The 230726-nt window shown below is 41.8% G+C and overlaps 10 protein-coding genes across 16 annotated transcripts; 7 read left to right on the plus strand and 3 right to left on the minus strand.

Moving 5' to 3' along the window:
- Window positions 1–4942: 4942 nt before the first annotated feature.
- brip1 (BRCA1 interacting helicase 1) lies at window positions 4943–49302 on the minus strand. 3 transcript variants are annotated; one of them, XM_041940809.1, is made up of 20 exons: window positions 49103–49302; window positions 48747–48851; window positions 47435–47546; window positions 46908–47129; window positions 45377–45522; window positions 43816–43953; window positions 35558–35830; window positions 32794–33015; window positions 32426–32625; window positions 32209–32341; window positions 31216–31370; window positions 30924–31101; window positions 30595–30735; window positions 29232–29393; window positions 17582–17741; window positions 17111–17232; window positions 8412–8524; window positions 8238–8320; window positions 7798–8115; window positions 4943–6431 (listed from the first exon to the last, which is right to left on the minus strand). In XM_041940809.1, exons 2-20 carry the CDS (start codon window positions 48837–48839, stop codon window positions 5692–5694), a joined length of 3711 nt encoding a protein of 1236 aa, XP_041796743.1. In that variant the 5' UTR covers window positions 48840–48851; window positions 49103–49302; the 3' UTR covers window positions 4943–5691. The 3 variants fall into 3 exon arrangements, with proteins under 3 accessions (XP_041796743.1, XP_041796744.1, XP_041796742.1); XM_041940810.1 differs by having other exon boundaries at window positions 29304–29393; window positions 48747–48854; XM_041940808.1 differs by having other exon boundaries at window positions 48747–48854.
- A 683-nt stretch (window positions 49303–49985) lies between these two features.
- ppm1da (protein phosphatase, Mg2+/Mn2+ dependent, 1Da) lies at window positions 49986–57539 on the minus strand. Its single transcript, XM_041940697.1, has 6 exons — window positions 56907–57539; window positions 55694–55922; window positions 53946–54070; window positions 53356–53537; window positions 52893–53117; window positions 49986–52401 (listed from the first exon to the last, which is right to left on the minus strand). Exons 1-6 carry the CDS (start codon window positions 57430–57432, stop codon window positions 52012–52014), a joined length of 1677 nt encoding a protein of 558 aa, XP_041796631.1. The 5' UTR covers window positions 57433–57539; the 3' UTR covers window positions 49986–52011.
- Window positions 57540–65477: 7938 nt separating this feature from the next.
- Window positions 65478–84442, plus strand: appbp2 (amyloid beta precursor protein (cytoplasmic tail) binding protein 2). Its single transcript, XM_041941493.1, has 13 exons — window positions 65478–65854; window positions 70650–70738; window positions 71911–72062; window positions 74314–74437; window positions 75355–75523; window positions 75669–75758; window positions 75914–75981; window positions 76069–76174; window positions 76296–76420; window positions 76896–76981; window positions 78441–78631; window positions 78798–78963; window positions 79788–84442. The coding sequence occupies exons 1-13, from the start codon at window positions 65717–65719 to the stop codon at window positions 80048–80050; spliced, it is 1767 nt and encodes a 588-aa protein (XP_041797427.1). The 5' UTR covers window positions 65478–65716; the 3' UTR covers window positions 80051–84442.
- Window positions 84434–89123, minus strand: si:ch1073-145m9.1. The gene is made up of 6 exons (XM_041941494.1): window positions 88878–89123; window positions 88419–88514; window positions 87514–87626; window positions 85931–86054; window positions 85650–85822; window positions 84434–85508 (listed from the first exon to the last, which is right to left on the minus strand). Exons 1-6 carry the CDS (start codon window positions 88915–88917, stop codon window positions 85440–85442), a joined length of 615 nt encoding a protein of 204 aa, XP_041797428.1. The 5' UTR covers window positions 88918–89123; the 3' UTR covers window positions 84434–85439.
- Window positions 89124–89942: 819 nt separating this feature from the next.
- On the plus strand, window positions 89943–152135 carry usp32 (ubiquitin specific peptidase 32). Of its 4 annotated transcripts, none has more exons than XM_041941489.1 (34): window positions 89943–90070; window positions 108589–108716; window positions 116295–116400; window positions 117572–117690; window positions 119422–119581; window positions 126893–127024; window positions 127201–127308; window positions 127626–127741; window positions 128284–128346; window positions 128718–128801; window positions 128917–128978; window positions 129122–129224; window positions 129688–129904; window positions 130526–130707; window positions 132480–132620; window positions 133879–134044; window positions 136387–136544; window positions 137360–137441; window positions 137640–137714; window positions 138326–138464; window positions 138555–138660; window positions 138806–138979; window positions 140453–140627; window positions 140716–140867; window positions 142315–142426; window positions 142532–142731; window positions 142874–143058; window positions 143587–143673; window positions 144087–144207; window positions 145431–145622; window positions 145730–145955; window positions 146123–146562; window positions 147242–147334; window positions 148094–152135. In XM_041941489.1, exons 1-34 carry the CDS (start codon window positions 90013–90015, stop codon window positions 148265–148267), a joined length of 4836 nt encoding a protein of 1611 aa, XP_041797423.1. In that variant the 5' UTR covers window positions 89943–90012; the 3' UTR covers window positions 148268–152135. The 4 variants fall into 4 exon arrangements, with proteins under 4 accessions (XP_041797423.1, XP_041797426.1, XP_041797424.1 ...); XM_041941492.1 differs by having other exon boundaries at window positions 133879–133996; XM_041941490.1 differs by having other exon boundaries at window positions 130529–130707.
- A 1320-nt stretch (window positions 152136–153455) lies between these two features.
- si:ch211-167j9.5 (tyrosine kinase receptor Cad96Ca) lies at window positions 153456–163520 on the plus strand. 2 transcript variants are annotated; one of them, XM_041941067.1, is made up of 13 exons: window positions 153456–153564; window positions 154278–154460; window positions 154679–154790; window positions 154884–154977; window positions 156368–156578; window positions 156924–157062; window positions 159261–159359; window positions 159515–159675; window positions 159756–159893; window positions 160599–160710; window positions 161061–161160; window positions 162561–162660; window positions 163060–163520. In XM_041941067.1, exons 3-13 carry the CDS (start codon window positions 154754–154756, stop codon window positions 163171–163173), a joined length of 1305 nt encoding a protein of 434 aa, XP_041797001.1. In that variant the 5' UTR covers window positions 153456–153564; window positions 154278–154460; window positions 154679–154753; the 3' UTR covers window positions 163174–163520. The 2 variants fall into 2 exon arrangements, with proteins under 2 accessions (XP_041797001.1, XP_041797002.1); XM_041941068.1 differs by having other exon boundaries at window positions 154719–154790.
- A 325-nt stretch (window positions 163521–163845) lies between these two features.
- Window positions 163846–165723, plus strand: tmem97 (transmembrane protein 97). The gene is made up of 3 exons (XM_041941348.1): window positions 163846–164197; window positions 164331–164475; window positions 165277–165723. The coding sequence occupies exons 1-3, from the start codon at window positions 164084–164086 to the stop codon at window positions 165552–165554; spliced, it is 537 nt and encodes a 178-aa protein (XP_041797282.1). The 5' UTR covers window positions 163846–164083; the 3' UTR covers window positions 165555–165723.
- A 3281-nt stretch (window positions 165724–169004) lies between these two features.
- Window positions 169005–204154, plus strand: ulk2 (unc-51 like autophagy activating kinase 2). Its single transcript, XM_041940233.1, has 27 exons — window positions 169005–170154; window positions 174214–174306; window positions 174520–174561; window positions 184596–184628; window positions 186784–186820; window positions 189078–189251; window positions 189957–190030; window positions 190167–190268; window positions 190362–190420; window positions 191291–191373; window positions 191520–191570; window positions 191673–191761; window positions 192263–192431; window positions 193906–193963; window positions 197542–197691; window positions 199032–199177; window positions 199289–199369; window positions 200135–200400; window positions 200493–200671; window positions 201276–201385; window positions 201647–201784; window positions 201901–202142; window positions 202277–202455; window positions 202610–202728; window positions 202999–203156; window positions 203330–203465; window positions 203704–204154. The coding sequence occupies exons 1-27, from the start codon at window positions 170065–170067 to the stop codon at window positions 203766–203768; spliced, it is 3123 nt and encodes a 1040-aa protein (XP_041796167.1). The 5' UTR covers window positions 169005–170064; the 3' UTR covers window positions 203769–204154.
- Window positions 204155–207611: 3457 nt separating this feature from the next.
- Window positions 207612–217850, plus strand: LOC121608938 (aldehyde dehydrogenase family 3 member A2-like). Its single transcript, XM_041940381.1, has 11 exons — window positions 207612–207718; window positions 208355–208516; window positions 212004–212235; window positions 213013–213098; window positions 213204–213412; window positions 213633–213750; window positions 214336–214477; window positions 214834–215000; window positions 215160–215259; window positions 215344–215582; window positions 217434–217850. The coding sequence occupies exons 2-11, from the start codon at window positions 208355–208357 to the stop codon at window positions 217446–217448; spliced, it is 1470 nt and encodes a 489-aa protein (XP_041796315.1). The 5' UTR covers window positions 207612–207718; the 3' UTR covers window positions 217449–217850.
- A 1529-nt stretch (window positions 217851–219379) lies between these two features.
- On the plus strand, window positions 219380–225599 carry LOC121609209 (aldehyde dehydrogenase, dimeric NADP-preferring-like). The gene is made up of 9 exons (XM_041940784.1): window positions 219380–219535; window positions 219619–219850; window positions 222305–222390; window positions 222610–222818; window positions 223256–223373; window positions 223466–223607; window positions 223701–223867; window positions 223954–224053; window positions 225073–225599. The coding sequence occupies exons 1-9, from the start codon at window positions 219380–219382 to the stop codon at window positions 225384–225386; spliced, it is 1524 nt and encodes a 507-aa protein (XP_041796718.1). The 3' UTR covers window positions 225387–225599.
- The last annotated feature ends 5127 nt before the right edge of the window (window positions 225600–230726 follow it).

Here is a 230726-nt window from a genome sequence, read left to right on the forward strand (position 1 = left end):
ATTTTGAGTAATGCTTGGCATATTGCATTTAACCTTTATTTTACCAGGTAAGATTTTTTTATTTATATTTCATTATTTAGCTGTAAACAAACAGGAACAGAACAGGAATATCAGAAATTACCATGTGCCACAGGAAGTAGCTCCTTTCCACACATAGAACAGTAGAGTCCCAAAGAGCACGGCCTCTGGTCTTCAACTCTCTAAATAGAACAAGCTCTTTTTCTTGTTTAAATAATTATTTCTTTATTTCAAAAGCAACAAACAATTACACATAGCTGTCAAGAAACCTCTTTGAGGAGTTACTGGAAACATTATTAATACATTTCAGCCAGGATGCAGGCAGAATCATAACACAGACACTGCCTACGAAGTGAAACTTGTTTGTTTCTAAATGCTAACTTTGTCCTCATGGGTTGGCTCGCTTTCAGAGCAAGTTAACAAAAGACTAAATGATGATTTTCAGTGCTGCTCTTTTGTCACACACTGTATTGCATTTCATGGCTATGTTGACGTCAGACAGCTTTTTGTCTCTGCCGGGCTCTTTGATTTTCACACTGTGGTCACACAGGATGTAGTGATATGAATCATTGCCACCCACTGTGCTTTCTTTATGTGCTGTGTGTGCAGCACACAAACAAAACAGACTTAATACAAAATCATCACTGCGGATGTTCAGCAGCACTGATCTGTCTATCCTATAATGCTTTATGAATTCTGCTGCTTAAAAGGTATGATTTGAATTTCAAATTTAATATCTATCCATATGTATATACATATAAACATACATATACATATGGTATATATACCTATATGAGAGAGAGACACAGAAATACAAGGAAAAAGCTCTGCATGGTTAAGATTAACATGATGAGAAATATTGTGTCTGTTCACTGTGATTTGCTGAAGAAAAAAAAAACATTAGATTGGCACTCGACACTTACCATTATTTTTGGAGAGGTCTTGTTAAATCTCCTGTGTTTCCGCTTGCAAGATCTCTGTATTTTTAAAGCTTGATTGAAAAAAAAACAGTTCAGTTTGAGTTTACATAAATTATGCAGCTCCTGAAACATCATTGCAAAAAAAAAGAGTTATTTAAATTTTACAGTATGAAGCTAAGCAGAGACTTCCCTTGTGAAATAGATGTCTTACTAGGTATATATGTTTTCAATGCACTTTTGACATGCTTTAATGACAAGCCTTGTTCGATTTGAATTTATTAATAATTTAAATACTACCTTATTATATAACATGATACACTGTCATCCAGGCTCAGAAAAAGTCTTTACACATATTGTCATATTGAAATATTGCTGGGGCATCCAGGGAGGAAATCACCTAGTCCTGTCAAACTCCTCATCTATAGAGGGAGTTTGAATGGGACTCTCTTTTCAGTGTCTTTGGAAAAATTCCCATCAAAAAACAGAAATGTATGCAGCTGTTCTTATTTTCAGGAAGCAGATTTTAATGTGAAAGGTCATCGTGGAGCACCTTCAGAACCTGTACTGTATTTACAGTATATGTTACCATATTATCTGGAAGTCATCACATCATGTCACATTCTGTGAAATGTGAAAAATGAACTGGTAGTATAACAAAGTTAAGTTTGATTGATGTTTCAGTGTTAGGCAGGCTCCAAAGCTCTGACAGAGGAATGCATCTGGGCAATGGATAGACCACATGATAGAACACAACTGATGGGCTTGTGTTTTCTAATGACTGTTGATGAAGCTAGTACATGCTGGTTATAAGGGATGAAGACACTCAAACAACCTGCATTTTATAGGTTTCTGACTTGGAGTTCAAAATGTTCCTGCTCCCAAGGTTGCACTTTAGGAACTGTGAAGGTGAGGGTCTGCAGTGGTGAGTGTGGCTGACTGATCACTAGCTTGGCACTGCTTTAACTGGTGGGGTATATCATTCAGACTGAAATCAAATGCTGGCAGCAAACTGCAGAAGAGGGCCAGATAGGCTCAAATATACATGAGGCTAGAATAAAAACAACACTATGAATCAAGATGTGATTCTGTTCTTTCATCTTTTCCCTTGTTCTTTCTATTGACAGCAAACAAATTAGCATCAATGCTATGCTGCCTCCCAGGCAGACTGCTGTGCTCATCAACACTGGCACGTACATGTTCTGACTGTTCAGACCGTACCACCTGTCATTTGAAGTTCTGTATAGATTACTTTACCTTTCTGCCCGCTGTGTGGACTTCCTGGACCATCCACAGCTGGACTAGTAAGTCTACCTCCTGCAGCACCAGCGTCTTCCAGACCCCCCAAGTCTTCACTTTTGGGAGTCACAATGTCAAACTCAGTCCTTGTGGAACTAGCAGGTGTGGTATGCCCTTTTTCAAGAGCTTTGTGTTTCCTCACACCCACAGAGGGCTTTCTTGACTCAGTCATTCTGTCGTTTACACTTGGTTTCCAGGTTTGTTCTGTCTGCTGTTGGCAGATAATGGAGCTATCAGCCTGAACCTCTGGCAAAAGATGTATCTCATAAGAATTCTCTTGATCTCTGTCTTTCTTTGAGCTGCATACTGTGACGGGTCTGGATCTGGGTGGTCTGCTCTCCAAATCCAGGATCATTACCTTTAGCTCATGATCTACTCTGGCCTTGTCTGTCTTCCTCTGGCTGTTGGTCTCAATCTGCTGAAGACTCACGCTCCCTACATTCTTCACATCATAACTTCCACCTGTCAATTAACATCAAGACACATTGTTGTCATATCTACAATTTAAAGACAACTGGCCAACTCCTCATAACTATACATATACATACATACACACACATGTACATACTGTATATACATATGTATATATTCTCAACCTTACTGAAGTGATGAAGGTTTTCAGTGTTAATTTTGGTCTGAAACTGGTGGCTGAATCCAGAAAACATGATGGACCATCATTATACTTCAAACAGCATACTCTACCTCAGTAGTTCCCAACATATCTCCACAGCTCTTTCAGATGGACTCAAAAGCCCCTGTGTCAGTACCACCAGTCATGTTCCAAATGTTCTCTTTGAATGGATTTTAAATATTGTTTTATTGTACCATGTTTATCTAAATGTGGATATTATTTCATGCAAGACACAGTGATCTTGGAATTAATGATGGTGAATCCATTCATTTTTCCAGCCGATTTGGTGAACGCTGTATTCACACCACTTATTCTGCTAACTGTCTCAAACATACAGCACTCACAATTGCAGCAGGTGGTGGTCAAGTGTTACAGCAGATTCAGGTTGGTGGCAATATGTGCTGTGCAGTCATTGATCATAGCTGGTAGTTTATTGGTTATCGTGACAAATATAATAATAAAATTTGTCATCCTATTTGTGTGTTCATTCTCCTAACCATACACCCCTGTTTGGGAATCACTGTTCTTGCTTGCCAATCAGGCCTGTCCATAATTACATAAGTGGCAGACGCAGCAGTGAAAAAGTAGTGAAACATGAAAGTTTTCATTTCACTAAACTTTTGATTAGTCACTGTTTGCAGACCGAATGCCGATCATTCCCCATACCAGAATTTAATTTGGGCAAACAGCACAAATCTGTGGAATTTCAATTAAAGTGGATGGGGAGCTTTTTCTGTTGCATTTCCACTTTGTGATTTCGGCTAAGTCTGGTGTATTTTTTAAAATAAAAATGTTGTCTTAGTGTAGCTTTAATGATTTGGGGTTCGGGGAAAGGATGAATTAGTCTAATGGGGAAACACAGTCATTCACAGCCATTACTGAGTCTTTCAGTAATGTGGGGTCCCTATTAAGTGCTTTTAACACACATCCGCTGGCTTCTCCGTGCCCTGTGTTTTGATGATGTTAACGAGTGGTCATGCACGATTACATATACAAGGGTCTTGGGGAGGCAGTTGATGAGCAAAGAAAGGCTTTAATGGAACACTTGTCTACTCTGCTCATCTGCACAAATCACACATTGGTGAAGTTTGAGCTGTAATGAGACAAATCACATCAGCGTAATCCTGTTTAGTCTAATTTTTCTGTCTCCCTTCAACCTAGCCTCTTTGATGATTGCGCATTTAGCATTGGCTTGATTAAATGACCTCAGTTGGTCAGACAATCAAACATGGCCATTAAACTGCTGATTACTCATACTGCTGTATTGCGCATACATAGGTCACAAATAGCCACTGTTGTCCTCCACAAATAAAGTACGAAAGAAGAGGTTCAGATATACTGGAAATGTCAGTGAATTATACAGGAGTGAAATAACATGTAAGGACTGCAAATATCACTGGCTAAATTTTATGGATTGAGATTAAATACATGTGAGTTATTTAAGTGGTGAATATATTTCAACATATACTATAGTAGAGGTACTTTCTAGTTAATAAGGGTTTACCTACCTAAAAATAAGGCAGCCCAACACAAGTCTTGCTCAACCAAACTTTAGTAAAGGTGATGATGTTGAACTTTTATTCTGACATTTGAGAGGGTAATATTGTCTTATTTACTCGATTACATTTACTGGACAGCAGCAGTTACTAGTTTCAGATTAAGATCTATCATATAAAACACACAATCAGTTTATAAAATATATAAAACTACAAAACAGTGTAAAACTAAGTTGCTTTTTTTTGTTTCCTGGTATCCCAGCTGTGGGTTTTGTGTTGAGCTCTGTAATAATAGATTTTCCCTGTGTTAGGCTGATAAAAATTACACTAAATGTGTAAGAAAGTGAAAATATTAAACAATAATGGGGTAAAAAGGTCTAAATAAATGTTTTGGGGTTTTTTTATTTGAAAGTCCCCCACAGTGTCATCTAAAAACCTTCTGGCCCTTGAACCTTGAACCATTACTACTACTACTTTAACAAAATTCTGATATTTCTGCACTTTTAAAATTGGGCGATTTAGATACATGTCAATGTGGTTGAGGAACAAATCATCACAGGAAAAAGAATGACAAATATCAATGAATCGCTAACGTTTAATTAACAGAATTTTAAACAGAATTTATATGGATGCTTGCACTGAACGATGTGTATCCACACACAAAACCGTGTGAGTTTACAGCACATACTTACATGATTGGAATTGAAACTGGAAAAAAATAAAGGTCTCTTCTTCAGCTTAAATCAGGCATGTCTAAAGCATCTAGAGTCCTCACCCATAATCCAGACACATCATTAAAACAGAACTAAATCATTACCTACTGTACTTCTACAGAAAACAAATGAGTTTGGGGTTTCGTATTTTAATGATTCGAGAGAATGTGCAATGTGCTGCAGTTTCAGTACTGCTGATTAGTTTTGTGTTTTAACTGAGAACAGGCCTTAATGGTCTTAATAGGATGTGCTGTCACACTGCATAAGAAGCTAATCTGAGATGGCTGAAGACTCATCGTTTACTGTGTGCATGGTAGGAATGTGCAGGCTAGTTATCTGAGGCAGAAGTCACATACTTGTGATACTTTACAACATAGTGTTTAAGAAATATGAACTGTGAACTGTGATGAAATATAAAAGTTATGCTGCAATAGCATGAAAAGACTATGATTTACATTGCACGGCCGTCTATTTTGATAGCTATTTCAATATCAATCTACTGATATTATTTGGTGCAAATACTTTTGCCACCATAATGTGCATTGGCCATGTTATCTGCACCTTATTTACATACAAAACATTCTGTTTAGCTCACAATATATCTGTTTCCCAGGCTGTTAGTTACCTGCTGGAGTGGAGGGGGTTTTCTGCCTGGACCTGGACAGCCTGCGAAGCCTACTGTCTGTCTGCCTGCTCTGGTTAGCCACCTGCTCTCCCTCCTCACCTTGCTTCTGTTCTCTGATTTCTTCTTTCTGTCCCTGTGACAGGCCTATGCTCTCCTTACTGACTGAAGTAGCACTCTGTCCATCAAAAACAGTGGCTTGCCCTCGCCCTTGGGCCTGCTCAGAGCCAAAAGGTTCTTCTGTCAGCAGAGCAGGGCTCTCCATCCTGGGAGGTGAACTGATGGTCGTCTCTTTCTGTGGGCTGCCTTCATCGCCTTCGCCCTCAAAAAGCTCTGGAGTAAAGAAGACAGTCTGGTCTTCGTCCTCTTCATCTTCATCTGGTTGGTCTGCTGAGAGTGGTTCACTTTCACGGCTGGAAGGGGTTGCTACAGTAGAAGGCACAAGATTACGTGGTTCCACTGTGATTTCACTGGAATTGTTTGGAGCCGCTTGTTCAACGTAAGCTGCCTCAGTCTTCTTTAGTGGAGAGGAGATCTGCTGCCTCTCCTTGTGCTCAGAATGATTAGATGTTTCCAAGTGCTGACTGGAATTACTGGGTGTTTTTTGTTTAAAGATTGGCTTCTTGAAGTAGGCACTGATGGGGCTGGAGGTGAATATGTGGTACAGAGGCCGCGCTGTTCCTTTCTTATGTGATAGGGGCTCTGCTGGGGGACTGTGCATTGTCTTCAAACATTCTGCATCAAGAAAACAAAACACAAAGATATCTATTAACCTGTACTTCTCTCACAAAGACAACAGAGCAAACATGTTAAGAATCATAAAGAAGCTTTTAGGTCTCCTCAGGAAATGAGACTGGTATGCAGACAGGATGGATGCCACGGCGGTTTCATAGAAAAGATATAAATGTGAGATTACGCTCAGTGTAACCCAAACAAAGGTCAGGGGGATTTAATTAAAAGCAACAGTCCAACATCTGCTCATCAGCTCGCTCCAGCACCACTCAGGCACGCAAAAGACCTTACAGTAATGAGGCAAGCCACTCAACTGATCGCATGGCCCCCACCCCCAACATCCACCCCCAACTATGAGGGGCAGGGGTGTGCGCTACTACTCCGCTACCACCCCTATCAACCAAGCTGAATTCAACCGGGCTAACAGCTCAACCTTGTCATAACCCCCAAGACAATGGGTGCTCGCCAAGGCGATGCAAACACGTCACCTCAACATATTTTCTTGTGATGATGTCATGCTCGTACATCTTTGAACACAAAGACACAGTGACATGCACCTTTTGTCTGCTGTCTTTTAAAACCAGCACTATTTCAAATATATCAGAATTTATGATGAAAGACAAAGGAGGTTAAACTAGTTTCAAAACAGTGGACACAATGTATTTCTATTGGCTACAATCTTAAGGTACATATTTAGCAAACTTTATGCACTGTAGAGTGAAAGGGACACCATTATCACATCACTATGATGAATTAAATAGAATGAAAGCAGATACCAGAACTGACATATTAAAGCAGTATTTTTCCCTCCTTAGGAATGTGCCTGAGTTCAGCTTCAAGGCAGAGTGAAGCATAGTTTTAATATGAAGTCTGCAGTTGAGGGTGTTTATTGTCAGTTCTGGTGTCACCCTGGCTTCTCACACACCTTCATTCTGAAATAAAAAGGCATTTCAGAGACAGCTATAAATGAGACCCCAGGTCTTCATCGTCAGACAGGCAAGTTGATCAAAGTATTGAGTGACAGAATAACATTGTTGTTTTGGGTTATTTTTAAGGGGATTTGTTTTCCAATGTTAGACTGCATTGTATTGTATTAATGTACCGTTCTTGTTTTGGTATTGGTCTTATCATGGGGTTTGTTGATAATAAGAATAATATAGAATGACAACAGCCTGGTACTTTGTAGCAGCCCTACTTCTCTGTGATGTATAGCAACAACAGTGAGATTATTAATACACAGTTTTTAAAATTATCATTATAAAATATGAATATGCTGTCTTTGTAAGACTTGAATGATATCTTCACCTTGTAGCAGAAAATCCCTCTTCTTTCAACACTTTTAGCATTTTAGCATAATATAACAGCTCACCTGCTGCTTCATTTTGTTCAGCTTTCAGCTGTGTGCGAGGAAATGAATGAAGGCTGGAAGGGCTTGAGTTCTGCTGGGGTTCAGGTGGTTTGACACATGAGCTGGGTGTCTGAGGTTCTGGGGCCTTGGGTAGACCCTGTCCCTCTACAGTTACTGGCAAGTGACAGTTTGGAGAGGAGACAGTTGAGCTGGGGATCTGACTGTCTGCAGGGGCCGCCTCCGCCTTCTGTTGCACCTGAGAGAATGCTACCAGAGACTGCATGGCGTTGCTGAAGGTGTCATGATGCTGGACGAGCTGGCGGACCCATTTAGACAGACCTAGGATTACACAAACACATTGGAGACCATTGTTACCCTGCAGTGGATAACTACTGCCATCTAGTGTTGAAGGTGACAGGCTGTGCAGCCAGTGTTGGCAGACTGCAAACATTACTGAGTACCTGTGATGTACTTATTGGGATTATTCCTGTAACGGTCATCCACTAGAATTAGGGCACCCCAGTCATTCCTGTGGCGGATACACCTGTAAAATGAAGTTTCAAGGTTTAGGTGTAAAAACACACAGGACAAAAATACATTTCCCATAACACTTTAGCTGTAGAGGACAGATTTACCTCCCAAGGGCCTGGTTCAGAGCTCTATAGGCCTGAATCTCATACCAACGATGGCCTGGGAGAAGACCTCTGGACTTGCAGTGCTGGTCATTGTACTTCATCTTCAGTTCCACCTGAAACCACAGACCAGTACTTTAAAAGATGATTCAGCATCTATGAGACAGTGTCTGGACACACGGAATCAAAATTCAATACACTATGCTTTCATACACCAAATGTTTCACTTATCAAGCATTCATCAGGGTGGTCTGAGGTCGTTCCTGGTTCCTTTAGTCCATCAAATAGTCATGTGAAATACTAGATACACTTTATAACATACCATCATCTTTTGAGAAAAGTGACATGACATTTTGACATTTTTCAAGATAACTACAAACATTTACAGAATAAAGCTGAAACAATATATTGAAGATGCACTGTGCCACCTATTTTCATTTTGATGAACCACCTTAAATGCACACTGGTCTGCACTGCACATCTGTTCCTCACGTTAGAAATGCAAGTATTTTGAAGCAGCAATGAAAAAAAGAATTCACTGGAAAAGACTTTGAAATGGATGAGAAAAATGAAAACAAGATTTATTTTCAAGCATCACAAAAGCTAATGCTACAAAACATATCATGAGTGAAATAAGCAGTCAACGCCATGGCTGGGCATTTCAGTCGTGGACCTGCAGTGAACCAATCACTGTCTCAGAAACAGCCAGGGTTTCATATGCCACATACCTAAACTAAGTAATCCTGGTAACTTGTTGGGTGGGACTTTCTGAGGGGTATGAGAGGAGAAGCCAGGTGTAGCTACATATTAGTATTTTACTTTAGTATATTAGCAAGTTTCACTATTTTCAAAACAAGTTTTTAGGTGTGAAGTTGCACACTGAATGAAAAAGTGCAACAATCTTTTTCATAAGCAAGCTTTCAGTCAGAGACCTTCAGGGCATAAAGGTTGCCATTTTCCAGACACTGTTTTGAAAAGTATGAGATGGTCATCTCTCTCTACAACCACCATGCCCCCGGTTACCGGTTATTGTACAACTACTGAATATACTAAACTAAAAACCTGTTCTAAAAAAACAATTGCTTTAACTGTGGCAGCACCTGGCAGAGAGGTTTTCATGCATGTCTAATGATGGGGGATTAACTGGATTAATCTTAGATATAAAGGAGAAAACCAGGTGGCCGATGGATCTAGGACAATCTAAACCCCAGACAAATGGTGCTAAGGACCTGAAGGGGTCCGTTATACCTGCCCTCACAGACAGATGTGTTCTGAAAGGGGAACAGAGGGGCTAAAGAGAGGCCGTGACAGAGTACGGAAGAGGTAGGAGGGGGGAAACAAGGTGGTCGAGGTGACATGAAGCATCCCTGCGCAAAAATGCCAGGAAAGCACCCATCCATTTGCATCTGTCGCTACTGATTTTAGGGCTAACCTTTCCGAATTGACAAGTGAAAAGTTCAGCTGGCGTCTGACGGGATGCCATGGAGGGCAGGCTGCTGAACGGGGCTTTAACTGCTTTTGACAGGTACCGTGTGTTTGCCCTGAGCCACCAAACACAGGGCCGTGGCAGGTACAGCCTGTTCCCTCACGCGCATCACGCAATGCCACTGTGGCCTGTCTGGGCTTGTGTACATAAACAAACAAGTCGAGTCACAGGAAATCCTAAATGTCACCCCAAAGTTGGACTATGACTAATAACACCTCACTTAAGAAGCATGCAAGCAGCTGAGCGACACCTGCTGCCACGGAGAACCTTACAACTGACACTGGAGGACTTTTATAGTTTGCATGATGTGGGCCTAGGCTTGTCAGCACATTTAAAATCACAGGTTTTATCTGCGTAAATACAGCAGTAGTGCAGGCTGTCAGTGGGAGACAACTCATATAGCCGTGTCACAGGAAGTCTCATTAATGCTGCTGGCTTCACGGTGAGATGTTTGCCAATGTATGAGACACCAGAGCAGTTAAAGAATCTACTTCTCAACCCACAGCTTGAACAAAAATGCCAGTAGCCTCGAGCTGGTAGTGTCATCTAAATCCAATCACAGTCTATTTCAGCGTTCGAGCCATCACATCCCCGGTCCGTACCATGTCACCGTCCAATCTAACATGACAGGTTGCATATGTGAAAAAGCCAATTCTGGCTGCTAGCAAATCTCGCAAATGTGCAAGAAACCACAAGCTAGAAGGGATTAGTTAAAATGTCAAGAGATCACTCGCTTGCTTTGGCCTTGTCCTCTACAGCTACCTGTTCATCCCTAAAAACATACATTTGACCACTAGGCATGATTCGCAGCTGAGCGCATCTGTTTGAGCTACATTTTACACAGGGTGTGTGTATGTGCGCGTCAGTGTCAGTGTGCACGCCCCTGGCAGTCCGGGACATCTTGTGCCTGTCACTGAGATTGCTGAGCGCCTCATCTGCCACATAAGGCCGAGCTGACAGCTGAGTGGCGCGTCTTCAGTGTCCACGTGTGTCTGTGTGTGTGTGTGTACATGCACTCACAAGGGCATCAGACTATCACACTGCTTTCTGACATGCTCATGGATCAGCTCACACCAAGGCTACACGCAGAATCCTACTTGTTCTTTGATAGTTGCTGTCTTAGGTTCCACTTAAGACTTTAGGTTCCAAAGTCAACCTAATTTAGAGAATTAAAGACCAGGAAAGTCAATTTGCTTGATTTTACCTGTATGTGAAGGCTTACTGTTACAAAAACTCCACATTGTGAGTGGTGATGAATAGGGATTGATATGTAACAGGGCAGTAGAAACTAAAGTGGTCTCTGAGTCTCAAGAAAAAGTTGTTGTTTAATCCCAGACTTTTTTTTCCAGTCTTGTAGGTGTTTTGAGTCGAGCTTCTTTTGGTCTCATGCGTTTTTTTAAAACAAAAGTCTGGTGGGTTTCTGACCATTTTATGGGATTTCTGACTCTGACCTGTCTCAGTCTTGTAGGTGCTTCTACTCGAACATGTCGAGGTTTTGTGGATATTCTGACTCAGACTTGTCTCAGTCCCGTGAGTGATTTGACTCTAGCCAGCAGTCTCGACCAAGTCCAGTTTGCTCAGTATACACAGTATTTGATTTGATCAAACTAAAATAATTCCACCGTGAACAACAGTCAGACAGCAATGTGAAGGTCTTGAGCCCATTTAGACTTAGTTTTCATTCTGACTTGAAACCTATTCTGAACCCTGTCATGAAGTCATCTCAAGGCTTCTTGGACTTGTGGATCTTGACAACAGCCCTGGTAACAACCCTCAACACGCTTTTGGTACCAACTGAAATATACGTGGGGCACCAAGTATTGAAAACTGTTAATGACAGAAAGCTGGCACTGAATGCCTGGTTTGATTTACAGTCTTACTATTTGACCAAATAGTTCCTAGTATAATTTTAAGTTTCTTTTCCAAAAGCAAAAACGAAACAAAACAGAGTTGTAAAAACCATCCTCAAACTAAGGTATCATTAGAAGTATTGTTTTGGTGTGGGCATAAAAACTTTGTATTGTGTCACTTGTACCAAAACAATTAAAACTGTACCCAGCCATAATAATTCACTGTGTGAAAATGGGGTCGGGGTAAATAAAGGGCAAAGGGTAAATAAGGGGTTGAACATGCATTAAGAAATAGGAATGTCGACTAAGAGCCTTCTAAAGCTGGTCTGTGGTGCTGACAAAGACTGTACAAGTGGTGATCATGTATTATATAGCTTTCCTTCAGTGGCTGATGATAAAGCCATATGTACAGTGTCTTGAGTGTGCCTGGAGCGTCCATCACCATCTCTTCTTGAAGATTTCTATAAATTCTTCAACATTCCTTCACTATCCCCTTTATCCATGCTTGCTGGCCTTAGAATTAAAATGCTCTCATGGTTGTCTTTAACGAAGGGCAGCAGCAATAGTTTGGCTGAGCCCTTCATTAAACTAAGAGAGATGCCTTATCAGTTGTAAGTGTCTTTTTATTGCCTGTTAAAGCCACTCATTGTTTGAGTCACTCACGCAGGACGTGACTGTTCACTGTAAAACATGCCTTTGGAAAAACTCAACATAAATGTAATACCACCTTTGGCAGGGCTTTCTCTGCAGAGGACTTTTCAAGTTCAACCTTTGATCTTTGTCACAATAACACAACAGGCCAGTAAAATGTCATGCTATGTGCTTAGGCTGTAGCGTCTGAGGGTTAAGCCCGTCTGGGAATGCAGGCCATGAAGGCATCTAAAGTGCCGGAGAAGTTTAAATGGAGAGAAGCTGCGCTTACACCTCTTATCCTAACAATGGGGGTGCTGCCGTGTGAGTGTGGCATAGAACAAATGAATTAATGTGTCTGGGTCCATGTGTGCTCTTAAGAGAATGTGCACATGTTAGCACTAGTGCATGGAAGTGACAATGTTGGAACATGTGTATGTGGGCCTCTGTGCTCTAAGGGAACCAGTCTCAGTGTGAGACATATGGTGTAAATATGATAAGGTGTTAATACAAAGCATTCATGTAGGTGAAAATGTGCTTAAAAAAATAAATCCAACACATTAACACTGTTAAAATAAGGAGCAATACAGCTACTAGTGTTTTGAAAAAAAAAAATGGAATGCAGGGTTTCCCACAGAATAAAGAGCTCCCCTTATTAACACCATGCCCTAACTGAACGGGACTCGAGCAACTGTAAGTGATAGAAGAAGCTCAACTGAATTATTTTAATTGGCTGCAAGCGTGCGTTGTTTGGAGCTAAACTTCTGTCAGACACGCTGTTTCTCTTTATTCCTGTTGCATGTGTTGAAAGCACTGCATCACACTGCTTCCTAACTGGAAACAATGCCAATATCAGATTGCTTCAGTTTTTCCCGATGATGATGTCCTGACCTGCTCCGTGCTTTAGCGAACAGGCTCGGCGACATGCCACTGTCAATCCTGACATCCTTGACATTTCTGTTTCCCCTCAAGTCAGTTGTCAACCTGGGCAACAAGAGACTAATTTGCGAGGTTAACAAGCAAATCCCAAAAGTGATTCATTCTATCTGAGGAAATAACTAAAACTTAGATAAAAATTATGTTGGTTATGAATAAATAACTCAAACACAGAAATGACAAGTGGTGGCAAAACAAAATCTCATTCTCCCTCGCTGCTCGTACTATACTTGGACAAGTTTTTGCATTCCATCTGCTAGAGTTTGCTAATTCACTGTAGGTTAGAAAACGATACCATGGACATGAACGTGACGTAATGGAAGTGCAAATTCAGCGATGAAACAATAGTAGAAATACAACATTACCATGAGGAGATAAAAAGCACAGGTGCCATGTAGAAACTTTGTGATGCCGTCACACTGTCATGTAGTCATTGCATTGATCATCAAAAGTGACGCATTCAGGACTTTCCTGATTCAGTTCAGCAGGTGAGGAAGACCACATTGTGCTGTCACTGTGCAGTATCAATCGGTACAGTGGCCGAGAGAATTCAGCGCACTACAACTTAAGTACACACGTGCAAATAGACCGAAAACAAGCACATTAAACACAGTAAACACGATGCAAATACTCACAACAACCAAATACAGAAACATGCTGCAAGTAGCACAGACAACAGCAGATCTATTTCTGTGCTTATTGTTGCCATGCTTTGTGACTTTTGAAGTTACTGAAATCGGCTACTTGTAAGTGGTGATGGAAAATGAGCTAAAATGTTCGTTTTTTTGCGATCACATCAGTCACATATTATTGCAGATGTCTGATGTTAATCTAGCCATAGTCCTTATCTTATTATTCATCCTCCAATTCCCATAATCTGACAAAATATGAGCAAATTGTGCAAAAGGCTGTGCTAAGATTATGTTCAATAACTTCAAAAGTGACAAACACAGATAGGTTCATCAGCTTTTCACATCCCCTGGAAATCGATTTCGATCGATTGATTGTCGTCTGTGCTATTTTTATAGCTTTGGGAGTACTTTTGTTTTGTTGTGTTGTGAGAATCTGCAGCTCCTTCTGTTTATTGGTTGTGTTGTGTGTGTTTGCAGCACATTCGTATATCCGCAGCACATTTGTCTTTCTTTGTGGTTGCACCAGGAGACTGAGAACACTCAACACCCAGGTAGCATGTACTCAGGATGTGTGCTTAATGCAGAGGTCCAGGTTCCATTCTGACCTGTGGCCCTTTGCCGCGTGTTGTCCCCTCTCTTGTACCCCTCTTCACTCTGTCACTTTCCTCTGTCAATAGAGGCAACAGCAAAAAGAAAAGAAAAAAGAAGAGTCTACAAACAAACACAGTTGTTTGGAACAAACCCAGTGTAGATCACTGCGTTTCAATACAGAACCATGCATCGCTACACCACTGCTCACAAAATCTCATGACCGAATCCTGATTTCCTTTTCCAGTAATAGTATTAGTATTCACATGTAACAGTATTGACTACCCAGTAGTGGATACACCATTACAAGGCCTTGACAGTCATTAGTGTCAGTGTCCCTATCCTCTCAGCGGTGTAATGGAGGTTAGCTCAAAGACCTTTAGAGCCCCCCAGGGCCTCTCTGGGGGCCACACTGCCTATGCCACTAAAAGAGGAGATAACGCGGAGAAGAAGGCAGCTGGAGAGAAGAAAAGGAGAAACAAGCAAAGCTGAGGATTAAGATACAGGAAGAAGGGATGGAAAAAATATATAAAATACAGAAAACAGAGTCTAGGATGGTAAAAGCATGGTCTGTCAGGTCCGAACAGGGTGGACACAATAACACACACCTCTACAAAATGATCAAATCCAACACTGCAGACACACTCTCTAACTTCCCCACGTGTGTTCACAGGCTCTCTTTCAAATTAACCTCACTCTGTTTTCACTAGTCAGGTAGCCAGTTCCCTATGCTGTTTAAATGTCATTACATTGAATGAAATTTTCATCCTCGTCCTGGTTGGGAGGATGGTTGGCAAGCTAGGCTGGATAATGCACCTTGATCCATTCAGGTGGAAGTGGTACGACAGGTAAAGCACAAGATATCCCCCCTTCAGTCCAAACTGCTACATGTTGTATTCGTTTATACATGGATGGAGTTTAACAAAAAATAAAGATTTTTGTGAGACTTAAAAAGGCTGCACAAAGTCAAGGTGTGAGCACATATCACCATCCGCCTTGTCCACCTGATCCTCCAGCAGTCACAATATGTAACAATATAACAAGATGTGGCAAGAGATGGTGAGCTTTCTGAGAAACAGAGCACAGCAAATAAACAAAGGCTGCTGATGTGGAGCACAGAATATGTCATTAGAAATGCACAGTTTCTTCATGCTTGGTCAGCTCCACCTTGGCATTAACTTGCTTTGGCTTCCTCAGCCCTCCCCCTGGTGATCTGCTTCGTTCACTCATCTCCTGTTTTATTCTAGATTACATGTAATGCACATTATTTCACAAGCTTGTGCAGCAGGGTTACGCCACATCACCACTTTCATGATGTTGACTTAAAATAGCACCATATATTGTAATATAACCTAACACTGGTAGCTGCTGAATCAACACCTGAAAGTCTCGACAATAGTGAAGGTTTTTGAGCAAAGCCAAATCCTATGGCCCCTTTTGTAGATGGAAATCTTAACGAAGAGTAAGAAATATATAGTTTTTTTTTTAAGGCTCAGTAATTTTTTTCATCTGACCAATGTAGTTTTTGAACAAGCGATGCTCAAACTAGAGAAATGCATTTGTTAAGGACTATTTTCAGCTGTGGAAGAGTAAGGTGTATCAGACTTTTCATACATAAACAATACTTGTCAGTGGGATAATAATTTAAGTAAAGAAATAAAACCAAAAAAGAAGCAATGCCCTGAGAGCTGACAGCGGTGAAACTGACAGCTTTAGCTAAGGTGGAAGGGTCTGGGACGCTTCAATCACCCACACATCTTGCCACACTGACAGAACAGGTTAGTGAAAGCTTCATCATGCTCTGACAGGAGGATGTAGAGGAATAAAGGGGAGGAGAGGTGGGAGGCGGGGAGAGAGTCAAACTTAAAGGTCAACTTTATCTGTTAAGGATTGGGCTGACAGTGCAACATCGCTTTGGGATTTTTTTTTACGGATCACCAAGAAGAGATGCTCTTATTTGGTGTGGGTTTATGTGCATGTGTAAGTATGTCTGTGAGATATATTCTTGTATTTAAGATATCCAAAATGTTTACGCTTGGCCAAAACATGAAAGAGTGGACACTAATGTTATGATGGCACTAAATTTAACAACACAAGGACAGCACTGATATTGTTACTTGCATATGCACAGATCTTTATAGCTTTGGGAGTAGTGTAATTAGGACTTGCAAACAGTAAACAAGAACACAAGTTCTCCTGATATTTCCACCACTCAGACTGAGGCATCACACAAACTTCATGCACTGCTGAATGCTGGTGGTGACTGGCATGTTACACTGGGTACAGGGCCCCTATTTTACTAACAGTAAATATCACTCAATTATTGTCAGGGATGTGACAAGTAGATGATTAGTACAAAACGCAACACAGACAGGGTAATTACCGCAAAATAATATAGAACTGGTTATAAAATCATTATTTGGCGTTTTTGTCAAATCATACTCTTTTCATTTCCCAGTTGCCCCATAGCAAATGTTCCAAGGCTCAGTGGTTGAGACCTCTGATGCAAACCACTTATTCAGCATGTACAACTCCAAGAGTTATTGCAGAATATCTACAGACTGTTGTTTCTCTATTTACCTGCAGGTCTTTGATGTTTGGGAAGGGAATTCCAATAGTGACCACCGCCCTGGCATTGTCATCTGTGAAGTCTAGTCCTTCACTCACTTTACCTCTGCAGACAGCTATCAGCAGTGCACCATCTGTAATAAAGAAATCACATACATATACAGTATATCAGCACAGTAAATGACAAGTAATATGGAGTAGGACAGTTACTAGAACTATTCAATGGAAAATTGATTGATGATATTAGCATTGGTGCAGCTGTACAAAGTTTAAGTTCAGATGCAGTAGCTCTATTACTTGTTTCATGTTACGGTGTTACAAATCCATTTATTACTAGACTCACTGTGTGAGCACTTGACTAGATCAAATTAGTGTATTTGGGCGCTAATTTACAGACATCAAGTCACCAACTGAGTTGCTACAGAGTGATGTAACAAGACCAGTAACTGGTCCGAAGGTGGGGGCAATGTTTACCAGTCTCACCTCTTTCCTCACAGTATTTGATGGCGTCGTAGTACGTCTGAAGCAGTTCATCAAAATCCCCCTTGCCACCACCGCGGGGCTCTGTGATAACAGTTTTCTGTTGTTCTAGCTTCTCCCAGAGACCAGTGTTGGTCCATCGGTCTCGCAGCTTGTCCAGCATCTGATCAAATCACAGGAGGCATGTTGTAAATAGATGTTTGCCAAAGGTTTCTTGAGAAAGTAGAAACTGGTCACATAGAGTCAGAGTCATGAGAGTGAGTCTACAACACGGCTAAGCAAGAGCAGCAAATATAAGATTGTTCTCTAATACAGAACTCTCGCTACTTATTCAAAACTAAAGCTATGTTGTTTGACAAGTATAATCATCAACCTGCGACTACTTTTGCGTTTAATATAGTACATGAGCTGATGAATATGGTATATGATCACTGCATATCTTCATTTGCTTGACACCTAGCAGAATAAGAGGTCAAACAATTTGACCTGGATGAATAAGAATCTTCAAAGGCCATAAAGGCTGTTGCCTATAACGCCACCTTCTGCTGGGCGCTTGTCACCCTCAAACCTGAATCAATACAAGAAATAAATAAATGAAAATTCACCAGTGGGTCTGTCGAGCAGCATGGCTCTATAGATTGCAATGTCAGCCAAACATCAGCTAACATTGACCACTTTGGTCTAAACTTGAATATCTCAAGAACCACTGGATGGACTGCCATGAAAAGCTGTACACACATTGAGGGTGTGACACATATTCATATAAGTTTGTCTATATTTTAGTATGATACTTTAGTTTAGCACAGCCTCACAGAGCTGCTATGATGGCTGTAGACTTTTACACTGCATCCACAGAGGAGGATAGTGTCAGTATTGAGTGTAGGTCACCCATTTTTAGCAGCGCTCAGGGCCCAATATAGTACAATCATCCTAGTTAAGCATGTTAAACATAAGATAATAGACTTAATAAGCTCTTGGTCGTGCTTATACTGAGTGAAATGCGAGCCGTTACACAGCCTTAGTAGACAGCTGGATTAATCAAAATAGGAACAGAAGCATGTGAGATGGCTGACTTAAAATGCTGCTGAACTGCCTCCTGTGTAGACAAGTGATAATCTGGTAAACTTTAGTGTAGCCTCACATGGTCAGGCCCTTCTTTTCATACTCCTCTTTAATAAAGTTCCATTGTTGAAGACTAAGCACACAAAGTAAAAAACCCACATGATTGCAAAGGACGTACAGGAGGGTTTCACCTGCAATGCAGTAATAGTGCACAGTAACTGCAGATATGCTGCAGACTGTATTCAGTAGTAAACATACATCAATAAACAAAACAAACATATATCAGTTTAATTTGTAACTACTAAATTACATCACCTATGCTTTTAATCAGACTATGACATGATTTAGTATATGAGTATACTGAAAAAACAGGTATGATGGGTTGATGATTTGGGATATTGTGAATCAACTTAGGTCCAAAATGGGTTGAAACAAAGGCAAACACAATCTAGTAACATGTCTACATCTTCAACCATTGTATAACTATATATACTGTATGTATATGTATGTAAGTAACTGCAAGGCATGGAATTGTAACACATTATGACACTTTCCGATTCTGAAATAAAAAGCTTCCAACAAAGAACAGGAAGTATTCAGCTACCTATGTTTGCTCCCATGTCTTGAAACAGCTTAGATTTCTTTGCTTTACTTGCACTTGGCAGAACGCTGATGTGTTTAAACCACTTCTGTAACAAAATCACTGTTCCTGTGCTATTGTTAGTGCAGAAAGTCAGCAGCTCTCATGGGAGGCACATTGATCTAAAAGCCCTCATCCCAGCATGGCCCCACTCATGTCTGTCCTGTGCAGATTATATCCTTGAATAAGCATAGCTCCACAATCAAAGAGCAGCTTCACTGGATTGGAAATGTGTTAGCAGGGTCAAGTAGAAGTTCTTCTTATAGTCAGCAGAAAACTTCTCAAAAGGCAAATACTGCCAACCTGTAAAGCTGAGCCAGATGTAGATGGGGCCACCAGATGAAAGGAAGGTGGGGGGTATTCACTGACATCTTGTCCCCAACAGTACACATATTCTGTTTACCTACATGAACAGCCAACACAAGTATTCCTCCAAACACCGCACAAAGCTCAACAGAAATTTACTCTGTGGGTTATGTGCAGAACAGAGGAAAACAACAAAGGCAGACGGGGAAAAGAAACAGCATGAGAGCGTTGATAGTTTCTTGCATGCCAGTGTGATTGCCTCAAAGTGGTGAAATGAAGCATGGGGAAGATTTTGTCAGGTTAGTGCCTCCTAAAGCAAGTGAGGCCAGGACGCTTCCATCAATAAAACATGGCACATTCACTAAATATGCAGTGTTACATCGACAAGGACCCCCCTTACGTGCGTCTTCAACTCAGCAACTGTTTGTCCTGCAATTGCTTTCCAGTGCAATCTTGGGCAGGAGATGAATAATTCATGTTATGTACTTGAGGCAGATCTACCACTAAACAAAACAGCCATTATCTGCCAGGCTGCACTTGGAAAGGAGCTGATTCCACAAGGCAAAGAGTACCGAAGAAAAATGCTCTCACTGACGAGAGTTATGTGACAGGTTCAGTGAAGAAAGAATCAAGGATTGTGTCTTTCAGACAACATAATTATATCTGCAAAACTTAATCTGACAGTACTACAAATACATTTATTTGGTATTTTTTATCATTGGCAGAAAAGGTATTTTAACCATTAAACAACTGAAAATGCCAATTAAATCTAAGGTGACTTCCGGTCAGGACCATACCATAAATAAACTATAAACGCAGTCATCATGGAAACTCTTCTGCGACGGTTGTGGAAGATCCTGACAGTGATATGGAGGAGAGGGAGGGTCTCTCAGCAGTGGAGAAACACTGAAGGTGTCTGGATTCAAGAACTGAAGAACCATCTGGCTGCAGCAGACAGGCCTAGCCTTCCAGGAAAGTGGAAGGCGTGGAGTTAGCAGCATGGAATTCTCCCACGGATCATGTGGCCCTTACTAGTGTACAACGTCCCAATGTCAACAGATGAGGGCTTCGAGCCAAAGATCAGCCATTACCTACGCAGGTGGCTGGGGCTTCCAAAGAGCCTAAGCAGCACAGCTCCGTACGGGTGGAAGAACAAGCGCACACTTCTATTTAGCAGTGTGACAGAGGAATTCATGGTAACCTGGACAAGAGAAGTGCTGCAGTATAAAGAGTCCAGGGACCCCAGAGTATCTGGTGCTGGTAATGAGGTCAGGACAGGAAGGAAGTGGAATTCCCAAGTTGTGGTGGAGCCCCGGCTTCCACACAAGATGCTTGTGGGCCAGGTGGCTTCTGGACAGGCCAGGTAAGACAGCAATCCAACAACTAGCTGTAACCAAGCCAGCAACAGGGGTCGAGCCAGATGCCACTTGGTACAGCAAGGAGTGAGAGCAAGTGTGGAGGAATGCATCAACAAGGAGCTTGGACACAATGGGACCAGGTAATGGACCACAGGACATCTTGGTTTGAGTTATGGTGAGCAGAACCCCACGTATCAGGTTCCTTGTCCAGTCAGTCTACGACGTGCTTCCAACTCCATCAAACCTCTTCTGCTGGGGCAAAATTGAGACTCCCGCTTGCACGCTGTTTTATCAGGATGGGACACTAGAGCACATTCGCAGCTGCTGCCCAAAAGCTGTGGGAGATGGTCACTATCGTTGGAGGCATGACCAGGTGCTGGAGACCATAGCTGAAACCATCACCTCTGCGATTGCCTGTTCTAAACGGCGGAAACCAGCACAGCGATTCATCTCTTTCATTAAGGCTGGAGAGAGGCCTAAGGCATGCCAAAGGGACCTGAAACACCCAATGACCCCAGGATACATCACTGATGACGTGTCTGAGTGCATCTGAAGATGTATTTTGGAAAAATAAAAGAAAATTAACAATTTGGGCTAAAAAAAAAAAAAGACCAAAGAATATTTGCGAATATTATATACCAGACATAATTTTCCAGTAATGTATGATTACTAGTAGATTATTCAAAAGGCGGGCATCTTGGGGACCCAGTAGTCTTGTAAATGTGATATCCACTTTGGATGTCAGTCTCCTCAACTCTCTGTCTTGGATGCAAGCAAGAGGAGTTGGAGGACTTGCTGACAGTGACCTCAACAAGACATTCCCAGTTCACCCTGACTGCACGTTTAGATTTACTGGGTTTGTACAACAGCATCCCCATGACATGATCCAAGTCAACATGATGTGGTATTCAAATGGCAGGTCTGCCCCACTCTACACACAAGAGGTACAGCCCCAGATCTGATGATACATCTACATCATTGTTCTTTGGCTTGACACAGTGGTTCTCAAACTGGGAGGGGGGTATGTGGATGATCAGGGGAAAAATATAGAGTAAAATTAAGTTAAATAAGTATAATTACTTTATTTATTTGGCTTTTTAGAGGAAAGGGATGGCATGGAAAAGGGGAGAAACAGGGGGGGACAAAATACAGCAAAGGGTCAAAGGTCAGGATCAAACCCAAGAATGACTTGTATAATTTATGTAGGGAAAACAAGAGTTTGCTAATGCTGTGGTGTTGACCTTTATTTCACACCTTGGGTCCTTTTTTATTGGTTGCTTTCCCTATCAAAGTTGTCAATGTCAATGATGATGATAGTAATAAGAATAGATTTTATGTTAAGTATATATGAATTAGAATCTGTTCATTGCATGAAGGTCATTTGCATGAATATCAGCATTCTTCTTTGACCAATCGGATCCATGTGTTGTTTGCATTCACAGATTTGGAATCCTAAATCACAACTATTTTTCTAAAACATTCTTGGTCATTGTCAGGAAGGGCCAGGTGATGCAAAGTTTCAAAGCTTTCCAAACACTGTGACTCCTCAAACCTTGTCCCAAAGATCAGCAGTAATGAGCTCCTCTAAGCAGCTGCCTAGCACTCAGAAAATTAAAATAACTGATGCCCAGGAAGCAGGAGAAGGCTAAAAGAAGACAGCAAGGTGTTTTCAGGTAGCCGTTTCCTCAGTTTGTCAGTAATTAAGAAATGGCAGTTAGCAGGAACAGAGGAGTTGAAAGGTTTTCTAAGAGAACTGCTCGTTGGATTGCTGGATTAGCTGGCTACAAATACAACATTTACAAGCTGTGATAATTTCCAAAGGTGTCATTACTAAGTACTGATCATGGAGGGTGTTTCTGGCCCTTTTCCTTTTTTGTTATTTCAAAACTTAAAAGACAAACATAAAAAAGTAATCTTACTTAAAATATTAAACAAATGTGTCATCTTGAACCATCTTTATCCCAATGGGACAAGTCAGGCTCTAGCTGGATTAATCCCTGTGACTGTGTCTGTCTGATAGGGGTACAAATGATACTAGAAACACCAGTCTCTCTGGCTTACCACACAGCATGGCCACAATATACATAAATCCTTAAAAAGTAGAATTTGGGTGAAGGTGGCATGTTTGCAGGATTAGTGGTTTGCATTACATGACAGGTGTTACTTCTACTGCTCCAGTCAAACTGATGGGGACCATGTAGATCACAAGAATGGTCTGATAAACTGCATGGATGTAGGCGTGAAGTAGAGCATTTCACTGTGCAGTCAAACAGATCTTCAGCACCTTCAGCAAAGGCTTTCAGCCATGTGAGTGTTAGACACTCAACACAGAAATTACAGACATGAGCACCTTCATGAATAATTTAGATACAACATCTGACAAGGAGCTGGTGTTTAGTTGGCAGACTCGGCTGGGCTACAAAATGCCAATCGACATGCTCAACTCTTCACCTCTTAATTTCGTAATTTCATGACAAAAGTCTTAAAAAATATGAAAATAGCAAGTAGCAATTATGCAAGGCCTGATAACCACCATAAAAGAAAAGGATGGTAACCTTTGTATATGCCAGACAGGTTCAGCACTATAAATGACATTCATATATACATTTATATTTTTGAAAATATATAATATGAATGAGGAAGTATCATTTCTATACCTACAGTTTACAGTGTAGGTACCTACAGTATATACAGGGTTTGAATCCCTTTTATTTTGTAGGCAAATTGCACCAAAGCTTTATTACCTTTACTTGACTAAAATGAATGAACGTTACACTCGCAGGATTTCAACACATCTCTGAAGCATAAGCCATTATTCTAGTTGTCTTCAAAAGACAGTTGTAGTTATTTGTTGCCTTCTACTGTTAGACTTTAACAAGAGATCTGAGGAGGCACAAAGTTATGATGAGCAGAATACATGAATGACAATGAGCAGTATTTAGCACATACTGTAAGAGGGCACAATGAAGTGTGAATAATTTATTTCCCTCTCAAGGCACAGTAGGTGCAATGCTCAGCTTCTGCCAGTGACATGGTAAAGTGGGCCAGGTCCTTCTGCCAATTAGGACAGGGTGGTGAAACAACTAGATAGAAGCAGTGAACTGTAGTGTTTCTCGCACTTTTACACTTCCCCTCTCTTACCCCCTGACTATCTCCCCATCTTTCACCTCCTCTGCATCCGGCCTCTCTCTATCTCATTCCCCGTGTCCCTAGTGTCATTGAGCTGTGTGGCGACACATTACAGCTCCTCCAGTGCCTGCTGAATTATGGAGGGGGTTTGGAGGCGACAGCATTAATGAAACATGCAGCCAGGAGCCACATTTCGCAGTGGCGAGGGGAGACGTGTTGTTGCGGTGTAAATTATTCAGCCCCAAAATATCACAGCAACCATCACGCCAAGACTGGTGGCGAGAAGCCACCTGCCACCTCTGGCCTGCCACTCTTCCCTTGTCGGCTGCTCTACACATCCCCGCCACGCTGGTGGTGACAACGGGACGCTGCAAAAACACTGCCTGCTGCCCAGAGAAGAAGACAGTCACTGATAGGATTTCCTTTACTTCTTTTCAAAAAAATAAATATCAACCTGAGATTAATATAAAATTCATTTTTGAGACATTTTCATATCTCATACCTATTTGACTGGTTGTAAATAGTATATATGGAAGGATTTCAGATCAATGTTATTTATGATCACAAATACACTACTGTCTATACTGGGTATAAAAATACAGTGAAGTTAGAAATGAAATGTAACACAATGTCAATAAAATTAATTAAAAATAAATAATGGTAATGTTCGCATTGGACGCACAATATAGCAAAAAGATATTAGGAAAAAAATGTTTCAACAAAGACCCTATAATAATCTCAAAGAATGTGGCTGGTGATATTCTTATTTTTTCTAATTGTCAAGAAATCTGATGAAAAGACATAAAACAGTGTTACAGTGTTAGTTTCTAAATACTTTCCTACCCTGTTTTTTGGAAGACAAAGTCATTTCCTTAAAACAGCTGGGTACTGTACTTTGTTGAACAAACATTAGCTGACAGCTGGATGGTGTTCGGGGATTGAGTCAAAATAAGATGCAGCGTGTGTGCTCGTGGTAATGAATGAACATGTCACCCAGTGCAACAGTGTGGCTCAATGATGTGCTTTTAATCGTTTTTGGATAACAATGGACCACTATGGCACAAAGGAATAAAAACAGGCTTGTGACCAACAAAAGATCAATTCATTGTTGGTTTTGGTCTTTTCCTGGGATTTGTTGACAATTATCAGCCTTATCATTTCAAAATGTTTTTTGTTGAGTTGCAGCATTACATAAGCAGAGCATAAGCAAACGCTGCATTAAGTCAGCTACTTCAGATCCTAAAAACTGCAACTGATAGCAACTGCCACCTATTTTGAAAATTGATTAATTACTTAAGTTATTTATCTGGCAAACGAGGAGTCACTGCTTGACCTCAAGTTTGAACACTTGCCATTTTTCTCTGTTTAATGTCATTGCTAACTGGGTATCTTTGGGTTTTGGAATAGAACTGGTGCTCAGACAAAATAAGCAATTCAAAGACATTATCTTGGACTTTTCACTTATTTGTAAGAATGTTTAAATGATTAGTCACCAACAAATTAATCATAACAGCCCTACTTTTTTCTAATACCATTTCTGAAATTTCTGCATTATGTTTAATTGTATTTCAAAGCCATTTGCAGCTATTAATTGCTACACTGGTGTACTGTATTGGAACAAAGATCTGGCTTGTGATCTTGAAGTCTGAAACTCTGAGTCAAACACCAGTAACTCTGAAGTTTCCACTGTAAAAGCTCATATAAAACATCACCTCAGCACTAAAAAAAATCAGGGAGGGTATGCTACACTGGGCAAATTGACCCATGAATCTAATATGGTCCCAAACACAGACAGAAACAGCCTCATTTTGAAATAGCAGTACTTCTGGAGCTGTGTGATTGGTGCTTCAGATGCCCCTGGGCTGCTGAGGACAGTGTGTGCTGGTGGGTGCTCACCCTGCAGTCCGGTTTGACTTTGATTTGACACACGCTCGGCAGAGCCCAGGCGCCAGCGCCGGGTGTGTCTTCACACAGACAGCGAGGCGACATCACCTAATGGCCCTTATCTCAATCTCCTTTAAAAGCATCTTGCATTCCCTGCCATCTTTTCACCTCTGCAAAACCCTGTTTTTTTTTTGTTTTGCTTTTTTTTTTCTAAATAAACCATCAGTCCCCCTCTCCAGTGGAGAACAGGTCCCTTCCTTTGGCGGCTGGGACCAGACAGCAAGGCCTGCTGTGGTTTTAATGGGCATTAACTGGGGGGCTGTTGAGGGTAAAGTGCTACAAAACCACAGCACTGGTGCAGGCTGTCTGGGAAAGTGTGTGTGACCATGATTACAGGCATACTTTGTGTGTCCACGTGTATCTTAAAAAAAAAAAAAAAAAAAAAACTTGTATTGAGCTGTGTGCTACTGTCCAACATCCTCTTGAGTTTTCTCTGCACTCATTTGACTACTACCGTTCCAGAAATACAAATAAAAGCTAGCTTATCGATGCAGCTCAAAAATGACAGCACTGATTTACACTAGTTTTGTTACTAATCTTACTACTTATGTAGTCATTCTATCTGCCTTCAGAAGTGAATACAACTGAACTTAAACAGTGTCGATTCATCTTGCAGCGTACTTCTGACCTTGTGTGTTTATGTGTGTATGTCAGGGCAGCAAACAGAACCTTAAGGTCCACCTTCTTGACTCTGCACTGAGCCTGCTGTGTATGTGGGGCTGATAGCATCACCTAGACACACTGAACAGGGATGTCTGGAGATGACCTATCCACACACACTCAAACACACACATCACAGGGCAGACGGGACTCAGCGGCACCAACGAGGCCTCCACGGGCTCCAATTAATACCCCAGCCTTTCATATCTCCTCATCTCCTCATCTTTAAGAGCTGACTACAGATTAAATATTTATGCATCAGCACAGAGAGAGAGAGAGATAGAAGTCGCCTACACGGCTATCAATAATAAAAAAACATCCCACAGCTCATACTCGCTCCTCAGCCAGCATCACAGACTGACAAAAAGGAAGGTAAAATGAGAAAACAACAAGGCCCGGAGTCTTAGCTTTTCCTCACAGTTTGGATGGCGGCGTCATCAGCTGTTTGAGAATGCAATTGGATAGCAAGCAAACAAGGACTGCAGAGAAATCAAACAAATGATCACTGCATGTGACACGTTGAAATACAAGTCGAACAGGAACCACGCAAATATGCCAAAGGCAAAAACAAAATCTGCCAAGAGCAAATCGCAAATGTGAAGGTCCACTGATTTAATACAGAATGATGTGTCCTCTTAACATGACACTGACTCATAACAGCAAAACACAGTAGATCAGTGACGCCTGGCTTCCATGATACAACGTATTTCCACTTGAAACAGCAAGTGAGTGTAGAACATAAAAGTGGGACGGGCAGTTCAGAAGTCCAAAGTGCCTTATAGATAATCGTGAGAAAAGAAAACAAGGTTTTCACAGCGCCAACATTTAGCAGTATGATTCCAGTCTAACAAAATGTTTCAGTATTTCTATCAGGTGAACATCATTTAGACACAAAGCATGTTTTGCTGGTGTGTGGGAGAGTATGGCTGTCCACTGACCACTTCCACACGCTGCTTCTTTCTTCAAAACTGTTCTAGTTATCTTAAAGCTCATGTTTTGCTCTTACGGCCTTGGTCATTCCAATGAACATCATAGTTTGGAAACATCAGTGATTAAAAAGATAACTGAAACTGGGAGGTGGCAGGATGAATCTGAGGGAGTTGCCAGACAATTAACAATATTGGAAAAAACAATGTCTGCCACATAAATAACATTCAATTTTTCAAATATATGTCTATTCTTTCTCTTCTCCATATGAATTACTGGAAGATGTTACAGTTGGGAACAAGTTGGGTTTGGTTCATTGACCAAAATTACTAATTGACCAAAGATGCCATGTCCAATGTGGACAAACAATGATAAATGAAATCCACTTGACCCTTTGGAAGCTAATGAGACAACTGAGCTATAGTGGACATTAATTATTCATGAACAAAAACGCATAACAAACAAAGGGGGACAAAGTGTCCATGAGGGCACTCAGAAGTGTCCTCATTAACTGAAAGAGGATACAGTTCTGTGAGGATGACAGTATTTAACAAGCACTTGAGAAGTGTCTCTATTGATTAGTAGTGATCTGTTGTAACACATGACACCGCTGACAGCTGCGTCTTCGCAGTGTGCTGGAGTCCAGTGTACGGTTTGGAAACTGTCCCTTGTTCTGTATGGCATACGTGAACAGAAATACCTTAAAACCACAAAAGCACTGGACACAACTCACAATTCATGGTCTCTAGCTCCTTCCAGTGGTAAAATATGGAAGTGCTCTACCTGCAAACAACCCACCACTACTTCAAGACAATGTAATTAATCTTTTTGAATGTAAATAAAACTGAAAAATAGAACCGCCTCTCCTGTTATTTTCATACCATGCAGCTATTGCCCTCCAACACATTACCACCTTATTTAGAATGTTTAATAATGGCTTTTTAGGCTTTTTATCGTTTATTCTGCATCCTGTATGTTTTTTGGTGTGGCATCCGCCTTTTCTTGCTTATTTTAATGTGAAACACCTATCTGCCCAGGGACTGCAGCAGAAGATTTGCCCTTTAAATTAATCTCATGCAGAATAAAAAAAAAAACATATTTACAAGAAAATGTGCCAATATCATGGAAAATGCCAGAAAAAATTACACTGAAAACACAGAATCAGGGAAAAAAATAGAATTGAATCCAGAAAAATTTTAAAAGGATTTCATTGGGTGCTGGTAGTGCAGCCAAACTAAAATAATAATTCACTACTATCTCAGCTTCTAATAAAATATTGTTTTAATGACTTTAAATCCTGAGTGGTATGGCTCTTTGTCTTGCCCACTGAACCAGGGCTGTGACATAAAAAGCTTGTATAGTAGATTTCAAGCAAGGAGTACAACGTGGTTTCCAGAGGAAGGGAAAACAATAATTTTCAGACTTAAGATAATTCAATACATCAACAGCCCAAACAACAGTCTCAAAAATCAATGTAGCATTGAATTATCAAATCAAAGATGATGACAGCTACAAAAACGCTAAAGTTGGATTGTACATGGCACATCAAACTCTTATTCCTTCAGACCCGTCATTTCATAGCCTATGTCTCCTGCTTTAGTAGAGTATGTTCTGGTGGGATATTTACCTTGTAAGAAGGCAAAAAGCAGAGCACACCCTTGGTCACGACCTGGCAGACATGCAGCAGCAGCGCACCCACCTCGTCCTGGAAGGCATACGTTTCAGCATGTTGGAAGGTGGCACAGAGTTTTCTGCCTTGGGGTCCCGCACCAACAGTGCCAACCCAAACCTGATGAGAAGGCATTAGAAATCTGAAGTTCATATCAGCATTGTACTTCACGTAATCAATATACGTGTATTATCATGTCAGCCCAAAAATTTTTTCAGGAAAGCTTTCAGGAAACTAATACTTCATTTACACCAGATATATTATGTTTAGACCTGTTCTTGTTGTATATCTGTCCTCCTCAGCAAAACCTTCCATTGAGTAATATGAAGTAATTTAAGCAGATCAGTCCCAGACTCCCTTAAAAACATCACGGAGGTTTGCAAGTTGTTGACTTTGGGAAAACCTTCTAAACGTTGTGAGACGCTGTCATGAAAACGTTTCAATTATTTGTCCCCTCTAGTAAATTCAGCAAATGAAATGGAATTAAGTTATTCATTTCTTCTGTCAGTTTGTCCCATGCGTTGTAGTACCAATGTGTAGGTTACTCTGTGACGAGTTAATTATATGTCTTGATAACAGCAGATCAGCTGCACAGACGAGTGCTACGTGTCGCACTCACGGTTATTTCTTACTGTATATCATTCAGTTCCCACCGAGGCTGCTTTAAGCTCTCATGCACTTCTGTTGAATCTTTTTTTTCACTTTCATGACACAGAATAGACGTATCATCAGTAATTTGAGGTGCGTCTCTCTCAGCCTTCTCACTCACTCGCTCTCTACATCCGAACAGCAGTTTGTTTTGGTTAAGAACAAATATGTGTGTATTATACAGATGTAATATTGTGTAGCCTACAGATGCCAGCACGTTGAACGGATTGCGTTTACACCTACCTAAGATCCAAAAATAATGCGAGCCAGACTATCTCCAGATCTCTCCAGGTCTGGCAGATCCAATCCCATTCTAACCACAATGCATTTACATGCTGTATTAACATGCATTTTTTATTATCCAGATAACACGTCATAATAAAGATTGCATTTTTACACCAAGTGAAAGGAGGGTTTTAAGCATTTTGATGAGGCCTGAGGTCCCTGGAGGGAGGTTTAAATTCAAGTCATAAATCAGTTATATTATTTAATTGGGATTGTAGATAAAGGAATCAAGCAGTATGACACAGCACCTAGCCACAGTATTGTTAGGGTTAAAGGGTAAAGCCACTCACTAAATATTCCCTTGTACATTAATGAACTTCATCAGAACAGCAACAATGCATAGGTTGCTTGTTCCCAGAGGCTGAGTGACATGGGCAAACCTACTGACCTGGGACTTGCTGATAACATGGTTGGCCTCCAGCTGGATGGAGAATTTCACTCCAAGTTCAGAGGAGAAGGAGCCCATGGGTGACAGGGTTCCTGATGTCAGCACAATGCTGCGCACCGAGCCGCTCAAGTCAGAGAAAGCCTGGGAGATACAGATACACAGGCAATGATCCTCCAAGGGCGCCAATATTAAGGGGCATCAACGGCATAGTGGAGATAGAAGAGCTCAGTCGAGCCTGCAGGACTCTAAATCACACATTCAAGTTCATAGACTTCAGTAATAGATCAGCATGGCCTACATGGCAGGTTGTGCCACGTCTAACCTCTCACCACAGCGGGGTTGAGGCACCAGAAGCTCAGTGTCAAGACTTCTGTCTTGACGCGGACGCTCTGACGTTGTCTTTGGCGCGGCCGAACAAAAAAGCCCTGGGCATCAGGGACATCAGGTGGGACCTGGTTGGTCCAAGCATAGCTCTTCTGCAGAGCTACCCGGTAGTCTTCAGCAAACCTACAGACAGACAGAGAACAACTGAGCAATCATTCAGTTCTGTAGCATATTCATCCAAGACACTGGCATGACTGAGGATTTTGGTCTGGCAGACTTGCTTGGTTTGTCTCTGACCTGCAGTTGTCCCTGTAGAGGAAGTCCAGCACCATGAAGAGGCTTTTGAGGACAGAGGAGGTAGCTGAGCTGATGGTCGGGACCTGCACCATGTCCTCTTTTCCATTAACCATACCAACACGCTCCTCTTTCTCCAACACTGCCGCCAAGTTTTGCTGTCACACAGACAGTGGAAGACGTATGTGAAAAAAACAGTGCTGTTGGCATCTAAAACCAAACAAGAACACACAGCAAACACTGAAAGACAATAAATAAACATTTTTTCAAGAAATATCAGATCCTGTTACTTTGACCATAAACTAATGAGACGATATTGGAGGTGATTTCACATCAGTGGTGCTGAAAAATGAAGACTGTACTTGCATGAACGGCTTTTTCTTCCCCCTTCCCATCCATGATGTGATTTTGATCATCACTTTAAATTTTTACAGTTGTAATATTTTTGCTCCGTTTGTTCTTATTTGCTCTTCTCTGATTATAAACATCCAGATCCACTATTGCAGGGAAAAGGTCACTTAAACTCTTACAGTTGTTTTTTTTTTTTTGCTGTTTTTTTTTTAGCTCCTTTGTTGCTTATTTGCACCTTGTTCTACCTATTGTTCGTATTAGCACCCTTATTGTTCTTATTTTGCATCGTATTGTTCCTATTGTTCTTATTTGCACCTTTCTCCATTGTGACATCAATAAAGTCTAATTTAATCTAATCTAAAGGGGAAAAGTTGGGTGAATTATTTTGTTTTGTTGCATTGTTTTTTTCATTTTCTAGTTCTGAAGAAAGCCAAACCATCAAAAAAATGTTTTCACACTTGGAGAACACATTCTCCTAGTGTGAGATGACTGAGGCCACCTCTTGACCAAGGTTCAGCCCTTTGGTCCTGACCGTGGTTGAAGGTAGGTTTCACACCTGTAATTTTGTTTCGCATGAACCTGAACAGTCTGGAAGTCTTATCCAAACGAAAAAGTCTACAAGTAAAGGAAAGATATTTTGTGTACCTTCAAAATGTTAAAGGTGTCGACAGTGATGCCCAGGCTGTCAAAGATGGGCAGTATATCTTTCCCACTCCAGACTTTAGAAGCGCTCTCATATCCTCGTTCAGACATCAGGCTTTGGCTTTCTTGGATCCAGCTATAACATTGACAAAAGACATCCTTAGTAAATGTGACTAAAAATATGAGAACCATGAATGAGCAAAGTCATTGACTCACTAACTTGATCAGGCTATAGCAGAAGTTTCTGAGCGGCTCATGTTTGGCTCGTCTGATGTTGTTGTTGACCATGCCATCAAGCTCATCCCTGGATGTCAGCAGACTGTCATGCTTTAAAGCGAAGCTGGCACTTTCCCTTGCACAGTCCTCAATGTTGTGGGCCTCATCCAGCACCAAGATCTGGCCTGCCAGATTGATATCCATCTGGTGAAAATGGAGATTGGAAGCAAAAGAGAAAGAGTGGAGGAGAGGGAGTGATTAATGAACTAAACTCTACATATGATCTGGTTCTTTGTTGAGAACTTAACTCTTTTAGTTGCTCCATTCCATTTTTCCCAAATTTGTCCACATTCTCTTCCAAACTCTACTCACACTCTCTCTGATCATTGGGTCCAGCAGGTAGTTATATGGGCAGAAGACGATGGAGGCTTCCGGCAGAAGTTCACGGGCAGCGTAGTAGGAGCAGGACCGGAGCCGTTTGCCAAGTGCGACCAGGTCCTCGATGTCCCAGGCTTTACTGAGTCCATGGACCTGCTGTAGTATGTTCTGATCCCGCATCCTCTGGACACCATGGTAGTAGCGGCATGACCTGCCCTGTAATGAGAGATAGATCAGATAAACAGAGAGAATTAAACCAAGGCATAAAACTGCCACTTTATGAGGGACTGGAAATCAACCCCTCAAAGTCATCAGCATTTGATGCATAATATATAGTTATAGTTTGACATATAGCCCTTTGACATATAGCAGTACTGTCAATCATCACTGGTAAGCAGAGGGGTTGTCAAATCGAAAAAAAAAAAAACAACTACAACAAATGCAACAGCAATAACTCCCATTTTACTGCTGCATCTGTATCTTCAAGAGCAAATACTACTTTAAAAAAGCAGAGGAATGAAGAACGCTTGCTGGACAAAACAAGAGGGCTAGGCCCTCAAGAATGCCATTCAGAGTAAACTGGTGTCAGCTGTGAGAAGCCTAAAGATGGACCAGAGGATTTCTAAGTGGCTGGCAGAAATGGAGAAACAACACACAGATAAACAGTATAGGAGAAAAACATACTTAAAAAGATTACAATATTAGAGTGGAGCAAACTGAAACTGGTGCTGGCCACCTTTTTGGGTCACTAACTGGACCCAGAAGTGTCACGGATTCAGTGTAAATGTGAAAGACAATAAACAATATCAGTGGCACTTCTTCAATTGCTGCCTGTCTCATAAGTGCTTACTTCACTCACCTACCAAACAGACCAGAAAAATGACACAGTTGGTTTGCCATAGTCATATCAAAGGACAAACAGTATATCTGACACGACCTGGTTTGCAAAATACAGTGGAAACAAAAGGGAAAAAGTTCAATGGCATTCATTAGTGTGTTGGGAGGAGTATGTAGGTGTGAGAAACTACATCAACTGGATTAATGTCAGTTGCCTGATTGATTAGTCATTGCAGCTCTAGCTATAGATGTTCATTTCAAGGACAGGTTTGATGTGATGATGGTCTAAATGATATTTCAATGTCTTTTCCACTCTGTCAAAAATGCAAAAGAGGGAAAACACAGAAACGTTGTCATTTTTGGTATTAAAATAGTATGAAAACATGTGAAAAAACAATACAATCTATCAACTAATAAAAGTACAGAAAAGAGTACTGACATGGAACAGAATCTTTGTTCTTGCTTTTAATTTGTCTAATCCAGTTGAAACATTGTTAAATAAGTGACATTAGAAGTTTTTTAAATCTCAGATAATTGCCCTGCTGAATTTATTTTGCTCTCTCTGGTTTCCAGTTTAACCAGAGGTGACACAGTATTACTGAGGCTGCCTGTGATCAGGTGTTCCAGCTATTGTAGTGGTTTACGTGACACTCACACAGTGAATGGGGAAGATGCGTAAAGAAGCAGCATCTCATGTACCAAGGCCAATTACTCTGTCAAAAGAGGTGTCTGCTTTAGATGTCCCCACCCTGTTCCTTATGAATTTAACAGCTTCAGGTGACAATGTCACACTGTACACCAGTAACCTCCGGACAAAATGATAATCCCTGGGTGAAATGATCTATGATGTGCTAAGCTTGGACACTTAGCTGACACTGGACCCTGTCTGCTCTGTGGTCGGGGAGTTGGGGGGATTTAGGGAAGTCACGACAGCTTACAGCACAGTTAAAACGGAGGGCGGGTGTTTTGACTGAAGACACCACTGGCTGAATGATGTGGGTTTCTGTGTATGAATCTATACAGCGTGGTTACCTGACGCTGACTAGACTAGAGCCCAAGGTGATGAAGACTCCAGTGAGGGGTAATGACTGGGTCAACTATTTCACATCACAAAGTGAGACAATTACCAAGGCAGGCAAACACCTCCAATGGCGACGTCACTGGCTTCATACAGTAGACACCTCAACTTCAAAAAGCACCTGCTGAACCAGTTGTGAACATTGTAGCAGCATAATTGCTGCTCTGAGGCTACATTAATGGAGTTTTGTCTGGTAGTGCAAGCTACCTGTGGGTTTGTGTTACAGGATGAAAAACTCTGTAGCAAAGGTCTATTATGACGCGTAGGTGTGAGTTTGTATGTGAGGGAGAGAAATCTTTTGGGATCAAAAAGTCAAGGTCCACAACATTTTGAGGCAAAAGAGTACAGAAAAATAGGTCAGACATACAGGCCATGCCCTTCATGGAATGAAAGTCACATGTCAGCAGTATAGCCTGACCTGGATCTTTGAGGAAGATACTAGTATACTATCAACAAATTAACAAACAGTTTTGATTAGAAACCCTTAATTTTGCTCCTTAAAAAACTGACCAAAATAGGCAGTGAGTGGGACATTTTACACGCACTCCAAATTACCTGAAACATATCTTAATATGTCTGTACTGGCACGTCTTCTCACTCACTGGCCAAGACACATAGTAATACCAGTGTAGCTTTACAGACATAGAACTTATTACAGCAAAAACATCACATTGTGACCCATATGTATACAAGCTGCTGTTCTCAACAAGGGGTCAGTCGCCTGCAAAGCTTACAGGAACAGACTACTTGATATCAAAAAGACAGATTTCTGGTGAAGTATTACGTTAAGTTAAAAATAAGTTGAATGTGAATGTTTGTGTGTTTGCCAGTGTTCGTCCTCACATCTTTGGCTTCCAGCAGGTCCTTGCAGCGTTCATTGCGGTTAGAGTGAGGCGCCACCTCTGGGTTGACACAGGTGTGATCCCTGCTGGATAAGATGGTCATGGGCACGCCGGAGTAAACAGTACGCTTCAGCTCATGGGCGATCTGAGTTATCTGCTTGTGTGTGCGAGTGCCGAAGAAGATCTTTGGAATCTTCTTTTCTCCGTCTTTGTCTTTGTCTTTCACCGTGTCTTTGGCTGAAGCACACAGGCAGCGGGAGCAGGGTTCAGGGGGCTGGAAAGAGAAAAAGAAACAAAGACTGAGATACGCTGCTGTCAGATTTCAATATCTCAATACATACTGCAGCTGGGTCCCACATCTTGTTCTCTTAATGGCGTAATACCAGCAAGCTGGCAATATGGTGATTTTGTCAACAAGGGCAAATTTAATTAGGAAACGTGCAGGAAATGTGGAATAATAACAAAAAATGTTATAAATGATTTCAATATAATACTCTTTAATTAGTAAATGCATTTAAATTGGCATCAAAACATTTTATTTTATTGTAGGAAAACTTTCATTTCATTAAATCCTGCATGACACCAGTGATGTGGTCAGATGAGACTGTATTTATTAATCAACACATCTTCTGATATAGTGTATAATCCACTTATCATACAGTCTTCTTGCATGATCCAAAATAGCAGATGAATTTGGAGATGACACACAGTCCGTACACCCAAGACTACCACTTTCTAGTGCTTGTTGCACTTGTGCCATTAAATCTATGGGCATGCATCTGATAAACACTGTAGCTCTTCACACTACGGCAGCAACAACACATATGTGCAAACGGTGCATTGTTTAATTAATGGTAAGGTTGGTTGGCCATCTAATTTGAGACCTAACCAATCTTGGCACTTATTTATTTATAAAGCCACAGTTAATTGTTTGTTCATTTCATTTGTATCAAAGTTTCAAATGAATGTTCAGTCAATCACTGTGTGTCACGTACGCACCCATCACATGTTATCACATGAGGTATGCAACATGTAACTCCGACTCATCAGCTCCAGCTCATTATCCACAGCCTCAACAGACTGTCTGACAGACTTTCATGTACTCTCCATTGAGAAACACACGGAGAAGCACAAAGAATTTGTATCCAAACAGAACGTGTCCTGTCACTCAGCACCAGGTGACCTTTTGAGTCTGAAAGATGATAGGCCACCTTTGTGGTGGCTGAAAAAATCTAGCTGCTTCATAATTGGCCATCTAGTGACATGGTGAACCCCCCCCCCCCCCCCACACACACACACACACACACACACACACACACACACAGGTGAAGTGTAGCTGGCAACGCTTATGAAACTGATCCTGCTTATGTGTTGAGCTCTTTTAAGTGGTGTACTCTTTAGCCATTCAGTGGTTTACATACACTATCCAATCACAGGCTTTGCAAAAACAGTATAGGAGATATAATATATATATAATATAATAATAATAATAATACAATAAAGATAATGTAATCTAAAACGCATCATTATCAGTATTATCAGCAGTAGTAGCAGGAGTAATTTTTCCATTTATCTACATTGTACTAATATAAAAAGGTGATTTACAAAAAGATCAATATAGTAACACATAATTAGGATTCATTCATTTCCATTTTCATGTGTCCAGAAAAACAACACAAATCAATAATACAGCAATCAAGGTGAATTCTAGTGTATTCTAGTGTAAACGACAGTAATGGATGCCTTCTTGCAGAAAGAAACCACACTTTGGATGCAAAGACATAAAATCCACAAAACTCTGTTTAAACTGATCTGCTCCTTTATAAAAAAAAGGTACATGTAAATCCAGTGGAATGGGCCGTGAGCCCGACCTTGCTGACTGTTGTATAAATCTTAAAACCCAATAATAAAACCAAACTGTAAAAACGGCTCTGTACCCACCCGGCAACCAGTGTATAGATGGTACCCATTTGTCACAGGGGTATTCATTTAGGAATGGTTAAGATTCCAGCTCTTGAATTATGAACATTTAAATCAAATATAAATGACTGTGAATCACTTGAAGAACTGAGAGTGAGCTAGAGTGTACAGTCAGAGCAGAGGGGCTTGCCGTGGATGAAATGAGGATAAAATTATCTTTTATCTTTTCCTCGTAGCAGCAAACAAATGTGAGTGTTGTAAAATGTATTTCCCTAGTTTTTATCTTTGAGGTGGAAGACAGACCTTTAAGATCATAAACACACAAGTCAGGAGTTAAACAGCTAAACATGAGTGCTTCAGATTCAGTGTTTTTCATGTTGAGAATCGAAATGAATTTGTACAAACATCAATAATATCAAACAACAAGGTACCTCTTGAAACATTTAACCAAGTTTGCACCACCTGGTTTTAAAGCCCCTTGAGACAAATTGTGATTTGTGATCTGGGGCTATATAAATAAAGGAGGAGACCACACAGGGGGTGTCAGTTCTGTGTTGGACAATTGAAGCATTTTGCCACCAGAAAAAGTGTCAACTGATGGATGACTAAAATTTCAACAATTCCATGAGAAAATATTCAAAATGGAAAGAATATCAATGAAATTGAAACATTGCACTAATTTTTATCAAACAGATCTTTTGCAGGACAGCCTTCACATGCAGCTCAAACACACCAGTTCAGTGGCTCTGACAGCAGTTACTCTCACATTCACGCAACGCTCCTCCTTGTTTACAATGTTTGACCAGAAATGGGCACAGCTTTTTCATTATTTCCAACAGAATATCTGAAACATAGCAGCATAGTCTATTTGTCTTCATTTGGCAAAAATTTTTATAATGGTAGTGGAAAACTCGGATTTTGGCAAGTTCCGCAATATTACACATTTTACAGTTGCTTCTATCTTAATTATCAAATTCTGCGATTCCATCCGTGTTTTCTACATCATGGAAATCATACATTACATACATACTTGGTCAAAGACACTGACAGGAGAATTGACCTAGATACATGTTTTGGTGGTAGGGGAAACTAGCTGTAAGGCGTCAGCGCTAACCACTGAACGGCCACGATGCCCAGAGAGTGAGGACTCAGCCTTGATACATGCTCTATACCAGGTGAGCTATGGGGGCACCAGTATATCTACAGTACATTCCAGTTGTTGCCACTGTGCATGTTGCTTTAGATTATGCACAGGTATATTATGATCTTATGGCCTCATAATTAAAGATAACAAAAGAGTAAGGCTGGGCAATTAACAGTTTGTTAATTGATTTTCCAGAAACTTAGCTGTAGCCTGATTTATTGCAATATAAAATATCAGGTATTGATCAAATGGACAAGACTGGCCTGGAATCACATCACAACAGAGCTCTGTCTCTTCTGTATCAGTCCCCACTACAATCATACCATGGAGAAGACTACCCACTTCATCATTGTCTTTGGTTGAAACAATAGGTTGGTGACTTCCTGAAATATGGCCCTAAAAGGAAGCTTTTACTGTTGGGTGGGTGTTGAGACAGATCTATGTTGATATTGTCACACTTTCAATTGTTAAACAGCTAATGGCATCAAGGCAAAAGGTCAACACCCATATGCAGCCTTGTCCACTGCAGAGTATTAACTTCAGGCTCAGAGATTACTATAGTTTTGTTATATGAATCTAAATCTTTAACAAACTACCTGAATGATTCCACGGAAGAATGAATGGTATGTGCTGTGACACATCGCACCTTATGATGGGGATCAGAAGGTAGCACTCCTGATGACAAACGAGTAGCTCAAGTTTCCCGGCAGCTCAGATTTTCCAAGCATGTTTGCCCATCAAATATTACAATGTGTGATGGAGTGTAGGCCAAAGGGAGCCCTTAGAGAGTCGTCTCTCAGAGTTAAGAGGGATAACGAGCCCTGAGCCCATGTGAAAAATAAACAGAGGTGCTGCAGGGCCCCAACACCAGTTCAAGTTACCTTTCTCCTCTGGAACGGTTACGCTCCACGGCCTGGGCCCTGAGCCCGATCACCTTACCTGCTGCTGCCACATTAAATAGAGCCATCCAAATATCCTGCCCGAAGATGGCCAATAATTACTTATTCATTGGCAGGTGGGGGGAGGGGGGGTGGGTAGGGGCAGTGTAGAAGGGCTTCCTGATGAATAGAAGCCCTTGTCAAATGCTGCAGCAGGAAACAGCTGACACAAGAGTATCCTTTTACGCGCCTGCCTACCGAGATGCCAGGACAACAAGGTTTCAGGCCTGGCCCCACAGCCCAGAGCAGACACCCCCTAGAAAGGAATGCAGATAACTGGCAAAAGGGGCAAATGGGACGCCAGCTCTGCTCACAACAAGAACATACTGGTTCTTTCAGCACAGAACAATTCCACTGGTGTTGCTCCTTGGGTGCCGCTAGCAATGAGAATGCCCTCACTTTGTTTGTCAAACAACATGTAACACGAGGGAACTGCTTTCTCATTGGCTCAGCATTTACAGGTAAACTGCACAGAACAGCTATACTAAGTTTCTTCATTCTAGGTTTACGGTTTCTTCACTTTTATTAAGTTTGCTAATGTATATTAAGTTTACTTAGTATGAGTATAATAACTTTTCTTAGTACACGTACACCATCGAGGTGTAAGTGTATGCAGCAGCTAAAGCTTTCTTGAATTGACAGAACAGAGGTCAGCGGTGTTACTGAACACCTCCGAATATTCACAGGTAGGCTTCTGTTGCTATACTCCCTGCCAACACCTGAGAGATGGAAATCTCACACTCCAGGGGGCCAGTCAGAGGGCACTGAGGGGCCGCAAGCAGTGGATCACTTAGGTATCACTGGCGCCTCTCACTGGTCGCCAATTTGCTCCTCATTCCACAGCTTTCGAGGGCTTGGAATTCATTCCAATAAGGGTGGGCTTCAACAGCCAATACCTCGGAAGACATGACACCGAACACCCCCTCCTCCTCCCAGTATGACCACACTGTGCAGGTAGGGGCAGTGGCAAATATCTGCCCTCCAAAGCACCTGTTTATCCCTCGGGCGCAGTAACCAGCGGGTGAACCCCATTCAATATTTATCCCCGTGGCTTTCACAGATCAGCGGCCCAGGCGAGGCAAACCCTCTTAATTAAAACTGGAGCTTGCTTCAAAGGGCCCCATTCAGGCCGTCAGTCAGCGCTCTCGGGACAAAAGAGCCCGGGTCATGTAGCTGCAGGGAAACCAGAGATGGACGCGTCTTTTTTGACTTCACTTTCCCTCCTCCTCTTTTTCCACCTCCCACCATCCACGGATCTAAATCCAAGCCACACACCTGTGGCAAGTTAAGACAGTTTTGAGAGTTCAACCCTTCCTGTGAGCTGTGCAACAGCATTCTATGGCTCAGCATGTCTAATGACTATGACTAACCTGTTGGTCTTTGGGACCTGGAGAGAACTGAGGAACGTGGATTATAGATAAATAGAAGAACACGGTGTCACTTGATGCACCTGGTTTGGTTGTGTCTGACTGCAGCAATGGGTTCACTTAAGATTCTTTTGTTCTTCACCAAAATGATGAACTTTCTACTCTCAGCAGAAAAGGATTCATCTTAAAGCAATCTGGACTAACGAATAATCAACGTTAGAGTGACAAAAATGTTAATTTCATCATGATGCTACCCCACGAGTACCTTCAAAATACTCCCAGTTGTCAGTTCATTAGCTCCATATGTAACTGGAATAAATCTACACCTGAAACTAGTGTCTTAATTCATTAGTGGTTGCACAGAAAATAAATCAGCAACTATTTTGATAATAAATGTATGGTTTCAGTCAGAAATGTAAAGATGCCACCTTGACATGTCGGAAATTAAAATGGTCATTTTTCAATATTTTATGACATTTTATAGACAAAAAGATGAATCTGTTAATCAAGAAAACAACTGTCAGATTAATCAAAAACAAATAAATCCTAAATTTGTGAAAGTTATAGTGAAGGTCAGTTGATCTAATTTTATGATCATTTTGGAAGCTGCTGTGGTGCTTTTAAATTTTTCTTGCAACACTTTGTGTATCCTCCACAATTCATGCATTTATAATACACTATAACAAGAAGACAAGACTCATGTTCCACAATTTCATAATTTATTACAGCTTTATAATTTATCAGGTGACTGGCTATTTAACGTACTGCAAACGTATGGTAGGATTTGTCTTTCCAGTGACGAGTACTTACAACAGACTGAAATGGGCCTGAAATATCAATATGTCTTTATGACACAAAGATTTAATGCTCCCCTACTGTTGCTTTAGAGTGTGAAAGAAATTGATATGAATTCCTGCTAATTGTTCTCCACAGAGCATATGGATTTTACTGTATGTGCAGTTTTGTATTTTATTACATATATATATATTTTTTTTTTTTTTCCCTGTTAAAACTAAAACGCCTGTTAATTAACAGAATGGTAATTGTTGACGTGAATTGGTCATTTTAAGCCTACACATGTTTAAAACGGTAAGGCCTTGGTCGATTAAGTGGAGTATATCGCCACCCAGTGGCGAATTATCTTGTTCAGTGTGGACCTGTCTTTAGTTTGAGGGTATGAAGTTTCAAGTATTTTGAGTTTGTCATTGGCTTCTTGTAAGAAGCGTAAGAGATAATCCTCGACCTTTCTGTCAGGATACATTCAAATGGCATTTACAGCTTTCGGTGGTTTGTGAAAATTTACAGAGAAAAACTTTAGCATGATCAGAGATAGCTATGTTACCTGAATTGGTGCTAACAGAGAAATCCACTAATGACTGAAAATAATCAAATAATTCCAGTGAAAACATTGTGAGGGGGAGAAAATAATGACTACTCTCCACTGTCAGGATGCATCAACCTCTAAATGTCTCTTCAACCCAAATCAGAGGCCAACTGTCTAATGGCAGCAACTGATCTACTCTCTGTAGTACCTTTAACAGTCTGTCTAAATCCTGGTCCAGGATTTGATTAAAATCACCTCCCGTTATTTTTTTAGACTATTTCCAGTTCCAAGAGAACATGGGGCAGGTGATGAAAGAACTCTGGGTTATCCAAGCTGGGTGCATATATACTGCAAATAACAACCGGTGTATCCAATAGCTGCCAATGCACTGTTACATAACGACCATCTGAAGTTATCAGGTCTGCTTCATTAAACTGGACTGTCTGGCTAATAAAATAAAGACACCTCTGCCGGCACATGTGAGCCTGAAGGATTCTTTTTTGTTTAAATGTGTCTCTTGAACAAAAGACGCATCCACTTCAAATGATTTTAGATTTGTCAACATTTCTTTTTTAAATAACACAGTAAACTCCTTTAAGGTTCCAGCTGACCAATTTCAAAGCAGCTATGTTGGTCATGACATAACTAAGAGGTCATGCATTGTATGCTGGGACAAGAAAGCGCAAATAAAGACATCAACCCACTAAAACTGGAAAACCTGAAGTTTCTGTAACTCAACAATTATAGCTACGATACCTCCGAGTAAGCATACTAGGTGGAGAGTAATATGGGCTAAACGTGGTCTTTGTCAGCCCCTACTGGAAAGCAGCAATTATAACAGTGGGGTCTGTTGAAGTAATGATTATCAATAACTTTATTTTCAGAGCTGGGATTCACAGGGCAACTTTCTGAGGTGCCATTTCCAGCAAGAGGCCCTCCAAAGAAAGTTGATTTAATATATATATATATATATATATATATATATATATATATATATATATATATATAAATAAGAAGAATTCATTTCATCTGATGAATCACTCCATTCAAATTGAGGAGGATGTCATAAAATATGATGACAGACATCTGGAGCTTGATTTGAAAACCTAAATAAAAGCTTCAACGGGGGACAAAACTATATTCAGTAAAGCCCCATTTCAAATAAGCCTTATTCAATAGACAAGAGATAAAGCTGAGCCACCTTTAAATAACAGGGACGAAGGCACCCCGAGAGCTCACCTGGTAGAGTGTGTGCTCCATGTAGTAAGGCTGTGTCCTTACCTTTGCTGCATGTCATCCCCACTCTCTCCCCTATCCTGTCCCTCTCCAGCTGCACTAGGCTCTGTTCTATGAGCCATGACAGTGTGACAGTGTGCCAGCATGCATAATACCAACACTCTGAAATGAAGCAGCTACATGGACTTCAGCCATCGTCCATTCTACTATTTATACATGTGTTTTTCCTACATGTCAAATGTGTTGTGTGAAACATGCCTTTCTAAACATGGACAATATTGCCCCCATGTATCAGTCCAGCCATGCTACTACTGGTGTAAGTGTACTCACGCAGCATGATGAGGACAACCCAGCTGCCTGGCTGTTTGGCTCTCTCATCCAACTCTGAGGAAGTGATGGCTCATTTTCCAGCTCAGGTTCATCATCTATAAATATCACTCCCTTCTCCAGACGCTGACGTTTACGGCTCTGAGGAACAAACACAGAAACATAACTGCGCTAGGCTGCATATTACTCAACCAGTAACAGCCAGATTAAAAAAAAAAAACACTTTTCATGACAGCTTGCACATTATCTTTTTGACTTGAAGAATAATGTCGCTTCATTTTCATAACAGCGGGGTGAAGAATTAAAAACACACAAGCATTTTGTAAGCAATGTAAAAGAAACCTTACATTGTGAATTTGCATTTATATTCAAAATCTATATTACGTATTTTACTTTTCAATTTGGGGTATTATTGGTTTTTATTATGTACTTTTTACAGCATATGCAACTGAAAGAGATAATCAGAATGGGACATCTATTGAAAAACAGACAGAGGAAAATACTGGCTCACTTTGACTAAAGATTTAGGACAATTGTACGAACTCATTTCTAGTCTAAGTGCAGTGATGTTTAATAAGAGTGTTGGAGCCAAAATTATAATTTGGTAATTGGAAAAATTATGATAAAATTAATACTATTGTTACTTTAATATTTTGAATTGATTCAGTTATAATTTGTTTAATTAGGCTTTGTCCTGACGCGCAGCCACTCTGACAATCAGCTGATTGTTGTCAGAGGGAGCGGCGTCATGTCAACCAGCTGATCAACATGTAGCTGATTGCCGTCAGGTCCATCAGCTGGCGTATATATAGGTCAGGAGCGGTATGTGAGTTGCTCCTTTTTTGATGAAGTAGATGCACGGTTTTTTGACCGTTTGAAACAACTGAGTTCTTTCATTGTGTTGGATTTTGTTTTGTTGCTTTCAACTCGACACTGCTGTTACTGGTAAGGAAATCCTTTGTTTAATTTAAAAGAAGAAATGGTCAATAAACGTAACTAAAAAGAATCGTGGACTCACTTCATTGTTTAAGTTGAAAAGTTGGAAAGTTGCACTTTTAAAGAGAATGTTTTATAGGATGCTCTTGCGCAGCACCACACCTCTCGTGTCACCTTAACTTATAATGGTCTCTCACAACAAAGTAAATAAATGAATTAGGGAATCAATCTACCAGTGCAATATAATGACAAAGTAATACATTACCATGCTAAATGTTGCAATTTCACTGCTCATTTGTCATAAGGAACACTACCAGTAAACTTGTACCGATCCATCTTCATTTACACAGACATATGCTGTGTACAACATGTTGCAGTAATTGTGTATTGCACATTGATTCACCTGTATCTCAGTTAGTATTGATATGACAGATGTCCTGACAGTCTGTACTGTCAGTTATCATCATATTCTAACACCCAGCAACTATCTCATCAAAACACTGCAGATATTAGTATTCCTTTCTTTTATGTCATGAGGCCAAAAAATGTATACAGTCACCATTTGAATAAAATATACAGTAAATTCAATAGAAATGTATAATAGTGTATACAAAGTACTGACAACTACCTTGTGCTCAGCAGTGCGGATGCGTTTTCTATCTGATTGGAAGTCATCGTCTTTCTTGCAGTCAGAATTGAGGGAAGCCTGGAACTTCTCAGACAGACGAGAGGCTATAGACTGTTTCTTTGGCTGCGACTCCTCTGGTGACGGCACTGAAACACAGCAAGTGCAATACATAAAAATGCTAGCATTGCATACAGTCACAATTTAAGTGTGGAAATGGCTTTGTGCTGGCTAGCCCTCAGCTGAACTTTATCTGTACATAAAGGGTCAGGTTAGGACAGTGTCTACACAGCTCGGAATATACAACACATAACAGACAACAGACAAATCAGTAAATGCAAAGACAAAGATATAAATTCATTTACAAAATATCAAAACATTTAAATGCTTTTCAAGTCCTGCTGAGCTGCTCCTGCAACACTGGCTTGTTGTTATACTAACATGTTATTATCAGTATCAGTATAATGTGCTGGTATAATGATTCACTAATTGATTGAATGACTCGTCAAACTTGTGAGATCACCTGCACTGACTCTCAACTTAAAATGACACGTTCAGTCTCTTCAAGTGCTTTTTAGGATCTACAAATTTTAAATTACTTCTTGCGATTGTTTCAAGTTTCTTTCAAGGCCAAACAGCCACTTCGAGAAAGTTGTCAGTTCACTGACTCACTAAAAGACAAAAACTGAAAAAAACAAAAGAAAGCAGAGATATTGCGTACCAAACAGTTCATGCTCGTCTTTACCTACAGCTGGCCCAAAAACCTGAGATATCAAAACTATCAAGATCCGTCCATCTACATCATGCTCCTCTTCTACAGCTCTTAACTGGAACTGGGGCAAGTTCTTTTACCTTTGAGTTCAACTATACTCCAATGAGATTTCAAAGAGAACGTTAACATTATAATCAGAATATGAAGCAGAACAGGGTTGAGTGATAAGACAATACATACCATGAGAGGGCAGAAATGTGCCCCCTGATGAGTCTGGATATTGTTGTAACTAAAGTAGTTATCCCTTTAATATCTCACTGAACCTCTAATTTTCTGCACTGCTTTATGGTCATACTGTATTCACAGCACTGCAGCATCACTGTGATGAAGTAGCTTGATTGGTCTGGTACATAATTCACTGGATTAGCCAAAACACAGGTTGCTCACAGAGAGTTATGTGTGTTGACAAAATATAAGAAATACAATAGTTTTGACTTTGTCCATCAATATCAACAACACAGGAACATACAACAGAGTGACATGAATACACACAGAGTTTGTTTCACAGCAGTGAATCACAGTGGATGTAGTTAGAATTTAATGTCAAAGCATGAAGCAAACTCCACAAACTAATCACATTCAACTAGAAATACATAAAGTAGTCATATTTTGTATTTGATATTAGAAGTACCTTTGTTTACATGATGATTTGGGGCAGATCCAAAAAAAATCCATGTCTCTTTATTTGATAAAACTACCATTGTGCCAAGGGGGAGAAAGGTTCAGGCACGTTTCAGATGCTGCAGAGTGAAAGATACTTACTGTGTTCAGGTGCTGGAGGTGGTGGCTGTGACGGCTCGTTGCAGGGTGAGGCAGTGAGGTCCACAACGGCAGGTTGGGCTGCTGTTGTAGCTGTGGCCCTGTTGGCTCTGCTGTGGCACACACACTGACAGGAGGCAGCGACATCGGGCTTCTTATAGTCTCCACAGCTTTTATCTGACTGGCTCTTGTCCCCCCCAGGGCTCCCTCCTCCCAGCAGTTTAGCTGTCAGCAGACATTAAAACACAGATGTACCTATCAGTGAGACTGACTCTCAGTGGGCCGCATCAACAAAATCAGAAGATATTTACAAAGAAGAAAACAGTGAGAAAGAAAAATATCTGTACTCTGAATATGTTTAAAAAACAGTTAACCGCTTTGAGACCATGAAGACAATTTAAATCATACAATTCCATTACAACAACAAAATTCAAGACCTACCGAGTCTCACATCACTATATATAGATATTGTACCTCCTTTCCTATGCACTTGTTTTCTGTTTCTTTGGTCTCAGTCAGAGCCGACTTACCAGACTGAGCCTGCTGCCAGCCCAGGGCCGAGCAGAGCAAGGCCAAGCTCTTTCCACTTCCCGTGGGACTCTCCAGCAAACAGTGCTGTCCAGAGTTCAGCCCTCGTATGATCTGCAAACAAAGCACACTGTCAGTTAACTGCTTTTGCAGTTACCTTTTTTGTAAAGGTAAAGGTTTGTTTGGGATGAAGGGATGATAGCGTAGCCATCATTCTCCTTTCTCCCAACAACTCCACTGGGTCGAGGGGGCATCCCAGGACAGAGGTGACCTTCTTGACCAGTCTTTTAAGTCTCATCCTGCCCCAGCAGACCACTCCACAGAATATGGCTGGTACGACCACAGAGTCAAAAAAGGTCATCAGTAGTGTCCCCTGCACTCCAAAAGACCTGAGTCTCCTCAGCAGATACAGTCCTCTCTGTACTTTCTGATATAGTAAATTTACATCCCTGCATTATATAAATGATAAAACACAAAGGCATATAAATTCAGCACCTAGTTTATTTATGTATTATTTGAAGGATTTGTACTCATCACATTTGAGAGAGGCTACTGGCAGGACACAATTGGTAGAAGGGTGATTGTGAAAATGGATGGAAGAGAAACATAGATAGCGCTTATGCTTGGCAGATTTGTCACTTTCCCCTCCATGTGATACACTAGAATCAGTGTGGCATATTTTACAAAAAACAAAAATCTTTTTGGCTGGTATGCCATCCCTCTCAAGTTCATCCATCTTCTTCTTGTTTTATTGGTGCGTGCCGTTTGAGTGAATCATTTCTAATCACTAAATGTTACAGGGTAACACATCAAATAGGCTCTGTGGTTATGGCTCCCGTCAACATTACAGCCGGGAAGGCAGCAGGAGAAAACGGTGAAATATGGGACAATCGCGGGGAAAACGGGAGGGTTGGCAGGTCAGAACTTGGTGTTTAACTTGATGTGCCACTACACAGAGATACATGAGTTTAGATCCACTATGACATTAAATGTGCTACCTTTGTCTTGGTGGGACTGTGCTTTTGAGTGTGTATAGTTTTCCACAATGTGATAGGCTGGCAGTATGTAGGGTACACTGCACTTCTAACCCACTGAGAGCTGTAATAAGCTCCAGCGGAGCAGGTAGAGATAATGGATGGAAGGGTTGATGCATAAAATAAGCAAGACTTCTTTACTTCATACTTTATAAATGCCTTATTATCTCACTGTTACTAGTGTGACAACCAAATAATTCCCTATAAATCATAATAGGCCCATTTGCTATACTAGTCCACTTAACGGGTCAGCTAATGAAGTGGTGAAGATGTTACTCACTGAATTCATCATTGCCAGCTGGGATGGATACGCCTTGCACGGGAAGTTTATCCTCACCCCTCCAATGGTGTACTCCACTGCAGATGTAGCCATGGTCTTCTGTCCCTGCTTCACAGAGATATTTTAAAGTAACAGAAACACATGTGACAAACCTTACATCAGCTAGCATTATATATTATACAGACATGTTCAATGCGATGTGAGTAGAGCCCCTGTCAGTTACTGTGACTCGTTAACTCACAAGCCAAAGTACTGTAACAGACGACTAACACATTGTTAGTTATTTGCCAACAGTTTAACAAACGTTATTTTCCACTTGTTTCCTCTGTCTGTGTGCGTCTGACGTTGTCACCTACCTGAGACTTGAGAATCACTTGTTAGCTATTACTGACTACCTAGCAAGAAATGATGCTAATGCTACATTTTCCACCGTTACTTTGATTTACTGCGTTATCCATAAGCACTGGTTAAACTGGTGACACTGGTCAGACAGGATGAGAAACCACTTTGGCAAACACACGCTGTTTAGGTTCACTATACGTTACTCTCCTCATGATTCTTCCCGCTCTGAAAAATCACATTTGAGGACATAACAGGAAGTTAAGCCATGTTACACATTAGGACTTCCTGCAACTGTTTTCAAAATAAAATAATGATCACGAAACATCCGTAGACCGGAGACATCTCGGAATGTATTGCGACTACTCGCACATTTGCTGTATTTTCTTTGTAAAAAAAAAAATTTTTGAAGCGATATGGCCTTCGTACTACAAAGCTTTTACTGTGTATGTAACGTTATCAATACTTGTGACAAGACAGTTTTTACACCTTTATTTCGAATGCTTCGTGTGGACTGCCGGATACACAAAACTGGGCAGCAACCTTGGTCGGAAGTTACGTCGGTACACGTCACGTCGGGCCCGGCCTGTTATTTTGATAAAATAAAGATCCTAATGGAAAAATGAATCTGCCTAGGAACATGGTAATGGGACGGCGATGAGGAAAAAATACATTTTACGGACTGTGCCGAATACGATGATGTAAACAATTGTAAGTGACATGATAACACTATATGCTTGTCGTAAAGTACGATAAAGCAAAAATGTAATAATGAAAAATATAAATAAGCATTACTGGCACAAGAAAAGGAGAAAATTAATGAGAAATCAAACTTAGGACTCATGACAGATGCAATGAATGCCAAAAAAAACTTTATGATTACTTTACTTCAGAGAGCTTTTTATTTAAATAGGTTAATTTCCAGATAAGTGTTTTTCACATTTACACTGTACACATGCATTTTGTGCTGTTGGCACAGCAATCTGAATCAGGGATGTCATTCAACAGAGTAAATGAGTCGACTACTCAAAATAGTTTTTAAAAATCATACAGGGATCCCAAGCCAGGTAATGGACTGTATTTGCAGAGATAACTTGTAAAACAATAACATCATCATTCTTCCAACACTGCCAATCAACACTGTACAATATTTTTGAACCAATCCATAATGCTACAAATTCCTGTCAGAAATTGCACTTAGCTCAATATAAATACATCATCATGTAACAGGTTTTACAAAGACTAAAGTCTATCTCATCGGTGTAATGGTCATTATTCTCTCACAGAATACATCTCATCTGAATCACACACTGTCATGTAACAAAACCACTAGCTGCAAAAGAGGGTACAGCCATGGTATGCAAACTCTAATCAAATTAATGAGGATTCCCTTCTGTTTAAGTTAAAATCATTTTTGTCCTCAAACATTTTTGACTTCAATCATGTCATCCATTCCTAACCACATTGTTTCAATTTCAGGACAAAAAAAAAAACAACTCCCTTCTCAAAGACAATTAGCGTCACCATAACAGTGCAAAATATTGTCTTACAAAGTCCATGCAGAGTGTATTTACTCACAAATGAGTGCATTCATCAGTAAAAATACAATGCAGCTGCATGGAGGGACAATGGCTTACATCAGGAGAATGTTAAAGAAACCTCCAAATCAGCCTCAGTTATTATTGTCTTGTTGCAAACATGATAAAACAAGGTTGCAGGATGGACTGATGATGAAGACAGTCCCCTGTCTGTCGGGACCAGCATGCTTGTGTTTTCTTATTTTACAGATGCATGGCCAAACATAGACAACATGGCATCACTGATACCTCCGGTGTAACCACAATAGAAGTCTGGCAGCACAATATGATCATTACTGTTGTTTGTAAACATCAGGTTTTGTGTTGGTCCCTCAGAACCAAAGGAAGTCTTTGTTTTAGAGCCACCTGCACATTCAGCAAACACAGAGGGAGAAATCTCATTGTAAAGACAGACACAACAACCTCTGCAAGTGCTGTTGAAAGGCAATTCTCAGAAACACAGAAAGTTATCTAATATATGAATGGGTGGAGCATGCTCACAGAAGTCAAGACACCAAAAAAACTCAACTGTAATGCTTCATTACTAATTACAACAATGTACGATGATTGAAAGAGTGGATCCATCCCTTAAGATGCATTGTGCAATTAAAACTTTAAAACACCTTCCATAACTTGAAACTTCACCAGCGCAGATGTGTTATGGCAAATACATACTGTCAAAGAAAAAAAATGCTACCGACACTTAGTACATATATTAATATATCAATATACACAATGTAGTAGCTTATGGTTTGTGACTGTAGCAGCACCGTCAGTTTATTTCAAGACAAATCTCCAGTGATAAAGTAAAATGATAAGAATTAAAATACATAAATATGCTTAAACACAAGGTGTGCACACAAAGGTATATTGAGAGTGAGGTGGAGATGACAACTGTGGTGGAATTTTTTTTTTCATTGTACAATAAAAGAATGTATAAAAAATATATATTTATTCTAAATGAACAGTTTGACTTACTTTTACTCAATACTCATCTAGAAAATGCATAATATTTACACCAGCATCATTACTTATACTTATTTCTTACAGCTGTTACCAAAAAGAGCTGAAATAAGATACAAATCAAAGATCTGTTTGTGAAGAAGACAGGAATCAGCATTTCAGGGAAGAATTTTGAATTAAAAACACTAGACGTCTCAGGAAAATGAGCACTCTTCCAAAAACCCTTAAGTTTTCAAAGAAGTACTGTACTTGTGCTGAACAAGAGGACAGGTCTTTCCACAACCCCTGGTGCAAGGTTGGTTTGAACTGTGAGACTGTGCAGGAGAAGAGCCACTAGTGACAAGACTGACAGTGGGAGGCAGCAGGCTGATGCATCTGTGCATGTTTCAGCACACACACACTGTGGTCTTGTTGTTCTGTTGGAGAATGGGGGAGACGTTATTGGACTCCTTCTGTTTCTTCTCTAAATTGTGTTGGACTAGTGGCGGCCTGTCGGCTGTCCTGCGCCGTGCTTTCTTAGCTGACTGGCCTGATGATGGTGATGATGACCCATTAATAGTTCTTTTGTTGTTGGGTGCCCTGCTGCCAACTGTCCTGTCAGTGGGACTGGACTGACTGGAAAGCTCAGCACTACTGTATGGACACAGTGGAGTCAGAGTAAATGTGTCAGACAGATCCATGTGGTATAGGCTGCTGCTTCCTGATAGTCCATCCCTTCGCTCCAAGGCAGGGAGGAGCTCACACATGGCAGTGGGAGAGTCTTCCTCTGGAGGGCGCTGCAGGAAAACAGGTTAAAAAAAAGAAACGAGGACAAACTTCAGTACCTATAAATAATTCATCTTTGACTCAAACATTTTGACAGATTGTTAGTTAACTTTGTGGCCAATCATCTGAATTTTCAGAGGCGCATTATTGGCTCTCTCCATTATTACAGAAATTCAAATAAGGGTTCTGAAATGATTCATCAAGAAACACTTACGAGAGAGACCTTTGGCTAAATGGTAAAATGAAACCATGCGAAAGAAAGTGTTGAAGTCCCGCACACACCAGCCATGAGCATACTGAAAATGCAATGTTTCACTCATGAACCTTTGTCAGGCATAGAGTATGTGGGGATTCAACGCTCTCAACTTTCTGCTGAAATTAAATGAAATGTGAAATTTCTTAAAATCAGAGGTTCAAGCCCTGATTTTGTTACACTCCCCAATAATGCCTCACTATCCACATTGTGGTTCATTATTTGGGAATCTATCCATCCATCCCTCACCTGAAGAAGAGGAGTATCAGCACGGGATATGGAGGTGGGAGGACACTGGGACACCTTGGCTAAGTCGAGCAGCACCTCCTCATGGTGCAGGGTGTCCTTGGAGGTCCCAGGCTCCAGCAAGGCGATTACGATGGCGCTGGTGTTGTCAGCACGCAACATGCGCTGGCGCCACCGCAACAGAGCATGGCTGACCAGCTGCCGGGCACTTGATACCCCACATGAAGCCTGCAGCATGGAAGGCTGTTATTACACTGGTCTGATATGAGGTGGACATTACTTTTAGATTATAACTCAAGTAGCATTTTAGGGCCTTTTGATCATGTTTTTTGAGTAAACCTTTAGTCTACAACACACCATAATGCAGGCAGATAGGAAAGGAAGCCATTTATCTACAGTATAGTAGAAAAAATTTTGACTGCAACACAGCAAACTACCCTGTACACAAGCAAGTCATTCCACTCACCATTGTCTCGTCATTGTTCTGACACATGGAGATAGCCTCTTGAGGTGGCACCATGTTCCACAGACCGTCGCTGCCCAAGATGATGTAGCGGTGTTTTCTGGGGTCAAGGGTCACCACACTAGTGTCTGGCTCAGGAGAAACCACAAACTCCCCACTATAGAAGTCATAGCTCCACAGATCACCTGTTGCAGAGAAGACAAACTTAGCAGAAGGCACCAATGGTTTTTGACAGAGACTATCCATGGTGACTAGCCGAGATCCATATATTTTTTTTTTAACTGTCTGATCAACTCAGTTGAGTTTTCATGAGTGCAAAGAAATGAAAAGTGAGTAATAAAGGGGCCAGGGGTAATGCTGGGGACCAAAAACTCTGGAATCATCAACACTCGTTTGTCAAAAGTCCCTTCATCTCTGATAACTGATAGTTCCTTCTGATGAGTATTACTTCACTAAAGTGAGGGTTTTATGGTTTTGTAAATTGAGCATTTTTCATGGTCAGACAAAAATAACTATACAATTCTAATAATTAATTTGTGCTACCTTCCTAAAAGGTTATTCATTGAGATTACTGTGATTGTCGCTTTTCCTACCTAGAGCTCGGGCTACCGCCAAGAATGGTATCTGGTCAATGACAGTGCTTCGACGGACTGGGCCATTGTGACTCAGCCTGGGTCTCTTCCAGACCACCCGGTTCACTCCAGATTTCTTGATCACACTGTTATCAGATAAAAGAGGGGGAGAGAAGAGAGAGGCTGCTACTTACTTCAGGTAAAGTATGCACAAACTTCAAAAAGCCAGTTTTAGACACAATGGGTAGAAAGTAAAAACAAGGATTATACTCAGCATCCAATTTATAGAATACACTGAGCTAAAACTAATTTGGTAAAAGTGATCTTTTACACAAAGGTTTACAATTATAGCAGTTTAGTTTAAAAAGGGGTTTAAATCAGGGGTGGGGAACCTTTGTCCTATCAAGGGCCATTTTCATTTTTCTAACATCCTTCAAGGGTCATACTCAGTGTCGCCCCCAGAAATTTTTCATAGAGGTGGCACACGGGGGGGGGGTTGGGCATTACCCAAGAAGCTTATTACACATATGTGGTGAAGGACTGCAAATGAAATGTCATAGCAGGCTTTTGTTCACATAGAGCAGGAAAAGGCAGTTACCCCTTTCCAGTTGCACTTGCCAGCTTTACTTCACTTCAAATGATTTCACATTTGAAAGCAGGGAGCTGAGAAGCTGGCTGGAGTTTGAGGTTCAGCTCCATGGAGGTCAAATCACACAGACACTTGCTATCACTGAGTTTCCACATCAGGTTTTCCTTTGTCTCTATGAATTATTCCAGACAAGCTGACACTATGGAACAATTTTACTTTGCCTAATGCTAGCAGCTCGACAGCAGCAACAAGGTCGGAAATAAGTCATTAAAAACATCTCCAACCCACGTAATCAAGTATAATTTATGTTAGAGTCTACGGCCCTATCGCCCAGGCCTAATGTTTGGCATGATATGATTTTAAAGCAGCCCTTTGACTCACTAGCTCTCTTATAGAGAGCTATATTGATATTTCCAACAACACGAATAAATTAAAAGCACAATTTTTACATCTTGTTATATGTTGTGCAGTAATGTTTGATTGCCTACAGCTACATGCTTAGGGTCCATTGCAATATCATAACCACTTAACAAACAACTACAAATCCCATGATAAGCTGTTGACTTTAACCTGTCATGTAAGCAGAAATGTTTGGTTGTTGTCAAGCCACCCAGGGGCCTATCACTACTAAAACATCTTATCAGTAGGTATGCCACTGAGAGTATAATGAACATCATCCTTTGAGGAAGATAACATTTTGATCTGCTTCTGTACAAAAGAGATGCCTCTTGGTTACAATTGTTTCTTTGTCATAGATAGGGGTGGTGGAGGTGCTGCTTCAACAGTTTAATTCAATGTGGGTCCCTGTGGCAGTTAAATCATTAAGAAAAGTTTTCTTTTGTCTGTGAGTTACAGTTCTGTGTTCTGAGGCAATTACATGCTGGCCATGATGCAAAGACACCTTCTCCAATGCAATAAGTAGGTTACATGAAACACAGCATTTGTGTTCTATTTATTATAGTATTGCAACTTAAGAGTATTTTTTTAAATATTCCTAGTCTATTTTATTTATTGTACTTCTTATTCTTATTTGTGTAGTAGTACCTTGTGCCTGAGGAAGAGTACGTTTAGCTGTGTACGATGGAAATGGATGAATGACAATAAACAAACATGAAACTTAAACATTAATTAATTAATATCATATTTAATAATGTAGGGTGTCTTGTGGGGAAAGCCTTACCTCCCCCCCAGACCTTCAATACGCTCCCTCTCTCTGGGTAGTTCGGGTTTGTGATCTTGTGTGACTTCCACAGCTCTGATGAATGGAACTGAGGGGTCATCCTGGACCCCTAGAACCACTGCCGAGTCCCCAACATGTGCCACATACATGCGGTTTCCTCGGATGACCACTACGCTGGCTGTGGTGCCTGATGTGCTAGGAAGCCCTGTAAGTGTCTTTGGCCATTCAGCTGAGAACATGAAAGAAGAAGATTAACACTTTTTCTCACATTCACTGCATTTTCCCTTGGATTAGGGTTACAGTCCAATGAACTACTAATTTTACAGAACAGAAAAATTATAGGCAGAAAATGTATCCTCCAAAAATTACTTTGTGTTTATCTATTGCAAACCTCCATCTCCAAATGCTCTTTGATGTACTGAGCCTGACAACAATATAACCTTAAGGTCAGTTCGTCGGACCTAGATTGTCCAGGAGCAAGTCTTTCCAATGTAAACAAAATCAGACATGCGCTTTACAAAGACAGTGCCGGCACAAGCTGTAAAACAGCAGACAAGTCCAGGCATATCCAGGCAGTCACCTGAGCAGACTGCCGGTGTCTACAGGCACAGCACACGTTGGCTTCTTAACGATTCAGTAGGCTCTGGCTCTGGGATGGGTAATAACGATGTACTTCAGTAGAGTCCAAGAAAATTATAAAATATCGTCCGACCTCTATCCAGAAAATAACTTCTGAACATACTTCTGAACTGATAATCGCTAACGGTAGACTGTGTCCGCTGTGGTAGGCTTTGTTTGGAGTGAACCCGGTGCTGTTAGCTCTGTTTCCTTTGGTGGCTAAAACTGTTAGCCACCATAAATCATTTTGTATTCAAATAGCAAAATAGTAGCAAAAAGTAAATATGGTGCCAATTAATTTAATTTAGGTAGGACAGCCAGACATTTTCTAGCCAAACGAGCATGACCTCACTGAGTCTATAGAATCTTTCTGGTCAATTCGGCTTTCATTTGAGCCAAGTTAGCTGTCCATGAACAAGTAAAAACTTAGTGAGAAACGTAAACATTAGGCCACAGACTACCGTCTAAGTAGGTTTGGTGTCATGTTCATATTAAATGTAACTCGAACAGAGGGAGAGGAAGACATGGGGCAAACAGTCCCTATGGACAGCTGATAACGTTATGTCATAACTTAGTAAGGTGTTGGTAAACTCACGGAGCTTTTTCCACATAGCGTGGTGGCAGGCGACAAATCCTTTGCGTATAGCAGAGCAAACGTCCCGGTCACAGTCTGACCAGAACCCCCGCTGCTTCTTCATGAACTCCCACAAATAGTCTCGTGCGAACTGCGCAGCCTCGCGACCCCCGTGTCCATCAAACACAGCGAAAAACGCTACGGAACGGCGGGAACGACTCGCGGTGCTCGGCTGAGCTCGCGGTGGGCTCTGACCTCCCTTCAAAGATATTTCCACAGATATACTTTGGTCTTCCGTTCGTACAGGTTCACATGATACATCTAAAAGATGCGTGGACTCGACGGTTTCTTCAGTTTGGTCTGGATGCATGTCCCCAGCCAGCGAACGGACCATACAGTCTCCCCCACTGCCATATTCTGGCTCACCCAGCGTCGGCTCATCTTCTCCCGGCTCGGGTTCTACTATGACCTCGGTCACATCTTCCATGTATTTCCTGCCTCCTTGGTCGGTAAAAACACTCACTCGCATCAATAATGCGTTTTCCATGGCTCCAGAAATAAGCTGCTCTCCAATATTTCGATACTGTTAACATATAAAATTACAAAAGAGTACAGTTAAATGCAGCGCGGCGCCCTGCCTTTGTTTATGTTCGAGCGTAGTAGGCATGCTCAAACGTGCTGACGTCAAAGTCAATCTTCTTCTAGCACGTGGACGTGGCAGCGCCAATATTGCTGTTGCCCTCTAGCGGTTGGTGCCCAACTCCACACAGCGACTTTGAGGGAAATGAGCAGCAGAAATGTGTGTCCAATGTTTGTATACAGTATAGTGTAACAGTATGTTAAACACTTTTATATTTTCGTTGTTTTAGCTCAATAGTCCAGTACTTTACATTTGATATGAAACAATGATTTGGGAGAGTACAGTGCAGACTTCTAGCTTTAATTTAACAGTGGTTACATTCATATTCAGTGAACTGTATTGGAATGGTAAATAATGGCTGTTAACTGTACAGCATTGCATTAAAATCACAGTAAAAGCAAACCACAGCCAGGTAAGCTGACTGATGGATGTGCACTTTGAGCTGTATATTAACGGAGGGGATGTGGACTGCATTGTCACTGCTGTTCTGTCCATTGGAGATGATTGTCTGAATGACTGAGAGTTGAATCACTCAACGCCCTGGCATTAACATGATTGCAAAGCTTCCCATTATCTCCATGCTGTCAAATTGGGAAATCTCAGTCTCTTTCAAGTTGCAGCTGATCTACTAAGGTAATGTGATGTTTGTTGGATGAATTTCCTGTCAGTCTGCAGATGTTTTAAATGCACAAATGTATTGAAAAAAAAATGGAATTAAAAAGGAATTAAATAAGAGAAATTAGTCACAAGAAAGCTGGGGTTGCAAGTTTTGACGTAGAATCTGGGCAAAGAGAAATTAAACTCACTGCCAAGGCCGTGATGAATAAAAATTGAGAAGCTACAGCAGCAACACAAAATCATTGTGAATAAGATGAAAGGCTCATACCAGAAATTAAAGCATGTATGAAAATGTGCATCATATGAGGCATTTGGAGAGTTTATGAAAATGAACCCATGTTAATTATATGTTGATTGCTTTACTCCCAGACGGTGAACAAAATAAACAAAATGAATGGTTTGCCAGCATTGTGGAAAATAAGAGCACATTTAAAGAGGATGCTCAACAGTGGTTGAGTAAGTCTGAGGAATTGCTCTACAATGGCAGCCTTGGTCAATATAATCCTGCTGTAATAGCTGAAGGAGAGTTCTACTTCCTAATAGCGGAACTTCCAAGTATGCAGTAAAAAGCCAACTATTTGGAAAAAGACAAATTAAAAGCCACAAGCACTTAGTCCTAATACCAAGTCATTTGTTCCACAAATGTCAGTGAAACAAAAGGAAGTTAAATACAAATATTTCCCAGATGCCAGAACAAGGCCTAAGTAGAAACTTGTATCCTGGCTCATTCTAAGCCAAGGTCACTAGTCATAAACCCAATAAACATTTAGGGAATCAGAAAAGAGAACAAATTTCACATGGAGATGCCTTGAATACACATTTTGGGTCAGAAAATGGAGGGTCAAAATATGTTGGCCATTACGAGAAAGCAAAATGAAATAACCACACTCTTGATAAAACAGCAAAGCCTCTCATCTTTGCCAAAGAGAGGGATCCCAATTTTTGATGGCGATCCATTAAAATATTATGCCTTTAAGAAAGCTTTTGAGAACAACGTTGAAAGAAACACTGCGAGCTACAGTGACTGACTTTTTCCTGGAATAGTACACTAAGGCTCATGGACACTATGAAGAAGTTGTCTTACAAACTTAAGGACAAGTGGATAACCATAGCCTGTGATCTGTGGGAGGCACAGTCAGAGAGCTATATTCATTGACATCACCAGGTTCATTGAGAGACAAGTGAAAATCATAACTAATCTAATGTTTGGAAACATACAGGATGTTACTTCAGTGACAGTTAAGGTGTGAAAAAAAGATCACAGCCTCTTCCTGGAAGAATGAGAACTAGCTTTGCCACCACTGTAGCCCCAAAGAGAAGGAACATATTCCAACAGCAGAGAAGGACAAAGGATTTATGTCTCTGGTAGGAGAAAAAGACGTGCAAAGAGAAGGTAGCCTTCCTGAAAGAAAGGGGTGTCAGTTTGGGTTGTTTGAGGTTGCAGAAAATTGATTTCCTGTGCAAAATGTGGTCTCAAACATCCTAGTATGCTTCACATTCCTCAAAAAGGGGAAGAGACTGACCAAGCAGAGAGGAAATCAGAGGTGGCAGTGGACAACACTCTGGTGTTGAGTGTTCTTACCGGGACTAGTGATCATGATTGCAAGCTTTCCATTGTTCCTGTGCAACTTCAGTCGAGGCAGGGCAGCAAAATTGTTACCACCTATGTTTTCGTGGACCAAGGACACACCGAGAATTTGATGCACACACTTGGTCTCACAGGTAAGAAGGCGCATTTTCTCTGACCGACCATGGGCCAGGAAAGAGTTGTAAGTAGCCATATTTTGTCAGGACTGGAGGTGGCTGGCTTAAAACATGATAACTGCAGACTTCCCAAGACTTCAGCATGGGAATGCATGCATGTCCACTGTGGAAACGTTCCACAGCAAAGGGATCTTCAGCCATGAACTCATTTGAAACATGTCCATTTGCTTGAGATAGATGCTGTAATTGGGTTGTTGATAGACAAATGTTCTTGATGAAGCATGAACCATTGCAAGTGATTTACAGTGTTAATGGTGGACCATATGCAATCAGGCCAATGGTGGGCTGGACTATGAATGGACCACCAAAAAAAGGTGACAGTAGGAATTGTAAGCAGCCAGAGTTGGCAGTGAATGGAGTGTCAGTTGTGAATTTGGATGAACTTTGAAGCAGCAATTCGAGACAGTTTTCCTTGAATACAGTGTGGATGAGCAACTCAGAATGTCAAAAGAAGATCACAGGTTTATGGTCACAAACTCAGCAGAGCAAGTGAATGGCCCCTACCAGATCAGCTTACCATCAAGAACAAAGGAGCTTAGCATGCAGAATAATAAAATTGTTGATCGTTTGCACCTGAAACAGAGCCTTCAGAGGGATTCATTATTCCATGCAGACTATACTGCCCTCATGAATGATCTTGTTGCCAAAGGTTATGCTGAAAGGGTGTCTGAAGGTGAATTGGAACGCAGTGGTGTCAAGGTCTGGCACCATGATGTTTACCATTCTACAAAAGGGAACATCAGAGTTTTCTTTGACTGTGGGGCCACTTTCCAGGGAACATTGGTTAATGCTCAGCAAAGACCAGATCTTACCTGTTCATTGATTGGGGTGTGAGCAGATTCAAGACAGAGCCAGCAGTGATCATGGCAGATGTGGAATCTGTGTTTCACCAGACAAGGGTACCAGTTAGAGATGCTAATTTGTTGAGGTTTCCCTTGTAACCTGAAGGGGATTTAAATCAAGACCTCACTTCAGGATGATGGTGCATCTCTTTGGGGCCACGTCATGTCCCCAGCTGTGCAAATTTTGCTTTTAGGAAATGTAGACAAGATAAGAACAGTTCTGCCAGGAAGTGGTAGATAAGGTTGCTTCCATGTTGGTGATTGATGTCAGTGGCTTCAGAGGAGGAAGCAATATGTCTTTATTATGACCTTGTATCCTTCTGTGCTAAAGGTAGATTACAACGTAGATAAGCAACAGATGTGATATTCTGGTTGCAATATCTGAAAGCCAAAGAGCTAAGGCCACGAGAAGTTTGGATATGGTCCAGGATCTGCTACCTGTGGAGAGAGTACTTCGTGTGGAATGATGCATTTAGTCCAGTAATTTTAAGTTTAAGGTCGTGATCAGACCACTTACCAGAAGAGGAATTCACTCAACTCTTAGCTCCATCTATGACCCTCTAGGAATCTTGAGTCCTGCTGTGTGGTCTGCTGAGAAAATCTTAAGGGATCTGTGCAGGAGAGCACTCAGCTGGGAAGATATCATCAGTTGCTAAGGAGCCATTAACTTGGCTGCAGGAAGTCTGCCTTTTAGAAAACTTTGACCTCTTAAACCACTGGACTTTGGGGAAACAACCATGGCACAGATACACCATTTCTGTGATGCAAGCAGAAATGGCTATGGAGTAGTGCTGTCACATAATGCACACGTGAGTATACAGTGCCTGTGTCATGGGAAAAGCTACAGTAGCTCCACTGAAGTCTGTCACCAGTGCCCGAATGGAGCTCATTGCTGCCACAATGGCAAGTTGCATGGACATCTTGTAAAGGAAGGAGTTACAGATGAATGTTCAGGAGTCTGTTTTGGACAGCGTCAGTGCTTAAATACATCAGGAATGACTCTTCCAAATGCAAAGTGTTTGTTGCCAACTGTGTCTCAGAAATTCTCAGTGTCACAATTCTCTCAGTGGCAGTATGTCAACAATGCAAGCAACCCCGCTGATGTGGACCTCCAGAGGTTTAAAAGTAGATGCATTTCTCAGGAGTGGTATTTTCTGCTTCATCCTAAGAGTAGGTGGCCTATTAATCCTGATGATGCTTATCAACCTACATCAGATGACCCTGAGGTCAAGAGAGCTTTTGCAGTGAATATTGTGCAAACTACAATCCATCATTTCTCTTCTTGGACTAGGTTCATACTTGGATTTTGAGATTTAAGAGCCGGCTCATGTCTTGTTGCCAGAAAAGACAACTGAGCATGGCTCTTGCAGTCTGATTTAGATGTGAAACAAAAATGTTCATTGAAGGATATGGACACTTTCAAGAGGGGCACAGTTCCAAGTTGTTTGTTGAGCTTGAGAAGACTGAACTAGAGATTGGGTTCTGCTACAGGAACAGGTATTCAGAGGAACTCCACAGGCTTCAAAATGGTAAACGTGTCAAGGTTTGTGGTCACATTTCTAGACTCTGCCCACTGGTAGAAGATGTCTTTAGACTTGGTTGGCTGAGTAAGTCATCTATGCCTGCAGAGGCTAAAGTCTCCATATTACGTGCTAAGGATTTTCATATTTCACCCATGCTTGTAAGGCATATCCATCAGGATGTAGGGCATCGAGGTAGCAACCATGTTATCCAAACTGAGAGGTACTGGATCGCTGGCACTAGTGTAGCCACAAGGTGTGGTATGTGTGTCATCTGTTTTAGACTGAATTCTCAGCCTGTGTCCCAGCAGATGGCAGACTTATTTTATGAAAGTTACTCAAGATTAAGACATTTACTTAATTATGTCAGACTATTTGACCATTTCAAGTGAAGAGCAGAAGAACTGTAGTGAAGAGGTACAGTATCATTTTTACCTGCCTGGCCAAACGAGTCCACATTGAGGTAGCACCTTCTTTAGATATTGACTTTCATAAATGGACTCAGATACAATATAGTGTGACATTGTCAAGTTCTGAAACTGCAGTCTGATAATGGGACAAACATCTGAGGATCAGACTGTGAGTTGAAACTAAGTAAACTTCAGTAAAAAGTGCTTCAAAGAATGTGCAACAGACAAATTCAGATGATTTACACAAACAGGAGAGATGACAGAGGTTGAAGCAGCCAGAAGAGTTTCCAAAACAAGTAAACTCAAGAGGCACAGACAGGGCGTGGACTAAAGCAGGTGACGGTTTGGCACCTGAGCACAAAAAAACACGAGTCAGGAAGACAGGTAAAAGTTATTAAAAATACTTAAATGATTCTTCTGAGGTCTCAGTCGTTTTGAGGTTGATTAACTGACAATTCAGTGACTACTGGGTGGAAACACCAGTGCTTATATACTGTGGAAGCAGGTGAGTCTTGATTGTCTGATAGTGAGCAGCTGTGCTCAGGAGAGGAGGAGGCCAAAGCAAACCTGTCAGCCACACCTGCAGTGAAACATACACATACAGGGCAGGAGACAGAGGGAGAGGGAAACACAAAGACACAATAGGAAAAGGAGGGTGAATCTGTAGAGCCCCACAAAAGCTGGTGAGAGTCAAAACCAACAGAACAAATTCAAAGGTTAATTAAACATGAAGAAGACATGGAACAGTCCAATGGCAAAACGGAATTTAAACAAACAGGGAACAGTCCATAAATCCAACAAAAGTAAGTGAGGTCCAGAGAAACAACCAGAACAAAATTGCAAAACACAGAAAAAGACTGTAAAAATCACAGAAAGGTTGGAACACTTGCCACGGGAAGAATGATGATGACCTGGCAAATACACAGGGAAAAACACCGGCTTCAGTATACAGGTGAGGGAAGACTAACAAGGAACAGGTGAAAACAATCAGAAAGTCACACATACAGGAAGTACAGCAAATTATGACACATAAGGCAAACCTTCAACATCAAACAGAAAACAACAAAACCAAACAAACCAGACCATGTGATATAGTGCTTATTGTGAACAACACAGCACCTTGAAATTCCTGGTTCATGGAAGAGTCCTGCAAACCTTTCCAGACAGAGGAGGTTTAAGTGTCAGGTACACATTAAAACAAAGAGCAGCTACCTGAATTGGCCAATAACTAAGATCTGTCTGCTACAGGAGGCAGAAGCTGGATAAGGACTGTCTGCTGCACATTGTGACACTTAAAATCCCAACCTTGACTCTGATTTTAAATGACAGACTTGACAGGATGATGGTCTGACATTCTCACTGAGCCTGGGTGTTTGTAACCTCTGGCCTAGTGACTTATGACTCAGAAAAGAGAAGAAAGAAGATCATGCATATGGGAAATGTAAAGTTGATGTTTGGACTTTGAATATGAAGTTTCAGACTGTTTCATGTGATCCATCAATTTGAAAATTATAAGTAATTATGTGTAATATTCTAATAATTAGTATGTGGGAGCCATGAAAGAGTTCAGACAGTGATGATTTTTTTGTTCTAATTTTAATAGGGTTTGTGATGGTTTATACTTTGGTATTGTTATTCGTTGGTATTTTTGATATTGTTATGTATTTCTGTGTGATTGAGATGATTATAAAGAGAATTGTGTCTCATGGGTTTGGGTGGTGACACTCACCTTTGTGCCGGGGGAAAGCCGGTGAGTCAGTCACTGTTTTATGTTGACACTTTCTATTGATTGGTATGATTCTGTGATTATGAATTTGTGCATGTTAAAAATTGATATTTTTCATTAGTGAAAGTTATTTAAGGTTTTTTCTTGGACCTCAGTGAATCTATGGTAGTGTGTAGATAAAGCAGACCAGGCCTAACCTCAGCCTCTCAGTGACTGTTTAGTTTGTTTCCTGAAGTTGCGACAACAAACAAGAAGCAAGGTGTTTCATAGAGCTTGTCAAGATTCATTAGTGAAACTACAGTACAATACACATACACATCAAAAAAGATGGTTTGAAAGACAGCAGTTTGTGTATTCTATTACGTTTCAAAGTTTTTCTATTTTATTTTCTCTTGATTGAAAACAGTATATATGTTGTGTTGTTTATTAATAATGTTAGGTTTAAGCTTTTAATTTTATTTATATGAAGGAAATCAGTTTGGTCTAACCATCCTTAATTATCCTTATTAAATTATATGCATCTCCAAAACATTTTGTCACATTTTGTCATTTGTGACACAGTGACTAATTTTCACCTTTAACTTCAGTATGTATGTATGTATGTATCAGATAAATTATATCTAAGTGTTTTTACGCATAAACTCCCAATTTTGGCAAACCAAAATTTGGGCAGTTCACATACATAAATTCATAAAGTAAATAATGTACAGCAAAGTTAAACGTATGTCCTCATTTGGTGTGGACCGCTTTCTCCCTGTGTGCACATGCACATTTCATCTGCCAGCTGAGCATGTTTTAATAAGAGTTTGGGGTGTTTTGAGTGGATTTACATGGCAATACATATGTAAAATGAGAAACATTTGAGACTGTAATTAGAAAATAAATATTAAAACAGAAATATTTGTTATATACGTTGTATATTTGTTGTATACGTAAAATTTGACAGTCATTCACAATCTTAGCGTAAAAAAATCTGACTTTTCTTCTTTGAATACAAAAGGTTTTTTTTTGCATCGCTGCACAATTACGTCACTGCGTCAGCGCAAGTGAATGTTTGCGTCGGGACGGGGGCACGGAACTGATACAGGGTCGACGAATAATTGGAGATGAAGGAGAAAAATGGTAGTAAAACAGCGGTTTTAGAATTGTAGCGGTAACTTAGCGGTATTACGATTATTTGTAGCCTCACTCGAAAGTGAGTGTTATATGAGGACTCGCGGAGGAAGCGCTTTAATCGCAGTAAGGTAGCGAATGTAGGGAGAGTTGGGGAGGGCTGTAGCTGCTGGGGTTTTTTTGGAGAGGGAAAACAACATGGCTGCTGTGGAGCTCGAATGGATCCCAGAAACACTGTACAACACCGCTATCTCGGCGGTGGTGGACAACTACAGTCGATCGAGAAGGGACATACGCTCGCTCCCAGAAAATATACAGTTCGATGTCTATTATAAGGTAAGATTGACCAGCCGTGGGGGTCAGGTATATCTGGCAGCCACTAGACTAGACGAGTTCGTGTAATCAGCTGCTAACATTGCTGCTAGCGTTAGCTAAATTACGATAACGTTACGCTAGCGATCGAAGACGAAAAGCTAGCTAACTAAGCGTTAGCTTAGCAAGCCTTACATTTTCGTAAAAGTAAGGTGGCTAGTATGTTATGTCTGTGTAATAAACGTTTGTTGAAAAGAAGCCATAAACGGAATTGAGCCTGTAGCTAATTACATCGGTGACTATGTAAATGAATTGTGTCAGTGTTGTCATGTAAACACTCACTTTGTCAAAGCAGCCTTGTTCCGTACTTGTTTCAACACATCAGAGCATTTTAGAGCAATCATCTGCCCGTTTGCCTACACAGCAGCAAACACCAAACAGCAATATGTTAAAACATCGTAACTTTGAAAACAAATATTTTTGTTTCCTGCAACATTCAGTTAAATGCCACACTGAAAACAGTCCTGCTTTTGAGCCACAGCCAACATTTCAGAAAAAATGAAATGAAGCTTGCTTTTACGACCACAGGGCAAGTGTAATTGTGTAATGTTACATACACTAGAATCTGCTAACTCTATTGATGCTTATTGATGATGTGTACTGGAAGCTGTGGTTGGTGAGGCATTCCTCCACCACACACCAAAACACGCTATTGTAATTGTTTTCCCATTTTAGCTTTTAACTTGTCAGTTAAGATTTCTCTAAATGTCGACCTCTGAGTTCCCTTACATGATGGCCTAAATGCAATGTTGTGAGAAAATATTGAAATACTGTGTCATACGTATTGGTAGAAATAGTTAAAATGATTGTTTTAAACATAAAAACTGTGTTTATATTATAGAAACATCATAAATCATAAGCGTAATGAGTCATGAATTTGTGTAAGGACCTGAGTAACATCATCACCAGAGACTCTCAATCTGAGTGTATGAGAAGTGTAAAAAGCCTTTTGTTTTTCACGAATGAGTTCCACCTCTAGGTTGTAGTAAGCTAGGTTTAGGTTTGATGACAAGTCAGTCATCATCAAGTATTGTCTGAGATATGAAGATGCTGTGGATGTGATCCACTTTGCACTAAACCAGGAAACATCAAATGTTTATGACCCATTGCCATTGCTACTATACTGTGAAGATACTATTTACTAAGGCTGGATTTTAATGGCAACTGTAAAACAAAGATCTTTCCCAACAGTTGATTGAATCAATCATTGCACCTCTCAGACATTGGACAGCTGAAGGGAATCATCACATTCACACTTGTCACCACGGTTATTTACAAAGATGACAAAGATTCTTTCTTGATTGTATGTAACTGGGTTCATTAAAGTTCCTCAAACTCATCTGTGTTAATCAAAATTGCATATTTAGGATTTTTTTCATGAAAAAAATCCTTTCATACCTTAAAATTGCTTAGATGTAACTCTACACTGTTGCCCTTTTTAGTATGCACAAATCTGTGCATTTGCAAATAGTCGCAGCCTCTGTCTCCACCCAGCCCTCCTCTGCTCACCTGCAGTTCAGACATACATGCTCACATTCGACTATGCTCATCAAACACACAACCGTTTGTGTTTCCCCAAAATCATTTGAAGTTTTCTGTCTAATTATTGCAGTGAATATAGCCATCATGTAATTCAGCAGCTTAGCTTTCTGACAAACAGTTTTGAGTAATGTTGTTTGTTCGTCAGTAACCCAAAGCCATATAAAATGTCCTGTAGGAATTTGACATGAATCATCATGTAACTTGGCAGGCTAACATTGGTTAATATTATCTAGCACACTGCAATTTTTTTGGACACAGCCAACAGATGAAACAAGAAAAAAAAAAAACGCTTACCAACATGTTGGCTCATATTTGCTGTGTCCATGGGATATATAGATGAAACTGCATCTGTAAAAGTGTGTGTATATACAGTATATACTATATGTCACTGAAATGTTTAGCATATGCTCTCAGTGTTGTCATAAATGGCGATGGTGGGAGACTTTGTTAAATATATGAACGGTGAAATCTCAGGTTTACATGCATTCACTTCTGATTTTGAAAAGCAAATGTTTTTGACCTACATTTCACCCATTCATGTGACACTGCTGTCACTATTCAGAAAGAACTGAAGCTACAACTATAGCGCCATACATGTCACACATATATATACACAGGATTACATTACACAAAATAAATACCAACTGAAGTCAAGTTTTGTTTGTTGCTGTTTTGTTAGCTGATGTCACACATTCACTTCTCTTGGTGACCCCCTCACCATGTCCTCCACTCTCTCTATCCCTCTTTATCTAGTACTAGTTGTTGGGGTGGTCGGCCACAAATTTGTAATTAAGATGATGGTAGCACTGAACAAATTACGCTGTATGACAGCAACTGCCTTTTACCAAAGTCAACTACAGTCCGACATGTGTTCCATGTAGGGATGTCAGTTTCTGTGAATTTTGCTTTTGATAGCCCAATAGCCATTAGCTTGTAACAAAGTGGCTAATATGATGCTCAGGAGCACACTGGACTTTATCTCCCATGTCCTGGAAAATATCCATGTACTGCACAAATGGGAGAAATTCTGGTCAAATAATGTCTGTGTTTATGGACCCCATTTCCCATGTTTTTATGTCTAATGGTGACAATCATTTTTGAAATCGACTGAGAGTGCTGCAGCCAGCAGCAGTGAAACGGTCTGCAATATAATCCCACTGTGTGTTGATGGAATTATGGGAAGCATTCCTTCAGACATAGACCTTTTAGTTAAAGAATAACATCATTTTTGTTTAATCAGGAACAACTGCAAACGTATGTTGCTGTCACCAAAGTCACCAGACTCTATTTACAAAAACAGTAATTTTATCATCATAAAACACACTTCATTCACACTGAACAGACACAAAAGAAAACCCACCAAAACCATCTTAGTTTGTCCTTACACTGTTCCAGCAATCACCAACGACTTGCTTGGTTGAAATAAATCTTTCATCCACCAAATTAGGAGAGGAGCAAGAGGGCGGACATCAGAGAAGCAGCATGTAGAGCTGAGTATTTTCAGATCTAACTCAGGAATTATTTATTATTTATTATTAATTATCTCTATGACTGCAGAGACTTAAATATGTTGGACTTGGACAGTAATTACCAGATAAGGAAACCCGCTCCCAGTCAACACTGATGAAGCAGCACTTAGTTGCGATGTAGCTTTCATTTGTGTCTGTCTGTGGAGCAGGCTCGTCTACTCTGGCTAAATTGACTTTTAGCTCATCCTTCTTCTCCTCAAAGTGTTTTTCAGTGTGTTCAGTCACAGTGGCTCTAGATGGTATTATGAACAGGCGCTCCAGGTACCAAACTAGCACTTTGACTCCCTCGCCCTGTAACACACTGACTCAATCACATGGCACGCCAACTGTGTGATGGCCCGGATCAGAGTGTATCACACTGTGTGTGTGTACTTGAATTAATCTACACACTGACATGCGTTGCCAGTCACGAGTATTCTCAGTTAACTGAGTAATGGTTAACCGTTGACATCCCTAGTTCCTGGTCAATTTGAAGAAAGAAGAAACATTTTTTGTCGGGCACTGGCTTTACTTGTTATTATTTATGTAGACTTAAGTCCAAGAAGTAGAAGTGTTGTTAAATTTCGGGTGTGATAGCACAGTGCCAGCCTGCATCTTTGCTCTAAAGCCTTAACTATGAACAATGACCTCTGAATTTATTCTCTTTAGCAACAGTCAACTAGGAATCACTGATTGGAACAACATTGTTTTCTTAAATGATATCATGATTTGATTATATATGGTTTTGTTATGCTCATCATTGGCAGATTGAAAGAAGTGGCTAGTGACACCATGTGTCATGAAAGTAGCGTGTCTTTTGCTAATTTACACTAAACACAAAATACAGCTGATAGTGATGGGACTGTCATTACTTGTGCAGGTATTTGGAGATAAACCAGAGTATTGAACAAATTGAAACATCAGCCTGTGAGTTGTATCGATGAAAAGTCAGAGGATGTGTTGCAAGTTATTATAAATCATCAAAACCACTGATGTCAACCTCATGGTGGCACTAGAAAACCAAACCCCTGGATCCTATTAATATCTGTAACCAACCAGCAGTGCCATCCCTAGAGCCATACCACTTGTGTGGTTAATAAAAAAGCTATTAACATGACATGCAGTACAAACATCATGGACTATACAATTTGGTGGCATTTTCCTGCAATGCCAGCTAGATACTGACAACACAACTGGCTTGATGAATTCGCTGCTCGTGAGCCAGTGGGTCTTGTCTGTGGCTTTAACCAACCGGTTGTTCAAATAATCACACCAATCAGACATTAAGTGAGGTTTCACCCGATAACTGCAGTTGAAGGGACACGGCTGAGACTGGCAGTGTCCCCCGTACACCCCACTGACAGCCACTGAATATAACAACTTCCAGCTCAGTGCATTTTGATGACAGGCTAGACATTGGCAAATTTTTTTTGTTCAACTCCTGAACTGCAGACAGCTTTTTTTTCAAAGCATCTCTTAAAGCTTACCCATAATAGAAACAAACAACAGGACAGAAAGTCCACCATTTTTGTTAAAGATGGGTCATTTTCTACCCTTCACGTGAGTTGTTCTGTTCCCTTATGCACCTTAGTGATCACATCAGTAACTCCCTTATACTCCACATTGCTTTTCTAATGGATGAGGCGACATCTGTATTATTGTCAGTGAGGCTCCATGCTAACCTTATCCATTCCTTGCGTGTCTCTCAGCTTTACCAGCAGGGCCGGCTCTGCCAGCTGGGAGGAGAGTTCTGTGAGCTGGAGGTGTTTGCTAAAGTACTGCGTGCTTCAGACAAAAGGTAAGAACATAATGGGAGTCAGCTGTGTCTGAAACCTCACACTGTCCACACTGACCCATCAGTCTAACAAAATGGTTCTAGAAACAGATGGTTATCAGAGCAGCTATGCTGTATGTGCTGATAGCTGCATTAGTGAATAGTGGATACGGATGGATATCATTTGCTTCATGTAGGGACCTCAACAAAACTACAAATTTGATGCTGTCCTTGTCTTGAATGATATTGAACTGAATATCTGTGGGTTTGGTCTGTTGGACAGACAAAACTAGATGTGTGAAGATGTGACCTTGGACTGTGAAAAATTGTAATAGGCACTTTCACTATTTCACTATTTTCTGACATTTTAAAGACAAAATGATTCACTGAGACAGTAATCAACAGAATTCTCCATAATAATGAAAATAATTGTTATTTTTAGTTGTGGTTATTTGTGAATGAATTGATATGTTTTCTAGTATATAAATGACAACATGTAAAATGTAACTTTAAATAGAATAAATTAATAGAAATTGAATTATACAGAACTAGACTTCTGGCTCTGTTGGCTTTTTATTGTGCCTTATTTGACCTAGTGTATCACTCATTTACTGTTTGGACCAATCCTGAAATAGCTGTTTTTCTCCAAACTCTCCTGTGACTGATGTGTTTGGTTTGCTTTGTGTTCCTTCTCCTCCTGCTGGGACCTGTGAAGTCACAGTCTGTCTTCTCCTTCTCAGTTCCATTACTTTAACAAAGACATTTTAAGTTCCATATCACACTCTACTGCCACTTACACTTCTCTTCAGCTGAAAAAGATGAGTTAAAATTAGGGAAGGAAAGGAGTTTGTAAAAGAAGACAAACAGAAGCCTGGAGAAAAGAACTTCGTTATAGTTAAAGCCCTGTGCACTGTAAAGTTCCCTTTAGGTTAAGGTACATTATTGATGTTCTTTCGATAACATCTCTGTGTTATTGCTTTTAACCTGCAGTGATAGGCTTAATGAGAATACAATAACAGTATTCATCAGCATTGTCATTCACTGATTAGTCAGATGTTTGTGATGTCTGTCAGTACTATTGGGGCCTTTTTATATTTTTTTAGTAAAGGCTTAGATGAAACAAACAACATTTTAAGCATTACCCAATACTCTACCCTCCACTGACGTTGTCATTTCCTTCGTCTTCCCCTCTGCAGACACCTCTTGCACCACTGCTTTCAGGCCCTTATGGACCATGGTGTGAAAGTGGCCTCAGTTCTGGCAAACTCCTTCAGCCGCCGCTGCTCTTACATTGCTGAGTCTGACGCCCATGTCAAAGAGAAGGCCATCCAGTTCGGCTTTGTGCTGGGTAAATGGTGGGGTCGGGGACAGAGGGTTTCACCCAGAGGCTGTGAACAGAGAACAAGAAAACAGGAACAGAGATGGATGAATAAGTGGCTGTCATTCCTTACTTGCTCTGATGTTTTCATAGCTTTAGCTCGACTAGGTCAAAACCTTGTGTATGGCTAGACTGCCTATAGCAGGCATCTCAAACCGGTTCCATAAAGGGCCGCGTGGCTGCAAGTTTTCATTCCAACCAAGGAGGAGCACACCTGGCTGGAATCAATTAATCAGCTGATCTCAGTCTTCAGCTGATAACTAAGTGATCCCTTGATGTTGATTGGTTTGCCTGATGTGCTCCTCCTGGGTTGGAATGAAAACCTGCAGCCACGTGGCCCTTTATGGAACCGGTTTGAGATGCCTGGCCTATAGTCAGTGTGCTCCAAAGGGGGTAACTGAGGAGTCTCTGCCCTTCGTGGTAAAGTTTAATTTCTGCCTGATGCAGTGTCACTGGCATGAGAGTGCATACAACAAAAGTGATGTCATCACATCTCTTGGATCAAGTGTTAAAGCTCTGGGGGTTTGAATTAGGAATGCACAATATGGTTTTATTAAAGATGATACCATAACCAATAATAAGTACTCCAAACTCAACTTACCAGGTTCTTTATAAATGAAAGCTTTATTACTACTAACTGCACACGCTAACTACTGACCACACAGTGCACACACAGCAATTACTAACTACACACACAACTAATAACTGCTAAATATATAAATGTGATCATTAGTAAATTACATAAGCTAATACACACAAAGAATACATGGAAGAACAATTCATGAATAAATGATTGAAAGACTAAAGTCACAAATGCAGCAACATACGAACTTTGTCAGTGGTGACCATCAGACCAGATCAAGCACAATATCTTCATCACATTAATTAGTGGAAGCACAAAAGCAGATTGGATTTTAAGACAAAACAATAAAATAAGGCTTATGGCACCGTTCAGCAGCTGAGAGGGATGGGAAGCCAAAAGAAATGATCTGAAGTAATTCAATATTGTAAATATGTCGATATGCAATTACCCCCTGACTGCCAGCTTCTTCCCAGGTGATGAGGGTGGGCAGTGCCCACTCAGGCCTGTGGGAGCTGACCAGTCAGAGCAGACTGGGCTCTTTGGGAGGGGGGCTTACTTAGAGACGGCCACTAAAATGGAGCGTTCAGACAGAAGGTGAATAGAGGTCTTAAAGCAATGTACAATATGAGAAAAAATATCTTTTTTGAACACAGCATGTTAACATTTTCTAGTAGACACCCAGAATAGAAGTCTGAACCTTTAAATAGCATAATATGGGACATTTATGTGTTCATATTAATCAATAGCATCAACCTGTCATCACAGAAGAAGTGTTGCAGGTGTTGCTCTGTAGGGAGGGGAGGAAAAGCAGCGCTGCTTATGTACCGCTCCCGAGCCTCCTCCCAGGTAGCAGCTTGGCCAGCTGGTCTCGTCTGGAGCTTCCTCGAGCTATTGGTAAAACTTTCCCCTTACTTTGTAGTCCCCTCTCTATGCCGTTGCTGACCTCTGTGTGCTGCTTGATTAGCTCGCTGAACAAAACTCACCCATTCTTCAGAGCCAGACTATTAGATTTGAGTTCACAGTTATTTACAATTTTTCCTTGGCATTGGCATTATGGTGTTCTTCTGGACAGAATGTTTTTTTGTACACCCCCTGGTGGCTCGTAGATTACTGCAGCAGATAGCACCTGTGTGCCATCTGTATGCCATCAACACCTGCACTGACTACCACCACATATAATAGATGATTGATGATACTAAAGACATTCACCAGCCCTGTGGTCTTATCCAAGCTAGTTACTCTCTGCCCACCTTTTTCTCATTCTGTTTCCAAAGTCAGCTCAGGTTCTAGAGGGAATTTTTAATACTATGGCATCAGCCAAAAAGCTATCATTTTCCCATGCCAGGTAGATCCATCTGTAAGTCTGTCACTACTTTTCCTTTCCCTCCTGGTTGGATACTTGTAAACTAGCAACTTGGCTTGCTAGCAGGCCATGGAAGTCGTTGTTGAGCCAGTGGCACATTTTAACACTGTGTTATCATCAAAATGTGTTTGCAGTGTGAGATTTGTTTTGAATGGAGCATATTGATAATATGTTTTATAAGAAAACCCATACTTAAACCATCAGTTATCACAGGTGAAGCAGAATCTACCTCCCCTCTGAGACAGTTGGAGTAATCCGATGTCTTTTGATTCTAGGTGGCTTCTTGTCTGATGCGGGCTGGTATGGAGATGCAGAGAAAGTGTTTCTGTCGTGCCTGCAGCTGTGCACGCTCCACAGTGAGGTCCTCCACTGCTTCCGGGCTGTGGAATGCTGTGTCAGGTCAGTCTTAAAGCCTGTGAGCATTCACTATTTGGTCATTTCAAGTATAACTGCAGTTGCTATTCTGTGTGACAGATTTTGGTCACCATAGGTGACAAAATGGCTTCCATCATTTGTTTGTGTTTGGATGATATTGGTCCCATTTCAATACACCCATTCAGTAATGTGAGGTAATATCAAGAATGATCCTGACCCTGCCTCACACACAGCTACACATCTCACTACAGGTGGCTTAGCGTCACTTGTTACTAGAAATGATGATTATCAGTGATAGAATAACAACTAAAAAATTCAACATTTGCAATTAGTTAGAAGGTTAGAAGGATGGATTTTAAGGAGTTGTATTATCATTTTAAGTCTGATCAGATTTGCAATTGCATTAAATCAGAACCACTTTGATCTGTAGATAAAACACACAAGTTTGAGCTGACGGTTCAGAATTTTTAAGACTGCAGTAAATGGAAAGATTTTCCCAGGTTAGTCTGACCTGCCATACTCATATTACAAACTGACATCATGCATCCCCTATATGGGGGCTGCCTCTTTTCTCGTTCTCTCTGTCTAAACTGCCTTTTTTTGTTTTTGTTTTTTTCTATGTCCAGTGGATCTCAGCAGATTTCAAATTTTACATCTTGGGCCTCTAATTGAGATCAATAAACTGTCACAGCTTAGAGATTTTTCCTGCCACTTCCAAATTGTAAGCAGAGGCCAGCTTCAGTTTGCCACGATGCAAATTCTAATACCATACTTTAAGTGCCAAAACAATTACCCATTTAACACAGACAGACTGACAGACAATTATGTAATGACAGTTACTGACAGTTACTGTAGATAAACAACACTATTAACAAATATATCATATAATGAGATAGACATGCATGAGATTGCTATTAAGTTGTCCTCTCTGACACCAACAGGCTGCTTCATGTCCGCAATGGCAATTGTAAGTACCACCTGGGGGAGGAGACCTTCAAGCTTGCTCAGTCTTACATGGACAAACTAGCCAAACATGGCCACCAGGCCAACAAGGCAGCGCTGTACGGCGAGCTTTGTGCCTTGCTCTTCGCCAAAAGCCACTATGATGAGGTATGTATGTCTGATCTCCAGTGACTGAGAAAATGAGATGCGTTATATATTACAGACAATAAAGGCAGGTGTTACTAGTTGTAATAATACTCCAGACAAACATGGATTAAGTTTTAACCCATATCTTTTTCCTGTATTTTTCCAGGCATACAGGTGGTGTATAGAGGCTATGAAGGAAATTACTCCAGGGCTGCCTGTCAAAGTAGTTGTTGATGTCCTGCGGCAAGCCTCCAAGGTTCACTGTGTTCATTTATATTACAAGAGTTTATTGGGTTAATATTAAGTGTCGTTGCAGAATGTTGTCTACAGACCAGTAGTCTCTTGTGCTTAGTAAAGAAATCTCTTGTGCAGACACGATTGTGTTAAGTTTGACTTGTGTTTCTGCTGCAGGCCTGCGTGGTGAAGAGAGAGTTCAGAAAAGCAGAGCAGCTGATCAAACATGCAGTGTTTCTAGCAAGGTAACCTGCTGTGACTTATAAGGACTCAGCATTACTTTTATTCCTTTTTGTTATCGTGAATTCTGATTCAATGTTTGTGTCTTACAGAGAACATTTTGGACACAAGCACCCCAAGTACTCTGACACGCTGCTAGACTATGGATTTTACTTATTAAATGTAGACAACATATGCCAATCAGTTGCTATTTATCAGGTAAGTAGGGTGACTCGTAAAAGAAGTGTGTACATGCTCTTATGTTCGATGTTCTCATTTTTATTAAGACCCAAAGTTGTGTGTTATGTATGAAAAGTCCTTTCTTTCTGTCAAATCCCAGACAGCGCTGGATATCCGACAGTCTGTCTTTGGGGGGAAGAACATCCATGTCGCCACAGCCCATGAAGACCTGGCCTACTCCTCATATGTGCACCAGTACAGCTCTGGGAAATTTGACAACGCTCTGTGAGTACAATGAATCTTACAAAGTCAAAACTATTCGTAGACCAGCCAGCTAATTACATTAGACATGAGTTCCAGTATAGATGAAACACAAGACCATGACTCATACTGTGATGGGCTGTTTTGTAACTCACTGTATTGGTGATGTTACATGGCTTTATGCTATAGATGTGTGTCATTTCCTATGTTAAAAAGCATTTATCATTTAGACACAGGCATAGATGCTGGCAAGATGGCAGGGACAGGAAAAAGTTTTTTTGTATTTTTCACTGATCCAGTGACAGTCTTTCCTGTGTTCAAATGGCCTTATTCAAAGTTGGGACATTCTCTGGCCTCTGTAACCCTGATCTGAGCTTCAAAACAATTTTCTGCAAGGGAAATATTCAGCTTTCTTGGAAGTGTTTGTCCCAAATAGACTATAGCCTCGAGCCAAGTCTGAGTTGCGTGACATGGGTCATCTGCTGTGTCTGTCCCTCAGATTCCATGCAGAACGTGCCATAGACATCATAACTCACATTCTGCCTGAGGACCATCTGCTACTGGCCTCCTCCAAGAGAGTCAAAGGTAAGGCAAGTTTCCTGGAGATGCTGGGCTTCTGCCCACTGTGTAGAGGGTTCAGTGGAGAATGTCAGGCAGGCGATCAGTCTTAAAACAAGTAATGGAATGTTGCTGAGGAAAATGCTATTATCCTTGTGCCTTTTATTTATGTAACTGTCCAGATTCAAGTCTCTCTTCATAGCTGTGGCCACTTAAGATTTTTTCTAAGGTGCCCAAATCAAAAGAAACATTTGCACTGTTTACAAAGCTGTATCTGAAAGGAGTCATTACCTTTAAAGGTAAGGTGCATGCAGTCCTAGAACTGACATCTTAACTGAAACATTCAATATTAATGTTTTAGCATTTGCTTTCTAGGAATAGTTTTCCACATTCTGGAAGTTCACTTAATTACTCAGCTCACTTAAAAAAAAAAAAATCCTATTAATGAACACCCTTTTCTTCACTGGACACAAAATTTTGTTGTGCATATTGATAGGGCTGCTTGATTATGGTAAAAAATCTTAATAACGGTTATTTTGGTCATTATTGAGATTATGATTATTTAACTGACTTTGGAAACATTCATTGATCGAACTTTAAAAATTCTCTATTTAACAATGGATTTTGTTGGACTACAACAAACAAACAAAAATGCATGTATATGTAATATGTGCAGCAGCACCGTGGGCTTCACCATGTCCTTCTATTTGGGTTATTCTGCCTGATACATCTTGGGTTTTCTCTACCTCATTCAGTATTGAATGTGCTTGGCGACCAGCGACACCCTGTCAGCTCTGGGCACGCTCCCCGCACAGTCCAGGGCTCCAGACTGCAACCATTGACCATTTAGTCATGTTTTTACGTCATTTTTGGAGGCAGTGCTACTACATTTTATTTATCCATTTTATTTTATAGTAGGAGCACATGTGTAACTTGCAAATATGCTTCTTGTGTTTTTTTTAAATCATCAAGTTAATCCACTGGGTCTCCACTTCCTTGAATGGTGGGAGTAGATGAAGACTTTTGTGTTGGTTCTTGTGTTTGTCTCTTCTTCAGAGAGTTGAAGTAAACATGCCACAGCCTGGCTGAATGTGGGATTGGCCTGGAGAGGCAAAAGGGCTGCACTGGATTTTTAACACAAGACAAAACAAGTGAATCATTGTGAAAGGCCTGGAAGGCCTGACATTAATAACTTCATCTCAATTATCTTGTTTGCATAATTGTTGGAAGCCAAAATCTTAATCAAAAAATAAAATGTCATTATTCGCCCAGCCCTACATGTTCAGTAAATATTCACCTAGATGTGTTGCAGTGATGGGTCCTTTTTAGTGAGACAACAGTGGGGATTAGGAGGTAACAGTGAAATGATGTTTATATTTTAGATACTGATTATGACTTAAAGCTTCTGCTGAATTTCCCATTTGTACCAAAAAATGACATGATGCTGTGGTTCCACTGTCTAATATGAGCTACGTCCTCCACTTAGCTCTGATTCTGGAGGAAATTGCCATCGACTGCCACAATAAGGAGACAGAAGAGCGCCTACTGCAGGAGGCTCATGACCTTCACCTCTCCTCACTGCAGCTGGCCAAGAAGGCTTTCGGAGAGTTCAACGTCCAAACAGCCAAACACTATGGCAACCTAGGACGCCTCTACCAGTCCATGAGGAAGTTCAAGGTGGATGGATCTGTCTGTCTGTCTGCGTGTTTGCATGTCTGTCTGTCTATCTGTGTGTGGTGTGTGTTATTTTTTTACCTTGATGTGCCATTCATATCTCTCTATCTTTGTGTTTGTGCGTATGTGCGTGTGTGTGTGGTTTTCCGGGTGTTTGTGTAATAACCAGGAAGCAGAGGAGATGCACATCAAAGCTATCCAGATCAAGGAGCAGCTTCTGGGCCACGAGGACTACGAGGTGGCTCTGTCTGTGGGTCACCTGGCCTCCCTCTACAACTACGACATGAACCAGTATGAAGATGCAGAGAGGCTCTACCTGCGCTCCATCGCTATCGGTCAGACCCAGGGAAGGGATGCATGGTTACCCATGCTGGGTGGGACTCTGTATCTGTGTCTGGTTTTTAACAAAAAGACAGATATTATTTTACTCGCTTTAAGCCTAAATCTAGATAGAGAGAGCCTGGGTAAAGCACAAACATCGCTGCAAACGCTGTAGTCTTGCTCTGTAATACAGGCCTGCGGTCACTCCTGCAGCCTGTACAGGGCTCCAGTCTAACTTTTCCAGTGGTTGCAATGATGCTACCAACTTTCTAAGTTGGTCGCACCAGCACAATATTTGGTCACACTCTTTTATTTTAGACACACACATGCGCCACCATTTTTTTCCCCCCTCTTTTAAACTATTAAAAATACAGTAATATTGTAATACACCACCAGTTTATCGAGGTCTTTCCAAAACATGACCCTTACGCCTCAATTCATAATTATCATTCTTATTTCTTCAAAGATACACTGAAGACAATTTAAAAATTTGATTATAGACTAACATGATGATCAGCAGATATATTTCTTTATGAGTTTCTTGGTCTTAAAGATCAGAAAATAAGGAAAATGTCCAGAACTATTTTCTAGGCAACTATTTTCTAGAGCACAAGTTGATGTCCAAAACCCAAAGACATCAATTTACTATAATGCAAAACAAAGAAAAGCAGTAAATTCTCACGTGATAAGTTAGAACAATGAAATATTTGGTATTTTTGCCTAAAAATTGACTCAAAGGATTATTCAATTATCAGAATAGTTTTTGGTTTTGGTTGACTCATCGGTGCAGCTGTAACGATTACAAATGTGGTATGCGATATTTTCTGTGTCCTCACAGGTAAGAAGCTGTTTGGAGAGGGTTACAGCGGGCTAGAGTATGACTACCGAGGCCTGATCAAACTCTACAACTCAGTGGGAAACTATGAGAAGGTGTTTGAGTACCACAACGTACTGTCCAACTGGAATCGATTGAGGGACCGGCAGTTTGCTGTAGCAGATGCCCTGGAGGATGTCAACACTACACCCCAGCAGACCCAGGAGGTGGTACAAGCTTTCCTATTGGCTCAGAGCCTGGGCCCCACCCGTCCTTGCCTTGGCTGATTTTATGAGGGAAGAGAGAAAACAAAGACATGTGGGCTTTAGCCTGGTGAGGACACATAAGCCCAGATGTGGTGCTTCAGTTGCACACAGTCTATTAGTAATACACATTAAATTCAAGCATCACCGGCAAGACAGCTGGCTTTATAGTCACTGCAGCTGCCAGTACACACACAGACATACACACACATTTAGTCATGGAATTAAAAAAAGTAGAGAAGACACCGTTGTCAAACCTCATCAACACATACACAAACCACAAAGATGCAACTCCAGACTGGATGCAGCTTCACTCCACAGAGCAGACTGTTGCATTTCTCCAAGAGAAAAGAGACACACAACTGAGGGTGGGGGGGGGGGCGAGGGATTAAAAAACAACCTCAAACATCCTGGAAGGATGACAAATGACCTCTCCTCTTGTCTCACTCGCCTTTTTCTTTTCAGTTTGGAATCAGAGAACCTTTTTGCTTTTGTATTTGAACCAGTGTAGCTTTGAACGCCATGAGACTCATCGCAGATCAAAATCATGTTCTCCAGGGCTATGTACATGACAGTATCTGGAACCCACACACATCTGTGAAATACGTGTTTCAACCCACTTCCATCATCTTGACTTGGAGGAACACGGATGGAAAATGTCAGATATTTTTGACACTTGTACAGTAAAATAATACTGCAGATTGTACAGTTAAGTTTCAGTTGAAGGCTTCTTGTTTTTTTTTCTTTGTGAAGAAATGGAAGTGGACCCGAAGACTCCTTTCTGAACTGCTCGATGGAGAGAGATTACAAACAGTGGAATGTGTTGAACCAGTGGGTATATTGTTATACACTTAACAGGCTTCACAGGTCTTGTTTAAATTTATTTGGTCTTTTTCCAGCTTAGTAATGACCTAGAGTAATGAAAATGCCAATAATTTATATGCAGAAGTATATGTCATGTAGCCCTTTGTTTATGCTTTTCTTACTGAGTGAGCCATGAATTCTAAAGAAACTGCTCAACACTATTACTCTTAAACAAGAACATGGATAGGAGTGAGGAGAGGAAGGTGCTACATGTACAGAGGCTTATAAGCCTCCCTTTAGTGAATCTTAAGGTGTGGCTTCACATGTGCAAGTGTGTGTGTGTGTGTGTGTGCCAGTATACACAGATAGAAATCTGGGTGCCCAAGTGCTCCACTGATGATTACCAGCCTTACACCAGCTTGCAGTTATCTGTCTGTAGACGGACCCATAATTCTAAGTGCTAAATAAACTATTATACCCTTAAGGGCACTACAATGGGGACCAATATTGTATATTTGTGTGTGAGTGTGTGTGCGTGTGTGTTGCCAGCTTGTGTACCTGTGCATCTGGCCTTTCCTCTCCACTCCTTCCTGTCAGACATCCCATTAAAGCAAAGTTCCAGATAGTTTCTTTTCATACTTTCTTTGTTTTTTTTCATGTTGTTAATCAGCCTCCATTCTACCGACTGTCCAAAATCCCATCAGTTGTTTCACTACAGAGTCTGTTGTGTTAAGGCCATGATGCTTTGATACAGCTCATGTCAGTGAAAACAATCTCAAGCCAGATCTTTCCCAGTAGTTTGATGCTGCACTGATAGCTGCTGGTCTACATGAAGGATCAGCTCACTAACCTCTACTGCAGTGGTTCCCAACTGTATGTGCTGGTGACTACAGCCAAACCAATAATGGATTTTTAAGGCTGATACCAATTTTGACATTTTGGAGTTTTAAAAACTGTATATTTCCACTGATATCCATTATTTTTCTTTGAACACATGACAAACCTTGCAAAAAAAATAACACAGAACTGGGAGATCTGTACTGAAGTAGACCCTGCACAGCGTAACAATGAAGTGTTACACTGTCTAAATGACCTCAAGCATCTTTGGCTTTCCTCTGCTCACATTTCTTCCAACATAGACACAGGTATACATACTGTTGTGCTCATAAATTTGCACGGGTACCGGGTAGCTAGAATTTGTAACCATTCGTATAAAACACACGAGTGATTAGTCAAAAGGCATTTCTTTTTATTTTTAATGGGATTCAAATTGAACTATGAGGCATCCCAGAATGGAACAATCATTTACCAAACATAGCATAACATCAAGAAAATACTGAAATGGTCCCTGTTAAAAGTCTGCGTACTCTTGGTTCTTTATATTGTGCATTTCCCCCTTTAGCCTCAATGGTGGCCCTTTCTCTGTCTCTTTCTGATTTCTAGGTTATATATATGTAATATATATATAATTCTATAAGTTCAGATAGATTTTTCCACAGGTCCTCTGACAGTTCTTTTGCTTTCCCAACAAAGTCAGTGCAGCCCTGGCTGCTCCCTCGAGAAAAAACCCATTGACTATATATACACAGACACTCATTACAGTCAAACAAGTCACACGTGTGGAAACTTACCCTTAGTAGACATCTATACGAGTGTGTGTCAACTTGTGTTTATATTATTAGGCCAAACATTCAGGGGTATATGAACTCTTGATCAGGGCCATTTGGGTGAATAGTTATCTTTATGGTTTAAAAAGGGCATGTGTGGGTCATGTGTGATAATACATGGCCTCATCTGACTACTACCCCTAAATAACATTTTCTGCCTGATTAGACATATTTTCAAAACAAACAAACAAAAAAAAACTATTTCAAAACTTCACTGGTCTGTAAATTGGTGAGCACAACAGTATATCTGTAGCTAATATTGGCCAATATACCGGTCTGGTCCATTGATCAGACTGTATCTTCTCAGACTGTCAATTGAAGAGTTTTTTGTGGGCTGAAGAGGTAATACCATACAGTATTTCAAAATATGAACATCATTTTGTGTACTAGACTTGTGTTTTTCCCACCTACCTACCTTGATAGTTGACTCAACCCCTTGTGGGGTCCAGACCCACAGGTTGGGCACCGCTGCCGTGGTATCTATCCTTGGAGATGGTTTTGGTTTAATCATTCCAAGTTCCATGAACTGAAAAAATAGTCCCTATGAAAACCAGAGTGAGGGATACATTTGAAAGGAAATTTTGCAGTTTCCTCCTTTATGCCCCTTTACAGTATTGGAAATTAAATTCCATTCACTTTCACTTTTAAACCAAAACTGTCTGCATGCCTAAATACCATTGGAAGTGAGAGAAATCGTTTTTCTCTTAATTTGGGTGAACTGACCCTGATTAGTGCGGAGTGAATAGTCGTCGCTGTGTGGTCATGAATTCAGACGAGCCTGACATTTGTAGCTCTGTAGAGAAAGAATTGATTGAATTTTTCACTGATGGAAAATGTGAAAATCAAGCCCAGCTTTAAAATGAATCTAGGCATTGATAACATTGCTGAGAATCTGATGCCTTCGAAGCGTACCCCACTGTTTTTTTCAAGTGAATGAAGAAAACGAGCTTTGCCTTGCTGTTGCTCAGTGCTGTTGGACATCTCCCTCTCTGGCGGCGATGTGAGTGGCTCAAGCTGAGGAGGTCCAGCCTTAGCCCCCTTAAAAGGACGCTCAGCTACACTCTGTGCTTCGGCTTCGACGGGCGCCCCCTCCCTCTGGGACACAGAGAACGTTTTTCCAGGGCAGGTGTGGAAATGAATGTTATAGTCCTACTTCCATACAAAGATTCAAATGCAGAAATACAGCACATTACAGTCGAGTTGGGCTCAAGACAGGTGGTCACTACATATCTTCTTGTCCTGTAAAGTGAATAATTGCAAACATTGAATGAAAAACCTGCCCTCAGATACTCTGACACAAATAGATGTCATCCTGGGATTTCTTTAGTTCTCTCCTTCATCCACACTGGCTGTATTTCATCAAAGGTCACGTCACCTGATCAGTTGCATCCTGCTCTATTAGGGCTACTGCTTTGGAGCCACTTATAAATGATTTCTGCATCTTATGCAATGGATTTATCTCTGCACCACCCTTGGAAATTTGAGAAAAAGGCTTTTTTCCACCGATTTTGATGTGAAGTATCTCGGTCCAAACTCCAGCTGAACTGTCAAAATCTTCCTCCGATGTCACATTCTGGATGTTTTTCCTTGAACAATAACCCTGAGAAACCAGCTGACTGATGGAATGTAAGAGACAAGGTTTGACTTGACAGCACTGGTCATCATTGTGATATGCTGATATCTGAAAGTGACTACCATAGTTTCAGGGGTGGAGGGTCAAAGGGCGTGGGCCTGCTGGTAAATGCTGACAAAATTAAAGATGTTCAATAAAGCTGTGATCTCTCCAACAGCCCTGTTTCTCTCTAAGAGTTCAGATGATTGACACCAAAAGTGATGAGGGATGTTTCACTGTTGTCCTGTTACTGCTTCACTGTTAGCTGCAAAAACATTAAAACTTATATCATTGATCACAAACGCTGCATGCATGTTTCTCTTGTGTTCATGTCTTTAACTATAATTTATTCACATCATAGTGAAATGAAATTGCCAAACAAATGTTGTAAACATAAAAGAAGTCTCTTCAGTTTCCTTCCTTGATTAGGGGATCTTAAGGGAGCCATTTAGAGACCTAATGCTTTACCAACCCCATTGCATTATAACCTGTTAAGAATGCAGTTTAAGATACACTGTACCTCCAGAAGTATGTGGACACATACATGTGCTTATGTTCTAGGGCTGTTTTTCATGGTTTGGGCCCCTTAGCTTCCATTTAAGGCAATTATGCAAGAGCACACAGTGATATTTTAGACAACTGTTTCAATAGTACAGTGGTGGACAAGAACCACACTTCTGGATTGTCAGCATTTTATTGCAGGGCACAGGTAATGGCAACAGCATAACCCTCCCTGCAGTTGTAGAGAAACAAAATATTTGTACGGTCTCTCCTGCATTAATGCTCTCTATAACTTCCAAGGAAAGAGTCCAGAATGAAATAAAACAAATACCCAAAATACATGCTTTCTGTGAAATATTACAACAAATAAATGAGCAAACCTGCAGCTGCAGAGAACCTGAGCATTAATGGGGTTTACTGTCTGGAACAACATGACAGTCTCAGCAGCCAGCATGGGCATGAGGCACATGCTGTATCTCAGCAGCCATACACAAAGTCGACCATGTTCACTGTAGTAAACAGAAAACTCCAGATTTCAAGTAAGCGAGAGGTCAAAATGCTACTCTTGCTGAAAGCGACTTCCCTGCCATCTTGTATGTCTAAAGCAGCCACATAGTTTAATGTGAATGTGCCCTTTCATCCAACATGGGAGCTGATGTCAGGAATAAATACACATTCATTGTAAAAATAGAACAAAAAGTCAAACTGTAGCTCATGTTGGCACATTCTGCTGAATTGTTTCATCTTTGGAGAAAACCAAATGCGACCTGAGGCCACTGTTCTTATAAAGGTGGACAGGACAGTGTAAACTGACTCTGCTGAGTGACTTTCAGTTCTTTTTCTCTTCCGGCTCCTCATCATTGGTGAGGTATTCAATGTGTGTCCATATACACCAGATCTGCAGAGAAACAGATGGGATGTTTGGCTGTGAGAAAGCTTTACGTGAACTAACATAATGTGAATTATGATTAGCAAATATTTCAATACAGCTTCAACTTTCGTCAACATGATGTTTATTATTATCACATGTTGTTTGTACCTCCACTGAAAGAGCCAGCAGGCGGCCTGCAGTCAGCAGCACAGTCCCCAAGGCCTGGATCCAGGGAGGCAGATACAGCCAGTGAGCCAGTAAACCCCACTGACCCCCATACAGCCATAGCGGGAGGCAGTGCAGCCCGCTCACCACCCATGTGCCAAGAGGTGTCCGAAACCCTGACAGCACCAGACACACAAAGCTCACATGAACACTTGGAAACTGCAATTTATCTGAAGCTGCACAGCATATGAACATCAACGTATTTACAGCGGCAGACTTGTTACCGTTCGCCATGATGGCTCGTATGAATCGAGGGCTGGTGGTGAAGCTGTCCTTCCACTGGTCACCTCTGGCGTTGTGGTTGCACACAAAAACACACCACTCCAATGCAGACACCAGCCAGCCCCACTGTAATACAGCATATAAAAAGACATCAGACGAGAAGTGCTAAAACCGCCTTGTTGTGCAAGACACCTGCATGTTTGCACAAAGTATTCCATCAGACATACAAGTAAGATTCAGAGCCACAAGTAAATAGAGCATAAAATCAGCACAGATCAGCTGAGTGGTTCAGTGGCTGCTCTGCTGATTTAAAGGACCAGCATGTGTGCTGTACTTTAATGTTTACTTCTTAAAAAGCAAAAGTCCAAATAGTAAAAAATGTTGGTATGGTGGCAGTTCTGTCATGTAATAGATAATTATAAAGAGCTCATTCTAAGGTAGCAACAACACCTTTGTTATTTTCAGGTTTCAGGTACACTAATGAAAACATAATTATTGATTATCATATTCAATTTCTAAATCCAACACATTGGACCTTTAAAACGACTTGCAAGAGTCAGATCGATTAATGCAGCAGAAGATGAAATATTCAGACTTTTACATCCTATAAAGGGTCAAGCTCCAAAGTCCCATGAGCCTACACCTCCCAAAATGCAACTTGTTGGCATCTTTATTTATGTGCACCTCCCAGTCTTTGAGACTAGGCAGCCACTGTGCGCAGGCCTTTTCATGTCGAGATGGACGAGTTTGGCCAATTCGTTTTTAAATTGTGCACGGGATTTTCAAACTTCCAATCAATAGAATACATTTGTTGTTCCAAGTACCTGACGTCTGTCTTTACAGGGATTGTGTGATGGTGATGAAAGTGTGTCCATCAAAAGATATGAGTCTACCGTTCTTTACAATCCTTCCTTGGCTTTGAGCAGGTGTACAGTGTGCAGCCATGTTTGGTTTATGGCGTTCTTCTGGAGACACTCGTGGACAGAAAGTTTTTTTGTCTTCAGGAATACTGCAACTGATAGCACCTCTGTGCCATCGACCTATTGATTCAGCAGTGTCCGATGGGGAAACTCAAACTCTCGACTGGCCACTGATGTAACTTCATCAGTCACTCAGTCAGTAGGTCAGGTACAAACTTTCAAAAATGTGTTTATACTCAACAAAGTAAGATTTTAAAAAGGCATTGTTTTGACGACACACAAGTATCTTTTTGTGTATGGTATCAAAACAGAAGCAACAGAAGACCTGTTTTATGTTGCTGTCCTGGTGGCAGTGTGCATGTGGCATGAACAGTGCAACAAATCCATCCTGACTGCTGGAAACAGTGCCGGCGACTGCTGCTGTAATAAGGATGAAGGGACTGATTTCTTGGCAAACACTTGGCTGATCGTCCTTTAAATGACAGTGCCCATTTCAAAGACACTGTATGCAATAACTTCATGTGTAGCTACGGCAGATCTAAAAGAGAGGCTCCTTTGAACAGATTTCTTCCTTTATAATCATGCTGTAAACGCCACAGCCTAATGTGAGCACTTAGTGTGAATGTGTGTATGCTGTAAGTGTTGAATGGTGTGCAGTATCAGACCTCAAACAGCAGGCTCCACAGCATGCCTCTGCCCATATTGTCCACCACTACGTCCAGCCAGGCCCCAAACCTGGAACTCTGGCCCAGCCTCCTCGCCAGCCAGCCGTCCACTCCTGCACAGAAGACATCTTCACATACTGGGGACATGTCCTGCGCACACAGTCACTACTCCCCCTGGCAATTCACCTTTGGGTTTGGAAACTGGATGAAATGCTACCTGCTGGCTAGCGCAGTGTCATTATAAGATAGGATAATCCTTTACTGAGCCCCAGAGGGGAAATTCAGGTGCATTAGAGGGTTTTGAGGTTGAGGCTGGCTCAGTTTAAGTGCCATAGTAAAGCATGATAATGAGTCAGCTTGCACATCATCAGAACCCTGGAACTGCTAAAAGTAAAGGGAATGCAGCCATTACTGATGTTACCAGTTTCATGTGTGAAAAGGGCCTCAGTACTACAGTGGTGGTCTGCTGCTGTGTCTTCTTTTTATATAATCCAGTCTGAAGTCCGTGCAAAACATCATCTACCAGAGGCACAGCCAGCCTTTTTCATAGCAGATATTATGATTTGTTATAGCAGGAAACGCACAGGCACTCCTATTAACATCAACATCTGCTCTAGTTAAGTGTCCCTTTACACCATGACAGTGTGGATACCAGGACCTTGAAACTGAAGCAGCTAAATGGACTGCAGCCACCCTTTCAGCCACCCTTTTTCTATGGTGACATGGCAGTCAGTTGATATCATTTATGATGTTCCAGTGCACAGGGTACACCAGTTTATTGTAGTGTAGACGTGTTCAATACAACACTAGTTGTCGACTGGAATGTATTCATGCTAAAATAAACCAGATCTACCAGCAGAAGTTCAAAGATATCACAGGTCAAACAAGGTAAACAGATACTTTACCATCCAGTGCTGTGAAGACTGAGTAAAGCGAGACAAAGACTGCTGGTGTCTCATAGGCAGCCCATGCAGCAAACACAAGGCCAATCCTGATGTATCCTGACAGACACAAACACACGTAGCTGACGAAGTGAATGAAGTCCTGAATTCAGTGACACACATATGGCACTTGTCCTCATGTTACCCATAGCGGAGGTCAGTTCAAATGTAATTACTTCACTTTTATCATCACAGTCACTTCTTTCAGCGTCAATGCTCAGCATGTGATCCTAGTTTAGGACGCTCCATCGGACTAATAGACCATCGATAATAATATTACCTTATTCTAATAGCTAATGTACGTAGACAGTAATGGCAAAGATACCGGTTTCGTTGTTGCTATGTCACGATGAGCTGACGCCCCTGCACATAAAACACACACACAAAATACAGTTCCTTAAAATTCAACCCAGTGTTTCTCACCAATAATATTCGGCCAGTACAGCAGCACTGCAAATCCCATTCCCGGTCAGTGAGGAATTACACAGCCGAGCCTCATCCCGGAAACAAACATGATGCAACCTGCCCTTACAGCCGATCTCTCCAGCCATCAAAACAAGCACACTGCATTTTTTAATACATCCGTTGATTTAGTAATGCTTGTGTCCCAGTACAGCGTCCAGGAGCAGCTAAAGTCCGCTGTTGTATATTTACACGCGCTGTGGCGCGTGCGCTTTTTCTTCTAAACTAGGTGACGCAAGAAGCTGACAAAGCTGTCGCGCGCTCAGAGCGTTTAACCAAACTCCATTCTAAAAACTGGACATTTAACGACACCCGTAAGAAAGAGAGCAGAGCATTTAAAAACATGTCAAATAAGGGAAACGTTGTGGAAAACAAGATGTTCATGTATTTTTTAAATTTAGGGATTCATGTTGGTTCATTTTGGTGGAAGAAAATGGAGAAAAGAGTGAACAATGTAACAGCTGTGTGCGTTGGGTACATACCGAAGTCGTGATTAATTCAAAGTGGTTTTAAGTGGTGTTCTGGTTACTGTGTGCATATAAGTTAAACTGCAACTGAACACACGATAAAACTATTTATTGAAAACTTTTGTACGACGTATTTTTCTAGCTCTTTGTCTACGTGCCACTGGAGGTCGCTGTGACGGATGTAAAATGGCGTTAATTAGCAGGGTAACCACAAGGTGGTGCTACTCGCACTACTTTAAATCACTCCATAAACAGACACGCACAGCCATTGACGGCGCGGCACGACCATAGACATACAGTCTACGGATATTACTGCGCAAGAGTCAAAATGCAGTCTTGTAATTTGCCAACACAGATGGAAAACAATTTATGAAGTTACTCTGGTAGAAATAAAACGTTTTCTTGTGTCACATCGGTTCTGTTTACAAGCGTTTGAAGGACCTGATCAACTGACCTGTAGAGTCAGATCATGTGACAGAATGGAGGCGTCGCTGAAAACATTCACCCGTTCACCACATACACACACCACCAGGAACCCATTTCACAATAAACGGATAAGGCGACAAACAATTCTGATCAACTCAGTTCATAACGTTTATTTCCTCACATCGCAATGAAATGAGGGGAGCATGGGGGCCAAAGAGTCGAGGATAGGATTCCTGTCGTATGACGAGGCCGTTAAAAGAGGTAAGCCGAAAAGCAACGGGCTAAATCCACCTCAGTTGTGCTAGCCGAGCTAACTGTCAGCTTTTAGGCTAGCCCGGTACATAAGAGGAGGACGTCCTGACCACTCGTTAAAATGAAGCGGTTTAAGTGGCTTTCATTACTGGATAAGGTTAACTCCTGCAAAGAATGACACACGGCCTCCATATATCAACTGTGATCCATCATTTCATTCGGCATAGCAAAATGTCGGAAAGCCTTACGGATTCTAATAATATGCGAAGTTTAACAATAGCTAAGCCAATATTTTCTGCAGTCGTCTTCCAGCCAGAGCACACTAACATTAAGTTGCGGTTGGCTGCAGTTGGAAGCATTTCCCAGCAATTTAAGATAATAGATTATAGCTGAACATCGTTGTATGGGTTCTGTCCAGCCTGAATTGAGAAATTCTTCCTAGCAATGTTGAAATAGTACTGACTGGTATTTTATAAAGCGTGTGTCTTCGCTTTTAAGCAAGGTCACGTAAAATTGACAGATTTTTTAACTGTGCTAGGCGTGACGTTCTCACCAAAGCTGCGAAAGCATTGCTTGACGGGCTAGTGTTGGCTAACGAGGAGGGATCGGCTGCTTGACAGTATTTGCTAAAACAGTTGTGCAGACAGCCTTGCATGTGTGATAACTGTTGGCTGACACTACAGTGTGCCACTTAGCTTAGCTCTGACCATGTTAGCTAGCTAACGTTGAGTAACGTTTATGTATGTGCAGCTACTAGCTTACTCGTCTACTAGCCGTTAGTTAGCTGGGTCGCTACAGCTAAGTTCCCAGAGGGAAATGTCTCCAGACTGGTCGTTTTAGCCGTCGTCTGGCGGATTTCAAGTCTAGCCATGTGATATGGGCTAACGCGTATCGTCAGTGTTTGTGCCAGAGGACTGTCAAGTTGCTCCTGCTAAACTGTGTACGAGTTGGCTAACGTTAGCTGTGGAGTCAGGACGTTTGGCGGAACAACAATCAGATGTGCTTCATGTCGCTGTTGATCAGAATTTAGCCTGTGAACATTGTTTTTAAGCCGGGGGAGTCATTGATTGATCTCTTATAAACATCAAACAGGATGTATTTGGCCTGTCAATTCACCTTCTATGGAATCATATGTGCCCTTTATACTACCAGAGCAGGTTAACTTTATATGCAAGAGGAAATGTAGATAGAACACGCAAAGCACAAAGCTGGGTACAGCTGTGTTGTAAATGATGCAGTCTCTGTGTTGGTGCACTTATATAAGATGTGGGTGAGCATTTATCAGGAAGCAGATAGATATTATCCCTGATGGCCTTCTTGTTGCACTTTGTACCCTGGGTTGGCAAAAGCTGAACTTTGTTAGGCTGGATTCCAGGCTGTGAAGGGCTGTTACACATTCATCCAGGACAGTGTCCTGTCTCTACCAGGGTCCTATAGGGTGATCAGACTGATCTGTCCTTTGTGTTCATATTCATCTAAATGACTGTAGTCTTTTACTGAAGTGTAAGTTATTTTCGGCCAGGATTCCTGCAGAAGCCCGTTTTTGAGCAAACCTTAATTTGCTGTCGCCTCTATTAGCTAAATGGCTTCTTTTCAATATCAGCTCCTTGTGTGGTGGTTTGGACATTCCTCAAGCTGATTGCTATTCCCACTCTGATGATCACATGTGACCACACACACACACACACACACACACACACACACACACACACACACACACACACACAGGCGGTGGAATTATCCAGCCATCCAGCCTTATCTGACCAGTCACATGGCAGCCTTCCTAATTCCCACAGCAGGCTGAACTGCAGCAATTATGAGGTCAGTTTTCATGTCGGCTCACTCTAGTAGGACACCACAAGGATAATGGTTAGGGAGCATCCTTTTTGAAAGGTTAGGCTTTGATATGTTCCTGTAGAAAACCAAGGATCAGTCAGACTTCCTTCAAGCCTAATTTTGCAGGGTTGATTGTGGGGTTGGGTATCATCTGGTCTTTTACACTAAATAAACAGTTACAGTACTAAACAGAAAATACTGTAGCTTTAAACTGAAGCACTTCCTTCGCTGAAATATTATCATATTTGCTTTCTCTGGCATAATACGACACCTCCCCCGACTAACTGCATGTCATGCTACGTATATTTATTAGTCTAATAAACAAAAAGTCACAAATGTCAAGAAAGGAAATATATTTCCGCCCATTTTCCGCCGTGCACCTTCTGAATGTCTCTTTCACTGAAGACTACCTTAATTGCCTTGTCACCACATCGTAAGACACACTTCATTCAAACTCAGCAGACGCAGAATTAAACTCTGTTTTGGTTTGTCTTTCCATTGTTTCATCACCAACCCTTAATTCACAGAGATAGATGTGAAAATATTGTGGCTCTGCACGTTGCTTTCCCTGCTGCCTCTGTTGTTGCGGACCTCTTTGTTACTGGGTTAGTGTTGCTGACTGGGAGTGTGTTGCTGAGTAGCAGCTCTCACTTATTCTTCGGAGGCAGACCATTAAATTAGAAAAATAAAATAACAAAAAAAACCCACAGCCAGAAGGGACTCAACCAATATATCGTTCAATCGGCAAGCTCTGTTTGTTAGTACTTTCTAAATACAAAATTTGCAATCACCATTACATTACGAACCCGAGGAAAGGCTACTGTCATCATCATCAGTGGCCTCCCCATCGCTGGTGCCAGGGATGTCCACACTGCGGTCTGTGCTTGGCATGGGGTCACACAAGCAGTCAGACACAGTGCATCTCTCCGCACTCGTGTATCCCATGCTTCACCAGATGTTTCATTCAATTTAACACGTTCCCCACCTTAACATGCAATAGTTTTTAAACATTTGCTTCACAAACTCATGTTGGATGAAGCGCATCCACGCCTAAGACCGTTCAGCCTAAGGCTTTTTAACTTTGTTTCTAAGCTACCACTCGCTAACAGTAGGCTACCTGCTCAGAGAGTGCTGCCATCAGAGCGAGTGTAATGTTACCGGCTTCTGTTGCCGGGCAATGAAGTGAAAATGTTTCAATGCACAGCTCAGGCTTTTAAGTGACAATGTCATAGAGGAACCAAAATCTGTGTAGTGAGTTTATCTGGTCGATACCAGCCATATAGGAAGTGGTGACATGTTGGTATCAGGTTTCAATACCCAACCCTAATTGATTGTGTATTTTCTGTTCACTTTGTTTACAGTTTCAGTGCAGCACTGTGTGATTGCAACCATATTTCTAGAGTCAAGTATTTGCAGGCGAGTTTTTGCATTAAAAGTGTGATGAATTCAATTACAGTAAAGATTTTAAATGGATAAGAACATGAGAGATTTTTGAAGTCAGAACATAATCAGTGTGGCTGCTTGAAACGTTTGGCATGTTGAGACCACAAACAAGGTTCAAAATACATTTCAGCCTGTACAGACACAAGTCATTTCAGCACTGACACTACTCTGCAACAATAAAGAAGAGTAAAGTTACCAGTTAGAGCAGAGATTTAACAGATTGATGTTGTAGCAAGTCAAGACAGGAGGTCAGGACTCAACAGTTCACTACACCAGAGTGGAGAACTGGCCATCCAGATTTTCAGGGGTGAAAGTCCTCTTCATTTTTCCCAAAGAATGTTCAGTGACAGGATGATTGAACATTTACTCAAATGTGCCCAAAGCTGTCCCCGTTGATCATTGGTGTGCAACATTAGCACGTGTGATGGAATTCATTTGAAAAGAAGTCAAGGGTACAAAACTGTGTACACGACTTAAAGAGAAGTCATCTGAAGTCCAGATCCCGAATCAGCTGGGTTGTTTGCAAGGGTAATGGGGAATGTAGAGTTAGAGGTTGAGCTGTGTCCTGCTTGTTGAATAAATTCAGCATTTTGAGTAAGTCCACGCTTTGATTTCGGATCAGGTGTGGTGCAGTGTGTTTTCCTGTCCTGAAATGCTGAATGTTTTGATTTTATAGCCCCGGGCAGCTGATTAAGCTCATTGTCTCCTCCATGTAGAAAATTGATAGAAAAAGAGATTGGTCAGGAATGAGGATGAAGCATTTATAACCTTGTGGTGTTGTGAAATGATCGAGATGGCTAGTGTGACTCAGTGTTGAGTAACATCAAGGTTGATGTTTGTTGTAATCACCTTTAAATAGCAATTTACAGTGGACAAAGAAATCACTGCTGAAGTAGTAGCTGACTGTATGTACTCTACCTGCAACAGATAACGCCTGATAATGTTCAGTTAACATAACTTTTGTCTGTCCTTGCCAGAGGTGCTTTGATGGTAATAATGAAGCCATAGATTGTGGAGCCGTTGTATTGCATTGCATTATGTTGGCAGTGTTACCACCTCTTCACGTGAATGTGCTCATAGGAATCCTGGTGCGGAGTGTCAGCTGACTGTTGTCCTTTTTAGCCAAAGTTTTGTGAAGCTGGTTAACTCAAACATAGCCTGACAGGCTCCAGTTGAAAAGTGTTGATCTGTTTCTACAGGATACGTAAGTGTTTTTGAAACAAGCTGTATATCCCATGTGATCATATGTTCTTATGATCTAAGTTCTGCTTCATAGATTTTCCTAAAAAGCCCCTGGAACTTCCTCACGGACCATTTGGGCCTTGTTGGTTGACCACCACATAGTTTAGTAATGCAGCCATGGTCATGGCTCTAACTGCTCTGACACACAGCCACAGTCACCTGAGAACTGCACAGCCCTGCATTTCTGGTTGATGTCAGCAGGCCTTATCGGCTGAGGTGATAGACCGCGGCTTTGCATTTTGAGCCTGTGCTCCCTGGTTTGTGGATGTAGATTTGTCCACTGCTGCCACAAAGGCTTCCAGTCAGCTGTTTGCTGTGGGAACATGGGCAGGAGGTCATTTAGTTGCATATTTGCATGGTTGATTGCTGTCTAACAGTACATGTTTAGGTTAGCTGTAGATAGCAGGACTGTCTAAGATGCATTTTAACAGTATATTGCTTACATTTCATCCGCCGTATACCTGATATATGTGACATTCCACTGACATCTAGAAAGCCTTGATTCAAAGCCTTTGGTACAAGGTCTTAGCATTCTAAAACACAGGTATGTGCTTCTCCAGATGACTGGAATGTTTTTTTCCTTGATAAATGATTAACATTTTATCAGTTTAACATTGAGTCGTCAGCGCGACAGACTGTTGAACAGGCTCCTTAATCTGAGCGTTACTCAATCATTTTGGTCCAAGACTTCCTGTAGTGGGTTTAAATCAATAGCACATAGTCTTAAGCCTTTAGTATTATAAGATTCACAACAAGGGTGTGTTGTGTACTTTGCTTTTCCCCCCCACACAACTGTGGCACGTACAAAGCCTTGGAGAATGGCGTGGCCTCATCTGAAATGAAGACCGCTAAAGTGAGGCAACGAGTGGCATCTACAGCTATTGTCTGTGTTATAACCTCATCAAGTCCGATATAATACAACAAATCACAGCTTCCTATAGCAAGTTTTCTTGACTATTGAATATTAATACAAAAGGCACTACAACCCCTTCCTTCATCAGGTTTCATGTTTTTTTTTTTTTTTTAAACCAAAATAGTAAGGTAAATTTCACAGGTGGTAGATCTCTGGTGTGACAGACTCAGATATGCAGTGTCATGATGGTAATGTTTGGCTGTGTCATGGTTCCACAAACTCGAAGACGGCAAACAAACTTACAACAAAAAGGGGACCAGCCTCACAACACAGTGGTGAAACAGGACGCCGAAGTGGGCGAAACACAATGAAATAGGCACAGGACTGGCATTCAGCTCAACTGATACTGATTCTGCTAGACCCAGATCTGCCGTGGTACCAATTCTTAGGATTCACTCGCGTATTTGTTCATAATCATGTCCAAGTCCAATGGGCCCTTTGGACATTAACAATAGCTCTGTTCCTTTCAAGTGTTCCAGTAAGTCATGACAGTCACTGTGAAACTCAGCCATCATTCATTATATGATTTACACCTGTGCTTTTACTACTGTGACACATTAAAATGTCCTCTGTGAAAAGGCCTATTATGCAGTAAGTCCAGTCACACACAGGTGAGCTTCAGCGCAGCTCTACTGTCCTGTAGAATAATAACTCCACTCTGAGTTTTGGTTTGACTTTGACTTTGAGAATTAAAAAAAAAAGAGACAAGTGCCTGGTTGGTTTTTTTTTTTTTTTTTTTTTTTTGATTATTCATTTTCCACAGATATAACGGTCACAAGACTTTACAGCCTGCAACAGAGCACAGAGGGGATTATAGCACATTTCTAAGTATTAGTATGATCAATTTAGAATTGGCTCTGAAATGAAAATCATGCTGTTTTTCCTCGTTCCAATTCCATTAAACAGCAGTTTCATGCTAAATATTTTGGTGTCATGCCCACAGGTGAAATGAGCTTTTTAAGAACAGCACTCTGTGTATGTTCCTGCCTGCAAGCACTTCTGTTGACGCTTCACCATGACTAAAAGGTCACCATGGCTCACGTGAGTTCAGTATTTACATGCTGCTCCAGACGCCCGCTCTGTGCCTGGGTGTTTCCAGTCTCGCTGGTAGCAGCAGGTTGGCCAGGCCCAGCTTTATTTGATAGGACAGCAAACACTGAGTCACAGCAGGACGCTTCGCTGGCTGCTGCTTTGCTGCCACAATATTTTAGTAAGGCGGCCCAACACCGAAAACCTGCTGTGAATGTGTGTGAGGGGAATGCAGGTGTGTGTGTACAGTAAGTGAGAGATGGCTAGGGATGCAGCGCTGTGTATCTGGCAATAACTATTGTATGTTATGGACATTGTCTGAAGTGTGTGTGTGTGTGTGGGCGGGAGGGGGGCAGTTGCAGGAATCAGACCCATTGTTTACCCTGCATTGAATGGTAACAGTTGCAGTTAATGCAGCCCAGTGTCCAAGAATACACCCATTGCATCACGGCATCAACAATACACAAACTGTTCTCCATAATGTGGATGCTTTGTTTCACACCCCCAGTTGTCCACTTGTAGTTGTAACAATTTTGCCATTATGTGGTAGTACTATTTTGTCATCAGGTTTGCTTCAGTCGTATAATAGAAGACTTGTTCAGAAACTAGACTTTTTTTTTAATTTGATGTGTATATTATCTGTAGCAGTGCCTTCGTATGTTTCTGTCAGCCTTCACTTGAGTTAAACAAGAGTTTGGTCCTCGTGTGTGAGAAGAAGTGAGAGCCAGCAGAGATTGTAGTTGAATTTCTTGAATTTAAACTTGTCATGCTGATGATCAACTATTAGAGCTGAAAAGAAAAAAAAATGGAGAAAAGCAGCAAATCCTCACACTGGAGAAGCTGGAACCAGAGAATGATTGGCATTTTTCTGGATAAATGATTTCAAAGAATAATCAATAAAACTTCTGTCGATATAATCAATGAAGAAACAGCTAATCATTTCAGCGCTTACTGAAGTCACAGAATGTTTGTTGGGAGTCATCTGGTGTCTCCACACAGATGGCTGTTCATGTTCTCTTAAAGCTGTCGTAATGGTAAATGCTGTGTGGTATAGGTCAGCGGTCCCCAGTGTGAGGACAACAAGTTGGAAGAATAAATCTGAGGGGTCGTCAGGTCAAGAGGCGAGATACGAATTTCGAAATTTGCATTCTCTTTATTAATCAAAGAGAGTCCAACGTGTTCAAAGCCACTTTAAAACAAGGAAACTCCTGATGGCCTACAAATGCTGTTGACTTCAACACTGAACAACCTGTGGGAGCATAAAAAAATGATAGAGTGAGGCAGGTGTTGCACTCCCTGCTCGACACTACCAGTCAAAAGTCTGGACACACCTTCTCTCTCAATGGTTCTTCTTTATTTTTATTACTTTCTACATTGTAGATTCATACTGAAGACATCAAAACTATGAAGGAACACGTGGAATTATGGAGGAAACAAAAAAGGGTTAAACAAACCAGAATGTGTTTTATATTTTAGATTCTTGGAAGTTGCATTGATGACAGCTTTGCTCACTCTCTGCATTCTCTCATTCGGCTTCATGAGGCAGTCACCTGAAATGGTTTTCAGGTAACAGGTGTGCCATGTCAAGAGTTAATTTGTGGAATTTCTTGCCTTTTTAATGTGTGTGAGACCATCATTTGTGTTGTGCAGAAGTAGGGTTGGTACACAGTTAACAGCCCTATTTGACTGCTGTTGTAATCCATATTATGGCAAGAAGCACTCAGCTAAGTAAAGAGAAACGACAGTCGATCATTGCTTTAAGACATGAAGGTCAGTCGATCCGGAAGAACTTTGAATGTATCCTCAAGTGCAGTCGTAAAAACCATCAAACGCTGTGATGAAACTGGCTCTCATGAGGACCGCCCCAGGAAAGGAAGACCAAGAGTTAGAGTCCGTCAGAGTTACCAGCCTCAGAAACCGTAAATTAGCAGCACCTCAGATTAGAGCCCACAGAAATGCTTCACAGAGTTCAAGAAGCAGGCACATCTCAACATCAGCTGTTCAGATCTGAGTTTTCTGTTTCCACTCGCCATGTTGTTGTGAGAGGCAGAAAAGGTGAGAGGATTGTTTCAACATGTCTGGTTCCCACCCTGAAGCATGAGGAGGAGGTGTGATGGTGTGGGGGGGGCTTCGCTGGTGACACTGTTGGTGATCTATTCAAAATTCAAGACACACTTAACCAGCATGGTTACCACAGCATCCTGCAGCGACATGCCATCCCATCTGATAATGACCCCAAACACACCTCCAGGCAGTGTGAGGGCTATTTGACCAGGAAGGAGAGTGATGGAGTGCTGCGGCAGATGACCTGTCCTCCACAGTCACCTGACCTAAACCCAACTGAGAAGGTTTGGGATGAGTTGGACCGCAGAGTGAAGGCAAAGGGGCCAACAGGTGCTCAGCACCTCTGGGAACTCCTTCAAAACTGTTGGAAAACCATTCCAGCTGACAAGTCCCTGCCAAACACTGCCTGAATCTACAGTAGATGTAACGCTGAATGTCCGCCGGCTGTGCTTCCACACACTGCTCAGTTGTCTTAGGTGTTGAATGGATGTCACGATGGAGTTGCTGCTAAGGTGATTAGATGTTCCTCACAAGCATTGTTGCTTTTTCCTTCCCATCTTTCTTCAAATGAAAATTGGATAATATGCACTTCAAACGGTCTCTGCTCAGACTGTCCGTTAAACACCGTGTCACTGTGGAGGCTGAGCGAGCACAGGGTGCACCGGAGTGAACGTTCATCATACAGGATAAATAATGAGCCCTCAACCTCGCCACTGGACTCCAGGGGGATTTATGATACGTGCACATTATAAGATGCATGATCAGAAAGCTCACTGCCACATGACTAATGTGTGCAGTGTGACTTTGATGTGCATAGACTAGAGTCAGCCTGCTCATCATCATCATCATCAAATCAACTGTATGTACCTACACGCTGTGCTTCACTCTTTTATTGGAGGTTTTTACTTTATTAATAAATGTTGCTGTGAAAGCTGCACAGTCTCTGTAAAAGTTTCCCACAGACCCAATCAAAAGGATTAAAGTCAAAGCAACCAGTTTGAGATAAAGTGAGCTATATGAGATATCAACAGTGGAGAAGAGTTTGCTGAATAGATGGAGACCAGCCTGTAATGCGGATTCGATAATGCACTGCGCTAAGATCTAACGTGGTAGTAACTGAAGAATGTGTAAGTGGGCTTAGAGTTTCAGTGGAGACAAAAATGTGTATGTTTGCTAAACAATAACAGCTGCAATTGTTAATGGGAAGCTGCATTCCAGAATCACTCACAATGAAACTGTTTGCCACAGAGCCTCTTCTTCTTACTTTTTAATTTGGGGCTGGGCATCCAATTTAAATACTTCCTCATGCAGACCTTTTGGCCTTTTTATGCCTTTATTACAGACAGTAAAGAGAGATGACAGGAAACAAGGAAGCAAGATGGAACAAATGAACCAGGGACGTTGCTGTTGGCCCAACCCCTGAATTGCTCGTTTTTTTTAATCAGCAGTCCTAAATCCAAAGAAATTCACTTTATTATCTTGTAAGTCAAAAACAGCCCCACACAGTCCTCACAGTTCAGAAGCTGGAACTGAGTAACTGTTTTATGCTTAGAGAATGAATGAAGTGATTTAAAAGAAATAAGACAAATCAAGTAATTAATTGAGAGATAGTTTCAGCTCTAATACTCTTTGGTCTAAGAGATTAAAAAAAAAAAATCAGAACACAAGTATCATATTGGCACCAGTATCAAAATGTTCAAGCCATACCCAGTGGTGATTGTAATACACTGCGCAGTTAAAAAGCCTACTGCACAAGCTACACAATGACTGCGGTTTAGCAAAGATTACTGTGTGCTTATGTGTTGTAAATCTGAGAGAAGTGAGGTTTTTACTGCAGACGGTGGAGCATTAGAGGGGGGAGAGGAGAGACGGGCTGCTGATTTGGCTCTGCAGCATCTCCTCAGAAGATTTTATGCTTCTCGTCTCGTGAACGCCATCAGCTCGTACCTTACGTGACTCACAAGGGTGATCTATTCTCTGTTACTGGAGCTGGTGCACTCTGCTGATCCACGTGTATGATTGGCTGCCTGCACTGTTGCTAAAGCCTGTGATTCAGCTCTTTGACACTAATCACTTCTATACTCCAATCAGACGGCTCATACATGACTTTGACTCAGAACACAAAGGTGGTATGGTCTTAGCAACACCATGCTGTGAGAAGGTGGACATCCTGCTGCTCTGGAACACGCTGCCCACTGTGTCACTTTGGCCAGTGTTTTAAAATGTATAACCAGAAGTTTATTAGTGGCCCCTGAGCAGCTCCACTGGTGCAGTTGGGGGTAGTAAGGAATGAGGGGCAAGGACTGCTCTTTCTCTCTTCCCACACCTCAGATTTATCATATTTGGTTATTTGTTGTTATTGTTGTTTTTCTAATAAGTTGTCCTTATTATTAATGTTGCGAATGTCCACAGGTGAGCAATTAGGCCTGTGACCCTCCACACTGGGGGCCGTCAGGGTTGTGTTCTCTCATCTCTGCTGTGCTCACTGTGTAAAGATGATTATATCCTGCAGATTTTTGAATATGCAGATGACACAACAGTGGCGGTGATGATTTAGCTAACAGCTCTGAGGTTGGGGCCCTACTGGAGTGGTATAATACCAATCACCTTGGTTATAAACATCACCAAGACTAAAGAAATGCTAAATGACTTTTGCAGGCGTGAGTTGGTCCTCCCTCTGTTTCTCATTAATGCCCAGATAGAGCTGACTTCTTGCTGCAGAACAAGCAAGAAGTCAGCTCTCTCAGCTAGAACACAAAAGGCCATGGAAACCTGCATCCAATAAGCAACTCACATTAGAATGAACATCTTGCTACATCTCTTAATACAGCTTCGGCTCTTCATTTGTAAAAAGCAGGTGAAAGGTAGTTTGGACAGAATTAGACATCCCCTCTTCACATCCAGGACACCAATACTGAACTTCAAATGCAGCTTTAAACCAACACCAGTCATTCAGAAGCAAAGTCCTCATGCAGAATTTTGCTAACATAGATAAAGGGGTCTTTTTTGTTGTTTTTTCATGTCCTTGGCTGGCAAACTGGACTCAGAATGTCAGTGAGCGCATCATTGATTGAGATAGCTAGTTTTTGTTTCCTTTTCCACGATTCAGCTACTTTCCACTGTGCATCAGGAAATGGTTCCTTTGTTTCGATGGAGTACAGTGGGCCGTTTTTGACAGCTGCTGTACCTGCAGCACAATGTGTTACAGCGAAGGTCTTATCTAACCGATATCTTCCACTTGCCTTATTCCATCCTGATTGCTGTCTTGTGGATTATCCCAGGACATCCCGAGGTGATGCATTATTATTTTCTGATGACTTTTTCACCTCAGTCCCCCACTTGTCTCACCAGACGCGCCAGATGGTTTGTCACACAGAACCCTTTGGGAAGCCGTCCTTGGAAAGGGCAGGCAATTTCAAAAAATACTTGGCAGTTGGTTGGATAAACCATCTGTCAGCATCTATCATGGCTAATTTCAACCAATCAGATCAACGGGCCATATGATGCAGTAGGAAACAGTTCTGGTATACCTGATGCTAAAGCAGCCTCAAAGCTAACCTCTTTAGGAGCCACAGTTGTTGTTTTCGAACAGTCGCCTCTCTTGCTGTCGTCACCATTAGCCATTAGCTGGTTGGAGAGGACTGTAGTACAGCCGCAAACACATAACATGAAGCCTGAAAACACGGCCTGTCAGGTCACATGACCACATGTGATCTCACGGCTCCAGCTGCCTCATATAGCCAGTGGCGTTCCTGCATTGCAACTGTGCCTCCAAATACCAACAAGCTCTCAGTAGTAGGGCTGCCTCTGCTTTGTTTGCTGTAAAACGTTCTTTTGACTTTGACTTTTCTAATTTGTTTTTTATGAGTTCTTTTTTTTTCTCCCAGGGAGCCATCTTCAGACGCAACAGTCATTCCCTGTAATTCAATTCTCTCTCTGTAGCCGTGTGAGCAATACCCGCTTTCCTACTTATGCAGGTGTTAAATAAGCACATAACCATTCTCATCCGTCTTCATGGAGGCCAAAGCAGAATTATGTTGGAGTTGAGCTTTGGAAAGAAAGCTGTTTTTATTACTGACCTCAAATGAGCCCATGGAGAAAGAAAGGAAATGGTACAAATCACATCCCTCCAACGTGATAACTGATGTGTGCGACTTTGGGAATGCATTGTTTTGTTTTGTTTTCCACTGTAAGTAGGCTCCCATGCCTGGTCAGTCACTGGGACGGACCACTGTGTGGACCTGTCCTCACCAGCTTGTCAGATGTCAGGTTCATTGCCAAGGAGGTTTTCACATGCAAGGAACCTTGCCTTGGTTTGCCGGTGCGTGACAATAAACATAGAACGAGGAAATATAAATAGTGATGAAAGCAAGTACTGCAAATCAATCCTCTGCCGTCTCCACTGTCCCCAGAGCATTGAGCTCCACATTGTTCTGACTGCACCAGGTCACCAGATGGTCAGTGTCCCACCTGTAGGCAGACTCTTTGCCACCAGAGAAACAGGTGGTGCCTCTGTGAACTTCACGAGCTTGTCTGACTGGTGACTGGAGGTGCTGTCTTGCTTATTTGACTGGAAACATGGAAACAGCTAGCCCGGCTCTGTCCAAAGGTAGTAAAATCTGCCTGCACTCACCTCTAAAGCTCACTAAGTAACAGGTTTTATCTTGTTTTTATTATAATCTGAAAAAAAAGAAAAAAGTGCAAGTGTGTAGGACCATTTCCTCGCTGGATGCACTGACTTCCTGGAGTCTTGTTGTCACTGCGAGGTTGCCAAGCAACCAGTGCAAGCTCTCTGACTCCAGGAAGTCACTGAAATAGTCCAGCACATATCCCCATAAAACCACAACATTGCATTTTTACACTTCTGTTTTTGTCCTTCTGTTTCCTGGAAATGAGTGTTTCACAGAATGTTGAACTTTTCCTTCTCACAGCACAATTAACAAAATAAAGGAATTAGGAGAATTTCTGTAGAGGTCTATTGTGGAAATAAGTTAGAAGGTGCCTCCCCTCGTTGTGACATCACCAGTTCCTCGTCAGTCCCCAGTTGCATCATCTGCTTTTTTCAGTCACTTTGTACAGTAGGCAATGAAGAAGGCACAGCCGAAGTGTGTGTGAGAGAGAAACAAAGCACAGGAGAGTAGTTCGCTGGATTAAACACGACTCATGTATTTGGAATATTTGATTGACGCGATGATTCATTTGCTTTGCATGTTTGAAGCCAACTAGCAAAATGAAGCTGTGTTCGCTCTCTGTTAAGGAGACGACTCACACAGCTGAACTGTAAGAGTGGTTTATGGTTACTGTGGATAGAAAAAGGTCACCAGGCCAACCAAGGTGTACTTTTAAAAGGCCTCAATTAAAGGCGGAAAGTGTGTCTGCTGTAGCACACATACGTTCTATTCAGTTTTGCTTCTGTTATTTGGACTGTCAGATAGAGGTGTTCGTGTGTGTCCAGAGCAGTTTACCTGCAGTCATTTCTGTTACTACTCTTTCATCATCTATTATTTATTTTCTGTTGCTTTGTTAAAGTCATCAGTAGAGAGAAAGGCCAGAATTTTAGTCCAGTTACATGCACGCACTTGATGTTTTTTCCCTCAGTAGCCTAGAAGTGATTTTGGCTGCATTCCTCGCCTTTAAAGTCAAATTATATGGTCTCTGTTTTACAGCAAGTTTGGTCTCTGGGTAGTTTTTTTGAACGTTTGTGTTCGAGCACAATTAAGTCTTAAGAACAGCACGGCCATCCCTGACAAACAAAGGACTGGCAATACTTCAAGTCATTCTCATAGCTGGATGTGAAATGATTCGGGTTGCAGTATAATAGAGTGAAGTTCATTAGATATGCACGTTCACAGTTAACCAGGAGTGTTTGGAGACACCAAGTGAGACTATTATCTTTCAGATTACAAGTTTATTTTTGAAGTCTGTATTAACCATAAAGGAAGGAGACTTTTAAGGTTGAGACATCGGTAAGGTTGATTGTTGCTGCTTACTATCAGTATGATGTTCCTGCTGTAATAGTTCTGATATTTAGTGTATTTTGTTGTTATAATTTTAATGTTTGCAATTCCAGTTCATTCCATGTCTTTGTACTGGAAGAAGTACATTGCTGCACATCGCTCTGTGTGTGTGTGTGTGTGTGTGTGTGTGTGTGTGTGTGTGTGTGTGTGTGTGTGTGTGTGTGTGTGTGTGTGTGTGTTTGTCTGCCAGCTGGGTAGACTTCAAGTTTAAACCTCTGGCCATATGGACTCTATCGCCCTCTACAGGCTGGTGTCAAAAGAGTTCAGAAGCAGATGGAACGGACCAAAACATGGTATATAAACATGTTGTCCCAAGTGAAGTTACAGCAAGTCCAGAACCTCCTGGAGTGGTCATGATTGATCGATGATCAGCTAATCATTGATACCATTTATTTGCAACACAATTTTAACATGCTGATATTTTCAGCAGCTGGATTTCCATACAGTTGGTAAAGTGTGCAGATCAGCTGTAATCAGAGCTCTTGATGCTGAGAGCTTTTACATGACAGGAACAGCACAGTAATACACATTGCTGCCCTTGCTATTGCGTTGTTGTACTGTGGAGAGCTTAACTTGTGAAGCACTGACAGAAATGTTATGTCCGGATTACCGAACACCTCAGCGCAGGTCAGAGTGGAGCAGCTTAGTAAACTGTTAGCTACCCGTGATGTGACCTGATTGTTGATGGAAAGTTGTGGTTGCTTGGGTGAAATTAGAGAGAGAACAGAAGCTGAGATAATGGTAATGAGCTCAGCCTCACAGCAGGCATCACATTACTGCTGTATTGTGGTAATGCTGCCTGGAACCTTTCCAGCACTACTGATGCAAGTCTTAAAAAAAATCATGTAAACTGTGCTCAGAGATGTTTGTCAGGGAGCAGATTTATGTCTCATTGCTACACTCCAGGGAAGGAGGCTGTAACAAAGCTCTGTAGCTGTGATGTAGTCTACCCCTTTTAACACAAACCTTCAGCCCATCTGCTATAATGTGCAGTCTATATGATATGATGCACGTGACTAAAAGAACATGCAGGTGCCCAGCTAAGTTACCTTAAGTCTATCTGTGTTAACTGGCATCCTGTCTGTAAGGCAGCACTTAATGTCTAATGTCTCGGGACAGTTATTTAGTTAAGAAATGTTCCCAAAAAACATGTTTCGTCTCAAGAGTCCAAAATTCCAAAGGTGTTTTATTAATTTCATGTGAAACAGAGCAGTGCAGCCTAGCTGTATTTGTTTTAATTGGTTATATTTTTAATCAGTGGTCAAAGTGGTCATTTTTGTTTATGTTCAGTCAGTGGACCTATTCATTCATCAAGTTATGGTGGTTTCAGCACTAGTGTGTCCACATCTCTGCTGGCCCTGCTTCAGTTCAGCCAGCAGCATATTGCACAGTGTGCAGCTGAGTCTGGAAAGCTCCATCAGTGTTTGATCTGGATGTGTGACAATAAAGCTGAATGTGTTTCATTGCAGCAGCAGAGCAAGCAGGATAATTGTTGCCATTGGGACTCCATCCTAGTATCTCTTTCACACACACACACACACACACACACACACTATCCGTGCCTTTACCACAGTGCAGCAGAGGACAAAAGGGATGTGTATGTCATGTAGTGATGCTGCTGATGGTTACGGCTCTGCACTTGGGCCAGTCATCACACGGGAAGACCCTGAACTGTGCATGTGCATGTGCATGTGTGTGTGTGTTTACCAGTTTTATTGCTGTAGTCAGTGGCAGAACAACACTGAGTGTTGGACATGCTCTCATTTCTGTGCCTTCACACCCTGAGTGTGATATACACCAGTACCCTTGTTACATAGTTTTGATGAGTTAAATTAAGAAAATCAAACTTAGGTCTCCATTTTGAATTCTTTGAAGGTTTTATTGCTGGCCCTGCCCCTCTGAAAATACCAGGGCGCCCCTCGTGAGACGGAAATCTCACCGGCTGTATTGTGTGGCGATTGCAGGTGATTGAGTCTGACTTGTCTTAGACTAAGATGTTGTAAGCTGACATTTTCAACTACTGCTAGATGGGGCCGTGATGCTGTAGCGTTTCCAGCTGCACCTCCCGTCATCGTGACAGTCTCAGTCTTAGGTGCATAAGGTTTTGCTGTTACAAGTGAGCAGATTCCAGGTTGCTGCTCAGATGCTTTGAGAGCAGAGCTGTCTCTAACTAGTCTAACTGAATCACTGTTTGCTATAAATGGCCAATTCATTGATTAATTTGTGTCTGACTGACTCAGGTATGATTGGATGTTGACGTCTGATTGGTCAGCTGTTATGGGCTGGAGTATGATGACCATCTGTTATTATTCATTATTGCTTTTTGATTGTTCTCCTATCAGCTGAGAGTCAGCTCTGTGGGTAAGAACAGCAGTTCTGGTGATCATTTAGCTGCGGTATTGACACCGATTACTCAGCTGTCACCGCTGCAGTGTTGCGAAGTCGAACGGCCGCGGTTTGTGGTAAACCTCTAATTGACTGTAGCTCAATGGAAGATATGTTTGTGTGTGTAAGCACGTAAAAATGTAAGATGTGAGTACGAGTGTGTTTTGACTTGTACGAATACCCTGTGTTAAGCAGCCTCTCTCACTTCAGGTAGAATTCCATCAGTCTATTTTTGGGTTGTTTCTTCCAAAGCAAACAACCCAAAAAAACAAAAAATCACTGCTTCATAATCAATGTTGCATAAAGTTTTGGAATCCTTTGCTTGAAATTTTGAGACCGTCCATCAGACGACGTAGATGAAAGGACTCTGGTTTGTTGCTGGGTATCGATTCAGATTTCAAGAATCGATTCGATTCCGATTCTTGAGATTCAGAATCGATTTGATTCGATTAGATTCGGGTTAGTGTTATTAAAACGTTTTTTTGAGCTGTTTCCTGATTGTCTAGTTGTGCAACATATTAATAATAGTTTTATATTGACGTTTGGCAGCAAATTAATGAAGCATTGGCAATTAATGGTGGTTATAAGACGAGTGAAAATGGCGAGGACCAACCCCCTCCCAGAGTATTTTACAGACATGATGTACGGCAGAATTACTGATGCATTATTAAAAATATGACATTAAGAATTCACCCAAAAGCTGTTGCTGTTAAATACAAATGTACCTTTAATTTGGCCATTTTGTCCACAAACAGCTGTGAAGTAATTCATCAAAATGTATAAAAAATAAAGAGATTCAGTCAATGTGAACAAAGTGCTGCTGCTTACAGGCTAAATAATCAAACTAATGTGAACAACATCAGAGGTAGAAGGGTACCTGAGAAAACAGAAGTGTCTCACAGTTTTTCTTTAGAGTAAATCTCACTGTAAATCTTTACAAGTATAAGACATTCAATTGCTTTCGAAATGCGAACATGTAACTGGACATTTTAAACTGAACTGTAAACTGTCTAAAAGTCACATCAAAGCTTTAGTGCACATGCAGCGACATCACCAAGACAGCATGTCCAAGTCCACCGCCGGACCACAACAGAAAAAACTTAAGGAAGCTCTACAACTACCAGCTAGCTCTTTTCTGTTGTGGTCTGGCGGTGGACTTGGACATGCTGTCTTGTGGTTCCTGAGGTTGGTCGTATTTTCGCAAAATTTTATCTCCATCTGGCATATCTTGCAAATTGCTTTGTTCACCCAGGAAAAAAATATGTATATAAATGTATAAAAAATTAATCTTTGGACGCGAGAATCGATTTTTTTTTAAATAAAATGAGAATCGATTTAAAATCGGCAGATCGATTTTTTGAGCCCAGCACTATTGTGCATGTCATGTCCTGGTTAGTCAGGATGATCCAAATCTACATTCTGTAGAAACAGTGAAACTTAGCTAAAGTTGAAGTAACACTGTGATGGACAGTAACATAGACTGTTTTTGTTTTTTGGTTGTACTTACTGTCGCCCTGTTAGCAGACAGACTAATTGAACAACAAAGCATGCACAGTTTGCTGATAGTCACTTCTGTTTTTCTGTCTTTCCGTCTCTAGTCACTGATGTGGAATTGAAGCGGCTGAAAGATGCCTTCAAGAGAACCAGCGGCCTCACCTATTACATGACCCAGCAGTGCTTCTACAGGGAAGTGCTGGGAGATGGAGTTCCCCATAAAGTTGCAGAGGTAAGCCACAGTGATATCACACACCATTTGCCATTGAACATGAGTGTCAGTCTGTCTGAAACAGGTTAGTTTAAGTCGATTTTAGTAGAGCATCCACTGCCCCCCAAATGGCTGATCCTGTAGAAATGAGGTGATATAAAGGGCTCATTCTAAGGTAACAGAAACACAACAGTTCTCAGTTTGGGGTGATTCTACACAAATGAAAACATAATTCTTCTTATTATGTTCAATTTCTGCCAGTAGATCCCCATAAATCCTGCACACTGGACTTTTAACTTTAGACAAATTGAAGAGGACTTAGGTGGTTTTGTTGAGTGTGTTGTGGGATATAGGGATCGATACTAGCTTGGATAGCGTTACAGTCAGGGGTGTCTAGCAGAGACTGTAGTGACAAGGCGATAACTGGACTCACACTTTTTTGCCTGGAGCTCTGCTGTGTCTTCCTCCCCTAATCACATGCCATACATCAGAGAAGAAACTCTGGACCAGGTACAGTAGGTGGATCCTTACTAACCTAAAAAGATTTGATAATAATGCAGTGTTTCTCCCAGTCCTGCTCCGCATTCCACTAGGAGACTCAAAGGTCCAATGAAAAGGCATCATTACTTCCTTAGTGTTGTGTGTTTCCTGTTTTAAAGAGCATGATGTTGCCGGACATTAGACAGCAAGGGATCAATCTTAAGTGTAAATGGGCCATCAATTATGGAGAACGGCAGTAGGAATAGTCCCACAATGCCTTGTAGGGTGGATGCTTTTCTGGTCCGGCCCAGTGTATGAGCTTAACCTGGTTTGATTTTATGTGAACCAACTAAACTGGCATTGTCATTATGTGAGGTTCAGGCAAATTAAACCGCAGCCTGCATCAGTAAACTGTGCAGACGGTGCTAACTCCAACCTGCGTTAGTAATAAGCAATTGAAGCCGTGCTTAACCTCCTCGGGTCGATGATGTGGCATCAAAATGATATTATATCATGTACGACATACTAAATATCTCTGGGACACTGCATGCCAGAGACCTATTCCTTTGTTGCTTAATGTAATTGTTACCGTTGTGCCGTTCTCATGAGTGCTCCGGTGCAATCGTATCCATACCAAAAGCTTTGTAATCCAGCCTTCAACATCAGTGTCTCTTTGGAGACTTTATAAAATAAGTCCTAATGATAAACCTGACACTAAATGAATGTCAGGGCTGTGTCCCTGACTTGTGGATAAATCTGAGGCTGTGGTCCTTTCTTTTTTTATTTGTTTTATTGGATAGTGCAGCTGAAGAGAGACAGGAAAGGGGGGAGAGAGAGCGTCTACCAGGTGAGCTACTGCAGTGCCCCAGACACCACACCTCTGATCTCAAGCACATCCTGCAAAGGATTAACATATTTACAGAGGCCCTTTTTGTTTATAGATAAAGTTTCGATATTTTTGCAGGTTGGACTTAGCCGGAATACGTATTACATGTATTATTTTGATGTTAAACTTGCACAGCTGAGTCATGTGCAACACCTAGTGGTAACATTTGGTCCAGTCCGGTCCTGTGTTTGGCTTGAGAGTCCAGTGTGAAGGATTTAGTGGCATCTAGTGGTGAGGTTGCAGACTGCAACCAACTGAATACTCCCTCCCTCACCCCTCCCTTTCCATGTGTGTAGCAGAATGTACCATGGCCGCGAAAAACGTGAAAGGTGCTCGTTAGAGTCTGTGTTTTAGCTGTTTTAGTTTGTCCATTCTGGGCTACATGGCGACGCAACATGGCGGACTCTCTCTGTGGATGTAAAGAGCTCATTCTAAGGAGTTAATATCTGAAAGTTCTGCTTTGAATACATTTATGACCATCGTTGATGGAAGATAATGGAGCTCTGAATTCATGCAGTTTAAAATCCAGCTGCTGAGTGTCTGACTTACAGACACACTCTCTGACTTGGTGCAGACCATACTGGGCAGAGCAATATGACAACATGTAATACCTTCATTTGCATCATACACATCTCTGGTCAGCATCCAGTCCTCATATAACTGCAGTAGATACCTCTTGTTTCCCTCACACAGCTCCATCTGATTGTAAGTGACTGAGCTGTTTGCCACCACTCTCCCCCACTTGTTTATCGTCCGTTGCACAGTTCAGAGCTGATCTCCTTCCTGTGGCTATTGAAGTTGGCAGATTCAGAAACCTTCAGGAGGAAAACAGATCGTTTGAGCTTTGTGATTTGGAATTAGGAAAGGAAGTCCCAAAAAAGTATAAAAGGAAGTATTAATATAGAGTTTGATGATTTAAGAGGGTCAGTTTCCATGAAGCAACAAAACCCTAAAATATTGCGCTGTACAGATATTTGTGTCATCAGGATACACTGACAACACGTACCATGTCTGTAGAGTGTGTGTGTGTGTGTGTGTGTGTGTGTGTGTGTGTGTGTGTGTGTGTGTGTGTGTGTGTGTGTGTGTGTGTGTGTGTGTGTGTGTGTGTGTGTGCGAGAGCGTGGGTCAGTGAAAGCACTTTGTCCAAAAGCATTCTATAAATGCAGTCCATTTGCCATTCACTGAACACTACAACATGTGTCTTCTCTCGTTCTCTGAGCATCTCTCTTTCCTCCCCTTTGTCACCATGGCAGCAGTTACTGCGGTGACAGCGGTCTAAGGTTACTGCTGGTCTCTTCAAACAGAAACATGGCTGCCGCACAGTCTGACAGTTCAAAGAAAGCCTGAGCCTAATCAGTCAGTCAACAAACAGACCAGTTCTTTTGAAACGTGCAGAAATCTCAGTTACACGTAGTTTACAAAACTAATCTATCTGGTGCTTTAACACATTCTTCTTTAGGTTGTTAGTGTTCATAATGATGATACACAGATTCAGTGGCCCTCAGCAGAGGAGCATACATAATGCTTTCATGCAAACAGGAGGCTCATTCCATTAGCTGTGTTTAAAGTGATTCTAGGTGGGATCTGTCAAGGTCACACAGGCTGTTTCACCTTCGAAGGATATGCTTCTAGTTAATGGAGCTCAGCGTCGCCTCATATTTTCAGTCATATGTGTTTTGGTCATGTGATTACTGATATACTAACGTATGTATTGAAAAATACACTGACATCGGTGGAACAACATGATGCTGGGAACCACATTGTCTGAAAAATCATGCTTTACTTTATTTCAGTTCCTCTCATCATCCTAGGAGGGGAATGAATTCATGGCATTTGTTTTGTGATGTCATATCATATAATTTAATAATTGTAGAGAATATACTGTAGGCCTCAGCAGCCCGTTGATTTTACTGCAGGAGGGGACTAGTGTAGATGATTGTAATTGTGATTTATAGCAGTTGTTGCTGTACTTTTACGTTTGCATCACTTGCAAATACAAAAAATTATGTTATTATGGTGAAGAGGAAATACAACGAAGAACAGGAAACAGGACCAGATTTTCTTGAACGCTAACTCAACAATACTTACAGTATATACGCAACATTATGAAGTACAGACTCGTACAGTGTCAACAAAAACTGAGCTCTGTGAGCTGGGAGTTAACAAATGCTATTAAACCTAATGACAAATGACATCACTCTGTTACAAATGTTATGAAAAGTTTCCCATGTCGAAGCCCCGCCACGTGTTTCTCAGACAGCAGCTCAGAGAGCCCTGCAGTCCAGATTTGCTTCTTTCAGGGATTTTTTGTAGAGTTTTACAAGATCAACAAAATACAGAAAAGTTTCTCCGCCCAGGATGTTCCTCAAAAAATACAGATCCCACGACGCAGTCTCAAAACAACCTCAAAAGAGACTGCCCTGCCTGGCTTCAGGCTACAGACAGCCGGCAGATTAAAGGGAACTAATGAGTTGATTAATATGCAGATGATTCTATGCTATGCTTCGAGCTCTGTGAACGGTTTGAGTAGAATTATGTGGCCTTCACAGTCACCAGATCTCAGCCAAACTGAACACCTGTGGGGGATTTTGGAGCACTGTGTCAGACAGCTGTCTCCAGCATCAGCACATCATCACATCAGTACTGGAGTAATGCTGTTCATCGCTCCAGTGGAGTTCAGATCACTTGGAGAATCAATGACAAGGAGGACCAGCATCTTACCAAGACAGTTGATGTTGGTTATTCCTTTAGTTTGCCACCCATTGACAGTATACACACACACACACACACACACACACACACTGAGGGGTGTTGGATGTCATTTGTTTTTTCGTATTAAAAACACAGGACTATCCATCTTGTTTTCCTTGCATCTCTTACGCAGGGTTTAGCCATTCAGCGTACCAACTGACCTTTGTGCCTTTTGTAGGCAGGATGTGTCGTCTCTGTACATGATGTCATGCAAACTCAGTGGAATACAGTGAATGCTTTAAAAAGGCTTCATAATTTGATCTCTTTCAGTTTTACTCTTAAGTTACAGCAATGACCGTAAATGTCCTCAAAGCACAAAAGTCCCCAGAATTCTGAGGTGGATGCCACAGTCAGTTTCTTTATTTCTTTATTTATATACACATATAGTAACACAGATTAAACGTTGTTCCTGCTCTGAAATAGTGTGGCATAGACAGTAGCCTGAGTCATTATATAAATAGAAAATTGTCAGTCAAAACAAGTCTTTTCTGTATCTTTGTGCTTTAGACATCGTGACAGATGCCATGCTGCCGTCTCACAAGGGAAGTAAACACACTGTCAGGCAGACTGACAAGAAGTATGGCTTTGTAAACTACATGAGAGGCAATCTGCTTGTGTCTGAATTTCTGTTTCTCACACACATCGCCTCACACTGCGTGAATGTGGTTTGGAACAACTAAGGAACATGCAAAATATTGAGTTAAAGAGGCTGCACCTCCATTCATTTGGTGGAAACAGCAGAGGCCCTTACTGCTGATGCAGGCTTTGAGTTTAATTAAGTTGTTGTCTCTAAGACCATTGTCCTCTGGTGACATCACCCGGCATTATTGTCTCACACTCGACAAAGAAATGGAACTTTCCATGACAAATAAACTGACCTTTATGTGTAAGTTCAGTGTAGTTCCCCTAATCTCAACCACTACCTCACACCTGTTTTGCATACGTGATCTATTTAGTCTCTGGCAGTGTTACATCACTCAGAATGCTCATTCAGTTTAAAATATCTTTTTAAATCAAAGAGTAGAAATACTACATATTTATCTAATATTACATACTACAATCCAGGTAATTATCTTGTTTATTGCTATAAAACCAGATCACGCTGTATCGTAATGTGTGATGCGATGTGAAGTCAGTGCAGTCGTCAGTGCTGTAGAGTTTGAGAGGAAAGATGTCTGAGTCTGATGAATGAAACATCAAACACTGCAGGTTTGCTTCATTCATTCAGCTCTGTGGATAACAATGACTGAAGTCAACTCAGTCGGAGAAACTGTCAGGTCTATTTTCATGTATCATTTCATACATGTTGTTATATTTGAATCAGTAGATCATGCATGTGTCCACAATTTGAGTTTGTTGATTCTTGATTCCTACCCACCACTTTACTAACAAGGAGTTTCAGCAAGAGTATTGTTTGAACCACTGGGGCAGTAGTTTCATTAACTGAGGACAGAATAAGATAAGCCTTTATTGGTGGCTGGGGTGAATTGGCTCTTGCAGCAGCACAAGAAATTAGTACAGAAAAATAGAGAAAAGTAAAAAAAAAAGCAGGTATATATAAAGGTAAAATAAGACTAGAAGTAAAAATAGAACTATTCAAGGGAAATTAAAGGCACACGTCTGGTATTAAGCAGTGCATGCCAGACTAATATATGATTGAATAATGATAATCATTTTCTGTAGGATATAATACAAAGCCGGCAGGTCTGAGTGATGTCTGGTCCGTGGTCTCCATGCTGTGAGGCCTGATGGCAGTGGACACAGATGAGCCTGAAGGGCTCCTTTTTGCGTTTGGGTGGAGCAGTCCGGCGGCTGAACGGGCAGCTCATCCGTCACGGCTCGTCGAGATGAGACGGCTGCAGCAGACGGGGGAAGTTTGGTGGTGGATGTAGAACTTTGCATAGTGTGGCCCACTCTGACCTTTCTTTTTTTAAAACACTAGTGAAGCTCCTGCTGAGTGTGACCCACTGACAGAGACACACTTGGTTAGCTCACTGCCTGCAGAGTCGCCTCTCTGTCACTTATGTACATATGTACAACGTACAAGACAACATACTGCTTTGTAATTTTCTCTTTCATGCTCTGAGTGCAGTTTTGCTAAAGACAACAGCGCCCCCTGGCCTGGACCTCTAACTCACAAGAAAGCAGAGCTGATTTGGATTTTTGAAGGCTGTCAGAGGCAATTTTGTACCCGAGATGATGAATATATTTTTGTCTTGGTATTTTGTATTGCTTGATTAACTCATGCAGTGCTACACACACTGGAGCTACCTCCAGCATGATTCTAACATTAGTCTCATCTTAAATCTTCACCTTAAAGAAATTAATTGTTTCTACATGATTAGACTTCAGCAAAAGCTGAATCAAGGAATGATGCGATGAAATGTTTGAGTGTGGAAGACAACCCTGGGAGCAGTGGGTCCGACACATCTCAACTAAAATGTCCTCTTATGAGAGTTTCCAACTGCATCTCATCCTTTTTTAGAAGCAAATGGCCTGTGTATAGTATTTACATAACTTAGCATAAAATTGCAACACCTCATAGATTTGCCTTCCATTGTCATTGTCTAAATGAGGAGAGAGGGGGAGGGGGAATTACAGTATATGGAACAAAGCTGAGAACTGAACCGGGGACAATGTGATCACAGTATCTGATATTTGTCATAACCACTAGACCACCGTGACACCTCAGCCCCTGTCATTTTCTCCAGGGACATTGTGAACCTGTCCTTTAGGTTCATTTCTTTCCACCTTGTTGTCTGTTGTTCAGCCCCAGAAAACCCAAATCTGGCCTCCTCAGTGGTGCCTGTGTGAAGCTGAGGGGGGACCAGCAGGTAGCCGCCAGCATGGATGAGCTGGGCGAACGGAGCCCTCTATTGCCTCAGTGTCCTCTTAAAAAAGTCTTTTTGATGTGATAATTACCATGAAACTGAAGCAACTGCATCCTAATGTACTTGTACACATCTCCATAACAGACAGGACTGGTTCCCACTGAGTTACAGATGTGTAGTCAGCATGCAGATGTTTGGGGCATCCTGGTGGCAAAGGACCTTTGTTGCTCTGTCCCTGTCTTTCATTTTCTCACTCTTCTTTCTGTCTATCTTAAAAAAAATTCCCCATCTCTTATTTCAGCCGCTGCAGGTTGCAAATGTTCCTTTGAGTGTGGGTGGGGAAGAGATCATGCATATGTACCCACAAACACAGTAATATTGTCATGTTATACCCCCTGTCATAACTCATCTGCCGTGTGCTCACTGTTCTGCTGTTCAAGTGTCTTTGTAATGGGCTGCTTTATTGGATTGTGATATATTTCACAGGGGTCAATGATGTTGTGTCAACCTGTTTTATTGTCTTTAAAAGGTGAATTGACAAAATGTTCGAATTAGATTCACTGGTGACAGCTGATGATTTTGGTGAAGTCTGTCGTGAGACAACAGGCTTGTCGCTCTGCACTTGTCAGCTCTGTGTTTTGTGTGTTTTAGGTGATCTACACCTCATTCGGAGGCTCATCCAAAGGGCTGCACTTCAACAATCTGATCGTGGGTCTGGTTCTTCTGACCCGAGGACGCGATGAGGAGAAGGCCAAGTGTAAGTTGCTTCTGATGAATTAACAGGGACTCTGCATTGATGCTGTTCTGCTGCTGTTATGTTGTTCTCAGTCAGTGTATATGTGTTTCCAGGCCAAATCAAACCATGAAAATGCCCCCAAAAATGCAAACCAACCATAAACTGCAGATGTCACGTATCATAACATCACGACAGGAACTGGTTTACAGCAAATAGTTTGCTCCGGTTTTATCTAAAGCTCTGATGAGCACATGCCACAGCAGAGATTTGAAACCTTATAATCAAAACTTCTACTACTGCAACAGGAGCTCTGGTTCCCCTTAACGTTCCAACGTGAGCGTTCGATGGTTGCATGTCTACATAACACTTTCACTCGCCTTTAAGTGCATGTAACGTAATTTAAGCTCCATGATTGGATGTTTTGTGGCAAAATTCACCTTGCAAGTTGTGTTTACTTCTCCACTCATATTTTCATATCAACGTGCTTCTTATCACAGAATCAGGTATAGCACAGTTGCCAGTCATATGCACTGATGAATCAAACAGCCGGGCCTTGAAAATGCTCCAGCTGTCAGTCACCTCACAGTGTCCTTGTTCAAAATGAACAGGACGGGTGCTTCCAGAACCCTAGATGCCCAGAATAACTCATACAACTTTAAAATTATACTCAACTTTATCAAGTGACATTGGAAGGGGCTCTTTCTGTTTGTCTGACTTAGACCTTGTGGGAGAGTAAACATGGACCTCACTGTGTTTTAAAGTGGCCATCACTTCCCTGGTGTTTAAACTTGAAAATAAACATAGATACATAGTTTCCATGTTGGGGAATTATTCATGTCATCCTTTTACAACCACAACAGTGTTAAAGTGTTTTTTCACGCCTGCATTTCTTCCCTGCTTTTCTCTTAGCCTCTTCATCCCTGTCTGTCAGTTTCTCTCTCCCTCTCTCCCTCTCTCCCTCCTCTCTGTCTCTTCCTCATTCTTCTTCTGATAGTCCTGGTTGATGTGTTGCAGGCAGTCTAATCCATCAGGACGGTATTGACATTGTAGCTTCAGTCGTCCTTACTGCAGCTGCGTGAAAGAGGCCTGCCTTCCTGTGATAAAACTCTTCTGACACTGTGTGTGTGTGTGTGTGTGTGTGTGTGTGTGTGCGTGTGTGCGTGCGTGCGTGCGTGTGCGTGTGCGTGCGCAGACCTCTTCAGCCTGTTTGCCAGTGATCTGGGTGGATATGCTGCAAGGGAGGATATAGAAGCCGTTCTGCAGGTCCTGGATGGAGAAGTCCCAACCTCCCTCAAAAAGTGCTTCAGTGAGGTCAGAAAACACCACAGCCTGTCTGTCACCACACGGATACACATATGAACGTTTGCCACGGTACCAGCTCAGTGTCTCTGTCAACTCATTTTGCACATAGCACTGGTGCTACAGAGGCTGAAAGGTTTGTAGCGCAGGTCACAAGTTGTTACATGAGTAAATGTCTGTTACCAAACAACCAATAGTGCAGATCGGCACTTAAACAGTCATGTAGCTGGCAAAGGACATTAGTGTTGCATTCAGGGCCATCCAAACCTTAACAAGGCAATCATTTTCTCTGTATGGCCATAATAGTGAAATACATGGACACTTCTTGCTATAGAAACCATCCATAACTCCACAACTGGAGTCTGTGAGCAAACATTAAATTGAGTTCTTCATTTCGTCATTACGTCTTGCAGCAAGTCGAACCTGTTCAAACAGTAGAAAATGCTTTTGGACTTCTATGCTCCGTTTGGATGTTGTAATAAAAGAATTGCCAAAATGAAGCAAAAGGGAGTGACATTCAGTAGCTGCAAGTTATTTAACAATATTTTACTGTTTCAAACATTAATTGGATTTGATACCTCACAATATCTTTATTATTATCCCTATTTTAAACTAACATTACTGTCCTGAAGTTAAATAACCAACTAACCAAAAAAGATTAGATAGAATCTAAATTTATATTGTATAAACATGCGGCCCTGAGTCATTTATTTTCACTTTAAGATTAGTTCTTCAGTACATGTAACTGTCACACTACAGCTCTGCACAGCTGCTGGTACACTGCCAACACTGAAAGAATTATTTGGACATAATGTGTCACTTCAATTAGCAAATGAGCAAAATGTGAAGATTTCACCAAAGATGTCATTAAAAACAGAATTGTGAAGCCTGAGAAATGTGCTTTATTCTTTTTACTCAAGTGTTTGTTGTAATGAGACCTTGTGTTTGGAAGTGGTGTTGGATGTATGGACTCATGATTTGTCATGATTCAGTCAATTTCAGACCGTCTCACACACACATTACAAAGCTGTATCACACGGATGCTGCTGCGATAATTTCATTCATCACACAGACCGATTTCTTCGTAACACGTGTCACATATATGTACAGCCCTTAGTATTAACAAAACCAAGTGAGCTTCAGACTGATTACACCCACACTCTCTCCTTGGCTCATGTCATTGAGTTTGTTTCCATCATTCCACAAGTGTTGGCCACATGCTCATGAAACACCTATTGTTGAAGTTACACACACGGAGCCACAGAGATAATACAAAGTTTGCCATCACAGAGACTTATTGTACTGGTTATTAGAATACAAAGGAGCCTTTCAAATCACAGTCCACCACAAAAAACTGTGGAAAATGCACCCAGTAAAGTAAAAATCCCCGCTGGGTGCTCCCACACACTGAGATAAAATTAATGTTAGGGATGCCCCATCAAGGTTATCTGTCCTCGATCACAATCCTTTAATATTGGATATCTGCCAGTATGGAGTCCAATTCAATGCTTATATTTACCTAAATGTTGATTAAAAAATGGATCTTACATATAATGTTTATTAAGATGAATATCATCTTCTTAATTCAGCCCACCTTATTTTGTATGAGCTACTTGATCCAAATACAAAAGGTCTGGCTTCAAGACTAAAAAGCTGAAATCATTGCAGTGATGTTAGTGCTTCCTGGAGTCCAATGTGATGCTCGCATTGACAGACTAACTGTGTGTTTGTGTGTTGTGGCAGGGTGACAAGGTGAACTATGAGCGCTTCAGGAACTGGCTCCTGCAGAACAAGGAGGCCTTCACGTTGTCCAGATGGCTTCTGTCTGGAGGAGTGTGTGTCACGCTCACCGATGACAGTGACACACCCACCTTCTATCAGACCCTGGCTGGCGTCACACACTGTAAGTCAATGTGTTTGTATATATTATGTGTCCAACAACAGAGATGTGCCATGCTCACCAATCTCCTCTGAGTAGTTGGTCTTCACTGATTCATTCCAGTCGCTTCTTCTTTGCCATGTTTTGGATCGGTGTTATGCTCTTGTCAATGACACTCAGATGTTTCCTATTAAAAGCCTAGCAGAAAAGGGAGGGTATATGTCCTTGGAGCTGCTGGGAGGCTTTTGATGTGAATCATGTGTGCAGGAAATGTGGAGTTTTATTGATAGTAGCTTAACACCCCTCAAAAGTGGAGCCGAATAGTGAATGAAAACAGTGTTTCCGTTGGTGAGCATGACCTGACAGTCGTGCTAAGAGAATTAGCTCTGTGAGAATGTGCATTTGACTGAAATTATCAAGACAACAGGTAAAAGGAGGAAATGTTGAGTTTGCAGCGACAGCAAACAGAATCAACGGCATCTTAAATGTTAGCCATGAACCCGGCGCGAGGACTTGAAAATGCTTGGATCTGGCTTTATCAGGGACCTGCAGATACACTGCAGTCCAAGTGTGTGCCTGTTTCCCCCATGTCTTTGTGACGTGAAGCAGATAGTTCCCCAGCTGCATCTTCCTCCCCCTTCTGCCTCGCTTGTAGAGTGCAGATGTCTCAGGAAATACCACAAATGGCTCACAACAGTTGTTAAAGCTTGGCAGTGAGTGCCCTGGGAAATGACTGACAGGCTCAACTTATCACCCTGAGTCATTCACTCTCCTCCTTTCACTCAATTTTCCTTTTTCATTATTCCATCTCTCCTTCACCAAGGTCTCTCTCCTCCCACTGCCGCCTTCTCTGTGCATTTCCTCACTGTCACACTCAGCCCTGCACCATGTAGCCTGCACTAGTTCGAGTGATTGTCAGTGTTTGATAGCTGTAATATCCATATTTATTTCATTTGAAGTACTGATGGCCTCAGCTGCCTGGGTTGACTTTAAATAACTGAAGGATATCAGTGGTTTGTGTCACTCTTGCCTGATATTGATGATTAATGTGTGAAATGAAAGCACTGGATATATTCAGCTGCTCAACAATCTAATTGGCCTGGAGATCAGCTGCAATGTTTCTGTCTTTTTTTTCAATGTGGTTCTTTGTTCTATTAAAATCACCTCAGAAAATCAGGCCACAACAAGTGACTGAGAAAGTGATTTTTGTTTCCTTTATTAATCTTCTTTTCAGTGGACGCTGAATTTGAGGTCAGTGCACAGTGGCAGAGCTCTGTCTTTCATGGCATTCCAAACATAAATTGTTGTTGACTATAGTTTTCCAGTTCTAACCAAGGCAGAAAATGACCATAAAGTTGCTCTAGTGGGGAAACTATTGGAGGCAATGACAGAAACATGGCACCTGTGGACCCAAGGAGCAGGTGTTGGATCGTGCTGCACAACCTGTTCCAAGCTGTCCTGAAGTCGTTTTTGTTATTTTATGGAACTCACTGGTGTTGCACAGGACTGAAGGTGCTGTAGTAGGTTTTAAACAAAGATGACTCAGCAAAACCTTTAAAAACTAGTAACAGAGTGAAAATCCTCCTGTATTGCATTACCTGAGCTCTGCAGGACTGTCACTGAGTCTAACTCGTCCACCTCATATGTTGACCTGGGTGACCCGGGCGGGTGTTTGAAGATGCCTTCAAAACAGCTGTTGTTAAACCCATAAGGCCAAAATCCAACCTTCCATTCATTTCAGTAATTGATTTGGAGGAATTTCAGTTCAGCTCTAGAACGGACCACAGCACTTAAACTGCTCTGACTAAAATAATTAGTGACCTCAGACTAACCTCTCATGAAAATAAGGTCTCAATTCTTGTTCTCTTAAGTGCAGCATTTGATGCGATTGACCGCGATATCTGAATCAATCATCTTGAAGAGTTGACTGTGAGTTAAACTGGTTTCAAACATACATCAGAGGGAGAAAGTTTTGAAAGTTTCTCAGCCAACCACCTCTTTTGGCAGTAAATAAATGGATGAGCAATAATTTCTCTAGTTAAATGAGGACAAAACTGAAATCCTACTAGTCGGCCCTTCTTTCAGATCAGATTTAAGCAACAACAATGAAATCTTCATTTTTCCACACAAAGCTAAAGTTCAACCACCTGCAGCCTTTGTCAGCTATGCCCCAAAGCTCTCCAACACACTGCCTACAGATATCAAGGAAGCCACACCACTAAATATTTTTATAAGAAAGCTAAAAACGTATCTCTTCACAGGCCTGAAACGTTTGTGACTTGCCTAACATTTATGCACTGCTGCACTTTTTTTAAAATGTTGCATCTTACTTGATTTTTTGCATTCTATGGACTCTATTTTAAACTTAATTTCATCCTTATTCTGTTTTTCCTATTACGATCATGTGGGTTTTTATTGTCCATCTTTTCATGTATCAAGTATTTTCTTCAGCTTGGTTGATAGTTGACAGTTCATTCCATTATTTAAATTGCTTATATGTTTAGATATTGCACACCTGACACAACATCATTCCAACTAAAATGTGTCCAACTCACTGTACCTGCCAGCTGAATTGGCCACAAATTCTAATAAATTCTAATCTAGTTCAGAAAAATGCATAAAAATGAAAAGCTCACCAAAAAGTGATGACAGGTGTATCTATCTTATCCCACAGAGGTAATAAGTAGGACTGTTATCAAACCTCTGATCATTTTTGTTACCAACCATAATATGTCCATATGACACAGTATCAAGCACTGACAAGGTGGCATCAAACATCTGGTCAGAGTTGTAGTCCTGTTTCTCAGTGTTATTCACTGAGCAATTATTTAAATGGAAGACAATTTTAACCAATTTTTTTTTTAGCCAAAGTTCTTGTATAGCTGCTTGTGTTAAGACGACATTTAACTAGTTAGCTACTGAAAGGGAGGAAGAAAAGAAGTCGTTGGGGATGCATAAATCCAATACTGCAGGATGTGCATCAGGACTGATGGGTCTTATCAGGTCAGGCATGACTCAACCGATCCACGTCGAAAAGAAATCTAAATGATTCCAGTGAGTTCCACACAGTGTTCATGTTTTTGTCTTGATGAGACCTCATATTGTAGAAAAATTCAATTCAGCACATGGAGAACGAAAAAAAGGAAGAAGAGTTCTTTAAAATTGCAGGCCAAGTAAATTTAGCCAGGCTTTATTTTGCCAATTAAGGACAGAGGGCTGGAAAGAACCTTTCTCGTCAAGAGAACGTGGACGCTGCCTTTAATCTGCTTGCTCCCAGCTTATCCTCTTAACTTTGTGTGTGCGTGTGTGCGTGTGTGCGTGTGTGTGTGTGTGTGTGTGTGCGCGCGTGTGCGTGTGTGTGTATGTGCGCGTGTGCGTGTGCCTGTGTTGGAGAGAGAGAGTGACTGACACACGCCTGGTTCCTGACTCTTTCCAGAACAAGAACGTAAAGCTTGACTCATGGCAAAGCTTAGTACAGTGGATCCTCTGCTAGCTTGCTAGCCTCTGACACTGTCACAGTATTCTGAGAGGAAATCTGTGGGAATAACAGCGAGCCCTGCGGACACAATGACGTAGTTTGTGCGAGCGGTGATCACGACTGAGTTTGCTATGGTACATGCTGGCTATGGCAGCACCTGTCTAAGGATGTACCCTGGATAATGGTATGGTATCTCTGCTGCCACTCGGACAGAGTTGCACCTCTAGGTGGGTATCGGGCCAGACAAGGCACCTGCCATCGAGACGGATGCAGTAAATTGACAGAATCATGCTGTTTTTTTATGCCAGATATTTGTGATTGCCATTCGTGATAATTTCTGGTACAGCCATTGTTGGAATGGTTTGTTTAAGGTCTTCTTTGGTTCTTCAAGCATTTAAATGGTTTTATTAAAATAGGACACTTCATCTGATGAATTGTGCCATTGGTTTAAAGAGAATTAAGAGGAATTTATATTTGTCATGTTAGACTTGTGTGAGTAGCGCTTCTTATCAAACCTCAAAATGTTGACAACTGAGATGCATTCATAGGACCTAGAACTACTGAAGGAGTGCCGAAAGCTGCATCAAACATCCTATCAAGATCCAGACTCTTGTCTTTTCTAATTTTTGATCAGATAGTTCCTAACTAATTTTACGCTGAGTTTTATTTATTAAGTTCTTGAATGGCTGTTTGTGTTGAGACAGCGTGAGAGAACTTTCCATTCAGCACTGTATCGTATCTGCTCTAGTATTAAAATATTTCAGTGGCGACTCAGCCTTATTTGTGAGCCATATTGTGCTTTTCCAGAAATCCATATTAGCAGTGTTATCTTGCAGAACTGTGGCTAGAGACTCAAACAGACCCTGATGTTTGCTTTCTGTTCTTTCACACTGATGCATTTAAGGCCCTTTAGCGTTTGGCAGAAAAAAAAAGACTCCAGACTCAAAGTCCTTCAAAGTCTGCCATAATTACAAAGACTTGAAACCAAACAAAGATTGACACTGATGTTGTGTGCAGAAGCATGGAGCGAGCCTGAGATGGATGGGAGATGTGCAGGAGGCGATCCGTAGCCAGGGTAATGAGTTTTATAGATTAGCAGTCAGTCGGCAGCACAGCTGTCATGAGGAATGTTCAGCGTGATGAACTCAAGTGTTTGTTTTCTATCTTGTACACCAGGACTGATCATTGATGCATACAAAAAGCTACCGTATTGTTCCCTACCTGCTTTTTAGACTTGGCTCTGTTGTTTAGGGGGAGAGTGTGTTTGTTTTATGGTGATTGCATGAGAAGCATTCGTCCCTGGTTTTGGTTGAGTTAGCAATGTCTAACTGAGCTGTGAGACAGAAGGGAAGTCATGAGTCTGTAGTGCTCGCTCCCTGCCTTTTAGTCTCTAATCCTTAATAATTTAGCAATTTCATATTGTTTCCTCCATACCATCTCCATATAGTCCCCTTCACATGCTAAATCATTGATTCCATGCTCAGTGCACCCTTTTAGTCTGTTGAAGTTAAACCATCTGAGCCAGTGGCAGTTGAAAGGTGACTGAGTGCGTCCCAGTCAGGCCAAGGTCAGCTGTCCTGATGTTCACCTCTGGAGGACAGGGAATCAGAACCTGGATGAGAGAGGAACAACCCTCTCACAGCCCGCTCTCCAGGGTGCTGCTTCACCAACCATCGACCACAGCCGTCATCATCCCATCTGACTGGAAGCTGTGACCAATGGCTGCTAAAAACAAGCTTTCCGGAAGCTTGTTTTAATAGCCCGACTGGGAAGCCCAGTCCACAGTCTGCCAGGAACTGACCGCCATTTGATTTGTCTGTCTGTCTTTTGACACCTGTCATATGTTTTAGCTCCATGCCAAAGGCTAGCTGGCTAGCTGCTGAATCCTATTACTGTACCTTAAGCTGTGGATTAGCATGTTGAAAGGGGGAGGCTGGTTCATTGACCCTGGCAGAGGTACATATGCTATATTGGTCTGATCCGCATCACTCCGATCCGTAAAAAGTCGAGTCAAACACCATTCCACCCGGTGGCCGTTATGTGAGGCCACCTTAGGTTTGCTGTGGTATCTTGACCGTTGTCATTTTTACTCTGCTCCCCACAAAGTCACAGCATGTGCGTGCTCCAGTTAACATCAGCAGAGATATGTTACTTTATTTCCTCCATCGTTCCATCATTTAACTTCTACTTTGGCTGCAACAAACGTTTTTTCCTTATTCCTTTGTTTGTTTAAGGTTTTCTCAATTACTGTTGACCATGTTGACTGCTTGCTTTGTCCAGTCAATAGTCCAAACCCAAAATAGTCAGTTTGCTATCATATGAGAACAGAGAATAGTAAATCTTTACATTTAGAGAATGTGAAATCTGAAAGAGTATTTTACATTTTTCCTTGACAGAGAAGATAAATCATTTTCTGGCAGTTACCTAATTGATTAATTGACTAATCCTTTCAGCTCTAAAAACACCACAGGGTTTGCATGGACTGAGTCAAACTGATTCATTAAAGCAATGAGAGAAATTACAAATACCATCTTTGGAGTTTAAAGTTAGTTACATCATGCTTGAGGTGATGATGGATGGATTCAGTTCACTTTGCTGGATTTTTTGCATCATGGAGAAGTTCTGAAGATGGACAGTGCCGTGAGGCTCAGCAAGCTGGTAGATAAGACTGAAGCGATCGACTGTGGAGAGAAGAATGCCGACCGAGCTGTTGCTTATCATGAACGACACCTTCCACCCCCTTCACCACACTGCGGCCAGGCCGAGAACACAGGCTGATTTCCTGAAGGTGCTCTGCTGGGAGCCACGGGACGTCTTTTCTGTTACGTGATGAAGAATGTATCTCAGCGTGGGGTGGTTTTACTGTTGTTCTCCGTGCTCCCACACTGCCATAACAGCTCTCCACCCACCAGCCACCAGCACCTGTCTTTGATGAATACGAGCCCTGTAGATCACGTGTTCTCGTGCTGCTCTGCACTTAAACACCTTATTCATTATTCATTATAGCTTGTAGTTTATTCTTTCCTCCATTTGTATGTGTTATACAGTGTTACAGTTCTACAGTATTACATTAAACATTATTCCATGACATTGTTGCATCATACGACATACAGTATGAATCATAAGTTCATACAGTCTTTACAGATTTATGACACCCTCTATCCTTCGACCTTAAAGTGCTGCCAAGAGCTGGTATTGACCTGGACCACGAGACCTCCCCTACGACACAAGACCTGGAAAATGAGGACAAATCAGTCAAATGACAGAAGAAAATGAATCTGAACAAATTCAAAAATCAATTTGAATAAAGTCAAAATTGGATTATCTATTCATCGTTTAAGTGATCATCTGGTTTTTGTGCCAGAGAAGCTTTTTAAGACATCACTTTTGGGTCTGAGAAATAATGATGGTCATTTTGCACTATTTTCTCACATTGTATAGACTCAACAATCAGGAAGATAATTGCAACGAACAATACATCACTGTATTATACATCGTATTATACATTATCCATTAGATTGTGTCATTACCTCATTAATAATATCCTGTTTTGTTCTCTTTGTATGTTCATATATTGGTATATATGTGGTACATATTGGTATACCTCTACTCATTATGTTAGCTCATTACTTGTTACAGTGCATTATATTAAATTCATCACTTCATCTCCATAACAACTTTGTGTTCTTGTGTCAATATGAACACACAATAATGTCAGTTGGCCACACTCAGTTGCAGTACAAACCTAAAGTGACAGCATAGCTTTAAGCTTATGATTTCTGAAGAACGCTACAGAGCTGGTGATTGGAACTGATCCCTCTGAACGGTTTTGCACTTCCTCTGTTTCTATCCCACAGTGGAGGAGTCGGACATTATAGACTTGGAGAAGCGCTACTGGTTGCTTAAGGCCCAGTCCAGAACCGGCCGCTTTGACTTGGAAACCTTTGTCCCTCTGGTCTCTCCTCCCATCCATGCATCACTGAGTGAAGGTAAAACAGTATTTTACTATATTTTTCATATGTCAAGTGTGTGTATCTTTAAATCAGATCATCATGGCCCTATGTAGGTCTTCGGGCTCTTAAATTCAAGCCCTCACCAGTGATGACACCCTCTTCAAAGCCTCGCTCTTTGTATAAGTATTGTCTGCGTTGATGTTGTTTTGCAGGCTTGTTTCACGCCTTCGATGAGAATCGGGACAATCACATCGACTTTAAAGAGATCTCTTGTGGACTCTCTGCGTGCTGCAGGGGGCCCGTTGCTGAGAGGCAGAAATGTAAGCCATGCTGTGGTTTGAAATCAATAGATAAGATAAAGATAAATAAATCCCAGAGGCTTCACATAGACATACCAAGCCTTTTTATTGTAAGAAGTCCTTCTTTGTAGCTGTTATCTGGACTTTAAAGTTGGAGAGTCAGAATAATTTGAATGTTGATTAGAGGTAGTTGATTAGTGCACAGTCTTTTTATTTTTTTTTGCTTTAAATTACATTTACACTGTCAATGGGGCTGGTTTCCTACCCAGTAAAGACTGCTGTGGTGCTCTATAACCATATTTATATTTCACCACTCCATGTCTCTTTTTCACTGCCAGTTTGCTTCAAAGTGTTTGATGTGGACCGTGATGGGGTTCTGTCTCGAGATGAACTCCATGAAATGGTGGTGGCCTTGCTGGAGGTGTGGAAGGACAATCGCACAGACGCACTCCCTGTAAGTTCACACACACTCAGCATAGATGTAGACCTGTGGATTAGTGTGTTTTAGTTCTTAGTAGGCATGTTTCCCAATCTTGGACATGGCTAGGTTAGCTGTTTACCCCTTCTCTCTTTATGCTAAGCTACGCTAATAATGTCCCAGCTCCATGTACACTCAGACATGAGATTGTTAGCAATTTTCTCATCTTATTCTTGGAATAAACATATTCTCTAAAATGGTGAACAATTCATTTTAAAGTCAGTGGGGCTGGCTTGAGCTGGCAGTTCATGGCAGTTTCTTTAAAGGTAATGCTGGCCGGTGGAAATGTTGTGCAGTCTAAAATGACAGGACAGAGCAGGGATTGCTACACGAACTGGAACTAAAAATATTCTATTGTTGTGTTATTTATGGCATTGAAGCAGACAGATGCAGAATCTCACTAATTACTCGGCTCACATTTTGACACCCAGCACTGTTGTGATCTTTCTCACAGCAGTAGCTGAGGATAGGGTGCTTGTGTTTCCTACTGTATGCTGATATATGTTGTTACCTTGCAGGAGCTGCACAGTAGCGTGTCAGACATTGTAGAGGGCATTCTGAAGATGCATGACACAACCAAGGTGAGATACGACTCCAGGTGACAGAATGATTATTGAGAAGTTGTCAGGAAGGTAATCATTTGACTTCTGTCCCGTGTTATCATTTGATTTCATAACCTTGATTCAAAGAAAGTCAACACCACTTTGCTCTCGGCTCCAGCTTCAACCTGCTTCACATTCATCTAACTAGATGATATCATATTGTCATTGGGAGCTGCTCAGCACACCTCCAGCAGCCTTCTTGTCTTACGTCTGAGCTATTTTCACTCACACAATAACAGTAGCAGATGAATAGATTTTCTTCCAGTGTTTTCAAGGTCTCAAAGGCAGTGTATATTTTGAGAATAGTGAATGTGAGTATGCTGACCTTTGTGTCTCTGACTCCTCACCAGCTGGGTCACCTGACCCTGGAGGACTACCAGATCTGGAGTGTGAAGAGTGCTTTGGCCAATGAGTTCTTAAACCTGCTTTTCCAGGTCAGTACACCCACATACTGTAGTTGTAGAACTTACATTGATGTTGAAACACAGTATTAATTCATCAACATTTTCCGAGCCTTCTATACATCTTTGTGTATTTGTCTTGGTCAAGGTGTGCCACATAGTCCTGGGACTCAGGCCTGGTACTCCTGAGGAGGAGGGACAAATCATAAGGTACGTACCTGTCCTCTTTATCTGTCATTTCATTGTACACAACTTTGAAGAATATACTGTTTACTGTTGGTTAGCGAATGCTTTCCATTGGATTTGAGTTTTTATTTCTGTGTGTGTGTGTGTGCGTGTGTGTGTATATGCAGGGGTTGGTTAGAGAGGGAGAGCAGACATGGGCTGCAGCAAGGTCAGAACTGGTTCCTCATCTCCATGCTGTGGTGGCAGCAGTGGAAGGACTACGTTAAATACGTAAGTCAAGTTACAGAAGGCAAAATGTGTGAATATCCATGTACACTGATGTTAACACTACATTTTCTAAAGAGGCATTCAAAGTCATTCTTACGTTGCGACAGTATTGTTGATGTTTCAATGAATCCAGAGGTAAAAACAAAGGTAAGCCTGACTGCAACCTGAAGACCATTTCACCTCAGGGCCTGCTGCACAGACACATGTGATGCTTAACATAATCCACTTTTTTTACATCATTACAAACCCTGCCTGACCTCTCACAGGCCGTTCTTTACCTTGGTTCTCAAAAACTTCAATGAATCGTTTTCCATCTTACAGAACATTAATGTGACATGTTGTGTATGTAGAACTTGGGTGCTGTAATTTCACACTCCAAGTCATAGCTCACATGTAAAGGTTTAGAAGCTGTGGCTGTTATGAGAGCAAACACATTAACCTCAGATATCGCTTTCAACAATGACAGGGCAGTCCCTGCTGTTATCTTCCTGTCCAGGAGCATAAGGGCATCGTGGTGGAGCAGCCGTCCATCCTGAGCTCATTGCGAGCTCCGATGGCCACAGCCACTATAGAGCCCACCCCACCAGACAGACTGGGAGGACTCGGAACCTTCAGCTCCATCAGCCCCACTGAGGAGAGGTCACCTGACGCTGTGTCCAGCGCCTCGGAGGCTACAGAGACTGGTCAGTCAACATATATAACATAACATATATATATATATATATATATATATATATATATATATATATATCAGCATATAAAAACCTGAGCCATTATACCAGCCTTTATTAGTGACCAGCCTTGTATAGTGTTCACCTCAGCGTTTTTTACTTCATGTGCGTCCATGTATGTGCGTGCATGTGTGTGATTGCTGCTCAGTTTATTTTGTATATATATCAACGACCAGCTTTTGTTCATGCCAGCTGTTATTTAGGACTGTGCCTTCAGTTGAATACCAGCTGTTATTTCAGAATTTACAGCATAATGATCTGTATGTCAGAACTTCCCCTCTTGAATGAGATAAGAGTATCTGCAACCTATCAACCAGGTTGCTCCTTGGATGACCTTTTCATATTTAGCAGACATTCTGATAGAATGTTTTTGTTCTAAATCTGTGATCTATTCAGTATTTATACTGGCATCATTTACAGTGTCCAGACTCATGGTAAACACCTGAGTTTACTAGAATAAAACATCCCAACTTGACAATGGAGTAAATTTGAACACCTTTTGTTTGTCTTTCCTGTATGTGTGTGGCTTGGTTGCTCCCTCTCATCCCTTCTCTCTCTTTCTTTCTGTCCCAGCAGCCCTGAGCCCCCAGGTAGCTCCCTCTGCCACAGAGAGCTGTTTCGCCCGTCAGCACAATGTATCGGACAACAACAATCAGTGTTTTTCTGGAGCCAACGGCCACCTCCCCTCCCAGCTGGCAGCACAAAGACCCGGAGCAATCGACAACCAGCCTCTGGTCACCACCGACCCCATGAAGGCAAGGACGTGTGTGCGTGCATGCGTCCGTGCACGCATGATTACTGTTTATTTTGTTGATGAGCTGCACAAAGTTAGTTAATTACATGTATAGTTTTATGCGGAAAGTACAATAAGAACCAGACTGGCCCACACAGACTGTCTGGCTTATATACAGTAGATAGTTGTTCAAACATTTGAAACCCCAGACTCATTTTGGTCATGGGTAGATCTGTCTTTGATGAAGCTCTCAAGCTCTGTTTCAAATGCAGTAAGCCGGTTTACACTACAGCGTGGTCAAGTTGAAACTGTAGCTGGATGCAGGTCAGGTGCATACATTTAAGACTTATAAATCATCAGTGACCCCTGCGATTGGAAAATAATGTGAAACATTATGAATTAAATCACATTTAGGGACTTAAAGATCTATCAGTATCTGCTTTATTCCGGGCAGTGATATGAGAAAATGAGAATTTAAAGAGCTGTGGTTAGCCTAGCTTAGCTTAAAGACTAGAAAGAGAGGAAAACAGCTAGTTGGGCTTTGTTCAAAGTTCAAAAATACACCTAACAACACCTCTAAGTTACAGTATGTTAACTGGTTTGTTTAAGCCCTACAAGAAATGACGCTATTTCTTTAGTCAAATGTTGTTAAATGTCTATTCGTGCACAGGTTAAATACCACGGTACTGTACATTGTGTAAATAACGTGAGGTTGGTGATAGGTGTAGTTTTTAACTGTGGACAGACCCAGGCCTGCTGCCGCTCCCTGCCTCCTGTCTTTGTGCTAAGCTAAGCTAGCCATGACTCCAGTGTTACACTTAACACACAGACATGAGAATGTTCTTGGTTTTCTCATCTCACTCTCAAAGAGAAAGCAAATAAGCGTATTTACCAAAAAAAATGTGGATTTAAATGATTTGATTGATATGATTAGCTGGAAATGTTAAAGAAACAAAGGTTAAGTGTTAATGTAAAAAATATATAATGTAAAATATATACATATATACAGTATATAGTTTGGTTAAAAGGGCAAAATAATATATACACTTTGTGAATTAAATCATAAACAGCATTTTGGCATTAGTGTGGTATTTTTGACTATTAGTGCGAATGCCAAATACATGATGTATTGTAAGAGAGTGGGTGTACCAAGCCACAGCTTCAGCCTACAGCTTTTAGTCTGTGAAAAAGAATCTTCTTGTGTTGCGTTCGGAGTAGTTTGTGTCATTATTTTGTAAGTTTCAGTTCTAGTCTTGATAACCTAGTGGTTACTGAAGCTCGCTTTGGCATATGTTTGATATATGAGAACAGTCAAGCTACTCAGACTCAGAGAAGAAGCACAACCCTCCCTCTGGCTTTGTGAACCAACCTCATCTGTTCACTGGAATCAAATGTTTGTTGCACAAAGCAGAGCATTTGAAAGATCCAGACCTTTGAAAGAAATCAGTGCAAATTTCACAGCTTGTATATCTTTAGAGAATTTAGCACATATTAAACAAGACAACAGTGTGTTAGAGGAATATTTTTTGCCATCTTCTTCGTTGGTTTGACAGAAGAAGTGATCTGAGATTCCCCATTTGGAAGCACTCCTCCTCTACTGGCAAAGGCTCTCAGAGACCAGATGGTGTTTCCTTTTTCCTTTGTCTTATCTCTACAATTTGTTGTAATGATAGCGGCTGCCAGCCTGTGCATAGCATTAGGATACTGTCCCTCTCTCTTATCTGTAATTCAAGTAGGCAGATAGTGTCTTTTGTGCACGTATTAAATGCTGATGTCTGTGCTTTGCCCCTGCAGGCCCCCACGTTAACCATGGAGGGGGGCAGGCTGAAGCGCTCCTTGCAGCTGGCGCCTGGTAGAGACTTTGAGACGGTGCCAGAGCCGGTGTGGCGGGCACTCTACCACTGGTACGGTGCCAACCTCAGCCTGCCGCGACCGGTGAGTGAAGACAGCACACCTGCTCGGCAGCTAACTATCGCTGTGATGCAAGACTGGGCAGTATTAACATCAGTATCCTCTTTGGAGCAGAGCTGCAGTCTCAAGACCACAGCTGTGGCCAGGCCATCAGACGGGTTTAACACATCACACTTTAAGTATAATGGTTGGGTGTTATGGTTCCCATCTGAAGTCTCAGATTGCAGCACTATAAAGACCAACAGGGCAAGAAATGTATGTAGTCAGACAGTCAGACAGCTGTGATCTGACAGAGATGCATAAACTGCAGAAAAGACTTGTAAAGTTGTAGTCAACAGGAATTATCCTTGGTCAGCATTCAGAGAAAGAGCTCCAGCTGATTTGTAATGTTTTGTGACTTGACTTGGGATTTGCTTTGACAAGACTTGAAACTTGACTTGGACTTGGTCTCGACCTGTCCAAATAGTCCTGCTTAACTATGACAGTGAATATAGTTAAATACCAATTCTTTTGACAACATAAATGACTCTCTTATGGATGCTTTGAACCTTTTAATATGAATTTGAGCTAAATGCAGTGCTTTGAATGTGTTCACAGTCAGATGTTGGGGTTTGTATTTTCCACAGACTGTCCACAGAGTAGCTCAGTAAGACAGTAAGTGATGAATACTGAGAGGCTCAGCCAATTATTTTTCCATGAGGAGAGAAATGCCACCTCACCAAGCCACACTGCTCACGTTGTTGACTTGAGGCTACCAGGGTTAACAAGTCTACTCATGTCTCAGAAATTGGCTAAATGTCACCAAAATGCTTGTGTTTGGACGCCCTTCACAGCACCTGTTCAGTGAGGTTAAAACCAGCTCAGGTGTTTAGTGTTTTGCTTTGGTTCATTGAGGCTGGTGTGAAATCTGTCATTTAAACTGCACTGCAGACTAAACAGCTGCACAGACTCTGCTTGAATGGTGGTTCTCAGTCCAGCTCCAGTTGATCCCTGGTGCACGATCAGCTCATGGATCGTGAGAACAGTCAAGGAAGGCATCTTTTCAGCCGTCCTTATAATTATGGAACATCGTTTGGTAACTGTTGGAACACATGCACCATAATTGAACCATAACTGGTAACTAACTAAAAGGCGATAGTGGATAATTTTGTTGTTTTGTCTTGACCAAGGGAACTACACTACATTACTGAACGACAAAACCCCCGTCACAGGTGTCCAGACAGATCAATGCACTCAAAACTCAACTTGCAGAGACTTGATACTTTCCCTTCCACGCCTGCAGGTTATCCTGGAGAGCAAGACGGGCCAAGCAGAGCTGGAGCTCTTCCCCCGCTACCTCCTCTTCCTCCGCCAGCAGCCGGCCACGCGTTCCCCCCAGTCCAACATCTGGGTTAATATGGGTATGACCAGCCTGCGAATGTTCCCACCGTATTTACCCCCACCAAGAGGTAATGTAAGCCTGCAGCAAGACCAGAGCAAGCCGTCGATAAATGCTTCATTGAGCTGCCCCGCATCCCCCCTCTTAATCCTCCTAGAGTGGACTCATCCAGCCCTGGCAGTGCTCTGGAGTAGGAAGTGGAATCACTCAAAGCTTTTCAATCTTCACAGACCTTGCTGTTCAAGTATTAGTTTTACGACATTTGTTCTGGTGCTCATCTGCATTGTTAGTGCACCAAATCATACCGGACAACACAAGCTTTGGACACAGTCTGACACATGATAATTATGTTAGACGTGTCTGTACTTAAGGCTTTAGAAAATCACTAAAATTGACCAAATTTGAATCTGTCTATTTCTCCACTCTGATCCCTGTGATTTAAAAGGATATTTAGGAAAAGAAATCATCATAATTGAAAAAAGCAAACAAAGTGAAAGTCAAGTAACTGGCCCCTCTACACCTGCTTTCAAATGCAGTACCACGAGAAGCTGCAAGACAGAGCGCTGTTACTGCAGGTAGAAATCTCATTGGTCGGGTGGAAATATCAGAGCCAGTGGTGGTGTCATCACTGTGGGCAAAAATATGATCAGCATGGTCTTCTGCCACAAAGAGAAGCTTTTATTCAGTTCAGGGTGACAGTGCAAGTCAAAGTTTAACAGTTGCTATAGAAATGCACCATAATATATATACAGTTATATATAACAGCAATTATATAATAGCCACCATTTATGTCACTTGTCCTTCAGAGAGATGAAGAACAGGAAGCATTACTAATTTAGGATTCCACAGAAGTTGATTGTTTATTCATTGCATAAAGTAGAGATGTCCCGAGCCAGTCCTAAGGATCAGTGACGGGGCCAATCTGGGCATGTTTTTTAATATAGTAGTCGTATGGTTACAGTAATAGAATAATAATTTATGATCAGAAATGTAAAATTTTTGAACCAGAACTTCCGTAAAATTTAGTGTTAATATTACCTGAAGCTCACAGGGGACAAAAGGATTCTCTGAATCGCAGCCTGAATGCATGGCAAAAACCACAATGCCATGTGGTTTGCACAGTTTGCGCTGCTGTAGTTACACAGTTAGCTTCGTTCGGTGACCATACCAATGTATGGCTCAGCAAGTTTGATGTGTTTGATGATGGAAGATGGGGGCATAATCCAACCCCTGGCTATACAGTAGCATCACCTGCTGTCTCAGTATTTAGTGCTGCCACTTCACTAAAAATGACATGCAGCAGCTGTGGCAGTAGAATGCAGTGCACATGCAGTACTGCAGAGCAGCTAGTTAGTGCAGACACCCACCGTATTTGAATAGTGGGTATAAATGAGGGTTCCTTTCCTGCCTCTTTGTTTTTCAGGTTGACGATTGTAAGCTGTAAGACTGTAAGTCATTTCATTTCCGTCACTTCCTCTCCAGTCAGTTCAGGGCTAATGCACTCACAATGAAACCCTATATATAGACCCTCTCACTCACACAATAACTGAAGCTGCATCTCACTCCAGTAGTTGTCGTCCCTTTGCATTATGTCTAAATGGATATAATGGACAAGTCTAAACTGAAAATGCCCCACTGCAAAAAGAAAGCAGATGTGTGGAGCTGTACACAGTTGCTCCACTGCAATCAGGTTTGGGCATCAGCACTCTGCATGAGAGCGCTGGTCCAAATCTAGTCAAAATATCAGGTTTCAGATCACAGCGCAGACCTGAGTCCCCAGTGGAGCTGTGGCTTCCATCATGACGCATCCTGTGTCTGAGCAGCAGCTTGGTAATAAGACCCTATCTCAGGCATGTGGCTAAATATCCAAAATGGATCTAATTATGCAACATGGTTCACATAATGAGGCAACAGTAGGGCACATTTTGTGGTATTATCGAATAGCAAAGCTGTGTCGCATTTGAAAATCAGATCTTAAATCACTAGTTTTATTAATAATCTTGAAATAAATGTTAGTTAAGTGAAGCTTTTGAATTTCTTTAACAGGACTAATGTTGATTGGTTTGTATTTGATTAATCCAATCTTGAGTCCACTAAATCCACTAAGTTGATTGACCAATCAAGTTTGCACTGATTGATTTAAAAAAAAGCCCTTTCTTGCTGCTTTCTTACAACTAATCCTCAGTCACCAGAATGCTGTGGTTCGTATCGATCAGTTGATTGCATCTGTGAGCTTGTTCGTAAGCCGACAGACGAAATCTCATCTGAGTTTTAAAAGTCGCACAGATTTTTACGTCACGACTGAAGTCCTTTCAAAAGAGGAAAAAGTCAAATGAACACACACTGAAAGTGTGTTCTGACTGTGCGTTTGGGTCAGTTTGTGAGTGCTCCTGTCCTCTTTGTGTGCTGCAGCAGGTAACGTGCCATCCCCCAACGCTCCTCTGAAGAGGGTGTTGGCCTACACAGGCTGCTTCAGCCGCATGGGCACCATCAAGGACATCCACCTCTACCTGTCCCAGAGACTCCGCATCAAGGAGGAGGACATGAGGCTCTGGCTGTACAACAGTGAGGTGGGCCCCTTTACTTTGATATATTTGGCTTTTATCAAATAGATATCTATTGGGCAGTATTTGACACAATACTTCATGAATTTATGCTGAAAATGAATTGTTCAGCAGTGTCTGTCGTTATCTAAACATGGTTGGATTAAGGTGTTATTATTCCTGTGGAATATAAAGAATGTGAGCACGATCAAAACAGATAATAAACAGGTGTAAAAATTTGATTTTGACAAGGGGTCCCTACGAGATAGGACCACAAGTTTGCACAGTAATGTCCATTCTGGGATCCAGTTGATTATGTACTTTTGTGGTACAAATTCCAATACAAACATGCAATTAATGAAATTACCAATAAATGATTTCAATACTGTGAAGCTGGGGCTTCTGGGGCTTCTGGGGCCCTGGGAGAGTTTTCTGCTTTAATGATACCTGTCAGGAAAGGTTACAGATTTAAAGACCAATCAGCTACTGGCAACTCAAGTCTAAATCTATACAGGCATTGAGAATTTCAGTTGTGTGCTTACATGGTGCATATTCCTGCATTGTTCTATGTTTAATCAAATTACCTCACAGCAAACCAGGGCAGAACAGCACAGAAACAGTTTACATATTTCATCCAAAGTGTGGGAGGAATGGGGTGTTGAAAGGGGCCCAGCAGCCTATTTTACCCCTTAGGGCCCCCAAGCAAGTTAATATGACAAAGCTAATGACACTTTTAAAATGAAGTGATGCAGATGAAAGACCTACAGAAGAGTAAAACTGTCCCAATAAATGAAATGCTCTAAAGCAGTTTCAGCATGCTTTCTCCTCTCGCTGTCCCGCAGAACTACCTCACTCTCCTGGACGATGAAGATCACACACTGGAAAGCCTGAAGATCCAGGATGAGCAGCAGCTAGTTATTGAAGGTATAAAACACCTCCCTTTTTCTTTTGCATTTCTCTCCAGAATTAACAAAACCCTCTGCAGACTCATAGCGTGATCGTGCTATAGCTGACAGATACTCTAATATTTATATATAACACAATAACTGATCTTTCAGAGTAATGGCACATGAAAGTGGGAGCAAAATAATTTACTCGCTCTCTCCTTCTCTTCCTCCACAGTCAGGAACAAAGACATGAGCTGGCCTGAGGAAATGTCTTTCATTGCCAACAGTAGTAAGATGGACAGACACAAAGGTGAGCTGGAGGCGACTGGATGAGTATACTGTGTATCTGTGCACGCTTTGTCTTGAGAAAACATTCTGATTGGTGGATACTAACCATACCCTGTGACAGACAAACATTCCATTTGTTTAGTCAGTGAGAGGGAGACGGGGAGTTAAGTGGCTCACAGGTACAGATACAGTCACACCTCTGTTTCTGACCCTGATACAACAACAGTAATAACAGTGCTACAGTTTTGCCCGTAACACCTTGGATGTGTTACTTTCTGCAATGTTTGTTCAAAATCTAAAAATCGTCCCTGTGTGTCCCGTTTGCAGTTTTTTGTCATTCTGAAATATTTCACAGCAGGTGTTTGCACCTGAATTCTAGAAGTCCTGTTTCAAAGCTGATGCAGGCAGTGATCACCTATTAAGGACACACAAGGATATTTATGTACAAAGCTAATTAATCATTTGCAGATGTGACTGTCAGATGTAAATAATGTTGAAGCATGGTGAGAGAAGTTGAGTTTGTCGTATGTGCAAGAGATATTAAGGTCATAAGTGATCAGTAAAGAAAGCTCGTTATGCTCATTTAGTGTTTGTCGTTTAGTTAAGTGTTCATGCCTTTGTTTTCTATTCCAGTTCCTACAGAGAAAGGAGCCACTGGCCTCAGTAACCTTGGCAACACCTGCTTCATGAACTCAAGTATCCAGTGTGTGAGCAACACCAAGCCTCTCACAGACTACTTCATCTCAGGGAGACATCTCTATGAGCTCAACAGGTATCGTTTAAATGTGTTGCTTTGGTACAACTCGTGCCACTGTTGTTCTGACCATATGATGCTGACTGGCCTGTATTGGTGCATTTGCAGAATCAACCCCATCGGGATGCGGGGTCACATGGCCAAGTGTTACGGTGACTTGGTGATGGAGCTGTGGAGTGGGACGCAGAAGAACGTGGCGCCACTCAAACTCAGAGTAGGCAGTTTTGTTCCATAACTCTTGAATCACTGTTTTTGTGTCCAAACCTGTTGCTACAGGAGCACTTTCGCAAAATGCCTTTAAGAGTACTTTTAAAAGTTGCGTAGAAATAAAGTTTATGATGCCATTGCTTCCTCTCCAGTGGACAATAGCAAAGTATGCCCCGCGCTTTAACGGCTTCCAGCAGCAGGACTCCCAGGAGCTGCTAGCCTTCCTGCTGGATGGTCTCCATGAAGATCTAAACAGAGTCCATGAGAAACCCTACGTGGAGCTGAAGGACAGCGATGGCCGGCCTGACTGGGAGGTGGCCTCTGAGGTCAGAGATCACACTGCAGATCAACTACCATTAGCTCCAAATAAAGTGACTGCTATATGTCGCCCCCCTGTCTGTGATAGAGGTTTTCAAACTGTGGGGCAGGTATGGGGAGGGAATTCATAATCCTTCTGAGTCATATCTCAGTCAAATGTGAACACACACACACACAAACACACACACACAATGCACATATTTTTAAATAGAGTTCCTGAGACTTGTCATCATTGTCATTGTCATCAAAGTCCATCGCAAGTAAATGTTCATAAATCAGCTTAGTTATAAAGGATAAAAGCTGCTCCTTAAAGCTCTGTAAGAACTCTGTTCTTCAAGTATCAAAGTAATCCAGTGATAGCAGTCTGTACATCTGTGGATACATTGCAAAGTGGAACTGCTAATAGCTAATTCTGCATACTTTTAATGTTGCCAATTTGCAAAAATGTAGGCTAAAGGCCCACAGCTAACTGCCCGACTCCATGACAACATTGTACTGTATGCCCCTCAAAGCCCCCAAATTATGGGAACTATAGTTCCAACACCTAGAGCATGATTATCCCCCAAATCAAAGTGTGACAAAGAATGATTCCTTCACTGCTGTGCTGTGACATTGGTCAAATTGTTATTTTATAGCAGAGTTGTTGGACAAAACAAGCATAAACAGGGTTAATGCCCGTAGCGTCTGATCAGTTATATTGACCTTTAAAATGAGTGATCACAGAGAGGAAGCTGTCTGTAATTTTACTGCAACACAGTCCCTCATTTTAAATGATCGGGTTTATAGCATCATTTCATAAAATGCAAGCAGGCTGAGTGCACCCTCTGTTCTGAGTGCTGAGTGGTATTTGCTCTTCACAACGTACACAATGTACAATAACAAAGTCTGTTGAAGCCCCTGAAGTCTTCATTATTTTGCTATTACATTAAAGACGTTACATACGTGAAACCAGTGTGAAAGGGGTGGCTCATATCTGAATGTGCAGCTCTCCTCGCCTTTATGGAACGTCACATTCAGTTTCCACTCATTGTTTAGCTGTCTGGCGTTCAGCAGACGTTTTCAGTGGCAAAGCTCTAAAAACCAACCACACACCACCTGCTCAGCAGCTCTTCACAGCATCATATGGAGTCAGTATCAGAGAAGATATTCATTTTACTGTTCATTTCAAATTCATAACTTGAAATTAACAGGCTGAATATAATAAACCAAAAACATTTTATTAATTCAGCTGCAGGACAGATAATGAAATATTTTAAAGGGCCAGTAATGATTTGAACATCAGGCCTGTCTCATGTCCATCCTGAGAGCGAGTCAAAGGATGAGGAGAAGAGGGCAGTCAATCGCAGTTAGTCCATCAGCTAATCGATAATGTTGGTGTATTGATGTTCTATATGTCCTGAGGGGAAGGATTTGTAGGATTAGTGGCGTGTCAACTCACCACTGTGTTTGTTTGTGTGTGTCCATGCGCCTCCACCCTAAAGGCGTGGGAGAACCACCTGCGGAGGAACCGCTCCATCGTGGTGGACCTGTTCCACGGTCAGCTCAAGTCCCAGGTGAAGTGTAAGACATGCGGACACATCAGCGCTCGCTTTGACCCCTTCAACTTCCTGTCTCTGCCCCTGCCCATGGACAGCTCCATGCATCTGGAGATCACTGGTGAGGAGGCTGGAGGAACGACCCTGACAATGAATTCCTTTAATTGAGCACCAAAACCTGAATCGTGTTGAATGTGCTGTGTTTGTAGTCATTAAGCTGGACGGCTCCACACCTGTGCGCTATGGCCTGAGGTTGAATATGGACGAGAAGTACACAGGCCTGAAGAAACAGCTGAGTGAACTGTGCAGTCTGAAGCCTGAGCAGATCCTCCTGGCTGAGGTCCATACTTCCAACATCAAGGTACTGAGACTGCTGATCACACTGCAGGCCCCGAGGTGCCACATGTAACAAAGACAGAAGAAGCTTTGCAAGATTCAAAAGTATTTCACAAAACGGAGTCAAACTAAGCTTAACTGACCCTTACTTATTAAGGCTTACTTAGATTTATCATTAGCTGTTATCATTATTACAATTATTAAAAGCTTCTATCGTCTCATCTTTTCATTGTTAAATAGTCAAGAAATACCGATAGCTGTTGTAAAGGTGGAGTATGTTTGTCTACCCCCCCACAGTGTCATTAGATTTGTCACCAGGCTCTTTAACACAAAGTCAGAATTTGGACTGAAGGTGTTTTTTGTAATTTTCTGTGAATGATCCTTTAAATGGCGATGAGCTTTATCTGGCAAACTCAAAATAACATCAAATGTCTCAAATAAAAACTTCTTTTCTGTCATCACTTTTGCTTAGTTGACTCTACCACAGTGCAGGAAACTTCATATAACAAAGATTTGTTTCCACATGTTCCATTTGTGGCATAAATCTGTTAACAGTGACAAAGTGAAACTTCGAGGCAGCTTTTTGACACAGAATTAAAGTGCGTCCGGGCCTCACTCACTGCCAAGAACAGGAGCTGATTGGATTAGTCGAAATGTCATTGATCTGATTGCTGTTGCTCTGCAGAAAAGCATATCCTTTCTATTTGTGGTTCAGTGCCTTTGTTGAAGCAGCAAACAGCTTGTACAGTTTCAGGTTAGTAAAGGGAACATCTGATGTGCTGTGCAGTGATCTCCTCACACACTCGTGTCTGGCTAAAAGGGACTAACTTAGCTTCTACTACATGATAGTGACTTTAAAAAGTTACATTAAGAGAAAATGGAATTTCTATGAATTTCTACAAAAATGATTTTTTTTGTCTGTCATTCTGAATTTCAACTGCAGCACGTGCACTGCGAAGATGACCAGCTATTCTTTCCCTCATACCAAGCATGCTGCTCTCTCTGTTCAGTGGAGTAATTCTGCTTGAGCTTGTGTTCTGAGAAAAGGGCAGCTTTCTGCTTGAAGTCCTTATTAAACTGTCTTTGCTCTGTGTCAACATTCTTTTAGGGTTAGAAGTAGTTTTTTTGCCATGGGAAATAAAGAGCCAGTTTCTGTGCTTTAATTTTGTAGCCTTGAATTAAAATAAAATCATTACTGAAGACCGCAAAAAAGTCACAATGGTGAAAAATCCTCTGCAGGCCAGGTGTGACAAACACAGGGAGCCTTATGAAATTGTCTTGTCTCATCTGTAATAACTGTCTAGGGAGGGCACAGTGTTGCTCATTGGCTGATTGACTGATTATTCTTCACAGGAGCGTGTCTTAACCCTCAGAAATGCATCCTGCCAGCTGCTCCGGTCCACATGCAGTGCTGTCTGTCATTGTGCTACTGTGACATGCTGCAGTCTGATGTCCAAATCCTTTGTGTCTAGAACTTTCCTCAGGACAACCAGAAGGTCCGGCTGTCTGTTAACGGCTTCCTGTGTGCATTTGAGATCCCGGTGCCAGGTTCACCAACATCCCTGAGCTCACCCACACTAACAGGTGAGCCTCTTCTCTCGCGCTTTGTCTTTGCACACTTGTCAGCATGGATCTGTCTGAATGCACAGTTTTCAATTTCCTCATGTCCTCGTTCCTCACCTTCATTAGACATCACCCCAATAGCCAACGGCTCCACTGCTAATGGAACCCTGGACAGCAAGCCGGTCCTCATCCCCAACGGTGGGCCCAACACCATGGTGCCCTGCAGCCCTGAGACACCCCTGGCCAACGGCGTCGCCAACGGACACATCACACCAGTGCAGGACAGCCCCTTCATTGGCTACATCATCGCCATGCACAGAAAGATGGTGAAGAAACTTTACAGTTGAACGGATGAATACAGCTATATGTACTGCAGAATTACCACATCATGTCATCTGCTGCAGGTGCTCTGTAGGTGATAGTCAGCATGTCGTTGCTGTAACTTGCACATTTGTGTCACCCCTTCAGATGCGTACGGAGCTGTACTTCCTGTCATCTCAGAAGAACCGGCCCAGTCTGTTCGGCATGCCGCTCATAGTTCCCTGCACCGTCCACACCAGTAAGAAGGATCTGTACGATGCCGTCTGGATCCAGGTGTCCCGACTGGCCAGCCCACTGCCCCCACAGGAAGCCAGCAACCACGCCCAGGACTGGTACGCTGACTTCTTCTCCACCCAGTATTTTTGTGGGATTCTTTTGCTTTTAACAGAGATACTTGTGGGTTAGCAATTTCCCTCTGCTTCCTGTCTTTGTGCTAAGGTAGGCTAACATCACAATGCTATGCTAGTATCTTTGCACTGAACTTTCCAAGACATAGATCTTTGTCCTCTCCTCCCATGTTGTTTTATTGAACAGTTGACAGAGAAACAATATATTCTGAGGGACCAAAGTCCGCTCTCTTACCGTTACATAATATTACTGAAGAAGATTAGGAATGGTGTGAGCTGATCCACACAATCAGGAATCAAGGCTGATCAGTATCAGCTATCTACAGCCTGTTCCTTTTCTGCTCCTCTGTTAAATGTCATTCACACCGATACAGTCAACTGTGCCACATTGCAAAAACAAACACTGAAATTGTTTTCTAACACACAGCACTGTGATCAAGTTGACTGTGCAGTTTGATATCCACACCGACAGCGTGCATGAGGAATATGATGTTTTTCTTTTTTCCCCTGCAGTGACGACAGTATGGGCTACCAGTACCCCTTCACTTTACGGGTTGTGGGTAAAGATGGCAACTCATGTGCCTGGTGTCCTTGGTACAGGTAAGACAGTATTTTTCACACACACACATATGTAAGAAGGGAGTAATGTATTTGGTGGTGATGAGACATTGTGTAGATTTTGATATAAGCGCGTCATGTTTCATTAGAGTATGTATGTGATGGAAAAATTAGTGATCAAAACATGATATGTACTTTTGTCACAAGCAGAAACTGTTTGATAAACAGAAAAGCCAGTAAAACCATGGGAAACTTTGTGCTGTGTTTGCATAAAAATGGATCAGAATATTCAAATTAACCTTGGAAACAAATGAACAAAGACCAAAAATTAGATGCAGAGCGATGCACATTTGTTTTTGATTTTGAACTGTGTGTGTTCATAACTTCTGGGTTCCAGGTGTCTAAGTAGCCTGAGCAGGTGTACGTACTGTAGCTTTACCTGTGTGTGTTTCCAGGTTCTGTCGAGGCTGCACAATAGAGTGTACAGAGGACAGAGCCTCAGTAGGAAATGCTTATATAGCTGTGGACTGGGACCCCACTGCCCTGCACCTCCGCTACCAGACCTCCCAGGAGAGGGTAAAGCACATGCACACACACACACACACACACACACACACACACACAGTCACACACTCTCTCTTTGGGAGCCAAATTCAGTCATTCCAAACAAAGTTAAATTAGTGCAACAGAGGACTTTCTATGCAAAATTGAGTTTGTGTGTGGGTGTATTTTTTTATATATTCTGTCAGTTACCTCTAGATACTAGCTATTACTGTATAGCTACAGATTACACTATGTTAATTATCAGTCATTCCCCACCATGCTCTGTTTACCTTATCATTAAGAAAAGTGCAGTGGTTCCATCTGTAAAGTGATATCTGACTTGGCACAGTTTATCTCTGACACTCACTGCCTCATGGAGGACAAACAGTATATGTCCCCGGCACCATTTTTAATTGTATGTCCCCTCTACCATTGATAATAGTGAAAATAACTGAGCCTAAAAGTGAGATGAGCTTGTTAACATGTAAGAAGTAAGAGTGAATCTCTCACCGCAGCTTGCCTCAAGTGAGCTCTGAGTGAGCCTCTGCCCTGTGTCCTACTGACATTTAGGCCCATTTCTTTTCCACACAGTGTGTTTATGGCTTTTTGACTGTGGTTCACTTGGTGCTTGGATTATTATGTAAATGTTGAGATAAGAGCTAAGCGAGATAAGTAAACCTGCTAAACTGCTGTAGTTCTGAGTGTGGCCACACAGAGTTAGCAGTGAGCTGCTTCATGCCAGTTCAGTCAGCTGCAGCGTGAGATCCTATAAAGACTGCAGGATCCTGAGACCTGCAAGCTGTGCCATTAATACCACGTCAGGTGGTTTGTGTGCTCAAGTAAAGATACATGCTGCAAGTACATGAGTACATGTCACTGTGGGTATTTCTGAGTTTATTTATTCTACATTTTCTCCCTTTTTCTGCTAAAAATGCTGCTTCTACTGCAACTTTATTCTGAACAAAACATATACAAATACTGCTTAAAAACAGTCCTCACATTTAACCACAACAAGACAAGTGGCAGAGACTCTACAGCAGAGCCTCCTGTTTGGAAAAAATGGCAAAATGGCAGGATTAGGAGGTCTCCTGTGTGTCTCCAAGACACCAGGTTGCACCTTTCCAGAGTGACTATTGTCCCTCTGCTAGCAGTCGCTCCTGGTTGTGAGGAAGACCCTGTCAGTGAGACAGAAAGCAGGGTAGTGTGCATTCATCCTCACCCTGTTCAGTATCATGACCACCACTGTCTCCCTGCAGATTGTGGAGGAGCACTGCAGCGTGGAGCAGTCCCGTCGGGCCCAGGCTGAGCCCATCAGCTTGGACAGCTGCCTAAAGGCCTTCACCAGCGAGGAAGAGCTGGGTGAGGACGAGCTCTACTACTGCTCAAAGTGCAAGACACACCGGCTGGCAACTAAGAAGCTGGACCTATGGAGACTGCCGCCCATTCTGGTCAGTGGCACACTTCTGAGTCTGTGTCAGACCCGAGCTCAGGCCTCACAGGTTCTTTGTGTAGAGCTCCTCATGTGGTTACGTGTGATGTGTGCTCTCTTCTTCAGATTGTCCACCTGAAGCGCTTCCAGTTTGTGAACGGCCGCTGGATCAAGTCCCAGAAGATTGTCAAGTTCCCGCGGGAAAATTTTGACCCCAGTGCCTTCCTGGCACCCAGAGACCTGGAGCAGCACTGCCTCCACTCCCGCAGTGAGAGCGAGGATCTGCTGAGGGTTGGAGAGGACAACCTGTCCTCTATCTCTGCCCCTGCTGGCTTCTGCAACCTGCCCAAAGGTACCACATGTTGATATAAGCCAAACATTTAGGTTGTTGGAAGCGTTTTGTGTTTGCTGATTAAGAGCATGGCAGCATGTGAAACATAATATATGGAAGTGTAATTGAACAGAGCAGCTAATGACCCAGCTGCAGAGGAGGTGTTTAACCCTGTGGTTTCCCAACAGCCTCCCCTGCCTCTAGCAGGAAGTCAGCACCTTCTCTAAGTCGGACCAGCAGCCCCTCCAGCAGCCCGAAGACTGGCAGCGGAGGCCGCAGGCCAGGCCGGCTACGCCTGCCCCAGCTGGGCAGCAGACACCGCCTCTCCAACAGCAAGGAGAACCTGGACGGAGCTGCCAATCCTGAGGCTGAGCCACGGGACGGCGCTCCACAGGCAGACACAGAAGGGAGCACAGCGGGGGCAGCTGGATCGGGAGAGGCGATGGCGTCAGAATCACTGTGCAGCACTGAGGCGTCCAGCAGCCACTGTGACGTGGTGCTGGTGAACGGCGACAGCAACGGGCTGAGCTCAGACTGCAGCACAGAGAGCAGCATGGACCCTGACAGCTCACTGCTACAGCACAGAGACATGTGTCTGGACGCCATCTACAACCTCTATGCAATATCAGTAAGCAGCAAACGTCACAGTCACACATAGTAGCGGCTTCTCTCAATGGCCTTTTTCTGCTTTGAAACATTTTTTTTTTATTTATTTTATTTGAAAGGGACAGTACACATTAATGAACATCAGTATGTGAGTACATGTGTAAATGTGTCGAAGTTAGCAAGCCTGCTAATTCACATCTGTAGTCCCTTGGCAGGTAATAGACAGACAGACACATAGGAGGTAGACGAGAAAAGAAAAGAAGGAACATAAAAAAACAGTAGACAAGGAGTTCACATTAAAATACCCATTCATACATAGACATGAAGTGCAGTGTGGATTCTATAAAGTGCCGGGTGTAAAGTGCCAGTTGTTAAAGTGTAAGTGCATGGATAGTTAAATAGATCCACATGTGGTGGCCCACACCTGCCGCTTAGAGTGGACCAAGACATCGGATACTTAGCAGCAGATGAAAAGTCGCATTCACAAATTATGTACACAAAGATAATACATCACAGTGCAGTACAGTGCAGTGCATGCATACATACGTATATGTAGGCATGCACTGCACAACAACAAAGACAGTGCAAAGTATGGCGGACAGTCACAGAGCACGGTACATACGTGCATGTATCGCGCTCTGTGAGAGGTCCGCGTAGCCATGATTACAGGTTGAAAAGATTTTTCTGCTTTATCTCCTCAGTGCCATTCAGGAATCATGGGAGGAGGCCACTATGTGACGTATGCCAAAAACCCCAATGAGAAGTGGTACTGTTACAATGATAGCAGCTGCAAGGTAAGACGCATCATATTCTGGTTCCACATTTAACTGCACACCTTTCATTACTGTATTTTGATTATTGCCATGGATACCTGGCCACACATACAGTAACATACCCAGACACAGTGCTTATAAAAAGTGTCTCCTTTGCACTTTGGAGTAATTCTTTGTATACGAAGCCCCACCTCCTGACAGTGATTGGCATAATCATAGCTTCATAACTGCAGCCAGGCATCGCAGGGCCTGCTTCCACAGACTTGACATGTGATGAGTTGAGGCTGCCTCTCCAAAACCAAAGCTGCAGGAGCAGAACTGTCAGCAATGGGTGCAAAAGTGTGTTTGACTGCTCTTAAATCAGTGGCTAACGGTAGCATTATCTTCACAGCCAGGAAACAGACTTAGCATGAAATTCGCTAACTTATTTTGTTAGAAAAGCTGTTTCAGGACTGACTCATCCAGTGAGCGAGTCATGTCCCGAATGGCACTATATCTAATTTGAGGGTAGCCAGGCAACCATTGCATTGCCTGTCTCAGTAATCTAAACTGTTCTAAAGAAATCAGTCTGTCGATACTTTTTTCTGCGTTACTACATTACGCTGTACTGCCGTGTCTACATGAATCATCAATCAATGATGGAGCTGACATGTCGCTGGAGACCTTTAGCCTCAGTCTGTTTGCCATAATATCACGTTCTGTAACAGCACATAGCAGCTTCATCTGCACTTTCCTTCAAAACATCAATTGCATCGGCTCTTTTTTTAAACTTCTCTCCAGGAAGTGCAATCTGAGGAGATCGACACCGACTCGGCCTACATCCTCTTCTACGAGCAGCAGGGAGTCGAGTACTCCCAGTTCCTCCCAAAGATCGATGGCAAGAAGATGGCCGACACCAGTAGCATGGATGAAGACTTTGAGTCTGACTACAAGAAATACTGTGTCCTCCAGTGATGGCACGGCGTCTTCCATCAGCGAGCACTACGCCTGCTCTCTGCTCCCTCCTGCTGCTCTGAGCAGGAAGCACCAGACATTCAGATCATTCTGAAGAATTCTCACAAACTGCTCATGACTAGAGTCAGACTGTGGTCTCTGTCTTGCGTCGCAGCACTTTCTACACTTCATCGCAAACATGGATTTGTGCAAAGGTTTGCCAAGACAACAATGAAGCCGTGGTGAAAGCACTAAACTGGTGCACTTTGCTGAGCCCAACAAAACAACCCCCCCTCCTCCGCTCATGTGGACAACCCACGCCATAACATACATGCAACATATACTCGCATACTAATGCATCTCTGAATGTATGCCAGTACGGCCAATTCATGAAGTGATGTCGCTTTGTTATTGTGCATTTATCACATGTGACGCCAGAGTGAAAAGAACACCTTCACCTGGAGTGATCGTGTGATCTGACCCTGGATATCTCACCTGCAGGCACCACACAATGCATTCCAGGTGTAAATGCAAGGCCAACGATTGGATGCAGATAAGAGTTTAAAATGCCAAGTGTTAACAGAGCCCATTAGTCAAAGAACCACAGGTCCACATGATGTTGAAATTTGGTATCTAGTATATTGGATATAGTGACAAACTTTTTAAAAAATGGTTGTCTAAAGATTTTATTAGTGATAGTGTCACTAGGGAGAATATAAGTCATATGCTACCTCATCGCTTCACGCAGTCTGTCAGCCAACTGTACCCTTAAAGTCTGTGACAGTATTAATGATAAGAATTAAAATGCTTCCTTCCAGTGTAGGAGTCGTGGTACACACATTTCAGAGGCCCTATCCCCCCCAAAAAAAATCTACCTTGTTGTAGGACACACACACACACACACACACAGGTCCGAATGTGGACACGAAATTAGGCTTTTTTGCCCCAACTGTGTTTCATCCCACAGCTGCCAAATATCAGTGGTGATTAGTGCAATGTCGACCTGTGTGTACCTGTAACTTCTCAGCTTCAGTGAGAGTCTTGGTTTGTTTAGGACAGGTGCCATGATTTCAAAAGAGAGACGCTTAAAGAATAATATACAGTATATGTTTAATATTTTTTTTTAATTCTGCAAAATGTTGTTTTATAAAAGATTTATTTTATTGTTGTGATTTTTTTTCTTTTTTTTTTTTAAGGCAGGCTTCCAGAGCCACTTCAGGAACGGATATGTACTGTATCTCAAAGCGACACCTAGCTTAGCTTCACAGCACTGTCGCACCTTTCACCTACTGCAATTCTCAACTTCAAATTCAAACTCATCTCTAATGCTAATGTTCATACCCTCCAATAGGAAGCCAGATAAGCTGAGACATTGGGGATCACTTTATTGTAAATTCAAAACAGTTTTACCATTTTACCATAGTCAGTTTTTAACATTATGTCAGTAAAGAGAGTCCACAGATTCAGCATTGCACTTTTATAACGCTGTTGGACACACGATGGACAAAAAAAGGCATCAGAATCGATGCAGCAGAGATATCGTCTTTGTTATTCCACACATTGGTCTTTCTGTCAAAACCTGACAACCCCATTACCCACAGTGCAACTCGACAGCCCTTACAAGAGACATGACTTGAGGTGATTTTTCAGACTTCACACAGCTCCCTCTGGAACCAAAAAATGCTTTATGCATCTGTTTGCTTTAGCACCCCAGTACCTGGAGACACACTCTGATGTGTCACATCAGTGCGGTTCTCCTTTAGCACCAGGCTGAACAGCAGAGTTGTACTGGGCTCTCTAACTGAAAGCTTGAAGCCTGTTTCGTGCGTTCAGTCGCACCTTTAATCGCACTGCAACAGCGTCCTGCAGTACGCCTGTGCATCACTGCAGCAGCGTGAGAAGTTAAACCATTAAAGTCAGCACAAACAAGATTTTCAGGGGGTGTTCAGTAACTCCTTGTGGTGAGCCTGATTTTCAAGATGGCGCCCTGCTAAATGTCTGTGGAAGCTTCAGTAACAAAGCTGGATTACCAACAGGGCAAAGTGGCCACACCCCCCAGGGTCCCAGACTCTCATGGGCCCCACAGCTTAAGAAATTATAAATTTGCTCGGTAATATGGACCATTGAGCCTTCATTTAAGGGCCAACATCTAGTTTCAGTGCTTTTAGTGTCTCATTTGATGTTATATGCTGCACATTGCTAAATAAATCTATGTTTCATTCATTTATCATCAATGAGCTTGTAAAGCACTGTACACAATAGGCAGGGGCCCACAGCCCATTTTGGCCCTGTGGACCCCTAGCGGGTTAATGTGGCCCTGATGGGTCCCATAGACCCAGTCATTTCCTACATTTAAGATATATGCAAGCGTTAAGTCTTTGGAAGCTTTCTAGAAAGAGTAATTCATTTGAGGTAATAGCTGTGTGTAAATTGGCAACACGCAAGTATATGTTTCAACATGTTTGGTTGGTAAAGTTTCCAATATTTCATTGTTGGTACATAAATATGTTTAATATTTCATTTAAATGTGGGTTGCTTAAAGGAAATTCCTCACAAAATGCAAGAAATGCTGAAAAATTCCAGACCTGTGTAAGATAACATTACCAAAACATCTGTCCCCATAATCAGCCGCTGTGATATCAGACAGTGTCTGTGCTGTTCAGTGCTACAGTATGTGTCTGGACTGTTGTCAGATCTGTGACAGCTTCACTACATCACTAGAGCCAACATTGAGATGGTGATTTGTTATCTGTGTGCTGGGTCTAAACATTGGTTCCATGTAAATTTTGTCTGAAGGCTCAGCTACTTGCCGTGACAGTCGAGGTTCATCTGAAATGAACAAACCCTCGTTTTGCTGTGTGGAGTGCGGCGGCAGAGGTTTGCGTCTGGCGTGTAGCAGCACGTGTGGAGCTCCTCCTGCGAGGGGCTCGGTCTAACCACTGTGAACAGACAGCAGACGGCCAGCTGCTCCCGACGAGGCCCCGCTTTGTCTTCTGGCTCACAGGAGACCGATCTGTGCTCCCCCCTCTCTGCTGCTGTATTTATTAGGAGAAGGCATCCTCATGGATGTATTTGGAGAGATATCTGTCACTGAAAGTTTATTTTCCTTTGCAGAGTACATTTGTTGAGCAAATGGAAATGTACAGATGAGTGCTATTTATGTTTGCTTGCTCAGCTTTTTTTGTTTTCCTCCACCCTCCTGCCTTTGCACCAGTTTGTGTCCGTGTTGGAAACGTCATCACATGGCTCAAAGGGAAAATCTGTCTCTTGAGAACCTAGTTTGTAATGTTTGCTTCATTTAAAGGTGCAATAGCTGTCAACTTTTTTTTTTTTTTGGCTGTGAATGTTCCCTCAAAGGACTACTGGTGTGATGCTAAGCTTACCACACCTGTAGCTTAAACTGTTGGAGCTAAAAAGACAATTTAAAGTTGGGCTTAATTTCATGATCCAGGAACAAAGATTTTGTGCCCAGAAGAACGGAACTTTGACGCTGGGCGAACACATCCTGTGAACCACAGAGATTCCCCTCCCCCTAACAGAAGCCCCCCACCCCCAGAGGAGTAGTGCGAAGAGTCCGCAGGCAGTGCAATCTACTACTGAGCTGTCTGTCAGTCTGTAGCCTCTTTTTATTTAAGTTCAGTTTTGTTGGATCTGAACCAGAGTTGTTAATTTAAAGAACTTTTTTTGTAACGTGTCGTTGAAAGAAAGTGACATTGCACTGACATGAAAACATGTACATAAAAAAAAATGTGTTTTGTAAATAAGCCAATGAAAACAACGTATTTGAATATGAACTGTACAAAATACTGTACTTGTAGTTGTATATGGAGTGATACTGTTGATCTGTAACAAAATACCCAAGCAACAAATTAAATTCTGCAGAGGAAATGATGACACCAGACTGAAATGTGTTTTTATTATTATTAGTTTTCGAAAGTTTGGTGTATGGCCTACAGATGCTACTGTTTCCAGGATACATGAGCACACGGCATGGAGGCAGACTCCAGTACTTAACTCCAGTAAAAACAAATAAATACATAAATAAATAAATCCAGAAGGGACAAAACAGCAGCAGAGAGATAACATGTCATCTATATATCTTGAGTCATACAACAGAATCACACATTCACAGAGGAGACTGACATCTATAAGACTGAACTTTAATTTTAACATGAACTCAGGGAGACCCCCCTCCCTCCTTGCTGCCACTTGATGCCCTTCAGCAGAGTGAATATTGAATGCAGCCCCTCGTTCCTCCTCTCTGTGACGACCGTCTCCAAGCTGCCTCAGCATCCATTCGCTGCCACAAACCTGCAGGACGTGCTCGCCACCCCCCCATACTGGATGACCTCCTCCCTACGCTACATCACCTGACTTCCTAAAGCCTGTGCTGAGTCAAGTGTGCATGTGTGACACTTCTAGGGTTACCATTTAGACACGACCCACAGTGGAGACAGTGCAACACGGACGGTATCTGGACCATGAAGGTGTAGAAGACATGGACGTAGCATCCGGGTCTGAGAAGTGAAGACAAAATGGAAACGCCTTATACCTGCATTCTTTTTAATGACCATTAGGGGGCGACTCCATTGGTTTTAAAAAGAATGAAGTCTATGAGAAAATGTCTCTACTTCTCACCTGATTTGTTACCTCTGGTCTCAGTCTTCTTCACCATATCAACATGGTGTTCATTTCTATGATCCCATTTAGAGTGAAACAGACAGAAAGTCAGGGTATGCTTGAGGGGTGTGGCTACCTTGTGATTGACAAGTGGTTACTATAGTTAGTGCCCATGGGTTCTCAGCATGGTTCTCAGTCAGATTCACCTCTTGCTCCACCACAGCTCCACCTTTTCATCCAAATATTCTGGTAAATATAAGATGGTAACGGCCATGACACCAGACTCAAGTGGATGATGTCATGGTGGCTACGCCCACTTCTATTATACAAGCTACAGTCTGGACTCACCCGCACCAATTTATCATTTAGTGTGTCGACTCTTAGTCTGGTTTACAACAGTTTTTTTTTTTCATTTGTCCTCCTTTGCTGTAAAGTCACATACTGCTGCTGCAGTAAGCCTGTCTGCAGACGAAAGAGGGAACCGCATGCAGGGTCTCTGCAGACATCTCCCCCCCAAAGGAAACGCTGCAACTGAAGCACAGATATTTCTGTCCTCCAACCTCTCATCTAACCCACACTGTCATGTTAACGCAGTTTAGGCACTCCAGCAACAAGCAACAGACCTCAACAACTCTGGACTAGCCTCAAGTCTAACCAGTGGAAAAGTACTGAAGTCCTGTACTTAAGAACATTTTGAGGTACTTCTACTTTACTGGAGGATTTCCATTTTATACCAGTTTAGACTTTTGAAACATGTGCAGCTGTAGCTGGTTACTTTACAGATTAAGAAAAGCAGGTAGAATTAGCTCCAGCTTAACCAGCTACAACGTTAAAATGCTGCTCACATTATAATGCATCAGTAATAGTAATCCAGTATTAAAATATATCACTATAACCATGACAGTTTTAGCTGATAATACCTCACTTATACTTAATGAGTATTTTTACATAATTTTACTGCTATTTTTTTAATGAAAGTACCTTTACCTGAATACCTGAATATTTCCACAAAAGTGTCTGGAAAATTTGACATTTACAATTGCTTCACAATTTCTCATAGAAATTCAACATATTTCCAAAGGTTTTGGAAAGTTAATAAACTGTTTTAGCTGGTTTGGACTCAACAACAACACCTGCTGTAATCTGGGATTCTCATATGCCTCATTTTACATTTTAGATTCATCTAAGTTTTCATCTAGTCTATTCAGTGATCAGTCATTGCTTTATTTTGTCCCTCGTCACTGCCATTTAAGGTAAGTTTTGTTGTGTGGAAGAGTTGATATGACCACATTTGGTGTTTAGTGTGTTGACACTCCTGCAGAACATCAGGCAGAGTGTGATTCAGAGTGTCGTGCAGCTCAAACCACCTGCTGCTTCTGTTCATTTCCTCTGCTTATGTTGTGGTCGGCAGAGCTCCTGCTGGTGACAACACAAGACATGGTTGAGCTCTTTATGGGTCACAGCACTTCAGGTAGCTTCAGACAGAACTAACGCAGCACAGAGCCACACCGGCCGCCTCATCTTAACTGCTCCAACTGCTTTCTGAGCGGCGAAGGATGGACTTTATCGAACTAGTGTTCATCAGGAAACACAGGTGAGGCTGTTTCATATTGTGACAGAGCATTTAATGTGAATGTATGAGCTTAATGTGTCTCCTCCTTATTAGCGTGGATTAGACAGGGTGAACCAGAGGCAGCCCTGTTCTTCCACCTGAGAACTGAGAAAACAGTATTTTTCCTCCTCATGGTATTAATTTCAAAGTCCCATTTGTTTGATTTGTGATTAAACGTCTTTAATGTCCATCCTGCTCAGCCTTTCCACAGATCACTGATGTACATTCATCATCTTCCAGACTGAGGTGATGACCTTCGTTGAGCAGATGAAACAATGGTTGGTAATCACACCGGTGTATCTGCGTGTCCAGGTGAGCTCTCAGGTTTCACAGAGAAGATCACCATCCAGCTGTGTGCACCGACACAAGCTGCAGCTGACTGACTCGCTCCGTTGGCTCTTTCAGATCGGCCCCTGGACCCACTTGCTTACATCCTCATAGGGGTCCTTGCCTTCGCCATCCTGGTGTTCATGTTGCTGGGGGTCGTGTGTTTCAAAAAGTAAGAGGGGCTGAAGGAATGTTCTGGAAGATCTGTCCTCAGCATCATTTGATTTGTTAAAGTTGCAGATTTATATAAAATGTCTGGTTTACCTGCTGAAGTGTGACATACTCAAGACTACATCACCAAGCGAAGCTGCCTTTGAATTAAGACTTCTTACCTTATCTTCTTACCAGTTTGAGGGCTTTAGTTTTCACAGTAGTAGACCGGTCTAACATCTAACAAACATCATGGATGCTTCCTTTCCATGAACGACCATGCCAACGGGAAATACCTGCAAATGAAATGCAGCCGTTATGAGCATTTTTAGTTACACCTGTGGTTTTCCTGCTGTGAAAGTGGCACACACCATGAATTTGTGCAGAAAGTTACCACAGGCTAAGCTAATGCCACTGAAGTTTGTCTGGAGACCAAACTTTGTCACACCGGTGGTGCAGACATAAGCAAAGCAAACGTGTGTTGTCATCCAGCCAACAACAGTGAGTACTACACTTTCTGCTCAGTGGTTTCTTATCGCATTTATTTTTAATTCTATTGTTTACCTGTTTTGTATGTTAAATGCTACATTTTGTGTTTTGCTCAAGATAGTTTTCCACTCTGGTGGAAAATTAAGTTGTGTTCTACTCTAATCACTTTTAGTCTTGTTGCCAAATGAAACTGTCAACTCAAAGGCTGAGTTCACATGGTCCACAATTTTTGTACAACAAATTAATGACAATTTTCTGCAAGATCAGGCTCGCCTTTACTGCACCCAGCATTCATATTGACCTAGTAATGTGGCTCAGGGGCTGCACAGTCCATTCATTCATGACCCTGATGATCATTCTGTCACTTTCCCCTCTGAGGTTGAAAGACTTGGTTTTGAGTGGAGTGTTTCATCGGATGGGTTGCCATGTTATTCATTTATTTCCCCTCAGGATGAATTTTCCTGAGGTCAAAATTTTAACTTGCATCTATCTGAGCTGTACTTTGAGTTTAGTTCTAGTTAGCCTATGTTAGTATGCTGACACACAAAACTGAGATGGTAAAGATATTGGAACCTCTAACATTTAGCTCAAAGTAGCACTGTCCTATAAGTCCATCTTCACAGAACTGCTAACATGGCTGTATGCTTTATTTTCCTTCAGTGTTAGAAATTGATGTTCTACTTCTGAATTTCTAGTGAAACTGGTTCTTTAGCTTTCGTGCTGTTACCACAAACACATCACCTATTCCAACCTTTGTTTTTCATACTAGATATATATTTTTCTGTGTCCTCTTTCCAGCAAACAGTGCCCCCCTGGCACAGCTGCCTGAGCTTCTGCTTCTGCTGAACTATTTCTCCCTCAAGCCTTGTACAGTGTAACACAATTGTAACACAATTAACAGTTTCCACTACTTTTTCTTGCAGATATCGTTCTTTGGTCCAGACCATTGGAGAGCTGCGAGGGAAGCTGCTGCTGGGTACTGCTCCTCGTCTGGAAGCTCCTATCATGCATGTTAGGCCGGTCCCAGCAGTGGTGGAGGAGGATGAGGAGGACGAGCCTCCTCCCCAAGCTCCCCTGCAGCAGAGCAGCACAGTCAGGTCCTCCTCCAGGAGGCTGTGGAAAGGCCTGCAGCAGGTACCACTGATACACCAAGGTCTGCATGTCATCACATGATGCAGACAGAAATATTCCATCCTGGCACATATTTGACCTATTTTAGGGGTGCTTTGATTCCATTCAGCTGCCGACACGGCAGAGGAAATGTCACATGCAAGATAGGCTAAAATGAATGCTAGCTGTATGTGTGACATGTGCTCGATCTGTGTCAGCTCACCACTGTGGGTTCACGCTGTTAGTGGTGTTCATCTTTTGCACCAAATAAATTGCTACTAATTATCACAAACATGAGTCTCACAGTCTCCTGACCTCACCCTGCTCTACTCGATGCCACAAAGTCACCTCTTATGGGATTTGTTTAAGGCTCCTCGTTTTACCAAGTCAGACCTGAACCTGGTGCAGCTGATCAAAGCAGGGAAGGAGGGCGTCTTCTACCAGGCTAGGATGACCAGAGGGACGTGTAAGGGCCACAGCATGTTCACCTGCAAGATCAGCAAGGAAGGTACGTACTTCTCTGCAGTTTTGGACCTGCAAACAGTTCTCTGAGGCAGAACTGCCCTGAAGGCAGACTTAATCCAATCGGTTGTTGAGGTAAAAGACAAGGTGCAGAGGGAGAGAACCACAATTTATTTATTAATTATTTATCTATAATTTATGTAAACTGAAGACCAAGTAAATGGTAAGAAAGGTGTGAACACATTAATGGCATACTTTGCGTTGCAAATGAATGGAAGGACTACATTAGACTGGTCCTACACATGTTGCATACTCCCACTCTTCCATACCGTTTTTAGCCCACCTGGGACTCAGACATGATTAAGGCTACATATGCTGCTCCTCTATTCAATATGTACATCATCATCATTTTCCTCGTTCTCATAACGTTGTCTTCATTTGCATATTTGACATTATCATTACGATATTCGACACTTAACATTCTCCTCCTACAGTTTAAAGATCCCACAATGATTCCCATCAGATCTTGCCTAACTCGTTGTAGATGGGTGCGATGAGTCCTTTAATGTTAACAATCAGCATCAGTGCGAGCAGCTGTCACATTTTAGACAGGAAGCAGCTGTCTAGTTTATAATTAAGTTCAGTTTTGGAGAAGGTTCTCTCTGAAACAGCCTTTATTATGTGAAATGTAAAAGGTGTTGCTTGTAGCGATGAACCCACAGAGTATTGCTGCCCGATGCTGCACTTCCCCCCCAGCTCTGAGAAACGTTATAGCAACTTTAAGGTCAGTGTTTTAGGTTTCCGGCCTGCAGCTTTACTGTTTTGGTTTTGCTGTCACCGCTATCATCAGCATAATTTCCAATAGCAGCAGCAGCAGCTCTAAACCTCACTGTACACCACCTGCCCAGCGTGGGACTCGCTGGGGAACAGAGAGCATGTAGCAGATAATGAAACAGTGCTGATGGCGACCAAAACAGAGCTAAAAGTGAACAGTTTGCTGTGTGTAATATAAATAAAAATGTGTATCACAGCTTATTTCTGCTGCTCCGAGGTTAGGGTTAACCCTGACCCTGACACACAACAAGCTACCATCAACCACAGTTCCATTTTAAACATTACTTTGAAGCTGTTTGCAGCATAATGAATGAGAGAGTTTAATGACATAAAAATATCATTATTTTGGGATGTGATGCTGTGTTAAGAAAGTGGGAAGGAAACTATGAAGCTAAAGCACTCAGCCCACCTCTTCTACACTCAGCCAGAGCTGTGGCTTCTTTTTTAACCTTCACACGTAATATGAAACGCTCTCAGTATTGCCATGGTCATCCCTTTACCGTCATGTTCATTTATGTACTCTGAGGGGTCAATGCACTCAAATTACGCATGAAAATATGTATTGTCACTCAACCTTAGAGGTCTTTTATGTGCTGATGTTATAAAAAATGCCAGCACTCCAAAATAATGATATTTCAAAGTTAAAAAACACCTCTACTCAGAAAGCGTGTCCCTGACACACTGATCACACTGTTCACAGTTTTTATTAGGACTATTTCTTCAGTAGAAAGAAGGTTTACCCTCCAAGACAATTATCTCTGAAGCAGAAACCTCAGAGAGAGATACCTCAGAACATGGCCACATAAAACCAAAACCACCCGCATGACGACATACCACAACAAGTTTTTTTGTACCCCTTTAACTTTCTGTTGTTATGACAACACTATCACAATGTCAGTGAGGTGTTTCTAAAGTGCAAATAAAGTCTTTTTGTATATCAAAATGTACAAGTGCATATACAGCATTTAATATAACAGTAAAAATGTCATCTACATTTAGATTCAACCCAAACTAAGCTGCACGGTTTATCCAGGAGCATGAGCGGACATGTTCTATAGTATGTTCTTATAGTAATCTGAGTAGAGAAAAAGACCTGGTTTGTCATGTCATGACACTTGTGTGACAGACAACAGCTACCTGTGACTAAAGTATAATTCATATAAAACTAATGTGGTAATTAAACTGAACTGAACTGAATTTAAGCAGCTAGAGTCAGTTTGTAGTTCTGGTGATTTCCAGCACATATTGTTGTCATTGCTCACATACAAAAGGTCAAGCTGAAAGCACCTTCACATTACAGGTTTCAGCTAAGATGAGCTGGAGCTGTTTAACTTTGGAGTCTTCCTGGACTCAGATGTAAAGTTCAGCTGTAAAGCAAGGGTTTCATCTCTCTTTCTTCTTTTTCTTCAGGTGTCCGTTCCAAACATATAGACACAGAGGTTTCCATCATGAGGAAACTGGTGCACCACAAGAACATTCTCCAGCTACTGGACTGGAACACCACTGAGGGTGAGAGACACACAGACTGTTACTCCTCTGCAGGAATGAAACTGTCTTGAAACCACTGTCCTGTTAGAGGGCTCCCAGCTGAAAAATAATAGAGACAAGTAGGTGAAACCCCGCTGTAAGTCCTCCATCCTCTCTCTGTGTGTTCGTTTGTGCAGAACCTTACATTCTGATCATGGAGTACGTGAGCTACGGCACTCTGAGGACCTTCCTTCAGTCCAACAGAGTCCACCTGAGCGCAGACCCCGAGCTGCAGAGCCTCCTCACCATCGCCTCCTACCACATCGCCCTGGCTATGCAGCACCTGAGCTCCAAAATGGTAAAAACATGGCAGTCTTTAACACAGACACACACTCACACACACACAAGACCCATGCTGAGCGGTGGTCTTCCATGCAGATTGTGCACTGTGACTTGGCTCTGAGGAACGTGATGGTTAATAAGTTTCCCTGGGAGGTCAAAGTGGCGGAGTTCGGCCTGGCCCGAGACTTAGCACGAATGTCGAGCCGCCGCAGCAGCCGCTGGAGAAACCCGCAGGTAAGACAGTGTCGAAACACACACACACACACACACACACACACACACACACACACACTCACACAGAGTAAATTCTCGTGTTTTACAGGTGTTGATATTGCCAGGATTTCACTCTTCCTACAAGTTGTTAAGTTAAAGTCGTCACATCCTGCAAACCTAATAGCTTAGCATGACACAATCAGAACATTTGACTTGAAGGTCACAGCTGGTCCAGATTGTGTTCATACATTTAAAGGTGCTACTGCGTGTATCACCCTTTTATTGTGAAAAGACCGACAAGGTTGTCAATCATTTGGCACACATATGCTGCAGGCAGGCAGTGCACACAACTTTCCACACTGACCACACTGACACTGTGTGTGTGTGTGTGCGTGTGTGTGCGTGTGTGCATATATTGAGGGGGAAATATCAACATCCTCTGCAACAGGAAGCAACATTTGCAGAGATGTTGCCTTGACTGAAAGACCAGCAGTAACTGCATCATTAATGTGAAGGTCACTCATGATTTCTACCATCAGTTCATTAGTTTATTAAAATTCGACCGATACATTACAGTTACCAGTGATGCAACGATGTGACAAATTGTTTTGCACACTTAATTTGTTGGTCTGTGTTGTGAGTTTCAGTTTTCATGAGCTGGTTTTCACAGGTCACATTTTCCGTAAAAAATAATATAATATTTTCCATTGTGTGTAACTTGTGCAGCAGCGTGTGCCGCTGCGCTGGTACCCACCTGAATACTTCAAGAATAACTATTACAGCTTCAAGGGAGACGTGTGGGCATTTGGCATCGTGCTGTGGGAGATGCAGACATTTGGTGAGTTGATGGCTCAGGTTGTGACTGATAAGGCATAAAATGACACAGTATCACATTCCCTACCACCATCAAACAATGTTATTAGTCTGTGGAAAATGAGAAACTGGTCAAATTAAAGAATACTGGTCTGTTTGTGAAGCTCTGATATATGTGGTTATGATGATGCCCAGAGTATGGTGGCACATATTTTTACAAAACGATTGAAAGCATGAAGTTAAACATCTTAAAAGACAGCAGGTAACTAAAGAAAAAAAGACATGTTTGATCAATTCAAAATGTCAGGCGGCTTTTTTTCCCTTTGGAATGTATCTCCTATGTAACATCTGTCTCGAAAAATATCCAATTTTCAGGTATGTTGCCATATCCAAACCTGGAGACATCAGAGACAGTGGTTTACCACATCTGTATTGGTCATAAGAACACAAACCCTGAAGGCTGCAGACCAGAGATGTAAGTGAAAAATGGCAATTACACAAAACATGTTTGTCTCATGTACTTTTCAAAAGCTCTGTTAGACAAGCAGCTTTGGCAGCTATTGTATAATCAATATACACCAAAAACATTATTGAATAGTGACAAGCAGTCATGGTCTGCAACAAATGTGCTTCGTTTGCACTAAATTTTGCCTGCACTGCTCAGCAGCACCATTTCATTTATTTGATACGTCTAATGAACAGATACATCTTTTTATTTGCTTGTTTGCTGTAACTGTTGTGATCAATGTCTCATGTCCTCTTGTATGTTGTGTTTGTGTTTTTTCCTTCTACTTTAAATCAAATTTCCCGTCGAGGGACAACAACGATCTGAACTGAACTGAACTGAACTGAACTGGACTGAACAGTTGTATAAATGATTGTGTAATAGACTGGATTTTGAGCACCATATATTTTGCACAATAATTAGTATCATAAATTGATCCTTTTTGTGAACAAGAAGTCAAAAACAACATACAGTTACTTGAAAATGTTGCATCTCCAGAAGAAAATGTGTTTGAGTGCTGGGCATCTTAAGATTAATGCGTAAGGGATAACTTAACGTTGCACATTTTCTTGCACAGCCAGCATTTGAACTGGCAATGTTCAATCAATAAGGAGCACACTGCATCACAGACGCTAATGTCTGACACAGAGATGCATGTCTGTCATCTGCTGATTATATGTTAATTAACAAAATGTGCAAAAGCTCTGAAATATTGCCCATCACAATTGATCAGAGCCCAAGATGAGATCTTCTAATTGTTTATTTCAACAGTCCAAAACCCAAAGATATTCAATGTACAGCAATGCAAAACAAAGAAAAAACAAATCAGAGGAGGAGCTACTCAATACAGTGGAAGAAGTGGGAATACTGAATGTTGAAACATGACTAAAATGATTGATCAGTTATCAAAATAGTGTGTTTGTTTGTGAGACGACCATAATTAAGGACAGTCCTGTGAGTAAGTTGTACTCCATGTTTAAATTTGGTGAGGTACAAAGTTGAATACAACGGGTGGAAAGGTTTGCTGGGAGTGAATGGAAAACAGAAACAGAAAAGCCAAATACCACATGCATGTGAGCTGGATCGTCTTGTGAAAGCAGTAACTTGTGTCTAATCAACCACCTTCAAAAGTGAAATCAGTGTTGCCTGGAGCATCTGTGACACCCTGAGCAGGGGTCGAACCCCCAGCCTTCTGACTGTGAGACTGCTGTCTAATGATGCTGGCTTATGCTTGCCTTGCCTTGCCCTGACACAGAAAGTAATTCCCCACCCTGTTTTATTTTTGTTGGGTGGAGACTCCTTCTGTACCATGAAATGCAGATAAAAATCAACTTTCATAACGTGATGAATCCCCTGTCTAAACCCCACAGACTCCATATCATGCGAGATTGTTGGCTGGAGCCGTACAGTCTGAGACCCTCATTCACAGACATTGTCTGCATGCTGGAGAACATCATTGAAGACGATGCGGTAAGGAACAGTTCGCTTCAGCAACTTTTAAATGGTTTATATGATTAATTATTGATTTTTTTTAAAGGTTGTGTTATTAAAATGTCATATTTTCTGTCCTTTCCTCCTCGTGATTAAAATGAACAGACCTGTATGATGGAAAAATTGTCTAAACTTTGATTGAGGCTATAGCAGGATTAAAGTCTTATGACTTTTTCAAGTAGCAAGTAGAGACATTACATCGGCCTACTGGATTGAAGTCCTATGATATACTGTATGTTTGCTAAGAGTTTTTCTGCAATTTGCTTTGCAATTCGGAGAAGAAATTCAAAATGTTTTTTATGAACTGCTCATATGTCACATCACAGTTTTGCTACTACTTGTGTTTCTATATATGCTTTCTGTCCTATTTTTTTGCAGGATTACGTGGATGTTGAGAGTTCACAGATTTTGGCCAAAGATGAAGCTGAATGTCATGAGGCTAAATGTCTACGAGCAGCTAGCGTCATCTTGGAAGATACAAATCCCATCTAAATAAATTTGCTGTTCTTAAGCATTATGTATATTTAAAACAATACACTCATTTAGGGTGCATTTATCTGCCCTGGGCAGCCTTTCAAGCACTGTTTCAAATACAGAAACTCAGATGATCACACGTCACACAAAACTCCACAGAGAGAAAAAGTACATACAACTGGAAAGTAGAGTAATATCACATGGAGGGTAAAAATGATGCAGGGACTACTTATATTTGTTTGACACTGTAGATTAGTACATTACTCATGTTTTATGTGTCTTCTTGAGTTTGTTCGTCCTATTTTTTGATAACTCAATTAAAACGTAAACTCTGTGTGTGATGTGCGTCATTTTCCCCTTTCCTGCTGTAGAGCAGCACAATAACTCTGCACATGTTTACTCTCCACAATACATTTTGTGTGTTTACTTAATAATTAATGGCTATTTTGTATCACTTCTATATTTAAATTCTAGCTTTTGTCATTATTGAATTTGCCCCAAAACTTTAGTTAACCAAGAACATATAGAGCATACATATAGCAATGTATTATGAGCAAAACAGAAATTGCAGTTCAAGATTATCTAAAAAAACATGCATACCAGCAAGCACTTAAACTTTAAACTGAGGAGAAAAAAGAAAAACTGAAAAAATATCACCAAAACAAGAATAAAAAAAAAATACTATCACACCGGAGTTTCCATCTCATCTGCACGAACTGTATCTTTGAACGATACCGACATTTTCGAGGAGCACCTAAAGCAGCATGTCCAATACCGCCCCTGCGGTGTTGAACGATGCCACCGGGAACGCCCCCATCTCCCTCTGCGAGCCAATGGGATTCATCCTGGGAACACGCGTTTCTCCACGCTACTCAGTGTCCGTCCTTCCTGCTGTCACATCTGTGTCGGTAATGCTGGGAAGGAAATCATGGCCATCCGTGTGTTAGAGCTGATTTTTTTCTTCTACTTTGCTTCTCACATTCCAATCACATTATTTATTGACTTACAGGCCCTGCTACCTGGATATGTGTTTCCTCAGCCGGTAAGTGTCAAAGTTACAACGCACGATAGGCATACTACAGAGACTGTAACTGCAAAGCTACAAGTTACAAAGTTAGAAGCACCTGCTCTGTGGCTACAAAACCATTCACTCATTGAACGTTTGTCTCCACCAGCTGAGAGATCTTCTGAGGTGGTATGCACGGGAGTTCAAAGATCCTATGGTGATGGACCCTCCGGAGTGGTTCAAGGCTTTCGTTTGCTGCGAGGCCTTGTTTCAGATGCCTTTCTTTCCCATTGCAGCCTATGCTTTCCTGAAAGGTCAGTGAACACAACGTCCTTGTGTAAAATCTGTTGAGTATGAAGGTAGTCTCTCTGTCTGTCTGATGCTGCACTGCTCATTGAGAAACACTCACATTAATACGAATAGCTGCGGTTTTGGTTTTGTTACGAGCTATAATTGTATTCAATTCATTTTCTCAATCATATTAAATTACTTGTCCACATTAATAGCCTATGGTTCACAGTTACCTTCGTGCACGGCGTCTACTCGAAGTTCTGAGCAAGTCGACTGTGAACAAATTCTTATTTTATTCTGAGACATCTTGGCAAACACAGTTCGACTTGTGGGGCTGAAAGTGATTTGCTCTTTAGAAGAGGTAATTATATGTCATGTTTATGTCGTAGCCTATTTCACCGTTGAACGAGCCCGAATTAAATTGAGAGTTTTTCTAATGGAGTTCGGCGTGTCGCTTGTATGCACTGGAGGCGGGACGGCTCTTAATCGGCCAGGACGAAAGTTAGCTCAAACCTGACCTCTCTTGGATTTTTTCTGTCGTAACACTACAGAACAGCAGGTGAGATGTACAGGGGAGATCAACAAAAGGACAGTTCCGTGTGGATATGTATGATTAACATTATAATTTGACCAGGATTTTCTCACTTAGGCCTACTTTTTAAATGCAGCTTTAGTTTTGTTGGTTATGGGTGGGAGGTGACTGTCTTTAAGTTTTTGTCGCCACCCCGAATCAACGAAGGTAAATGGATTTTCTACTTTAAAAGAAACAACAGCCTGCAGCCTGGAGCATCTTTTGATCAATCACTGTGTTTCTGGTCTTTCAGGTGGCTGTAAGTGGATCAGGACTCCTGCCATCCTGTATTCTGCACATGTGGCCACCACTCTGCTCCCCATCCTAGGTCACATCCTGTTCTACCAGTTTCCTGTGGAACCCCACCCTGGTCCTAAGACCCTGCAGGAGCGCTGGCTGCTGGTCTCCATATATGCTCCATACCTGCTGGTGCCTTTGCTGCTTCTCTTCACCATGCTGTTCTCTTCCACATACAACTCTGCCTCCACCAAGTGTGGAGGCACATCAGTCAACACCAAGAAGAAGAACTGACTCATAACCAGACCACAGCTATCTCTCTGAATGCACCTTTGTACCTGATATGCGTACAGTATATCTGAGAGACTGTGTGAGGCTGACTCACACAGTCAGACTCACTTCAAACAATGTCATTTGAAGGAAATTGTCATTATTAAACCAGCCAGAATGAACATAATGTCACTCTCTAAAATTAAATGCTTGTTTGGGGAACATGTTTTGTATTTTTATCACTGCCAATGTGACTTTGTGGGTCTTTTTACTTTATTTGATAGAATAAGGAGGGGGCAGGAAATGCAGAGAGAGAGAGGGGAAATTACATGCATCCCTAGCTGAACCAGGGACATTGCAGTTAATGCAGTATTGAGCATTTTGAACCTCTAGGCCACCACGATGCCCCATTTGTAATTATTTTGATTTTAAAATACAGTTTTAGCCAATAACATTGATAATGGCTGCATTCCTTTTAGGTGATGCCAGACAGGACCTTGCTGCTATACTGGTGTATCAAGGACAAGGCTTACTGGCACGTTTACTCCAATTGTAGACCTCATCAGTGTTAATGGAATAAACATTTATTTAGCATAAATTAAATGCATAGATTTGCAAAGCACAGGGTATTTTCAACCTTTTATTTATAAAAGCTTGAGAAAGATCATCAGATCATTATTTCCTCAAATTAAAAGAGCCCAGTATAGCATATGATCTATTGATTTATGAATTGGGTTAGAATGGTTTACATTTTCTAAATAGTGCATGAAATACAGAAAAAAATGTATATGTATGCATGTATGTAGACAATCCACACAACAAGCAAAGAAAGACCAACAAATAAACAACAAGTACAAACCTGGGAATAGACACAATCCTAATGATAGAGCATACATAATAAGAGCAATGAAGTAATGGGCAACATATTAGGAGTGCTAATAGTTTAGACTGCCTTTACTAATGAGTCAATGTTGATTCCTGGGTAACATATTGCAAAAGGACCCTGTACTCTCCCTACACTCAGGAGGTCACGGAGCTTACTTCACTGTCCACCAGCACCAGCATGGGACTCAGCCCTCTTCTGTGCTGTCTGTTCGTCCGTGACTGTATAGCTAAGCACAGCATCAACACATTTTGCAAGTCTTCTGATGGTAGTAGTGTGACTGATCTTTGACAGATGTGAGTCATGTCATAGACAGGAGGGGAAACAACTTGTGGCTTGATGTTCTGACAGCAAGCTGTTCCTGAATATCCACAAAACAGAAGAACGGACTGTTCACTTCAGAACACAGCCTGAAGCAGTCTCTTCAGAAAGTTCAAGCCCAGATAAGGATCCCCAGTGACGTCATCAGGGTTATTTTCTCGGACTTAAATTGGTGGAGGAGCACTTTTTGTAAACCCAGCACAATGCTGGTTTACAACACTTCTACCAATCTTAGATATCTCTCACCATATTTGCAATAAGGGCAAGCAGTGTGATAAAAGACTTACACACACCACCGCATCAGGGTCACCAACAGCTTTTTTTCATCAACCTTTGGGATTATGAAATGCTTTCACACATCTAATTTGCCTTTGTTATTTGCACATTATTATTGTGTCTTACACTGTTTTTTCTCTTCTATATGCAGTACAATACACTGAGGCACCAGTTATTGGTACTCCTCTACAATCGAATACAAGTCAATAGAACAATTCTGTAAAATATCCTACCTTTGTGAAGCTGATGTTGAAACAAAAATACCTTTCAGAGCAAGGCAATTAGAAGATTAAATAGCCTTCAGCTATCTTTAAGAAAGTGTCAAAGTGCAATACATCCAGATGTACTTTGCACATGATTTTACTGGAGTACCGCCTGACTAGCATGTGCTCCATCTTAGCAAGTTCATCATATGCTCTCATTCTTTTCTGTAGACTAATGTCTCCACATGGCCTCACAAAATAATAAAACTCCAATGTCTACTCTTTTTTATTTTATATTGTTTTATTATTTATTTTTTGCCTTTATTGGGTCTCCACTGGAGGGCCATACAGAGAGGAAAGCTAGAGTGATGGACCGCTCAACAAAATTAGTGTTTGGTGGCTGCCCATTTAACCTTCTCTGTAGCTCAGACAAGCAGCACACACTATTTCAAGCCCTATCAGAGGGGAAGATTCTGGTGCATCTGTGGATGATGTGGTGCTGCCTCAAGCTCTTTTTAAACAGCTGAAACAACTGATTGGTAACTGGTCAAACTGTGCTTAAGTCTTTCATCACCCAAAGATTAAAAATTGCTACCTTTCCTGTCATGGAAGACCTCGGACTGCAGGCAAATTGTTCTCCTGGTGAAGAAAATGTACACAAATAAAACCTTACAGACGTACAGTTTTGATTAGTAAGAGCTGAGCAACATTTTTTTTTTACAAAGGTATAAAGTTTATTTGTTGGCTTTAAGGTAATCAAATATGTAAGTATGTATCTGAACATACTATAATCAGCCTGTAACATACCCACTATACTATGTTTTAATTGAAGAATGGAACTTGCCCAGATTCCTAAATCTCATCGATCATAAAAAAAATTATAACGTCAGTGTCAGTGTCCCCAGGCACGGAGATTTATGATGCCTCTTATGTGCCTCACAGTTCAGGTTGTGTTACATGTGCCAGGTGGCTTGAAGACATAAGGTTACTAGTCACTATGTTTTCAGCCACCAGAGGGTGTAAAATCTAAACAAAGGGCTGAAACTGTAGCCAATGGTAAGCAATAGACTTATTCAATATTTCCATGTCTCCTCCATTATACAACATGTCTCTTTTTTATAACATTTGTCTAATTTGTTTAGAAAATTGAATTTTCCCTGCTTGACAAAATGTGCTAGGGTGTCATGATTGAGCCACAGCCTGAGTGTGATAGCTGTGTCAAGCTTTGTCAGGCTACTTTTACATAAATATCAGTGTTTCATTTACCACTTAGTCATGTAACATCTTCAAGAATACTGATGGAAGATATTACCTGGGCATGCTGGCAGTGATATCAGATAATATACACCCATTTGTTGCAATAGAAAAACAATGTCGTAATGCAGACGTGATTATCTGAAATACACTATAAAACTCAAATATTTCTAGATTATTAATGTAGTATGTTGCCAAAGTCACTAAACTCAATTTTAATAATATCTCATGTTTTGAACTATAACCTTGCACCTCTCAGCATCTCCTGGCGATTCCAAGAAGACGCTAAGTACACATCCTTCTGATTCTTTTTACCGCCCAAAAACACATATTCACAGAAACAATGGTATTAATGCAATATAGATCATCAGATTAGTTAATTTGCCCCCCAAAAAAACTTTTTTCACGGAGTCCTGAGTGCCTCAGTAGACGGACTAACTCTCGCAGCGGATGGAAACGTGTGAAGATGTCCTCCGCGGAAGGATCGCTTATAAAGTGGGAACATGGCTCTAGCTTTCAGTATTGTTTCAGTAGACGGCGGAGCAGAGGGACCTGTCGTCTGTTATAATGTGACAGACCTGCACAGTGATTAAATCTTTACGGTCTATATTAGCTAGTTAACGTACAGTATCTTAACGTGGGACTAAATTAAATCGAAGGAGATTATTGCGCCCAGTGCTAACGTTAGCTGTCCCGTCAGACTTGACGGCGAAGGAAACAACCAAGTGTTCTTTTCTGTCACACGGATGAAATTGATGTCCACTGGGGAAACGTCAGTGTTTTTCAGCAGGAGACAAACGTGTCTTTTGGACTTGGACTTGTGGAAGAAGACACATAAAAAGGACCAACGCCTTTTTTCAGATCAACAACAGTTCTGTGTTGACATTTGTGTTGCATCCGAAGAATTTGTATGCTAACATGGACTAGCTCGCTGATGTTAGCTAGTTTGATAGGTTGCTAGAACGTGTATATCTTAGGTAGAAGCAGGTAAAATTGTTCAGTATCACCAAACAAGGTAACGTTATTTCCATATTATCGTTAGCATGTTTGCAGTGACCTACTATGGGCAGCAGCTATGACGCTAGGTGTAGCCACAGGGTTATGTCACTGTCAGGCTAGCAGATAGCTCGGTGTCTGCAGCTGCTTTCAGTCTTTGCATGGTCATGTCCAGCAGGGTTGGCATCATGTAGACTCCCCTCTGAACAGGTTAGGTGACCGGGGACACACAGTGTGCTAGTGAGCCTCCTTGGAGAGTAATGCAAAGCTGGATTGCAACTATCCAACTGGGTCAAAGACTGACAGCTGGCACTGATACAGTGTAGCTCAGGATTGTTGCTAGCCATGCTCAAAGCCGCCTGTTCTGTGTGATATTACAAACATCTCAACCTACTTAAAGGGCATGATGTCCTGACTGCATCTCTTATTTATGCAATAAGGCAAGTCAGAGCAGTCTGTCATGCAATAAATCCGCAGTGCAAGAAGCAGCATCACCAGGACTGAGTGGATCGTCTGCTCCAGGATTATTTTCTGAATAGGAGAGCAACATTCAAGGCTGCCCATCACTGCCCAGCATCAGCTGGACCGTCAGCCCATCGTAATGGAGACTGTGGGAGATTTTGAGTACAGCAGAAAAGACCTGGTTGGACATGGAGCCTTTGCTGTGGTGTTCAAAGGAAGGCACAGGAAGGTAAATAAATAACTTGCCTGCAATGTTTTCTTCCCCTCTTCTCCCCTTTCTTGTTTAGGAAAAGGGGGCAAGCGGGCAGCTTCATTTGAAAATCTGGGTCAGTCCGTGGCATTGCTGAATGCAGTTGTGCAGCAGCATATGTGGGCTGTCACCTTTTTTTTAGAGGTGGTAATATATGCAATGCTTTTGTGACTAAACATGTAGATCTAGTCTGATGTGCTGTACATTCATGCCGTGACAGGTGATTTCAGTGTTATTTCTTCAGCCACACAGTTGGATAAGTGTATTTATGTCGTTTGGTTCATTCATGAAATGGATGAGTCAGGCAGCAGTGAATGACTTGCTGACGTACTGAGGGAGGATGGGGTGCAGTGATTTTCCTTTGCCTGTTTAAGGATACAAGCCTCCCTTATGTAAGAACTGCACAAGGTTCATTCACACTGAAGCACTGTAGCCTATTACATTATTGACAAGATGCTCAGAAATTGAGTTCATGCTTTAGATTTGACTGGGGTGTGGTTTTCTGTCACAGAAGGACACAGGAGGCGATGGGTTTGTTTTTGTATGTGTAACGGAGATGCAGGAGATGACATCATGTTGCCCCCATTGCTACTGGTTCGAAACAGATGGTCCTGAATTCCTCAGTGAAAGCCACATTAGAGCATCCCCACACTCCCTGCTGTAGTCTGGGCAGAGCAGCTTCTTTCTCCTAATTTTGAACTGATAACTATCTCACAGCCTGGAAACTGAGCTGAATGCAGGCCTGCAAACAATCACACGGTCATCACTGGAAGCTGTGCATGTGTGAGCACATCCGTCCACTGCTCACATGCCTCCCTGTCGTGATAAAACGGCCCTGGCATGTGATCAGTGTATTTACTATTTAAGTCCTATCATCTCCATGCCATTTAGCCTATTTATAGGATTATTTCCATCTCAGAGGAACAGGAAGGTTAGAGCCACCTGCATGCAACAGACGTGATGGATTGCTTCATTGCTTAGGCAGTGTTGGACGTTACATATGGGCTCCTGTTACACTGTAATATTAAGAAGTTGCACAAAGGCTCATCAGAGATAAAGCCACATGATCAACTAATTGCATTAACAATTGTGTTTTTGACTTTGCTAGAAATTCCCCTGTATAGATATTTAACAACAAATGGCAGGAAACAAACCCAAAACCCCTTAAGATGTAACTTTATGGCTAAATCAAATTACATTTACATCCTGAAAATCTGTGCTTTCACACATTATTGCAACATCTGGAACCCCTCAACTTTGCAAAACATATAAAACTTTACAACTCAGACAAGTTACAACGTGCCACAGCAGCCAGTTAACATGATATATCTAATTCTGATAACTGTACATGTGGCTCAAATCTATTCAGTGGGAATAAGAGCAGCATGGTGTACAATAGGGCTGCAACTGAGGATTATGTTCATTGTCAATTAATTTCCTGATTACATTCTTGATTAATCAATTGATTGATTGTCAAAAATAGTGACAATATTCCCATCACAGTATCTCAGCAGCCTTAAAGGCTATAATGACTGTGTTGAAACAGGAATCAGATGGAGATATATCAACCTATGTTTGCAAGACGATCTTGGGATTCTACTCTGTTAATGCCACACAGATTGTTACACTACCCAAAAGTTCAGCTCGTCAGGCTTTTTTCAGATGTGTACTGTGTGTTAAATGCCGGTCAGCTGAGGCCACCCACTCATATGCACTCTGCCCCAAACTGTGGAGTTTCTGGACAAGCATTTTTTTTTTTTTTTTTACATTTTTAATGGTGTTATCAGCTAAGAAATTCTATTTCTTTAATTACCAAAATAAGATAATGTTGACATCAGTCTTCTGCTGTCAGTCCACGGTCTATCATAACACCTCGGCCAACGTCTGGTTGCAGTGCTGCTGACGCTAATCTCTTTGTTGCTCACACCTCTATAATCGGCTGTGATTCATAAATGAGATCATGCATTATTTTGGAAAATTAAAGCATGCTTCTGTCTTTGCAGCATGACATTGCTTACTCTGCACTCCTTAACTGTCCATTATGTGGTGCACTACCAAGCCATCAGTTTAGTTTGTCTCTCCCCCGTGCCCACACCTCCTCACCCTCCAGCATTACATGATGGGCCAGTGGGGTCACTTTTTTTTTCTATGGGTGTAGTGGCAGCAGCTCAGTCACACTTGGCTGGGCAGGCTGTCAGTGAGCTGGGGATGGATGCAGCTCAGTTGACAGTGTGTTGCGCAAACACACACACACACACACACACACACACACACACACAGCCTCGTGTCACTCACATGCAGTCTCACTCGTGTGTTGGATTCCATGCCAGGCTGTAGGCTCAAGAGTGCAGTGGCAGAACAGGAACATCTCCTTTTAGCCTAGATTCATTTGGAAAGCATGTCTATTTAGTAATAGAATTCCTTCCTTAGCATCCTGTTTGTCCATACTGTTTGTGTGTGCCTATCATGGATATAAATGCAGAGGCTCTCTCCTGGGTTTATTTCTGTGTCTTCAGTAGGGTGTTTGCGTGTGCAGCACATGTCCTGAAAGCCTTTGAGCTCACGTGATCTCCCAAAGTCTTTTTATACCTGCTCCAGGAGCTCATCTGGAAACATTATCTCAGCCCAGGGAAAAAATAGTCCCCTCTCCTCTCACTTAGCTTTTAGTGTAAGTAGGCTGGCTGCCGTTCTCGCTGTCATCTGAGCGCCTTGTCATTCAGCGCGATAGGCTGGCCTAACTGTCAGAAACCTAAGTGACCCAGTGTTATTGGAACGGATGAAATTTCCTCCGTCATTCGAGCCAGCTCTTACACAGTGATACTGACAATGTAATTTAGGCCAGCAGGCTTGACTTTTAGCACACACATACACACACACACACACACACACACACACACACACACACTCACACACACTTACATATATTGTGTATTTACATGTCATAGAAAGCATTTCAAGTGCAAGTGCAGACAGCATTTATTTATATTCTGCTGGCCATTTCTAATGCCTCACTCCTTGTTTTAACAATTCTTAGTGTCAGTGGCAGGGACAGCAACACAACCACTAGAAATGAAATGACTGAGGGGACAGACTATAATCAGGGTATGATTTTAGTGTTTACCAACTACAGTGGTTGGCTAACAACAGGGTATCCAACGAGAGCTCAAACAATAAGCCAGTTGATTGATAGGGTGGTTGAAAGAACATTTATTAGCAGTTATCTCTGTAATCCTTTGTTGGAGTTATTTTTCACACACAGAAATGCCAAACTTTCTTTGGTTTCAGCTTTAGTTTCTCGTGCATGGTAGTAAACCTTTGGGTTTTGGTCTGTTGGTCGGACAAAACAAGAGCTGTGAACATGTCACCTTGGGCTCTGTGAAACTGTGCTAGGCTGTTTTCACTAGTATTGCACATTTATGGAAAAAATCTACATTAATAGTAGTTCATTTCAACCCTATTTTCTGCAGTGTTGGATAGTCGGGGTGGGCCGCCTTCTCTGACACAAATACCACCTCTGCTAACGTTGTAAAAAAGATATTGCACAATTATTAAATTAAACATTAACTGGAGGGAAAACAAGCCAATGTGTTATTTCACACAGTAACTATTTAAAGAGTGTAACTATGGGCTGTCTCCTAAGTACATCTCAGGAACTGACACAGCCTGGATCCTCAGGGCTTATCATCTCCACTAAACAGCATCCTGGGGAGAAAGCATGACCGAGCTGTATTTACAAACCTGTGTGCTCTCCTCTAATTGACAGCAACAAGTTCACGCACTTCCTCCTGTGTTTGCTGAATTTCAGTGTCAGCTTAAGAAGGAATCAGCGAGTTGCCTGTCAGACTGAATGTCTTAAGAAAGAGCGGTTTAGGAGGAGCACATTTACAAAGTGAACATGTGTCACATTATCAAATAACGTGACAAACACTTGTCTTTGATACTAGTTTGGGGAAAATTTTACAGGACCATTGGGACTATGTTGTTCTTTACGTTGTTCTAAATCTTTCTTTCCTCCCCTCTGCTCTCTGTGTTCCGTAGAAGACAGATTGGGAGGTGGCTATCAAGAGCATTAATAAGAAGAACCTGTCCAAGTCCCAGATCCTTCTTGGCAAAGAAATCAAAATCCTGAAGGTGAGCATGACACTTAATTGCCTCTCTCTTATCTCTTCAGTGTACTTAAAGAGTGATCTGATATTGACCTCTTGTGAGTCTGCACCTTTGACAGAAGGAGCCTTGACTTCCCTGATGGAAATATCAGTGAAAGTGATTCCATTAGCTGCTGTGCTGTGGCCTAGTTAGTCTTCTTTCTAAAGCATCTGTTTTTTCTTTTCTGTTTTTGTTCAGGAGCTGCAGCATGAAAACATTGTGGCGCTTTACGATGTTCAGGTAGGTTTTTTTTTTTTATCTTTTCTACATCAAATTGATTCAAGCTTAACAGAAAATAAAGTAACCAGTTTTTGTATTCGATGCTGTTTCTATGCTTGGCTCTATTGAGTGTTGTTTGCACTGTGGGTCTTTCAGTAGCAGACAGGCAGGTGTGTCTGACACCTTGTCTGATCCAGTATCTATGGAGCAAGTGATGAAAAACTTGAATCTAGTCAAACAAATCTACATCCAAGAGGATCAATGTTGCTATTGGCTGGTCCTTCAATTTACTGCTGAGTAAGACAACCCCCCCGTCTCTCTGTCGACACAGATGCCTGATTCAGGGTCATACTGTTGTAGTGCTTCAGTCCCATCAGTCTGGTTGTCAGGGTACTGCTGTGTCTGAGCACAGCTTCTTCTGTAAACCTGACAATGCAGCATAATGACAGCTGACCCTGTTAAAACCTAAAATGTCTCATCAATACAACCTCCCTGCAACCACTTGCACCCCATAAAGTGAAGAATCAGTGATATTAGCAGGCATTCTCAGATATTTTAAGATTCCTGAACCTATTTCCTGAATTAGACAAAGCACAAAATGTAACTATTGGCTTTTATCTAGTAAACATACATTACAACTGGTGTTTATACAGGCAGTAAAAGATGTATAAATACCACTCTGTACTGTTTTCATACAAGATTAAGTCTTTTTACTGTTCAAAAACAGCAACGCATTGTTGAGTCTGAAGGTCAATAAGCAGTCACCCATAGCTGACTGCTTTCCAGCTCAGTATATTATAGTTAAACAACGCCTGAGTACTGCCCAGCTAACGCTAGCATATCATTATATCAGTGTCTTAAAAGGGTATTTTAGGTGTTTTTAAACATGGGTCCTAGTTTTACATATTTTTGGGTATAAAGGACTAATAGTTTTGGGATTGGTCCAGTAGTTTGCCTCAGCTGCCGGACATGAAAGGGGCTGCAATGGCTGCAATGTAGTTCTTGCACCCGTCGAAGTATGCTCGTCAAACGTGCTTGTTCTTGCCACTGCCTGAAAGTGCCTGAAACATTATGGAAAAGATCTTTACAGAAATAGACCTTTTTGTGACTTGTTTTGACGGAGGATTTTGTTGCAGCTGTTGCAGCCTGTTTTGTGTCTGAGGTTTTGTACCTATTAGTAATTTAGACACCGAAAAAAGTACAAAAAAAAAAAAAGGGTTATGGTTAAAAATACTGGATTTACCCTTTACTCACTTTGTACAGGATCTCTGGACATTCAGGGCTGAGCAGTAGCTTGTCCTCTCGGTCTGTAAAGCTATAACATTAGCTAGTGTAATGTTATCCCAGTGAAGAGGAGGCTGTGAGCCATCATCAGGATCAATAGAGATTATATCTGATATCTTCTGCTTCACATGTTTAACTGACGTGACTTACCAGCAGTTTGTCATTATTACCATGAGGTGATTACTACATAGCATCCGCTACTAAATGTAATTCCACCTTTGAATGTAGTGATTAGAACAATAAGTCATTTTAAGTCTCATAGTAATGGTTTTTCTTTAACTAAATGTGAACGACAGTAAATTTGTCTGGTTTTCTATATACAGATGAACTTTGAAGTTGTTCAAAACGGCCTTTCCGTGGCTCTTATGCACATTGAGAATGCAGAACGCTTGATGTGAAACTGCAATTTCTTGCATATCTGAGAATAGATTTTATGACACTACGTCACCCAAACAAACTACTTTGAATGCTTTTGGCCAAACTGAAGCCTGTACAATGTACAAAGTATTTGTACTTTTCAAATACAAGTATTTGTAAAGGCAAAGAGTGCATTGTACTGAATCTGAAAGGACATACTGTCAGTACAAATGTTGTTATGATACCAGAATTTTAAACTTCAATACAATGCTAGTATAATACACAAGGTTAGGATAGGATTTTTTTATTACAACCTGCACACAGTGCTGGTACAGCAAAGTCACTGAACACATACCAACACATTTGTAACAATATTGATAGTAATAAGCATTATTGTTACAGTGTTTTCCCACCTCGTAGGCCTTCACAATCTTTATGTTGTAGAGCAGTTTTTTATAGCTTCAGTCCTTTTGATACTGTCAAATGTACAATTAACAGATGAATTGTTTTAAACATGTGGTATCAAAAAAGTATCATACTTGAGTACTTAGTCAGTAGACTGTCAGATTTACAGTACTCTGGATGATCCCATCTAAGGCCCATGTTCATGTGTTAATTGTCCTCTGGGCTGGAGCTTGGCATCTCGTCCCATGTCACATATTTCTGGCACATCTGTCTTCAGGCCCCGGTGGATTAAAAAAAAAGTGTTATGAAAATATTCATTGTTGGAGGCAAAATATTAGATTGTATTTTTGAAAGCTGACTGTCTCTGGCATTTATCACTGGTCCTGTTGTTTTTGCTGTTGCAGTATAAATTTGTTGCTCCACACACAGATTGGTTGCCTGTTCCTGGCTGATGGTGGGTGTTGTGAGAGGCTGTGACTGGCTTGTTGCAGTGGTTTGCAGCCACACAGCTAAAGCAGATGTTTGTGTTTGCAGATTTTTAGATAAAATTTGTAGAGAACAGGGACAGTCTGAATGGCAGCAATCAACAGAGAATAATTATATTTACACTAAATCTTTAATCATGTTTCTCACTGTGTAAACACAATCACAAAGGCTATGGTTTTGTTGAGTTTTGAAAAATCTGAAAGTGTTCCCTCTTCAAACTGATGTTCTGCTCATATTTTCTGTCTGAAAAGTCAGAAAAACGTCGGAATTACTTGTTTGTTGTAATGCCCTGAATTGGTGAGAAAAATCTCTTACATTTGAGTGTACTTCCAAAAGGAGAAATGGGGAGTGAGGCACAAACAGTTGAAGTGATGATGAAGCGCTTCCCACATTGTAATGGTACTTCCTGTGTTTGTGTAAGCCTCTCTCAGTCCATCCACCTTTCTACTCCTCCACCCATCTCCTCAGCCCCCCATCAGCTCTGCTGATGTAATAACCTCTTCCAGAGGCAGATGGCTGAGGAGCCCAGTCGTAACTCAGCAGGCAGGATGCAGTGAATAGATCGCTTCCACCAGTGACGAGACTTAAAGACACATCCAGTGTCTTATTTTGTTCCTTGAATGAGTCCTATTGAAATAGAGAAAGAAAATCATAACCTTAGAGAACATGTTGGTTTGTAATTATTTCTTAAGCAGTCACACAAGTTAAGCTTGTGAGTGATTCACATAAGAGACAGCCTGTGTATTTCTGTAGAGAGGGTGGCAGACAGGACATAGCTGGTTCAAGTCTTACTTAAAATGTTTGAAGGTGGTACTGGAAGGTGATTTTATTGGGTGTGCTAATAATTTATGACACCCTGCCAAAATGGATCATTTGCATTTTGGGAAATTTGGTAAATTTTGTCGAGCCTGGTGTGTTGCAGTCCTTTGGTAACCAAGACCGACTGGCAGCTTTCTTTCCTTCTTTTTATTCTTTCCAATCCTTGTTGATTTTGTATATTCGACTCACCTTTTCCATTTTCTTGGTTTCCCATGTTGGCATTTATCATCACGTCTTGCATCCCCAGCTGCCCTCTTCCCAGCCTCATCAGCTGTTGTTGCTAGAGCCACGTGCTATATGACTGGGTTCACCCAACATAACAGGAAATGTAACAAGAGTTGTTTTGTGCAACTGTCTTATTACTGTCTTTTTTAGACTTGTCTTTTGTAGGCACTTTTAAAATGCTGTCGATTAAAGCATTTCCAATGTTTGGACAGGCATGAAATCTCATTTGAACAATTGATACAGTCGACATCTGTGAAAGAGTTTAAATTTACAGAGTAGAGCACCTGACATCCGCAAACCAACTGAAATACTGAAATTTTGACCCAGATGTACCTAAAGTCTGCCAATGTTCTTCCCTTGCCAATAGGATGTGGGTTACCTATTTAAAGTCTGATAATAACGACCTGTAGACCCAACCCTCTGTCCTGTCTGTAGTATACAGTACGCATAGTTAATCATAGGCCTTCTGACAGTCGATGGCTGCTGGGAAAGGGCAAGTCTTTGCGTCAGCAGGAGCCTTATAGAGGATAACGATGGTGAGAGTATTTGACCTTTTGATAAGCGAGATGCCGCCGATGCAGTGGTTCAGCTGTAGTTCAGGGTTACAGGTACTGACACACACAGCTGTCAAGTCAAGGCCAAGGAAATAGAGTTCAAGCTAATTCTAGGACTGTGCAGTGAGTCTCATTTTAAGGCTAACTCCAAACAGGGGTGGGCATCTGTTGGTAGGTCATTCCACCACTTTGGCCCAGACTGAAATGTCCTAACAACTTGTTGGGTGGATTGTCTTAAAATTTTGTACAGACATTCATTGTCCCAGAGGATGAATCCGACTGACCGCTCTGTCCTCCTGACCTTTCCTCTAGATCCACCATGAAGTTTACTTCTGTGGTTCTGAATGAGCTATTTCATTGATTGCAGATAATTCTGTTCACCACACGATGCAATGTAATAACTGACTTTTCACCTTGTGCCATGATCAGGTCAAAATTTCGATTCTGTACCTTGCCTTGCCTTTTGACCAGATGCCTGTAAAATGAATGACATTCCCATCAGCCTCAGCTATGCTTTGTGCTAATTAGCAAATGTAAGCATTCTAGCACTCAAAACTGTAAACATGGTGGTGAACGTGCCAGTCATTAGCATGCAGCATCTAAGCATTTGCACATTAGCATTGTCATTGTGAGCATGTTAGCATGCTGGTATTAGCATTTGCCTGAATGCAACACTGGGCTCACACAGACTGACAGAGCTGCCAGCGTGGCGGTAGTATCAGTTGTAGCATGATGCCAGCAAGCATTTGACAGATGGCAGTATGCAGGGGGAGGAGAAGTTCAACCCAAACAAGCACTGAATTTTAACAGAAGGATTATTACAATAAAGAAAATCATATAAAATACGATCTACAAATCCTTTCTGAAAATATAACAAAGATATCTGTTTATTTAGGTGCTGTGCTTCAGTGTTGGTTTTATCGGCATCTGTTCCAGGGCACAGCAGTTAGCTTTGAAAATGGAGCAGTTTTTCAGCCCTAGTTTATTGTATTATTTAACCTTAAATCCACTCCTAAATTATAATCGTGACTTGCGTCTAAACCCAAACTTGCACCATAGCTGGCTATGTTTCTACTCGCACCGCTCTTGCTACTGTGTATACCAGCACCATATAGACTAGACTCCATTGTATTGGTTTGAACACTGAATAAACACTGAGTAGAACTGCTTATGTTCTTTTGTATGTTTGATTTAGTTTAACAATGCCGTGGTGTTCGTTCACTCAACATCACATTGTGACATAATATGTTAACACCCCACTGTCCTACCTCAGCACTTTGTGTGTTCTTTGCTGAATGCACAAAAGAAAACAATCATGGTTCTTTCTCAGGACTTGTCTGCCCTGCAGATTTTCAGTGTATATAGGATCAAAGACTTGACATGAGTCATTAGAGTTAGATGGAAAATGTAAGGCACACTGATTTGGCAAATGTCATTGAATTAGTAAGTTATGTTAGTTTTAAGATGTCTTACATGTTGCTTCATACATGTACACTTGCATGGACTCTTGTGAATGCAGTAAACCTCAGGCTGCTTGTGTGTGAGTGGGTAAAGAAGTGCCAACTACCTGCCTGCCTCTCTGAATGGTGGTGCATTCACCAAAGACTGCAGGGCTGGATGTGGCGCTATGTGCAGCTGGGATAGATAGATCTTTCCGCAGTAGTTGAGAGGAGCTCTGCTCGTTTGCTGCTTTTAATGACAGTCTTAAGCACACGGCTGAGCAGTTCCCTGTCCTCCTTCATGGAGCTGTAAATGTTAAGCAAGCTGCAGCAGTGTGAGGTAGGCAGGTCTAATTATAAGGTGCCCTGTGTCTCTCCTCTGTCTCAGTCATGCTGCACACTACAGCTTTGTTGTTTGGATTTTGTGAGATAACATAAGAATCATTAACCACGCATTCATCCAACGTGGACAGAATTTAAAATTCTCCCCAACTGCCAAATGCTGCAAAATGTTTCTTTAAATCATTATGAGAACCCCATCACACATGAAGTTAATTTATTTTAAGTGTTTGTCTTATTTTGCTTTGTATCTCCATAAGACCGAATGGATCTAGTTTGCTCAGTTGGTGTGGAGAATACCCGGCCACTCTGTCATCTTATTAGCTTTTTCCAGATCTTTCAACCAAGCCTCATGGTTGTCCTCAGCAAATAAGAATAGTCTCCGCCTGAGTAAAATCCATCCACTGAGGAAGACTGTGAGATGCAGTTGAAAGCACCAGAAAAAGCTTGTAAGGGAATTTAGAGTAGATGAGGTTATTTTGTCAAACTACTATTTTCAAGGTGAAGAATAAACATTCACGTGCATCAAAATTAAAGTGTGAAATTACCAAGTGAACATTTGAATTTTTAAATGAGGTGGCGTGTTGTAGGTGACAACCTTCATTCATTCATTCATTCAGCCTCTATTTAAATCTCAAGGAATCACAATCATGCCCTCATTTCCAATGATGTCGAGAGTACAGCTAAAACAATAGATACACACACAAATAGAAAACAAGCAAGCAACAATAGAACACAATTAAGAGTTACATTAAAGAGTGGAGTAGTGTGTAATCATGGTTGTAAAATGACTTACAGGTACAATTATGTTAAGTTTTAGTGTGTGTTGTAAAATGTTCCAAGTCTGTACAGCACCAAAACTAAAACCAGTTTTCCCAGTTTGCACTAGGGACTTCATCAGTTGAACGGGTATAATAGTGACCAGTTTAACAACGTATTGGTTCTGTGACACATCTGAAGCATAAAGAAATTGTTGGAGATAGAAGTTTGTGTCAATGTAAACAGGAAGATGGGGGTGGAGTTTTGTTTATGAGGTGTTTTGGTTTGTCAGCCAGTCTTTGCAAGAGCTGATGTCGCTCCTGAGGAACATTGTGTTCTAGTCTGGACAGGGGCCCCAGCCACGTGAGTGTGCGTATGTGTGTGTCCTAATTACACAAGGTATTGAGGATTGACGTGAAGGGCTCTGAGAAGAAGAAAGGGGCAGTACATGATCTTGGATACTTTCAGGGGGCATTTTTGGAGCTCAGTGAGTTTTCTTAGAAAACCTGCGATATGACCCCCCCCCCTCCCTACATTCCTTTACAGAACTTTGCTTTCCAGGCATTTAACTGACTGGGACAGAAGCTCAGAGGTAAAAACTGTTGCTGCTCGCTGAGGCCCTGACACACACACACCACACATCATCTGGCATGTATAACACGTTTGATCAACACATAAAAGTATATGCAAACACGCTCACATGATTCATGTGACAATGCAGTACTGCTGTGTCTCATTACATGGCCTGACTTCTGGCAGGCAAGTGCACTTTTGTGGGATGTCCTGTTCGTTTCCATGCATGGCTGAATCAGCACAGTGTGTTTACTGTATGTGGCCATGCACAGCATATCTGTAATAACAAATTGTACACCTGCAAAATAATAAACAGCCTCCCCACATTACCCAACAAGCCATCCCGACCTTTTGTCCTCATCATATAATTAGTGTTTTCCTGCTGCTGTTGCTGACAGTCATCTGTCATTGTGTGCTGTTATGTCAAGCACAGACTTTACTCCCAAATGACACCAGTTTACTCAGAATACCCTGGATTACGCTTGTCGCTTGCGTGACAAAAGCACGCCAGATCTCCACAAATGCTTAACCTCCCCCCTCCCCATGACACACACACACACACACACACACACACACACACACACACACACACACACGCTCTCATAAACTCCCCTCCCCACCTCCACCCTCTCCAGTTTGGCCATATCCCATCCCCCATATTGTTACATAACCTTGTACTCCTGGAGTTGGAGTGTGACGCAATAACTGAAGGACTAACCAGACACAGTGCTGATTTGGCTCACGCTGACGCGTTGCAGTCCGGAGTATTTTTGTGTTTGTGCCACTTACTTTAGTGCTTGTGTGTTGGGCTGTCAGTTTTCATATCTGAGGATAATAAAATCCTTCCATCCTCCCATCCAGCCTGCAGATTGGGTTTCTTGTGAAACAGCTTCTGAACAGTGTGACAAGGTTATGATGACAGAGGGGCTATTTATATCATAGTTGGTTGGAAATATTTTGTGTCGCAACGGGACGTTTCGGAGCCCAGTCATCAATGCTTGAAGCCCTGTGATTTTTATTTCAGATGCAGCCAATGTGTGAACAGTACCTTCTAGAAAACATTTGTTCTTGCAAACAGTTCGAGCGGCTGTCACATTCATAACTGTGAGCTGCTACTTCCTCTAAGTCCTCACAAACAAAGGCTGCCCTATGTGCTGCTGTCACCACCTGCCTCTTGAAATTCATCTCACTTCTTAGCAATTAGGAAACAAACCAAAGTGAGGCAACTGCAGCTGCCAGAGACAACATGTGAAAGTGCAAAAACACACACTCAGTAAAACAAAATGTTTCTCCAGGCAGCAGGTTTTCTCAGAAGTACTCACTCTGCTATTTGTTGTTTGCTCTGACGTTGAGTATTGGACTCTCGAGTTTGTGATTGTGTAAGAACGTTGTGCAGTGACGATGGCTAGTCATCCCTAGCATCTACGTCTGTGTGTGTGTTTTGTGATGATGACTCTGCCTGCCCCGACTCATATTTTACCCCCATCCCCCTTCCTCTTGAGCAGCAGAATACGTCCTTATGTAATCCCCCTAGCACCCCCCCCCCCTCAATACACACACATTTTCTCACACACATACAGTCAGAATGGATACTGGTGGCCCATCCCCCACCACCACCTGCCCCAGTTGGAGAAAACACTGTGTCGGACTGGAAAAGACTGAGCTACTTTACCAACCAACCAAACAAGCTCATTAGCATGGGGTCACAGGTCAGGTGACCTGCATGTAGCTAGTGAACAAACCACAGTCACCTAGTACTGGTTTATATGTGGAATGATTTGAAGGCTGTGAAATATACTGGATTGCTTTTTTTGTTTTATGTTCTGCTAGCTAGAAATGCTAATAGGTGCTGAAGTTGATGTTGATCTCATTTCTGTTATTAATTTCAATTCATTTTATATAAGAATCTATAATGAAAGATTGCAAAATTGTGGAAAATAAACCCAGAGTCCAAGGGGGAATCTTCTCATTTCTCAGCCCAAACCCCAACAATATTCAGTTTAATGTCAGTCAGCACCTTGTCTGGCTTTGACCACTTGATTTTGTTTTATCTGCCTTAGTTTCTGGCCCACAGAAAGTCCCTACACATAGTGTAGCACTTTCCAATAATCCAGGAACTATTGGGGCAGGGTTGACAACATTGAATGTTGCTGATTGGTCAAATGTAAACTTAAGGACTGCTATGACTTGTGCACACTTTTATTTATGCAGTTAACAAGCACAGGGTGCCACTGCTGTCATAATGGTTATGGGATTTCTTGCAGTTCTATGTACTTGGACTTTCTAACTCGTCTAAAAAGAGATGTGTCACAACAAGCCTAGCGTGTTAAAGAACTTTTCCTGCAAAGCTAATGTGCTGGTAATGGTCATGCATTTAAACACTTCCTTTGGAACTGTCCCTTCAACATTAAATGCTCAACAATTAACCACCAGTTTCATACAGGCCTTTCCATTTCTTGGAAAATGTAATTTCCTAAACATAGTAACAGTCTTTGCCTCAAGTATATTTACTTGAATGCTACACGCATGTTTACATCTTGATTTGAGCTCGGTCTATTGATGTCTATACAATGCTTTATGATGACTGAGGGTCATTTTTCTGTGACTTGGGGCTGTGCAATATATATGTAACTATTACTGGTGTGATATGCTTTAAGTAGTATTTTCATGTCACAAAAATACACGTTCAAAGAAAAATAGCAAACGGTGGTGCTACTTTTTTCCAGGGCTGTTTTCTTTTGGCTCTGCGGTTGAGCTGACAGCTGCTTCAGGATAAATGGCTTCTGTAACTGATTCTGTGTCTCATCTCTTCCAGGAAACACCCAACTTTGTTTTCCTGGTCATGGAGGTGAGTACCCAAACGTGACTGTCTGGATATTTCATGAGTCAGAACTTGTATCCTCTTCTCATGTGTTGCCACTCGTGCTGGGAAAATTTTGTTTTCTATGGTTACTCACTTAACGACACTGTAATTTATTAAAAGTACATTCTGTAAGTGATAAATCATTATGAATGTACTACAGAGAAGTACTTTCATTAATTGGTTTACCCCCATCACTGGCTGTCAGCATGTGTCCTTCCCCTTTTGGCAGGCTTCACTGCTGTCATTCCCCCTCTCTGTCAATCTCCTCTCTTGTCTTTTTCCTCCTGTTTTCATTCATATTGTGTCTAAGGGTGCTCTCTCTTAGCTTGCTGACAACCTCACCCTCGGCATCCTCCCCAACTTTCTCCACTCATTTCGCAACACTCTGCTGGCTGCAGGGTTGAAAACAAACCAGACAGACAAGCAAGTTGCTGGCTGAAAATACACCCCTCTGTTTTCTAGGAATCGTGTTCCCCGAAAGCCTTTGCTTAAAATGTTGTTTTGGTCTATGTTTAGACGGCTCTACAGTATACTCCTCTAATAATCCTTTGGAATTTTGTTTGTTTGGATCAAGTGACATACGTCCAGGTTACATTAATTCGAGGGTATCTACATTACATTATGTTTTCAGAGCTTCCACAGGTTGAAGACAACTTGTTTCAGAGGAATGGCTTTTCGTGGCAAGGTCATATTTTCAGTTTTCAGCCATGGAATGGTTTAAGGAACGTTGTGAGGGTGCTGCCCTTGCTGCACTTTGAAGTGTGAATTTCAGTCTGACTAAATCAATGCTGATGCCTCATGTTTTGCTTAGCAGGAAAAAGATTGTCTTACTCAAACATTGGTGGAAGTATCAGATGAAAGTATATTGAAGAGATGAGTGCCCTTTGAACACCCAGTCTGGAGGGTAAAAACCACAATTAATTTCTTGCAATTTTAAAGGAAAGGAAAATGTGTCTAGGACTATTTAGTCAGCATACAGTAGAAAGCATAGTTTGATTTGGGCTCGGTTAGCTTGCATGTAAATTGATGATAAACTAGTGGCTACATCTCCATGTGGTTTGACAATGTCCGTTAAAGTGTGATCCTTTGCTAAACCTTAACTGATTTCTTCATATAAAGGTGAAGCCAGCCAAAAGCCAGAATTAGATTCAGCTTCACAAGCAAGCAAAAGTGGTTTATTTATTTTTTGCTTGTGTGATTGACGAAGGGAGGAATGTCATGTTTTGTGGCTTCTAGCTTCTTGTTTAAGTAGAAGCTGGAGTAATTGAATGTTTAGGTGTCTTGCTCCTAGTGGTGTCTAGCAACACTTTCCAAGTGTTATGTTGTGTCACATTGCACTTTCACAGCTTCTGTAAATGTGTCTGTCGCTAGCAGAAAGGTTACAAATAAATAGATGAGTGGCAAATTAAATCAAGGCGAAACCTGAATAAATGAGTCTCGAAACATAAAGAATGCTGATTGTTCAGTACAGGAAGCAAGGGCTCAATGAATGGTTTGATGAGTTTGAAAATGATGTAAATAAACTGTTGTAGTCACCATATTTCAGCCAGATCGAATACCAATGGGTGATTGAAAAGAGAGTATTAGACAGCACCCTCCGCCACCATCATGAAAACACCAAATGAGCTCACAGCGTGTTTTGGTAGAATGCTGTTCATCCCTCCAGTTGGGTTCAGAGACTGGGAGAGTGTATACCAAAGAGCACTGAAGCTCATGATAGACCCATGTGTGTGTAAGGTTCACCTCAGTAGCTGAAGACCATAGTGAAGCAAGCTGGGTTTCCCTATGCAGTGGAAGTGGGCTTTAACTTTATTCAGTGTTTGTCTGTACTTCAGCAACCAATCAGCAACTTACTTTCTTTCACCTACCGCACCAGCCTCATCTGTTTTCTCTTGTTGTTCCTCTTGAGAACAAACTGCAGTCTTGCAGAGTTTGTGAGCCCAGATCAAGCTACAGTCATTCAGCAGACTCACTGATGACCCTTTGTTTATCTGGGGGGGATTTGAATAAACACTTGTGCATGTTTACATGGGCACACTCAAACATGCATACATAAGACAACAATGTGCTTCATAGCTTGGCATTGTTGAAACTGCATTTGACTACTGCTGATAGTGATCATTTGTCTCCCCACACACAGTACTGTAATGGAGGTGATCTTGCCGACTATCTGCAAGGTAAGTATCACGCTAAACTGTCTGACAAACACACACACACACGTACACGCAGAGATAGTTCATAAAAAGAGGAAAACAGTTGCTAATACCGCAGGAGAGGAAAAGACATGTGACTGCAACTGTTATGAGTGTGGATGTGGGAATATGTGCATGTGATTGTCCATTTATTATCGATGTATGATGGATGGTTTGTAGAATAATGCAAGACTGTATCATGTGGTCATGTGGCGTGTGTGTGTGTGTGCGCACACGTGCGTCTATGAGTGAATGTTTGTGTGTCTTCATTTTTTCTATGCAAGTGATGTGTGTGTGTGTGGGAACACTTCAGCTTTGTACAAAGGCCTCGTTCTGTAGTTCAGAGCCAGTCAGCACAGTGTTTAAGCCGTTGTGATTAGCATTTGTAGCTGTAGAGCAAGAAGTCAGCTTGAGGAAAAATGATGCATAATAGACTTTGAAAGTTCAGTTTTACATGGATCAGAACCCCCAACTAATAATGAAGAACATAAAACAATCCAGATGTATACATACAATTGTGGTTTGGATGAAAGCTCTACAATATATCTAGTCAGTGGCCCTTTTTTCTCTTGTCAAATCTTTATTGTTGATGTGCAGGAGCTATTCCACATAGGTATCTTATACAATGTCAATGCACATACTAAACTGAACAATCTCCTGGAGACTGAAAAGCTGCAGCTTCAGCTTCATCTCCTATCACAGCATTTCATTTTCAGAATGGTGATCCTGCAACATTTGATACAGATGTTGAGTGGGTCAAAAACTCACTGAGCACTCAAAATATGTTGTTATAGTTGCTGTGAATAGTTTCAGAGACTTCAAATCAGGCCAGCTTCTGGAATCTGAAATCTCTCCAAATGAGTGGCAGGTTTGCCAATACATCTGGTGATAACCACAGGTGTTTACACCTCTGTTCCATAAAACCACTGATTGTGTGACTGGAACAGCTCCCTTATCACTGTACTTTTGCATGTACCTGCCCAACATGTCCACATTTGCAGTTTACAGAATGGGTCATGGTCAGCCCTGTCGTGACAGGGTGGCCCAGGAGTGTTTGTGAAAGCAAACCTGTGGGGTCACAGTGGTTTAGAGTTCAGCGTGTTGCCCTGTTCTGTCCCAACTGGCTGCCCATCTTGATCTCATTAGTCATTTTGAGTGTGGAGGGCTGTGTTCACTTCAAGGCTGTGAACACTGCGTAGGTAGCAATCATCTTATATAAGTGGATGTGACGAGTGAATGATTCTACGACTTACACAACTTTTCCATGTCAGAAATTGGTCTGCTGTGGTGGGCAGAGAGCAACTAACCCCCCAAAATCCTAGATTAATGTTGATAAGCCTGCTGGTTTGATCTATGCCTACACTGTAATCACAATGGCTCGATAAAGAGAGGAGAAAGAGAATGAGAGGGAGAAAGGAATCCTCTTAGTCTCGCATCGGATTAGACTTATTAAATACCACCAGGGAAAAGGACCCTCACTTCCTCAATTTACACTGTTTACCGCAGGATTATTGCTAACATGCTAACTATTAGCTATAATCAGGAGAGGCTGAAAAGCACTTTCTGTGGCTGTAAGAGCAGCTGCAGCGCAAGATAATGTTAATGAGTCAATGTATGTTTTTGCATTGTATTTAATTCTTGAGTCTACGTCACGTGAGTGCAGACCAAGTAAAACTAGTTATTAATGTGCTTCATTAGGCAGCTGAAAGCGCTTGATTGAGATCAATAGGCCAGCCTTAAGACTGTAATCCAGGAAAACAAGAAAGAGAAGCAGGAAGGTGCATCTTAATGAGCTGATTTCCTTAAAGGTGTTCTGTGGAGTTTCTTTATAAATAAAAACTTTACATTTTTAACTTGACAAGTTTTTCCCTCCTCAGAAAACATTTGCAAAGCTGATTCTTCTTCAAAGCTTACATTGTTTGCACCCATGTCGACAAGCAGGCATTCTTCTTCTTTGCTTTTGTTGGCACATTGACTGCAACCTGTCAATCCACAGAATAGGATGAAACCATTGGCTGGTTTTTACATGCGAATGACACTGTGAGGCATGAGACAAACAAATCAGGGGCCCGCAATACAAAACAGTTAGGACTACTAAAGGTTCAAAACTCCACTGAATACCTTTCAGACGGCAGTTCCTTCATTCCTGAGAAAAGCTTCAGCATCAGCTGATGTACACTGACAAATGGCAACGTTTTGATTGTCAAACCTTTGTTAATTTATTTTCTGATCTCTTCTTTAGCTAAGGGGACGCTGAGAGAAGACACACTGAGAGTTTTCCTGCAGCAAATTGCTGCGGCCATGCGCATCCTCAACAGCAAAGGAATCATCCACCGTGACCTGAAACCCCAGAACATCCTGCTGTCGTATGTGGGTCGCAAGAAGTCCAACATCAGTGGCATCCGCATCAAAATAGGTGACAGCATTACGTACAAATTTTTTTTTACCGGCCTCTTATTTATGTTGAAAGGAATTTACAGCCAGTGGATGGTTACTTCTTCAAAGTGCTACAGGTTTCCTGAAACTTTTCTGCTTATCTAATGCCTGCACATCATTTTTATGGCCTGATTATCATACCCTGTACATTTGTACATTCTAGATTTAATATCAGTATGATTATTTATCTAGTGGCTTGTAGCAACTCATATGTAGTGTATTTCCCACAGCTCTGTCAGAGGACTGACATAAAAAAACATCTATTGAATCCAGATTTCTAGTTACAGTATATTTGAAATTGAAAAAGCAGCTTCTTAAACGCCATGCTTTGTTTATTTGGTGCTACGTTTGAGTTCAGAAGCAAAGTAATAGGACTTGCAGTGAATTACTCTTGGTCAGAGGCAGGATGATGGACAAAAGTGCTCTGGGCATGGGGCATCTTTTGATTTGCCATTCTCTGTGTAAATAACCTTGACTTTAAAAGAAATAGCTACTATGCTGTCCACACTTGAGTTTTGTAATTAATGCGCTTCTGACAACACTGATGCCGTTTTTCTGCTTTGAATACAAGACTGTTTTCTGCATGTGTTACTGTTGCTGCTGTCTAGAGTCCAACAATAGTGGTTTGTGTTATTAGTAATAATAACGTGTACTGACTGGTTTGTTTCATGCTACTGTCCTGCAGCTGACTTTGGCTTTGCACGGTACCTCCAGAGCAACATGATGGCAGCCACACTATGTGGGTCACCTATGTACATGGTCAGTGTTTTACTGGATATGTTTTGTGTGTGTCTAGAATTTCAGCTTAGGTCGGTAATTTTAAAGCAACCTTTCAGCTTTCTCAGCAGTATGTTGTATAACTCTCTCTGCTCTGAAACCACCTTTCCTCCTTCAGGCCCCAGAGGTCATCATGTCGCAGAACTACGATGCCAAGGCTGACCTGTGGAGCATAGGGACAGTCATCTACCAATGTCTGGTCGGCAAGCCACCATTCCAGGTTAATACTGTGCACATCAAAGTGATAACAAATGTGTATGTAGACATGTGTGTTTACATCTAATATCTATCTAATCTATGTTTCTATTTTCAGGCCAATAGTCCCCAAGACCTGAGGATGTTCTATGAGAAGAACAAGAATCTACAACCTATGTAAGCCGTAAAACCTCTTGTCTTTTGTTTTTAGGCTCTTTTTACAGTGTGTGATTTGGGCTGACCCAGATGAAAGGTGACAATTGTGATTAAATCTTTGAGTCGGTGCAGAAGGATGATACCAGTTGATGACATGCCTCTGCTTGCATCTGTTGTTTTTAGTCATGGCAGTAGCATGGCTCTACAGATGGCTATGTAGGTCATTCAAACCACCACCAGACTGAGATATCTCAACAGCTACTGTATGGATTGACACAATATGTTGTCCAGATATTCATGTCTCCCAGAAACTCTATCTGCTGACTTTGGTGATGCTCTGTCTCCTCTTATAGTTCCAAGAGACATTTTTGTTTTTCAGTGAAATATCTCAACTTTCAGTTGAATTGTCATATTTGGCGCAACCAGTCATGTTCCCTCAGCATGAGCTGCAGTCACTTTGGTGACTCACCTAGCACCCTTATCTGGCTAATACTTTGGTTTATGCCCAAAATACCTGCAAAACCAATGACATTCCCATCAGCCTCTGCTGTATGTCTGTCCACTGCTCATTAGCAACTGCTCAACTAACTTGGGGAACAGGGCAAACTTTGTACCTGCTAAATATCTGCATGTTGGCATAAGGTTGGCATTAAGTGCAGTACAGCCTCACAGCCATTAGCATGGCTGTAGACGTGAAGCACAACAGTTTACCAGGCATTCATCAACACTGATGTCTTACAGTCTGACGCAGATTGCAACCAAGATTGCATCTCTTCATTTCCATCTTACACAGTGTGACATGCGATGAACTAGTGAGATTGCTGTTTTTCATAGCCTATAGGCACCCTATAAGAAACAAGGTATTAATGTTTCGCTGTTCTTGTTATCCAGCATCCCGAGGGAGACTTCCCCACAACTCAGCGATCTTTTGCTTGGGCTGCTGCAGAGAAATCAGAAAGACAGGATGGACTTTGGTGAGTGGTGACATAATAGTAATGGTATTAAATGTATGTATGTGAGTAATAAGTGTATTGTTCAGGTTTGGTTTTACATACTTTGATCTCTTGATGTTTATTAAAACCTTCTCTAATCTGTTCTGTTCTCACCCCTCACTCTGCAGACACGTTTTTCAGCCACCCTTTCCTGGAGCCGTCATCCACCATTAAAAAATGTAAGCACAATGGTCGCATTCCCGAGCAAAAGAACTGACTGTGCTGCACTTTGACATCATCCAACCTGAAAACATGATCAATTGTGTATTTATTCCCCTCAGCATGTCCAGTGCCGGTCCCCAGCACCTCCAATGCAGTGACGGACAGCTCCTGTGGCAGCTCCCCATGCATCCGCTACAACTCCCCTCCTGTGAGTTTGATATTACTTTATAAACCCTCATTCAGAGGGGATTACACAGGCACTGTAAATGGAATAAATTAGCAACTATGCCTACCTGTTGTGCCTGATTCTTCCAGTGCTTAACTAAAACATTGTGTCCAGATGGGGAAAATAAACAGACCCTTCATAAAAATGTATATTTTTATTTTATAAGCGGAACTACCACCACCACCCGTTTTACCCCTTTTACCTGTGTAAATACTGCTAGTTCTTGTGCTGCTGACACTAATAAGTCCACTGCTAGTTATAACAGTCTCTTTGCACAGTGGCACATCCCATCTCACAGCAGCAGTGGGAATGCAGGGCAAGTCAATTTCCCAGGATGTCAGTGTTCTCTGAAGCAATGTGATTACATTTGTTTGACAGTCAGCACGGCCCTGCCTGGAAGCCTTAATTGCATCATTCAGGAGGCACACTACAACTTAATCCTCTTTTTTCTCCTCTTCCTTCTCTCTGTCTGTGAACACACAGTCTCTCCCGGACATGCAGACGCTAGCAGAAGATGGTCTGTCATCCCCTCCGCTCGGTCCGCCCAACTTCCTGCAGCTGTCCAAAGAGTCTGCAGGAAGCACCAGCAGTAAGAACTCGTCCTGTGATACTGACGACTTTGTCCTGGTGCCTCACATCTCCACTGACAGCTGTAAGTGCCAACACACATACTATACATACAAATACCCCTAAATTTACTCAGATGTAACGCACCTGGTTTTGGTGAAAGGGTGGGTGTTTTGGCTTCTTAATAGTACACCTGCCATCGCTCCCTTATGGAGAATGCAGAATTATAACCTGTAATGCTGGGCAACATGGCAGAAAATGATCACAATATGAATCTGTTCAATTTAAGTCCTTTGACCTTAAAATTCCTAGTAGTACATTCAACCCCTTAAAAATGATGAAGAATTGCATGAGCTGCAAACACAGAAAAAAATCATACATAATTTGTTTTCAGTCATCTTTATCTCATCATTACATAAGTTATGAGTAATTGAGGGAACGCCCGTGCCTCCCATTTAACTATATCAACTTTTATAGCAAAACAATAGCATGTGGTGTGTTTGCCTAACTTAACTAACACTGCTGTGCCTTTCTGTGATTTGACTGGTTGTTAGCCCTTTGCCAAGTAATGCAACACTATCACAGTCAGCGTTTATATTGTTTTTATTGCCCAGTTCTAAACGGGACTTTAGCATATTACACACTGTACATTCAGACAGACAGTTTATATCCTGATTGTCAGACTGTCTGGAAGCAGCTGTTTAATCCAATATATGAACAACTTAAGCAGTTATCCTTTTCAGAGGGAGCTTTTTTTCTTTTCATCAAGAAGACACTGCTCCATAAAGCCTTAGAGGCTTGGTTTGTAGAAAATATCTTTTACCTTGCAGAGATAATGTATGGCTAAATGTGACTGAATTTATCTCTTCAATTCTATGATGCAGGGGTATTGGCAATGCTTATTAGTTAGTCAGAGTAAACATAGAGAGATAACAGAAACAGGAAGGATTAATAGTTCAATAAATCCTCATATTGTAATATATAAATAACCTTGAGCCAATGCATACATTCTGCTTTTTCACACACTTCTTTGTACAGACAATATGAATTACACGTGGACACCAAAATAAACACGCTGACATCTGTTCTGTACAATCCCACACGTTTAGCGCTCGTTACTAGACAAACCATGACTGCAGTACACATGTGGCAAAGTCACATTTACAATCTGACAGTCATAACTACAGCACACATGCTCACACACTCACACATGGCACATGTCACCAAATCCACAGCCAATGAATTAGACAGCTGCTAACCATTTCACGCTGTAATTGTATACATCAGTCCACAAACAGTAGGCACGCACACTTGACCCTCTTGACTGGTAAACTGAACCCACCGTGCTCCGCACCTGATGCACCGCACACACACACACACACACACATCCATCTGTTAATCCTCCACTCAAACAATGAACAGAGTGCAGAGCGTTGGGAGTGTCAGCTGCCATTTTGAGTGGCACTTACTCACCTAATTACTGCTGACCTTTACATCACTAAAGCCTGTTGCACCTTCATCATTTCATCACTTTTCTTTCCTTTTGTCTACCTCCTCAGATGACCAGCCAATGGGAGTGGGCCGCCGGCCATCCAGCGAGTTCCTCATGTGTGGAGGGTGAGTACGATGCTATTGACCAAAGATTTTAATGCCAGATTTTCTTTATTTTTCATCTTTTGAGATGAGTCTTGGGAACAGACTTAACATGATCATGAGAAGCTAAAAGCCTCCATAGAACCTCAGAAATGAGTTTTAACCCACCTAATAATTGTTATGGTAGTTTAGCAGCACTTCAATGCAAACAGATAAAAGAAAAAAAAATTCAGGAGTTATAAAAACAGCCGTATCATCTGTATCTGTATGTGCCCTATCATATTTGCGTTGCTAATTTATCAGGCACAGTTCATGGAGTATGAACTGGATGTTGACAAGAGTCAGAGAAAAAAATAGACTGACTGTGCAATGGGAGTGTGACATGATGCTGTGAGTCACATTTCATTTCACACACAGCCTTGAGTTCACGTGTTTGTGTGTAAGGTCATGTCATCTATTCTTCATGCGCTTTCATGTCAGCGAGGCTTCCTTTGTTACTGCGTTTCACTGTTTTTGGCTCTCTGACCACCAGCAAAACAACCTCCTCTCAGCTTTACACCAGATGTCACTAACTCACCGTCAGTTTGTCATAAGTGAATTCTTCTGCACTCCTTCAAATCTGCATGATTAGTGAGTTATGAAACACAAGTTGAGCCAAACAACAAGGTGGTGTTGTGCTAAATAAAGCACCTGACCCACCGAGGGCTGCGGGATAAGAATAGATCTGCACACTCGCCAAAACTCGCCTGCAATGGTTACTGTGCCTAAGCTGTGTATTAAAAGATCAAAACATCCTCACATGTACTGCAATCATATTGTTAAAACATGGCAGCTTTTACTGGCGTCTTTCTCTTCAGGTTCAAAACATCACCGCTACTGCTCACCATGCTTAATACACGTGTGGACCTCATGTCCAGCAGTTATTTCCCAGCTGTTACTTGTTCTACCGATTTATAGTTTATGAACTTTCACTAACTATATTTGATCAGGGAAGCTTTGTTTCTTATTTTCTGTAAATTGGTCTTAAATTCGGTTTCAGATTGAGTGTCTGTTACCACTTTGTACATGTTCTTCCTCTTCCCTTTGTTGGGGTGAGGATAAGGCTGCTATCATTTCATATTTTTCTTATTGCTAACAAGTCTTATAAAAAGACTAAAACCAACAATGTTTTAGTTCAACTCTCAATACATTGTGCCTTCCCTTCTCTGTATCTTTGAGCTCCAAGCCCATTGGTTCCCACTGAAGATGCATATATGTTAAATATGAGACAAATAGTTTCATTTTTTTAAAGGCTCAGTAATTTCCTAAAACAGCTGACCACTGTATTGTTTGTCTTACTCAAAACAGGAAGAAATGTTACTCTAACAGGAGGACATTGGGGATAGTTTGGAACTATTGGGACTGAGTCAAAATAAACTACAATGTGCACGTTCATGATAATGAAGACCCAGTTCACCCAGTGCAGCAGTGGCTCATTGATGTGTTTTTGATCATTTATGGCCTGGAGGAATAAGATATATTAGGCTTTTAGGCTTTGGATACAGACATAATAGTTTTATCATGGGACACATTCGCTCTTGGTGGGGTCTCTTAATGGGATTTGTTGACAATAGGATCAGTATTGAATGATGTCGGATTTGTGCATTAAATGCTGCCGTATCTTTGAATGGCAAAAGTATTTTTCATGGCAGCAATATTCTTCTACTCTTGTATATAATGTCCATATGGTTATAGTTATATCATAGTTGATTTTTATTTTTTATTCTGTATCCTTTTTGATCTTTCTATGTCTCTCTCTCATTCTTTGCTGTCTGTAACAATTTAATTTCCCCAGCGTGGGATTAATAAAGTTTTGTCTTATCTTATCTTATCATCTCAACAACAGTCAAACCTACTGTGCAGCTGGACTTCATGTCCACCAATCGTTGTCCTGCACTGTATATTTTCAGAAGTCTTGCTAGCTTGTGTGTAAAGTTGCAGAAATGCTGGTGCCCATCACTCTGTTTTTGTTCTTTCTCCCCTCCCCCTAATTAATAACGTGCAGCCAGATACTGCTTTACACTTCTTCTATCTCCCTGCTTTCCTGTTTGCATGTGTACACAGCCTCAAGCAAAACGGTTCTCCACCCTCTTTGTTCCCCTTTCTGTGACTCTCACGCTGTCTTTGCTGGTGTTCTGTCTCATCCTTCTCTAGCCGTTCATGCTCCCAGATTTACTCCCTCCCTCTGCTGTCCTTTTAATGGTTTTCTCCATAGCAATAACTCTTTCCTGCTTTCACAAATTATTTAGCCATTGACACAGGAGGAACCATTTTTTTCTTCATTACAGGAGTTGTCCCGTGCTGTTTAGGAGCACCAGCCACACTCTTAAAGAGCTCCTAAATCACAGCCTTGTATATCCTTTGCACCCTGTGTGCCCTAAATTGATTGGAGTCAAGGAAGGAGATAGAGGGAGGGAGAGGAACAGAGTGTGGACTGGAGGGAGATGATCATTGTAACAAAACAAAAGATGAGAAAGGCAATGTAAGTAAATGGGGGAGATGAATGAGGAGAAACAGAAGTGACAAATAATAAAAAAGAAAAGGCTGCTGTTGTTTGATCCCATCCCCCTCTCCTAAGCTGCTTGGTATAACCAGGTCAGTGGAGAGGCAAGTGACTTTCAGATTCAGTGTGTCTCCTCTTTCCACTCTTTAAAAAGCAGCTGTTCACTGACCTACAAATTCCATTTCTTTTTAACAAGGGGACAATGGCACACAACATGCCTCTCCATATTAAGCCTTAGCTGGAATCAATAAAGCTTTTAGCAACGTGGAGGAAGCCTCCATCATGGATTACTGTATCAAATCTCTTCTCGATCGGTGTTAAGTCTGTGGAGAAGGATAGCACGTGGTCAGGTTTATATCTCAGAATTGCTGAAATCCAACAAAGCAACTGCTCTCTGGTTCTTTGTCTGGACTAGTCTTTGCCTCACGTGTCCTCCTCTCTCCCTTGTAGACCCTCCCAGACGTCACATCATTACATAATACTGGTTTCCAACTGGTGCGCTCTCTAACGGCCCATTTCCTCCACTGTGCTTTTTCTCCACATTCCATATGTAAACAAAGGCCCTCTGTGCACGATTCAGTCATGACTTTATGTTTGAGAACATTTTGTCTCCTCTGGAACAACAAAAGAATGCAAATGAGCTGTATCTCGTTGCACTTCCCCTCCTGTGTCTGCTGAACACTGAGGACATGCCTGGCACGTGCCATTGGCCGGCCCTGCCTCTAGCCCTGCCCCCAGCAGAACGAGCTTTAAGCTGATTGGTGCTGCCTTTGTGTTTACATGGAAGCCTGGCCCCCTTTTCTTCACCCACTGACTCTGCCCTAATGATCAGCCAAGCTAAACTTAAGTTCCTCGACCTGCCTCCACACCGAAGTAAAGAAAGAACTCAGGGCTCTAGAAACAAAGTCCCTGCATGTTCTACTCATAACAAGAGTGGTAGTATTTTGGAGATTATTATGGGTGTTGACACCCATAAAGGTGTCCTGTACAGATTGAAGCAGCAGCAGCAGCCTCTAGCAGACTGGCTAACCGCCCTCGTCTCCCCGATCTTCCCCGCCAGGCAGCCGCAGCCCACATCGGGACAGCTCCCCATGGTGTCCCCTCGAGCTGAGACCACCCCCATCCCTGTTCCCACCCAGATCCGAAACTACCAGCGCATCAAACAGAACCTCTCCAGCAGCCCGACGACCACGCTGTACAGCTCCCCTAGGTAAGAGCCACCTCTGCTGGGTGTGACGGTGAAGAAAGTGCCTTTGCTGGACGGTCCTGACTTAACCTTTTGTAATATCTATCTTTTATTAGTAATGAAACACCTGGAACGAGTACCTGTTTGTTGATGTTAGCCTGTGACTAAGGTTTGACTCACCATTTGGGTGTGAATTTTTAGGTTAGGCAACGAAAACCCAGGCTGTTCTTTCATCAGCCATTAGGTTTCACTGACATTACATCAGCCAAGTGCCAGCTTGAGTTTGTGGCCTCCCAACATGTTGCTGGGAGGGTTTGTTGGCAGCTTTATGTGAAGATAAAGCAGATGGGAGGGCAGAGGAAGAAAGAAGAGTGGCACCTTGTTTCACAGGAAGATTAGTTGTGTTGTTCCTATTGACAGTCTGCTGCCTGAGAAACAGAACAGGAGAGGTACTGTGGGCTAATCAGCTGCATTGTATTGCAAATGTGTTCATTATTTAACAGTTGTATTGTTTTGACTTGTGTGTGGGTTTGTGTTCATCTGGTGCTCTGCTAGCTTTGCCATTAAATTCCTCCTGTGGTGATTGGAGCCCTGAAGATTAGGATTTGCTTAATGTTTCTTTGGTAGCAGCTTGTTCAGGCAACCTCTTTGCACCCATGGGAGTTTATCCTGGAGGACAGGTAGTGTCCCTCTCACCATCCGCCCCAGCTGTGCTTCTTTGTTCAGCTGTCCCACTCTCCAGCTGACACGCTTTCCCTTTGACCTATCAGAAGCCCTTCTTAATGTCTTTGTGTTGTTCTTCTCACTTTAGGGAACAAGAATGTGGCAGGCGCAACTTCTTCATGCATCTTAATTTTGCTCTGTGTCACAAATAACACCTGATACTAAGATAAAGCTGGAAACCAGAAGGTGGAAGAAGGATAATTCATGTCAAGTTTTAATGTTACTCAGCATTTACAGAGAGGTTACTAATAAGATTTTTACTTGTTACCAGTTGATTAGTGGCTCCCATTTTGTTTTGTTTTTTCAAACATCTTGCATGCACATGATAATGTGGGCAACATTACATGCATTCCTGCTGCTGGTTTCAGCTGTTCCGCTGATTGAGAGGCAACAGACCAAGAAACATAGCAATGTCCCAAACAAAGGCAAGGAAGAACACTGCGAGCCATCAACATAGATGGGAATAATGCATGTAACAAATTAAAAGAAATTGCCCTTAAATACATATTACTCAACTCTTTGAATTAGTTTCGATTCAATGATAATAGTGTTCTTGTGGCTCTGATTGACTTGTACTTGTATTTGTGACAGTCTGCATATTGACTTAATGTTTTTTTGTGATGTGTTTTTGTGTCTTCCAGGTCTGGCACAGTGAGGCGCTCCAACACTAGTCCTATGGGGTTTCCCAAGGTGGGATCGAGCTCTCCTAGCTCTGCAGACGTCCCTCAGACAGTAGGCAGGCGTCTCTCCACTGGCAGCTCTCGGCCCTACTCCCCCTCACCTCTCGGTAAGGACGCGTCCAGACATATCTCCAAGCACATCAGCTTTTTAATATAACCTTCCAGACATGAGTTGAACCAGAAGCTCACAATGCAGATAATTGTGTTTGTGTTTGCAGTGGGCACCATCCCTGAGCAGCTAGGTCACTGCTGCTGTCATCTGCAGAGCCATGAGCCTCGCAGTCGCAGCTCCTCAGGAGGTCAGTTCACGAGCAAAACTGGCTGCCCTCTACAAAGCCTGGTCACTGGGTTAACCCACATCTTACTTTGCCAACTTGTTCACTTAGATAAGATTCACCTTTGATGTCTGTTGTTGCTGAAACAGCAAATGCCTAGTTGACAAGAAAGAACAATAGAGAATAATTTGTAAATTAGCAATTGCAGGGTGTGAAAGCACCCACAAATAGCAGGTAGGATGTACCATATGGATACAAAAAAACAGAATACAAATACATACAGCCCCTTTTGAAATGGGCAGTGTTAGCATCAGCTGCACTTAGTAGTAGTTGTTTTGATTCTCTGCTGTGTGTCATGGCTTCATTATTGACAAAGTGCATGAGTCACCGTGAGCCACGGTCTTTTTAAAAGTCTCTGATGCTGCTGCTATCTTAACACTGCAGACGTCTTACAACTTCTCTGTTTGTGTCAAGAGGTTTGCTGTCATGGTGACCACTCTTCTAAAAGGGGGAAGCTACAGTGCACTGTCTGAAATGAGGCCTCAGCCAGACATAGAACAGTGCTCTGTCCCCTTTTTGGAAAGCCACACAAACAAGCAGATTTTATGACCAACACAGAGTCTCTGTGAAAAGTCTGGGTTAGTCAGGACTGTTTTGCTTTCGCTGGTCAGTAGAAACAGTGTGACAAAGCTAAAAGTGTCACTAGTAGCATTACTCCCTGCTATTTTTTCCTCGTGTACCAAGTTTAGAGCTGAACCACATCTAATTCAGTCTCTCTACCTTGTCTAGGTTCCCCCGTCCCATCCTCTCAGCTCCTGGGGGCTCGGCTGCAAAGCGCCCCCACCCTGACAGAGGTTTACCAGACTAGGCAGAAACTTCACAAGCAGTTATCAGACCCTGTTCAGCCATCCTCCTCTTCCTGTAGCCACTCCCCTCAGCTTGGCCGACCGGCCAACCTGGGCTCCTCCCCAACCAAGCTCCTGGGCACTTCCCCCCGCACGTCCGACTGGCTGCAGAAGTCCCCGCTGCCCACCATCATTGGCTCCCCAACTAAGGTGAGTGCCGGATTTAAGTGTACAGATGGTCAATACCAAAGCAACTAAAGTATCAGCTGTTAATGTTCCCCTGTTTCATCTTTTTCTTTCAGACCATTTCAGCACCATTCAAGATCCCCAAAACGCAGGCATCCTGTAACTTGATGGCACTGGCTGATAGCCCCGTGCCCACCAAGACGCTGGCAGATGCCCGGGATATCTGTGCTCACCACTACAGCCCGTACCTCACCGGACGCCCAGCTGCCCCTGAGGCCAGCAGGACCTTTGGCAGGTAGGATTCACTGAAAGAAACACATCCTCTGTCTGCCTCCTTCTCTTTCCCACAGTCTTCATCACTTTTCTTCAGCACCCATCTCATCTTCCATTTTATTCTCTTTTAGACTGATGAATGAATATCCATTGATGGCCTCCAGGTCTGGTCTAGTCATTATGGTTCATCTCTCATAAGATGGACATGATGCTGTCCCGTTTCTTTTTACATACAGTATTTATTGTACAATTGATCAGTGGTATACTCGTGTAATGATAGCCCTTAACCGTAATGAAATGTAATGTGACACTTTGGACTGGATGCAACACTTCCTGGAAATGTAATGTTATTGACGTACTTCTTTATTTATTTTGCTGGGTTTACATTGAATATTTTACTTTCACGTTGGCTACATTGACATTACATTTCAGATGCATTTCCATGCAGGCAAAGCACGTTTCTGTTTGGACCTTTGATGCTCTCACTTATGTCATGTATATTCAAACATTGTAAAAATGATGTAATTATCAAAGTCCCTGTGTGTTACTTTGACTCCCACGTGTCTTTCCCCTCTACTGTGTGACTTTGCTTTGTCTGCTATTTGACATCTATGATTTCTCTGCAGATCAGTTAGTACGGGTCGTCTGTCCGAGCAGCCAATCAGAATCACTCTGGGTGGACAGGCATATCAGGGCAGCACTGACAGTTTGAACACAGAGCGACCCATGGATACAGGTATGGGTACACAATGTTTGCCACCGGGTGCCTTACTTCAGTCATTTAGTCAGTATGTGGACTAACTAATGTCTCGTCTCGATGCTTCCATATAAAAAGTTCTGCATAAACGTGATATCAGTGATTCTGGTTCTTCATTCAGTGTACTGAAGGCAATTTTTTTATTACTATGAAGTGTCATTAAAACTGAAGTTAATACTTGATTTAAACTTCAACTTTGTATGAGAGAGAAATAAACAGTTAAATTTCCTCTTCCCAAAGCCCCTCCAGGTCCCAGCGGGCTGGCTCAGTGTGGGTCAGCGAGTCCCCGTACTGTCCTTTTCACTGTGGGTTCGCCGCCCAACAGCAGCACTCCTCCTACCTGCAGCCATCTGGGCACACGACCACGCACCACCTCAGGTGAGGACCCTCCACCTAAGCTGAGCTAGTATGCAGTCAGATGGTCTTAGTGAAGGTATTTGTCAGTCTTATTTATCTCACGACCCTCTGCTCTCCCCTCCTCGTCCTTCTCTCAGTGGGCTCCAACAGTTCGGCCGGCTCCCTGTGTTCCACCAGTGGTCGGGTCTATGTTGGATCTCCTCCAGCCATGGCCATGGGCTCCTCCCCTCCAGGAGGTTTTGTGGGTGGGCAGATTGTCCCCCACCCTGAGGGGGCACCCAGCAGCTTGCGCTACGTCCCCTATGGGACCTCCCCTCCCAGCTTGGAGGGATTCATCACATTTGAAGCCCCTGAGCTGCCTGAGGAGACCCTCATGGAGGTGAGGGAGTGTGAGGTTTCTTGTTTTGTGTCTGTTTCTCATCTTTTAGCAGGAAAATTACATCTAGAATCACTGGTATACTCTTTTAATCTTCCTTTGTTTATTACCTTTAATCTTTATAATTCCTGCTACAGCGTGAGCATACAGACACCTTAATGCACCTACGGATGATGCTTTCATTCACCGACTGTGTCCTGGAGATGGCGGCGGTTCGAGCTGGAGGGACGGAGCTTGGCGTGTCGGCGGCCTCCCTCTACCCTCCCCAGGACAGTGTGGTTGTGGACCAGATCAGCCAGCTCAGCAAAGAGTGGGGGTAAAGAATGACTCAAGTCTAGTCTGATTTTATGAAAATCTCATACAATTGATAATAGCCTGTAGTCAGAGGAGGCTCTTTGTTCACTGGTGTTGCTGCAGTGTTAAAGCTTTTCCGTCTGTCATAAATACTGTGGTTGTGCTGCCCCCTACAGGCAGGTGGAGCAGTTGGTGCTCTACATGAAGGCGGCTCAGCTCCTGGCTTCCTCCCTCCATCTGGCCAAGGCTCAGATTAAATCAGCCAAACTCAATCCTTCCACTGCCGTCAAACAGGGTAAGGACATTTCAGTCGTCTTCTGTCATTAGCTGCTTTAAACTCTGACCAGTGCATTATACTGGAAACTGTGGGTGAGAAAAGAAGCAAAATCTGCTGTTCACCCTCTTCACTAGCAGGAGAGAGTTGTAGTAGTTATGTAAAACATAGCTGTGTTATTTACTCAATATTTACTGCATATTTACTTAATAGTGATGAACATGTCACTTTGAAATACAAGTATATGGTTCTGCAAGGAATAACTAATTACCTCTCCCTGTCTTCTCTCAGTGGTGAAGAATCTGAATGAACGTTACAAAAGCTGCATCTCCCTCTGCCGGCGGTTGACTGACAAACTCAACCACTTCTTCTCTGACAAGCAGCGCTTTGTGGACGAGATCAACAGCGTCACTGCGGAGAAGCTCATCTACAATCATGCTGTGGAGATGGTGAGTCTCAGATGCACAGCACTGAAACACAAAACAAATAGACTGAAGGTATTTAGTCTTGTGTTGATTCTCATCTTTTACAGCAGGTTTTTCAAATGATATGTTAAGTAAAGTGCAGCTGTAATCCACACTGGTCAGCTCAATGTCATGTTGTGCATGTATGTGTGTGTCAGGTTCAGTCAGCAGCTCTGGATGAGATGTTCAAGCAGACAGAAGATATAGCCTACCGCTACAGCAAGGCCGCAATGCTGCTGGACGGCCTGTCCAAGATCCTGCAGGACCCCACTGACATTGACAACGTGGTCAAGTGTGAGTACAAACTCTGAGATGCACACACACTCACAGTCTTGCACAGCATTCACCATTGTTCTCATTAACGGAATTTTTTATAAGGTAGTCTGACTGTTCAATATGGGGAAAAGGCTTGTTTGATTTAAGAATTAGAATCCCACAATCTGAACGAGTGTGGAGTGTGAATGTGTTACAGAAATCCAGACTTCTGCTAATATGTGTTTGTAATGTCTTGTTTTGTGTATTTTCCCTGCAGATAAGGCCAGCGTGGACCGCAGGATCTCAGCCCTCTGCTACTGCACTGTCACACTGTATGAGTAGGAGCCCTCACATAAACACACACACACACACGCACACACACGCACACGCACACACACGCACACACACTCACACAGAGGGACCACGTCCTGAGACTGTTTGACTACCATCCTCACAAAGCCGCTGTTCCTCCTGTAGCAGTTTGAGCACTTTTCATTTGATAGGTTTCATCTGTATTTATCATTAGTTAGTTTTACTGGCTGCATCACGGACTGAACTGTGACAAGCGACTGATGCACAAATCTACAACCAAAGATGACATTGGATCCAGAAACAAAAGGCTGAAACTGGATGTGGACACAGTGCATGCACTTTCAAGTGCAGTTTTTTTTCATACGCTATAATGGTGATCCTGTTGAACCTGATCAACTTATATATATATATATATATATATATAAAAAAACTAATGTCCATCTTCAAGGATATGATTTTTTTTACCAGAAGAAAAAGAGGATGGACAGGGCTGCGAGACTGTGTGGACAAGAGACTCAAGCTGCCCATGAAGCGTTCATCTTTTTAAAATCCTGCGTACTATGTGATAACAGTGGTTATTTACTCTGTGTTTAAGTTGTTATTGTTCTTATTTATTGGTTCAGAAGAACATGGATGTTTGAGTCTCCTGCCTATCTTGAACACCTCAAGTATTGGAGTGGAAGGAAATGGAAGAAATAAGCAAACGGCTTAAGGCCGATCACTGTAACAGATCCAACTCACAGACATTATAGACTTTTACATAAAAACAAAAACTCCTGTTACAGAAACTAGACAGCCATGTGAGCAAAGGAACCTGTAGATTTGTAATTGCTTTGTTTTTATTTTTCTTGTGTTGCTAGCTCAAGCACTTTACCGTGGATTGAGAGGAGGAGAAGTCTATCTGTACAAGTTCTGAAGGTAGAAATGTGAAGCCGGGGGAACGGTTTTCTAATCACTCCTGCTTCCATCCTAAAAACTTACCTGCTCTGTGTGCATGATCAACAAGTCTACAGAATGCATACATTTCCCATAAGGCAGAGTAACCAGGGAAACTCAGGACAGCCAAGACAAATTGGCTACAGCTCAACTTTGAAGGGCCCCTACTGTTAAAGATCAACTGGATGTTTGAAAGAACCACCTTTCTCTTAATTCATTCATAGATGCAGTTGTTCTTAAACATCAAACCAACATAATTTATAAAAGTACTTGTAGTTTAACAAATCACATAAAAATATACAGCTGGGACGTTTAGATTGACGTGTGTCAACTTGGTATTCATTTTGCACTTGCACATAGAAAAATCTGACAACGGCTTGTCACATTAAGTTTTATTGGACTGTAACAGACCCATGGTGACTTGTTGATTATGTTGAGGAGGGGTTAAGGTGAATTTGGAGTGGCAGTGGCTCACTCTGCTCACATTGTCATAAGGTGTGTAGGCTCAGATATTCAGAGGAAAAGCAGAACTTGAGATCCTCTGCAGTGGTGGCAGGCCCCTCTGTCACCACTGCAGTGCTGAACAACCAATCAGGTGTCCACTTTCCACCCTGATGGAGTTAATTGTGAAACTGAATGGTCATATTACTTGACACATTACCTTAATAATAAGTTTCGTTTTACTAAAATACTACAGCTTTTTATGTTCTGTCAGTATCTGTAGCTAATTTTTTTAACAAAACTTGATGTTTGCAAACTTGTATATGTATGTGGTGCATGTGATGATTCCTTTCTCCTCTTTTTGGGAGGGGAGTGTGTTTGTGTGTGTGTGTGTGAGATCACAGTTTGCGTTTTTGGGGTGTCGATGATACCATCAGATGCCCCGCCTGTCAGTCAAAGAGCACAAATCTTTATATGTACATAGATGAATTTGATACATTTTATTCATGTCTGCCAAGGGTTTGATAAGGAAACCTATTTTGGCACAACAGGGGTGTGCCAAAGAATAAATTATAACTTGTGGCAGCTCCAGAACTTTCCAGAGAACTCTTTCTACCAGGACTGTTCAATGTTGAGTTCAAGACACATATTTGTTCCGTGAGTCTCATGAAATTTCTGAAATGAGTGTGATGTCTTCAGATTTCATACTCATTTTCCCAAATTTTGTGATACTTCAGTTTCTCACAATCTGCACTGCCTAGCATCCACTCAGTCTGCCTCCCCTCGAGTCGTCTGCTGTGCTCCCAACAGTGTATGTACTGTATGTATATATGAGTGTATATATACACACGTGTACTTGCCAGGTGTGCATTAAGGCCAGTAGTATACAGTTAATGATGGAAAAGGAGGTGCCTTCTTCTTGTGAAAGCAGACGTAGGCCTACTCCTCTGTACATGTGTGAATACGTTCTTTTTCTGTGTAAAAATGTGTATAAATGCATTCACAGGCACCCAGCAGTCTCTGGGCCTGTTTCTCTGATGTACTGTTCTTATTCCTAGACATATCTGGGTTTCAGTTTCCATCATCCTCGTCATGAGCACTCTGAACCACATGAAGCCTTTTACTGCACGCAGAGTGAAGAGGGACAAATAAAAGCTGATGGAAACCCACCTGAAACTTTGCTCTGTACCATTTGGTCCATGGACTGTAACTGAAGATGGACTGTTTTAGATAAAGCATGGGTACCAAGTCTGCATTTTACCCCATAGAACCTCTAGAATCTTGAATGTATGTACCCTGTTACCTGTACCCTTTTGCGCCTCTCCAGCTTGATCTGAATGCATTTTGAAGAACCCCGCCGTCAGTCACAACCCTGAAAATGCAACACTTTCCAAGCACCGATTTTTCAAAGAGAAATGTTAAAGTTATACTTGTGTCTCTCACCGAGGAGTGTCTCTCTTTGTTCTTTATGGAACACAAATACAGTCTTTGTTATTAAAAAGAGAAAAAAGAAGATGTCTTGCTGTGTTTTATTTTCTCTTAGCTTGTCGTGTCGATTTCCCACATGTTGAAAGATTGGATGAAAAGGTCTGAACTGAATGTGCATGCCTTATTTTTATCTTGAACGTACTCATTTGAAGCCTACGATATCTTGATACTAATAAGATGAATTGACTCACATCAAAAGGATTGCAGAGAAAAAAAACATAGACAAGTCAAATTCTTGTCCTTTCCTTTAAATCATTCATTTACTGTGGAAGGTAGCTAATTATTTTCCCCATAAGAATGCAGTTATTCTGCTGGCCTGCAGGAGTCCAAAGTCAGAGAGCAATGATTGCTGCAAAGCAACAACATAGTTTTCTGGGTTAAATCCAAGTAGGCTGCATGAAGATTTTGCCTTATTTTTATAAACATGTATTTATATGTATACATACACGTATTTATGTATGATTTGAGGAGAAGGCATACATCTTACCTCTATTGATTATTCTAGTCAAATTCTATAAACAGATGTAAGTGTAAAACCAAAAACCTCTTTTTACTGTTTTTTATTTTTTGTTTTTTTACAAAGATTTTAAACAATACTAGAACTCTCAAATCCTGTAAAGCCATAAAAACTATGGATAAATGTGTTACGTGTAAAGTATGTATGTATATAAAATGTGATCTCAGCTGTTGTGAGCACAGTTTTTGTTTTCTGCAGTGTACTGAAGGAGCTGATCTCTTTGGACTGAGGTTCATTAATATTGAGTCTGCTCTGATTCCAAACAAAACGGTGAAGGAAAAAATACGGACACATCGAGAGCGACGACGACCGCAACATTTAACATTTAAATTCCGCCAGACTGGGACAATCCCGCTGTGCCCTGTTTGTGCAGCCTGCGGCTAAAATGTTGTTGTTATTGTTATGGAGGGAGGAACTCAGTTGGTTGCCTTTTGTATCTGATTGGTTATTTCCCTGATTGACAAACCCACACACCAATCGCTGACGCCATTTGCCCATCGGGGTTAGCTAACATATACGTAATAACTTTGTAACTTGTTCGCTACAAGCCCTCTAGTCGCTAATAAAACTGGTAAGAGCGGACGAGTGGACCTGAAAGGTAAGCGTTAATTTGCTGTAGCTGCTCCTCACGTATCGCGTACAAAGCTGCTACTAGCTTATGTTTTATTTGTCCGTACATTTGCTATTGTTAGCTCTTTAACAACAGTTTGCAACGGTATTAGCAACCAAGCTAAGACAAGAATGAGTGTTCCTCCAAAGACTAACGTTAACGTTAGCAATCCAGTGACTCTGGGATGACCAAGCCCGAGTATTAACCTACTGCTCGGTAATTATAACGATATTGTCAGTGCAGTTAGTGTTTGCCAAAATAACGCTTAAGGCAGTATAGTCATGCACAATAACTTTTAGCGTTACTAAAGCCACAGTTCGGATAATTGTGATACCCACCCAAAGTTCCACCAGACAGTGTTTGAAAATTATTCGTTTCAGGGTTTTATTGCTTATCATCAAGGGAAATTTACCTGAACAATGTGTGGTTAATGCCATTCACAAAGCACGCTGTTAATAACACTGACCTAACGTTAGCTAACGGTCTGACAGCAGCTAACGTGTAGTAGTTTTTTAGTAGCACGTTATGTGCGTATAGTTAGCCAGCTTAACTATATTTGATTGCAGAGATTCATTAAATCAATCAGAAAATTAGAGTCATACTGTCCTTATATTGTCTGTTAAGATGTCTCGAGAGCAGCTGGCTGTACAACGGGCCAGGAGGTCCTTCCAGACGGGGAAAACCAAACCTCTGGAGTACAGGATCCACCAACTGAAGAGCCTGCTCCGCTTCGTCTCAGAGAGACGGGGGGACATTGCAGATGCTGTCAAAGGAGACCTGGGCAAGGTGGGTTATTCAGGAAAATGGCGAAATTTTGTGAGCATCAGGGAACTGGATACATTCCCTGGGGTGTCTGAGGACTGTACAAGTCACTTGGCAGGATTATATTTCACAATATATATCATTTATTTATATGATATATATTCTACTTTGCTGGTCTGCAGTTTTTGTAGGTAGTTTTATTTGTTTCAAAAGTTGCTCATCTATTTTGCTTCTGTTGTTTGAACAACACGTATGTTATTAAACACTGCCATGTTACTCTGGATCTTTAAGGGTCCAGTGTGCAGGATTTGGGGGGATCTGCTGGCAGAAATGGAATATAATATTCATATTTATGTTTTCATTGGTGTAAATAAGAATTCTGTTTTCATTACCTTAAAACGAGTCATTTATATCTGCAGATGGAGCGGGTCCTCTTCCCCTTTCTTGTTGGCTTAATTTTTGTCTGCTGGGTTATAGAACGTCTATGTCAGCAAGTTGCATCGCCATGTCTCTACAGTAGCGCTGAATAAATGAACCAAACACTGGCTCCAAAGAATGCCCTTGGTGTTTTTAGCAGCCATTTGTGGGTTGACGTACACAGTATTCAGTTGGATATAATTTGCAACCTCACTGCTAGATGCCATTGAATCCTACACACTGGACCTTTAAAGAGTAATGCACACTTTTAAAGAAGCACAACTCCAACAGGCTAGTGTATATCGCATCAGTTTCCAGTTCAGTACAGCACAATGGTAGAGCCGGAAAACACTGATTAAATATCGTGTCTCAGTGTCTTTCAGCTTTACAGTACAGTCATACCTAAGCATACATAATTTGAACATGTACATACATTCTTCCACCGAAGCTATTGATCATTTTTACTTTTAAAGACAATATTGTCAGGAATGTGGTGTTTCAGGAGAACTATGGTTGAACCCAGACACAGACACAAGGTGGAGCTGGTTTGATTTAACAAATTTAACTAAAAAGGTAACCAAAATCCAAAACTTAAGGGACTATCAAAAACACTTACAAAGGTAGATGGGCAGAAGACAGGGAACAAAGACCATACAGGGAAACTCTGAACAAACACTTACAAGAGACGTAGCATGGCTCATGGACAAAAGACAACACTAGACAAACACTTACTAGAAACGTGGCGTGGTTAAATGCTAAGACAGCTCACAAGAAACACATACATTGAGGATAGCATGGGAACAGACTACACCAGAGGATGCAGGACGAACATTTACATGATTTGTGACAAGACTAGAGAAAACAGACAACTAGGAAAACACACACAAGGAACGTGGCTTGACTAGAGACGTAGACAACACTAAAGAAACAATCTCATGAACTGGGCGTGGCTTGGAAACAAGGACAAATCTAACCCACTTTCAAGAGGCGTAGCATGGCTAACAAACACTAAAGATGCTGGACAAACTGTTAGAGCCATTTTTTTTTCAAACTTTAAAACGTAGATAATTTTGTCAGCTCAAAATGAACCTCTGCACATTTTTTGATATCTCTTACGGTTTTCAAGCTATGACCATCTCAAGACCATAAAGTTTCTCAAAAAATGCACAGAATTTCTCCCCCTTCACTGGATGACATCATCACTTAGAGTGAAAGAGCCAGTGAGAAATCGCCTGAAATTTTTTTCTAAACGGTGAAAAGGAGACACATAATTTTTGGATCTTTTTGTAGACAAACCTTTCTTCTCCCGTCAAAGTTCAATTTTAAAGGGTTAGCCCCCACCAAATTTAAATAAAGAGGGATCTTGCACCAGCTGCCCTGCTCTGCTGCTCCATTTAAACCCATACAATCTCCTTTTTTGTGAGTCGCAGCCTGCCGGAGTGTGTCTTTTTAAATCGACCATTTAGTCATTTTTCTAAAGAATATCTGGACATAAAACACAAGTACATCTGGCCCAGACTTGTGCGCATCTCACAGTGTAATCATTTTTTTGATAGCAGCTACGGTTTTGTCACAATCACAAATTGTTTGGAAGAAACCGACAGCGAAAAAGTGGCTGTTCAGGAACAGGTAAAAAGTGGGAGAGATAGAGAGGTAATTATCAGCAGGTGGGGCAGAATTTACACAAGCACACACATACACATTCAGACACACATATACCAGACACATCTCCATGTAGGAACTGGTTGGGCTGCTTGTTTAAAATACTTGGGACAATTTGATAAATGTGTAGTTCAAGCAGACACACACACACAAACAGACGAAGACACACACAGACACAGTCACACACAAATACAGTTAAATACACACAGACAGCCTCATATACATAGACAGGCACAACGCCTTTTGCTCTATTAGCGCCGTTAGCATTGGCGCCGTTAGCTCTGCTAGCTCTATTAGAAATGTTAGCACCGTTAGCTCTGTTGGCGTTAGCGCCCTTAGCTCTATTAGCACCGTTAGCTGTTAGCTCCGTTAGTGTTAGCGCTGTGAGCTCCATTAGCATTAGCTCCGTTAGCTCTGTTAGCGCCGTTAGCGGCAGCGCCGTTAGCTCTGTTAGTAAAAGGAAACTTTGGATGACAATAGAGATGGTTCATTTCCATTAAATTCATTCATGTTTATTGATTCAGTTAATAAGACCAGCAGCCCCCTCCTGCCACTGTCAAAATTTCGGCGGCGCCGGAATTGTCTAGTTTTTACTTTTTATATGTCTTATGACTTGTTCTTAGTTATGCACTTTATCAGTATTACATCTTAAAATCTTATTACTATTATTTATTTACTATTTATTAGTAATTTATTTGTCTATTTTATCTCTACATTTTTAACTTTCTTAAAGCTTTTAATTTTTAGGCATTATACCTGCTTTTATCTTTTATTTATTTATTTATTTATCTATTTATTTATTTTTTCTTTAGTCTTTTAGTTTTTAGCTTCAGTGTTTCCTCATGGGGGGCCTCCACACTGGGATGTATGCCCAGTCTGCCCACGGGGGCCATTGCCTTGGAGGCCTCCTGGGCCCAAGGGACTTGGGTGGCTCTGCATTAAGTGCGGAGTCTGCCCCTGTCCATCGGCGTCTGGGTGGTCTCTGTGGCGGCGCTCCCGGTGGCCGCAGGCTGTGGTGCTTCCCAGTGTGGATGGCTCCCATAGGTGTTTCCTCACATGGTTCCTCAGTGCCCTGCCATGTCTCAGCACTGTGTGTGTGTGTGTGTGTGTGTGTATGTGTGTGTTTGTTTTGTGAGTGTGTGTGTGAGCGCATGTGTGTATATCTCGAAGCGGGATATTGTCTGTCATATTATGCTTTTATTCTCTCTGTTGTCGTATTCTTTTATCTTTACAACACTTTGTGTTGCATTTTAAATGGATGAAAAGTGCTATATAAATAAAGTTTGATTGATTGATTGCCAGAGACTGCAGCTGATGGTTAGACTTTGAGGTGAAATCTTGATCTGCTGGACATATCAAGAGATGTGAATTACAAACGTATGAACAAACAAGCTGGCAATAAGCACTGAATTGTCCCTCCTCCTGCTTTCAGAGTGAACATGGGACTGAGCTCTTCGAGACACTGGGACTGGAGGGAGAGATCAAGCTGGCTATAGAGAAGCTGGCAGAGTGGGCGGCTCCTCGGCCAGTAGAGAAGAACCTCCTCACCATATCAGATGAGGTTTATGTGCAGCCTGAGCCTCTGGGAGTGGTGCTCATCATCGGGGCCTGGAACTACCCCTGGGCTGTCACCCTCCAGCCGCTGGTTGGAGCAATTGCTGCTGGTACCAAATATACCCACACACACACTTATTTATTTTCTAGAGAGGTTTACTGGTGTTATTAAAGGTGCATAGCATGTGGCATGACTAAAGATGATACATGCGCAGGCTCTTTAGCTACAGCTTATCGCCCAGCTATAAATTCAGCTTTTGTCAACATTACACTCAATAGACCAGAATGCAATGCAGCCACGAGACATAGTAGTGTGAATCGTATGATTCACTGTGAGAAGAAGTGGGGTGAGCATCCTTTCTGTTCCCTTCATCATACATTTAGGCTTCAACAGCTAAATAAGTTTTAAGTTGCAAGAACTGAGAACACACTTCTTCCTTGGCATCATTATTTTCCAACTCACCGCTGTTCTGCAGATGCTTTATTACCCCATCTCACTCACCAGGTGCAGACATCGCGCTAGTGTAGAGGCTCTTTGTGCATATGCTCTGTCAGTTCTGAAGAAAGCTATAACTAACACAAATGTCACACACACACCCATGTCTGAGTAACAAGACAAGAGCTGGCAATGTAATGTAGTCCAAGTCTTATAAGGGCTCTAGAGACCCCCCTTTGACACTGTGTCACTCATTTGTGTCAAATGTTGTCACTCATTCATCTTTACTAAGTCAGATTTAGTTGGTACACCGAAAACAAAGTTAAAGCATCACAAAATATTGAATGACCATCACAGGTTGACATCTGACATATTCACAGTTTATTTTTTCTTCAGTACATAAGTGAAGAAAGGATTCGAAGAAAGGGTTGTGTGTCTATTCAACTTTCAGGAAATGCAGCAGTAATAAAGCCATCTGAGGTCAGCTCTCACTCTGCCAAGGTCATGGAGGAGCTTCTCCCTAAGTATCTAGACAAAGTGAGTCTCCTGCTCTGTTCTTTATGATTCGTCACTCTTTTTTCCTTTATCTACATTTAGTCTGAATGTAGACAGAGTTCTAATGACTTCATATTCTCTCCATAGGATCTGTACCCAGTGGTGACAGGTGGAGTGCCAGAGACCCAGGAGCTGCTGAAGCAAAGATTTGATCACATTTTCTACACAGGAAACAGCACAGTGGGTAAACTAGTGATGGAGGCTGCGGCTCGCCACCTCACCCCAGTGACCCTGGAGCTGGGCGGGAAGAGCCCCTGCTACATCGACAAGAACTGTGACATCACCGTAGCATGTCGGTCAGTCTGAACTGTAAAATGAAACGCTGCCATTACTTGAACTCAAATGAAGCTTCAGATAATCACCAAACAGCAGTTATTTTCAAATCCAACCCAGTTCCCGCTTGAGTTTCAAACATCAACAGTGTATGGGAAAAAAGGGGCATTTAGGGTGCTGATACAACATAAAAGTGCATCCTAAAGGTTTGACATTTTTGCATTATTGCTTTCTCCAATACAGTCGCATCACATGGGGAAAGTTTGTCAACTGTGGCCAGACATGCATCGCTCCAGACTATATCCTGTGTGAACCCACCGTCCAGAGCCGAGTAGTAGAAGAGATCAACAAGAGCATCAAGGTTGGTCGAAAATTAGAGAAAGATGGAAATCTGACACATCTTTGAAGAAATTTCAGGAGGTCAAAGGTAAAATGAGAAAGACTTTGGTTTCACTGAAATAAAATGTACCAGGATTAGTCTTTATTAGAGAATGTAAAACATGAGAATTTAAAACCTGGCTATCAGGAGCAACTGTTATATACCCACGTGCTGAAAAGTCTAGACAGTTACACTCTACAGTTACAAATATCCCTGTTACATGAGGTTTCTCCAGACAAAATGCTGCTCTGTGACCATAATGTGTGCTTCTTCGTTTACCGGGGCCCAATGACACGAACATGTTGTGGAACAGCAGCTGTGTGCAACACAGGCTTTGCATGTAATATTTGTATAATTATCTCTCCCCCAATACTTTTTCTGCAGCGGTAAAGAATCAATTGCACAATATTACTGCGTGTTACCAGAAAGACAATAATGTATTCATTTTATTCATATTTGAACAACAGCAACCATACATACAAAGGAACTATAGCTGACCACAACATGAAGGAAAAACAGATCACAAGCAATCTGAGCATCATTTAACTTTTGCTTCACCTATTGCAGGAGTTTTACACAGACAATCCAAAAACCTTTGAGGACTACGGACGCATTATTAACCAGCAGCACTTTAAGAGGGTGATGTCTCTCATGGAGGGGAGCACGGTTGCTGTTGGTGGAGACAGTGATGAAGCCCAGTGCTACATAGGTAGGTGGTGTGTTTGAGCAATTAGTCGCTAAAAAGCATTTGTGTATTTGTCAGGCTACAGTCCTGGCAAGAATCTGCAATTGTGTGAACTGAATTGATTGTGGCAAGCTGATGACTTTATATTTCATTGGTGATAGCTCTTACTGACATTGAGTTGATCACCTTCTTGAAAAGTCACTGTTCTCACATGACATAGTGGCTCAGACTACTTGAAGGATTCCACAGAGAAAGTTTCCTATTTTTGAAAGGTGGCTCTCAAAGGTTTGTAGCTTGTGTCTAACTCAAAATGATGTTGGTTGGACAGTAAATTAATGACATTTAATATATCCATATATATATTTAATGTCTCCTTGCAGCCCCCACTGTGCTGAAGGATGTGACGGGGGAATCCAAAGTGATGAAGGAGGAGATCTTTGGGCCGTTGTTGCCCATCATCACAGTGAGCGGTGTAGATGAAGCCATCCAGTTTATTAATGACAGAGAAAAACCTCTGGTTGTATACGTCTTCTCCCACGACAACAAGGTAAACACATCACCGGCAAACATGTTTGTTTCCCATTATTTTAGTCAACATTGAGATATTTATGTAGCTGTGATTTTAAAATGCTCTGATGTTGATGAGGTTGTACCCACAGTGCTGTGTTTGATTGTCTCGCCCTGACTCGTCCTGTCTAATAAACAGCTGATCAAACGAGTGATAGCTGAGACGTCCAGTGGAGCTCTGCTGGCTAATGACTGTCTGGTCCACTTTACTGTTAGCGCTCTGCCCTTCGGAGGAGTTGGTGAGTGTCAAACCATCATATTTATTTGAAGGAATGAGGCTGACACATATTTAAAGCTGACTTACTTTCCCACCTCTTGCTCAGGTAACAGTGGTATGGGCTGTTACCACGGCCGACACAGCTTTGACCAGCTCAGCCACCTGCGCAGCTGTCTGATCAAGCAGCTGAAGATGGAGGGAGTCAACAGCATGCGTTACCCTCCTCACACCGCCAAGAAGCTGGGCTGGGCTCGATTCTTTCTGCTCAAGCAAATCAACGTGTGCAGGCTGCGGCGCATGGCGCTGCTCACCGTGTTGGTCAGCTTGGCAGCATTTGTGGTCCAGGTAAAGCGACTAAAATATACCAATCCAGTCTAAATAGGAATAAAATATTTCATTTTGATATCACTAACACAGTATTTTGCAGATCCATTTTCCTAATAATTAGTACCAAATAAATTGTCATTTCCAGGAAGCGCTCTATGAATTTACAGGTACAAATGAGTTACTTTCCAGGAAACTATGACCCGTAAAATAAAGTATCACCACAAAGTACATCCTCCATCAATAGTGTCAGATTACATAATCTTAAAATTTTGGTCTGATTTCCCCTATCATTTTTCGTAACAAGACTGTCATACCAGTGTCCCAGTAACAGCAACAAATCTTTCATTGACATTCCCAGTAGCTGCTAATGTTGCTGGTAGTAACATTCACACATAACACAACATAACAGAACACACTTGGAACTGAGTCTTTCCAAGAGTCAGTTTTGAAAAGGACTGCTCACAGCAAAAGGTTGACCCAAACACAGATACAAACAAATCAAATATATTCAGCTCCTTTTGTTTACTGTTAATGTCCTGAAACCTCTCGCCAAGTGCCTGATGGAGTTTTGCACTGTTTTACTTAGTCCAGTGTTTGAAGATCCACAGCAGCAACAAGGCCCTCCTCAAATTCTCCTTCTGTCTGAGGTTTCAGCTTCTTAGCTATTAGCTTGTCCACCACAGAACATGCTATTCTGTCTGTGGTCTAGTGAAAGCTGAAGTTGAAGCTGAAGGCCAAACTCCACCACAGAGCCTTAACTTAATCCAAGAGCATTTGTCCTCACAGCTCAGTCATGTTAGCATGATTCAAGCTGTCACAATGCTCAAGATTAGCCGTGTTCATCATTGCGAGCTCGTCCCCACAAACACACAACACTCGGCACACTGGCTTGTCTTTTACTTCAACAAGAAAATAATTGTCCATTTCTCTCAGAAAGCACAACGTTCTGTGTCTACTTCAGTTGACAGTTGCCATGATGCATGTTGACGTGACATCAATGTGCATGTTGTGTTCAGGCACCACAGGGAAGGATGTGTTCTCCTGCTATTATATTATTTTCTTTTGTCATAGAAAGAAAGGTAATTGCTGTGTAGAGGTTTTTGTGTTTCTGAGATGCTCTTTTATATTTCTGAATTGCCTCGTGGTCACTTTAATGGCACACAAGCCACGAGTTGCCTGACAACCATTAGATGTCACTAATGTGTTGTCTTACAGAACAAGATGTTGTTAACCTTTTAGTGCTGTTTCTCTGGTAATAATTGACACACTGTGTTGTCTCATTGTCTCATCCAAAGTAAAAACTGAAGTGTCTGTTCAATATTAATCAGTATTGTCAAGAGAATGACTGAAGGCTTCGTATTCATCTTAATAGCAGGAAGCATTTGTGTTTGACCGAGCGGTACAGCTTTGCATAACATCTGGAAAAAAACCCAAAACGATTTGTTTTTGAAGAGAAATGTGTGTTTTTAACAGTGGGGTTTTTGTGTGATGACTGTTTACACCCTTTAAATATTGATAAATGCAGTTTCCCAACATAACCAGATATGAGAACTCCCCCCTCAACATACCCACAATCCTACAGGCCTGTAGCCCCATACAACAATGGCTTTGTCTCCAGCAGACAATGTGTGGTGTTGTCCAGGAAATCTAACCACACAATGGCCCCTCATCTACCCTCACATTAATTACCCAGCATGCTTCACTCTCCTCTACTAAATGGCCCCTTTTGTTTTGGTCCACCCCACCACCTTTGTTGACATCCACACTTGTTGTTGCTTCTGTGAACAGTTAAACTCTCTGTTATGTCTGTATTTCAAACAGTTCGGACCCGTCTCTTTACACTGAGTTTGTGTGTCATGTTTCTTGCAGAGATTCCTGCGATGAGCCTGAGGATTAGAGACTGCTGGCCTGAGTTAAAACCTGTGCAGGTGCAGGTGGACTCCTGCACCATAGTGAAATACAGCGTTCCTGTCCTTTACTGGTCCATATCATTTCTCAGTCATGTAGACATATTTAACTGATTTGTGTCCTTTAAGATGTTGTAGTTTTTATTGTTTTACATTAATTTTAGAGTAATATAATCTGTAATAATGAATGTAACCTGGTAAATGGAGTTTTACGTAGAGGTTTTCAAACAGTCGCTGCTGATCAGTCTGCAGTGATGCACTGATTCATTTCACTACGCAATGAAAATCAACACGCACACACAAGTTACCGTGAACATGGTTCTCCTTCATGTCTGCGTTTAATGGTGCCAGTGATGTGGTCCACAATTAAAACATCAACAGTTTAATCCAATCTTTGTGCTGCTGACTTTTTGTGAATTGTTTTATACTATGTACAAAACTGTGTGATGAGTTTGAAAAAGATGAAGATCTTAACAGTGGCAACAAGGTAGTTATCATTTACGACATGGCTCCTATGAGTGATGTTATTAAGACACATTGAACTCCAGGATGACTGAGTAAAAAATTAGCTCGGCTGAAGGCTGTAAAAGAAGAAACGGGTGAGCTTCAACCTATGGTATAAATATTTCACGACTAAAAACGTGGGACTTTGTGTGTGTGTGTGAGTGTGTTGTGGGGGGGGGGGGCATCTGATGTTATCAAGGGTGTTAATGTTTGAGGCGGTCAGACTGCAGCTGGTGGTCACGGCGTGCGGTAAGCTGATCCTGGAGCAGCCTGACTTTTGAACGGTGTACAATGAGACTCAGTCAGTCAGTCAGCGTGGCTGCAGCGTGTCGGACATCTGAACCGCTTTCAGATCAGATCAGTGAGGGATCATTGAACTGACACTTTTTGATTAAATTCACTGGATGCGTCATTTGACCTGAGCCCAGGTGAGTCTACGTTTTCTCCTTCTTCAGTTTTTCGAATCAAACGGTGAAACTGATAATGCGATCAAATGATATTCGATGTTGCCTCGATCGTTGATGTGCTTTAAGAACAGGAAGTAACTTGAAGTTATTTTTTAAAGCACGAGTTTGTCTCTTTGTCGGGCTGCCCAGACATTTGTATGAACACATGAAGGAGTAAAGCTGGAGAGGTTCAGTAAGCACCGCTCACACCTGTCAGCACGGACAGTAATATCACACACACACTGAGACCTCCATCATTCAGCTCTGACAAGGTGTTTACCTGTCTGCAATCATTCAGCAGTAAAAACAGCAGACTTCTGCACTAGAAAATTACACGTTTTTAGCTTTTTTATAATTGATTTGACTTTAGAAATCATTCAATTAAAAACAAAACGTGTCATGAATATATATAGAGAGCATTTTGATAAGGATCATGAAACACTGTAAATATAAAAACTAATATAGTTAATTATATTATTTTAAATGAATACATTTTTTACATCCAATCAAAAAAAGAAAGGTCAGCAGAGGTGTTAGTATTTTTAAATTCTGTAAAGTGACTGGACTAAGGGTTGAAAAATTGTTGTGAAAAATCTATTAATCTATTGTTGTTGTTGTTGTTGTGTTGTATCTTGTTGTTGTTTTAAGGCAAAAGTATTGCCTTGCTGAAACGTGTTTGGCTGGTTTGATGTGTAACTGTACATGCTTTCCCAGTTGTGTTATGGTTTTGGCATGGTTAATAATGAGAGTGAATAAGACTGAGGGGACCCTGGACCTGTCCTGCTGGACTGTTAAACAGGACATTTTAAGAGCTGACTGTTGAATCTCAGAGGAGCAGCAGAGGACTGGACAGCCACTTGTCACTGCGGATGTTACTGTATAGTCCAAACAGGCAAGGCTGCTGCCTTATATGTATGTGTCTACAGTTCCAGAGACCTAAGCTGTCTTCAAGCTGTCCATGGAGAGACAGGCACAGCAGCGAGCCAGGGAGGCCTTCCTGAGCGGCCGGACCCGGCCCGTGGAGTTCAGGCTGCAGCAGCTTCACGCCCTGCAGAGGATGATCACTGAGAAGGAGACCGAGATTTGCACTGCGCTCAAACAGGACATCAGCAGGGTGAGTGGAGACACGGCACACGCTGCAGGTTGCATGTACTGTCTGTGTGTGTAATGTTTAGAGTGTGCTGGGTTTTCCTACAGAGCCAGTACGACACACCGCTCCTGGAGCTGATTGGTATCGAGAATGAGATCAAGCTGGCTATAGAGAAGCTGGCAGAGTGGGCGGCTCCGCGGCCGGTGGAGAAGAACCTGTTCACCATATCAGATGAGGTGTATATCAAGCCGGAGCCTCTGGGAGTGGTGCTCATCATCGGGGCCTGGAACTACCCCTGGTCCCTCACCCTCCAGCCGCTGGTTGGAGCAATCGCTGCCGGTAGGGAACCTCTGTCTCCAGTCCCTCAACACCCTCTCATAGCTTACTTACATTAAAGTAACCCTGCATTGCCCGTGTGCAGAATTATCCTGCATTCGCCATCTTTCCTGGCTCTGCTGCCAGTCTGAAACGAGCATCTAACCGACAGATATGGATTTTTATGGTCATGCACATCCACAAATGTGTTTATCATTCAGTGCTGATTAGATCTCTGCTCAGGCTGATGATGGGTGGTGCCATACTGGGGATTGTGTCAAGTCACCAAAGTCCATGCACTAATAAACATCATAAAGTTACGATAACGTAAACCTGTGCAATAAGAAAATGGACTGCGAACAAATTATTTTTTATAACCCCAATTCATATGTCAGCATTCCTTGCAGCAATCAAAAGTCATTTGCGTCATCACTGCATCATAACAAAAAGTAAAAAAGTGAAATATGTCATATAAATTTGGTCTATATCACAGTTCAGGTTTGTGATGTTTTTCATTGATTAGGAAATTGCTAATTCCACTACTATTTGTGCATTTGTTGCTATTGTGAAAATGATTATTTCGTGAATAGATTAAGATTCTTCATGCTGTAACTTATGAGTGATAATTGTTGTGCCAACCCAGCACTATATTTTGTCATTATTGAGGGAGGGTGTTGTAGTTTTTCTTCTAAGTCAAAGGTAAGGTCCAAATAAAATACGACATGTTTAAGATAAGATGAGATAAGATACAACTTTATTAAACCCCTGCTGGGGAAATTCGAGACCTTAGTGAGAACAGTGACACAGCATTAATTTGGCTATTTACACCCGTCACCAAAGTCCGTGCAGGGTGGAGGTCATGGTGGATGAAAGGGTCAACCTAGGACTTTCACTCAGGAGACTGGAGTTTGAGTTGAGTGAGTTACCAAATGGTGACTTTTTAAGACTAAGATGACTTCTTATTTTCAGTAGCAGTGTGGTTAGGTCTACTTGCTGAGGTTTAGGAGACCATCGCCGTCTGGGTGCAAATAGCACTGGTTGTTGTTGACAGCTGGGTGCTCATAGCATCTGCAGATAAAATATTAATAATGTTGGGGAGGGTCTGTAATCCCCATCCGCATTCAAGTGATTTCCCTACAGTCCCTAACAGGAGAGTGACAGAGAAATGGTCCAATCACAGTCAGACCCTGTGTGGGTGGTCTCACACAGGTGTGTGTGCAGGGATTTAAATTCTAGTGGAGATCCCAGAGTTTCCCATTATTTCAAAGATGTCAGGTTCAAAAGACATTTAGTCTTCTTTTCTTGATGAAATGGGCCACAAATAATAACAACTTGGCTTGAATATTTCACTCAACGTACCGTCTTGGAGCTTCAGTAAAGTATTGGAATCACATCAGTGTGGGAAAACTTTAAAGCTGCTCCATTGAATGATTGTGTATGAACAAGACATCAATAAACAACAAGGTGTCACTGATAGTGAACAGCCACAGGAAGGGATCACCAACTCTTCAGTTCCCCTCAGCTCCAGCTGCCTTTGAGCATCTTGTCAGCTTGTTGTTTTTATTTCAGGGTCTATAACTTTACTGTTGGTTCTGCCTCTTATCAGAGCAAAGTGCTCTGATAAACCCAAACAGCAGACAGACAAAGTTAGAGACTCGGATTGTTTAACGAGTTGGCAGAGACCAAAACAGAGTAAAGAGAGTGACTTACATTGATCAGGTGACACGAACATGACTCCAAATGACAATAATGCTGCTCTGTGTCTACTGGATATTGCAATAAGCAACTGTTTGCTAACTTGTTAACTATAAACTTAATAAGTTAATAATATGTCAGTGTTATACTAACAGCTTGTCCCTCTGCCCCCAGTTGGTCAAAAGAAATCAATTCATGCAGTTTAAAGCGTCTAGCAGCAGTTATGTGTTCCTTATATGTTCCTGCTCTATAACTGAAGAGGTTTATAACAAATTATATAAAAAGCATTAACTTTCTAAAAACTGTGGTTCATTCATGTCTTGTGTCTGTTGGCTTTTTATATTTTTATCATTATAAGTAGCTTCACAGAGTGAAAAAATGAAAGTTGATTCTGTAGCTCTTAGTGCATTTATTTAATCAGTTTTATTTTGTTTTGTTGATTCCTGAATGAGCTTAAGGTTTTTAATCATTTTCACAGTTTTTTGGGTAAATAATAATAAGTAATACATATACCCCTATGGAAGGGTTAAAGATCAGATACTGAGATACCAGTCATGTCCCTGTGATAAAAAATATTACGTAATGACTTTGTGATATAACATGCCTGTCAGTCAAACTTCTATTTTGCACTGAGAATTTGGATGAAATTGAGAGAGAAATATCCCGGAGTGAACTTCAGTTTGACAGCATCGTCAGTCCTGCATTCTCAGCCTCCTACTTGTCGGCTCTCCGTCACGCAGTGATCTCATTCCATTCACAGAAACCCGTGTTCTCTCTCTGCAGGCAACGCAGCTGTGGTGAAGCCGTCGGAGCTCAGCGAGCACTCGGCCCTCCTCCTCCGGGCTCTGCTGCCTCGCTATCTGGACAAGGTCTGAACACCAGCTGCTATTGTTGATGGAATAATGTTCCGCCTTGTGCCAATGCAGCACAGCACATCACAGATATGTTTGACTTGAAGTGACCTCTCTATGAGGGGACTCCCTCTATCAGCACTGACTCAGTCTTCCAAAGTGCTAACATCATCTTGAACGTGTGAGGAACATGTCAGTGATTTTCCATGGCGTTGGCATGTTGCTGTTTCTTTCCAGGAGCTGTACCCAGTGGTGACAGGCGGAGTGTCAGAGACCCAGGAGCTGCTGAGGCTCAGGTTTGATCACGTCTTCTACACAGGCAGCAGCACAGTGGGCAAACTGGTGATGGAGGCTGCGGCTCGCCACCTCACCCCAGTGACCCTGGAGCTGGGCGGGAAGAGCCCCTGCTACATCGACAAGAACTGTGACATCAGAGTCGCCTGCCGGTAACACGCCGCTCATCCGAGTAGCCTATAACACTGGCAACAACTTGTCATCACTTCTACTTTTTTCTTTTTTTTGCAATTCAACTGAAATAAAAAAAAGCTTAGAGACAGTAAAAAAACCGAGGGTTCCTGAGTGCTAATGATCAAGTGTTATTATTGAATGCTGCAGTGAATGATCCATGGGGGAGACACATAGATGATTGTGGTATCAATACTTCTCAGCACTTAAAGGGCCATGCTGATGATTTTGGCATATTTTACTCAATTAAGTACAAAAATCTGTACCTCACTTCACATCACACACATTCAGTTTTGGATGGATCAACTTATCAGCTTGCTAGAAATTGGTTTCTACTTTTTGAACAGCTACATTTGTATAAACCTGAATGTGGCTTCCTCAAAGCCTTAAAACACTGAAATACATGGTCTGTGTGCAGCCGTATCACATGGGGAAAGTTTGTGAACTGCGGCCAGACGTGCATCGCGCCAGACTTCATCCTGTGTGAACCCTGCATCCAGGGCAAAGTGGTGGAGTGCATCCGACAGACTCTACTGGTACCATCCCCTTAACCTGTCTGAGCGAGCATCTTAATGTACATTTAACTGCAGTCTAGAGTGTCAACAAGACCTTTTTTTATCCATCCCAGGAATTTTACGGGGCTGATCCCAAATGCTCACCAGACTACGGCCGAATCGTCAACCGGCGTCATTTCGACCGAGTCATGGGGCTGATGGAGGGCTACACTCCTGTGGTGGGAGGACAGAGTGACGCCACGCAGCGCTACATTGGTAGGAAGATACAGTGAGGTAGTGAGTAAGTCAGAGCATTTGTGTTGAAATCTACATCATCTGTTTAATGAACATTGGTGTTTGTACACACAGCCCCAACAGTGCTGAAGGACGTGCCCCCTCACTCCAGGCTGATGCAGGAGGAGATCTTCGGCCCCCTGCTGCCCATAGTGACTGTCAGTGACATGGATGATGCCATCCGCTTCATCAATGAGAGAGAGAAAGCTCTGGCCCTCTACATCTTCTGCTCTGATAAGAAGGTGAGAGAAGACAACAGGGGCAAGGAGATTTCAAACACGTTTTAATGTCCAGAACTCCTCCTCATCCTCCTCCTCCTCTCTCTAAGGCAATCAAAAGGATGATCGAGGAGACCACAAGTGGAGGAGTGACCGTCAATGACGTCATGATACACTACACACTCAACTCTCTCCCGTTTGGTGGTGTTGGTAAGACTCCAAGTGCATTATGGTCTCTATGTTTACTTAGATGGACTAAACATTTCCACTCTAGTACTCCTGGTCAAAACAAGGTAGCACTAAAGAACAAGTTTTTCTTTTTTCTTTTTTTTTTCATTCATTCTGAATTGGATAGGAGGATCTGATTTCTGGAGATAAATCCATTTGTCAATCCACAGGAAATGAATCAAAGTGAAATTAATTAAGCCCTTTTGATAACCAGTTCACTATTTAAGTCAAGGAACTGTCAGATTAAGCAATAACAACAATTAGTTTTAGCCCTACGGAATGAAAAGAAAGTTCAAAGGTACTAGATGCTTGGCTGTGGAGGTTTGCATTACCACTTTGTCCCCATCTTGGTAGTGAAACACGCTGTAAACACAACAAAGGCATATTATCATATAAGGCCATTATGGCAAACAGCCATTTGTTTACACATCCAGCAGACACGCAACGACATTAGCGTCTCCATCAACTCCTGATGTAAAAATACCTGGTTCCTTAGCTCCACTATGCTCACTAGCTCGTTGCTAACTGTGTCTGTTTGCTGTTTGGTGCCGGGTAGCTGTGGGTTTATCAGAGCTGAGGGGAATCTGATGCACAGGTAGTGCACCGCTATGTGTTATTAAAGAGATCACACAAGCCCATCCGAAGGCCAACAGTCGAGTTAGCGTTGATAAGGAGTGTAGGACTGAAGAAACTGGACTTCCTTTAGACTCTAAATGAAGCTCTGGTGTTACGTTGGGTCACAAAAATCAATCCACACTTGAAAGAGGCTGTATCAGCTCTTTAGCCTTTCTTCTGTCAGGGCTGTCTTTTAGGTGTGAAGCACCACACACTGATTGGGCTGGTAGTGCTGTGTGAAGTGCACTGACTCCCACCTTGTAGGACTCAGGAATGCAGAATATCAGATCGTATTCATGCAGTTATGTCATGTAGTCAAAGTTTAAATAGCAGTGTTTAATGTTCAAAAATGTTGTTGTTAAAGATCTTGTTTGTGACCCCTCCAGGTCAGAGCGGTATGGGCCGCTACCACGGTCAACACACCTTTGACCAGCTGAGCCACCAGAGGGCGTGCCTGGTCCGCTCTCTGGGCATGGAGCGGGTCAACCTGGCCCGGTACCCTCCTCAGGACCGCCGGCGGGCTCGCAGGGCGCGGATGGCCCTCAGGTCACCCCTGATCGACATGTCCAAGAGGACACTGGCCTGGGCCGTCGCTGCCACCATCATTGGCCTGGGCCTGTTCGTCACGCTGCTGGTCATCCTGCTCATAGCTTCAGGCCTCAACTGCACCTGCTGGTACTGGAGAGGCTTTTATAACTAGAGACACTTCCATTCCCTTCGTAAAATCCATCCAAATAAGAAAGAGTTCCTGCTGTAACGACTGAACACATCTGAACACACTTTGAATCCTGTTTTGTACTCAGATATTTTAAAGATGAGAAACAGGATAACCCTTTGATCTAACTTTTATTTGTTGTGTATATATTTTATATCAGATGTCCCTCAGCGATGAGACAAACAAGGCTAAATACTGACCAAAGACACACCAGAGTGCTGCCCTGCATCCCTCGTTACTGGAGGTTAACATTCACTTTCTGAGGAAATGCCAGTATCAATACAGATCTGACAATGAACTGAGAAACCCGAAGTCTACTAACAGGATTCCACAGATTAAACATGTATGGATTTTGCTAGTGTTGTTCCAGAATAAAAGATTTGTTCACATGTTATCTTCTTCCATTTTTACTTGGCACCATTTCTAGGTCTCTAACTCTGATTCTGACAGTGTGGAAGCTGCTGATGCTGCAGGAGGTGTTGTACGATTCCCAACTCAGAAACAGAAATGACTTCAGCTGAGCATAACAAGAGCCTTCAAAAGCCAGCAGAGTCATTCCCACTGTGACCACAACAGGTCACAGTTTGTATTTAATTTATTTCAGAGAAAACAAAGTGAGTAGCTGATGACTGCACTCATTACTGCATGCTAATGGGACATGTCCATGCTGCTGGATCGTATGTAAATACAAGCTGAAAGAGAGAAAGCATAGATGAGGGAATCACTTCAGCGTTGTTGCTGTCACTCCTCTGTATTTACATATTTGCTGAATAATAATGTGTTTGCATGGTAATGTGTGTCACACCTGTTACAGTCTGCTCCAAGTTAATGCTGCCAGTGGATGCAGCTGTCTCTAAATGGTACAGTATGATACACACTAACAACAATGTGTCAGTGCAGCTGTGTGTCTTATACAGGAGTAATGCTGTGTGTGGCTACCAGGTGGCAGCAGAGAGCAAAGGGAGAGTGTAAAGGGAATAAATTAAAGCTTAAGGTGAGGAAGGGAGCCAACACAAGGAATACTTATTGGCTTTTCAAGTAAGTTAGAAAGTGAAATCTAAAGAGGAATCTCATCAATACTGAATTACACTGAAATTAAACAAAGATGCAGAGTTTGCTCCTGTGCAGTCAAAGACAAGTGTAGAGTTTGTGATGATATCAATCACTATACAAACAATAGCATCCCAAATAACAGTTCAAACACATCATGACAAATATAATGGGTTCCAGTTAGTCCCATTGTAATTTGGGCAAAGTGCACTCAAGCCCTTTTGAGTCATTAAGGGCGCACCCCATTAGCATCAAGCTCTCCCTGTTCCTCTGAGATGCTCTGCTAAGCTCTAAACTGACAGCTTTATCACTTAATAGGTCTGTGGATATCCAGGCATTCAGCTTGTAAACCAGCAGCAGGAAACAGCCGCCATCTCAGCGCCCGCACAGGCTCGCTTCAGTTGGACTGAGTTCCTGTAGGCCTCTTGCATAACCAGTAGAGTCAGACTGTTGACTTGACCTGGACTTAGATACCAGTCCATGACGTCCACAGGAAAACAATGGACTGTCCAGACCAATCAGTCAGTGGTCCAATCAGTAAAGATTTATACTGCCTGGTAGCACAAATTGACTGTGATAAATCAGGTGGGGGGTGATAGGTTACATCAGGCATGTCCAAACTGTTCCACAAAGGGCCGTGTGGCTGCAGGTTTTTGTTCCAGCCAGTCAAGGGGTCACCTAATTATCAGCTGAAGACTGAGATCAGCTGACTAAATGAGTCCAGCCTGGTCTGCTCTGCCTTGGCTGGAATGAAAACCTGCAGCCACACGGCCCTTTATGGAACAGTTCGGACATGCCTGGATTAGATGATCACTAACTAAGCACCAGTACTGCATCCCACTTCAACTCTAAGGCTTAAAAATCCTTGTTCTTACACCAAGAACTGCAAAGTAGTCCTGTCACATCAGTAACTTGCATGACTGGATCTGCTCTAATTAACTAGTTGTGTGAATGGCACTTCATTTGTGTCAATTACAGGCCTCTATAGCTCAAGGCAGAGTGGCACTGTCTGTGCTGTTGCATTCCTTCAGGTTGCTGAACGTCAGGAAAAGGCCACAGAATGTCCCGTTAATGGACACTCCCGGGTAGGCGTCTCCTGTGCTTTCAGAGCAGCCTCAGGTCTTGGAGGCATCAGTTAAGATGAACATGTGGCAGAGAGATTTTGATCCTCATGCAGACTCTATAGCACCATTATTTGTTTTTGTCTCATAATGTTGCTGTTATTTGCATACATGCGTGTTTCCTGTGAGCTTGTGTATCTGTGTCTGGCTGATTAGTCAGCAGAAACCAGGCCTATTGACTCGGTCTGCATGATTTATATATTCTGTTGTTGTCTGGATTTTTAACGGCGAAGAGGAGGTTTTTTTTAGGATGCCAGATCAGGGGGACAGCCACATAATCTGCCTTTTCATACCTGGAGATACAGTTTCACATCCACTCAAACTAAAATAGAAAGCTTTTTGATGCTCTTTTGTGTTTGGTCTAGACTTGAGTGCTGAAATGAAATACTGAGTGTTTGAAAGTGGGGCAGCTGATCTAAAAATGGACAGCTGGTGTTAAAATACAGTAAAGCTCACTGTTACTGAAGTTAAATTATGGGCCATGTTTAGCAGCTGATATTCAAACTTTCTTTCTTGATGTAAGGATTTGTGTGTGTCAGTTCCTGATGAGTGAACATCCGCTAATGAGACAATGATTATGATGGTGATGAGGATGACTGTTACAGTTATTTCTAGCACTATGAGTCTTTAAGGAGCTAAAATGAAAGATACACCTCGCTAATTTGGAGCTTCACATGGCTGTCAGTGCACTGGGTGCTCACCTGACTGATATACATCGAGTAGTCCATTGACATTGTGAGCTCACTGGAAAAAAATGCTACTATCAGTGCTAACATAAGCTTGTGAATATGTTCACAATAACAATGCTATCATGCTGATGTTAAGCAGGTGTAATTATTGCCATGTTCACTATTTTTGTTAGCATGTTAGCATGCATGTATTTGCTAACTAGCGCCACACTCAAAGAACAGCTGGAGCTGATGGGAATTTGTCCAATACTTCTGTTTATTTGACTCTAAACCAAATTCACAATTTGATCTGATTAAGGCACTTAATGAAACTTCACAGGTCACCCAAGATCACCACAGTATTACAATTCATCCTGAGGGGGCCTTAACGTGTGAACCACATCATAATAATCCACCAAGTAGTTAGATATTTAAGTCTGGGCCAAAGCGTTGGACTGACTGAAACTGCCCTCCCTAGAGCCGTGATGTTAGCATGAGCTCAAAGATGACTTGAACTTTTTGAACGTCACATAAAAATGAGGCCTCAGGTGATGCATTTCAGGAGAGTTTTCTCTGATGCAGCAATGCTGGCTCTAACTGAAGTTATTTTGTTGTAGAAAAATGATGCAGTAGAAGATTCTTTAAAAGTTTTTTTTTTTTTTTTTAATTGACCATTTTTCTTTTAAATCACCTCAGTTTAGGAGTTCAGACACAAATTCTTCTACTTGGTTATAAGCGATGTTGAGGAGCTTCACCAGGAAGTTAGAAAGCTAACTACGACCCGTCCCCTCATCACATGCACCGACACAACAAGCCATCGAGGTTCAGACCTGGTTCTTATCTGCTTGAGCTGAGATCAAGTATCTATACTTGAATAAAAATCGAGACCAGTCACTTTGAAGCATGTTTATATTGCAAATTGTGCATCGTCTTGGATGAGCTTGGAAAAGGAAAAAAAAAGATTTAATCATCCTAAAATAAGATATTATGACTCTTGCACATATGATCAAGGTAGCGTTGATGTTCATAAATGTGTTGATGTCTCCAATAGCAGGTTTGACAGGTCTCCAACTCTCTGACCTCCTGTTGTGATATGTTCCATTTGCAGATGACTCACGCCCTGCAGGGGATGCTGCAGGAGACCGTACTGTAGTTTCAGGCCTTTGTTGCTGCTGGACTATAAAATTTACTTTTGCAGAGATTTGCCCTCATTTGTCCTCTATGCATAAACTACAGTCTGCCAAAGATCCTTCAGCCCAGCAGCTGCCTGACTGAACTCTGCTGGCAGTGAGCCTCACACACACACACACACACACACACACACACACACACACACACACACACACACACACACACACACACACACACACACACCACTCCTAAGTCACACTGCTGCTTTGGAAAGAAGGATATCCCCTCTCACGCACATATTTCATTCTCTGAAGTATTTGGCTTTAAGGTAGTACATGTGGGATACAGTATTTATCATGTCTCCTGTCTCATCTCACTCCTGTCTTATTGCTAACAGCATGAATAATGCAAGATTTTGATTTTGGAAGAGAACACCTTTGAAGGTGAAACTTCGATAACTTGACACCGGTTCAATAACAAGTGTGAAGGTGAACCTATGTTTATATGCGTTCAGAATGGGAGCGGGCGTCTGTGTGGTCAGGTCAACCTTCGGCTGGTTTGGAAGTCATTCTGCTGTATGTTTGGCTGGTGCAAGTGCAGAATGTTGAGCAGGGGGTGATTTATTTTCCTACAGATACACAGCATTCACAAGCACTCACCAGCTCCATTATTCATTCTGAACTTCCCTTTAAACACACTTATTTTAGCATGTAATATGGTTGAAAATGGACAGGGCCTGATTTAGTTTGCTCACTGACTGGAATGGCTTCTGCTGTGTAGTTCCTTGTTGCCCTGGTGACCTTGATGCCCTCTGTTCATCAATAGGCTCAGTGGCTCATTCAGGGACAGGCATGACAAACCCCTGGGGCAGCGGTGTTAATGTAGGCTACATACTGTAATGCCACTGTTAGGCAGATGTGTTGGCAGGGTCATGCTTGGTCCTCTCCCCCTCCCCCTGATGGACTGATGATCTACAACATGGCCAAAACTGAATAAGCATTTCAGAAAGAAAACGTGAGCCATTACTGTAACCACTGATGCTGGTTGGCATTATTTTTGGATGACTTTACAATCATATGAATATGACCTTAATGTACTGACTTGAATGGGAACTGCACTGGCCTTAATGCTAAATATATGATGGAAATGTAATGGATGTCAAAAAGTCATCATCACTCATCATCAGTTATCAATAAAAAAGTGACAAAACCACTTGTGCTACATTCCTTTGGTATCATTAAAACTACAGGAGCATCATTAAAACTACATGAGCAAATGCAAAATAAATGTCTTTAGAGCTGCTATAACCATTTTGTATATTTTGGATAGCATGACTACTTGTATGCAAAGGTCAC

This window comes from Chelmon rostratus, chromosome 7 (assembly GCF_017976325.1).
Source record: "Chelmon rostratus isolate fCheRos1 chromosome 7, fCheRos1.pri, whole genome shotgun sequence".
Taxonomy (NCBI): domain Eukaryota; kingdom Metazoa; phylum Chordata; class Actinopteri; order Chaetodontiformes; family Chaetodontidae; genus Chelmon; species Chelmon rostratus.

Coding starts and splice junctions, on each gene's coding strand:
- tmem97 (XM_041941348.1), top strand. CDS start 164,084: ATGGCCATCCGTGTGTTAGAGCTGATTTTTTTCTTCTACTTTGCTTCT. Junction 164,198..164,330: donor GATATGTGTTTCCTCAGCCG/GTAAGTGTCAAA, acceptor TGTCTCCACCAG/CTGAGAGATCTTCTGAGGTG. Junction 164,476..165,276: donor AGCCTATGCTTTCCTGAAAG/GTCAGTGAACAC, acceptor CTGGTCTTTCAG/GTGGCTGTAAGTGGATCAGG.
- ulk2 (XM_041940233.1), top strand. CDS start 170,065: ATGGAGACTGTGGGAGATTTTGAGTACAGCAGAAAAGACCTGGTTGGA. Junction 174,562..184,595: donor TGGCGCTTTACGATGTTCAG/GTAGGTTTTTTT, acceptor CATCTCTTCCAG/GAAACACCCAACTTTGTTTT. Junction 193,964..197,541: donor GAGTTCCTCATGTGTGGAGG/GTGAGTACGATG, acceptor CTTCCCCGCCAG/GCAGCCGCAGCCCACATCGG.
- appbp2 (XM_041941493.1), top strand. CDS start 65,717: ATGGCTGCTGTGGAGCTCGAATGGATCCCAGAAACACTGTACAACACC. Junction 72,063..74,313: donor CCAGTTCGGCTTTGTGCTGG/GTAAATGGTGGG, acceptor TTTTGATTCTAG/GTGGCTTCTTGTCTGATGCG. Junction 75,982..76,068: donor CATGCAGTGTTTCTAGCAAG/GTAACCTGCTGT, acceptor TGTGTCTTACAG/AGAACATTTTGGACACAAGC.
- ppm1da (XM_041940697.1), bottom strand. CDS start 57,432: ATGGAAAACGCATTATTGATGCGAGTGAGTGTTTTTACCGACCAAGGA. Junction 54,071..55,693: donor ATTGAAGGTCTGGGGGGGAG/GTAAGGCTTTCC, acceptor ATCTGATAACAG/TGTGATCAAGAAATCTGGAG. Junction 53,118..53,355: donor AGAACAATGACGAGACAATG/GTGAGTGGAATG, acceptor TCCATGCTGCAG/GCTTCATGTGGGGTATCAAG.
- usp32 (XM_041941489.1), top strand. CDS start 90,013: ATGGGGGCCAAAGAGTCGAGGATAGGATTCCTGTCGTATGACGAGGCC. Junction 128,347..128,717: donor AGATGCATGACACAACCAAG/GTGAGATACGAC, acceptor ACTCCTCACCAG/CTGGGTCACCTGACCCTGGA. Junction 128,802..128,916: donor TCTTAAACCTGCTTTTCCAG/GTCAGTACACCC, acceptor GTCTTGGTCAAG/GTGTGCCACATAGTCCTGGG.
- LOC121609209 (XM_041940784.1), top strand. CDS start 219,380: ATGGAGAGACAGGCACAGCAGCGAGCCAGGGAGGCCTTCCTGAGCGGC. Junction 219,536..219,618: donor TCAAACAGGACATCAGCAGG/GTGAGTGGAGAC, acceptor GTTTTCCTACAG/AGCCAGTACGACACACCGCT. Junction 219,851..222,304: donor GGTTGGAGCAATCGCTGCCG/GTAGGGAACCTC, acceptor CTCTCTCTGCAG/GCAACGCAGCTGTGGTGAAG.
- brip1 (XM_041940809.1), bottom strand. CDS start 48,839: ATGGCTACATCTGCAGTGGAGTACACCATTGGAGGGGTGAGGATAAAC. Junction 47,130..47,434: donor CTGGCAGCAGGCTCAGTCTG/GTAAGTCGGCTC, acceptor GTCTGCTGACAG/CTAAACTGCTGGGAGGAGGG. Junction 8,321..8,411: donor CTGAACCAGGCCCTTGGGAG/GTAAATCTGTCC, acceptor TTCATTTTACAG/GTGTATCCGCCACAGGAATG.
- si:ch1073-145m9.1 (XM_041941494.1), bottom strand. CDS start 88,917: ATGGGATTTGCAGTGCTGCTGTACTGGCCGAATATTATTG. Junction 87,627..88,418: donor AGTCTTCACAGCACTGGATG/GTAAAGTATCTG, acceptor TCTTCTGTGCAG/GAGTGGACGGCTGGCTGGCG. Junction 85,509..85,649: donor TGCTGGCTCTTTCAGTGGAG/GTACAAACAACA, acceptor GTTTCTCTGCAG/ATCTGGTGTATATGGACACA.
- si:ch211-167j9.5 (XM_041941067.1), top strand. CDS start 154,754: ATGGTTGGTAATCACACCGGTGTATCTGCGTGTCCAG. Junction 154,791..154,883: donor CGGTGTATCTGCGTGTCCAG/GTGAGCTCTCAG, acceptor TGGCTCTTTCAG/ATCGGCCCCTGGACCCACTT. Junction 159,360..159,514: donor GGACTGGAACACCACTGAGG/GTGAGAGACACA, acceptor TCGTTTGTGCAG/AACCTTACATTCTGATCATG.
- LOC121608938 (XM_041940381.1), top strand. CDS start 208,355: ATGTCTCGAGAGCAGCTGGCTGTACAACGGGCCAGGAGGTCCTTCCAG. Junction 213,099..213,203: donor TCCCTAAGTATCTAGACAAA/GTGAGTCTCCTG, acceptor TTCTCTCCATAG/GATCTGTACCCAGTGGTGAC. Junction 213,751..214,335: donor AGATCAACAAGAGCATCAAG/GTTGGTCGAAAA, acceptor CACCTATTGCAG/GAGTTTTACACAGACAATCC.